At 35.0% G+C, this 263,769-nt stretch overlaps 38 protein-coding genes and 3 non-coding genes across 90 annotated transcripts; 26 read left to right on the top strand and 15 right to left on the bottom strand.

Moving 5' to 3' along the window:
• The first annotated feature begins 10,129 nt into the window (after nucleotides 1-10,129).
• On the top strand, nucleotides 10,130-15,415 carry LOC7460721 (probable WRKY transcription factor 57). 5 transcript variants are annotated; one of them, XM_024606155.2, is made up of 4 exons: nucleotides 10,130-10,812; nucleotides 12,057-12,203; nucleotides 12,900-13,274; nucleotides 15,010-15,415. In XM_024606155.2, exons 1-3 carry the CDS (start codon nucleotides 10,439-10,441, stop codon nucleotides 13,258-13,260), a joined length of 882 nt encoding a protein of 293 aa, XP_024461923.1. In that variant the 5' UTR covers nucleotides 10,130-10,438; the 3' UTR covers nucleotides 13,261-13,274; nucleotides 15,010-15,415. The 5 variants fall into 5 exon arrangements, with proteins under 5 accessions (XP_024461923.1, XP_002311329.2, XP_024461924.1 ...); XM_002311293.4 differs by having other exon boundaries at nucleotides 15,034-15,415; XM_024606156.2 differs by lacking the exon at nucleotides 15,010-15,415 and adding an exon at nucleotides 13,864-13,910.
• A 2,774-nt stretch (nucleotides 15,416-18,189) lies between these two features.
• On the bottom strand, nucleotides 18,190-22,467 carry LOC7460722 (uncharacterized). Its single transcript, XM_002312243.4, has 9 exons — nucleotides 22,261-22,467; nucleotides 21,843-22,060; nucleotides 21,359-21,473; nucleotides 20,661-20,750; nucleotides 20,256-20,429; nucleotides 20,020-20,139; nucleotides 19,126-19,236; nucleotides 18,584-18,665; nucleotides 18,190-18,305 (listed from the first exon to the last, which is right to left on the bottom strand). Exons 1-9 carry the CDS (start codon nucleotides 22,414-22,416, stop codon nucleotides 18,244-18,246), a joined length of 1,128 nt encoding a protein of 375 aa, XP_002312279.1. The 5' UTR covers nucleotides 22,417-22,467; the 3' UTR covers nucleotides 18,190-18,243.
• Nucleotides 22,468-26,742: 4,275 nt separating this feature from the next.
• On the top strand, nucleotides 26,743-33,046 carry LOC7498208 (beta-glucosidase 40). Its single transcript, XM_024606394.2, has 13 exons — nucleotides 26,743-27,467; nucleotides 28,843-28,909; nucleotides 29,645-29,703; nucleotides 29,874-29,949; nucleotides 30,048-30,119; nucleotides 30,339-30,426; nucleotides 30,514-30,769; nucleotides 30,925-31,040; nucleotides 31,367-31,599; nucleotides 31,739-31,773; nucleotides 32,061-32,163; nucleotides 32,404-32,512; nucleotides 32,609-33,046. The coding sequence occupies exons 1-13, from the start codon at nucleotides 27,333-27,335 to the stop codon at nucleotides 32,781-32,783; spliced, it is 1,524 nt and encodes a 507-aa protein (XP_024462162.1). The 5' UTR covers nucleotides 26,743-27,332; the 3' UTR covers nucleotides 32,784-33,046.
• A 2,870-nt stretch (nucleotides 33,047-35,916) lies between these two features.
• LOC7460723 (UDP-glucose 6-dehydrogenase 5) lies at nucleotides 35,917-38,589 on the top strand. Of its 2 annotated transcripts, none has more exons than XM_002311295.4 (2): nucleotides 35,917-36,204; nucleotides 36,816-38,589. In XM_002311295.4, the coding sequence occupies exon 2, from the start codon at nucleotides 36,836-36,838 to the stop codon at nucleotides 38,276-38,278; it is 1,443 nt and encodes a 480-aa protein (XP_002311331.2). In that variant the 5' UTR covers nucleotides 35,917-36,204; nucleotides 36,816-36,835; the 3' UTR covers nucleotides 38,279-38,589. The 2 variants fall into 2 exon arrangements, with proteins under 2 accessions (XP_002311331.2, XP_024461784.2); XM_024606016.2 differs by having other exon boundaries at nucleotides 36,061-36,204; nucleotides 36,834-38,589.
• Nucleotides 38,590-40,601: 2,012 nt separating this feature from the next.
• On the top strand, nucleotides 40,602-43,971 carry LOC7470673 (uncharacterized). Its single transcript, XM_002311296.4, has 3 exons — nucleotides 40,602-41,272; nucleotides 41,972-42,122; nucleotides 42,245-43,971. Exons 2-3 carry the CDS (start codon nucleotides 41,978-41,980, stop codon nucleotides 43,711-43,713), a joined length of 1,614 nt encoding a protein of 537 aa, XP_002311332.2. The 5' UTR covers nucleotides 40,602-41,272; nucleotides 41,972-41,977; the 3' UTR covers nucleotides 43,714-43,971.
• A 4,598-nt stretch (nucleotides 43,972-48,569) lies between these two features.
• LOC7471050 (uncharacterized) lies at nucleotides 48,570-50,099 on the top strand. Its single transcript, XM_002311297.4, has one exon. The coding sequence runs from the start codon at nucleotides 48,570-48,572 to the stop codon at nucleotides 50,097-50,099; it is 1,530 nt and encodes a 509-aa protein (XP_002311333.3).
• Nucleotides 50,100-54,251: 4,152 nt separating this feature from the next.
• Nucleotides 54,252-56,636, top strand: LOC7471051 (protein KTI12 homolog). The gene is made up of 2 exons (XM_002311298.4): nucleotides 54,252-54,402; nucleotides 55,451-56,636. The coding sequence occupies exon 2, from the start codon at nucleotides 55,487-55,489 to the stop codon at nucleotides 56,393-56,395; it is 909 nt and encodes a 302-aa protein (XP_002311334.1). The 5' UTR covers nucleotides 54,252-54,402; nucleotides 55,451-55,486; the 3' UTR covers nucleotides 56,396-56,636.
• Nucleotides 56,637-61,354: 4,718 nt separating this feature from the next.
• On the bottom strand, nucleotides 61,355-64,940 carry LOC7471052 (protein KINESIN LIGHT CHAIN-RELATED 2). 4 transcript variants are annotated; one of them, XM_024607287.2, is made up of 3 exons: nucleotides 64,274-64,940; nucleotides 62,007-64,063; nucleotides 61,355-61,857 (listed from the first exon to the last, which is right to left on the bottom strand). In XM_024607287.2, exons 2-3 carry the CDS (start codon nucleotides 64,037-64,039, stop codon nucleotides 61,644-61,646), a joined length of 2,247 nt encoding a protein of 748 aa, XP_024463055.1. In that variant the 5' UTR covers nucleotides 64,040-64,063; nucleotides 64,274-64,940; the 3' UTR covers nucleotides 61,355-61,643. The 4 variants fall into 4 exon arrangements, with proteins under 4 accessions (XP_024463055.1, XP_024463057.1, XP_024463058.1 ...); XM_024607289.2 differs by having other exon boundaries at nucleotides 64,333-64,557; XM_024607290.2 differs by having other exon boundaries at nucleotides 62,007-64,066; nucleotides 64,333-64,557.
• Nucleotides 64,941-65,035: 95 nt separating this feature from the next.
• LOC18101463 (probable methyltransferase PMT5) lies at nucleotides 65,036-72,176 on the top strand. 9 transcript variants are annotated; one of them, XR_008059911.1, is made up of 11 exons: nucleotides 65,052-65,360; nucleotides 65,672-66,593; nucleotides 66,730-66,865; nucleotides 67,073-67,313; nucleotides 68,007-68,232; nucleotides 68,474-68,633; nucleotides 68,792-69,096; nucleotides 69,733-69,865; nucleotides 70,470-70,673; nucleotides 71,408-71,567; nucleotides 71,780-72,176. XR_008059911.1 is itself a non-coding variant. In XM_052455201.1 (9 exons), the coding sequence occupies exons 2-9, from the start codon at nucleotides 66,082-66,084 to the stop codon at nucleotides 70,617-70,619; spliced, it is 1,863 nt and encodes a 620-aa protein (XP_052311161.1). In that variant the 5' UTR covers nucleotides 65,050-65,360; nucleotides 65,672-66,081; the 3' UTR covers nucleotides 70,620-71,156. The 9 variants fall into 9 exon arrangements, 3 of the variants coding, with proteins under 3 accessions (XP_052311162.1, XP_052311163.1, XP_052311161.1); XR_008059912.1 differs by having other exon boundaries at nucleotides 71,896-72,176; XR_008059913.1 differs by having other exon boundaries at nucleotides 71,910-72,176.
• A 1,576-nt stretch (nucleotides 72,177-73,752) lies between these two features.
• Nucleotides 73,753-76,360, top strand: LOC7471053 (14-3-3-like protein GF14 iota). Its single transcript, XM_002311299.4, has 7 exons — nucleotides 73,753-73,962; nucleotides 74,184-74,490; nucleotides 74,879-74,966; nucleotides 75,087-75,196; nucleotides 75,297-75,445; nucleotides 75,804-75,856; nucleotides 75,945-76,360. The coding sequence occupies exons 1-7, from the start codon at nucleotides 73,890-73,892 to the stop codon at nucleotides 75,948-75,950; spliced, it is 786 nt and encodes a 261-aa protein (XP_002311335.1). The 5' UTR covers nucleotides 73,753-73,889; the 3' UTR covers nucleotides 75,951-76,360.
• Nucleotides 76,361-78,469: 2,109 nt separating this feature from the next.
• On the bottom strand, nucleotides 78,470-80,476 carry LOC18101464 (uncharacterized). 2 transcript variants are annotated; one of them, XM_024607295.2, is made up of 5 exons: nucleotides 80,184-80,476; nucleotides 80,016-80,076; nucleotides 79,359-79,410; nucleotides 79,210-79,279; nucleotides 78,470-78,799 (listed from the first exon to the last, which is right to left on the bottom strand). In XM_024607295.2, exons 1-5 carry the CDS (start codon nucleotides 80,292-80,294, stop codon nucleotides 78,716-78,718), a joined length of 378 nt encoding a protein of 125 aa, XP_024463063.1. In that variant the 5' UTR covers nucleotides 80,295-80,476; the 3' UTR covers nucleotides 78,470-78,715. The 2 variants fall into 2 exon arrangements, with proteins under 2 accessions (XP_024463063.1, XP_024463062.1); XM_024607294.2 differs by having other exon boundaries at nucleotides 80,016-80,088; nucleotides 80,184-80,472.
• An 890-nt stretch (nucleotides 80,477-81,366) lies between these two features.
• LOC7498210 (triose phosphate/phosphate translocator, chloroplastic) lies at nucleotides 81,367-87,110 on the top strand. 3 transcript variants are annotated; one of them, XR_002983307.2, is made up of 13 exons: nucleotides 81,369-82,051; nucleotides 82,316-82,387; nucleotides 82,709-82,774; nucleotides 82,956-83,034; nucleotides 83,121-83,241; nucleotides 83,808-83,903; nucleotides 84,113-84,225; nucleotides 84,963-85,040; nucleotides 85,131-85,247; nucleotides 85,777-85,876; nucleotides 86,154-86,254; nucleotides 86,628-86,715; nucleotides 86,901-87,110. XR_002983307.2 is itself a non-coding variant. In XM_024606834.2 (12 exons), exons 1-12 carry the CDS (start codon nucleotides 81,774-81,776, stop codon nucleotides 86,652-86,654), a joined length of 1,248 nt encoding a protein of 415 aa, XP_024462602.2. In that variant the 5' UTR covers nucleotides 81,369-81,773; the 3' UTR covers nucleotides 86,655-87,110. The 3 variants fall into 3 exon arrangements, 1 of the variants encoding a protein (XP_024462602.2); XM_024606834.2 differs by having other exon boundaries at nucleotides 86,628-87,110; XR_002983308.2 differs by lacking the exons at nucleotides 86,628-86,715; nucleotides 86,901-87,110 and having other exon boundaries at nucleotides 81,367-82,051; nucleotides 85,131-85,652; nucleotides 86,154-86,186.
• An 8,756-nt stretch (nucleotides 87,111-95,866) lies between these two features.
• LOC7471055 (PLASMODESMATA CALLOSE-BINDING PROTEIN 3) lies at nucleotides 95,867-98,216 on the top strand. Its single transcript, XM_002311301.4, has 4 exons — nucleotides 95,867-96,150; nucleotides 96,568-96,810; nucleotides 96,904-96,946; nucleotides 97,703-98,216. The coding sequence occupies exons 1-4, from the start codon at nucleotides 96,099-96,101 to the stop codon at nucleotides 97,917-97,919; spliced, it is 555 nt and encodes a 184-aa protein (XP_002311337.1). The 5' UTR covers nucleotides 95,867-96,098; the 3' UTR covers nucleotides 97,920-98,216.
• Nucleotides 98,217-101,695: 3,479 nt separating this feature from the next.
• LOC18101465 (uncharacterized) lies at nucleotides 101,696-103,182 on the top strand. The gene is made up of 5 exons (XM_052455204.1): nucleotides 101,696-101,800; nucleotides 101,969-102,073; nucleotides 102,508-102,704; nucleotides 102,795-102,903; nucleotides 103,038-103,182. The coding sequence occupies exons 1-5, from the start codon at nucleotides 101,696-101,698 to the stop codon at nucleotides 103,152-103,154; spliced, it is 633 nt and encodes a 210-aa protein (XP_052311164.1). The 3' UTR covers nucleotides 103,155-103,182.
• A 1,072-nt stretch (nucleotides 103,183-104,254) lies between these two features.
• On the top strand, nucleotides 104,255-107,473 carry LOC18101466 (ureide permease 1). Of its 3 annotated transcripts, none has more exons than XM_024606198.2 (8): nucleotides 104,255-104,404; nucleotides 104,724-105,032; nucleotides 105,231-105,369; nucleotides 105,467-105,641; nucleotides 106,015-106,067; nucleotides 106,159-106,223; nucleotides 106,539-106,913; nucleotides 107,089-107,473. In XM_024606198.2, exons 1-8 carry the CDS (start codon nucleotides 104,402-104,404, stop codon nucleotides 107,239-107,241), a joined length of 1,272 nt encoding a protein of 423 aa, XP_024461966.1. In that variant the 5' UTR covers nucleotides 104,255-104,401; the 3' UTR covers nucleotides 107,242-107,473. The 3 variants fall into 3 exon arrangements, with proteins under 3 accessions (XP_024461966.1, XP_006379690.1, XP_024461971.1); XM_006379628.3 differs by having other exon boundaries at nucleotides 104,263-104,404; nucleotides 106,024-106,067; XM_024606203.2 differs by lacking the exon at nucleotides 104,255-104,404 and having other exon boundaries at nucleotides 104,895-105,032; nucleotides 105,217-105,369.
• Nucleotides 107,474-107,789: 316 nt separating this feature from the next.
• On the top strand, nucleotides 107,790-110,750 carry LOC7471057 (ureide permease 1). 2 transcript variants are annotated; one of them, XM_006379630.3, is made up of 8 exons: nucleotides 107,790-108,215; nucleotides 108,474-108,765; nucleotides 108,927-109,065; nucleotides 109,157-109,331; nucleotides 109,471-109,517; nucleotides 109,616-109,713; nucleotides 109,813-110,187; nucleotides 110,314-110,750. In XM_006379630.3, exons 2-8 carry the CDS (start codon nucleotides 108,538-108,540, stop codon nucleotides 110,464-110,466), a joined length of 1,215 nt encoding a protein of 404 aa, XP_006379692.1. In that variant the 5' UTR covers nucleotides 107,790-108,215; nucleotides 108,474-108,537; the 3' UTR covers nucleotides 110,467-110,750. The 2 variants fall into 2 exon arrangements, with proteins under 2 accessions (XP_006379692.1, XP_002311338.2); XM_002311302.4 differs by having other exon boundaries at nucleotides 107,792-108,219.
• A 1,403-nt stretch (nucleotides 110,751-112,153) lies between these two features.
• On the bottom strand, nucleotides 112,154-117,388 carry LOC7471058 (protein root UVB sensitive 3). Of its 5 annotated transcripts, none has more exons than XR_002983133.2 (16): nucleotides 117,090-117,380; nucleotides 116,946-117,003; nucleotides 116,754-116,813; nucleotides 116,622-116,660; nucleotides 116,465-116,527; nucleotides 116,259-116,315; nucleotides 115,937-116,000; nucleotides 115,685-115,768; nucleotides 115,208-115,290; nucleotides 114,985-115,114; nucleotides 114,465-114,557; nucleotides 114,107-114,245; nucleotides 113,677-113,717; nucleotides 113,374-113,561; nucleotides 112,455-112,733; nucleotides 112,154-112,311 (listed from the first exon to the last, which is right to left on the bottom strand). XR_002983133.2 is itself a non-coding variant. In XM_024606197.2 (16 exons), the coding sequence occupies exons 1-15, from the start codon at nucleotides 117,230-117,232 to the stop codon at nucleotides 112,635-112,637; spliced, it is 1,341 nt and encodes a 446-aa protein (XP_024461965.1). In that variant the 5' UTR covers nucleotides 117,233-117,383; the 3' UTR covers nucleotides 112,154-112,311. The 5 variants fall into 5 exon arrangements, 3 of the variants coding, with proteins under 3 accessions (XP_024461965.1, XP_002312282.2, XP_024461964.1); XR_002983132.2 differs by having other exon boundaries at nucleotides 112,413-112,733; XM_024606197.2 differs by having other exon boundaries at nucleotides 112,635-112,733; nucleotides 117,090-117,383.
• Nucleotides 117,389-119,991: 2,603 nt separating this feature from the next.
• TRNAN-GUU (transfer RNA asparagine (anticodon GUU)) lies at nucleotides 119,992-120,065 on the bottom strand. Its single transcript has one exon. It is a non-coding gene; the product is annotated as a tRNA-Asn (tRNA).
• An 88-nt stretch (nucleotides 120,066-120,153) lies between these two features.
• On the top strand, nucleotides 120,154-123,070 carry LOC7498211 (pentatricopeptide repeat-containing protein At1g69290). Its single transcript, XM_002311303.3, has one exon. It carries the CDS (start codon nucleotides 120,170-120,172, stop codon nucleotides 122,132-122,134), a length of 1,965 nt encoding a protein of 654 aa, XP_002311339.1. The 5' UTR covers nucleotides 120,154-120,169; the 3' UTR covers nucleotides 122,135-123,070.
• On the top strand, nucleotides 120,468-125,385 carry LOC7471059 (wall-associated receptor kinase-like 6). The gene is made up of 4 exons (XM_002311304.4): nucleotides 120,468-120,604; nucleotides 123,257-124,211; nucleotides 124,344-124,400; nucleotides 125,047-125,385. Exons 2-4 carry the CDS (start codon nucleotides 123,398-123,400, stop codon nucleotides 125,079-125,081), a joined length of 906 nt encoding a protein of 301 aa, XP_002311340.3. The 5' UTR covers nucleotides 120,468-120,604; nucleotides 123,257-123,397; the 3' UTR covers nucleotides 125,082-125,385.
• Nucleotides 125,386-126,603: 1,218 nt separating this feature from the next.
• Nucleotides 126,604-132,138, top strand: LOC7471060 (probable inactive purple acid phosphatase 1). Of its 4 annotated transcripts, none has more exons than XM_002311305.4 (13): nucleotides 126,604-126,922; nucleotides 127,111-127,300; nucleotides 127,508-127,599; nucleotides 127,732-127,825; nucleotides 127,922-128,044; nucleotides 128,551-128,643; nucleotides 128,912-129,041; nucleotides 129,429-129,510; nucleotides 129,835-129,967; nucleotides 130,389-130,594; nucleotides 130,673-130,798; nucleotides 131,079-131,388; nucleotides 131,689-132,138. In XM_002311305.4, exons 1-13 carry the CDS (start codon nucleotides 126,879-126,881, stop codon nucleotides 131,989-131,991), a joined length of 1,926 nt encoding a protein of 641 aa, XP_002311341.3. In that variant the 5' UTR covers nucleotides 126,604-126,878; the 3' UTR covers nucleotides 131,992-132,138. The 4 variants fall into 4 exon arrangements, with proteins under 4 accessions (XP_002311341.3, XP_024462835.1, XP_052311166.1 ...); XM_024607067.2 differs by having other exon boundaries at nucleotides 126,605-126,922; nucleotides 127,756-127,825; XM_052455206.1 differs by lacking the exon at nucleotides 126,604-126,922 and adding an exon at nucleotides 126,987-127,004.
• A 545-nt stretch (nucleotides 132,139-132,683) lies between these two features.
• LOC7471061 (uncharacterized) lies at nucleotides 132,684-135,071 on the top strand. The gene is made up of 3 exons (XM_002311306.4): nucleotides 132,684-133,855; nucleotides 134,026-134,414; nucleotides 134,598-135,071. Exons 1-3 carry the CDS (start codon nucleotides 133,144-133,146, stop codon nucleotides 134,988-134,990), a joined length of 1,494 nt encoding a protein of 497 aa, XP_002311342.1. The 5' UTR covers nucleotides 132,684-133,143; the 3' UTR covers nucleotides 134,991-135,071.
• Nucleotides 135,072-135,276: 205 nt separating this feature from the next.
• Nucleotides 135,277-140,071, bottom strand: LOC7471062 (magnesium transporter MRS2-5). Of its 6 annotated transcripts, none has more exons than XM_024607074.2 (9): nucleotides 139,859-140,071; nucleotides 138,664-139,271; nucleotides 138,321-138,391; nucleotides 137,212-137,379; nucleotides 136,974-137,102; nucleotides 136,534-136,875; nucleotides 136,130-136,177; nucleotides 135,619-135,672; nucleotides 135,277-135,518 (listed from the first exon to the last, which is right to left on the bottom strand). In XM_024607074.2, the coding sequence occupies exons 2-8, from the start codon at nucleotides 139,100-139,102 to the stop codon at nucleotides 135,658-135,660; spliced, it is 1,212 nt and encodes a 403-aa protein (XP_024462842.1). In that variant the 5' UTR covers nucleotides 139,103-139,271; nucleotides 139,859-140,071; the 3' UTR covers nucleotides 135,277-135,518; nucleotides 135,619-135,657. The 6 variants fall into 6 exon arrangements, with proteins under 6 accessions (XP_024462842.1, XP_024462841.1, XP_024462839.1 ...); XM_024607073.2 differs by having other exon boundaries at nucleotides 135,619-135,679; XM_024607071.1 differs by lacking the exons at nucleotides 135,277-135,518; nucleotides 135,619-135,672 and adding exons at nucleotides 135,709-136,028; nucleotides 139,446-139,565.
• A 1,646-nt stretch (nucleotides 140,072-141,717) lies between these two features.
• On the top strand, nucleotides 141,718-145,676 carry LOC7498212 (uncharacterized). 5 transcript variants are annotated; one of them, XM_024606883.2, is made up of 5 exons: nucleotides 141,718-142,286; nucleotides 142,362-142,421; nucleotides 143,169-144,234; nucleotides 144,613-144,795; nucleotides 145,007-145,676. In XM_024606883.2, the coding sequence occupies exons 2-5, from the start codon at nucleotides 142,409-142,411 to the stop codon at nucleotides 145,197-145,199; spliced, it is 1,455 nt and encodes a 484-aa protein (XP_024462651.1). In that variant the 5' UTR covers nucleotides 141,718-142,286; nucleotides 142,362-142,408; the 3' UTR covers nucleotides 145,200-145,676. The 5 variants fall into 5 exon arrangements, with proteins under 5 accessions (XP_024462651.1, XP_024462654.1, XP_024462655.1 ...); XM_024606886.2 differs by having other exon boundaries at nucleotides 141,719-142,286; nucleotides 143,112-144,234; XM_024606887.2 differs by lacking the exon at nucleotides 144,613-144,795 and having other exon boundaries at nucleotides 141,719-142,286.
• A 3,125-nt stretch (nucleotides 145,677-148,801) lies between these two features.
• LOC7471063 (LRR receptor-like serine/threonine-protein kinase RPK2) lies at nucleotides 148,802-152,668 on the top strand. Its single transcript, XM_002311308.4, has one exon. The coding sequence runs from the start codon at nucleotides 149,047-149,049 to the stop codon at nucleotides 152,407-152,409; it is 3,363 nt and encodes a 1,120-aa protein (XP_002311344.4). The 5' UTR covers nucleotides 148,802-149,046; the 3' UTR covers nucleotides 152,410-152,668.
• A 667-nt stretch (nucleotides 152,669-153,335) lies between these two features.
• On the bottom strand, nucleotides 153,336-157,742 carry LOC18101467 (ninja-family protein AFP2). Its single transcript, XM_006379632.3, has 2 exons — nucleotides 156,619-157,742; nucleotides 153,336-153,967 (listed from the first exon to the last, which is right to left on the bottom strand). Exons 1-2 carry the CDS (start codon nucleotides 157,268-157,270, stop codon nucleotides 153,546-153,548), a joined length of 1,074 nt encoding a protein of 357 aa, XP_006379694.3. The 5' UTR covers nucleotides 157,271-157,742; the 3' UTR covers nucleotides 153,336-153,545.
• Nucleotides 157,743-166,324: 8,582 nt separating this feature from the next.
• LOC7498214 (nuclear transport factor 2) lies at nucleotides 166,325-170,950 on the bottom strand. Its single transcript, XM_002312250.4, has 9 exons — nucleotides 170,596-170,950; nucleotides 169,413-169,600; nucleotides 168,749-169,043; nucleotides 168,431-168,669; nucleotides 168,185-168,353; nucleotides 167,956-168,077; nucleotides 167,801-167,866; nucleotides 166,868-166,919; nucleotides 166,325-166,775 (listed from the first exon to the last, which is right to left on the bottom strand). Exons 2-9 carry the CDS (start codon nucleotides 169,596-169,598, stop codon nucleotides 166,540-166,542), a joined length of 1,365 nt encoding a protein of 454 aa, XP_002312286.2. The 5' UTR covers nucleotides 169,599-169,600; nucleotides 170,596-170,950; the 3' UTR covers nucleotides 166,325-166,539.
• A 2,074-nt stretch (nucleotides 170,951-173,024) lies between these two features.
• On the bottom strand, nucleotides 173,025-173,096 carry TRNAT-CGU (transfer RNA threonine (anticodon CGU)). Its single transcript has one exon. It is a non-coding gene; the product is annotated as a tRNA-Thr (tRNA).
• A 1,469-nt stretch (nucleotides 173,097-174,565) lies between these two features.
• LOC7498215 (pre-mRNA-splicing factor ATP-dependent RNA helicase DEAH10) lies at nucleotides 174,566-181,391 on the top strand. Of its 3 annotated transcripts, none has more exons than XM_024607730.2 (13): nucleotides 174,566-174,779; nucleotides 174,995-175,041; nucleotides 175,154-175,234; nucleotides 175,318-175,534; nucleotides 175,943-176,357; nucleotides 176,777-176,980; nucleotides 177,367-177,527; nucleotides 178,059-178,244; nucleotides 178,915-179,146; nucleotides 179,690-179,913; nucleotides 180,089-180,223; nucleotides 180,428-180,618; nucleotides 180,693-181,391. In XM_024607730.2, exons 1-12 carry the CDS (start codon nucleotides 174,670-174,672, stop codon nucleotides 180,609-180,611), a joined length of 2,196 nt encoding a protein of 731 aa, XP_024463498.2. In that variant the 5' UTR covers nucleotides 174,566-174,669; the 3' UTR covers nucleotides 180,612-180,618; nucleotides 180,693-181,391. The 3 variants fall into 3 exon arrangements, with proteins under 3 accessions (XP_024463498.2, XP_024463497.2, XP_024463495.2); XM_024607729.2 differs by having other exon boundaries at nucleotides 180,699-181,391; XM_024607727.2 differs by having other exon boundaries at nucleotides 174,567-174,779; nucleotides 180,762-181,391.
• Nucleotides 181,392-181,879: 488 nt separating this feature from the next.
• Nucleotides 181,880-185,825, top strand: LOC7471065 (putative methylesterase 11, chloroplastic). The gene is made up of 5 exons (XM_002311310.3): nucleotides 181,880-182,673; nucleotides 183,463-183,684; nucleotides 183,764-183,907; nucleotides 185,146-185,277; nucleotides 185,364-185,825. The coding sequence occupies exons 1-5, from the start codon at nucleotides 182,299-182,301 to the stop codon at nucleotides 185,646-185,648; spliced, it is 1,158 nt and encodes a 385-aa protein (XP_002311346.3). The 5' UTR covers nucleotides 181,880-182,298; the 3' UTR covers nucleotides 185,649-185,825.
• Nucleotides 185,826-187,255: 1,430 nt separating this feature from the next.
• On the top strand, nucleotides 187,256-189,806 carry LOC7471066 (protein SPIRAL1-like 1). Of its 3 annotated transcripts, none has more exons than XM_024607418.2 (3): nucleotides 187,256-187,422; nucleotides 188,265-188,555; nucleotides 189,519-189,806. In XM_024607418.2, the coding sequence occupies exons 2-3, from the start codon at nucleotides 188,295-188,297 to the stop codon at nucleotides 189,597-189,599; spliced, it is 342 nt and encodes a 113-aa protein (XP_024463186.1). In that variant the 5' UTR covers nucleotides 187,256-187,422; nucleotides 188,265-188,294; the 3' UTR covers nucleotides 189,600-189,806. The 3 variants fall into 3 exon arrangements, with proteins under 3 accessions (XP_024463186.1, XP_024463187.1, XP_024463188.1); XM_024607419.2 differs by having other exon boundaries at nucleotides 187,261-187,422; nucleotides 188,293-188,555; XM_024607420.2 differs by having other exon boundaries at nucleotides 187,270-187,422; nucleotides 188,288-188,555.
• Nucleotides 189,807-191,452: 1,646 nt separating this feature from the next.
• LOC7471067 (ubiquinone biosynthesis protein COQ4 homolog, mitochondrial) lies at nucleotides 191,453-192,932 on the bottom strand. The gene is made up of 2 exons (XM_002312251.4): nucleotides 192,594-192,932; nucleotides 191,453-192,107 (listed from the first exon to the last, which is right to left on the bottom strand). The coding sequence occupies exons 1-2, from the start codon at nucleotides 192,774-192,776 to the stop codon at nucleotides 191,601-191,603; spliced, it is 690 nt and encodes a 229-aa protein (XP_002312287.3). The 5' UTR covers nucleotides 192,777-192,932; the 3' UTR covers nucleotides 191,453-191,600.
• A 12,226-nt stretch (nucleotides 192,933-205,158) lies between these two features.
• Nucleotides 205,159-209,409, top strand: LOC7498216 (probable 6-phosphogluconolactonase 1). Of its 3 annotated transcripts, none has more exons than XM_002311312.4 (4): nucleotides 205,159-205,441; nucleotides 206,416-206,589; nucleotides 206,675-206,810; nucleotides 208,697-209,409. In XM_002311312.4, the coding sequence occupies exons 1-4, from the start codon at nucleotides 205,278-205,280 to the stop codon at nucleotides 209,186-209,188; spliced, it is 966 nt and encodes a 321-aa protein (XP_002311348.2). In that variant the 5' UTR covers nucleotides 205,159-205,277; the 3' UTR covers nucleotides 209,189-209,409. The 3 variants fall into 3 exon arrangements, with proteins under 3 accessions (XP_002311348.2, XP_024463453.1, XP_024463454.1); XM_024607685.2 differs by having other exon boundaries at nucleotides 205,160-205,441; nucleotides 208,694-209,409; XM_024607686.2 differs by lacking the exon at nucleotides 205,159-205,441 and adding an exon at nucleotides 205,603-205,770 and having other exon boundaries at nucleotides 208,694-209,409.
• Nucleotides 209,410-211,173: 1,764 nt separating this feature from the next.
• LOC7471068 (fructokinase-like 2, chloroplastic) lies at nucleotides 211,174-215,041 on the bottom strand. Its single transcript, XM_002312252.4, has 5 exons — nucleotides 214,860-215,041; nucleotides 214,116-214,444; nucleotides 213,395-214,035; nucleotides 212,339-212,810; nucleotides 211,174-211,729 (listed from the first exon to the last, which is right to left on the bottom strand). Exons 1-5 carry the CDS (start codon nucleotides 214,898-214,900, stop codon nucleotides 211,389-211,391), a joined length of 1,824 nt encoding a protein of 607 aa, XP_002312288.2. The 5' UTR covers nucleotides 214,901-215,041; the 3' UTR covers nucleotides 211,174-211,388.
• A 150-nt stretch (nucleotides 215,042-215,191) lies between these two features.
• LOC7498217 (folate synthesis bifunctional protein, mitochondrial) lies at nucleotides 215,192-217,704 on the top strand. 3 transcript variants are annotated; one of them, XM_024606652.2, is made up of 3 exons: nucleotides 215,192-215,398; nucleotides 215,489-215,632; nucleotides 215,933-217,704. In XM_024606652.2, the coding sequence occupies exons 2-3, from the start codon at nucleotides 215,566-215,568 to the stop codon at nucleotides 217,399-217,401; spliced, it is 1,536 nt and encodes a 511-aa protein (XP_024462420.2). In that variant the 5' UTR covers nucleotides 215,192-215,398; nucleotides 215,489-215,565; the 3' UTR covers nucleotides 217,402-217,704. The 3 variants fall into 3 exon arrangements, with proteins under 3 accessions (XP_024462420.2, XP_024462422.2, XP_052311169.1); XM_024606654.2 differs by having other exon boundaries at nucleotides 215,546-215,632; XM_052455209.1 differs by having other exon boundaries at nucleotides 215,192-215,632.
• Nucleotides 217,705-218,185: 481 nt separating this feature from the next.
• Nucleotides 218,186-219,644, bottom strand: LOC7471069 (uncharacterized). The gene is made up of 2 exons (XM_002312253.4): nucleotides 219,262-219,644; nucleotides 218,186-218,558 (listed from the first exon to the last, which is right to left on the bottom strand). Exons 1-2 carry the CDS (start codon nucleotides 219,566-219,568, stop codon nucleotides 218,341-218,343), a joined length of 525 nt encoding a protein of 174 aa, XP_002312289.1. The 5' UTR covers nucleotides 219,569-219,644; the 3' UTR covers nucleotides 218,186-218,340.
• Nucleotides 219,645-222,700: 3,056 nt separating this feature from the next.
• On the top strand, nucleotides 222,701-226,071 carry LOC7498218 (UDP-arabinopyranose mutase 3). Its single transcript, XM_002311314.4, has 4 exons — nucleotides 222,701-223,190; nucleotides 224,482-224,732; nucleotides 224,822-224,990; nucleotides 225,541-226,071. The coding sequence occupies exons 1-4, from the start codon at nucleotides 222,867-222,869 to the stop codon at nucleotides 225,880-225,882; spliced, it is 1,086 nt and encodes a 361-aa protein (XP_002311350.1). The 5' UTR covers nucleotides 222,701-222,866; the 3' UTR covers nucleotides 225,883-226,071.
• A 1,510-nt stretch (nucleotides 226,072-227,581) lies between these two features.
• LOC7471070 (uncharacterized) lies at nucleotides 227,582-236,003 on the bottom strand. 2 transcript variants are annotated; one of them, XM_024606571.2, is made up of 13 exons: nucleotides 235,625-236,003; nucleotides 234,773-234,880; nucleotides 234,547-234,681; nucleotides 233,409-233,999; nucleotides 232,999-233,146; nucleotides 232,039-232,863; nucleotides 230,744-231,663; nucleotides 230,558-230,643; nucleotides 230,250-230,468; nucleotides 229,392-229,520; nucleotides 228,678-229,046; nucleotides 228,193-228,308; nucleotides 227,582-227,858 (listed from the first exon to the last, which is right to left on the bottom strand). In XM_024606571.2, the coding sequence occupies exons 1-13, from the start codon at nucleotides 235,757-235,759 to the stop codon at nucleotides 227,755-227,757; spliced, it is 3,885 nt and encodes a 1,294-aa protein (XP_024462339.1). In that variant the 5' UTR covers nucleotides 235,760-236,003; the 3' UTR covers nucleotides 227,582-227,754. The 2 variants fall into 2 exon arrangements, with proteins under 2 accessions (XP_024462339.1, XP_024462340.1); XM_024606572.2 differs by having other exon boundaries at nucleotides 234,547-234,692; nucleotides 235,625-235,643.
• Nucleotides 235,962-236,033, bottom strand: TRNAD-GUC (transfer RNA aspartic acid (anticodon GUC)). Its single transcript has one exon. It is a non-coding gene; the product is annotated as a tRNA-Asp (tRNA).
• Nucleotides 236,034-243,122: 7,089 nt separating this feature from the next.
• LOC7498219 (protein CRABS CLAW) lies at nucleotides 243,123-245,479 on the top strand. Its single transcript, XM_002311315.4, has 7 exons — nucleotides 243,123-243,459; nucleotides 243,695-243,829; nucleotides 244,230-244,362; nucleotides 244,485-244,533; nucleotides 244,847-244,922; nucleotides 245,003-245,067; nucleotides 245,181-245,479. The coding sequence occupies exons 1-6, from the start codon at nucleotides 243,370-243,372 to the stop codon at nucleotides 245,060-245,062; spliced, it is 543 nt and encodes a 180-aa protein (XP_002311351.3). The 5' UTR covers nucleotides 243,123-243,369; the 3' UTR covers nucleotides 245,063-245,067; nucleotides 245,181-245,479.
• Nucleotides 245,480-247,793: 2,314 nt separating this feature from the next.
• Nucleotides 247,794-252,102, bottom strand: LOC7471071 (squamosa promoter-binding-like protein 6). 3 transcript variants are annotated; one of them, XM_002312255.4, is made up of 5 exons: nucleotides 251,941-252,102; nucleotides 250,390-251,040; nucleotides 249,694-249,830; nucleotides 248,261-249,034; nucleotides 247,794-248,101 (listed from the first exon to the last, which is right to left on the bottom strand). In XM_002312255.4, the coding sequence occupies exons 2-4, from the start codon at nucleotides 251,019-251,021 to the stop codon at nucleotides 248,271-248,273; spliced, it is 1,533 nt and encodes a 510-aa protein (XP_002312291.3). In that variant the 5' UTR covers nucleotides 251,022-251,040; nucleotides 251,941-252,102; the 3' UTR covers nucleotides 247,794-248,101; nucleotides 248,261-248,270. The 3 variants fall into 3 exon arrangements, with proteins under 3 accessions (XP_002312291.3, XP_052311170.1, XP_024461811.2); XM_052455210.1 differs by having other exon boundaries at nucleotides 247,794-248,156; XM_024606043.2 differs by lacking the exon at nucleotides 251,941-252,102 and adding an exon at nucleotides 251,744-251,920.
• Between the last annotated feature and the right edge of the window lie 11,667 nt (nucleotides 252,103-263,769).

Genomic DNA, 263,769 nt, shown 5'->3' on the forward strand with positions numbered 1-263,769 from the left:
ATAAAAATAAAGTTCTCCTCAAAATTCCTTTACCCTTTCCATTATATTATAAGGTTAACATTTTGCTCTTTTTTGGAGTCTAATGTTACCGCTCTTTAAAATTCTCTCACCCAGAAGTTGTGCCCCACATAATTCCTTGAAAAAATTTCCCATGCCTTCATACTCATTATATTATATCCAAGGTTAAAAGATATCAGATTTTCATGGCGCATATATTCACAATTTGTTGTCCTTTGTATAATAAATTACCCCTGGCTAGCAAAAACAACTTGCTTTGCTTGGCCTTCAGTCTTTTAATAAGAGTTCAAATATTATTGTCAAATTCAGGAGGGTCATTATACTCATATTCTATTTTTATATAGCACAGTAAAATTACTAAATAACCTTATAGAGTTATTTTCATTTAATTATTTTAAGGGGCATTTTTGTTTTTTTAATGTTTTTCTAAAAAAATACAATGACTAAAATGCCCTTGAAATCAAATTTTCCAAGCTTTGGGCCCATGGGTGTTTTTGTCATTTCCTATAGGGTTTTCTATTATTATTAAGTTTGGTTAGGAGTGATCCAGTTTTTTTTCTATTTTTAAAAATTATTTTTTAAAAAAATTGATAATGCATGTTGAAGGTGACTCCACGTCTTTTGAGCAGCGTGTGAGCCACAATTCGATGGAAAAATGATAGCTTCCACTACAGTGTTTGAAGTTTCATGACACCCTTTTCCAAGTGGGGCGATGCGTGTGGTGTTTTCAATAATAGTTTGCTGTTGGGCACCCCTTCATTTTCTTTTCCTCTTCTCTCTTTCCTCCACGTTGAATTTCATGTTGGCTATGAAAAAAACAACTTTGTTATTTTATTTTATGACATTTCATATTTGGCCCACGACATTTTAATTTTTAAGTTTGATTCTTCATTTTTTTATCAAGTTTCATTATTGGATCCATAATCTTGATTTTTAATTTCTTCAAGTTTGTACCTCATTCTCTTGATTTTTATTTTTTATTTGGATTTTTTTATGAATTTGATTTTTCTTTTCAATCTTATCATTTAATTCGATGTTTTGATTTTAAATTTTGATTCTTAGCTCTTTTATCCAATTTTAATTTGTTTTCAATATCATCATTGGATCCATAATCTTAGTGTTTTAATTTTTTAAAATTTAATTTTCATTCTCTTGATTTTTATTTTTGTATTGGATTCTTATGTTAATTTGATTTTTTGTATTTTGTCATTTAATTCAGAATTTTAGTCATTTTTCAGGAGTCGATCCGAGTCAAATATCAAGTCACGTGTAAGTGGGTTGACCCGAGTTAACCTAAGTCAAATATTTTTTTTTATTTTACAAAAAATATAAAAATGATATTATTTTTTAAAAAAATAAAGGAGGATAGTCAACTAGTTTTGACTAGGTTTGTCACGGGTTGATCATGCCACGTGTTTTTAATCATTTCATATCGGGTCATTTCTCCCAAAAACTTTTTTTGAAACCCAACCCAGCGACCCTAAGCCTCGGGTCACTCGAGTCATAGGTCAATTCACTGTTTTGCTTTCTATTAGGTTTTTCCAGTTTGCATTACCCCACTTGCGAGTTTTGTTGACCTAACGTTGATTTGTTGGTTCTTTGTTTTTAAGAATTTTTTTTGTTAAACTTTATCTTTATATGTTTGTATTCTTGTGGATTGACAATCATAATTTTTTTTTTAATTTTTTTTATAATATCAAGCCAAGAATTTTTTCTCATTCTTTAAAATGCGTGAGTATTAATTTTTTACTTTACAAAAAAATTCAATCTGGCCCCAGAGCAAATTGCGATGAATCCCAAAAAGCAAAGCTTTCATAGATTCTCACGAAGTCATGATCGGAGAGATTGAATTTATCATGATACCCAAACCCTAATCTGAAAATACACGGTTGAAGCGTTAGTTTCTATTTATAATTTATACAATATGCTTTAGCCCATGACCCTTGATCTATCAATCATGGTAGTGACAAATGGTCATCGTGACTTTATAGCAAATGTCACTTTCGTTTAGCCAAGTCTGTAGCTCTTTATATCACAGGGTTGTCCAAAAATCATGCCCTCACCACCACTAACTGTAATGATTATAAATTCATTTACAATTTACAAACAAGAGATTTTTTTTTTATTTTTTTTTATGATTATACCACTAAGATCCTTCAATGCTTTTGCTCGTGGTATATATATATAATTAAATTCCGCATGGCCCATATATATTTCTATCTTATTATTGTTCACTATGTAGTCCGAGCCCGCGGAAGCTCATGACTGCTCGGTCTTGATCTTGTCCAATTAATTACAGCTAGACTTGCAATATACGTTGCTGTCCAATTAATATCAAATCGAACTAAATGAAAAATAAAAATAACTTTTCAAAGCAAGGCATCCATATTTTTTCTAGCTAGGAAATAGACAATCCGCAGTATATTCCTTTGATTAATGGGCCTTGACATAGGTTTAGTTGGTCCCAGAGTGAAGCTTGTCAAGAACTAGGAGTCGTCAAAACTTGCGAGCGGATGTATGCATAATGCATGCCTCATCATTTCTATTTTCTTGCTCCTTTCTTTCCTTAATTTACTACGTTATTTCAAGGCTATCCCAATGTATGTGTAATAAGATAGTCAATCAATCCAACATTATCTTTGATTATAGAGAAGCCTAGACAACTTAGAATTAGCAGCAAGCAAACAAAAGATAGGATCTGGGATCCCAATGGACCCGATACTTAGAAATAAAGTATTTTTTAAATAATTACTCCATAAAATGGGCAAACGAAAAGGTGCTTAATTCATAGTCTTTCTTTTTTCAACGTTTTTTGAGATAAAATTACTTTTAAATAATATACCTGTGCTCTTAAGAGTTGGAGAAACAACTAATAATTTATTAATTACAAGCACAGGAAGGTTAAGGTGATTCTAAAATCAATTTCTTTATTTATATCTTTAATTTAGCAGATTACATCCATAATTTCTTCTTCTTCTTCTTGTTTTAAGGGTGCGATTTGGGCGGGTTTAAATGATATACAAGTTGAAGATTGTATATATAATGTACATATATGCTGCACTTATGGATATGCAGTGCAACGATTAACTAATTGAGTGATAGAGATAACGAGTTTTTCTGGCTCTTATCATTTTGTTTAAATAAAATTAATTAAAATTATTAAAAAAAATATTTGATAATGGTTTTAAAATTAGTTACTTAGCTTCTGATGAGAGTGTAAGTTGATTTTATAAAATCAAATTAAAAGTATATTAATTGAGTACAATCGAGGAGTGGTATTTTTTAGATGAAATACATCTTATTTTATATATTTAAAATATAAAAATATTCTTAAATATTGAAAATTATGAAATTAATCAGTTTACCGTAATATATATACAGTACGTAGTTCTTAATCTTTTAAAAGTCGAAGTATTTTAAAATAACTTAGTTTAAAATATAAAATTCATTTTTCCTAAATAACCTTAATTAAATTATTTAGTAGTTCATTGATTTCTTTTTTTTATTACTTCAAATATTTTGTGTTGTTCTGTGTGTTTTTCAAAAAAATAATAATTAATTTATCAAATAATTCAATATTTAGTTTCTCAAATAATATATTTAATTTAAATTATGTCTCTAGCTAATTGTAATTTTAATTCAAATAGCGTAACGGTTCATTATTAAATAGTTTAATATATTTAATTTCACAGAATAACACAATGCAGTACAGGAAAAATAGTAGAAATCAAACAGACTCGAAATCTAGATCAAGTTAGTTTGTAAGGATGAACAAGCATCTTGGCTAAATTCACAGGTAATTAAGAATGAAATAAATTTCATCCATAACTTGATCCTTTTTTCCTGCATTATTGCAGTGATTTTGTAATTAAAAACTATATATATGCGGAGAGTTTTTGAAAGGATATTTAAGATTAAACATGTATATAAGTTGGTTATTGATAAAATAATTAATATTTATCTATCCGTCGATGCAGGGTTAATATGAGGGAAGCCTAATTAAGATTAGTGATAATTAGAAGCTTACTTAATAGCAGAGAATTAAAAATTTGCTAGGCACGAAGGGTTTATTGATTTGAAAGTAAAAATAAACAAAAGTTCGGTGATTTAAGATTTCTTTTCAGCTTATTCAAATTCCTTGGTTGGAGACATATATACGGATCAAGTTCCGACTAGCTACCTGCCTAGCTAGTAGTAGTTCGAATAGTTCTCAAACTCGATATGGGGTATGATGAGGTTGAAAACTCAAATTATTTATCAATCTTAAATAGAATTTATATATATTAAACAAGACTCTCAGAACTTCATTGACTCAATCAAGGTATTATTGATCTATTAAATCATTTAAATTTAACTAAATTAATATTCAAAACAGCTTAGTAAATTAATTAATGAATCATCGAATTGACCATTCATATTTGGAACCAGTCTATATAACATTATATATACAGTGGTGCTCGTGATGTTGTTTTCAATTAACATTAAATGAATGATGAGATATGATTATGACAACAAAGTTTTTATATATGATATGCTATTATCAAGATTGTAGTAGAATCAGTGGAACACACATATATTACGGTGCCCTTTTTTATTCTTTTGTCTCCATACAGGAGGTCATGTGATTGCTTTTTTATTTGAACGGTGTTGTTTTTGTATTTTAAAAATGTTTATGAAAAAAAAATTATTTGAAATTAATTATTTTCTTGTATTTTCAAATTGTTTTGATATACTAATATTAAAAATATTTTTTTAAAAAAAATATTATTTTAATGCATTTTCGAGCAAATAAGTACTTTGAAAAACAATCACTATCACGCTCAAAGATATTCATTGTAATCTCTGAAGGGTAGGAAACCATGTTATTACTTGTAATTGATTATTAATTAATGTAACCGAGTTAATACGATGAATGTGATCTGTATGCACGTAGAATGGGCTATATATATTACAGTTATTAAACCCGGATCGACCCGGCAGTTCGATCTAGGAACTGGTCTGGGTTTGTTATAAGACCGGCTGGTAAAACAACCCGTCAAAAACTTGGTCGCCTCGGTGGGTTGACCCATGACCTGGACGAACCCGAACGAGACCCGGTATTTGTTTTTTCAAATGTGGTTTTTCACCTAGACCTCTCTTCTTTCATATTTTTTTAGTTGATTATTAACACTTTTTAAAGTTCACTATATAAATATTTAAAAAATATTTTATTTTTTCAATGTGGGATTTGAAACTCTTTCGTATATATACTCTATGTTCACAAGAAAAAAGTTATGTTTTTTCAATGTAGAATAAAAAAAGTTTTGGTTATAAATACTTCAACTTAAAAGGATAACATAGTATCTTTTCAATGTGAGATTTGGAGTCCTTTAATATATATATATATATATATATATATTAAAGCCTTTTTCTTGTGAACATAATATATATATATACACACACTTTATGTTAAAAAAAAAGTTATTTCTTCAATGTGAGATTTGAAAACCTTTAATATATATATATATATATACACACTTTATGTTAAAAAAAAGTTATTTCTTCACTCTGAGATTTGAAGCCTTTTAATATATATATATATATATATATATATATATATTATGTTCAGAAGAAAAATGTTATGTTTTTTCAATGTGAGATAAAAAACTTTTTAAAATATTTTTTTAAATTTTATTATTTACAATACACATTGATTTTTTAAATTTTTTTATATGAAATATTAAAATTTTAATTTTAATTTTTTCTGGGTTGATCTATAAAACTCGTGGCTCACCTCCTTGACCGGATTAATCCCGAGTCGGGTTTAATAACTATACACGGGCGTTGGACCAAAGAGGAGCGTAGATTTTTCTGTAGAATTGCAGGGCATTAATCACGTACGGTAAAGTCAACATGGCAACGCAAACAACCATGTTGACTGCCCTAGACCATAAGATATGGCGGGGTATAGTTGAGGAGGCCCGGCGGGGGCTCCCACAACCCACAAGTGGGTTTCTTCTTAAAGCCACATTTCTTGATCGCCACCACTTGATCTGATTACCCCACTCCCAGCTAATTTGTTTAAATTTAGAAGATTCCATGAAGTGACCGTGTTGACCTTTCGATAATAATTATTCACGTGAATATAATGACCACATCATACAAAATACTCGAATAAGATCTTTCGAGTTGTAACTCACTGACGACAGGCCCTACATTTTCTTCGGGCATCAGCATGAAAATTCCACAGCTTTAGATCCATGATTGATCAGGCGGTGACGGGTGAAGCATTTTTGCTATCGTGTAAAATGCCATGGATGCATGTATATATGGAAGCTTTCTCATTTTTAAGTTTTAACTACTGCTAATCAGTGATCAGAGAGATCCTTCATGAACTTCGGTGAAAGTGACCGGCTTGCTTAAAGATCAAGTTAGCTTAATTATTAATAAAAGAGATTCGAATCCGTCCCCACTCCTCATGCCCGCCCTTTAAATACTTGAGGCGTTTCTTTGAACTTTATGGAAAAGGCCATTTATGCATCCCATCCAAATTAATTAAACAATTTATTTCCTTAATTACTCTAGCCTCTTTAATATCTATGGCTCGCTCACGTCCGCTGCATTTCTCTCTTTCTCTCTCGTTCTTCCAGTCGGCTCGGGTGGTTAAATATGCCAGAGAAACTCTTTCCTCTCCAAGTATACATGTACTTGTCATTATCTCATGTTTGATTTTATTAAAAAAAATTAAGACAGTGAAATTTAAATTCTTGATTGTTTTTTCATTAGGATTTTAATGTTATATTAAATAATCATTTTAATTTTAAAACTTAATTAATTGATAGATAAATCCTAGAGAATTATTCACTTTAGCCTAATTAACGATCTGGGAATTAAGTAGTACATGATAGAGTGGCTGAATAGACGGTAGAGTTCGGGGTTCATAGCGATCGATACCTACAACGATCTACTGTGTGGTTTTTGGAACCACAAATCTAACAAGGGAATCCCCCTCCTCTAATTAAAGGTGGGCGATTCCATTGATGGAAGAGGATCGTTTCCTTGACTGTTCATTAATGGCCTGTAGTTACTTGGGTAGGTCTGTCTATTACTAGAAGCAGAACCAGCGGTTGAGAAACTAGCACCACTAATTAAAGAGATGGTCTTCTGGACCATGTTGGCTTCCATGGTAGACCCTTCATCCTTGTATGCTGTTGAAAAATATTTCATGGGCTGTCAGAAGTCCATGAAGTTTCAAAGAATATTTTACTGGTTGAACTCCGGTTGGCAGGGACGGAACTGCATTGAAGCAACCCAAATTAATTTGGGAAATTTAACATTTTATTCCTGCAATTTTTAAACTCTTAATTACGTCCTTCAATTTTACATGTTTTGCATCCAAAAAAATCACTTGATTTCTTATTTTCCCTCCAATCCTAAATTCCTGGTTCTTCTCTTCAGCAATGATATATATAAGCTGAGATTCATAAGGAATTAATGGAATTTAACTGGAAATTAAAAATTAAAATCAATAAAGGAAAAGTGGTTTTCCAACACCAACTAACTCATCTAAAAAAATATAAAAAATGATTAAAATAACTGCAAATGGTTTGCCGGACGGTGAAGATGCATTGCTTTATTCCTTGATTTTCTCGGTTTAAATCTTGGAGGCATGCAGTAACAAAAAAGAGTTTATTAAATTTCTTTGAATGTGTGAAGATGATGTAGGATGTGCGCCTTTAATTATTAATATCGCTCGGAAAGAGAACTCGATCGATATTGATGCGCAAGCTCGTATGAAGATACATCTTACCATCAAATTAACAATAAATAATTAAAATAAAATTTTAAAGATTTTAAGAAATAAAAAAATCACGACAATATACATCATTAAGACTCTTAAAAAGGTTTAAGAAGTAAAAAATATTGCGGGGAGCCCCAGTCATAGATACTAATAAGATCTTAGTCCTTTATTTAATTTAAAATGCTAAGATCAAACGAACTAACACGGATGCATCATGTTAATTAGCAGAAACTTGAAAGAAATTTAATTCGTATAATTAGGTACACAATCCTTGCAGATTATCACCCGATTTGCTCACAAAAAGCTATAACATCGACGGATCAAACAAATACATAGGCTTACCCCCATATAACTACAGAAATCTTGCAAATTGTCAGCTTAAATTAATTTGCTCACAAATTAATTAAAGCCATAAAATTGACCAATCGAACAAAAAAAAAAGGCTTTCCCCCCTTTTAGGTAACATGGCAAATTTACTTGACGTTTAGGCAAGCATGATACAATGAAGCGTCATTGTGGGATTGCAACTTTTCATCATATAAAAGGAATAATCCCATTGCCAAATAATGCTTCCAAGAAGACTGAGATATGGCTATCCATTTCAAGCTTACAACCAAATGAGAAATGATTTCATCTCATTGTCATCATAAGTGTCATTTATAGGATAAATTCGTGCAGCTGATCCTTATTTTCTGTATTTAACAGATGTCCTAATGTTTAATAAGCTCGAATTAATGAACCCCAAAACGTAGTTTTGCTGTCAGCATCAATCGTTGTATTGGTGGGCCAAGGCCTAAAAATCAAATTGTTCCATGACCGTCCCCTTGCTTAACCTACGGAGATGATCTTGATTTCTCTCTCGTCTTCTTTCCTATCTAGGGCCACGATAGCTATTCTCTAGTTGTAGGTTTGGTTGAAACTCCTACGCTCGCAGACGTCGTCACCATATTTCTATCTTAGACATTGAAGATTGATGGCTGTAAGTTTCTAAGAGCATTTGACAAAACTAACGCTAGCTCCGGCTGCTATCCGATTCAATTATCAGGAGGTTGATTAATTGACGTCTGACAACAAAGTTTGCTTGCCTGAGTTTTTCCTTCCTGGACGCCTATGTTCCCTGTATATATCCATGACACAATTAGCAGAGAATTTCATGATCAAATTATGCTACGTATCACGAACTGCAGGAAAGCACGCACATAACGGTGGGGGTCAAGTATATATATGTCATGGAAATTAATCTCACTCCTAGTGTGTATATTCCTGAATAAGTGATTTGTGAAATTTAGTATTTGTGGCTTGTCCCTCCCTTCCTAACTAGAATAAAATCCTGTGGTTCTTATGAAACTAGCTAGCTGGTCCAGTCCAGAAACATTATCTTTGATATTTTTTTTGCCCAATCTTCAAAGTGGATTCGGTCAAATACGCATTGTTTTCTACTTCCCTTCCTTCTCAAGGTTTTAGATTCCTCTTAACTAAACCACAAAAGACAATGCGATTCCTATAAACCGAAGACTTTGATTCAAACAAGTTATCGCGGCGCAATAATTTCATCTTTTAGAACCCACGCGGTTACTAAAATATTTTTTTTAATTAAGACTATATTAATATGATTCTTTTTATATTTTTTTATATACTTAGTACTAAAACATCAAAATATGTTAAAAAATATTAAATTAATATTTTTTTAATAAAAAGCAATTTAAAAGGCCAGTTGAACTACCAAAATAAACGCACCCTAATAAGGCATACAAATTAAGAAAATGGTGTCAGCCTCTTACTCCATCCTGCGACATCCATCTTCAAGGGAAACCCTCCTTCTTTCCCTCTCACAATCAAATTTTAGACAAATTAATTATATGGGAAATTAAGAGAAACAGACGAAACAACAAGTGAATTAAAAAATATAAAAAAGGTAGCCAGCGAAGTAGTGGCAAGGAGTTTCATCTCATGCGCAAATGTGTTATGGGGGTCGGGGAAAATCGTATAGATGTTGTTAGAGCTTCATGCCTCATGGAAGGAGCAGACAAGGAGAGATTGGCCGAAGAACCAGTGTCGCAGAGAGTTGAAGGTAAAAACTGGGTGCTACCCTCTAGTCAGAAAGTAAATCCTCTACTGATACCACCACCACTACAACAATGGAGCAGTACTATTTATTCATGCGCGTAAGGGACCCACCCGCATCCCCTTCCCTTATTATCAGCCTCCCGTATTATTATTATTATTATTATTATTATTATTTTGCAGTCGACGCATCCCTAATTTTTCCATCTTTTATCTTATCTCTTCCTCTCACCCTCTCTCCTCCTTTTTCTCTCTTTCAATGTTTTTCGGTGATAAAAAAACCAAAAGAGTTAATATTTTTACAGGACAAAAAGTTTTCTTTCCTCGAACCCTTTGAAAGAAAGTTAAAAAACAACGCGTCTTTCCCAACACAACGAACTTCCTTCATATCACTTCTCCCAAAAACCCTAACTCTCTCTCTCTAGAAACCACATGCGCTCACTCTCCTTTTTCACTCCTATCTTTTCAGTTTTTCCCCACTCTCTACTTTTTCTCTCCTTTATTATCACTCGAATTCACTCTCTTGTTCTCCCCCAAAACTCAACTGTTTTCCGATAGATCTCTGCAAATTATTTGATGGACGATACAGAAAATCCTGATCCAGGGACCGAGTTCACCAGCGAGTCAAGCTGGACACTCGGGCCTGACTCGGATAGAGCCAATTGTTTCTTCTCTAACCACAGAGAGAACTCCATACTCAGCGAATTCGGCTGGAATCTTCAATCGGATGAACCAGCCCGGTTTATGGACCTGGATCCGGTCGAAGCAGAAGAGAGGTCCGATTTGGCAGGAAACATAGAGATTCAGCGATTGCAAGGGGCAAGTCCGGCCGGGTCTGGTGGTGGTGGCGCTGACGTTTCAACTTCAAATTACCCGTCAGTATCATCGAGCTCCAGCGAGGATCAGCCCGATAAGTCTACGGGCTCCGGCGGGAAACCGCCTGAGATACCGTGAGTTCACTTGTTTGGATATTCAAATATCCATGAAACAATATGGTTAATGTTTTAAATAACTTGAAATTCAAGGAAAGAAATTATAGAGTAGACAGATTTTGCAGTTGGAATAACGAGGGATAAAATCAGAAACAGAATCGAATTTCCCCCCCTTTTGCAAAGCCTTTTCAGCTTTCAAGATAGAGAGAGTGCAATTTGCGCGTCCGTACGATCTAGAAACTTTCAAAAAAAAAATTTAAAAAGGGGTCGGGTGGGGGGTTTGGTTCATGCAAGTTGTTGGGTGGGGGGGGGGGGGGAGGCAGTTTCGTAATTGGAGTGAAGTGCGGGGCTAGATGAGGTAATTAAACGGAATAAAGCTTAAGTGAGAAGCATAATTAACAGAAACCACGTCCACCGCCGTTATTGCGGCGGGCATGGCGTGCTCTCTATCTTTTTTAAACAGTGCACAATGAACATGCATTGAAGAATCATTTTTTTGAGTACTAGTAATTAATATATAGGGATTATCTTTCTTATTAAAGAGATAGAGAATATAGAGAAAATTTGTTTTTGTCGATTTGCTTGGGCATTGCTTTTCGTTTCAAATACGGTAAAGAGATATTCTCTTCTTCTTATTATAAAAAATTCGTGGTGCTGCTGCTGCTGCTTGTTTTATGTTCTATATTCACCCCCCCTATGATAGTCGAGGTGCACATTGTAATCATTTTGAATGCGATGCGTGTCTGCCAAGAATATGCGTTGTTATTTTCATGTTTCTTCTATCTCGCTTTTTGTTCATACACTAATGTGTAGTTTATGAATTAGATTTTCTTCATAAACTAGCTTTACTTCTCTTGTTAATTTTTGTAACAATCTTTTCTTCACTGTCAATCATTTCATGGTGCCCCTCACAGTATGTATATAATGCCAATGAGGTAGCTTACAAGTAATTTCCTCTTCAGTACGTACGTACTTCCCTTCTGAATATTTGAAAGATAACATTTTTTCATTTAGGACAAATTAATCCTACTAGAATGTGTACTTAGACTGGATAGATCTTGATGTGGTTCACATCAGGCTGTTGATTTCCAGAGAGAAATATACATTAATACACGTGAAAAAATACAATCTAAAAACTATGATTAATCTATTTGCAATCAAGTTATTAATTGGAAAATACATCTACGTACCTTTTCTTTCTTTCTTCTTAATTTTCAAATTTTTTTATTTATTTTGATAATCGTAGTTGAAATACTTTGTAGGAGTACTAAGGTTAAAAAGAAGGGGCAGAAACGAATCCGGCAGCCACGCTTTGCTTTTATGACTAAAAGTGAAGTTGATCATCTTGAAGACGGATACCGATGGCGGAAATATGGACAGAAGGCAGTTAAAAATAGCCCATTTCCCAGGTCTGTAATAACTACACCTCTCTTCTTAATTACTGTCCTAAGAGTATACGTGCTATCTTTGTGGAGCGCAAAGGTAGAAAAATTAAATCAACTTTAGTTTCTAAACTATAATTTTTTTTATTTGAGTACAGTGAATTAATTTATATATATAAAAAACAAACAGGCCCCTCCATCCATGTTTTCATCTCCCCATCGTTTTTTCATTATCAAATCACTTGTTTTCTCGATACTATCGTGTTCTACACAGTTATCTATAATTAAAATTAACGTAAAAGCTTGTTTTTTATATAAAAAATTAAAAGTATTTAAATCAAAAAAATTAAAATCAAGGACGAATTCAGTTTTTGACTGAAACTCACAACATTTTTTAGTTATTTACCCTTTTTTTGATCTTGCAGTGCATAATTTTCTCTTAATTAAGTAATTAATTATGAATGCCTATATAGATCCTTTACTTCTCCCTTGTTATAACTGACTCAAAATTACGTCTTAGGGTGCTTTTTGAAACAAGTTGCATAAAATCTATATGTGTGGTGTCCGAGTTAGGGATATGTTTTCTCGCAATATTCTCATTTTTATCTTTTATCTTTTTTCACATTTCTGATGCATACTTGACGTACGTTCTCTGTAAAATCAATTCCAAAGTAAAAGCTTAATTCCTTACTTTTCTCCATCTCGCCCGCAAATATTCTTCAGGAGCTACTATCGCTGTACAAATAGCAAATGCACTGTGAAGAAAAGGGTTGAACGCTCGTCTGAAGATCCCGCCATTGTGATTACCACATATGAAGGCCAACACTGTCATCATACAGTTGGTTTTCCTCGAGGAGGAATCATCAGTCATGAAGCTACATTTGCTAGTCACATGACTCCTCCAACGTCGCAATTTTATTATCCCGGGATGCAGTTACCCCGAGAAAATCCTCCAAGTACTGTGGTACAGTCGCAACCGTTGCCAGTTGGAGCAAGAGAGTGCAACACGGTGCCCACGCGAACTCCCCAACTTCCAACAGATGAAGGACTGCTTGGGGACATCGTACCTCCTGGAATGCGTTGATCAAATTGAGAAAGGTACTCATTACTTGCCTTGAATTGATAAATGTAACACATTTCAACTTACAAATATTGCGTGAATATCTATGCTACTTTTCCATTCTTGGCATGTACAAGTACGCGTCCATTAATGGCATAGTTATGAAATCAACTTTAGTAGTTTTAGTACTCTTAACTTTAGTAATATCCCATCTTTAAGATATCTATTTGCACATATCTCAATTAAAACCTCTCGATCCAAGGCCAGCTTATGAAGCCCTCAAATTACTCAAGCTTCCCTTCCTTTAGCATCCACCGACAAATGGCCAGCAAAAATCCTCCTTAAAACATGCTTGAGTGTGTAGGATTGTTCAGGGAAGTGGTATTGTTAATATGAACCAACTCTCACCATCTGGGCCGTTTGTTACATACTTAGTTTACATGCTTGAGCTGGAGACCATCACTCTACCCACTCAAGTTTAAGGATATTTAGTTATGTAATTAAATAAATGTCAAGATCCAATGTATTTATTCAGACATTTTCGTGTCGAAATATTATGTGATGTCTCGAATTATTTATCGAATATTCTGTTTTCACGAGTCATTTATTGTACACTGTTTCCTGCAGGGGGATCGACAAATTATATTTCATGAAATAGGGTTGTTTTTATTACCACTCCACAAGTAGTCATTCCATTCCATATTTTGTTGAAATGGCAATCGTAATCTTATTCTCTTTGTTTCTTTAAAAACAAAAATTTATACTGTCAAACGTAAAAATGGATCCTCACTAAATTTAATAGCATAATATATACCGGGGGAAAAAAAGAGGCAAAAATAAGAATATTTTATTAGCAGAATATCAAAATATTTATAGATTCATTCCATCCAAAGAAAACCAACTACAATCCGACTTCTTATTAGATTTTTGCATCATGATCCTTTTCTGATTACAAGAAAATTATTGAGGATGGATTCTGATATGCGGGAAAGTGTCCACGCGACCTAGACTACGAGAGCTCCGTACGTAAACCAATTATTTTTTACATGGCTGAACTCTGAACTGTTAGTGGATAGCTGTTGTTAGTGAAGCTTAGAACTCTGAACATCTTAGAACTCGCTAGACATAGCTTCAAACTTTATCCGCTCCTATCGCTTGAGATTATAATGGAAATGTGTTTCAGTATAATGCGTTTGCAATTGTTTCGCAAAGTTTTCTTTGGCTGGAAAAGCAACAGAACGAGGTGTTCTCAATTTCTTATATAGTACTTGGCATATGGTAACTGCCTTATCGTTTTAATGCTCTCCTGTGATGGTCTCAAAAGATATTTCGGAAGCAATTTGAAGAAAGGGATGCACGACCACCAAAATCTCCTAATTAATATTTCCAATAACATCTGAGTTTTAAAAACTTTAATTTCTACAATATTGCACGCATATTCTATTGTTTCTTTTATTCGCACAACACTTCCTAACATACTTCCACGGGTTTTTGAATAATTGAACTTCAAGAATTAACTTGAATGCTCAAATTCGAAGTTCATTCGTGGTTGAATCTACTTTTTTACTTCTCGGAGACGGAAAAGTCGGCAAGGGTAATATTGACATTAGCAAACAACTACTTCAAACTAACTTACTGTACTTTTCTGATTTAATTCTTTCTTCTTATTTGATAAAAAAAATAGGACTAGTTTCAGTTTTTGGACAATTGCATATATATATATTCGTAGAGTGCAGCATCTTTTTGAATCGTGTTAAATTAGCTGATCTATAGTTTAAACCTTCCCGACATGTTCAGGGAGTTGTCCATATAGTGCAGAGATCTTGTGTGCCCCAATGTTCCTCGAGGCGGGCGGCGAATCTGATTTTTTAACCCGTAACGTGTCCTTCAGTTTTCTGAGACTCTTCCATATATACTCACCGGCAGTATCTGACATTGATATGTATATGTGCGCGCGCTTCTGCATCAGGTATTTGTTGCTCATGGTAAGAGAAGATGGTATTTATGTCATATCCACTTTTTGATTATTTGTGCATGTAGATTTCCAAGTTAATATATATACTGTACAGCGAGTTCGTGTTACTTGCTTTGCAGGTACAGTATGTGTTCTGTAATGTAATGTAATATAATTTTTAAAGATGATTTTTAATTGAAACTATATAGAAATAATTTCTTTTTATTTTTTACATTAACAAATCAAAATTATTAAAATTCATATTAAAAAATATTAATTTAATATTTTAAAAAATACATCAAAATAATCTAAAAAATAATTTTAACCATGAAAACCAACTCCATACCTGGATAGCATTCAATATAAGGTCAAGATAATATAGTTTATTGCACCGTTGCAATGCTTGAACATCTATTTAAATATTTTGTGTTTATAGCTGTTGTTTAACCTTTTTTTATGTAAATTTTTAATTTATTTTTTTAATTTAAATTTATTTTTTTATATTTTTTTATCATTTTAATGGGTTGATATCAAAAAAAATAAAAAATAAAAAAAATTAATTTAATATATTTCTAAAAAAACAATTTAAAAAAAAAACTCAACGTACTCCAAAACACCTGAATTCATTTCTAAGTTCTAAATAAATTTTTTTTTTTCCATTCATTATTCAACAGCTTGTGATCTTCGATCTGTGATGCTTTTCTGATGTTCTGTGCGGTCAATTTATTCATGGTACGTACACGACTGTCAATTTCACACGTGAATAATTAATGAATATAGGCCTCAGAAGTAGGGGGGGCCTGCAAACCAGGTCAGTCCATAATTTCGTAGGCTGATCAGTAGGAGCGTGGATTTCGATGTTGCTTCAGAGTCTGCCGACAGTGTTTTTTACTTCTCCTTTTTCTCAGAGCGCTTTCTCACCACCAATCTCTAACCCCTTCGCGATGGATACGTTGCCTCTTCGGACGCATGATCCATGATTGCCGGGAAACTGTGTCCTTGTGATGAACCGAAAGGGTCCGGCTACCTGGTAAAGCGACCGACCTCTCCCCTGTTGGCCACCTTTCAAGGCGGATCTAACACCGACGTTGGGTTAACGTTTTTCATTGTGCACTGTTAAGTTGCGATGATGTGGCAGTCTTCTCTCTCTTTTTTAAACGTTGGACTCATATTGACAACGACTGCCTTTAATTTCACGACAAGTTCGCTATTTTGAATTCTTTTTTTTTTCTTCCTTTAATTTTCCTTATTTTTTATAAAATCTCATCATCCAAAAAAAACTTGGTTCTTTATGATAAAAACATATTTTGTTTCATTTATGATAAAAAAATAATATAAATTAAGTTGATGGCTTTAAACAAAACATGAGAGTTTGGGGTGAAAGGATATTGGTTTAAGCACAATAGCTAACTCGTATAATAATTAAATATTGATGCTTCTTTTTAGCTATTTTCTTTTATTTGATTGGGTGTGGATATGCATGCAGTGGGGTGGTAATATCTCTTTGTTTCTTTTGGAGCACCATTGTATTTTGTAAGACTATTAATTATTATTGGTTATTCATTTGATTAATCATTGATTATTCGATTTTTCAGAAAGTCTAAATAATGTACCAAATAAATTTTATAATTACATATTGACAAGAACATTAATAGCTAGTTGCCTAGTAATTTTATAATTTTATAGAAATTAATTTTATAATATTATAATTACATATTGACAAGAATATTAATAATTTTATAATTTTTCAGAGTAGTTTGCCCTTGATTAGTGAGAGATTGACATGTTATAGTTGGCTAGTATAGAAATGAGTGAAATAGTTTCTCGAATTCAAAGTGCTGGCTAGTAATGATGCATAGGTGAAATTAGTGAGAGATTTGTCATAATTGATATTAATTTAATTAAAAGTTTGATATTCTAAGAATACCCAGTAATTGGTACAGCATCCATTAAAAAATAAAGTCACATGGATAAATTAAACAATCACATTAAATTAATTTGATACAGTACAAGTGATTTAAAAAACGAAAAAAAAAAAAAACAAGATGATGATCATAGTTTTAGTGTGATTTTATGCGCTCATATATGAGTGTTGAGTCATTAAACAATGCAAAGTTAAAAAGTTTTTCGTATCCCAACATTATGTTACTTTCCCACTTATAATCACTTGGTAACTCCTGGATTGCAACTTTTCTAAGATAAATGCAAATGAGTCTCTCCAATCTGATCACAGCAGTCGGTGTGGTGTTTTCAAAAAAGGAAGAGCATATGAGACACCAGCCCCTTGCTCGCGAGACTTCCGAAAGGTTTTCTGTAAGAACGGTGGTGGTAGCTGGGTGGTTAGGTCGAACTTGTTATGCATCAAATCGACAAGACGTGATAGAAAGCGAGCTCCCCCATTAAACCATTTTCTCCTTTTCTTTTCTTTTTTCTTCTTTTCTCGGACTTTTGTGTTTTAACTTTCTTAGGCAGATAATTTTTTCTGTCTATTTGTGTTTGATATGTAACATTTACAAATATAAATTGAAGCTGTCATAAGAACCAGTCAACCTGAATAGTTGAAGCCCGTGTCCAAGATAAAGGAGTGGCAGTGCTGGAGCCTGGTCACCTCAAATCAGGCCCATTTGTACCTCATAACTCCGTTGTCTGTACAAGAACAGCCCGCCGTACTTTGATTGTGGACCAACTTACTCATAAAGAACGATGCTTTATGGTTTTTTATTCTCTCTCTCTCTCTCTCTTTAAAAATATAAAAAAATATTTTTTATAATTTTAACATGCTAATATTAAAAATAAATTAATTTATTTATTTATTTTTAAATAAAAAACGTTTTTGAAAAATATTTTTAAAAAATAAACGAACAATTCTTTCTAATTTTTTCTTGTGTTATAGCACCTGTAATCAAGGCGCAAAGATTTTTAATGATATCTGCCAGCATTGGATGATCAAGTTCATGCATGCAAAATGGGGACTTGAAAAGAAAAGGGAGCACAAAGACTTAAGTAAAGCTTAATTGAGTTGAACTGAACAATACGTTCATAAACATTACATGCTAAGTTGTTACTATACAATCTCTGAAGGAATTAATAAGAACATCCTCCTTCAGGTTATGACCTGCAACGCAAATTGAAAAGGTAAGAAACAAATAAGAGAATAGTTTCCCAGCTAGTACTATATGGTTTTTTTTTATACCATTCTTTAATTGTTTCAACCAATCAATATTAAAAGTAACCCCTTTCGCTTTAGAAGAGAATTCTTCTGTTCAGTTAATTTGAGTGCCTATTTTCAAAATAAATAAATAAAGAGACGACAGTCTTAGAGCCGTTATTTATAGTTTATGCATGGGGGGTAAGAAAACTACAAGAGAAAGTATTGTATTGTTTAAGAATTACCTATAAAAACTATTTTGTTAATTTGATTTTCATCGCTTCTCCACTTGCGAGCTGGAACAATGTCATATAACTCCCGCACAGCCTGCCACGTGTGAAAAGATTTGCATATTTAAGGATACCAAAAAATAATTTTTTGTAAAGAAAAGGCTCCAGTGCAAGAAAAATATAGCATAGGTCAGTACGAGAGCAGGCTTTGAATTACAGCTCAGACCCTCAATCATTGACACATTCCAAAATTTTGACCTCAATTACTATTGAATTCCTATTGCTGTACTACCCCCTGCTATCATTACTGTTGCAAGCCGTATTCCTAAATTATTCAACCCTTTCTGATAGAGGCCGCAAAGGGCACCTAAAAAGTTCCATTATCGAAACAAATCATCATGAAACTGCCAGGTATTATGATAGAAATGGGCATTGGTGAACATATAGTCAGAGGCTCAGAGCCAGAATACACAAACCACAACCTCCAAGAACCCAATCTGCAGCAGAAGATGAGTTAACTTGATAACCAATTCTTGGCATTTAATTTCCAAAATTACCTGCAAAGTATGTAGTTCATCAGAGTTTCTAACATATAAAACCCCTTTGCAGCGGTATACATCCATGCCATCTTTCTTGTCCCACAGAATCTCCTCAAGCCACAGGCGAACCTTTGGCAGTTGGAATGTCAGGAATCATCGAACAGATATGTATGTGACAACAAAAAGGCGATCAGAGAAGGAAAGGAATAATTCTTTATAGAGAAAAATAAAGTACAGAAATAAGCCTAACTGCACAAGAAAGTCAAATAAAAAAAAGGGATGTCAATATCTGAATTATCTGATCAGATTATGTTCGATCAAACCTCCTACAGGTGTCCCTGAAACCCTTATTTCCTGTACTGTCAGCTTTCACAAATGCAGCCAAGCAAGCACAAACCAGGATAACTCTAAATTCAAAATTCAATTTCTCTGCCATGTTCATCGTATTTTCTAAATTTTAATATGTCATACTACAATATTTTGCAACAATGATAGTGAAAAACCGAAGCTATTGGCCTTCAGAAACAGTTACAGATACATCCCAAAAAACCAAGCATGCACCCATGCAAAATGGGGACTTGAAAAGAAAAGGGAACACAAAGACTTGAGTCAATGAAAGAGCAACATCAAAACTCAAAAGCTATGTAGATATCCTATCATTCGTACACTATATAAAGGGCCATAATTTTACCTAAGAGAAACAACAAAACAGAATTGCAATTTCCTTCATGTTTATGGATATGATAGCAATTGCTAGTGCAGCTGAACTAGAGTAAAAATCAGAGCAAGAAAATGCTAGTCCAGGGGTGTATGCTTGTGACAAATGGCATGGTTTCAGCAATATTGGACCTAAGAGTAGCACATCACAACAAATTTGTACAGCTTGTTGATGATCCACTTCAAATAAACTACCTTATCAAGATCAACCTTCTGCGACTCACAGATACATAAAGTTCGCAAGCTGGAATCATGAAGATCACTGGTAGATAAAGACTTGCTTTCCTCTAATAACACTTCCAAATGACCAAAGTGCTAAGATCAAAACACAGAAGTATTAAAAAAATATCCATTCAAATAAAAATCAATATGAAAATGAAAATAGCATGCTGATAAGAAAAAAAAAATAAGCAAAGCTTTATATGACTTACTTTGGAATCATATGCCCGGCAGTTTAATATCTTAGATAAGTCTACTTGACACCGAACAGAATGAATGATATTAGCAAGGGAGTTGATCTTATGTATTTCATTTTCTAGTTCCTTCAAAGCCTCTCCAGAACCTCCCAAAGAAACCAAATCAACCTTGTTAAGAATGATAACATCCTACAAGAAAAAACCTGACTTATGAGTTATTGGAACCTTATGTATCAATATAACCAATAAAGTCAAATTGGAAGAGAAGCGAGCAAATAATTTATCCAATTACAAATTGCAGGTGCATGCATGTAGTAAAACAATCATACAGAAGTATGCACATATGTATATGAACCTGCACATGGCACATATCAGGCTGCCAAATCACTATAGAAGAAAGAAGAATAAAATGAGAATTACCGCAAATGCTATTTGAAGAGATGCTTCGGGAAACGAAGATGAATTCTGAAGCTCATTGAGCTGATAATGAAGGTTTTTGGCATCCACAACCTGCACAAGCAGCAATTTGTTGAGAGAGTTGGAGATAGAGAGAAGGAGAAACAGTGGTAAGCTGTAATAAAAGATAACTAGAAAGAAAAAAATAATAATTAGGAGTACTTAGAATATATTATACTTGGATGTACACAGAATGACATTAAGATGGGCATCAATGCCTCACACTAATACGGTGCCTGGAAGGCATGCAGAACCACATCCCTGTCTTTGGTTTGCAGAAAAATGAGGGAAAGGACAAAAAACAAACTTAAAAAGAACTTGGATCATGAAGTAAGCTTCCAATTTAAACTCTTTATGCATGAACTTGAAAAATTATTTATTTTCCTCAATATCCATAGAAGGAAAGGGAAGGAACTTTATTTTCCATTCTCAAACATTTCTTTCCTTCATTTTATTTCTTAGGCTGTGCACTATTTTATGTTGTTATTTATTGTTTAGCATCTTCATCTAATTTTGATTTTTAGCAGCTGATTAATGGCATAAATCCAACAAACAATTTGATAACAGCTTGAATAGTTGAAAGGCCTGGATATTAACAACCTAAGCTCTAAATCAGACAGACAAGTGACAGAAATAATTGAATTGTCAAAAACAAAACTTACAGTTATTATAGAATCAAGCTTGACAGCTGATTCCAACTGATCATCCAGCCAAAGAACAGAAGCAAGTGGAGCAGGATTTGCTAGCCCTGTGGTCTCAAGCAATATATGATCGAGTCTGCAAAAAAAAGAATGGTCGTTTACAGATTATTAAGTTGTGTCATAACTTATAAGCCTAAAGTAGTGATCAAGGGAATTTTGTTGACAAACTCTTATTTCCACGAACACTATGTTAGGATGGAAAGGGAAGAGAAGGACACGTATCTTTCAACCTTGTTGGAAGAACTTGGAAAGGAAAAGGAGTGGGTGATTGGAGAATTTGCATAACTCCAAATCCCAAAACCCCAAATTAGGGTTTTAGGGAGGGAAAGGAACTATATTTATAATTTAACAACCAGGGAAAGGATTGGATTGGTAATTTCATAAAATAGTGACAAATGCAGATAAATCAAGTGCATTTTTTAAAGAAACAAGAAAGTAGCAGCACCTTTCCTTCATCTGAACAAGTTGCTCTAGTGCTTGAACTAAACTATGCTTAACAGTGCAGCATACACAGCCATTAGCAAGTTCAACCCACTCTTCAACAAGAGCACCATCTTCTCCTTCATTTATCATTGCCCTCTCAACTCCAATTTCTTCACCAAACTCATTCAAAATGACAGCGATCCTCTTTCCATGTTGAGTATTCAAGATATGATTAACAAGCTACAGCGTAACCCGTTAATGTCAATAAAATTTGTAGCTCTAAATATTTGACAAAACAGCATTTGATTACTAACACTCATTTTCTTCTTAAAGAAGATGCGAATCAATAGATAGATAGAAATATAAATCCCAGATAAGCGAAGCATCTTATCAATCAATGTTAACTAAATTAATTTATCAAGATGGTGAGGGGATTTTACAGTGGATTTGCCAGAGCCCAGATAGCCCGTGATGACCGTGACTCCAACAGGAACGTCTTCGCCTTGAGGTTGTTTTGAATGAGAGGAGGAGGGTTTTACTGGTACGGTTTCTTCAAGTTCAACTGCTAGAGGCGCATCGTCTTCTTCCTTCTCCATTTTCAAAATATTCAATCACCTCACTTTTCCTTTCTACTCCCTTTTCTTTATTAGGAATAAAGATGTGCGTCCGTTGCATTAAGAGAGCCCAGATCCCAAAGCCCGCTCAAAGGGGATGCACTAGCATCCTTGGGACAGGTACCCAAAGCTACCACGCCCAGCCCATATAAAAAGGGTTCGCATAAAAAAAACAGCACTCTAAAGAAACCTTTTTCATTTTATATAATAACTAGTTCATTTGCGTGTTCCCGTGGGCCGAATCATATTTTAAAAAATATAAAAAAATATTATTAATAATGTATATATTTTTTTCTATAAATTCATGCAAAATGATAAATATTTAAGAGTTAACTAGATATAAATTATTTTATTTAATAGGTTTAAAGAAAATTTAAATGATTTTCTTTATTTTCAAAAATTAATATTGAACGATAAAATTAAAAATAAAATCCAAAAGATAAACGAGAGCGTCGAGCCATGTAAACTTTTCAAACCGGTACTTCAGGCCATTAGATCAAAACTACCATGCAAGGAAAAGTAGTGAAATTCAATTCCCAGCAAATATAATATCGAATAATGAATTATTATTGCTATTATTATAACAATTACTATTTTCATTGTTAATATTATTGTTGTTGTTGTTACTACTACTATTATTATTACTAATATTGTCACTATCATTATAATTATCACCATCACTACTATTATTAATAAGTAATATCATAATAACCATCTAGGTGGTGGCCCAGTGGTAAGAGCTTGGGATCAAGAGGTTTGCTCCCTTTGTGGTCTCAGGTTCGAGTCATGTGGTTGCTCATATGATGGCCACTAGAGGTTTACATGGTCGTTAACTTCAGGGCCCGTGGAATTAGTCGAGGTGCGCGCAAGCTGACCCGAACACTCATGTTAAACTAAAAAAATAAGTAATGTCATAATTATTATTAATATTGTTATTGTGATCACTACCACTACCACTATCATTATTATTATTGTTATTACAACCACTATTATTATTATTGTTTATATTATTGTTATAATTATTATCACCGCCACTATAACTAATATTATCATTATTTTATTTTTATCACCATCATCAGCTTTATTATTACTGTTATAATCATAATAATTATTATTATGTTATAAAATCAAACACTGTATATAAATGTTTGGGTACTTTTCATACCTGTTTATTATTATGTTCATTTGTTATTATCAAGTTTATTTGAATCTTCATCTTCTCATGATCTTTGAACTTAGAGATATTTATGTACATCTGCCTATATATAAATATCAGTATTTTTTAGAGAATATAATCCACACATATAATTACAAATTCACAAGAAATAAAAATGTTTTCTTCATCTTCTAATCTCCATTGTTTTTATATATTTTATATATTTTTTATTAATTATATTATTTTATTATTATATGCTTCTTCAAATATAGTTTTATAATATATTATTATTAACAATAATAATTCATTTGTTATTACTCTTATAATTATTACCGCCACCGTAACTAATTCATTTGCAATATATTTGCAGTATACGATATTATTGAAAAAGATAGCAGATTAGGACTCCTCCGTCACAAATGACGCAGATTATTTCTATCTTTCCTTCTTCTTCTTTTTTAAAAAATATATAACTCAGATAAACAAATAACGTGGCATCGCTTCGAAGTTTAAGAAACTTTTGTCTTGCAGGTTAAAATAAAAAATCCGAAGATGCATGTTAATTTTATCGACAGAGAAAACTATCGATTCACTCGGGGACCTGGGTAAGGGCGAAAAGTTGACAGTATACACTGCGAGCTGATACCAGAAATCTGTGACGAACATTGGAAAAGACAACTCACAAGTGGTTCGAAGAAAAAAGTCCCAACCATTTGAATTTCACCGGGTTTCTATGGCTTTCAATGGGTTTTTATTGGATGTTTTGCGTATCCACTAATCAATATGAATCACCGACATGGATGGATTATCCAGTGGCGGTGCCACTAAATTGCCGATGCCGGCCCGGTTCCATAACACTGGTCAAACACTCGAATTATTATAGCTCCATAAATATGTGAAGGGTGGTGCTTCTTCGAAAAGGTAAAATAACATTTTGAACAGTATAAATATAATTTTTTTAATTATATATACTCTAATGAAAAAACATTATTTAAAAAACTAATTATATTAAAGTGGAAAAAATAAATGTTTTATTTTTCTTCAATGAGTTTTTTTTAATTATTTAAAAAACTAATTATATTTATTGGTTTTAGCTTTTTTAAAAGACATGTAGGAATAATATTTTCAAAAGATAAAAGATATTTTAACATTTTATTTAGCATTTCATATTTAACGCATGTAAAATAAATATGGAGGAGCCAAAATAATATTTTTGGTTTTTCATTTAGCACTACGTACGTACGGTACTTGTACTTGTATTTATTACTAGATGTTATCTGCTCAAGCAATCATGCAATTTTGGTTGCCGGTAACCAAAAACGGCAGTTTTCTAATTAAGGATCGTTTTAAATAGTGGGTTAAGAACATTGTGACGAGATTGATTATCTTTCATTGTCACTAATCATAGCAGAAAAAGTCGAGTAATTAATAATCTCAAAAATACAACGAAGAGCATGCTGTTTCCAAACAGTCGATCCCAAGACATCTCTTCCATTAGACAGCAAGGAGTTCATGTGCCACTACAAAAAGGGATCAATTACCTGCCGACACTATTTTTCCTGTGCTTTGTTTGGGAACGGAGGTAATGGGAACAAGTTGGTAGGAATTTTTTAAAATATATATTATATTTATTATTTATTGGATCAAACATTTAGATATTTATAAATTATTCATCAATTTTCAAGTATCCATTATTTATTATTATTTATTACTCAATAAATAAATAAATAGTTAATATATATATATATATATATATATATTAAATGATAAATATTATACATATGCATCTGTTTTATATATTAAAAATTATATATATCATAATGTATTAAAAGAATCTAAATATTTTATAAATATATCTATATAATATAAATATATATTTTAAATTAGGTTTGAGTAGCTTTTAGGTCGGGTCTGAGAATATTAATACCCTAATTATTAATCATTGAATAAAATAACTGTAAAAAATATCCAAGGTTAAATCGGGATAGAATTAAATTGGAATCTCTCCTCAGTTTTATCAGCAAGTCAAACTACAGCTAAACCGGTGCCATCAAAAAAGGCAAAGTCAACTAAAACTAATAGAATGCGAAGAAAGGCATATTTAGTTCACACCAATTATATAAAAAATAAATAAAAACGCCGGACATACCAAACTCCGATTTCCCACTAAAATGCACAAGGAAGTCATGATGTATCTGAAACGATCACAGGAATCGCCGGAATAAAATGAAGTTTTGAACTAAACTCCTTTGAAATAGGAGGGCAACAGGCATGTTCGTAGGTACGATCATCTAGTAGATCAACTGCCTTGTTATTTTTATGTGTGGAATAAAAATCATTCTTTCGGCAGCATCGGGAGCTGTTGTCTTATGATTAAAATGTTCGATCTCCAATCTATAAGTTAATCCCCTCGAGGAAAAAATAATCAATATAATCTCTGTTTTAAACAGCGAAAAAATATAAAAAACATTACTTTTCTTTCCTCGGAAAAGAAAAACTGGAGTAATATTGTCTTCTTAAAAAGAACAGTAAATGTAATAATATGTATAGAAATTGCTTATTAATTCATGGACGCATTAATTTAACCTGCTCCTTTGAGATTTTAACAGAAGTTTTGTAAGTTTTAAGTTGATAAAGTATCTCAGAATGCCAAGAATATAAAACCAGATATATCCATAATAGCCCGCTCATGACGATCTTTAATTAAAAAACGAAAAAAAAAAGAAATTAATAGGGAAAATTTCAATTTTGCAAAACGAAGAAAAAGAATGTCCCTTGGCATATACTCGGCGCATGTTCTCTACAATTCAGCGTGGAGTGTGGACCTAACGCGGTTAGTGTCCAGGTCCAACCATAGAGAAAACTCAAATCTTTAACGCCATGAACTGGAAGAGCGAGAGCCCAGGAGTGACTCAAGTGAGAACACAGAGAAAAGAGAAGACGACCCACTGGCCATCAACTGAGCATGACTAATAATGAGTGGATCATTGCTCCCTCCCCTGTGTCTTGTAATTAATGGGTGGGGTAGCTAAAGGGAAAATCACGAGAATTCAAATTCCCTGGAAATCAACGTGGGAATATCATGTAATCCAACAGTACCACAGCGTAATCATAAAAAAGAAGAAGGAAATGTAGAAAAAACATTAAAGGAGAAAAGCAATCATGGAAAGCAACCCGAGATTCAATTACAATAAAGGAAATCCAATGTATGGTTACTGTGGAATTTACACAGATGTGTGTGAATGCAGGGCTTCAAAAAACCCAATGGTCAACACCCCACCACTATCCTATCTTGTAATCCGCACCATCGTAAAAAAACTCAAACATCCTGCAGCACCATCCCACCATCACCTTTCACATGCCTCCGTTTTTTTCTCATCCCATTTCATACAGTGTCGTGATTTATTGATCGTCTAGTCCCTTTTAATCTCTATCCAATTCTATATAATAAATCCAAATTACTAGTCTTAGTTAGTACTGGCTAGCTAGTTCCATATACGTTTTTTCTAGCTCTTGCTGCATTATATATTTGTTACTTGTTGTTCTTCGCATCTCAGTCAATATCATTGCCATCTCCTTCTCCCTGCAAACCCAAATCTTTCCTCGTCTCAGTGCAGATTTAAAACTCTCCCTCCCTCCCTCCCTCTCTGTATGCGTGTCTCTATATAGCAGTATACTCCCCGTCAATCATTATTAACCAGATCGATTTCTGTATCAAAAGATCGATAATACAGGAATCAGGATGCTACTGAGAAGAGGCATTGCCTTGGTTATAATAGTGTCAGTAGCTTTTCAGATCCAGACATGCTTGTCACAGATTAACAGGGCAAGTTTTCCGAAAGGGTTTGTCTTTGGGACGGCCTCTTCTGCTTTCCAGGTTCGTTTCATTCTTCTAATTGATAATACCTTTTACTTTAGAAAGCCTGTTGAGCCTGTTTTTGTTCGTTAATCAGTAATTAACATTGTGCCGTTTTTTTTCTCCCTATATTTTTAATTAAAAAGAGAGCCCGTTCACGTTTAGAGGGAAAGAAAATATTTTTTAATGCGAAGTAAATGTTAAACTGGACGCGCAAAGGCAATTTTGGCAATATCTGACTGGACGCGTAAAGGCCAATTTTGGCAATATCTTGAATTATCTTAGTCCTAAAAAAAATCGAGGCCACAGACTGGCCTGGGGACTAGGGCCACTCCCGAGGTACAGTTGTTGTTCCCTGGTTTTAAGTCATGGGTTCTACGAAAGAACCACCTTTTTTAGGACATTTGTAAGAAGCCATTTTTTTCTCAATGGGAAAGGAATGAAAAGCACAGTTCACACTTTAGTTGTGACACTGAACAAATCGACATTTATATTAAGATAATATGATTTAAATGATTCAAGAAAATAGAAACGCTACAAGAAAGGGAAAATGAAAATTATTTTAACTATAATGTTATTGTTACTGAATTAAAATCATTCTTGTTAAAGTCCAACTGTTAATTTAAAACTTTATTAATACATTTCTAACTTGAGCTGGATATATAAAAAATCAACTTGATTTAATTTAATTAACTGACCCGTAATTATTAAAAACTTAAATGATTTTAAAAAATTAAAATAAAAAAATTGACATTTAAAAAAATTTAATTAACCCTGCCAGTAATCTGAGCATGTTAACCCCAGGTCAAGATTAACATCTGTGATTTAAATAAATGTCACGGAGTATTAGAGTTTTCCCCACGTAAAGAGGGTTGCAGATCCAACGGTTAATATAACACATGGGAAGATAAAATAACAATTTCATCACTTATCTGACTGATGTGATGTACTGTTTAGGCGAAGAAATTAGACAAGCGCGTGATCACACTCTAGCAATCTGTTAAATCAACTGTCCTCATTAGAAAAGGGAAACAAAAAGAAAGTCAAGCATTAAGAATCTTTAGTGAGCTGGCCTGCTGATCACACCACCAATTATGCTCTTCAGTATGGCATTCGGACTTAATCATTGTGTACAGAAATTGAATAAGTTAAAAATGGCCGAATCTTTGGAAGAAAACCTGTCGGAAATTCGATTACTTTTTTTCTTCTTGGATATTGCTTCCACACATATGATTTGTCCGTATCTTGTCGGACGTGTTATAGTGAGCTGGAACGACGGCTCCAGCAAATGTTGCTTCTTACACAGAAAACTCCCTGCTATGCAAAAAGGCCATAAAGAATGCTTGATGTTTTCAACTTACTGCTTCTACTAAAATTAATTTTATTTTTTTTACAGTATGAAGGAGCGGTGAAGGAGGATGGAAGGGGACCGAGTGTTTGGGACAAATTTTCACATACTTTTGGTAATACTTCATCACCAACAACAGAGTCCACAGTCTGAACATCGATAGGAATAGCTGATTTTCTAGCATTTGAACTAATCTTATGGTATAATTACTGCACAATAAATTAATCAGCATCAATTTAAAGCTATAATTTAATGGAATTATTGTTCATTGCAATGGAAACCTGAACATACGAAGCAAGTCAAGCAAAATAATAAGTCTACACTTATCTGTTATTTCATTTTCAGAGTGGCTAAGGCCACTCCATGATTAGCATGTGTATATTTAACAGTCAAGGTAATTAAACACATCCCAGAGAATATCCACCCCTCAAAAAAAGAAATATTTTCTGGCAAGAAGATCCCTTAACATGTGCCTGGTTTATTACTGTACTATTTCAGTTTAAATTACTGAATCAAATTTTAGTTGTAGAAGTAGAGTAGTCCTGGATATCAAGTACTGAAGCTGCATAAAACCATTTCCGCTTTTTAGTTCAAATTTTTATCAGATGATATGGGGTTTCTATTCGCTGCATGTTTGTAAATCCGCTTTAAACATGTAAAAGTGTTTGACCTTGCAACCATCAAGCTAGTAGCTGAATGCATAAAGCAAAATTGTGCAATGTCAGGTAGCAATTTGCTTCCCAAGCTAGTTCAGAAACCAGCTCTGAAGTTGGGAGTTGTCAGGTCAAGTTGTAGTTTCAAAACCTTTGATATGTCTGTTAGTAAGCTTATCAAGTTATTGGTCCTGCAGGCAAGATAATTGATTTCAGCAATGCCGATGTGGCTGTGGATCAATACCACCACTTTGATGTACGTCTTCTCATACGAATCCTCCATTTTATGAAAGTTTGAGCTACTAAATATTGCTTTTAGACATGAAAGTCAATCATGGTATGGTACAGCATAAAGTTAAAAAAAAAAAAACCCAGCAATTATACTATGTGTTCTTAACAATTTACTTTGTGGTTATTTGGAAACAGGAAGACATAAAACTTATGAAGGATATGGGAATGGATGCCTACAGATTTTCAATTTCTTGGACTCGAATATATCCTAGTAAGTTTACAGCACAGTTACCCTTTTTTTTTTGGGTGAATAGCAGCTATTCATTTTCGAGGGTGATATCATGGAATAATGGTGAGGTCTCTATGTAGATGGAACAGGGAAAATCAATCAGGCAGGAGTTGATCATTACAACAAATTCATCAACGCTTTACTTGCTCAAGGTAAACCTTTACATCAAATCATCCTCTGGCGAGATTCATGTTCTTCGGAGCTAGAATAGAGTTCTACGAAAATCATGTAGCTTAAGTATCCTTGTCCCATGTTGAGAACACTCAATAGCTTGTAAACATAATATACATTCTTCAACTTTGTTACTGGTTAGTGATAATTAATATAGTTTTTGATAGTCAAAGATTACCTATGCTGCATAACGTATGCAGGAATTGAGCCTTATGTGACCCTATTCCATTGGGACCTTCCTCAAGCCTTGCACGACAGATATAATGGATGGCTCAGCCCCCAGATCATGTAAAAGATTGTTCTTATACTTTGCAAAATTGCAATTAGAATTACCTTTATGATTTTGGTGGTTAAGATGATCTCTCTCATTTACAGAAAGGACTTTGCAACATTCGCAGAGACATGCTTTCAGAATTATGGTGACAGGGTGAAGAATTGGATCACGTTCAATGAGCCTCATACAGTTTCTATTCAGGGTTATGATGTGGGTCTCCAGGCTCCAGGAAGATGCTCTATCCTTCTCCACCTCTTCTGCCGGGCTGGAAATTCAGCAACTGAGCCCTATATAGTCGCCCACAACATGCTTCTTTCTCATGGGGCTGCGGCAGATATTTACAGGAAAAAGTACAAGGTAAAAGGCAAATATATATTATCCTGAGCTTAGTTGTGAGGACGCACAACTTGCCTTTGCCCTTTATTTTTTTCATTTTGTGTTCTTATCATATATTTTTTCTATTTCCGTTGGTGCTAAGCTCCGGCATGATATTATGGCATGAAAATTTTCAGGCAAAACAACAAGGATCTGTGGGCATATCACTTGATGTGATATGGTTTGAACCAGCAACAAACAGCACGAAAGACATCGAAGCAGCCCAAAGAGCCCAGGATTTTCAGCTTGGCTGGTATCGATAATCACATATACGTGTTCTAGTTTTCTTGGTTCTCAATAGCTTATACAGGAGAGAGAAATGGTTCTTTTGGCTGTTTCAGAAACATTAAGAATTGATCGCTCTCTAATTTCTGGTAGTCGAGTGCTGATGATCTATCCATTGACCAGATCATGCCCTCGATTTGTTATGGTTCTAATAAAGATACTAATGAACAGCCAATCATAATCAGAATTGAGGCCCACACTCAGTCATGCAAGCTTAATTCATGTAGTACAGAAGTAGCACATATCTAAAATATGTCCATATTAATTTGTGGATTCATTATGCTTTTCCTCCAGGTTTATTGAACCTTTGATCTTAGGCGACTATCCAATCTCAATGAGAAACAGAGTCGGAGATAGACTGCCAAAGTTTACCGAAAATGATGCTGCTCTTGTTAAAGGGTCTTTGGATTTTGTTGGTATCAATCACTACACAACATTTTATGCACGAAGCAATGACTCTCTACTTGGCGATGTAATTGGCAAAGTCCTTAATGACTCTGTCGCGGACTCTGGTGCCATAACCCTTCGTGAGTTAACAAAAATCCTCCGAAATAATTTCTTTTCAACTATTTCTATTACCTAGTAGAGATAGTGAAACAGCAGTGTAATTTTTTTAAAAAAAATTGTAAATAACTGTTGTGATATGTGTACTTTCATTCTTTTCAGCATTCGGTGAAAATAAGAAGCCCATTGGAGACCGGGTATGCACCTCACTGAACTGAAATATTGTGATCCATCATTTAAACCAAGTAACAATATGATACAAGTTCAAAACTAGAAGCAAGAAAATGCAGGGCCAAGCTAGTAGCATATGAGTGTTCATTGTTTCTGATTTCGTTCTTCTTTCTTCAATCCAGTTGCACTGGATTGAAATTTGTCTATTCATTCTCTGATACAGAAAAGTTCATTGACATTCAACTCTCGTTTATGGCTGCACATTGGGGTTCTGTGTTTCTAACTATTCATTATCACTTGTCTAAAACTGCAGGCGAATTCTATATGGTTGTACATAGTACCTCAAGGGATGAGAAGCTTAATGAATCACATCAGGCAAAAGTACGGGAATCCTCCCGTCATTATAACTGAAAATGGTAATCTTCTGAATAATCATTGGTTCTGTTAAAAGGCATTCTCTGTGTTTCTCTTCTTGTATAAACTGATGTGTCGATTTATCTTAAAAATTGGAATGCAATTGACATGTTATGATTTTATAGAAACTGATCTCTACCTTTTCTTTTCTTCATCTCCAATTATGAAGAATGTCTAGGCCCTTATAAAGCCTTGTCATGAAAGAAAAACCATAAATCTTTCTGTTTCTGTGGTCTTCCCAGGGATGGATGATCCAAATAACGCCTTGACCCCCATTAAAGACGCTCTGAAGGACGGGAAAAGGATCAAATACCACAATGACTATCTGACAAACCTGCTAGCTTCTATTAAGTATGGATCCCTCGCCTACATGCCTCGGCACATATATGTTCTGAGATCGTATGCTATTGCAAGCAAACTAATAATCTATTGTTTTTGTTATCGCAGAGAAGATGGTTGCAATGTGAAAGGGTATTTTGTATGGTCTCTTTTGGATAATTGGGAGTGGGCAGCTGGTTACACTTCAAGGTTTGGTCTCTACTTTGTGGATTACAAGGACAAGCTGAAGAGGTACCCCAAGGATTCTGTACAGTGGTTCAAAAAGTTCTTGACTTCTAGTTAAAGCGGAGAAAATGAAGATTTGAATGGGCAAATGCAGACATCCTCACACACACAGATTTACAATTACATGTCTTAATTTTCTTCAAGCGTAATATTGTAACAAGATGTTATATAACTTATAAGACATGTCAATTTTAGTACGGTTGCTTCCTCAATGCTGGCAGAGAAATGCAAATTTTCGACTGCTAGAGTTTGTGTCTCGGCAGTAAGCAGTTTGATTATCGGATGGAATGGTACCGAGTAAATAAATCGTGAGATAGGCTACTTTATCGTGTTGGTATATTTTAATCATTTCAATCAAAGTATTTAATCAAGGCAAATTATGTATTTACATCTTCGTTATTATTTTCTTTTTAACAGAAGGTTCCGATAAAGATGACATCTATAGATTTAAAGGATATATCTTGGATAATTTTATAAGTTATAAGAGAAGTATTTAATTGAAAAGAAAATAGAGATAGACTTATTTGAAAAAAGAAAAGAAATATATGTACTTAAATGTAAAAAGAAAAAAGTGACGGTTACTTGAAACTTTTATAAATAGAGGTACCAAAGTTTTCGTTTTATCTCATCCCAAACCCTACTAAAACAAGGATTCCAACGCCGTACGAGGAAAGGAGCCACGCGGTTTCCGACAAAAATCCACTACATAAATAGACCCTTCCAGCGTATAGACTCAATAAGGCATGTTTAAAATATTATAGGTTATTTTTTAAAGTGTTTTTTTATTTAAAAATATATTAAAATAATATTTTTGATATAGCACATAAAAAATATAAAAAAATTAATTTTAAATAAAAAAATTAAATTCTTGAAAATATCTCAGTCTAATTTATTGCCATCAGAAGATGGCTTGATTTTACCATGTGGCCGGTAATAGGTTGGCAGTTGGCACCCAAAGATTATCATCTTATGTTTTTTATCTACTGCCTAAGATGCTCCGTTTGGATCGGAATCCTAGCTGGGGACTAAAAGATAATGAACACAGATGGGCCTGTAAGATAGTATTGAAGTCAAAATCCATGGTTTTTGAATCAAAGATAAATAGCGATCCCACAAAGAGAAACTAAACCCCACAAGATTCGGGCCATTGAATATTGGCTTGAAGACGAAATAAACAAAAGAAATCTCTCTTCTCTTAACATTAGATCACAGATGTAGCCACAATCTGGCTTGGAGCTTTGAGAGCCTGCGATCAGATAGCTAGAGCATATTCTCACTTCATCTCCGAACCTTTATCATCATGGTTGGTACGTGCATGGGTGCTCCAAGGCAGCCATTGTCTTGAACTTGTCAGGAGTAGCAAAGAATTAATTTTACCATTTTCCGTCTATAACGATGACGTACTAGGGCGTCTCGTTAGCATGACACATGCAATTAAGTTTACATCAGATTATGATGGAGCCGTTGACATTTCGTAAAGATTGTCAGAAGAAGGTGTGGTGTTTCATCAGATTATATTTTTTATACATTCAGCCATACCTTGTACAATAATATTAATCAATTATTATTTTTTATTTGTCTCTATTTTCTAATGTGTCTTTCCATCCATCTTGTTTGTCAAAATTATCAGCCACATGCATGGCACATGCATGGCACATCTGGGTTCGTATAAATTCCTAACCTTGAATTCCCTAGACAAGTTCCTTGAACAACGACCAACCCCTTTCTGTCCATTGCTGCTCGTCTCTGTCACTTCTCAGTTAATTTAAATTGTAGTGTCTTCCACGTTTTGATTAATAATGCATTAAAAAAAAGTATGTGCATTCGAACAGACTGTGCATGAGTTTATGGTGGAGGTCATGACAACCTCTTTCCTTCCGATCTGGATCTCTAACTGCCATCTTATATATATTTCCTCATGTGGCTTCCATCCTACTCATGACCATTCGGTTCCATAGACCCACCAATCTCTCGATCTCACCACGACTTGTTGGCTAGCTAGTCCCCTCGAGCCACCATCAAAGAGAGGGGCAAAAAAAAAGTTGCTACAGGATATATACGTTGTCTAATTAACATTCTTTTCTCGATCTTTAGTACAGGTATATTGTTCTGAATTTTTCTTTATATTTTAGATTATTTATCAGGATATATTTTCAAACGTATTGATAAAAATACACTTACATGAAAAACTCGAATTCGAAATGGTTTTGTTGAAAAAAAGATTATCATTTGATTGATAGAATTTGTCGTTTATATATTTGTTTAAATAGTAAATGTAAAAGGATAATATGTGTGTATAAAGTCTACGAAAACGAGCTTATGCGTGTGTGAGCACATCCATCTACTAAACTTTACAGTAACTCTGCATAAAATATATATAATGAACTGATAGATTCCCATAACAATTTATTTTAGAAAATATATTATTCAATGAATATATTTGATGAAAAACCGTGCATGATTTCTCCGTCCTGGAGAGTTCATTTATAAGATGCCCCAAATTTGCTTATAAGCTATCAAGATATTAGATATTTGGCCTAGTTGAAATTAACACAGTTTGATTCCTCTTAATCCAATTGTTTTCTCTCTCGATAACCTAGATTTTAATTTTAAAAAAAGGGTCATTTGTTATGTTCCTGAAATACAATTCATGTGAATTTTGGACTAGATATCGCGTAAATTCTTAATAAAAAATATAACAAAATTTTGTTTCCTAGAAAATTGCTGTATACTCCCTTAGTCCATGAAAATATTTAAGAACATGCATAAGATTCATCCACCCAGTAACCTCTAGGAAATATATTTAAGAAGACCAAATGTCGAATTTATATCAAGTTGTCATATCTCTCTAAAAAGGAAAAAATAATTAATTCTTACGTGCCAGTAGAAGCGACGGCAACTTTTACCAAAATTACTTACCAGTACAGATCGCACTGTCGGTGCCTCAATAAATGTTGGGGGTGTGAAATTTACCTCGCTTGAAATAGAATTTATACAATTATTTTTCTTGTATTTTTTTTATAGAATACACAATTTCGCTTTTTTTTTTATATATATATATATAATAACTATGAGTGACATTTACGCTTTGACAGTTTGACCATAAAAAAGAAAAGAAGAAGAAGAAGAAGAAAAGATACAATAAATCGTAGAAAGCACTCTCTTGAATTTTTGTTTTTGGTTTCTTGTGCTTTCATAATTGATAGATAAGTTAGAGCAAAACTAGGTGGCTAAAGTGCAATGGGAGAAATCTAAAGTAGAAACGTGTCAGTGCTATTTTTGGTCATCATGGAAACAGATCTTGAAGTAGTATAATAAATACAAGGTAAACTCAAGCCTCTACACTTACCTCATTCTTCGGCGGAAGAAGATCCCGCCTTTGCCTTCCCTTTCTGTCTCTTACTCTGCATTTCCCGTTTCTTCTTAGTCTATACCTCTCCCATCCCCCATTTCACTTAGAGAACCAGAAGATTACGAAGGTAACCGTTTTAGTTTCACTCTGACCTTTATCTGGTATCTTGCTTGCATTGTACACGTTTCTTTTTGGCTCATGGGCATTAGTTTTTGGTATAGCACACAATTCTGTTTGATGATGGGTGGATCTGTTATGCTTTTATCTTTGTTCATGGGATGATTGGTCTATGCCTGCTCTAGATCTGAACTTGGTTGTCGTAATTTTGATTCCTGACACTCGAAGGAAGAGTTTGGAGACGTTGGACTTAAATGTCCGGTTTCTCTAAATTCGTAAACTTTTAATTCTTGCTTTATAGTGCAACATTGGATCTGTGATTTTTAAGGTAATGGAGTCTATAATCCCCATGTCTCTATGAGGTAAGTCATGTTATTAGTCTAGCTTGTTAAAAGTGAAACAAACTGAATGTTAATTGCATGCTAAAGCATGTCATAGTGTGATCCGAGTTATGGTATGAAGATTTTAATTTTCCAAGTTCACGTGTACTCATTAAGTTTTCTAACTGAATAGTTGATTTTAGATTTGAGGAAGAATTTGTATCCAGGATCTCTTACCTGTATCATCAAGCAAAAGTGATTGTGCACTTCCACTGAATTGTGATTTTAATTCTATTTTTAGGCTATCTATTACATATAGATATGGTGAAGATCTGTTGCATTGGAGCTGGCTATGTCGGTGGGCCTACCATGGCCGTGATTGCACTGAAGTGCCCAGACATTGAAGTAGTGGTTGTTGATATTTTTGAGCCGCGAATTATTGCCTGGAATAGTGACCATCTTCCCATTTATGAACCAGGCCTTGATGACGTGGTAAAACAGTGCAGGGGAAAGAACCTCTTCTTTAGCAAAGATGTGGAAAAGCATGTGGCAGAAGCTGATATAGTCTTTGTATCAGTAAATACACCAACCAAAACTCAGGGACTTGGAGCTGGCAAAGCAGCCGACCTAGCTTATTGGGAGAGTGCTGCTCGTATGATTGCAGATGTATCAAAAACTGACAAAATTGTTGTTGAGAAATCAACAGTTCCAGTGAAAACGGCAGAAGCAATTGAAAAGATTTTGACCCACAACAGCAAAGGCATCAACTTTCAGATTCTTTCCAACCCGGAATTTCTTGCCGAGGGAACTGCAATTCAGGACCTTTTCAACCCAGACCGAGTTCTTATTGGTGGCAGGGAGACCCCAGAAGGGAAGAAGGCAATTCAAGCATTGAAAGATGTATATGCCCATTGGGTTCCTGTGGAACGGATCATATGCACCAATCTCTGGTCTGCTGAACTCTCGAAACTTGCTGCAAATGCCTTTTTGGCACAGCGGATCTCTTCTGTTAATGCCATGTCGGCACTCTGTGAAGCCACAGGTGCAGATGTCTTCCAAGTATCCCATGCTATTGGAAAGGACACGAGGATTGGGCCAAAGTTCTTGAATGCAAGTGTGGGTTTTGGTGGATCGTGTTTCCAGAAGGATATCCTGAACCTGGTCTACATTTGTGAGTGCTATGGCCTCCCCGAGGTTGCAAGCTACTGGAAACAGGTTGTTCAGGTGAATGAGTACCAAAAAACACGTTTTGTGAACCGGATGGTTTCCTCCATGTTCAACACAGTCTCAGGTAAGAAAATTGCAATTTTAGGATTTGCTTTCAAGAAAGACACAGGTGATACAAGGGAGACCCCAGCCATAGGTGTTTGCCAGGGCTTGTTGGGTGACAAGGCTATATTGAGCATATATGACCCTCAGGTTTCACAGGAACAGATTCAAAGGGATCTCTCAATGCACAAATCTGAATTGGATAGGCCTCCTCATCTTCAGCCAGCGAGCCCCACGGCTATCAAGCAAGTTACGTTTGTATGGGATGCTTATGAAGCAGCAAAGGGTGCTCATGGGATCTGCATATTAACTGAGTGGGATGAGTTCAAAACTCTTGATTACCAGAAGATCTATGATGATATGCAGAAGCCTGCTTTTGTTTTTGATGGACGTAATGTAGTGGATGTTGATAAGCTGAGGCAAATTGGCTTTATTGTTTACTCCATTGGTAAGCCATTGGATGCCTGGCTGAAGGACATGCCTGCTGTGGCATAAGACCTACATGTTTTGAAGCGACTCGGGGCAGGTTGTAGTGGAATCACAAATTGCGAGACCCCTCATCGTATATTTTTTTTATTTTTTCTGCTTTTAGCCATAAATATTTTTATAGTTCTGGGATTCGATTGTTTCTATGTGATGGATGGGTTCCCTGGCACCATTGTGTTGGGATATCTTTTGTTGGTAGCAAATTTTTATCTGTTCTTATTGGTTTAATGTAATAAATCAGAACATCTGGAAATTTTAGCACTCTTTCCAGCTATCCTGTCTCCTATATATATACAGTATCGTTCTGTTGGGGGGCATCACGTTATGCTTTTGTCAGTAGAAGAATGTAGGATCCGACATTGTCATTAACCTGCGGTATTTTGTCCGTTGACCGAGGTGAATGCAACAAGCTGGTGGGTTAGCTAGGATGCCGTACTAATGTGATTTTCAAGTTTTTGAAGAATTTGCCCGCGTGAATAAAGAAAAACTAATGCCTTCTATAACTCTTTTTTTCATAATTAATACTATACTGTAGCCTTTAATTGATTATTATTTTGCCAGGGATAAGATGTTCTTTAATAAAACAGGAAGCAAAAGGTTGTAATTTTTGGAGCCTTCTCAGCCTCCCTTCTCCCTTAAAAGCTCCATCACAATTCACCTTGATCATATCTCCTGTAAAAATACTTCAGTACATACTCCTTGTACTGCTCTGCTCTCCCTTTTCCTATGGAACATGAATCTGCTTCAAACTCTTAAGAGACGCCAACAAATCATTCAATGGTAAGTGTCAATGATTTGACGAGCCTTGAAACAGTGCAAGGAGATGGAACTCGCTTTTATGATAACCAACAGACACTCCACAGAGAGTAAAAAAATCAGGTACGTAGCCTTCTATGTAGGCTACAAACCCAGAAATGCAAACTCTCCGCAGCCGAGAATGTCTTCGTTTTGTTTAGCATAAAATTTAATTTAATGCGATTGTTAACTAGTTCATGCAGCACAATTTAAATGGATGAAATACAAATGATGATACACTCAAGAGTATTGAAGATTCTCATCCAAGAAAATGTCTAGACATTGACTTCTTTTTCTATGCAAATACATCAACATGGTTTCAAAAAGAGACATTAAAAAAAATAAGTACTAAATAAGAATTTCTCATAACATACTTGCTTTTTTAAAAACAAAGTTTCTTAAATACAAAAATAAGAAAAATATATATCATTTAAGCCCAATAATTTTATAGTACTCAATAAATAACAAGTAACAAGTGCTCAATAAATAAATAATTCATCATATCTATTCTTTAGTCCACACTTTAAAGAAATAAATAGATATAAAAGATAAATTCCAAATAAAAATATTTTTATCACTTTTGAAGTAATTTTATTCTCTCTTATAATCATCTCTGTCTATTTTTTTAAAGTGAATGTTAAAAAATAATTAATAGAATGCTACTATTTACTTTTTATACATTTTTAAAATCTTTCATGAAGATTTAAAATATATTGTATCTTTTAATTAAATCATTTTAAGTTAAAGTATGAAATAAGTAATTTGATTTCGAAAAAAAATCCCAAATTTGATTTGGAATATATATATATATATATATATATATATATATATATATATATATATATATATATATATATATATCTCGAAAACGTTACCATTTTTCTTGTAGACGGTTTGAGAAAAAAAATAGAAACAATCGGCAGATGACGTCATGGTGTGCGTGTATATATAAACTACTGACATGGTCAAATAAAAATAGAATTTACTTATTTCCTACAGAGAAAAACTTATTTACAAACAATCCAACAATTAAAATCGAAAGCAAAATGCACTTTATTTTTTTAAAAAAAATCGGGTGATTTAATCTTACGTGAGATATTACAAATATTTTTTAAAAAAGAAAATGAGAGATTTTATCTTCGGTGAGATATATTGCTTCATCATATAGTTAATAGATTGAATTAGAAAATATAAAATTAATAACTTCAATTTAAAATTGTACTTTATTTGGAATGGAATTGGAATACTATTGCCGTTATATCTTCGATTATTAAAAACGAAACACTGATAAAAAAAATAAAAAATAAATAAATGAAGGAGAAAAAAGGCTTATGCCAATTCAAGATTTACTCCTCAAAAAAATCAAATCATGGAGAATTTCAAATTTTGATTTTAATGGAAAAGAGAGAAAATTAAGCCAGACCAACCATATAACTCGACGTTGAAAACAATAAAATGAATCCAGGCTATGAAAGGACCTTGATGTAATTTCGCTACTTCCGGACCGGTCTAGCTTATATTAGGATCCAGCTCATGATCAAATTTAACCGGGTTAGCATATCGGACCGCGTCGTGTACGGGACTCACGTACCTTTTAAAAATTCCTCTTTTTCCATCGTCTCTTTAACGTAATTAAATCCAAAAATCGATCTCCGATTTTTCTGAAATTATTTCTTACCACTTAGATCCAACCTTCAATTCTTTCAATTCGCGTCATCCTCTTTCGATTGGTACCTTTTTTAATACCAGCCGTTATTATAAAATTTTCTAGGGTTAGGGTTTCTCATCTGGACCTCTAATCTCTCGATCCTTTATGTTTTTTAAATCGGTTTCGTCTTTACAGTAATTTCCCCATAAAATTTAAGTCCAATTTTGTTGATTGTTGTAATTACGTTTGGGTTTAGGATTTCGAAGTCTTCGATCTATTTCCGGTTTGCTCGAATCTGTTAATAAGTTTAGGGGTTTTGCTCGTTTCATTACTGGGTCTCTGTATCTTCCCTGTTTTGCCCGTAATTTTCCGGTTTTATTGGTGATCTCAAAATCTAGGGTTAGGGTTTTTCCCAATTTTTTTTGGACTCTCTATTCGGTGAAATTGATTTAGGGGTTCGTCTCCACGCATCAATAAATCATCTTTGGTGCATAATAAGTGTCGTTTACGATCAATTTGCCCTATTCTGCTTTGAAGTTTGAATACAACTTATTGTAAAGGTAAATTACTGTTAATTGGCAGCTGTTTCAAAATACTTAACTTTATGTTGTTGGAGAGTTGTGTATTGATGAGTTTTTCCATCTTTTTTTGTACCACCGTTCGTGTACGTGTGTCTTGTCTTAACTGAACGTAACGCTAACTGTGTCTATGCTGATTTTGTTTGTTGAAGACAATGCTAGCAGTGGCTACTATGTGTCTGTGTGTGGACGGTTTTCATGAGGCTCCTGCTGTCTATGGTTACAGTTACATTTGCATGCTTGTGTCGGGTCTGATAATTTCGTTCATGTCCCTGCTAGTAAATGTCAGAAAGTAATATTTCAGAGGTTCTTAAGTTATGCTTTTGAGTAATTGGATGCTGCAAAGCTAAGCTGATATAAATGCTACCTGATTTTTACCGCTGTCTCTTACTAAGCTATTTAGCAATCCTGTATTGATTATGTAACTACTCGTGGACAAATGTCCTTTTGCATGTCTATGTTGATAGTATACGCTTGCATGTTTACTGGTGATTTGCTTGTTATTTATCTCCTACGATTCTCGATTGTGCCATTGAGTTTTTCAAGGGAGTTCGGTGCTGGATCCTCGTGCATATGGGAAGTTGTGCTTAGTTCAATTTTGTGGACTCCTAGCTAAGGAATTATTGCTTCATCCCCCTTTCGCTTGAATTTTTCTTTAACCTTTTGCTCTTTGTATTTCAGGCTTAAATGGGATTTAAACGGCCTTTTGATGATGAAGAGTTTCAGGATCTTCCTTTTAAGCAGGCAAGACAGGTGGAATGTTGCAATAAGTTGACTCAATTGTCAGAAACTGGTGCACATTGTAATGTGCCTAAGAAACCTGATGTTGCAGGTAAAAATTGTGGCCTTGAACTTCACTTCTTGTTTGTCTACAACTGTAATATGGTGTTTTGTTCACCTTTTGAAATAATATGTTGGTTGATTTGGTTATATATTTCTTTTCATGTAAAGCAGATGGCTATGGGAGCAACTTTTTCAAAATTCAGTGGCATGAGACATTTGAGAATGACTTAATTGAAGTTTCAAATTTTGCTAAAGATTCTGACTCCAGTGATCCTTTGTCGTTAGTCACCAGCAGTTCCAGTGATGAAGATTTTGGGTCCTGGCCAGCATCTTACTCTTCTCTTTCTTCTGAATATTTTGAGGCTGAGTTTCCACAGAAAACATCCATACATCTGGCAGATGTCTACTCATCCTATTTGGATGAATTTCCTAGGAAACAAGTTCCTCTTGGACCAAATCACCAAGCCAGCATTCCATTGTGGGACAGGCATATGAAGAAGGATAAGCTAGCAAACTCATTCAATACAAATGGTTCCTCGTTGTCTGAATCAGACCATCACATTTATAATGATAATGAAGAGAAGTTGGTGGGAACTTGTATCATTCCAATGCCGGATACAAAACCATGTCTGTCCACTAGGTATGAGGCTGCTTGTGGCAGAATTGATTGTGAGTGCCTGGATGAAGGCTCTGTCAGATGTGCGCGGCAGCACATACTGGAAGCACGGGAAGAATTATTAAAATCTACTGGGCATGAAAATTTTGTAAACTTGGGGTTTTATGACATGGGAGAGGAGGTGTCTTGTAAATGGGCCAAGGAAGAGGAACGGGTTTTCCATGAAGTTGTTTATTCCAGGCCAGAGTCCTTGGGCCAGAATTTTTGGAAGCACTTGGCACAAGTGTTTCCTGATAGAACCACAAAGGAAATTGTCAGCTATTACTTCAATGTCTTTATGCTTCGGAAGCGAGCTGCTCAGAACAGATCTAACCTGCTGGACATTGACAGTGATGACGATGAATTGCCTCGGATCAATAGAGGCTCCTATATTCAAGTTTTAGAAGAAGATGCAGATTCTGATCTCGAGTCCCCTGTTGATCAATATGATCATGCAGACATGGGAGGCGATATTCTTGAAGATGACATCAATGATGACAGTGATGATGATGCTGGTGGTGCTTCTGATGAGGTGGGAGATGGTAGTGGAGACACCACAGGAGAAGATTCTGGGATAGATTATGCCTCAGAAACACTTGATATGAACAGTATAGATCCTGCTATTAAGCATATGGACGATAATGCTGGTCAAGATGGGTTGGATTTCATTGTTCAAGATGACTCTTGCATGTCTTTTGAGTTCCAAGCTGATAAAGTTGACTCTTGTGGTCCAGTTGAGACCAGGGGTGCTCTGCATATAAATAGAAGTGACTATAGCAAATGCTTGCCCAGTAAAGTAGATGGACGTGGTGATGATGTGGATCAGGTATACTTGTTGGACCTCTGTGATGCTAAAGATTGGGATGCCCGTTACTTTAGTCCAATCAGGGGTGTTGATCTTCTTCCTACAAGTAACATCATTGAAGAGATTTTTGGACAAGGAACCTGTGACAACCAGACAAGAGATGCCAATGGCATCAGCTAGTGCCTCCCTCAGTTTCCTGGCATTTTAGCGTACAAAATGTGCATTCACTGCAGAGACCAGGATCCTGGTGTCTTTCTTTGTAAGAATGTTTTTCAAGATTCTTACTTTCTAGAAGGTAGGAGTTTTCCCCCAAATAGGGTATAAGAAGAAATTCAAAAAAAAAGGAAATTTTTTTTGTTTTTGGTCTTGCTTAATGTACATTCATAGTCAACCTTTCTCAATGGAATCGTTGTGATTAATGGATCACATTAGTCATTACATCCTTCCGCTTTGTAGGACTTACAACTCTTACTTGTTGATGAACTGTATCCTATTTTGTAAGTGGGGCTGAAGTCATTCTAACCCATTAAACCTTGCATCGCACCCGCTACAACTTATATGATCCTCGACCTGAGCCAGTCATCGGAAAGGACTCAAACTTTAATTCGTCATATTTTCAGTCATGGTTAAAGTGCTAGACTGCTTGAGCTTGTTTGAGCAAGGCACTGAAAGTCATTTGGGTTCCTTGTCCGGTTGTCCTAGCCTCGGCGCAGCAGTCCTGGAATCATTGTCCAGGCTCGTTTTGATTTTGCAAGGACTAGCAAACGAGGCGTAAATCATAGGGTCGAAGACTTCAGGTTGGCACAATACTAAGACGGCAAAGCTGCAAATCAAATCCAGTTAACAACTGCGTTATACTTTACAAACATGATTCAGCACGTCATTTGAACTTCAGCCTCAGTTATAGTCGACCTGGACCTCTCACCATCATTATTCCGTTTATATTATGTTATCCATCAATCATAGTATAATCAGCTGCCAGAAATCAGTCTGCCGGTTTCGTGCGACCTCTTTTGGTTGCTCATGTGCTCCTCCTATGAGCGCAATGAAGCCTGGGAGATTAGGGTACGAGGGGTCCATTTTCTTTGCACGTTCATTATGTTGAAGAATTTGGAAAGGATGATGCCAAGGGAAATCAGCAAAGAGGCCAAAAAAACAACCAAGAGTGGGACAGTGTACAAAGTAGGTGACGTATGACCACAAACAATTTAGAGCGATTTTTGGACTATAAATGTTTTTTAAAATTGCTTTTTATATTGAAATATATTAAAATATTTTTTTTAATATCAACATATTAAAATATTTTAAAAATAAAAAAATACAATCCAGTCGCACAAATAAACACCGCTTTGAGGAGGCATCTTTATCCATCAAACTGCAATAGTCATAGACTCATAAGCTATGAATTAATAATGTTATCAGTAGTTTTCTTATTTATGTTAAAGTGAAGGCTTCTAACGGCGGCAAAATTTTCAAGTTTTAAACTCGTGGGTCAACTACAATAAAAATAAATTTTGTTCTCTTTATTGCTTTTTAAGTGAATATTACAAGACAATAATTTCCATTTACAATGAGGGGAAAAGGCGCAAAGATATAAAACCAAAGTGAGAGAAAAAAATGGAGAAGATAGATTCTAATTTTGAATTTCATATGAAAAGTTTTGTTTATCCTCTCTTTTTTATATATAATTAGTAGGTATTTAGTCTTTTTAGTTGTTAAAAATTCAATTTTAATATTAAATTTTATTTCTCTCATTTTCAATATTTTTTTGTTGAGGGGAAGAGAGAGTTGTTACATTTCCATGAAGAGATACAAAGTACTTGTTTATGCTGATTCCAACAATAAAAATAATTAATTTGGAGTCGATTAATTTTATTTAATGAGAAGAGTTTCATCTAAGTGTTACCTTTACTTCTATTTTTTTTGAGAAGGTACATCTTCCCACGAGAAGATTCTTAGGATTGGTTTTATTTTGGGTTTTTGACTTGTTTTTTAGGTTGTTTGAAGTCATGAATAAATTTATCAAAATCTTCAGGATATTTATAGGTGTTATGGTTGAAAAATAGTTTTTTAATAAAAAAAATCAAAGCCTCGATTTTCCAAGAACCCTTCGATCGCTGAATTTTGCAAACAATTATTTAAAAAAATAAAAATAAAGGTGGCAACAAGTTGTTTACCTCGTTAAGAAATAAAAATATAAAAATACAAGCCCGAACATGTGAGCTAGGTTGGAAGGCCCACGCGTTCGAACTCTTTTTTTATAAGGTCTAGGCACACTGGGCTCCTTTCAGGCTTTTTTTTTTTAATTTTGTTATTTTATATTTAAGTAAAAAGTAAATTTAATAAAAAAAATCATTAGATCCAGTTAAGACCATGATTATGGTCGCAAGTTTAACAGGTTAATACACAAAGTCCGTGTCAATCCAATATTGTTTTGTTTGAATATATTTTTTAAAATATGTTAGATTGATTTTTTTAAAGCATTTGGTTTATTTTGAAAATTGACTTCGTGATTATTTTTTCTGAGATTGATTTGTACATGATTGTCACAGTTTCGTGATCTAAGTCGCGAATGTAGAAGGTTGACATGGGTTGACCGGAGCTGTTTTAGTATAACACCAAATCAATGTTTTTTTTAAAAAAAATCAAAGTTTAGGCATTTTGTTCATTTAATTTGTTTTCTTCCGGTTTATCCTTTTAGATTTTTTTAAAAATAATTCGTTTTCAGTTTTTTATCCTTTGATTAGGAAAAACATTTTAAAAAAAATTAATTAAACTCATTGAATTTCAAGACTCGAATTATGGGCTTGATATGTTAGATCATAAAGTTCAAATCGATCAAATATGTTATCGTTGTTGTTTTTTACAAAAAAACAGGATACTGAAATCTTTTTCAAGTATTTAATTTATTTTGATATTTATGATATTTTTTGTTTTGGTTTATGCAGGAATAATTTATTTTGATTTATTTTTAAAGAGATTTTTATAATCTTTATTTTTTTTAAAATCCAAATGACATTATTATTGTTCATCAGGTTTAATGATACTTTAAAAAGCAATTCCTGCAATCTTGGCATTATTTTTGTGTTTATAAAAAAACAGTTGAACCCGCAGGCAAATGCGGGTCAAAAGACTAGTTATAAAACTATTCCAGTAAAGTAAGTTCAATCTCCAATTGGTGGTATCACGTTGCCTGCAATTTAACTCAAGGGACCCTCCTTCTTTACTTGCTTTCTTTTTCTTTTTCTTTTTCTTTTTTTTTTTTTTTTTTTTTTTTGCTCAAAACATAAAATACTTATTTCTTTTTGCTCCGACTATGATGTCATCTTGGGAACGTTACTGTGAAAATTTTTAACACGTTTCTGGTGGTAGATAGAAGTTATCAACATCAATATCCTGAGCTGCTAAAATTTGTTTCCTCAAATAATTTCTTGGCTATGGGATAAAAAATGAAAAAAAAAACGAAACGACCGGGTCAATTTAAATCCACGAAAGGGACGGGACCAGCTAAGGAAGATGCATTACATCAAAAGGTAAGCAACAAGGGAAAAAAAACAATGATCTTCGTGCATATGACAAGAAGATCGTTACAAAGATGGTTTGACTTGATCAAAGCAACCATCCCCATAGGTATATCAAGAAACATCTCTATTTTGATGGGCAGGAAAATGACTTAAATTATAAAATCCCATGAAATTATCTAGGCCCTAGTCATGTTCAGGCAGCCCTTTCATAACGCAAGGTAATTTGTGAAGTAATCACGGGAATCGAATGAGTAGGTTTTCCTCTTTCTTAGTCATTGAAAAAAGAGAAAAGAAGAACAATAGTACTAAATATGAATGAATTGTGAAATCTTGGAATTGCCAAAGAATAGAGATGGGCAAATAAACAGCAGGAGTGGATTTTCGATTTTTTAGCTGCTTTCAAATGGGTGTTGCAGATGTGTCCTATATTAGATGATAGATATGAAAATCCAATACCCTACTTGTTACCGGTGCATTTTTCCTTAAGAAGTGGGATATTTCAAGCATAAATGATCCTGGAAAGTAGAGGCTAGGTTACTGGGACAAGCGGTCCATGGATGCCTATACGATGCAACTACATTATTTTGAAGGAAGAAGCTCCGAATTCTTAGCACGAGATTAGATTATCAATAAAAAGAAATTGTAGCTGCATTTGCATATGATATGAAAAGGGTAAAAAATAAATAAGGGAAGCTTAAGGAAGAGCAATAAGGTAACGGTTGGAGAGACTCTGACCCTTCACTTGTATGAGCTTATATAGCAAAGACAAAACAAGGGATATAAAAGAGTCTGATGCTGCTGTGCTGTGCAGTCAGAGTGTTGCTGGTTGTTAATGTAGTATCTACTAAAACCCTCATTCCTTGGGATCCTCAAAAGCCCAGTTAATCTTGGCCGTTCAATCTCCACACAGAAAGGTTCTCACTCGAGTACACGTGCTGCCTATCTTTTCTTCCCTATTCAATATTTTGCTTCCATGCATGGAATTCTCCTCCAACAATATCACAAAAACAAATAAGAGGGGGGAGGGGGGGGCTAGAGTATCTCTATTTTAGAGAGAGAAAAGAGAAAGAGCCATGGTTGTGTTGTGCTTTGATTGTTCTTAAACATGGAGAAAGCTTGCTCATCGCCCATCGTCTTCGACTCATATTTCTTCATTAGAGCTTTGATTTTTGTTTGGCATTAAAACACCCCCATTAAATTCTCTATAGAGGTCTAATGTGTGCACTTGAGAAAGGGGATTTGTATGGCCTTTTCTTTTAGTGGGTCTGATCTTTGTACTTTAACAAGACCGTCACATCTCTCCACTCTTTTTTATTCTCTAGATCAATCATCAGTGCCAAAGCAGCAAACTTCGTGATCTGTTCTATCTGCTACCTGATCTGGGTTTGACTCCGTCCTGGTTCCCTTTTTTCACCAAATGGGTGCCTATCTTTCTTGAAATGCAGCGATCGAGGTAACATTTGTGCTGTTGATTTTGTTCTTCTTACCGTGCCAATTTGATTAGATCAATCAATGGAAACCAATCAAAAGAACAACTTTGTTTGCAAGTATTGCAACAAAAGATATCCCTGTGGCAAGTCCTTGGGTGGTCATATTAGGATCCATTTGAATGCTAATGGAACTTGCTCAACTGATGAAGATGCTAAGGTTAAGATGAGCACGACCGAAAACAAAAGTAAGCAAATCTCTGTGTCTGAAGCTGGTGGTCAGTTTGGCTATGCTCTTAGAGAGAATCCTAAGAAAACAACCAGGTTTGTGGCGGATTCCAGCAATACTACTTCACTGCCAGAACAGCTGTGTAAAGAATGTGGTAAGGGGTTTCAATCACTGAAAGCGCTTTGTGGTCACATGGCTTGTCACTCTAAGAACTTCTTTCAAGACCAGTCGGGGGCTACTATGAAGTTGAAAGGAATCATCATGGACAAGCAGTCAGATAGTGAGACAACTGATCCGATTGAGCCAAGGAGATCCAAAAGAATGAGGTACAAGGCTATTGATGTTTACACTTCTTCATTATCTTTGACAAATACTGCCTCTTTATCTTCTACTTCTGATATAGAGCAAGAACAAGAGGAAGTGGCTAAATCTTTGATGATGTTGTCCAAGGATTCTGGTTTTAAAGGTTGTTTTAGTTCAGTCGCAGATTCTTCAGATAACAATTCCGTGGTTTTAGAGGGTAAATCATCATATATGAAAATGAGGATTAATGTAAATGACGGTATTAATTTCGTGTCCAGCGGTATCGAGTCACTGGAGATGAAGAAAGCAACGCAAAGGGGGGTAAATTCTGCTGAGAATGATCAGTCTGAGAATTCTGATTCCGGGTACTTTAGGAACGGTCCCAAGAAGGTTGAATCAGATGTTTCTGTTCATGGGTTTGCTAGGAATGGTGAATTCAAGAAGCAAGAAGTGGATTCTGTGTTTAGTTATGATGATGAGTTGGATGCTGAATCAGGGAAAAGATTAAGCATGTCAAGGCATATTAGAACTCAATTGGGGAAGGATTTCATCGTGGATGATGTATATAATCAAGGTGATAGAGCTTTGATGGATTCGCAAAAGGGATGCAAGAATGAGTCATGCGAATATCTTAGCAGCAGCGTTCGAAACAGGGGCAGCAAATGTGTTTCTCTCGGGGGACGCAGAACCAGCCATAACAGGATTAATGGCTGCAGTGATTCAATATATGAGAGTGGGGAGAACAGCGTAGATACTGACTATGTCCCTAATCCAATTGCTAATAGTAGTAAGATGATTCAATCTAGAAGTGGAAAAACTCCAATTGAGAAGAGTTCTTCTGGAAAAGCAGAGAAAAAATTGGGGTTGAAAATAGAGAAAGTACACGAATGTCCTTTCTGTCCCAAGGTTTTCCGATCAGGGCAAGCTTTGGGTGGTCATAAGAGGTCCCATTTTATTGGAGCGGCCAGGGTTAGACCTGTGGTGATTGAGCAAGATGTGCCTGAGATATCCACTCGGGGGCTAATCGATCTTAATCTTCCTGTCTCCATGGAGGAAGAGTCAGATGGGTTAGGACCGTGGTAATTCATGAGTTTCTGCAAGTAGGTCAGTCAGATCTCCAAAGGAGAAACTTTTTGCTCGTGGTTTTTGATGAAGATGCTAGTGACTGCTAGAGTGTACAGACAAGGTGAATGCTTTTGCTTCAGATTCAAGGATGTCTTGCTAAGGTAGCTATTCCATTCGTTGCTTGTGAAGATGTAAGAAGCATGTGTTTTCACTTTGTTGGGTTTTTTTTTTTTTTTTTCTCTCTTTCTTAAGAGCTTCTTTTGATATCTCATTTGTTTATCCTAGCAATTTATCTCGTTACAAATTTTAAATTCACTAGTCCTTTTGTTTTGGAAAACGTGCGATGTATAGTATTTGGATCCTACATTTCTTTCTTTTCTGTTATTCTTCCATGAATTCATGGGTTCTTGAATTCTATGGAAATGGAAGCCTTGAACAGAACATGCATCTGTTTTGAAATCCCCTACTGTATGTTCTATCGGCGAGCAAAATCCATTGCCATCTGAACTTAATCGTCAACCAGAATCAATTGTTAATGTTCATGTCTTTTTGAGTTTTATGCACTGTTAAAGAATCACGCACCTCCTGCCTTGCTTTATGGGGAGGGGAGAGACACTAAAATATAAAGTGCTATTTGGAAGAGAAGTTTCCTTCTCACTTTACTTGCTCAAGCACCGTGTTTTCACTTTCGCATCTACATGTATATTTTGTACAATTATGCCTATCTGGGTACAACGTAAGTTATCACGAAACATCACAAGGTGCCGACGTGCCTCGAGCTTAATATCACGCCCATGTTTTCTTCTGCAATTCGCCTTTTCTTCTACCTACAGATCTCATATTAGAGTCTCCCTCCCTCTCTCTCCATGGAACAAAAAGGAAAAAAAAAAAAAAAAAGTCTCTCCTAACACCAGCCACCAAGTAGTTTTCTCTCTTCAATAATGAATTAAATGCGGTTTAAACACTAAATCACGCTTCCTTGATAAAAAAAAAGGTACAAAAAAAGTAACGGTGCTGTTTTCTTGGTCAAGCATTATTTACAGGATATCTGATATTCTCAGTGACTAGCTGTTTCACTCATTCGGCCCCTCATCGACGTTGAAATGGGAATATATGGAGTGGTTGGAACACTGCTCTTGCCTTTGAAGATTTATTTTCGTGGAATCGTGAAGAATCAAGATTTTTTTTTATCAGTGAAGATAAATTGTGGTTCAAGTTGGTTGTATAGTCACCTAGCATTGAGACAACAATAACCTCGTATTTGTGTTTATTTGAGATTATGGTATATATTAATATTTCATTTAAAAATATATTAAAATAAAAAAAATAACATCAATATATTAAAATAATTAAAAACCACTAAAAATAGCATTAATTCAATAATTTTTCAAATTAAAAACACTCTAGAAAAATACTCAAAAATAAAAACAAAAACTCTCCCAGAGACACCCTTGATATTGTTGTTTTCTTCATGGCTCCTCCGAATCCATATCACCCTTCGCCTTTTGTCTACATTCATCGCCATATTCTGGAATCTGGACTCGAGTTGTTGTTTTTTTTTAAAAAAAAAAAAAAACTTTTACATTTTCGTTGCGTGTAGTGTCGTGGAGATGTAAATTTAGCATAGCGGTTTATTTGGTTCGATGATGTCACCTCATCCACAAACTAGTACGACGTTGGTAAAACAGTATAGACAAGATAACTTGCAGTATCATACTTCATTGTGTGGGACCGTGAAGCTTTTTATCCACGTCATATTTCCACTCCCAATCTATAAATGGATTGGTGAATTGTACACCAATCTCTTCGAATACAAATGAATTGCCTTATAGAGGTTAATTATGAATTAACTTGGTACTATAAAACGTTTTCGTTTCGCTCCACGAACCAGCACGTCAATTGTGATATGAAATCTTTTTAAATACTAGCAGTAAATAAATAAAATAAACACAAATATTATCTTTATCTTGGAAAACCCATCAAGTTATATAATTGTAACATGGATTTAATAGAACGGGTTGTGCTAGTGGATCTGGGCAGTCTTTAGAGGGCAGCACAATGTATTGCTCTATAAAGAAAATCTCCGCGAGACTGCCGGTGTCAATTTTCTCCCATTGGACCGGTGTGAGAGGACCACTTTCTAGAACCCATGGACTTGCAGCAGCCATCAAGTGCGGTCAAAGAATCAATTGAGATGAGAAAAATAAACACCACGTCAGCTCATTTGTTTGCTCGTGACACGTGGCAGGATAGTCAGGTGGCATTGAGGGAATCAAGGTCAAGGGCCAATTATAGCAACTTGAAAAAATTACCCAGGGCATCTCAGTGATAAAAGCTAAATTGTCGATATATTTTTTTAAAATAATATAAATATTTTTTTTTACGTGGTGTATTTCAATGGGAAACAATTATTTTAACAATTCATTTGTTTTTTAATATATTTAATACTAATGGTTTTAGTTTTTTTTTTAGAAAAACATTGAGAGAAGTTGCAAAGATTAAAGAAATAATGTGTTCTATTTCGAGCTATAATAGAACACAGCCATCATCTTTGTTCTTTTCAATCTTGGATATAATTTCCCAGTTAATTAATTATGAGCATTTTAGATTCCCAATTACATCCACTACTGCGCACAAGAAACTCTCAGCGATGGTTAAAAAAATATTAGTGACGATATGCGATTGGCTAAAAAAAGTAGCACGGAAAAAGCATAGAAAAAGACGTCAAAACTATGCTCGCATGGCACGTGGAAAGTTTATATGGGCCTGTAGAAATACATAGAAAGGCGGGCCAGGTAGAGTAGCCGGACCGAGGCAACATCAAGTTTAAGCAGAACTTCGGCTAGAAAATTCCTGCCACTTGGAATGCCAGTCGCTTGTGCCCAAGTGGCTGGAACAGGCCTGGGCTGCTGGAAAAGTAAAATTAAATGGGAGTCTAATTTCAAAAATAAAATTTTCTCTTGAAAAAATTAATATTTATTTTAAAAAGTAACAACTAAAACAATAATAAATATCACATCCGAATCACTTGTACTGTTTGTTATATATTATAAGAGATGACATCATCGAAGACAAATAACTCTTTCTTAGACCATGTTTGTTTCCTGGAAAGTAATTTTCGGGAAACCACTTTCCAAACTTTCCTGTGTTTGTTTGCCATTAGAAAAGGTGGTCAACGGAAAACACTTCCCGGTCAAAGAAAAACACTTTCCGGTAAACGGAAAACACTTTCCAGTCAAAGAAAAATTTGACTTGGTTTTCAGAAAAATGTTTTTCCTTTTAACTGTGTTTGTTTTCCGGAAAGTGATTTCCGGGAAAACACTTTCCAAACTTTCATGTGTTTGTTTGCCATTAGAAAAGTTGATCAACGGAAAACACTTTCCAGTCAAAGAAAAATTTGGCTTGGTTTTCAGGAAAGTGTTTTGCCTAGAAAATTTGGGCGAAAAACACTTTCCAGAAGTTGTGAAAAATTTTAAAATGTCATTATTTGCTGATTATATCAAATTTGATCCTCAAACTTTTGATTGCTATATATATATTTTGTTTTGAATATTTATTTTTTAATTTCATCTCTTAAAATTTAATTTTTATATTAACTTTGATCCTTATTTTTATAATTGATATCTGCTTTTTTCTTATCATTTTTTTATTGAAATTTTTTATCTATCAAATTTGATCCTCATTCTTTTGATTGTTACTTATTTTATTTGAAATAATTTATGAAATTTTAATTATTATTATTTTAATTTCTTCATCTTTCAATTTTTTTATTTTTTATTTGATCTCTGTTATTTTGATTATTATTTATTTTATCTGAGATAATTTATGAAATTATATTTTTTTTCAATTTTATTCTTATTCAACTTTTTAATTTGTAAGATTTGCTTCTCATTATTCTAATAAACTTGAAAAAAATAAAACATTAATAAGTTATTTTACAGTTCATTTTCCATAATATAACCAAATACTGGAAAGTGTTTTCCAACTTATTTTTCATTACACTACCAAACATTGAAATTTACTTTTTCAGAATTCACTTTTCAAAAAAAATTTATTTTTGCATTAGTTTTACTATATAGATATTTATTTGGGATTCCAACTTTAATTGAAAAGTTACTGTGGGCTGGGTTTAGTGGGATTATTGGGCCTGGTCTGACCTAGGCACGCACTGACACACATCACTTGAAAATCCATTAACTCATAGTGGGTCTTTACTTCCTTTTTCCTGTCCGCCTCTCTCTGTCCTCCTCCTCCCGCTGCTCCTGCTGCTGCTGTTAGGCAGCTAAGTTCACGCAATCTGCTGCCGCTGCTGCCTATCAAGGTAACTTTCAGTAATTACGTTAAAATAGATTTTACTCAAGTTCAGTGATCTTTATTTTGTCCTTTTTAACTCTTAATAATTTTTATCTGGTTACTTTGTAGTATCTCCCGCACAGCCCTCAATTTGATTCTCCTAAATTAATTAATCAGATGCAACGATAGAAAAACGTGTTTTTTTTTTTTTTTTGTATAATTGGAGTGTTAGGTTTCTAGTTGTCTTTGTGTTTGTTGATGTATTGATACAAATCTGTTTTTATTTTTTATTTTACTGTCTTGTGAATCTGTGGCATGGTTATTTGATGGGTTTCTTCGTGTGTTGTTTGTCTTCATGTCTTATGTATTCTATGTATTTCTTGGTATCCTGGTCCTTCTGCCCAATCGGGTATTAGTTTGAGCAACTGGTTGCTTCTGGTATTATTTTTTGCTTATAAATAGTAGAACCGTATTTCAATGTACAAACGTGTCCTTTCCTTTTGCAATAATTCATTTCATCATGATCCTGTACGATTACTTCTGCTGTAATGGAACAGCCAACTCCTTACATGATATAAATTGATGGTGTTAACTTCAAAATTCCGGGAAGGATGTGATATCAAGATGGTGTGCTTGTATCAATTTCTGCAAAAGAGCAGGAGACAAACATAATCAACAAACACGGAAAGATTCCTTTCTTCTCTTTTTCTGTAATCTATACAGTGTGAAAATAATTAAAACACACCTCCTTTTTATGTGCCTGTTACAATGTTACCATCACCACTTCCATTGTTTTTTTAGTACTTTGATCCAATGTTGTCTATACTAAAAGTTTCAACTGACATCCACAATAAACATTTTGAAGATTGGCATGTGCTATTATTCTTTAATTGTGACCGAGGATGATCATGCAACAAATTATCTGTGTGGAATCTCTCTATTTATTCCAAATCTATTCTGTGAATATCACGCATGCTTTTGTGAATGCAAGCGAAAAGGGGGATAAGTACACAATCAAGAAACTGCATACACAAGTAAAGGTGGATCATCGTTGATGCATTTTCCATGTATTTCAGGCAGTGTTTTCTGAAGGAGTTTGAAATTTCCTTGGAATGGCTTTGGTTGTAATCTGCGGCCAGCCATGCAGTGGGAAGTCCACAGCTGCGTTTTTCCTAGCTGAAGCTCTCAAAGAATCAGAATCTAACTCAACCATTAGAATAATTGATGAAGCTTCTTTTCATCTTGATCGTAATCAAAGTTATGCCAACATGACTGCAGAGAAGAATTTAAGAGGAGCGCTCCGGTCTGAAGTTGATAGATCTGTATCAAAAGACAATATAATCATAGTGGATTCTTTGAACAGTATCAAGGGTTACAGGTATGAGCTATGGTGTTTGGCTCGTGCTGCAGGAATAAGATATATTGTGTTGTTTTGTGATGTCGAAGAAACTCAATGTAAAAAATGGAATGAACAACGTATGGAGAAGTGTGAAGCTACATATGATGATACTATCTTTGAGGACCTGGCAAGAAGGTTTGAGAGGCCAGATAGAAGAAATCGATGGGATTCTCCTCTGTTTGAGTTATCGCCGTATAAAGATGGTATTCAGAAATCTTCAGCTGCCATTGTAGATGCTGTTTCATACTTAACAAAAAAAGTGGACTCAAAAACTCGGGATGTTAAAATTTTACATCCAACAATTGCTACACAAAGTACACGATTTTCGGAGGCAAATTCTCTATACGAGCTGGACAGGGCAACACAAGAGGTTACCAATGTCATTGTAGAAGCACAATCCCAGTCAATCGGAGGACCTCTAAATGGAATTTCTCTTGGCCAGGGTTTACCAACTCTTAATATGTCAAGATCAGTTGGGCTACCAGAGTTACGGAGACTGCGTCGGACATTCATCAAGTTGACAGGTCAGACAAGCTTAAGTGGACCTCCCCCTCCTTCGGATGCAGAGAGCGCAAAAAGGATGTTTGTTGATTACTTGAACAGGGAATTGGGAACTACTTGAAGAAGGAATACGAGGATTATGCTATGCCCATTCATCTGCTACTGCTAGTGGCTATGGTGCAAGTGAAGCCGTAAGAATTACATTTTGAATTAGTGTTGGATGTTCAAGTTTTTGTACCGACAAATATAGTGCCACTGTAGGGGATTTGTCGCTGAATGGTGGCATTTTTTTACTTATTTGTATCATTGAAATCTGAGCAATATTTTGTTAACAACGCAGCAGTGTACCATTGGATCTTGTATTTTCCTTTTTCTCGTGCTGCATTTTGAGTTGTAGTGCTGCTGGATCAAGAAAGTCTCTCAACCGGATGGTCCCTGTTGAATCTTATCGTGAGGTGCAAGTTTGTATTCCTGTCTTAATCAAGTAATCGACTGTCTTTGTAAATGATTGCTCAAAAAACACAATATCAATAAACGAAAGGCTTTGTAGATGGAAATTGGAAAATTTTCAGCACTTTTGTGTTGAAGACGACAGAAATTTGTTTTATGGTTCTAGAACTATGAAAGGTAACGTTCGAATTGGATGAGTAAAACTCGAGGCATTTGTTATTCTGAACAAGCAACCAAGCAGCATAGGCTTCTTTATCTTATAGCCTAATATGCAGATATGGCCATTAGATGCTGCACTGCATGCCATTTCACATTTCCATTTCCATGTGAGAAATTTCCATCATTGATTACTTCGCCGAGAGGACAGGATAAACTCAAAACAGGGACTAAATCTCATGTATTTCTAGCTAAATAATCCAAAATTACCCTGAGTTTTTCGTCAAACTAGATTTAGGTTGTGTTTGTTTTTGTAGTGGCACCATGTTTTTAAAATTTTTAATTTTTTATGTGGTTTTTTTATTATTTTGATATTTTGATATCAAAAATAAATTTAATAAAAATAAAAATATATTATTTTAATGCATTTTCAAGCCAAAAAACACTTTGAAAAAAAATCACAACCATAATATCAAACACCACATGAACTATTTTTTATATAATAATAATAATACTACTCTCCGTCTAGGTTTTCATCCTTTCATTCTTTTTTTTTAAATATTTTATTTTTATGACATGTTAAAATTAACAAAATAATATGTTTTTTTATTAAAATAATAGTTTGAGGTCATTAATTAAAAATATTAAAGTTTAGGAAATAATTCAATTTGATTCAAAATACAAGATAACTTGGAATATTTTTTTGCCCTCAAACTTTGAAAGCGCATGTATACTTCAAAAATGCCTCCATGCCCGTATTAGGCAAGTGCTGGACGCAACGTTTCGGATGGAAGACCTGGAGATACTATAAAAAATAATATTAAATAAATTCATATTTGGATTTATTTGTCTCGTTCTTATCTGATTTATATTTAGAGAGGGGGCTAACATATGTCCAATTGCAAGAACCTTTTGAAAGAGTAAAATAATCATTGTATTTCAATGGAAAAAGTCATTTTAACAAGCAATTTTGTATTTTTCTCCCCGTGTAAATCTTTAATTAAAAATACTTCTAATATGTGCTAGAGTTTATTTTTAAAAATATTTTATATTTAAAATATATATTAAAATAATATATATTTTTATTTTTTAAACTTATTTTTAATATTAGTGCATCAAAACAATAAAAAAATTATTTAAAAATTAAAAAAAATATTTGAAAAACCTTGTTCAGTATTCACCTACCGAGGAAATGCCGAGTCACCACGCTTCCCCTGCTTATAGAGAGGTGAGACTCTCTCTAAATTCCAAAATAGAAATCACATACTAGTAGTTGGGAACGTTTGGGAACGCGGCTGCGGCTGCGTTCCCAAAAAAATTAATTTTTTTTCACTAAAATTTAATATAATTTGTATGTTTTGGATCGTTTTGATGTGCTGATGTCAAAAATGATTTTTAAAAAATGAAAAAACATCATTGGCATGCATTTTGACATGAAAAATTATTTGAAAAGCACCTGCAACCATACTGTCAAACACGCTCGACATATGCATAGGAAGACAATACTATACGTGGGGATACAGCTATAATACATTTTGGTGTTAAATTTGTAATTTTCTTTTGAAAATGGAGACCTAAATATATTTTTAAGTTTCATGATTTAAAAAAAAAAACACCCAAATAACAAAATAAACTGTGAGGGAAGGGTGAAATTCCCAATGCCAATTACTGTAACTATAGATTCAATGATACTATGGATTGTAATATTGAAAATATGATTTTACCTTTAATGACAATAATATTTTGCCTAACTGATAATGATAATAGGATTGTTTTAATAATTTTTTAAACAGTAAAAATATAAAATTATGCCTGGGCCAAAATATCTAGAGACGGCATATAGAAGCATATGTTTGCCTTTTCATTTTTAAATGTACGGTGAATTTACTGGATTGTCCTTGGAGTAAAAAAAAATTAACTTTGGTTCAAGGTTGCTTTTGTCATTTTACTATTTTTTTTTATATTATTAAATTGGCACATATATGCTTTACTGTTTGACAAATATTATTAAAAAAATTATGAATGCTTGTATTTTAGGCGTCAACGCATAAATATTGGTTATCGTGTTTGAGCGGTATATACAGCATCATTCAACTGTTAAATGACGGCGTTTGAATTGTTTAGGCGAACCCTCTATTCCCAACCAACACGTGTTAGTAAAAGATATTTAATTTGGCACTGGTTACTTTTTTTTCTATTTTCTTTTTTATTTCGTACTTAATCCTTTAAATTTTCAAAGAAATTATTTAATTTATTTTTTTCTTAAATTTCGTCTATATTATTTTAATTTCTATTTTTTTTCCTGACTCTTTTATAAAGTCTTGATTTTTTTGCAATTTAATCATTCAATTCTAATTTGATACGTGTTGTTTTTTTTCATCTTGGTTCTTATTCTTTTAATTTTTTTTTTATTTTTTTGTGTATTTTTTACTGGTTTTCAATCTCACCCCTTAATCTAGATTTATGGTATATTATTTTTTTCAACTTGGTCCTCATTCTTTTGATTGTGTTTTTCATTTTGCTAAATTTATTTTTCTTTTCTTGAAAATTGTAGTTGACCTCTATTTTATTTTGCTTATTTTTATCCTTATTTTTGTTGTTGTTGTTTTTTTGTTTTGGATCCTTTTATTTTTTTTAACTTCATCCTTTAACTTTTGATTTGTTGAGAATTAAATTTCACATTTTTCCCATGTACAATGCTTTTAATCCAATGACCCGGGTCACGGGTTTGAAAAATCAACGTGAATTGACATTATTTTTTTTCAATTTTATCGTTCGACATCATGTATTTTTTAAAAATTAGCTCATTGATTTTTTTTATTTTTTTATTGGGTTATCTCGATCTCATGACTTGAACTGCGGGTTTGGCGGGTTAACCATGATTGACTTTCTCTTACTACCCAGGTTACACATCTATCATGCCAACCCCGGTTGACTCAGACCATTTTTTTTTTATGTTTTACTCATTTTTGTTCTTCCAAATGTTATATTTATAAACTATCATGATCATTTTTTATTATAAAAAACAGTACATTTACCATCGTTGTTTATTTTTTTATCATATATATTTTTTTAGAAAGCAACTTATTAAATTCGATCGAGACTATAACCCGAGTAGTTGATTTTTTTTTATTTTAAATGCTCACGTGGTATCTAAATATTATTTTTTTAAAATAAAAATATTGATCACGACATAGCACAAACCTATGTCTAGTATTTAAATAAACATAACCTTACTTCAACGATTTAATTAATTATTTTTAATTTATAAATTTTCACAGTAATAAAAATTAATGAAATACTATGATTGGTGATATGGTAATGTTATGCAGAAGTTATTTAAAATAAAAACATAAGCAACATAATTTTTCATATAAATTTTACAACAAGACATGACATCATAATATCCAGATAAAAAAATAAATTATGTTTTTCACAGATAACAAATTAAAAGAAAGATGAACATCACTACAAATTTGAAAGAGAAAAAAAACGAAATTATGATTCATCTTTTCATAACCAGTGCAATCATTTTTTAAATAATTTAAATTTCAGACATCCAATATTTTTTTTATAATCGTATAAAAACCATGATTTCTAATTTTCTATTCTTGTAATTTCATATATTTTTACATATAAATCACTATGCTGGTTTTTAGTGTTTATTTCTGTTTACTTTAAAATAAGATTTTATATATTATATAGAAGAATTAAAAAATCAATAAATCAATATTTTTAAAAATTGCCATATCATCATATCTATATTGTTTCGTATTCGTATTCGTATCCCGTATTCGTGCACGTGCTACTTTGCCCATCGTTCAACCATCCTCTTTCCCCGCCCATTGAAATGTTTTCCCACTAAGATTTGTCGTAGCAGACATGGCGGCAAAGCTGGCAGCCAAAACAGCGTATGTGATCTACAGAGACTATTAATTGATATAATTAGTTAACTATATATATATATATATATATATATATTATAGTTTTTGCCTAGAAAAAAAAAGTTGTTTTTTTTTTAATATATATACAGGAAGTGTATTTTGATTTTATCGAGGAGCGAGAGGCCTATTTGTTGCTCAACATAATCTCATCCTTGCCCTATGCATAGTTAATGTTCTGATTTCGAAAGTTATAATCAACACAAACTAGGCATTGACAGAATATTTTTAATATTTACTATCACAATATTTAGTATTGTGATAGTGATTGTTTTTTAAAATATTTTTTTATTTAAAAATATATTGAAATAATATATTTTTTATTTTTTAAAATTTATTTTTGATATCATCACATCATCTAAAAATTCAAAAAAAAATTTAACAGAGAAAAAATAAAAAAATTTAAAATTTTTGAAGAATATTTTTTCAAAAATACAAAAACAAATATTATCTTAAATGACCTGAAAAATAAATATTTTACAGACGGTAGAGGCAACTAAAAGCATTCTAATGAGAAGTTTGGTACAACAGCAGAAGAAAATGATGTCTCAACATTTATTTCCTGAAAACTAAGGCATACAAAGGAGATTGCGACAAGGGAAGTGCAGGATTCGAATGCTACACCTTTTTGCCCATCACAAATAAATGGTATTATCTACGAGAAAAAAGCTCGAAACCGATCTCTTACCCTGTAATTGCTATTTTGATTTATTTCATTCTCCATAGTCCAGACAGGAACCTAATACAGCAAGCAAGACCAAACCGCCTAATCCTGCACCTCAGAAAATTCGTTCTTACATTCATCATGGATTATCATGGTAATTACGAGACCTCAAGATCATCGTCCATAATAATCTGAAAGTTTGCATCAAGGAGGGTTACTAGTGATTTGGATTTCCTGTTCCGAACCCTGCCTGCTTCTTTCAATAACTCCACTAACCGTTGCTTCTCGTCATCCACATCAGGATTTGCTGTTCCTAGCTTTTCCTCCCTCATGCCAACCACATAGTCCAGAATTTCGATGGCATCATCCAACCTGTCCATTAATTACAAATTCGGAATGCACAAGAAGCCTTATATATACCTGAATTAAACTAGGAGTGAAGGACGTAGTATATAATTATTTATATGCTTCATCAGTTTAATGTAGCAGGATCCTACAGAGTTGAGAAAAGAAAAGAGTACCTGCCCATTGCATCATAGGTGCCTGCTAGGTTGCTATAAACCCCCAAAGTGTCTGGATGATGGGGTCCGTATTCCTTCTCCAAGATGCTTCTTGCTTCTTTGAACAGATCTGCAGCCTCGTTTATTGCGTAACACTGCACGCAGGCTAGACCCATTTGGTTCAAAGCAATCCCAAACAAGGCAGATTTTCTCTCTCCACTTGCTCGAAATTTTGCTATGGCACTCTTGAAAGTTCTGTAAGAATCAGCATAATTCCCCATCATATAATAAATGACCCCCATCTGGGCTTCAATTCCTGCGACTGTGTTTTGCTGACCCGGAGCATCAGTACCGTAGATCTTTAAAGCCTTCTTGAGTAATTTGAGTGCCCGATCATACTCGTTCATGGACTGATATAAAGCAGAAACGTCAATAAAACCACTGGCTATAATTTCTTCTGAAGGCCAGACCCCCCCTGCAGGACGTGGCTTTTCGTAAATCCTAAGTGCGTTTTCACAGTAAGATTTAGAATCCCTGAACCTCCCTATTTTGTTATACAAGTCAGCCAAACGTACAAAAACGGAAGCAACTGCTGGGTGATTCTCTCCTTTTCTTGACTTGAAGACAGTAAGCGCTTTCTGATAAGTGAAGATAGCCTCATCATAGCGTGCCAAAGATAAATATGCATCTCCAATGCTGCAATCAATGGAAGCCACATCCATGTCCTGGCCATTTGCTGCCATGGCCATGCTTGCTAAAACATAATGCTCAAGAGCAGATTCATAATTTCCTTTTGCTTCACAGATAATGCCCATAAGCCTTCTATCTGCTGCTTCTTCAAGAGTTGCGGCTGGGCCACCTTTCTCCCCATGGATGTCAAGTGCTATCTGACAAAGCTTCTCAGCATCATCAAATTGCAATGCTTGAACGTGAGCCTCAGCTACATATCGGCATGTCTCACCAACTCGAGGATCTGTTTCTCCCAAGACTTGCCTTTGGATTTCGAGACCAGCTGAATAGCACAGTGTTGAATTCTCATTCTGGCCAAGCATTGCGTAAGTATCACCCAATTGCATGCAACCAGCAAACTTAGCCAGTGCATGATTTGGACCATCTTCTATTACTGGAATCTCAATAGAGCGCTCTAGAACAGGAATTGCCTCATTATATTGGCCTAAGCTGCAGTATATTGCTGCTAAAACATGCAAAGACATAACGTGCTCTAAATTGGGTTTTCCATTTGCACATACCTCAAATGATTTCGTTGCTCGAAGAGAAAATTCAAGGGTTTTTTGCGGATTTTCACCGGAAGATATCATATCCCTTGTTAGTTTAAGCAAGAATGGTCCAAGGTCGGGGTTATCTAATCCCGCAGTCTGCAGAAGATGCTGATCAATTCCATTCCGGAACTTTTCTCGAACAGAAGCGAAACTTCCCTGCTTCTTCACTGCAAAAACTGCATTTGGTCTTCTTATTTTCTTGTCCAACATCTGCCTATCGGTCGGAGGCTTCTCGTGAGAAGATTTGCTCTTAGGATTCCATCTTGCAGATGCACCAGATTCTGATTCCATGCGGAAAAGCTGCTTCTTAAGGCTTGCAGCTTGGCTTTTAGCCTTTTTTTGGTCAGTAGACCCATTATAATCGTCATTGGAAGCTGTGAAGCCAGCAACACAATCCCCTTCTATATTCTCCGATATTGTCACCTCTTTGGTTATCTCTGTTTCTTCAATATCTCCAACAAGATGGCGCAATTCCGAATCAATCCTCGATTCCTCACCATATGACAGAAAACTAGCCCTGGAGGGAGAAGGATCAGAGCATTGCATCCTATAGACATTGTGATACAGATGGTCGATGGAGGTGTCAACGATGCCGTGAATGGCTAGATCAATGGAGTCACTGCATGGACTGTGAGGGCTTAATGTGCTTCTTGGAGACCTGATCATCCGGTGGCTACAATCACTACCCTTGTAAGACATGCAGTCTCCAATTGTATCATCATCTCCTCTTCTATATTCACCTCCATTTAAAACATCCATGGCTAGTCCCGGCATTTCACTGCAGGGATCGATCAAACTCTGCTATAATAATCAATGAAAGAAAAAGGTTGTTAGGAATTAGAGCATGTTCAGAATGTATATAAATATACTAATGTGTTTGCATGTCTCAAAACAAAATATCAACAACAAACCATCAGAAGATAAGAGAAATTTGAAAGATAAACTGACACAAATTGACATAATATTTCTTCATATGATAAGAGATAAGAAATGAGTCGTACTACATACCTTACTGATCACTGTTATTCTTTTTTGTAGTAAATACTAATGAAGAAAAACTTTTCTACCTTGTCTTTCTCTTTTTCTGAAAGTTCTCTGCTCTGGCTGTAACAGACAATAGACAATCAAGCTAGAGCTAGAGCTAGAGCTAGGCTATATCATTGATTTTTTCTTCTTCTCTGTTTGCCTATAGTTATACACACATGAGGCTGAAGATGAAGAAGGTGACATTGGAGACACGGGCAGGGGAAAAATATATAGGAATTTGTAATAAAATAAGCAAGGCCTGAAGATGTAAATAACACACGCATATGTATATGTAGGCGTGGAGGCGCAGAGAGGTGCAATGTGGAAGCAACGAGGACGGCGACTCCTCTCCCACCCTCTCTTCTCTCTCTACTGTCGTGAAGTGGAAACATGTATCGATAATTAATTTGCAATTAAGCAATTAATAGTTTAATACTAATTTGCTTATAGTTCCTAAGATAGTTTCTAGATTGAGTTATGGTGTCGAGATTAGGGTGAGTAATGCAGTAGCAAATTTTTGACTGTCACGGAAGAAACACACCACGCTTAAAAAAAAATAAAAAAATATGATGCCGTAAGCTTGGATTGGTTCAAAAGAAAGCAACATTGGATTTCGACGCTCCATCAAATTCCGAGTATCAAAGAGTTTATTTAGCTGTGAGGATGTAGATATATACGCACAGCACAATCAATGGAGTATTTAACTTTTTATATAAATACAGCAACGCACAGACCACAGATCAATGGAGTAATTAATTAGCAATCTAACAGCCTGGTTATAGATTAGAACTCTTTGTCCGTCCAGCACATTCTTTTTCGACAAAGACAAAGTAACTAAAATTCATTTAATTTCAGAAATAGGACAGCCTTTGGATATAACTATATATATAATTATTTATTTATCATCACAATAGAGTGACAGACACAAATTCAATACCAGACAAGCAACAACCCATCAAATTGGACTCTCTCAGCAACGACAACGACAACGACAAAAACTCTCTCCATTTTCCTTCTGTTCTCGTTCTCGCATTCAAGAATCACGCCCCTCTTCAACGGAACAAAAACGGTAATTTATCTTGCCCTTGAAAAACCCTAATTGCTTTTATGATTCAAATGCGTTTGTTAGTAAGTCGGGTTCTCTCCCTCTTTTCGGATCTGATCTGCGTGTCATTCTTCATCTTCCTTTTCTTTTAATTTCCTTTTTGAGATCTCTGAGAGAGAGAATTGCTGTAGAAATTATTTCATCTTAATTCTTCTTTCCAAATCCAATACGTTATAAGTTTTTCATTTTTTTCTGTTTGTTTGATAAGAATCCAAGAGAGTCCGTTAGGGATTCAAAATCGGGTGAGACTAATGTTGTGTTTTTTACTCTTGTAGCAGGTTGATCTTGATTGATTGGTTAGTTTCTAGAGATATTGAGAAAGTGAAAAAAGACATTGTTTGTCATCTGAAATCCATCGTCATCGAGAGCTTACATTGTTTCCATATTGCGTGGATTTGCTATTCGTAACTAGAAAATGAAATCTGGTTGTCCCAATTAGGAAACGGTATTGGTTTTCTGTCCTTTGGATAATGCGAGTTTGTTGCTGGGGAATTGTAAAGGAGGTCGTGTTCTATGCTCGTAGGAGTTGTGCGGATTAATGGTAACATATATAGAAGCTTTTATGCTATGATAGGTTTGTTTTCTGCACTTCTTGGAGATTTAGGTTTAAGTCGGATAATTGGAGATTTAGGTTTAAGTCGGATAATTAGTGGATTTTGAAGTTCGTTTGCTTAATAATTTGGACATGAGAAGCCCTTGGTTCAATAAACCACTTGCTATTTTTGGCCCCAGACCGCCAGTTAGTTGGTTGCTGTTGTGCGTTGTTTGTGTGCTTGGACTGATAGCTATCTTGGGTTCTACTTCTCTGAGTGCGTTTGATTCCGTGACTCCCACTCCCGTGCTTGATATTTATTCAAATTATAGAAGGTTAAAGGAGCAAGCGGCAGTTGACTATTTAGAGCTTAGAACACTCTCATCAGGAGCTGGTCGGCAAAGAGAGGTGGGACTTTGTGGCAGAGAACAAGAAAATTATGTTCCTTGTTACAATGTCTCAGCAAATTTGTTGACTGGGCTTCAAGATGGGGAGGAGTTTGATCGGCATTGTGAAATGTCAAGACCGAGGGAACAATGTTTGGTTCGCCCTCCAAAGGACTATAAGATTCCCTTAAGGTGGCCTGCTGGTAAGGATGTGATCTGGAGCGGAAATGTTAAGATAACCAAAGATCAGTTTCTTTCTTCCGGAAGCATGACCAAAAGGTATCTCTTCTTTGATTGATCCTAACTGGGATTCTGGTCCTTAACAGAATGGTCATTTCAAGTTATGATTGTATTCCTGGTTATCAATTTTTCTTTTAGATATATTTACATTCTTTTGAGAGAGAAAATACTACAGGTTGATGTTACTGGAAGAGAATCAATTTGCCTTCCACTCTGAGGATGGATTGATCTTTGATGGTGTGAAAGATTATTCTCACCAGGTTGCAGAGATGATAGGATTAGGAGGTGACTCTGAATTTGTTCAAGCTGGTGTAAGTGTTTTTAGCATTATTAATGCTTTTTTGGGGGAGATTTGGTTTTCAAAAACACATGCAATTACAAAATAGATTACTCTATTGTCTGATATAATCTTGTATTGATTAATATTCATGACCATAACAGCAAAGCTGCCTTTTGGTTTTCCCTTTTTCTTACCTGCTGTTTATTTAGTCCTTTTTAACATATCGTGTTCATTACAGGTGCAAACTGTGCTAGACATTGGTTGTGGATTTGGTAGCTTTGGAGCTCACTTAGTATCACTGAAACTAATGTCTGTTTGTATTGCGGCATATGAGGCAACCGGAAGCCAAGTTCAAATGGCCCTCGAAAGAGGTCTTCCAGCAATGATTGGCAATTTTATTTCACGACAACTTCCATATCCATCATTGTCATTTGATATGATTCATTGTGCTCAATGCGGTATTGTTTGGGATAAAAAAGGTATTTAATTAGTTTCTAGATGAGGGATATTCTCTGCTAATTGCTTGATGGCCTTATTTTGTGTGCTGCTGGCTATAGCTTTATAGCTACTATCTTGCCTCCTGTTGATATGTCAACAGATATCTCTGTTGCTGCCATACAATACTCTTCCTTTTCTTTTTCAAAATGGTTTAGTTCTCTTAAATGCACCCATTTGCATCCATGGATTTTGGATAACTGATCTAAAGTCGACAATGAGAATCAGCTGCCATAAATCTATCTGAGTCTTCTCTTCCTCTTTAATCCTTTCAGAGAAAATTGCGTCTAGAAAATACGTGCCCATCATAAAGGAGAGATTATTTGAAACTTTGTGCATTGTGTGTTATATGATAAATAAGCTGATAATTACATGCTGTGCCAAATCAATACAGTATGGTTATTTCTTATTGCTGGGGGCTACATGAATGATGAAGAGAATGATACAATAAAATAATTCATGTGCTAGTTGATTGTATATTTGTATTGCTGAATTTAGAGCCCCTAAAGAGAGAAGGTGTGAATCACTGGAGGAGGTTTCATTTTAATGTCACTATTGATAACGTTCTTGGACTTTCGAGTATTCTTATTCTGAGATGTGTATTTGGAGAACTTGAAGGGACTGTTGGTTTTTCAATTTTTCTCACTTTACTTTCTAACAGTGACTTAATAAAACAGATGGTATGCTCCTTATAGAAGTGGATCGAGTTCTCAAGCCTGGAGGTTACTTTGTTTTAACTTCACCAGCAAGCAATCCACACGGAAGTTCATTGAGTACGAAGAAGAGAAGCACACTGACACCAATAGACGAATTTACTGAAGAAATCTGTTGGAATCTTATAGCTCAGCAGGATGAGACTTTCATCTGGCAGAAAACTGTGGATGTTCATTGCTATAAAACTCGGTGAGGATATTCACAATAAAGCACCAGTATCCCCTAAATTAATTTTTTCCCCATGCAGACATTGAGTGGGTTTGACTTCTGAACTTTTATTATATAGCTTCTAATACATGCCTTGCCTTTCATTTCTACAGCTTACTTGAATTATCGAGCTTCTGTGTTTTTCACCTTTCTTCTCTGACTTGCAATTTTTCTGGAAGAGCAAGAATAATTCTTTTTTTTTTCTTTTTGGTCTTTCCTGCAGCAAGCATGGTGCTATACCAATTTGTAATGATGGCCACGATTCTTCATCTTATTATCAACCCCTTGTGTCATGTATAAGTGGGGCCACCAGCAACCGCTGGATTCCCATCCAGAACAGGTCCTCTGGTCCCCATTTGAGCTCAGCAGAGCTTGAAATTCATGGAAAGTATTATTTCAATACATTTTACTTTTGTTGCCTTTTCTTTTATTATCTGACATTTTCAATGTATAAGTTCCTTTCCCTCTTGTTTCCTTTTCTTTTTCCAAATTTTTACATGATATAGATGTCCTAGTTTATTGATCCATTATCATCCTTGCAGGAGTTCAGCCGGAAGATTACTTTGAAGACTCTCAGGTTTGGAGATCAGCTCTGAGAAACTACTGGTCTTTACTTTCACCTATAATTTTCTCCGACCATCCTAAGAGACCAGGTGATGAAGATCCAACACCTCCATTTAACATGGTACGCAACGTCATGGACATGAATGCTCGATATGGAGGTCTAAATGCTGCAATGCTGGAGGAAAATAAATTAGTTTGGGTGATGAATGTAGTGCCTGTCAGGGCTCCTAATACACTTCCTCTCATACTTGATCGTGGTTTTGCTGGTGTCTTGCATGACTGGTATGTTAGTTTCATTTAAGATGCATGCTGTTATATAAGTGTAGTTTATAAGTATGTTTCACCTTAAATCATTTGAAACTTTGCTGTCTGACTTATTCTTGATATTTGAAGAATGCCTTGATAATTAAATACTTTGCAGGACTTGTCTTCTTCTTTAAAGGAACTTTGGTGAACCAAACATTTTTTCTTAAATGCAGTCTTTGTAAATGCTCTGTAATTCTTGCCTGTGCACCTGTCTTGAGCAACATCCTCATAAAAAACTTCTGGAATTCAAGATGCCCTGCCTACAAGAAGATTTGTGAAAAAAATTTTACCCATGCTGCAGATGCATTTATCATGACGGTGATGATGCTACAGTTTCAAGCAGTTGATTCATAAAAATCATGGACATCAACTTTGCTAATGAACTTTACACTTCCAACCTGAGCTTAAAGAGTTGAATGCTGCTGGCAGTAAACTATGCCTTGGATTGGCACTGCAAATTCAGGACCTTGTTTATGATGCTTTTATTCTCAAAAACCTCTCCTAATTTTTCTGGTCATATCTTATCAATTTTTCCATGAAAACATGTTGAGGAATAGTGCTATTTTATTTCAATTTAGCAACAAAGTAAATAACCTGTCTTCTTTTGGGCAGGTGTGAGCCATTCCCCACATACCCCCGAACATATGACTTGCTTCATGCTAATGGGCTTCTCGCACATCTCAGTCCAGAAAGATGCAGCATGATGGATTTATTTTTAGAGATGGATCGAATTCTACGCCCTGAGGTACATCTCGCATCCCTCTGGATATTTCTTAACCATACTTGAAAATTTTGTGCAATGACCTATATGACAGTTCTCTTTCTTTCTTTCATTTTTGTTTTGGTTTTGTGGTGTGTGGAGATTTCCTCGCTCAGTTTCTATTTTTTTGTGAATGCCCCATGTTCCTCTCCATGATGTAGACTCGGAGAGTATACAATACATGCTTTGATACGTGGGTGCAATTAGTTCCCATGTCTAGAATTGACAAGGAATGAGGAACAATAATACTTGATAATCTTGCTGGCTGAATTGAAAGTGATTACATGTGCCGAACTTCATAACCAATGACCACATTTCTCTTGGGAATATTTTCTTCCCATTCTGCCTATAATCTGATGTTCTGAACTCCCCACACCCTTCCCCTGGTGCGATTAGGTCCCATGCCTAGATTTGATTAGGAAAAGAAAAGTGTCCGCTTTACTTTTCAGGATGCATTGCTGCCATTCATTGTTTCCGTGGTGCTTGGCTGCCTTACCTTGTTTTCTGCAACCCACAAAAAAGCATCAAGTCACTCTCTTTTCTTCTTCTTTGTTTGATCTTTTTCTAATGCAACCAGCTCATTTTGCAGGGATGGGTTATCTTTGCTGATAAATTAGGAGCTATTGAGATGGCACAGGCACTTGCTATGCAGATACACTGGGAAGCTAGGGTGATTGACCTAGATAATGGCAGTGACCAGCGGCTACTTGTTTGCCAAAAACCATTTGTGAAAAAATGAGTGATCCTGCAACAGAAGTCTCATGACCATGGAAGTGAACATGTTTTTGCTCCGGTAATTCCTTTAATCCTCTCTGGAAAATTTGCCAATAAAAAATTTAGGTGGTAATTTTTTGTTCAATATGGTATAGATTTCACCAGTGGCCTCGTGGCTCACTGGTACCCTTGCAAAACGAGGGGGTTGAGGATTTGAGTGCTATTTCCACCTTAAGCAATACTTCTTTCAAACAGAGACGCCCGCTTGCGCGCGCACTGTTTTTTTTTTCTGGTTAACAAACAAAGTTTGAACTAGGAACTCCAGATCAGTTTGTCTGTGTCGGTTCACGACAACATAAGACCCTAAGCAGCTTGTTCATTAAAAACACCATAAACATTTTATAACATGTAGATCAATACCCATGATAACTGGTCCAATCACTGACGCAAATCTGTTTCTTTCATTGACTAAAGACTTGCAGCCAGTCTGGGCTGCAGAGTTTCTTGGTGGAAAAAAAAAAAAACCTCCATACCGCACCGTTCAGTGATTACTGATTAACATTAGATATAAGCCCTTCGATCATCTCAAAAATCAACGTGTTCTTGAGTTTGTTAATTAGATAAGGGATTTGTGCATATATGCATGTATGCTTGAGTTTGTTAACTATAATGGAGTTAACTGGGACTAACACGTAGGGCTAAAAAGCATTACTGTTAGGTGCAGTTCAGTATCTGTGCTTGAGAAAAATGAATTTTTTTTTTCTGGACTTAACAGTGGTGCCTTAGAATTGATCGTGATGCTCTTATTGCCAGATCACGAAATTTTTTTGACAGCTTCACAGCGTGATAAATGCCTGGGCTTGAGTTCAATGGCTAAAACAGACGTTGGGGAAGCGTGGGCTGTAGATTAGAAGAAGGCTTGATTCAGAAGTGGGCTGCGAAGCATTCCAAGTTTTTTGTCAAAGCATTTGTAGTAATTCTTTCATCATGCTCTTTCTTTCTTTCTTTTAATTCTTTTGAGTGTTAATTTCTTTATTATTTCAGTATGGGACACACTACATTGGACAACTCATTGTATTACACTGTCGCGTGATAACTGACCGGCAAGGAAATGATAGTTTCAAATATATTCTTGCTCTCTGACCCTTCAAAATTCTCCAATTTAAGTAAAATACTTTTATGCAGAGATGGGAAGTGAAAAAGAAGCCAGAGAAATCTCAAAATCATGATTGACTTGAATTCTAATATCAGATACTCAAATTAATTGCACGCTGTGAGGTTTAGCACTCACATGGGAGTAGTTTTGTAATGGCAGCTGTGTGGCATTGGTGATGTATTGGGGAAGCGCTGAGCAGGTATCAAGAAAAGAGTATCTGTATGCGTGGTTGGTAATGGAAGATGATGCTCCGACCTGTATGCTTGGTAATGGAAGATGATGCTCCGACTGCAACAATGCGAGTCCAGTTAAAAAGGAGGGGGAGAAGATCATAGAGAACTCCTTTCGGAACTAGCAAATCAAAGACTACTTGTACAGGATCATAGAAATGTGAATTTTCTTGGATTGTTAACATACATTGAAAAACGTTCTCGCCTGGATTGTGTTCCCTTTTGTAGCTGTGATTCGGACAAACAACTTTAAAAGAAATTATAATTTGAAAAACAGATAATTTAAGATTAAAAAAAAAAAACAGGCTGGTTCTTTCGGAATCAGATACCCAATAAAAAAGCCTTAAAGTTAGTTTAAGTGGAGAGTTGCAGAGTCCATCCAGTACGTGTCCCTGTTTTTTTTTATGTATTGCTGAAATCATTCCACCATGCTGCCCGTGAAGAATGGCAGTGATGACATTTTGCAACAAGCAAGAGGAAGTCATGATGCTCCTTTGTGATTTTTTTGGGCGCAGCGGTGGCAATGCACGATATGAATTTCAGACGGCCTACTAGTGGTAAAAACAAAAAATAAAGGTTAATTTGTCAATCTAGCGGGATCTTTATTTAAAAAATAAATCTATTAAGAAAAGGCTAAATAATAGGTGTTTCAATTAAGAAAAGACTAAATAATTATCTTTAATTTTTTTTTTATTATTATTTGGAACAATATAGAATAAGTATTGATAAATAGTTTTAAATACTCTAAAATTTCTAATACACTTTGCATTTTATAGAGTAACAGAGTCCCGGCCCTCTTCCTCCTCTTGGGTGCTGAAGTCAAATGCAACGAGAAGAGAGAAATACACATAACAACTAATGAAACCAACTCATTAATCATGCAGTTGCCAGTAGCTGTCTGCTATAAATTTGCACGCCATCGCATCGAGCTTCATCATTTCCCCATAAAAAGAAAGAAATCATCAAATTCAACAGTGACGTGTGTATCTTGCTTTTGACTGTTATTGTACTCTCTCTTCCTCGCAAGCCAGCTAGGGTTAATCTCTTTCTTTTGTTCTTTTTAATAAATGCAGGGATATGATGTCAGTTACTAGCAGATTGATTCTGATATGTTGTTGTTATCATTCCCCCCGGTGATTGTTGCTCTAATTAGACTGCTTTTGTTCATTGATGATAGTGTTAATCGCTTTTGATGCCGCGCAACGGAAGAGAAATCCTTCTTCGGGTAATTTTGGGTAGAAATACATAGGACTAACTATTCATGCCAGACTTGGAATTGAGCTGCTATAGTCGAGCAGACGAGTAGTTTTAGTGTTTATCTGTTAATAAGTTATAAGGTGTTTTTTATTAAAAAGTGTTTTGTTTAAATAATATTATATTATTTAATATTAGTATATTAAAATCATTAAAAAAACATTTAAAATTATTAATTTAATATTTTTTTCAAAAAAGAAATTGAAAAAAAAACCTTGATTTTTTTTAATTGTATATTTTTTTTTTTTAAAGGAGAGGAAGTAACCTTATTTTTAGAAATATATCACGAATATTCATTTATAAAAAGAAATGAATGAACAGAGAGGGACAGGTAGATAGGATAGGATAGCATTCAATTCAATTCAGAAATAGGGGTAGCTGTAAAATCGCGAAAGTACCCCTCCGACAGATAGGATTGAATCGATCCAAGCTAAGCCAGGAAATCAAATCACGAAAAGCGCGCTTTCTCTTTCAAAACAACTAACGGTCCAGATCTGGTCTTCAACCTCCCCCATCACTTGCACCTTTCTATTTATTTAACCTTGCCTTCGCTTTCAGACCTCTAATAAAAAAGATTTCTCTTTTTAAGAGTTCATACCTTCTTGTATTGATTTGTCTGTGAATTCATTGTGATCTCTCAGCAAATAAAACAACAATGTCAACCGAGAAGGAGAGGGAGACTCATGTTTACATGGCCAAGCTCGCTGAACAGGCCGAGCGCTATGACGGTAACTCTATTTCTCGCTTCTTCACCGTTTCTTGTGGGCAGGGCATTGTTTTTTTTTTTTTTTTTGGATAGCTGGATCGATTTTAGAAAAATAAATTATACTGCATGTCGACATTTGTCTTTTATGATGCAGATAGATCATTTTATTTTTATTTAATTTAATTTATGCCCATTTTCCAGTTTCTCTGAAATTTAATTTAAATCTGAATATTGATGGAACAGAGATGGTTGAGAGCATGAAAAATGTTGCCAAACTTAATTGTGACCTGACTGTGGAGGAGAGGAACCTCCTCTCGGTGGGATACAAAAATGTAATTGGTGCTAGGCGGGCTTCTTGGCGGATCATGTCTTCAATTGAGCAGAAGGAAGAATCTAAAGGAAACGACAGCAATGTTAAACTGATTAAGGGATACCGCCAGAAGGTGGAGGAGGAACTCTCCAAGATTTGCAATGACATCTTGTCCATCATCGATGACCATCTGATCCCCTCTTCCGCCTCAGGAGAAGCAACCGTGTTCTACTACAAGATGTGAGTTATGTTGGCCTTTAGACCTAATCTTTTATTACTTTAATCCTCGATCCTGCAGCCAGTTTTCATGTTTTGCTCTCTGCATCCTATTTCCTATACATGAAAAGGGGAAATGTTTTCTCTCCATCTAATTACCTGTTACTTTTCCTGCCTCTTGAACAAGTGGCGCGCACAAGGGGCATAAATTTCCTTTTGCTGATTCATCCCCTGGTCCTGCTTGTCAACAAGTCTAAGCAGCAATTTCATGAATTGTGTAATGATTTGTTATGTTCTCAGTTAATTAGTTCCCAGAAGTATTTTATGTAACATGGCATGAACGTAGTGATATATAAAGGCCTTATATTTTTATTTCTTAAAATATCGGGTCATGACATCCATGAATTTTCAGGAAAGGTGACTACTACCGCTATCTAGCTGAGTTCAAGGCTGATCAGGAAAGGAAGGACGCAGCCGATCAGTCATTAAAGGGTTACGAGGCATGTTGCTTTGGTTTCTCTTTCATAAATATATTCAGAGTATTATTCCATTTATGCGGCGTCCTGTAATTAATTTTATCATCATCTGATATGTTCCTCCTGTTTCCATTTCTCTCTTAGGCTGCTTCTGCCACTGCAAGCACAGATCTGCCTTCAACCCACCCAATTCGTCTTGGCCTTGCCCTTAACTTCTCTGTTTTCTACTATGAGATCATGAACTCTCCTGAGAGGTATGTCAGATTATATTTTTTTGCAATCAAGGCTGCCAAATTGTACTATCCTATGTTCATGACTTCCTAATGATCTACTTTTTAATGTTAATGCTTGCAGGGCCTGCCATCTGGCCAAACAAGCTTTCGACGAGGCAATTGCAGAGTTGGACACTTTAAGTGAGGAATCATACAAGGACAGCACCTTAATTATGCAGTTGTTAAGAGATAACCTCACTCTCTGGACTTCTGATTTGCCTGAAGATGGAGGTACATTTATAAACTGATTGAGAAATTGAGTCTTATTTGCATTATATTATGTGGAAAGCATGGTGAAAACTGGAAAGAAAAAAAACACCGTCGTTACAAAATCATGGCCTCGCTGAAGTCGGGCCCTGGCAGACCATGTTATACTCATTAGTACTTAGCAATCAGGACTCGATCACCATTGAAAAGTAAGAGGAGAGGAGGACAATTGGCCACCCCTCATATTTTGGCCCCAATTAGGGATGAGTTCTATATCTCTGTACCTTAGATTGGCTCACATCAAGGCATACCGTTGGTTAAAATTCGTGAATAAAAAATCGTGCTTGTTACAACTTTATCTCAGACAAGTTGCATTATGTAGGTGATGATGACTTCAAAGGTGAAGAATCAAAGGAAAAACCTGCCGAAGGAGAGGTCAGTTCTCGTATAATTGCTTCTATTGAATGAAGTAAACTTCTGGTTTTTTTCCCGCTGCCCTGCTAAGAATGTAATTTTTCCGCAGCACTGAGGGGGGATCTGGGAGCAATGCGCAAGGCAAGTGGATGCCAAACTCCTTTGCAGTTTGCAGAAGTGGGCATCTTTTTATTAGCTTTCCTGGCCAGGGATTCGATGGAACAGTCATGACAGTTTTTTATGCCACTGCTCCTTTTGAATCCTACAAAAAGCTGATGTTATCAATTGCTCTTCCTTTTTTATTTCCTTCTTTTATTCTAAACAGAGTTTTTCGTTTTTTTTTTTTTTAATTTGTTTTTATTCATTGTTCTTGCACGCATAAACTTCATGTCAAAATCGTGGACCTCCTTTATTTTACCTTCTGTTATTATCTGCCCAGCTTGCCATTTATGCTTCTTCTTTTTTTCGTGTAATGGTAACCTTAAATCAGCTTTTGTACATCAATAATAATTTTATTTTTTTCTATCGAATGGTTATCACACTTGGATGCATTTACACAAAATAATTTTATTTTGACCCTTCATAGATTCAAATCTTGGACGATAATATCACTAGACCTAATAATTTATTTTTTAAAAAAAAACGAGAAGTTATATATTTGGTGATGGCTGTACCATCAACATCTGCTCAAGTCTTGACAAGTAGTGAAAATATATATTTAAAAATTAATAAAACGTAAGTATGATATTTCTCAAAAAAATTAATATTACACACTTTATGGTAATAGATTATATATTATTAATGTCTTACTTTTTACTAAGTAATCGAATCCTTTAAGAATATATTTAAGAATATAGCAATGCTACTCTTATTAGGATTATCCTAAGTGATGCTATATAACAAAATTTTCATACAAATGATAATTACTTCTGTTAATTGGACACTCAGAATTTAATAAATATCAATTGATATACCGTTTTGTAAAAAAAAAATTATGAAAATCTGTAAAACATTATGCTTTGAAAAATATTTACTATGGGCAAATTGTGTGATCCAATTTCAATTTTATCCTTTTGGTTTAAGATTTCCATGAGCTTTTGAACATCTAACGATTCAGCAATCTTTTCTTAAAACAGGTTTGCAAAGAACAGCATGGATTTCCAAAAGTAAATTATGAAATATCATATTTGAACCCTTTTAAATCTAACGATATTATATTTCTCTGTCTATCTTCTTAATCTTTCCGGTGCGAGTCTTCAATCAACTACAACATGCCCCTTAACCATTAACTAGAGCTTTTGGCGGACAGCATTTTCGAAATATTGTTTCTTTTTATTTTTCTTATTGACTTAGGTTTTTTTTTGTTTTTTTGAGGTGTTTGAGAGTATGATAGTGGTTGTGATTTAAAGTGTTCTTTGTTTAAAAATGCATTAAAATAATATTGTTTTATTTTTAAAAAATTATTTTTGACATCAACACATCAAAATATTTATAAACATAAAAAAATTAATTTTAAACAAAAAAATATTTTTAAATTTTTTAAAATATAATTTCAATAATGTTCCCAGCAAAAAAAAATCTGAATATATATACATTGAGTTTGGAAGAAATAGACGGTAAAAAACTTGAAAACGTGACCAAAAAAAATATTGAAAAAAAAACTCAGGGAGAAGTTTTGAACTTCCAAAATAAGACCTACGGGTGTTGAAATGGAAAATAACTAATTTATAAAATATTGATTGTTTTTAAAAATATTTTTGACTTGAAAATTATTAAATAATATTTTTTATTTTTTAAAATTTTATTTTTATATCAATACATTAAAATTATCTAAAAATATCAATAAAATTAATTTAAAATAAAAAAAATAATTTTTTTTGAAAACAAGGTTTTACAGTGTGTTGTGGTTTATTTTGTTTTCTTTCAGCCAGACAACCTTCGACAACTGGAGCTATTTCCCTGCTGCTAATGACGCCAAGGTTTTTTTTCAAACCTGGTAATAAGCTGGACATTAGGATGTGAAATAATTTGATAAAAGGGTACATAATAATCACCGTATTGATACTGCAGTCTTCGGAATTATCTGCAATCCGCTCGAAGAGGCTAGCAAATTTCTTGATTGGAAGTAATTTGTTTCAAGTTGGATCTTCTTGGTGAAGTTTATTTGCATCTAATTATTACTCCAATATAGATAGATGCAATGGGAGGTTCCAATATTCGCATGGATGTGTTTTTTGCCAGTGTGAAATGGAAGCAATCGACATGTGATTTCACAGTAGAAACAAATCACAAACGAGGAAACGATCGCCATTTATCCTTGCAGCCATGCTGTAATTTTAAAAATTTTGATTTTTTTTCTTCAAATTATTATTTTATTTCAACGTTCTAATATTAAAAATAAATTTAAAAATAATATATATTTTCAACCGAAAAACACTTTATAAAACAACTATTTAATCGAAATCATTTGAGATGAGAACACATCCTTACCTGCTTGTCCTCATTATTGTTAGACCCTCACCCAACCTTGCTTTCGCCGTCTTCTAAACTCAGGATATCAGGCTAAAGCTTTGGCCCCAAAATCTCTTCCCCTACCAAAATTGCAAAACCATAAATATATGTGTGACAACAATCAAAACCCACTGAAAAATGATAGTGGTTAAGAAGGTAGATGGCACTATATTAACCAGCATTTACATATTTATCTTGCTAGACGAGCCATGAAGAAAAAAGAAATAAAATAAAAAGGATCATTCACAATGTCCTTCTAGAGATTCCGAGCAACATTGACTTCCTCTCAAATATGATGGAGAAAAATGCTCGCAACCAGGATTGTTGTGAGGAGTCCTAAAGGGAAGATGTAGATCAAAACTGTCTATTTCACTCTTCCTTGACAAAATAATCTTGGGGCAAGGAAAAATCTTCCTCGTGATTCAGAATTTCTGCTTCTTCGTCATCTGGTTTCTGAAATTTAAATAGAAACATTCCGAAATCAACGCACACTATATATGTTCTCGTAACAAGAACAGAGATTATAGGTAAAAGCAAAAGCAGAAAAACTACATGACATTCTCAAGGCATAGACTAAAATGCTTGATTTCACAAATACTTCAATCCTCAACTGGTAGCACTTTATATTTCATCATCCAACTTCACAGACATAGTTTAAAAATTTGAGCTCCATTCCTTCTATACGAAACAGTACAAGGTTTAGCAATGGGAGAGTCAAATTTATTATCAAATCTCCAGCATTTTATTTAAAATGAATTTGCAGTGGCATAGTATCTGAAATGAATTATTTGCTGTGCTGAGAATTGCTGCATTGTATTTGTAACATAAAAATGAAAAGTAAGAAATATCACTGAAATCAGTACCAGCATTTCAATGTTATAGAAACGGTCTAGCAACTGCAAAACCTCATCCGGAGAAAATTGTCGATCAAAGCTGTGATAGAGTGATCAATGTGTTAAATCATGTAAATGGAAACTATTAGAAAAGGAAATAGAGTAAGAGGCAGAACAACCTTCTCCGGAGAAATTCCATCAAACCATAAAGTACAAAGTGGCGATGCATGCCTGCATGAAAAGATTTTTCAAATATTTTAAAATAATAAAGAAACAAATGAAAGTAAAAGTGGAACTAGAGGCATCTATATTGTCTCATTAATAACTCAAGGTGAATTAATTGCTAGATATGACTCGTATTTGCCTCGTAAAACTTCTCACATAAAAGTACTGATCTAGCTAATTTCTTCTCGAACATATATGCTTTGTATCCTTATCATCAAAACAAAATAACACCTCAACAGTCTTGATACCAAACTGCAAATTTCCAGCACAAAAGTCTTCACAACAATAGAATTATCACTACTAAATAATAGCAAATGAAGAAAATTCCTCAAAACTCCCAGCAAATAGCATCATAATATAATCACATAATGCTCAACGTATGAAATTCAATTCCACAAGCTGTAACAATAGCCACACTGACATATTCATCATACATGCAATGTACATTTTCCATTCAACTCTTAATTCAATCCATACAATTGCTATTGCAGAAAATGTGACACAACAACACAATTCCTATTTCAAGTTGATCAAATACCCCGTGATGGAGAGAATTGAGCTACACAGAACTAGATAAAACTGAAACTGGAGATGAAATTTGAAGAACCTGCCTCTTAGTTTGACTGGAGGATAAATTTCAAGTCCTTCTAAAAGTCTTAGCTCCAATTCCACCTGTGATTGCTCCTAATTAGCCCCAAAGAATTAAAAAAAAAATTAATCCAAGTAAAATTACACGCGCAAAAAAACAATATATATATGAGATATAGATTCAGAGATACCTTGGGGAGAGAGGAAGCAGAGGAAGGAGGAGCTTTGCATGGAGAATGTACGGACATGCCGTCTTGTTCCTCTTCCCTCTCATTTCCATTACCACCAACCCCACCTTCCATTTGAGCTCTGATTGTTATTATTTATCTATATTTGGTGTTAAATTGTTTCAGTGTTTAAAATTGAAAAGTGAAGGGAATTTCTGTTGTTTATTCTCTAGGGTTTTAGCGTTTGATCCAAATTACAGAGAGACTGAAGCAGAAGGTGTTGACTGTTGAGATGTTTGGGCTTTTGGGCCAGTTTGTATTTTATTCTGCCTTGGGTTAGGCTTGTAATGTTCTAGCTTCCAAACTTGAAGCCGTGGATTTGATAATAGACAATTAACATCAAAATGATTTTCGGAAGTGTTTGTTTTTTGTGGTGTTGTACTATGAGATTAAATTTTAATATTTGCAAATGAATTGGTGTGTTATGTTGTTAATAAAATTATTTAAATTAAAATTATTATTAAAAGCATAACTTAAATTAATGAAATTCTTTAAAAAATAAAACATATTAAAAAATGAACGAATTACTTGGGAAATGAATTATTTCTTTAAAACACACGAGTATCACAAGAAAAAATGAGTAAGAAAGAAACAGTAATAAAAACATTACATGTTTTTTTAGTAAATAGAACTATTTTTTTGCTAGAAAAATAGATAGAATTACTAAATAATCTAGTCTAATCAAGATCCATACAAAAAAAGAAATAACATATTTAAAATAAAATAACTGGGGTTAGATAATTTAAAATATTTGATAACAATGATTGAGGATGGTCAAAATTCCTAGAATGTTCAATGGAAGCTTTATAGGTGATTGGTTCGGCAGAGCATACATCGACGGCCTTTTCTATCTAGTCTTTGTCAGGAGGTTAAAGAATCCTTTTAGTAATAAACTATATTTTTTTTCCTTTTATAGGACGTATTAATTAAGAGTTATTGTATTAATTATTAATTGTATAATTAAGGTCTAGCATTAGGTTCGTTGCTTTTTTTATTAATTTTATAAGACAAGAATTAGATCTTGGAGTCGGTATTAATACATCAATAAATCAACGAAAAAACAAAAACAAAAAACAAATCAATAGTCGTTAAGAACTGCGCTAGATAAAATTGAACAAAAGTACAGGGGAATAGCGAGAGAGAGAGAGTTTTAAGAGGGAAAATTTAGGTAAAAGACAAAAGAATCAAAACGCCTGTGGCTCTCGAAACAGTTTTGCTTTGTCTACATGTTCCTGAAGTGCATGAGCTACGCAGGCAGTTCCTGAAAATATCAACGAAGTTAGTTTCATTTAAATTGTTAAGAAAGATCATTAAATACCGAAATCCACAATCTCTCTCTCTCTCCCTCTCTCTCTGATATCTCCGCTCCTTAAACTAAAAGAAAAGGAAATCCCTCGATTTCAACGTTCTAGTACTCCTGTTTTCACTTTCAAGTCGGAACCAATCAACTTCTTGTAAGTTATAACTCTGTCTCTCTGCTGCTGCTGTAAAACAATTAAAAAGAAGGAGAAGAAGAAGAAGAAAAATCTCCTATTGCGATCCATTGTTTCTGCTATGGCTTCTACGATTACAACAAACTCAATTCAGTCTCCAAGCAATGCTTCTCGACTCTCTTCACTCTACTTGTCGCGTAACAGAATCTCGCCGAATAATGTTTTATTCAAAACCCCATCACAGTCGCTGCTTGCCACTAAAGCCAAGCGCTTCGCCTTCTCGCCGTTTCCGGAGAATAGGAAATCTCTGGTCGCCAAGACGTTGAGTTTCCCCGGTTGGACTCAACAGATTAGGCTAACAAGTTCCGTTGTTGTAAAGGCTGCTGCTGATGCTGAAGGGTTAGAGTTTCGAATTTGCTTGTTCTTCTAACATTTTTTTTTTTATAGTAGTTGATTTTCTGTTTAGTTGCTGAGAAAGTGCTGGAAAAGAAAAGGGGTATAATTTTTTGAGCTAGTTGACTTTTTTTTTTTTTGAATTGTTTAAATTAAGAAAAAAAAAAAGTAATTCAATTTGTGGAACTAGCTGTGTATCGTTACTTTTTAATTATTTGGAAAATTAGTGTTTTATTTATTAATATTATTTATTTGTGTTTGTGAGTATAGGCATGCGGAGCCTGCCAAAAGCTTTGGTGAGAGATTTCCTGCTTTAGTTACAGGTTTCTTTTTCTTTACCTGGTAAGTGGTAAGCAGCAGCAGAAGCTATCCCATTCATTAAATTTATTTATTTAAGTGATGTCATAATTGCTTTTATGACCTGTTTAAACACAAATGTACGGTTTATACTCCCATAATTTACAATTTGAACTTCAAAAAATTTGATTCTCATTCTTTAGTTACTGCTGCAAGCAGCATTTAGGTAGCTTTCGAGAGAAATCTCCTTATCATCCAGTTACATGCTTTGTAACTGGATAAAGGTTACAAAGCATGTATGGATAAATTTGCTTTGTATATGGATAAAGGTTGATTCGAGCTTCATCATTTATGGTTTGTTTGCAGGTACTTCTTAAATGTCATCTTCAATATACTCAACAAGAAGGTCTATAATTATTTCCCATATCCATAGTAGGTGCTCATTGATTGCTAGATGATTTTGCTCTTTTTCAAGTCGTTTATGGATTTGTTTCGTATTTACCTGCACCATCGAATTCCATTTACCCTAGATGTTTTATCATTATTGTAACAACGGTAGATCTTGGCTATTTTATTTCGTCTCACGTTTGGAAGATATTTACCCTTTTTGCAGCTTTGTTTCTGTTGTTCATCTACTGGTTGGGGTGGTATATTGTCTTGTTTCTTGGGGTGTTGGCCTACCGAAACGTGCAGTAAGTTAAAAGTTTCTGCTTTCTCTATCTTTGCTCAATGAGGTACAGGAGGAACCCATTAATAACAAAATTTTCTCTCCATCCAGCCAATCGATAAGGAGCTCCTGGCACTTTTGACTCCAGTTGCTTTCTGCCATGCCCTTGGACATGTCATGTCCAATGTATCATTCGCTGCTGTTGCTGTGTCTTTCACACACACCATCAAAGGTAATCAATTTTAAAAGAAGCAAAAGCATCTTCTGTAAATTAATTCCAATTATATTTAGTATCTATCTGTAAGTACTCTAAATCTGCAAGTAAAAAAGCTACTTTTCAGAATAACAAGGCTCAAGTTTTGATGGAAAATATATGCTCATACGCATGCCAATAGCCCAACGCACGTACATCTACATAAGTTTGATCTTCAGTATTCATCAATACTTGGCATTCTAGGATTTTTTAAAACCAGGGTTATTACTACTAGTTGTTTCTTCATATCAAATGAAGCTGTTCATTATCTTTATAGTGGAGAATGGATCATGAATACCCTTCAGATTTAATTTATCATTTTTCTTCCTTAGACATGCCTTGAAATTTGTTTACGGATAATTTTCTTTTTGGTAGAAATTCAAATATTTACAAGCTGATTATGCTATTCCAAGTGACTAAAGTATGTTTCATTTATTCATAATGTTGTATTCATGCTTTTGATTAGTAACTTAATATCTTAGCAAGTTTGAGAAAGAGTAGAGGTTTAATGGGTTCCTAACTGTTTTACTGATGTTCCTCCACAGCTCTAGAGCCATTCTTCAGTGCTGCTGCTTCTCAATTTGTGCTGGGCCACCAGATTCCCTTGTCCCTGTGGTTATCATTGGCCCCAGTAGTTATCGGTAACTCATTACTGATCAGATGACTTGTGTTTCTTCTACCAGCCTATTCACTTTCTTTCAATTGCTAGGACATATCTCTTATTTCTCAAACCTGAAATATAAAAAGTTTATGGCATGTCCACCCATTTCACAAGCCTGATACAAATACATTATGAAATATGAAGGTCCCTTTTGATCTCTTTACTGGGTTTGTGTGACTTCTATTTTAGGTGTATCAGTGGCATCACTGACTGAACTTTCTTTCAACTGGACTGGGTTCATTAGTGCAATGATTTCAAATATAGCATTTACCTACCGAAGTATTTACTCAAAAAAAGCAATGGTAAGATTACCCACGATGCCCGATCCTTGCTCTGATCATTTGTGTGAACTACAACTCAGATTCCAGGCTCAAGTGTTCTGCTTATATTTCTATTTTTTACCCCAGTATACCGAGGCGGATTTTATAACCTCTTGCAATGTTTTGGTTTCTAAAGTGTCCTACGCTTATCCTCTCTTCAAGATATAATGCATCAATGACTTTTTTTTATATTTGCAAAGGATCCTTGGGACTCGGATATTATGGAATCAAATTACATTTTAAGATTTCTGTCAAATTAACCGCAATAAACTTCTTTAACTATGATGGGATGTTTGAACTTCCTTGCCGATTTAAGGAGGGAATTAAATTAGTTTCTTGATGTTATTGATTTGAATAATATTTAGTTGAGTCTGCAGCGAGTTTTAAATGTAAAAAACAACAGTGATTTTTAGGAGTTTGACCAAAACCTTTTTGCTTTTGCTTTCACGGTGCAAAACACATTGATTCTACTCTCAGGAGATGTCAGAAACTGTAAAACATGCCGTGTATGTTGAAACCAGTAATAAAGTCAACAGATAAGATGCATGGAGAAAACATTCCTGAATTAATAGATTCAGAGGAATCTTTATAGCCTTTGTGATAGTGCTCATTTGAGCAATTCATTTTTAGACTATGGAACAGGTTGTCAGTTGATGGAATGTATTTATAGTTCCAGTGGATTTGTCATATTTCCTTATCCACCATTCTCCTTTTCACAGACTGGCATGGACAGCACAAATGTGTACGCTTACATTTCAATCATTGCTCTCTTGGTTTGCATTCCACCAGCTGTTCTGGCAAGTATACTTGCTACAATGACCAGATGCAATTTCGACATCTCTTTTGTTGGACAATTGACTGTTGGTTTATTCTGAGTCTGATTACAGATTGAAGGCCCTCAGTTGATGCAACATGGTTTCAGGGATGCGATTGCCAAAGTGGGATTAGTCAAATTTTTGTCTGACCTCTTTTGGATTGGGATGTTTTATCATCTGTACAACCAGGTATCTCAAATATACGATAATTAGGCTGCCCTTTCTAGTAAACATATTGAAAAGCTATGGTCTTTCATGTATCCTGATGTCAACTTTTTTGTTTTCTTAACATGCTTTACTCTGTTTTTACCAAATGCTACCACTAAGCATATGTTTTAAATGGATCTGTTTCTATGTGTAATATATATATGTGTGTGTGTGTGTGTGTGTGTGTGTACTTTCTTCTGTTTCTAATTACTTCAAAATTGGGGTTCCAAAGTGCACTACAAGAAATTTGCTACATCATCTTAGAAATTACCTTGCCTACTAATAACGTACCAAAAGGCGTTTTGCTATAGCTAAAAATATTTTAGTGGTTCGTGACACCATTCTGTTGACTCCTGATAAAGACACAATTTGACCCATATCATGCAGGTGATGCTTTACCTCTTGCTTTGTTCATTGCCTTTTTTATCTGACATTAAGTTGCCCTTTTCTTTTCTCTTCCTTTCTTTTTTTCCCACTGTTTCGCCCAGTAACTTTGAGCTTTCGATTGCAGGTTGCCACAAACACATTGGAAAGGGTTGCACCGCTTACACATGCCGTTGGAAATGTATTGAAGCGAGTTTTTGTAATTGGGTTCTCCATTGTAGTATTCGGTAAACACTCATCCCCTGCATGACTTCCATGCTACAGAATGGTAGTTCAGAAGAGATTTAACTAATCACGTCTAACTGAACTCTTGCTTCATATACTCTTCCCACCATCGTCAAAGTGACGTGGAGAATATTAACCTGGGTTAAAAAAAGAGAGAGAGATCATCCACCCCGCTCAAAAAAAAAAAACCTGTGTCGTGAATGGTGGATATAATACAGAGAACTTTTGATCAATAATGGCCATGTCTTTTAATACTGTTATGTTTCCAAAATTTGGCAGGCAATAGAATCTCCACTCAGACCGGGATTGGAACAGCAATAGCCATTGCAGGTGTTGCCATCTACTCTCTAATTAAGGCCAACATGGAAGAACAAAATCGGGTAAGAATTCTTTGTTACACATGGCACATTGTTTATACAAGTTAGGCTGGCGCATGCCTCCGTATCTACGGTACATAGCCATGAGCCATTACTCATTATTTCTGTAGTCAAGACAGGCATTGGTTTATGTAGAAGACGCATTGATGAATGCCTTTCAAGTTTCAACCATGTAGCATCACTAGGGATGTAGTGAACTAGGGCGACTCTTATTGCATGCTTCTGACTTGGGATTCTGATAAACTGGCTTCCTTTTTAAGTTACATGAATAAGCACCATTTCCCATTGCCTGCATGAAGGTCAAAATTAAGTTACTGCTCCTCATTCTTTTTGGACTGGCACCATACTCATGAACTCTCTCTTTAACCATTTTCAGAAGGCTGATATAACTCATGCATCCTAAAGAAACAGTACTGTTGGGCTAACTGAAAATGCAGAGCCCAGCCTACGAAGAGCGGAATAAGGTAGATCTTTGCGTTGAATCGTCCGAGCCGAATTAGTGGATGTTGGAATTTGAAAGAAGTAAAGTTTTACATAGATGTTTTGCGGCGTTTAGAAATAGTGAAAAGAATAAGATCGACTCTCATACGAACTGGCGCTGATGTTTACCTTTTTCTGTAATGGTAATTTGGCACATGTAACGGAAAAGAATATGAAGCTGAGACAGTGGCATGGCCGAAGCCTTCTCAACTCAATTCCTCGCCTGCCCAATGAATCTTCATGCTACATTCTCAAATCCGTGGAGTAACATCTTGAAGGTGCACCAACTCTATCCATATATTTTGATTTTTCGAAACTTCCCCTGATATAAAAGAACTCTTATATGTGATTCATGACAAAGTCCAGTTAAGTTTTTTTCTTTTTTCTTTTACACACCTATTTCTACTTTTATTATAATCTGTTTATAAATTTCAAGAGACTCTATATAACATACAATTCTTCAATCGGTTCTAACCACATAAAAAAGAGCATATAGAATAGACTTATTAAAGTATTCATAACCTGTATTTAGTATCTTATTAGCTCTTTGTTTTGGTAACCAAATTTAAAAATGTTTTACAGAGCTTTTATAAGATAAATATAAATGAATTTTGTATTTTACTATTAATGGCCATAAATACTAATAGCATGTTTGGAATCAAATCAAATGTAGAATTTAATTGAATTTATAATTATTATAATTTTTATATTTAAAATAAAATATTAAACCACATAATTGAATTCAATTCTGGTGTTTGGAATACTTGTAAAAATAAATTGAATTAGCAATATTGAATATTTTGCCCTTAATTTATAATTCATTTTTGTTGCATAAATCATTTTTTAGTTAAAAAGATCCTTATATTTATTTAAAATGATATAAAATATAGAAATTTTAAAGAAGATATAAATAGGCCTGTGTCTATTAAATATTTGTTGAAAAAAAATTCAAGAAAATATATATTTGTTAAAAAAAAAACCTTGATATTCTTGTTGCAGAGGGATCTAACAATGTCGGACAAGACTACAGTAAAATTTACAACAGTTCTCGAGTGTTCAAGCCAGAACCACATGATAAAGGGCTAAAAAGAAAAACGTAACCATCATGGACTTGATTTTTAATTCCCAGAAACAGAAAACAATGCTGGGGGATTAGCATAGTCGCTCAACGAAAACCTCAAAAGATGGCAACCATGAACTTCCAAGCAATTGCTAATATCTTATTTGTCACTATCAGCAAAACCAGAAAAAGAATTAAAAAAAAAATGAGCAAAAAAAAACATATCAAAGTAGCGAGGAACTTGTAGGAGAAGGTGTTAGAAGAGAAAGATGAGAAGAGACAGTGGAAAGTTTTGTGAGAAATAGGGTTTGTGTTACTGAGATGATTGAGTAGATCTTGTTGTTTTAGATGTTTGAGGGTGTTTTTTAAAATATTTTTTATTTAAAATAATTTAAAAATATAAAAAGTTAATTTAAAACTATAAAAAAAAACTTTAAAAAAAAAAAAATTGAAGAACAATACTAAACAGTAGTAAACACGATCATAGTGTAGTTCCGTTCTTTTGTTTTGTACCATGGGCTTCTTTTTGGGTGAAAAATATGTGGCCCCATGCTGAGACACAAAGTGTTGTCAAATGTCAGCCCTCGTATGTTACTGGGAGGAACTTATAGGAGAAGGTGTTAGAAGAGAGAGATGGAAAGAGACAGTGGAAAGTTTTGTCAGAAATAGGGTTTGTGTTACTGAGAGGATCGAGTATTTTTGTTGTTTTAGATGGTTGGTATGTTTTATTTAAAATATATTAAAATAATATTTTTTTATTTTTTAAAATTAATATATTAAAACAATTTAAAAATATAAAAAATAATTTAAAACTAAAAAAAATAAAATTTTAAAAAAAACAATTGAAGAACAATATCATAATAGTCTAGTTTTTTTTTTTTTAATGTGGATGTTCGAGTCAACTTGCGTGCATCTCGACTAATCCTACATGCTTTAAAGTTAACGATTATATAAGTCTCTAGTGATCATCATATTAACAACCATCACAGAATTCAAATTTAAAATCACAAAAAAAAAAAATCATTTAATTTCAAGTTTTTACCACTAAAATATCTACTAAATGATTTTAGCTCGATGTTTTGTTTTGTACTTTGGACTTCTCTTTGGGTGAAAATATTTGGCCCCATGCTGAGACACAAAGTGTTGTCAAATGTTGTCAGCCCTCGTATGTTCTCACTTTTTTCTAGCTCTTGCTAATTATCTTTCTATCTTTTTTTTCTCGATAATTAGTTGGTATTATCGAATTACTATTTTACACGCATGAATTAAGTTGAATGGTTCAATCAGATATAGACTATTTATTTACATCAGATAAATTGTATTTCTCGTAACCAACTAGAAATTAAATCATGGTGGTCAGGATGACCGCTCCTATCAATAGTGGGTCAAACCTATTGGATTTTATTGATTACGTGGTTGGGTTTTGATATTTTAGAATTGAAATCGTCACTGATTTATCTTTATGCATGTGCTGGTAATCACTTAGTAGTCGGCACTAGATTTTTTGAGATATTTAAATGATGGCATCATGAGTGAATTCAAGTTAATTTAATTAATTTATAATTTGGGATAATCTGTAAAAAATATTAGAAAGTTTAAGGTTAATATTCTAAAGTCATATGATGAAATAAAATACAAATTAAAAAAAAACTGAAGTTATATCGAGCTAATCTTTGAAACCAGCAACTATGATCATGAAACCAAGATAACCGTACAAAAAATCAAAAAAAATCTCGAACAAAATTCTTAACCATTAAAAAACTAAAAAGAAAATAAATAATAATTAAAATAATGATGATCAAATCTGATATAAAAATTGATGAAAGAAAATAATCAAAGACTTAATCGAAAAATAAAATAAAAAAAAAGAAAAAAGATTTAAAAAAAGAGCAATTAAAAAAATGATAACCAAAATTGGATGAAATAAAATGTTGAGGGATAAAATTGATAAAAAAAATAATTAAGAAAATGATAAAAAATAAGCAATTAAAAAAGTGAGAACTAAATCTGAAAAAAAAAATATTAAAGGAAAAAATTAGAAGGAAAAAAAACAAGAAAATAATTAAAACAATCAAGAGAATGAGTATTATATTAATATAAAAACAAAATGAAATGAAAAATGATGAATCTGAAAAACAAATTTAAAAAAAATCAAAAGAAAAAAAGACTAGTTAAAAGAAAGATGATCATAATTGAATTTTTTCTTTATTATTTTTTTTTATCAAAATAATATCATTTTTACTTTTTAGTTGAATAAAAAATCAAGCGATTAACCAGGAGAAAATAATGTCAACACCTATCGATTTTTTTTGCCATTATTTTTTTAATCAAAATAATATCATTTTTACTTCACGGACAATAAAAAAATCCGATTGACCTTGGTAACTCCAGTTATTCGAACCCGGGACATGATGAGGGTCAACTCTTTGACCGGGTTTTAAAAGCAAGATGAAAAGGCAACAAATACACTATGAAAATTTAATGAAATAAAACAATGAGATATTAGATTGCTACAAAACAATTAATTAAAAAAAACTAAAAATAAAAGGAATTGCAATCATGAGAATCAAATTCAACAAAAAAATAAAAATGAGTAGGGATTAAATGGAAAAATAGAATCTAGTTAGAAAAAAAAATTAAAAGTAAAATAAATAGAAATCAAAATAATAAGAATTAAATTTGATAAGAAAACATAAAAAGTTAGATGAATTGAAAAACAAATAAATTCAATTCAATATAATTAAAAAATTAAAGATCACTTTATAATTTTACAATACCAATACATCTTTTGAGATGAAGATAAGAAAAAAATTATCGCCAAAGTTCTTTCATGTTATAGATGTTGACATGCGCTGCCCCACTGTGTAAAAAGTGGAGCGTTGCTTCGGATAGGCTACCAACAATCACTTCTTTTGTTTTTAATTATAGAAAGATTATAATAGCCTTTACCCCATAAGAAGATAATTGCAAGAAAATTAAGGTTAAAAAACCAAAAGAATCCCTTTGCCCTGGGGAAAAAAAAGAAGCTGATCCCAGAAGCTATGAGATAATTACACTGTGAAAATCCGAAAACAATCATCTAGACATTGGCTGTGTTTTTTTGTTTTTAAGGACATGAGAGAAATCATACTGTGTAATAAATATGTGGAAATAAGATTTTACCATGTATGTTTACCTTTTCTTATCATCGAAAGACCTAAAGCACTTGAATGTCTTAGTTTTATTTGTAATACGAAATTAGGATGTTTTAAAATTGACCAGAGCGTCCAATTTGGAATATCAAAGCAAGTAAGCAACTTCAGAGGATAGCAAATTTAAGTTGCTTTCGTTTGAGCTCTGTTCTGTAAGCGGAATCGCAGGGCTGGGACCATTTCCATCAACGAGGTTCCTCCATCGGTGATGACTGGTTATAGCTGGACCGTAACGATCAAGATGGGAGCTCCCGCACCTTCCTCGTGATCTAGCCCAGCAAAAGTTCGATCCTGCTGCGCTGCCCAGAAGAATACCATCAACGCATGGAGGAGGGCAGAGGAGGCATCTGCCTTTGTGGTGGTGGTCCAATTATTCTCTTTTTGGCCTACTGGTAGAAACTTCAAAACCACGATCAAGCACTTTAGAAACTGATCGCTGCCTAAAGTGATCTAAAAGCAAGTATATAATTTCAAAGGGAAGACGACCAAGCGTTATTCCCTCTGGTTCCACCTAACCTTCGATTGTTTTCTTGACCCCATGAATAACCAAGGAGGCACTCTGTTTCTTGTCCTTTTAATTAATTAAATACAACGTGTTATGCGTTGTTGTTGTTGATAACTCACTCGTATGATTAGCAGTGTTTTGCCTGTTTAGAGGATGCTAGCCTGCCTTTGACCTTCCTGGCAGCCTAGCATTGGCGTAGATTCTTTTTAATAATCTAAAAGGATTGCTCAGGGAAATATCTTTTCTCCTTTACATATTGTATTATAATTTTATTATTGTGATTGTAATAATATTCCAAGTTAGCCAGATAACTGCTTTGATAATCGTCCTGTCGTTGCTCTTCTTCTTCTTCTTCTTCCCCTTCTTTCTCTGTATTTTTCTGGGTACAGTTCTGCCATTAATTCTTTAAATTCCTCAGAGATGGTGCACAGGATAGATTTCTGCATGGTGTGTAATGTTTGGACTCTCTTTTACCGTTGAACTTGAATTCATTTTTAGACTGTGCATCATGACAGTTATTTTTAAAAAATATTTTTTTATTTTTAGAAGTATTAAAATAATATTTTTATTATTTTTAAATTTATATTTTATTTCAATACATTGAAACAATACACGAATAAAAAAATAATAAAATTTTTAATGCGGTTTGGACGTGTTACAAGACAGCGATATGTTATTGTTTAATTGCTACGATGGGACGGATTTGATTATAAACCTCATAGCAGCCTAGAAGGAAACACTGGCAGTGTGCCGTATGGTTTAACTTATTAATTAATAGCAATAATAGTTCAGATTGACGAGCAACGAGGAGTTGCACGAAATTGAATATTGCACCTGACATTTCACCAGAAAACGGCCCCAGCGCTTACCGGACACCGTGCGTGCTCTTACTCGGCCTTTTGTAACTCTTGGCCAATATTAATCAGTTAACAGCGCTCTCTGTTTTTTTTTATAAAAAAACAAAAAAAACCAGTTCCCTGTCACTGTGTTGTAGAAGCGAGCGTGCTTGTTATTTTTATTATTATTAAAATGAGTGTTTAGATCTGTATACTCGATTAATTTTATAAATATTAAAACTAATAACCATATAAATTTTTAATGCTAATAAAAAAATTAAACTCGTAATTATTAAGAATTAATTTCTTACGAGCGTGCTTGTTTGGGTGGCCTCCTGGAGGGGTTGACTTGTCCTGCATCTGTTGTGATGCAGAGGATATTAAATGCTCCAGCACTTGAGCAATTATTAGTGTACATTCTGCCACATGATCAATTGGAATGACTGAGGTGAATCAACTGGATTTAGTTTGATTTTGTTTTGAACGATTTGATTGACTGGCCAGATAGGCTGGATGGAGTACTGGTGGACCCGGTAATTGGATGGCGAAACTTGGTGAATTTTCTGGACCCAGTAAAACTAAGCTACCGGGGCATCCAGTAATTGAATTCAACCGTACTGTAATATGTCTACTGTTGGTAAAATGTTTCTTTCTTTCTTGTTTTTTCTTGCGAACACTATCGATGAGGTGCCATGTGAATCGAGCTGAAAAGAAAATGGATACTGGCTATTTTTTTTTATGAAAAAATAAGATGTTTCTATTCAAGCATCAACACGTGTCAATCAATTGAACCGGTTAATTTTTATATTCTAAAAATAATTTTTTAAAAAATAATTTTTAGAATTAATAAGTTAATTTTTTTTGTTTTTAAATTGTTTCGATAGGTTAATATTAAAAATAATTTTAAAAAAATAAAAATTATTTTATTTAATATATTTTAAAAAAAAATACTTTAAAATATAACCAACACTCAACTCTCACGCATCCTCTTGTATACTAAAAAAGTAAGAAACAGTTAAAGGGTAAAATATTAAAAATATCCACCAGGGGTTAAGTATGGATGATATTTGCCAGGGTTAACTTTCAATTCAGCCCTCATTCGCCTCAATCGGGACATGTTTTATTATAAAATAAACATTAAGAGGTTAGGCATGAAAAGTGTAAGACAGATAATCAAAGGGTCGAGTATTCAATGTGTTCGTAACCTCTTAATTGAATTTAATTTTAAAATTTTAATAAAATTTTATATTTATAATAGATTGAGTTTTCATAATTGAATTCTATATTAAATTTAATATTTAAAAATAATACAGAAGTAAATCAAAGATCAATCCCTAATTTACTACGGTAAAAATAAAAAAAATATACCGAAACTAACTTCTCAAATTACTTGTCTATTTAATTTTTTTTTAGAAATATTTGAATGAATAAGATGAACACGAGAATAATATAAGAAATAAATAAATAAATTTATTTTATTTTAAATAAGAATTTAAATTTTCTAGCAATTAAATTTAAATTAAACACTATATTAAATTAAATTATAATTGGCTTTAAATAGATTGATTAAGAATCCTGGTCAAAGTATAAAAATATCTGCAATGTTTAAATCTAATAATTTTAAAAATGATATTAAAATAAATATGACAAAAAATAAATAAAATAATGCGTAATGAATTGACTGGTACAAATGACAATGAGAGAAGAGGGGAAAAGTAGATTCTACAGGCATTCTTAAGATCTAATTATAAAATTTGTCGGTACCATAAAAAACATATCAACAAAATGAATTAAACAACAACAAAAAAAAAAAAAAGCAGTGGTAACCAGAGCATGCTACATGAAGAGAAGTACTGTCATATCTTTTCTTTTTATTTTATAACCCGGGGTATCCGGGCGAGCATACGTATATTATGACTAATCTCCGGATCCATTGAATACTCTGCAAGTCTAATAGGCAGATAAGACATCACGGGGATGACAGAAATGCACATAAATATTCGAACCTAGGGTGCAGATACAAGAAATTCCCTACCAGGACCACTAGGCCACGAACCTGGATGCAAGTACTGTTTTTGGTGTGCCAAACATACCATGTAAGTTAGTTGCTGATGTTGGGGTAATTTCGCTTATTAACTCTGTTTTTTAGAAAAATGCAAGTAACACAAATAGAAGAAATTTTGCTAAAATAATGTAGTTTGATATATCTGTGATTGAAATATGTGATATTTAAAGTCATCAAACTCAACATTTAAGGTGAATTGTTAATCTGGCCGTACAAATAACAATAATGATAGGATATATATATATATATAAATTTCACCAAAAACTCCAATCCCAATATCATCAATATCATCAAAAATATTTTGATATGATAAATCAAACAACACAAAAACAAAAAGCAATGATAATCAAAGTAGCTACACTTCATGTTTAGAGGCAAATAAGCAATCATCGGAGACAAATAATAAATCAAACAACACAAAAACAAAAAACAATAATAAACAAAGTGGCTACACTTCATGTTTAGAGGCAAAAAAACAATCATCGGAGAAAATATAAAAAAAGAGATCATGTGAGCATAATGAAATTCTAAATCATTAGTACGATACTAAAAATCTTTACAAGATGAATTTAAAGATCATCAAGTTCAAAAAAAAAAAGACAAGTGGACAATTACAATACAAAAAGAGAAAATAGATAAAAAACTTAGAGATATGTCGAAACTCTAATTATGATTCTATTGATATCATGAAAAACATGCAGATAAAATAAATCTAACGACACTAATAAAAGCCACTAATAGTAACCAGAGTGCACCATGTTCGCTATTTATAAGCTAGGGAGCCACCCATCATGTATGTCTCACTCTAATTATTGCTGGTGATTTTATTTTAGTGTTGTTGAGTTTATATTATTATTATTATTATTATTTAATAATAATGTTAACGTAATCAAAAGTTTTTGTTTTTCCTCTCTCTTCATGCTCTCTAAACAATTGTTTCTGATATCGGGTTTCTCGTTACTAAACTCTGCTATTTTGTTAAAAAATAAATTAAACTGTGTTATTATATTATTATTTTAAACAGTGTTCATTTTTTTTAAAAAAAAACCCATATAAGAACAAGAAAAATGAAAAAGAAGGAGGCACCACCCGGTGCAAGCTCACGGTCATAGCATTGAGGTAAAGGAGAACCAAGAACATACATGCAGGACCCCTTGAACACAACGGTGAACGGCCACTAAACCTAAACCAGGTTGGGTTCTGCAGTGGTCAAGTTTTAACCATGTACGTGAGTTTATGACCGTTGAAAAACAAGGGTAATAACATGGTTATTCCTTCAAGAGCGTCAGTTATTTTTAATTTTTATTTATTTTAAAATATATATTTTTAATTTTTTAAAATTTATTTTTGACATAACATATTAAAATAATCTAAAAAAATAATTTAAATTAAAAAAAATCAATTTTTTACAAAATTATTTTGATATCATGAAAGCAAAGCAAACGCTGCCTTAACCCAGTCACCCACTTTCATTTGTATAGAAGAGTTTTGAAATAAAATATCGGGTCTTAGCACGAAAGGTAGAGGAAAAAAAAAGTGAACCAGATACAGACACCTTCACCACCCACCGTCACCCATCGTTGTCTAGAAAACTCAACTCTCTTTCACTCTCCTCTCTTCTAACACTCACATATAAAGCCATCTTTCAAGTTCTATCATCTTAAAGTACAGCTAATTCTCTCATCTCAGCCCCAAAACCCTACATCAACGATGGCTGTTTTAGTGTTTTTAGTGTTTTTCTGGGCACTCACTGGTCATTCATGTAAGTTAATTAGGTTCATGTGTTCTTGCTTTACTTTTCCGATCTTGGATGGAGAAATTTTTTAAGGACTGATGAATGGATTTCTCTTTAATGAGATGGGGTCTCTTTAGTTTTCTTTTAAAGTGATCTCCTTTCTTATTATCTTGGTTCTTATACTGGTATGATTTATTTGGAAGGAAGAGTTTTTCTATTAATTTCTCGCTCTAGTTTTTCCTTCCTTTCTTCTTCTTTGTACTCCGAGAAAAATTTAGCTTAATCCATGATCATCTGTACACTAGTGATCACCTTTTTTTTTCTTTTAATCTGTTGATTTAGTTTAGAAATTCGTTTTTTTTTTAAATTCTCAGTTGCATTCAGAAGAAAAGGTTGTGGTTTTTGTACTAACAGTTGAGTTTGCTGGTTTTCTGTTTTTTGTAGATGCCACCTACTGCATATGCAAGGATGGGATTGCTGACACACAGCTGCAAAAAGCCCTGGATTATGCTTGTGGAGCCGGAGCAGATTGTACCCAAATCGCTCAAAGCGGTCCTTGCTACCAGCCCAACACTGTAAAAGATCACTGCAGCTATGCTGTTAACAGCTACTTCCAGAAGAAAGGCCAAGCTGTTGGGAGCTGTGATTTTGCAGGAACTGCCGTGACTAGTGCGACTCTCCCTCAAAGTAAGTGAAGTCCCACAATCCACCAATTCTTTATCCAATTATCTTTTGGGCCACTAACTCTCTCGTTGTTTTGTATGTTTCTGTAATGTGCAGATGTAGCCTCCGGGTGTACATATCCTGCATCAGCAACTTCAAGGTATGTTTTTTAAAAGAAAGTTGGTAATCCTGACATCCTGTGTTGGTGATTTCTCTGTCAATTTTGGAATCATGTTCTCATCTTGCCAGATATTTTGGCTATTGTATTTAAATGAAGTTTTCTCTGGGAGTGTGTGAATCTGTTATTAGGGCTTTGGATACCTTTTTTTTGTCTTCAGAGAACTTTGTAACTGTTTAGCGAAGGCAATTTTTCTTGCGAATAGGAATCTATAAGCTGATGAAATGCTGTTGCTGTTAATTTTGAATCTAACTTCCTGCGGTCTCTTTTAGACTTTCTGCACTTGCGTGTCAAACTTGTACGATCCACCTGGTAGATTTGAATTTGATCTGAGTTTGCTTGCATAAGCAGTATAAGAAAAGTACTGTCTCTTTAATAATGCTGGCTTGAGAGAAATTTTAGACAGTGGTTGAGAAAAGTAGATCTATCATTCACTCTTTATTATTGCATTGACATATCTTTATAGGTCAGGGGCCTGCATCTTTCTTACAGTTTGAGCTGTCATGATGTTGATATTTCATAAGTTATTTCTCTTATTCTACATTTATGTTTTCCACATGTTAAGTGCCAATGATGCAACAGTTGTGCGTGTTGTGTTTTTGTTAAGTTTGGTATCCATTTGCTTTCATGATGTGGTTGCTCGAGGACAATGGGTGCTCTGAGATTTTTTTAATTACGTGGGTGGTAGTGGGTACTGAGTCTGAGTTATCCTTCTGGTTTTTTCTTTTGTTTTTACAGCACCGGCAACACATCAAACTCGGGCACAGCACCGACGGGCACAAACACACCATCTTCTATAATTCCGCCTCCTCCGTCAGCAGTGTTCACCGGATTAGGCCCAACGGGCACCACTGTTGTCAACGGTGTGGCTTCTCAATTTAAAGGCACTAACTTGTGGTTCATGGCATCTTCTTTAACCCTCTTGTTTTCAGTTCCCTTTCTGTTGTGGGGTTGAAGGTAAAAAGGAAGGGCGGTTGATTTGTGGATGAGATTTTGCCACGGAAGGACGGGTGGGCATTTATTTTACGGTGGGATTGCCGCGGGGGGGTGGTCATCAAGAGTCAAACCCCACTAGGGTTTTTTTTGTATCTTTCCTCCCATGTGAAAAGGCTAGGAATTTGATTCTCCATTGAGTGCTGATATGTGACTGCTATTGGGGGTAGTAGTAGTAGTACTTGTATATCTAAAGAGAGGTGGTAGTATTTTATTTTCCTTTCCAATCTAATGAAAAATTCGTACCATCTACACCTAATTTGATTATTTTTGCCTGCTGCTTTTAGTGGTGGATGCATGCATGCATGCAGTTAGGAGGCGTTAATTTTCTTTTCTGTTTTTAATCATTGAAGAATACATTGTTTTTCATCTGTTAAGGTTTTTGTGTTTCAAAAGCGTTTTTAATAAAATTTGAAATTTTTTTATTTTTTTATTAACTTCAAATTAATATGTTTTTAGTGTTTTCAAATTATTTTGATGTGCTGATGTCAAAAATAATTTTTAAAAAATAAAAAAATATAATTAACATGTATTTTGACACGAAAAGCTATTTGAAAAGCAACCTAACAACACTGCCGTACAAACCTTTAATCTTGCACGCAAGCCCTTATGGTCATTCGTTGTTACCGACTTACGAACTTTGGGTCGGTCACATCGTAACTTGAGGGGATGTCTACCGACTTATACATATTTGATGCGGATGGCGTCAAGAGGCGTGTTGATAAATAATTCGGGACTTGCTAGCCGTAAAAACATCAGCCGTCTATTTATCAGGAGAGCACGACATCTGAACGGCCAGCCAACCTGGTGACAACACCTCACAGCACGCCACGTTTCACGTCGATGGCATTTTTTAAAACCGGATCAGTGATCAAAAAAGTTTCCAAGTTTTGTCATTGATTCAGGCAAACTTAAAGTTTAAGGATGCAATATGAAATTTCTACCATCCCATGATTACCTGGACAAATACACGTCATCCTGCAAAAGCATGGCAATGAGTGTTTTGTTTTTTTTTCGCTCAGGCACGGGGCCTTTTGTCAAGGGGTATTTATTACGTAGTTTGCCATGCCCTCTAAGAGTAAGTTTTCATTGAATTCAATTCATAGAATATTTGCTTTGGAGAATAAAGGCAGCCCTTTTGGAAAAGTTTGGCTATCACTTTCAGCTGTGAATATGATTTTTTAAGAGTTTATAGCTTCTGGAAATAAAACATGGAATTAATGGGCTGAGATATTAGTTTTTAAAATATCACAGAACATTTAAAAGTCACAGCGATAGCCAAACTGGTGATTCTCAAACGAGCACTTGTCCTACCTTAGCTTTCATGTCTTGTTTATTGTCGTGTTGACATCCAACTTGACGGTCACGATCTGTGATCTCGTGTGGGATTCTCCGTTCACCCCTCAATGATAATCTTAGATCGAACTCCAAAACCACAGAAAGATTCACATTTTCATATCAACAAATTATTTAATATGCCAAGATCCATATATTTAATCCTAGACCAAATTAATTTGAAATTTGAGGCAAGGAGCAAGATGTTCGCAAGACTATTCCTCCGACTTGTTGGGAGTCCTTGCTCTCCCTCCTCCTAAATGCCCAGAATGTTTGATGCAAGCACAAATTCATGAGAGAAGTTAAAAATTTAGTTCTGATTGACAATTAATTGCTATTGATCTCTTACAATTGAACCAAAAAAATTATTTTTTTTTGTTTTAGATTAGTGGAGAGTCCATTTGCGCGCACCTCGATTAATCTCACGGGCCTTGAAATTAACGACTATGTAAGCCTCCAGTAACCCTGAGGTTTGTAAAACTCAAACTGAGGATCTCTAGAAATAAACCCAGAACCTGACCAGTTGAGTTACAACTCTTATAATTAAAAAAAAATTATCTTTTGATAAATATGTATGCATGTTTTGACAATACAATTGATTAATTATAATACGGTGTTCAATTCCATATAACTATTTTGAGTTGGACTCCAACGCCACATATATAGCCACTAGCCCAAATGTGGCAAGCCCAGCATAATTACCATTAATTGGAAGTGATAATTGCTGAAAGCATTGCTATTGGAATTTTGAAATTTCCAATAGCTTACGATATGTTCTGGCGCTAATTAAATTAAGGAGTTCTAAATATCTAATAAAATCTGGCTTACCAATTGCTAGTATATAGACAGTTTTTAATACCCAATAAATTATTTAATCTGAGCTGGAAAGGCGCGCCTGCCAAATACAATAGAGCAACGAAAAAGGCAAGAGCTCCGGTAGCAAGCTACGATGATGGGCCCTCCTCCTAAAAAAAAATAACACAATACCAAGACCAATAATTCACACGTCAGGTATTAAACTGGTATTTTACACTTTGAGCTGAGCCAAAAGGCCGAGTTGCTCCATCTCTCGTTGTTTCTTTTATACCTGTGCTTCCACGCGCATGGTATCATTACCTACTCGATGTGGCATGCTATGACCAAACAACACATAACAAGTAGAGTTAAGTAGCCATTCCACCTGCCCATCAGACATGAAACCACTGTTTTTTTCCTTGTGAATATATGATTCTCGATTTAAAAGCAAGGAAATGTATTGTTTAACCTCTGTTTTGGATAAGGGGGGTCAACATTGCGTTCACTTTGGGCTGCAGAACTTGTGGTGTTTTCTAGCTAGTGGGTACAGAATGCTGCAAGTGCTAAGCTGTTGACACGGAAAATTGTTCACTAGCGACTCTGCTGTGCTAGATTTGTGGTGGATCATCTTGTCATTCACTAGCGACTGCAGCTAGCAGAACTGCGATCATGCCAACGCATTTAGTTTGCTGTAGCTAAGAAAACAAGACACATGCTGCTGCCTCTCCAGTCTCAACTACCTACGGAATAAAAATGCTCTTATTAAACTCTCCAGTGCATACATCAATAAGTACAATGTCCCTTCGTGCATGCAAAAGAACTTGTTTACAGAGAGGCCAGTGTTCCTCATATTCGAGTAGACTTTCCACTTGCTATCACCGACCATATTATAAAATTCAAGAGTCGGTAACAAATATATGCCAAAAAGATTATAGTGTCACTAGTAAATACAAAAAAGTGGTATAAGAAAAGCCCACTTATTTTTATAGCTAATTCGCAATCGACTCTTTCTAGGCACCTTCTAGTTAAGACAATGCCATCACAGGGCATTAACCATCCATGCGCTCCCTAATGTCCTTGCTTTGGTTCAGTTTAGCCTTGATTTGTCCTTTCGCTTACAATTCAGGTCTATGTTCAAATCAGTCTCTATGTTATGAGGAAATAATTTATCAAAAAAAATCGTAGTTGGTTATCAGTGATCTATTTTTAATTAGTTATATAAATCAGATACGTACAGTGGGGTGAATATGGTTCATAAAACTTCATGGGCATTTATCTTGCAGGAGTACTCTAATGACGTTCGTGCATTAGAATTCTAACACCTCATCACCGTTAAAACTATATATCACCTACTCGAAATTAATACAGTAAATAACAATTTTTATTTTTATTTTTTTGAGGTTGCGGGCCGGCTCATATATATTTTTTTTTTAGGTTTTCATCTAAAGATGCCTCTGATAACGCAGTACTGATGAACTTTTCAATTTACTCCTACCGCCTTTTCCTCGTAATACAATTTATATGCATTCTTGCAATGATTATTTCAGGTTGTCAATCAGCTTCGTAAGGGATATGTATATGAGACGCTACTGAACTATGATGTGCAATATGACAACACATTACACATGGATATATGACAAGATTCATCATGAAATCAATCAGTTCTGCAGCCATCATACTCTTCAAGAAGTTTATATTGATGTTTTTGATCAGGTACGTTAAGAAATTCAACATGAGACATGTTTTCCCAATAGATCACTGTATTACTGGTGGTTGTTTAATTCCATCAAGTATCCTTTTCAATATGTTAAATTTGATTTCTATCTCTTCCTGCTTTCTGTATCTATGTTGATGAAAGATCAATGCCACTATTTTTCTCAGATTGATGAAAAGATGAAAGATGCTCTTCAAGGTGCTTGTACACGTTATGTGCCTGGTATTGAAATCGTAAGTGTCTGTGTAACGAAGCCCACCATTCCAAAAAGCGTAAGAAGGAATTTCGGACAGATGGAAGAATAACGTACTAAGGTTTGCTACACTCTTGGTCAAATTCATTCTTTTACTTTCCCTCCATTGAAACCTGGTTTGAGACAAAAAAAGAAAGAAAAAGAGATGATTTTGTTGGTGAATAATGCATGTTGAAAATCTTTCCTGAGATTACCATGGATATGAAGGTTCTCTCTCCCTTGGACTGTTCATACTTGTATGTTTAAGGTTGTCTATTAATGCGGCTTTAGCAGAGTGATGTTATGGTATTTACTAACATAGCAAAACCTCATTCAACTGAGAAACTTGGATACTATGGATGGGCACATCCAATTTGGCATGCCTAATTTTCTGTGTGTAAAAGCTTATCATGCATGCATTTGTGAGAGTGATTGATGCAGATTGTGCATTGCTATGTAGGTCTTAATTTCTAGAGACAGAGAGTTGCTGAGAAAGAGACAGAGACCACAAAGAAGATGGCTATCAGTGAGGCTGAGAAGAATGCCAATGTGAGCAAGATTCTCATGGAACAGAATATGATGGAGAAAGACAGTGCAAGACAGAAGCAAGAGATTCAGAACCAAATGAATATGGCTCATGAAAAGAGCCTGGCAGATGCTGCTTTCTATCGGTGAAAACTACCAATTTCTTTTTTCCAAGTTATGTGTATTTCACACGATTTCATGAAAGTGAATCAATAATCTTGCTCTCTCTCTTTCAGGGTCATGAAAGAAGGTGAAGCAAACAAGTTGAAGCTTACTCCCCAGTTTCTTGAGCTGAAATTTATCGAAGCCATAGCTGATAATACAAAAAATTTCTTTGGGGACAAGGTTTTAATCTCTCTCTCTCTTCCTCTCCCTCCCACATGCATGCACGCACACATGCACTTGTACATACCCGTCCGCCCTGCCTGCACCTCCACACACACACAAATTTAACATGGCATATTCTTAGCTTTTTGCAGGTGCCGAACATGGTTCCTGATCAGAGGCTGCTGGGAAATTTCCTGCAAAGGATGTTTGGAGAGATGGCAAAAATAGTGAACTTAGAAGAAGTATCAAGAGAGAGATCGGAAATATAGGTTCCATAATATGTGGCCAATAGCTGTATTCCCATGCTTCTAACAAAGGCAAATTGAAATTGAAAAATCCCTATAGATTTAATTTTATGGCAAGGAAATTGGTGGGGATGGAATTATTAGATCAAAGAAGAAAGAAGGACAAATTAGCAAGTTTAGAAGGTTTGGGACTGATCTGTTAACAAGAATATAAGTTGGGTTGGTGACTGGCTGATTCATAGTCGTTGTTTAAAACAAAAAACAAAAAGGTTATGATTTTTTTACGAGTTAAAAATAAGAAAAGATTAATTAAATCAATTTATAAAAATAATAAATTATAAATAAAATTTAATTTAAATCAAGACTTTATCAGAAAAATGTGTCAAAAATCTCATTTAATTAAAAATTAGATTTTGATTTGATTTTTGAATTCTAACCTATACTACAGTCTACATCTGTTTTCTTTTTTTAAAAAAAATGTTTTAAATAATATCTATGGATGCTATTTATAAATTAATTTTTTTTAACTTATTTTTACCATAAACTATTTATACAGAATAATTTTTAAATTATAATTGAGAGTAAAAAATAATTTTTAATAAATCATGAAACTCAATCGAAGTCACAAGTCGAGAAATTGAAATCATGACTACCGTAAATTTCCGACGCCAACGCAAACGGAGGTGGAAGGAAGGTGGGTGGATCTGAAAGAATCCAATCCCTACAGATTCCATGGTAGCGACTACCTTCTATATATATTAAACACCATCTGTCATAGCTATAAAAATAATAAGAAGAAGAAGTTGGACACCATCTGTCATAGGAATAAAAAATAACTAATTAAGTAAACACAATGGAAAAATAAGAAGAAGAAGAAGAAGAAGAAGAAGAAAACAACGTTCTAATCTACAAGTTCTCTGCGATCTTTCTTACATTGCTATTCTTCTTATTACAGTTATTTTCCCAAATCACTCTACAAATATCTTTGACCATTGAAAGTAGGTGAACAGAGGGGGCCACATCAGCTCGCTTTCAAAAGGTTTGTCAAAAGATAATTGAAAGATTCCAAACTTATTAAGACAAGGGAGGGATCCAGGTCCTCAAATTGTTTTATAATTCATTATCGGTGGGCGATCCTTCTTTTCTCTGTTTTTCTCTCTATCCTTCTTATTTGCTGTTTTTTTTTTAAAAGTGAAATAATATGAGGACACGGAGAGTGATCTGATGTTAAGTATTCAAGCTCGGTTCTTCAGTGTTTTTAGAATCTGAATATGGTATGCATTTTCTGTTGCCGCTGTGTGTTGACTTTCTTGATTCTTATATATGCAGGCCTTGTTTTGATTCTGTATATTCTTTATGCTTTCCAAGTGTCATTTTGCTTGCAGATTCCTACACGCTCTTCTATTTTATACCTTCTTCTTCGATTTTTTATTTCCTGATTTTTTACTTCTAACCACTACTACTCTTTATAGGCAACCCGACGATTTTTTTTTTTTAAAAAAAAACAGAAGAAATCATTTCAGATTTGCTCAGTATGGCCTCCTAAGAGGCACCACGCAGAATGAGTGGCTGAATTTGTTTCTTTGCTTGAAGGGTTTTTCAGGAATACCTTCATCGATCATTCTACCAACAGAAGGGATCATCGGTATTGCGTTGAAAATGTATGTGGTGGAGAGCAAAGGTGGAGCCATAGCATGCATGCTACTTGCGCTCTTCTTCTTGGGCACATGGCCTGCTGTCATGACTCTCCTGGAAAGACGGGGCCGTCTTCCTCAGCATACTTACCTCGATTATTCAATCACGAATCTCCTGGCTGCTGTAATTATTGCTTTTACATTTGGTGAGATAGGGAAGAGCACGCATGAGGCACCGAATTTCTTAACCCAGCTTTCTCAATTAAGCGTACGTTGAGCCATTTAGCTTGCTAACTCCATCAGGCTCATTTATGCATTATGGCCCTCTACAGTATTCTGCATTGCTTGCTTTTTAGTGTTGATTGTTCTGAGGCGATTCTGTGGCATACTAGGTTCAGTCTCTTGTTTGCAGCGGCATCATATCACTTACCATTTGTATTTAAATCTACTAGGGTGGTTGATGCAGGACAATTGGCCTTCTGTTATGTTTGCAATGGCCGGTGGGGTGGTCCTCAGCCTTGGGAATTTATCCACACAGTATGCCTGGGCTTTTGTTGGTTTGTCGGTGACAGAAGTGATCACTGCTAGCATAACTGTTGTTATAGGTTTGTCTGTTGTGTGCTGAATGAATTTTTTTATGCAAGTCAATAGCATGTCATTAGACTAATTTCTTTTATTGCAATTGTTGGTTTTTTTTAACAGGCACAACGTTGAATTACTTCTTAGATGACAAAATTAATAATGCCAAAATTCTTTTCCCGGGTGTTGGCTGCTTCTTGATTGCTGTCTGCCTTGCTTCAGCTGTTCACTCGTCCAATGCAGCTGATAATAGAGCCAAGCTCAGCTGTTTGTCAAACGATGACAAACTTCGATCAGTGTATGTGTCTTCTTCTATAGATAGTTTCAATTTTAATGTTATATATTATTTGATGCATAGTCATTTACATTCCCAGCTATCTCTTCCATGTCAATAATGAACTTTTGAGTCAAAGTTAGCTATTCATTCTTCATTTGTCATAAATCTTATCTCAGTGCTTGCAAACAATGAAAATGCCGACAATTCTAAGATGAATTTTGTTCACTTAAGAATTCTATTCTCATGAGGCAAAAATATTCACTGGAATTTTGGCCAAACCAGTAAAGCGACTGCAGATAAAATATTAATTTTCCCTTTTCTTTTCATTGATTGACGATTTCGTTATCCAAAAGCAAGAGTTTTGGATATCACTGATGTTAGAATTAAAATTAAGCTTTTGCAGGGCTACAGACATCTCCACATCCAGAGAAGCTTTTCCAGAAAAGGGTATGCTACTTTTTGGATTTGTCTTATCATATTATTTGCGTCCACTTTGTTTATCGAAGTTGTCCATTTATTGCCTTCTTTTATTCTACAGAAAGAAGGGCAAAATTTGGAACAGCAGGCTTCCTTGTAGAGCTTGAGAACAGAAGAGCAATCAAGGTTGGTGGTTTCACAACCTTATTCATTGTATTTTCTAGCGGAATTATTTTTTCTGTCCTCCCCTCTCCTGCACTTATTTCACTTAATCTGAGGAAATGCTATATTTTCAAACACATGGCCAAACACAATACACTGTAAACTAATTAAGAAGTGGAAGCTCCAAACAAAAAACGGCCATTTAGTGAAAAAAAATTGAAACAAGAAATTATGGCAGATAAAAAAAAACACAGCATACTGGTGAATTGTTTCTTCATGTATTTTCTTTCTTAAAACTAAACAATAACTCGGTTCTTTTTTGTCTTTGATCACTGGCAGGTGTTTGGGAAGAGTACTTTAATTGGACTGGCCATAACTTTCTTTGCTGGCATTTGCTTCTCGCTCTTCTCACCAGCTTTTAACTTGGCATCAAACGATCAATGGCACACCTTGAAAAAAGGGGTTCCTAAGTTGGTTGTCTACACTGCATTTTTCTGGTTCTCGGTCTCTTGTTTTGTACTGGCCATCATTCTGAATGTCACCTTCCTCTATCACCCTGTGCTGGACTTGCCTAGATCATCATTGAAAGCGTATATTAATGATTGGAATGGCAGAGGCTGGGCGTTTTTAGCTGGTCTCTTGTGTGGGTTTGGGAACGGTCTTCAATTTATGGGAGGTCAAGCTGCAGGATACGCAGCAGCAGATGCAGTCCAGGTTAGTTTTAATACATACACACATGGGATAGTGCTGCAAATTAATGATTTTAAACAATTTTGATAGCTTCATGATATTTTGGACACACCATTAACCCTAAGTTCATCATAGAAAGTGATCTGCATGTGCTTACCGTTTCAAGTGATGATCATTTGATTTACACTGGTGATTTCAGGCGCTTCCGCTTGTGAGTACATTTTGGGGCATTCTTCTATTTGGTGAGTACCGGAAATCATCGCGAAGAACGTATGTATTTCTTGTCAGCATGTTGCTCATGTTTGTCGCAGCTGTGGCAGTTCTCATGGCATCAGCAGGGCATCGAAAATGAATATAGTTTACCGTCGCAGTTCAATTATGATCGCATATATTGTCGAGAGGAAGAAAACTCCGTGACCACTTGGTTGATTGAGATTGAAAATATCATGTATCAATACTCTCAATGGAAAGGAAATGCTTTCTTTCCATTAACACAAGAACACGGATTCTTAATTGCTTTCGCGAAAAGAAAAACAATAACACATTAGGGGTGGTGGGTGAAGGAAAAGTTAAAATGTGAAGAACAGTTGTGATTTTTTTTTTTTAATGGAACTTTGATTTTTATTTAAAAATATATTAAAATAATATTTTTTTTAAAAAAAATATTTTTAACATCAATAAATCAAAATAATTTGAAAACAAAAAAAAATATTAATTTAAAATAAAAAATAAAAAAATAATTAATTTTTTTTGCTACAGAGGATAATTTACGTATTGTGGTCTTACTGGTTGCAAACATCTACGGAGTGGGAGATGGCTAAGTTTAAAAAGTTAAAGATACGTTAGCCAATGTCAAGAGGTGGCGTCCTTTGGACAGCGATACATTGACTCGAGAGAAAAACAAACAAAAATGGTAATGGTGCCGTCCTTTGACCGCCACCGAAGATAACAAACGTGCAGACGAATTGGATTCTTAGATGATGTGTTTCCCTTTTAACCAGGCCTTTTCCTCTTCTTTCTTTTCTTATTTCAGAAATGTTTTAACCACACTTTACCTTTTCTTAGATGATGTGTTTTAGACAAACGAACACCCAATGCTTTGAGTCTTGCTTCTTTTTTCAGTATCTTTCCACATATGCAATACTGTGCCAGTTAATTACCGTCTGATACTAGGATGTTTTTAATCAATCGAAAGATTCCGAATCAGTGGAGAAGAATCTGCCGTTATGTATGGAAGATTTCGATCTAACTTTAGAAAATCAAGACGAAACCTCCACTGGTTTTTTCCCCGAGATACTGCATCCAGCTTCACATCTTTTTTTTTCGGTTGGTACGTTAGCACTTGCTTTCTTTCAATGTTTGCGCCTACTTTATACTAGTTTGTAAGCAATTTATGTTCCTCGGAAATTCATTTTCTGGCATCTTTGATAATCTTATTGATGAATGTATATGTGAGTCAACGGTGTTTACAAAGCAACTGGCTTCTTCTAAATTTAGTTTTGACTCTGTATGATACTCCCTTTAACATAATTATACTTCAATTGCCTTGCATATTCTGTAATTTAGAACTCTTCTCTGCTGCAGAGTTTTTCTGGTGCATCAGACCACCTTTGATTTCCTCAAAAGATTTAGAAGTTATCTCTTAAACATGTATCTAGTGGAGAGCAAAGGAGGAGCTATAGTATGCATGCTGTTTTCCCTGTTCTTCTTGGGTACATGGCCAGCTATTATGACACTACTAGAAAGAAGAGGCAGGCTTCCTCAACACACATACCTTGATTATTCAATCACAAATCTCTTGGCTGCTGTTATTATAGCTTTGACCTTTGGTGAGATCGGCAGTGGGAGGCCAAATTTTACGACCCAACTTTCCCAGGTAAGTTCTGTTTGCGATGTTATTAGTCTTATTCGTACGCTGTTAGTCACATATTGTTGCTTTTGATTATTGTAAGGTGATTTATTTGGGCATAATTTACCCGCAACATAGAAGCAAAAGTACACAAATGATGTTTGATTGTTCTGGCTTGAATGATGCAGGATAATTGGCCTTCTATTATGTTTGCAATGGCTGGTGGGGTGGTCCTCAGCCTTGGAAATCTATCCACACAGTATGCCTGGGCTTTTGTTGGTTTATCAGTGACAGAAGTCATTACTTCCAGCATAACTGTTGTTATAGGTAGTGTGTGCTGAAAGAAGTCAGACATGTTGGAAATTGGCTGTCTTTGTAAGCTCCGTATTTTTCACTCCTGTTTATTTCTCTTTGACAGGAACAACCTTGAATTACTTCCTGGATGACAAAATTAACAAGGCAGAGATCCTTTTTCCGGGTGTTGGTTGCTTCCTAATTGCTGTTTGTCTTGGGTCAGCTGTCCATTCATCTAATGCAGCCGACAACAGAGCAAAGCTCAAGGGTTTAACAAGTGACAACAAAAATGTAACAGAGTATGCTTTCATCTTTTCATGTAGAAAAGCAAAGTTTTTTTGTGCTCCATATGCAGTTACAATTTCTTTTTTGGGCCAGAGTTAGGTGAATTAACTGGCATTCTTGCTGATGCCACTGCTGATTTTAACCTTCTATCAGGACTGTAGGTTCTTCCGCATATTCGAATGAAGCATCTCAAAACAAGGGTATAGAGCTTGCTGGATCACTTCTATCGTTTCTTTTTAGCTCATTTGATTAGAATGACAAAGAAATTTTTTGCTGGCCTTCCTTTATTATTGAACAGGAGTAAAGGATATGGAAAATGGAAGTAGTACTCCAGAGAGAGCCAAAGCTGGAACAGCAGATTTCCTCATAGAGCTTGAGAACAGAAGATCAATCAAGGTTAGTGGCACAACCTGGCACTCATTTCTCTTAAAGTGTTGCATCTAAATAGGCGTGTAGCTCTTTAATGTAAAACAAGTTGTTTGGCTGTCCTTACAGGTGTTTGGAAGGAGCACTTTGATTGGACTGTCTATAACTTTCTTTGCAGGTTTTTGCTTCTCTCTGTTCTCCCCAGCTTTTAACTTGGCAACAAATGATCAGTGGCACACCTTGAAGAAAGGGGTTCCTAAGTTGGTTGTCTACACTGCATTTTTCTGGTTTTCGGTCTCTTGTTTTGTACTTGCCATCATTCTAAATGTCACCTTCCTTTACCGCCCTGTATTAAATCTACCGAGGTCATCACTTAAGGCTTATGTTAATGACTGGAATGGTAGAGGCTGGGCATTTTTGGCTGGCCTGCTCTGTGGATTTGGGAATGGTCTCCAATTTATGGGAGGTCAAGCTGCAGGATATGCAGCAGCAGATGCTGTTCAGGTCAGTCTTTTAAGCATGATAAAAAGAGCATAGGATTAAAACTTTGACATGCATAACATATATTTCGAATTTATGATGTCCTAACATTCTACGTGGTCATTGACTTGAATGGGGTATTGGTTTCAGGCACTCCCACTTGTGAGCACATTTTGGGGCATACTTCTCTTTGGAGAGTACAGAAAATCATCGCGAAGAACATACATTTTGCTTGTAAATATGTTGTTCATGTTTATTGCAGCTGTTGGGATTCTGATGGCATCGTCAGGACATCGAAAATGAGTGACCAACTGCCTGCTCATAGTCTAGAAAAATTGTATGAAGGAGGATCGAAATACTGTAAGTTTATACTCAGTTGATAAGATGGGGATTATTCAGGAGGTGCTTTTTAATAGTTAAATCAAGCCCTGGATGGGTTTTGTGGAAGAAACGAGGGAAAGTGACCGCTCGATAAGGGCGGAAATGTATAGACACCAGGATTCCTTTTTTTTCCTAATCAGCTTCCCTTTTTCAGAATAATGTTATATTTGGTTGTTTTTTTATATGCATTTTCCCCCTTTTCAGCATTTTTGTGTTTGAAAAAGACTGCCATCCCTATAAAACTCTGTATATTTTGAACTGCTGGAACCATCCCTTGAATATAATTCCTTTTGAATTGCTCGCAATTAATTCTATCATAAAAAAAAGTGAAGATTAATTAGTGATTTTAATTGATTAATGCTCAACAAGTGTTCTTAGTACTGCCAGTATCATTATTGTAAGAAAAAAAATTATAAAAAGGAAACAGTTCATCATTAATCTATTTTCATGCTGATTGATAGAGGCCAACAAGTGCTTCGGCCATTTCTGCCTACTGGGTGCTTCCGTTTCTTGTTTTGCTACATTTTCATGCTCGTGGGTTTTGGCAAAGAATGCTAACCCCGGCATGTATTTGTTTTACCTTTTTTTGGGCCTTCCTGCTACTGTGTTGGCCTTTTTCTCGGTGGAGAGACTTGAGGCTCAGAAAATACGGGCCTAGCGTGAATTAATTTATAAGCACTCGAATTTATTGGATAAATTGAGGCCCATATGGACCAAGTTTTTAATTAGCGTAAAAACCTCGGGCGTAACAGTTACGCGGGGCTACCTGACGGGTTATAAATACGAGCCATATCTTATGACCATCTAAAGTTTATGATCTCTCTGCTCTCTCCCCCGTTCTGTCTTTCAATGGCAGGGTTTCAGTATTTTGTCTTTTTTTTCCTCTTCCTTTGTCTTCGAATTTGGCTAGGGTTTCAATATTTTGACGGGGTATTGAAGCCTTCGATTAAGCAGAGATCCAGAGTCTATCATGGAGAAACTGTGTGAATTCCGGTCGAACCATTCTGTTTTCACATCTCCTTTTTATTTTTCCGTCACAAGATGAAAAGTTGAAAAATTAAGGCCTCGGCCTGAATTTTTACAGGCCCGAACAAGCTATACAGGTCAATTTAATCGGGGCTCGAAGGATACGTGTGCGATCTAACCGGTCAAAAAAAAAATAAAAGAGCAAAGCAAGAAGCAAAAATATAAGAAAAGGTGACAATTAATTTTTTTTTCCCATACAAGGAGGAGCTGCAGATGTAATAATACTAGAGCCTAGAATGTTTAAGTCATGGATCAGGCTCATCCTTGACCATCCCCAATTGCTGTCTCATCGGCATGGAAGACATATTGCTCACATTATCATCAGCAAAGGAAACGCAACTGATGTTATTAACTTCACTTTTTTTTTTATGCTAGTTTCTCTCAAACACTTAAGCGATATGTCATGTTGGGCAGTGCAGGTCTGTTTTTCTGCAAAACGGCATGTCAAAAATAATTTCAGGGGCTGTTTTTTATGCAGAAGACAGCCTTTTGATGGGAACGCTCTCTCTCCATCTGGGGTGACAAAACCCCTCGGCTGCGTGACAAATTCAAACCACATGACTGCGGAGGACATGCATCAAAATTCAGAAGGCAAAAACTGATTCTCTATTATAGCCTCCAAAACAATTCGCAGGAGCAGGTGTGCTGCCCTCAAACAAGTTCCCTCTGGTTACTGCAAACCACCATCCCAGATCGTCAAGCTAAGCTATATCGTATCAATGCGGTTCATATTACTAGTTCCTACAGAAAAGAGGTCATTGGACTATTAGCCAATGACATATCCAACTTTTAAAAGCATACATGATTCTGGAAACACCAAAAATTCATAATTCTAAGCCTACCAAGAACATCTATAGCGGAGCTGCTTCAAGACAAAGAGTTACCGTTCTCATATTATGGCACCACGGATGTGTACCATCTAAAATGCCTCGCTCTTCAGTGTTCACGGCAGTATCAAGCCTCAGTTGATGGCCACATTGTTAAATTAATTTGCTTTGAATGTCAATGAAGTAGTCAATTTCTGCAATTCTTGCAATTATAATGCAACAGAACTCACGTATTACCTAGTCGATTTTATCATCTGATGAAACATCTGTCCAGTTCGCCTTCCAGATGACTGGAGGGGAAAGAAGGCGCCCTGTTTTCCAACCCAATGAACTTAGCTGCCAGGTAAAGAATAGAAATGAACAAGAACCAAAATGTGTTAGTTAATCTATAAATAGTGTAGCTACCTTGACAAATAAAAGCAGGGCGGTGCTTCCAAGTTCTTCAATGAAGAAGGGTGATATAGGGAACTTCAGAATGCAATAGTTTGGAGAGCCATCAGGCATCATGGATTCACATCTCTGGATATATTTATTCACATTGCTCAAAACATAATTGTGGACATTATTTGATCAGCTAATGTAGTAAGATTAGGCCCTTCATTTGTAGGGATACAAATGTTTATTTAAATAAGTAAATAAAAGATGAGGGATTAAATTTCAGTCGCATGTAAAAATTCCTGGTTCATTTGGTGACCAGTTATGACACAGAGCACTGTGAAACAGAATGGCAATTACAGGTTCTTTTTAGTTATTGGTTGAAGTTCTGCTCAGTGTAGCTGTCAGATAAAGAATAAAAATCATCTAGAGCCAAAATGTGCCTCTAAGTTCCTCGATGAAGAACAGCAACAGAACTCAAATTAAGCGGGAAACAGCAGTATTCTGAAAGTGAATCCATTCTGGGTTCTCATTCAGAATTTGGTCATAGGGTCAAGTAAACGAGCAATTTATTGAAGTTAAGAAAAATTGAGAGAGATACCTTTTGAAGAAAAACTTCATAATGTTTATCCATCCATGACTGGCTCTCCAAATAGACAGATGAACTTTTTTGCATGAGTTTGGCCATAACAAGAGCGTGAATAAACGATTGCAAGACATCTGAAGCTGTTGAATTTTTGTGCATTATAACATCGATGATTCCCTTCCTCTCCACCAGCAAGTATTTTGCTAAAAAGAGCAGCATAGACAAGCAAAATAAGCAATAGGTTTCCCATTAAAATTCAAAGTTTTTTTTTTATGATTTTAAAAACTGAAAACTGGAAGGTAGAAACTAGATCTTAACCTTTAAGATAATGAGATCCTGCAGAAAGCAACACCTCCTTCCTGTTTGAGAATATTGCTTGAACAGTTAGTTTTTTACACAGAACAAAATGTTTTAGAGCACTGATTTTGCAGAAGCCAGCTCAGATCAGTTTTGTGTGCAGATATGTCAAGATTTAAGCCATAATCCTAACTTGAAATGCCTTTGAAATATGCTAAACAGTAGTTCAATTATTCAGGTGCTTCTACAACAACCATTGTATAAGCACCACCTGAACAAAACTACTTTTTTTCAGTAAAAGGTTGTCTACCTAATTGCTCTGAATAAATATGTCATTCAAAAAAAGTAAAAAGGAAAAAAAGAAAAAGAAAAAGCAAGGGTACATAGTACAAGTAGGAAACAAAACCTTGTAGTAATGGAAAGTTTATGACTTAAATACCCGAAAACTCACATTTCCTGGTGATCAAGTGAAGAAACTCTCACACCCAAGCGCACATTGGCATGTAGTAACTTGACCTTTTTTGAACTCCAAGAAGTGATCCATGTTGGTAAAACATGTTCCATTCTAGAGACCTGCTCAGGAGAGAGAACTGGCAACAAATTCAGATAATGGCGTCAAAATCAAGAAAAATAGATAGATAAACAAATTCACCTCCAGCTTGCCAACAGGTGAGATCAGGTAAGTAAGCTCATGAAATAGAGTGAGTTTTCATTAAAAAAGAAAAGAAAAGAAGAATCAATTTGGATGATCATGCCAGAACTTTGTTGCCTTTATTTGGGCGATTAGCCACTATTGACAAAACCATTACCTTGGCCAGTCTCCATGAAATGCTGGAAGAGAATAGCGCTCCTCTCAATATTTAAAGAAGTCAAAGCAAGGCACCCAACAGCCCTGTAGTTTGCTGCACATGAAAATGAAAACATTAATTGCAGACATAAAGCCAGATGTAACATGAGATGACCACAAAACTATTTTATTATTATAAGTCATGGTTATGCAAACAAGAAGGTAGAGAAACTATAGGTTTCTGAGTTGGTCACCATGAAAGGACAAGTCTTACTGTCCATCTATTGCTGAACTAAGCAAATAGATCTAGAAACCAGAAAAGGTGTACCTCTTGCCACCCTTCAATTTAGGTGCCAACTTTTTTTTCATTGAGATTATTATGATCTAGTTCTTCGGCCATAAAGACAACATGAAAATTGATATGAATAAGTCATTCTCTTTCATGAACCCATGTATAATTTTCCTGATTGTTCCTTGAAGGTGAGTATGTTCCTTGGTCAGAAATAATTCTCTATGTCGGAAACCATAGCAAAAGAGCTTACCATACATATGGAACACGGTGAGAGAAAGAAAAGAAAACCAAATGGCTAGGGGGAGTCCCATTGTTATTCGAGCGAGGATCATTCCTAAGGCCATGCCAATCATTGTTGCGACTGTTTCTTGACTTCCTTCCTATAAATATATAGGAGCGAGTCAATAGCTGTAGTAGCAACCAAAAAATCTCTTGAGGTTGTCATGCAAGGGTCAGAATAGCAGTATTGGTACCTTGGCAGATATATCTGCAGCATTGTTCTGAAGGGCGAAATGCTGAGTCAAAGCAGCTCTAGTTGCACCACTAGCAACACCAGCTAATGATAGAAAAAAAGGAAAAGGAAAAGGAAAAGGAAAAAGGAAAAAGGAAAAAGGAGATAAATCAAATGATGATCACTGAGCATTTATGTTTATCTAATTTTTTATATTCTATCCTGCAGGTGTGTCAGATATACTGTAGCAAACTAGTTAAATTCTATTGTTAGCTTCAAATTTCTTTTGCATATTTTTAAATAATAAATGCCAGCAATAGTTAATCAACCATTTCATTGGCAAGATGGAATCCGACCAGGCTTTTTTTCTTTTTTTGGCCTTAACATTATCACTATGACCAACAATATAAATAATTACACAACACAAATTCTAATAAGCAGTTTTCGGACAATATCTACAGGTCCCCACACCAGGCATTTAAGCTATGAGGATACTTACTGAAAGATCTTGATAAGCTTCCTAAGCAAACAACAAAAATAAAAGCGGAAGGAAACAAAGGGGAAAGAAGGTCCATCAACATTCCTGCAGCCAAATTGACAAACTTTCTCATAAATTTTGGACATAAGGAAAAAATAATTTGAGAAACCATGGAGAATAACTACAAAATAGAATGTCAGATGCCAATATGGAGCAAAAGTTTGTGTGTGCACTGTACACCTTCTGGAGAAGGAGAGAGACAGCAGGGCATACCGAGATCATTCATAAGGTCAGCAACTAAACGCCACATCTTGGCATTGCTATCCAGGTCTGAGCCCTGAGAAGCACAAAATTACCCAGTTTCATATAATCTTGAAATGAACCAAAAAAAAAAAGAAAAAGGGAAGAAAGAAAGAAAGAACAAAAGAAAAGGTGGTTTGCATCAATCGCCAAACTCTACCTAGAGCATTTTTAACTAGGCAGGAAAACTAGAGCACTTCACAAGTGAAAGAGTTAAGATAATCCAGAGTTAAGATAATCCCCAGAGACCAGAAAAACAAAAGGGGTGCAATCACAAAAGTATGCAACAATAAACCTGGTAAAATGTAAAGAGTATGCCTCCAAGCATTCCAGTTAAGTCCCTCAAAAACCACTGCAAACAAAAACTCAGTTCTCAATATTATTTATAAACTTTTTTTAAAAAAAAGCCCTACACAAATTTCAAAAAACTTCAATTCATATTATCTGTGTAGCAGTAGAAAGCCAAAGATAAAAAAAAAAAAAAAAAAACTATTATAGTACCTGAAATGTGGCACCAATGACAGTAGCTGATTTCTCACCAACCCCAATTGCACTCAAGAGAGCCTTCAACACAATTTGAGGAAACAATTTTTTTTTTTTATATATTTTTTTTTTGACAATCATATGATTATTACAAGTGTGATCAAATAGAGCTTACTTGTGTTGAAAGCATGGTCCTTATGTAAGTTGAAAGACCCTTTAGAACCAAATCAAGCCATCAATTCATCAGCTATGATAAATTACTACGGAAGGTTCTTTTTTCATAAAATTCATAAATTAATGATAATACCTGCAATGAATCCCATACTTGAAAAGGGGCATAATCTGGTGTTACACTGCTTGGAAATCCCTGCGTTCCCTCACTCCAACGGAATTTCAATTAATTAGTTAAATAAATTGAATAGTAATTTTGTTTTGTTTTTTTTTTTTTTTGCCAAAGAAGAATTAAGAGAAAAGAAAGGGGGGAAAGGGGAGGGCTTGCCTCGGGTACAAACGCTTGAAGGACTCGTCTCCAGACGTGATTAAAACGACTTCCAGATCTGCGCATTAAACATGATTCAATTCAAAATGATGAATACAGAAGAAGCAAAAGAGAAGTGAAGGTATATATATATATAAAGGTGACCTCTGGATGGATAGATAAGGAGAAGTAGTTATAGTCGCAGTTTTAAAGAGTTTTGATGAAGAAGATCCATTCCATTCTTCGATTATAAATTTTGATGATGATGATGATCTAGTCTCTTTATTTGCTGATACTATTTCTTCCATAGATGATGATGATCCACAGAGTTGACTCGACTGGACTCGATACTCTGCTCTACTTCAGCTCCTTCCTTGGCTGCCTATGTAATATGTATTATTATTCCTTGAAAACGACTTCGTTTTCAACGTAATACATCAGCAGCTGACCTGAATGCTCTGGGCCTTTTCCTTTTCCTTTTTTTTTTTTTTTTTTTACCGTTCAGGGTCTGTTTGGTTTTCAAAAATTTCCAAGTATCATCTGTTTTTTTTTCTTGTTGTGTGTGCAATGCATATTGAGGGCAATGGAATTTATTTATTTTTTCATCAATTTTTTCGCTGTTAAGGATTCATTATTTAGTATCAATTAATTATAAGTAACGGGTAAATGTAAAAGGTGTGGAGGGAAATAGCATAGCACTGACTGACTTTCTGTGACTCTTATTAAATTAAATTGTAGGCTAATTTGTATGGGAATGACGAGATTGAAAAATGCAAGACTAAAGTGACAAATACCGAGGGAATGATAGGCTTTATCAAAGTTTTTGCGAAGTGTTTATTGTAATCGCTAAACTTTTCAAATTATAAATACTGGATTGATTTAGATTTTAAAATTTAAAGGCAAAATCAAATTGGTCTCGGATTTCATTTTTATTTTATTTTTTGATCCTTGATTTGAGAGAAGTGAAATAAAATTGTTGGAATCCAACTCTAAGAAAAAAAAAATATTTTGGCATTGATTTTGTCTATAAAAATAGTTGATATTGATATTAAATTGCCCCATTTGACAAGAAGAGCTCTAGGTGTTTTTTTTATCTTAAAATTGCCTGGAAAAACATATCTTCACTCGGTAAAAAAAATTTTATTTTGAGTTGATTTCAGATTTTGGAACAATCTTTTAAGGTCATAAAGGAGTTTATCAAGTTTCCTGAGATTTATTTCCAAGTGATTTTGGATTTCAGGATGGTTTTTTAAGATCATGAATGGAAAAACATAACTCAGCTTAGTAATGAGATTTTTATCAAAAAAAACTTTTGCCTTAATTTTTTTTTCCAAACAAAACTTGTCAATATCAAACAACATGCCATCTAACTTTTTTTTTTCAAAGAAAATTAGGGTGGATGACATCTAAAATTAAAAACAAATTAAGGGATCAAATGTGGGACGCGCTAGCCATTACTATATGAGTCATGAACGCTGGCCTTTTCCTTAAAAATTAATCAATGCTTTTTTATATGTATTTTTTTCAAAAAAAAATAAAAAATCTTATTTAAACAATAACAATAAGGACCATAGTGTATTTACCGAGGTAGAAGAAGAGAAATGAAAGAAGAAAAAAAAGGTCACTGATAATACACCGGGCACATTTGGAGTACACCTGTTATCTATAATGGAAAATGAGATAGAGAGGAATCAACTAAGATGGCAAAAAAAAAATTTAACAGTTAAAAACTGCCGCACGCGCCGCTCAAAGTATGCAACGATTTCAACAAACACGCGCCAATAACTTTTTATTGAAAAAAATATTATTTTAAAGGGGAATTACGTTACTACTCTAAACCAAATTTATAATTAACAACAAAACCTAGGCTAAGAGACCCAAATGCCCCCTACCATAATGAACTAAATGTCTCACATCCAAATGTATATGTTCTACAGTGTATAAAAAATAAAAATACATAAATACCCCTGCTCGAGACCACCAATATTTTTACTACCAGGGGTATTTTGTTTATTTTACTATTAACACAACATTGCATAAATAGAGACACCCCCAAACAAATCAACAATGATTAATGCACCTTATGAAGATACCCAAATAACCCTGATCCAAAGGCATGCAATTTTTTTATGTAAAGACAAAAGGATCATTACACGATTAATAGAAAAATATGAGAGAGACTATAGTAAATCCTTCTTTTGTTTTAGTTATTTATTTATTTGTCATCAACATATCATTGACATTTACCTAGTCTTCTGTCAATAACAATGTCAAGCATTATAATTGATGATGAATACTAATATTTTTACCGATAGATCATAACACCACTTTTTATATTTAAGATGAGTCAACACGACCAAGATTTATAAATATTTTAGATCACCATTATATAAAACAAAAAATCTTATTAGATAACAAATTTATGATACCAGATATTTCTCTACATTTTTTCTTGATTCTATATTTGCATTGCAAGACTTCCTCTTACGTTGCAAGAATCAAATTTCTTTACATTATCTTTCTCCTATCATTACCCATCTATGCATAAGAGAATTCTCGTTTCACGAGATTTATTTGTTAAAAAAAAAAACTCAAATCCAAATACAAGACTTAAAATCTAACTTATAAATCTTGACCCGCAAACTATAAAAAGTACAATTTTATATAAGTTTTCTCTCAACTTCATCACATACCAAAACTCGTTATAATTTTTTATTGAAAAAAACACAAATATCAAGTTTCTAAATTTTGTCATGGAGTATTGAAGAAATACAAGAGGGAATGGATTTATTTGGAAAAACTTAAAAACTCTAATTTAATGCTCTTATAAAAGTTTGATTGAACTCATATCCATTTAAAAAATATTATATTAATTTGATCATTGAAAACTCTAAAATATCAGGCCACCTTTGGTATCATTCTCCTCTTTTTTCTTTTTTTTAAAGAAATAAAAACAGAAAATGTTTTAGTTTTTATTTTAAAAAACATAAAAATCCAACGATCGAGTGTCAAAATTTTTCAAGATCAAATCAAATGATTTTCAAAAAGTGTGTTAAAAGCTTTTCAACGCTAGAAGGAGGGCTTGAACCTCCGACCTTGTGGTTAACAGCCACACGCTCTAGCCAACTGAGCTATTCCAGCTGTTGATAACCTATTGAATAGATTATTAATTTAAAATTCACTCCCATCCATTTAACAAAAACTGCGGCTACACACAGAAGTCACACATTCGCAGTGATCAAACAATGTTGAGAAGAGTGTTCCCTTTGCTTCGACGCCGATCCTTCAGCACCACACCCGAAATCCCAAATTTATACTCTTTCTTGCAACCCACCATCTTTGCCCTTAAAAAGACTCCACCGTCAACCACAAACCCCGCCACCACCACCAACAGACAAACCCCGAAAATCTTAACACAAGATCACATAACCAATCTAGAATCCACCCTTCACAAGTCCCTCATCACTAACAACACTAATGAGGCATGGGCGTCTTTCAAGTCATTAACCTCAAACTCAGCTTTCCCGTCCAAGTCTCTCACTAACTCACTCATCACACACCTTTCCTCTCTCAATGACACCATCAATCTCAAAAGGGCATTTGCTTCTATTGTTTACGTTATTGAGAAGAACCCAAAAAGTTTAGATTTTGAAACGGTACAACTGTTTCTTGGTTCAATGGTACGTGCCAATACTGCTGCTCCTGCTTTTGCTTTAATCAAATGTATGTTTAAGAACAGGTTTTTTATGCCTTTTCGACTGTGGGGTGATATTCTCATTGAAATTAGTAGAAAAAATGATAAAGTTATTGCCTTTTTGAAAGTTTTTGAAGAAAGTTGTAGAATTGCTATTGATGAGAAATTGGATTTTATGAAACCTGATATGGATGCTTGTAATGTGGCTCTAGAAGGGTGTTGTTGCGAACTTGAGTCTGTTAGTGAAGCTGAAAAGGTTATTGAAACTATGTCCGTGCTGGGTATTAAGCCTGATGAATTGAGTTTTGGGTTTCTTGCTTATTTGTATGCACTGAAGGGGTTTCAAGATAAGATAATCGAGTTAAACGGTTTAATGAGTGGCTTTGGTTTTTCGAATAAAAAGTTATTTTTTAGTTATTTGATTAGGGGGTATGTAAAGTCAGGGAGTTTTGAGGCTGTTTCGGAAACTATTCTACGTAGTTTGAGGGAACAAGGTGGACTAGATTTGAATTTTAGCGAGGAAACTTATTGTCAGGTGGTTAAAGGATTTATGAAAGATGGAGGTATCAAGGGTTTAGCAAACTTGATCATTGAAGCTCAGAAGTTGGAGTCAGCAACTATTGCTGCGGATAAATCAACTGGGTTTGGTATTATTAGTGCCTGTGTTAATCTTAGATTATCAGATAAGGCGCACAGTATTGTTGATGAAATGGATGCTCAAGGTGGTTCTGTGGGACTTGGGGTCTTTCTGCCAATCTTGAAGGCATACTGCAAAGAGTATAGAACAGCTGAAGCTACACAGCTGGTCATGGATATTAGCAACAAAGGGCTTCAATTAGATGAGGGGAGCTATGATGCACTAATTGAAGCATCAATGACAAGCCAAGATTTCCAGTCAGCTTTTACTTTGTTTAGGGACATGAGAGAGGGAATAGCTGAATTGAAAGGAAGTTATTTGACAATTATGACAGGTTTAATGGAAAAACAACGTCCTGAACTAATGGCTGCTTTTTTAGATGAAATCGTTGAGGACCCTCGAGTTGAAGTGAAAACTCATGACTGGAATTCAATTATTCATGCTTTTTGTAAAGCTGGGCGGTTAGAGGATGCGAAGAGGACTTTCAGAAGAATGACTTTCCTACAGTTTGAACCAAATGACCAAACATATTTGTCCCTAATTAATGGGTATGTGACTGCAGAGAAATATTTTGGTGTTTTGATGCTCTGGAATGAGGTTAAGCGAAAGGTCTCACCGGATAAAGAGAAGGGTATTAAATTTGATCAAAGTTTGGTTGATGCATTCCTATATGCTATGGTGAAAGGAGGTTTCTTTGATGCAGTGATGCAAGTCGTAGAAAAATCTCAGGAGATGAAGATTTTTGTGGATAAATGGAGGTACAAGCAAGCGTTCATGGAGAGTCATAAGAAGCTGAAAGTATCAAAGTTGAGAAAGAGGAACTTCCGAAAAATGGAAGCACTTATTGCTTTTAAGAATTGGGTGGGTCTAAATACATGAGTTTCAAGGATGTCCCGTGGTAGTTATCTGCTTGAGCTTTTGCTCGCAGGTTTTACCACAATGTTTAGAGTTCAAATTTGAAGCACCTACTTTCAATCTTTAAGCTCTTTCCAATGAACATAAGAGTCACTCAGTACTTTATTCCCTTGGCATATAATTTTTGGCATAGTAGAGGCTGTATAAACATTTAAACTGGAAGGGATGCATGACCTTTGGGGAACAAGAGTAGTTCTGAAATTGGGCTGGTTTGAATGCATGAATGTTGCCAAGATATGTGACTGTGGGCTATAGGAATGCTTCTGAAAATCGGGCTGGTTCAAATGCATGGTGAATGCAGAAGCAGCTTGCTGAAAAATCTGCTCACACTGCAAGGATTTCGGTTTGCTTAAATTCCATCAAAATCAAATGAAAGTGATTTGAAGGATCTTTAGGGAAATGAAATTTGTATTCTTTTATTCGGATGATGTGAATGGACTAGCTTCCAGATAATTCTGAGTTCCCTCTGGCTTCTAGTCATGATACAGGATACTGTAAAGGACTGTCTCCTGTGGCGAGGCTAGTGCAGTGCTTATTTCAATCAATTGCATCATAACTTCCTTATTGTGTCTTGCTTGAGAGGGCATTTTACTTGGCCATATCTCCAGACTGGAACTAGATTCACTATTGATGGATGAATCAGCTGAAGCAATCACTTGTAGGGAGTTTTTTTTTCCTTGTCCATTCCAGAGTTCTGTTGAGCTCTTAAATAAATTTCGATAGCTAAGAAAGCAAGGTAAACCTTGTTAGCTTTTTAGGATGACATTTCGTTTTAGTGGCTTTAAACCTTTCTGTGTTTTAGTATGTATCATTTTGTATTGAAATAGATATTCGAATTCTTGATATCCAGTGTGAAACTCTAGTTATTCTTGTAAATTGGAAATCATATCGCTGTTTGAATGGGCTGTAAAATATCGTTTTTCTTCAAAAAAACTTGTTACACTTCCACTGGAACTACTTGATAGTTACTGGTAATCCTGTTCACATTATCAAGCTTGTTTCTCTTCTTTACTGTTTGATGGGTCTTCTACTAGGATGTACGTTGCTTTACAGCTTGAACCCACATGTGTATGGTTTGCTTTTTAGGAAGCAAAAGGAGTTCGAAATTGATCAGCTCCACCGAAAAGAACACCCAGCCCTCCTTCCAAACATAACTTCAATATTCTCTAGTGAAGTTTCCTCCGTGTTTTAAACTTATTGATTATTAATTCTCCTTAACTCTCACCAATGCCATCCATCTCAAATGCTTGGATCGTCACCTGCATTCTTCTTTCCCTCCCCATCCATTTCACCATCTCTGCTGCTGTGAATCCTATCCCAATAAATGGCACATGTCATGACACTTGTGGCACGATATCAGTGAAGTACCCCTTCGGCTCCGGATTTGGATGTGGGCACCCCGACTTTGCTAGATATGTAAGATGCAACGCTGGCACACTAGAGTTCTCTACCGGGACCGGCATTTACAATGTCTCAGATATCGATTACTCAAGTGGCACCTTAATTATCAGAGATCCCTTCATGTCTACTTGTAGTTCAATGCAGAACTCAGGAAGCTTTAGCCTGGATCGAGCTAGTCCTTTCACTTTAACAGGGGAAAATATATTTGTTTTGCTTGGATGCTCTACCAATTCTCCTTTATTTGATCCAGCTGAAGATTTGTGTGCTATGGGGTCGCGCTCCCGTGTATGTAGAGGACTATATTCTTGCAAGGGAGTGACAGGCATAGGGTTGCCACAGAATGCGCCACCTTCAACTTGTTGTGTTTACGAGTCACCTATTCAACTAGCAGGCTATACGTTGGATCTTCCAAAGCTCCAATGCTCTTCTTATACGTCAGTATACAGTTTTGGGGGAAGTGAGGGGGATCCAATGAAATGGAAATTTGGGATTTCTCTTCAATATAATGATTCATACTATTCTAATGTATGCAAGGATTGCGAAACCAGTGGGGGCTTGTGTGGATTTACAGGTTTTGATCAGTCATTTGCTTGCGTTTGTGAGAATGGGAAGAACACCTCAACCAGTTGTTTTGGCCAAGGTTAGTTCAAAGTTCACACTGTTCCCTTTTTCTGTTCAACCATGAAGTCTAATCCAGTAGGATAGGTGAGCTGTTCTTCATGTTCTCTTTCTGTACGAGTCTGTGTGCTGATGCGTGCCTTTGATTGATTAGGCTATGCGTGGAGCGGGACACGGGAGTCAAAAATTCTAAACAAGCTCAGCTTTGGAGGTATAGTGTCTTTTGTCAAGCTTTACTTTTTATTCCGATCAGCTTGAGCACAAAAAGTCTTCTCATGCTTTGGATTTTTTTGCTACTGTTTGCTTTACAAAATACCTTTTCCTGTTCCCGCAATTATATCTTGGAAATAAATCATGGCACCTAGCTAGAGAACGTCAGATTAGCCAGGGAAAGGGGGAAAAAGGAACAAATAAAGAAAGAAGAGGTCATCAAACTGGTCTATCCGTTATTTATTTATTGAATATATGTCTGGAATCTCGAATTGTTGCCTGCACAGATTTTCTTTTTCCTTTTCCTTTTATTTTTGCGTTCTAAATGTGCTGCCAGCAGATTTGGGTGAGATACAATTTCACAGGCCTTATTATTTGATTATTAAAAATTAAGCAACTGAGTCTATTCATGTCTTCAACCGATCACTGCTTGTTGAAAGTAAAAAAGAAAGAGAAGAGAGCCTTGCATAGGGTTTCAGCTGCATAATGCTCTGATCTTTTCAAGTTTGTGGGGCACTTGCCCCCAAAAAATAAACGGGATGCTCGTACTAGTTTTTCTTTTCTGGTTGCTATTCTCCTTTCTTTACATATATACCAGTTACATGTGCCCATTACTTTCTCGTTTTTAATCTTCTATTGCTATCCAGGTCTCTTGCTCTTGTGGCTGCTAATTTCTATTTGAAGATTGGAAATGAAAGATCTCCGAGAGCTGGCCTAGAGCTCGTAGGTCAAATGCAGCAATTTACTCTCTAATTGACAGGAAAATCTTCTTGAAAATGTCCAGATTCTGCATTCTCCTAGCTTGCTGCAATTCATGATTTTATGTTCCATTTTGTTAAAGGTTTAAAATGGATAATATGTCCTGGCTGACACGTAAAATATCAAATAAACACCATGATAATATGCATTCCCTGTCCTATGTATTTTCGTCAAGAAGGTTTCAATGTGAAAGAAAGAAAGAAAGAAAGAAGCAAGATTTGGAATCATTTGTCGAGGTTTTTATTTTATTTATTATTATTAAAAGTGTTAAAATTCTCCGTTGATCCCATTCATACATTTTGCAATTGGATGTGATTCCCCGAACCTTATTTATTTTTGTATTCTAAAAGTATTTAAAAAAAAATTAATTTTTTTTATTTTAAACTAATATTTTCTAGTATTTTCAGATCATTTTAATGTACTAATTTTAAAAATATTTTTTAAAAATAAAAAATATTATTTTAATATATTTTCAAATAAAAAATACTTTAAAAAACATCAACAACTATACTCTTAAACACCCCGTACAACATCAATTACTAAGGATTCCAATTCATTACTTGACGTGTGGCCTTGTGGCCTGCACGGCAGTGTTCGTAAGTTTCAGAATGCAGAATTAAGCCAAGATATCAGTACTGCTAATCAGATTTTTATTCTTCCATGAATAATTGGACCAAATCAGTTTTTACGTGTCTTACTAGTCTGTATGCTGGGTTCTATTCCGGGCGACCAAAAATTGTTTAAATATATATAAAAAATAGGTTTTAGAAATTTTTTTTGGTATTATTATTAAATTTAATAATTTTTTTATTAACATATTTTTTAGATATTATTATTAAACCTGATAATTTTTTAGGTTAATTTCTCGAAATCATAAATATAAAATATCATTCTATCATAAAAATCACATACCAGTTTAACACTGAGACAGAATTATGGTTTTAGAATAATATAGTACTTATACTTGGCTTCTAAGCAATGATTCCCCACCCAAAAAAAAAAACGAAAAGAAAAACTTCATGTAACTTCAAAGCATAACTTTTGATTTTATCCTATTTTTATTTTTTTTTAGTTTAATGTGGGTGGGCTAGCTTGCGTGTACCTCGACTAATCTCACGGGCCCTGAAGTTAACGACCATGTAAGCCTCCAGTGACCATTATATGAGCAACCACAAAGCTCGAACCTGAGACCACAAAGGGAGTAAACTTCTTGATCCCAAGCTTTTATCACTGGGCTACAATCTAGATGGTGTGATTTTATTTCATTTTAATAACAGAATAAATGGCTTTTTTCAAAATAAAAAAATAACGGAATAAAAGGCACTACCAACCAACTTTTTTTTTTATATATAAATAATAAAGAGAAAAAAGGCGCGCCTAATTCACTTAAGCGTGGCCATTTTTTCCTTTTTTGGTAAAAAAGCATAGAATAGCATTATAAAGGGGGGAAAAACTACAAATAGATGGCAGAAAAGCGGTGAAGTGTGGTGTCCACACCCCGTCTCATGCATCCGGCGATATAGTTCTACGGCCAGGCAGCCTCAACACGGTTGAGTTTCTGCCCACCATTTTCGGAAAGTTACTGGAATCTCCAAAAGAAGATTCCAAGCCTGTTTATATTTACCCTACTACTCCTATAATTTGCCATCCCACCCCTCCACCTCCTCCTCCTCCTACTTGCTAACTCCATTCATATCGCGACCCTTTTATTCTTTCTTTTATGTTTTACTATACGTTAACTAGCAAATTGGTCTTGTTTTACAGGTTAGTGATTTGTTTACTTCATTTCTTTTGCTTGATTATAGTTCAGTCCTTACGTTACTTGATATATTCACAGTATTGCTGGGTTAGTCTTTCTGTCATTGTTTAAAAAATAACCTCATTTCATGAGTTGTTTTACAGGTTAGCTTTTCATTTTTTATGGATTGATTTTTTTTTCTTTGAATGGGCAGATATTGGGTTCCGATGATGAGAGGATTAGGACTTGTATTCTTTGCATTTTTCTTGGTTCTCGCAACTCTTCTACAAGTGACAACTTCACATGGAGAGCAGCCTCTTTCAAGAATTGTTGTTCAAAACACAGAACTTCATCTTAGTGAAAATGCTTATGTTAAGGCCTCTCCTTCAATTCTTGGACTCAAGGTAGGCTTTTGCAGCACCGGTTCTTTTATTCAGCTTCCATATATGAGCGAAGCTTCTTTTTTTTATTGCAAGTTGGGTCCTTGTTATGTACATATTTTGGTGACTGATATGGATTTGGGTTTTGAATTGAGTGATGCGATGACCGAGGTCTAACACTATGGAGAAAACAATTTGTTATGCGATTGAAAATTTCTTTCACAGCTGTAGGGGCAAAATTTTGAGTGGGTGACATTGGAGTATGCGTCTCCAAACCCATCAATTGATGATTGGATAGGAGTGTTTTCTCCTGCTGATTTCAGGTATGAGGATTTTTTGCATCTTGAAACTGGCCCGGCTTCTTGATTTTTGCTATTTTCAAAATCTGGGATGCTTTCATTGATATTCTGGTGAGTGTTTGAATGAATTCAACACATCATGTACCGATTTGACAGTGCTTACTTTTTATCAATTTCCACTGCCTCCACCTGCACCCCTGATGATGGCTCGAAGTTAGCTCCTCCATTTTTGTGTACTGCACCTATTAAGGTTCATCCTGGCCTCCCTGCCGCGAGATTTTTGCTCTTTAATGTATCTCTTTCTTGAAGTGATAAGGGATACCAATACACTTGATTAATCTTGCAGTATCAGTATGCAAACTACAGTAGTCCAGGATACAGAAAAACAGGAAAGGGGTCGTTGAGGCTTCAGTTAATTAACCAGAGATCAGATTTCTCTTCTGTGCTTTTTTCTGGAGGTTTATCAAATGTATGCTTCTGACTTTCTATCCTCTCTTTACTTGTAAGGTGATAAATAAAGAATTCCAGATTAAGTAATTGGCACCATTGATTGATTTTCCAACTAATCTTCTTTTCATATTTCAATTCTGTTGTGTAAAACTTCCTTCCTAATTCAGTTCTGCGGAGCTCATGCAAGGAAGAACAGTATAATAATCGCTTTCCATCATTGTATCACAAGCTTAACTAATGTTACTTTGTGTGTGTGGGAGATTGTTGGTATGCTAGTCTCTCACTGCTGTATGTAGGAGTTTGATTCTTACACATTTCCTTCTATTTTGAAGTATCAGCTGGAAGGCCTTAAGGATGCAATCATTTATTTGGAAAATATTTTGGTTGAATATGTGCACTTTTTTTCTCACAGTTTCGCTGTTATCCCATAATCTCAAATTTATTTGATGAGTACAGTTGTTGGTTGCATTCCACCATGGTTAATCATGCTGCAAATTTGATCTAATTATCTGTTCTTTCATATAGCCCAAGCTGATGGCAGTATCAAATAAAGTTGCTTTTACCAATCCAAATGCACCAGTTTACCCACGCTTAGCACAAGGAAAGATATGGAATGAAGTAAGCCTAATTTTCCTTTCGTTTCTATCCAAAAGTTCACATGTGATACATAGAGGAGAATCTGAAGTTCTTCGTTGCATATATAAAAACTTGAAACAGCAAAGGGTTTTTTTTATCACATTTTTTGATGAATTATTCATGAATGTTGCAAGCTTGTTAGAAATCAAGGATCTTTTCCTTGTCGCCTCAGTTTATACAATATATTTTATATTGTAGTCAAGCTAACTCTTCTTCGACATTATAACTTTGTTCTGAACTTCAAACTCAGATGACTGTAACATGGACATGTGGATATGGGATCAATGAGGCAGAACCCTTTGTTGAATGGGGTCAAAAAGATGGTGATCGTATGCATTCCCTGGCTGGGACACTGACTTTTGATCGTAACAGCTTGTGTGGTGGGTGGCTCTTTTACCTTGTGAACTTAGACCTGGCTAAAAGTGACCTTAGAATGAAAGCCCTTTGTCTATCTTGGTTATGATTATCTATGCAAAGAAGTGTACATCAGCTAGAATTGGCATGTCAGAGATGCTATGCTGTCTCTTTTTTTACTGGAAAATAGAAAAAAACTACTTCAACAGATTTAGCTGCATTATGTTGAGTTGGTTAGCATATTGGTAAAAATTTATCAATTTAGTTTAATCCTAATTATCTGAGCTTGCACCTATAACTTGGTTGTTCTCTAGATCTTTTAATGTTTACCATATGGTTGGCTTTCTCAAAAACGTTTTGATTGCTTCTTTTCCATGGATAGATGATTCACCTTGTCAGATGTATATGGGCAGGTGCACCAGCAAGGACGGTTGGGTGGCGTGATCCTGGATTTATACACACAAGTTTTCTGAAGGAGTTATGGCCCAATGCTGTGTATGTCATACCTTATCGCAACTTACAATGTTCTGTGGACCAATGTTGATTTCTGGTGTGCTAACTTCTCTTGAAATAATAAATGGCCAAGCTCTGTTGATAGGAATGGATTAATGTCATTCATAATGCATGCACGAGCTACATTAGTTATATGCAAATATTTTTGGTTCTTAGAATTGTTTGATGAAGTGATGGTTTCCAATAGAGCACTTAGAGGATAGTAAAGGAAGCTCACTCACATCTAATAGTATGAGCATCTCAAAACTAATCATCTGTACAAGATTAGCACTGTGTTAAAGATCTACTGCCTTACTGATTATGCAGGTATACATACAAGCTTGGGCATAAATTATTCAATGGTACATACGTTTGGAGTCAAGAGTACCAGTTTAGAGCATCTCCATATCCGGGTCAAAGTTCTGTACAACGTGTTGTTATTTTTGGAGACATGGGAAAGGTTGAAATTTTCTCCCAAATATTATGCACATCTAAATATAGAATCGCATCCTTAACAGATATTCTCATCAGGAACATTAATAACTTGCAAGAGATGCACACTGATGTTGCAATTTTTAAATAACATTTCTGGATTTGGTGCCCCAAGACACATAACTTTCTTTTTTTAATTTTCCAATTTATATTTTTCTCACTCCTTTAAGAAAAAATGCATCATTATCGTGTCTAAATGACATAGATTACTGATATCTTTCTTCAATAACTTTATACTTGTGTCAACGTCACTGTATGTCATAAAGCTATATCTTCTTTCACAGTTTCAGGAGTGTAAAGCTTTTCCTTTTTTTTTTAATGATTAGAGATAGTAAGCAAATCATTGCACAAGCATTGGTACACCTTTTGAAGTACTTTTTACTTTGCAGGATGAAGCTGATGGCTCCAATGAATATAACAATTACCAGCGAGGCTCCCTTAACACTACCAAGCAGCTTAGTCAAGACTTGAAAAACATTGATATTGTCTTCCACATTGGCGATATATGCTATGCAAATGGGTATCTTTCTCAGTGGGACCAGTTTACTGCACAGGTTGAGCCAATTGCATCAACTGTTCCTTACATGGTTGCAAGGTTTGTCACAATTTTATTTTCCGCTTGTATTATTCACCTTCTTCATCTTATATGGTGATTTTCGTTGTATTATTTCAGTGGTAACCATGAGCGTGACTGGCCAGGAACTGGATCCTTCTATGGAAACTCGGATTCTGGAGGAGAATGTGGTGTGTTGGCTGAGACAATGTTCTATGTCCCTGCTGAGAACAGAGCTAATTTCTGGTATGGGAAATTTTTCAGAACAAACTTTAATATAATTAACCTCGAATGTGTTATGATTATTCTCACTTGTAATTTAGTTCAAACCTCTTTAATGGTAAACAAAGAAGAAAAAAACTGTGGCTTCTTTGGTTTCTTCCTCAGTGGAATCTGTTATTCTGAGGTTTTTTCTTAGACATTTCAGTTATTTTTTCTTATCCTAGAAGAACGTGCCATTAATGGATTCCTAGTTTCTGCTGCAATTCTTAGTGGATATGCTGATCCTCTGAATCCCTGCTACCAGGTATTCCACTGATTATGGCATGTTAAGATTTTGCAGAGCTGATACAGAACATGATTGGAGGGAGGCAACAGAGCAATACAAATTTATTGAGCACTGCCTTGCTTCTGTTGATAGACAAAAGCAACCCTGGCTAATTTTCCTTGCGCATCGGGTGCTAGGTTATTCTTTTTCCACCTTTTACGCTGACGAAGGATCATTCGAGGAACCTATGGGAAGGGAGAGCCTGCAAAAACTTTGGCAGAAGTACAAGGTTGATATAGCCATATACGGTCATGCTCACAATTATGAAAGGACATGTCCCATTTACCAGGTATGCAAAAAAGTTCCACTTGTGACACTTGAGCATGTTATTTCCCTTTGCTCTATCTGCATTAATCTGAAAGTGAAGGCATTTCAATTTAAAAGTGCTAAGCCTAGCAGTCCAAGCCTGTAAGCAATAAGTGAGTGCACAACAGGCTCTCAACGTTAGTTTATTTCTAGTAAAAATTGTCAATTTACTCGATGTTTATGTATGTCAAGTATTGTCAAATGAACCTGCAACCTGGATTTATATATTCAACACCTCACTTACCATTGGACCTAATTTTGTTTTTCCCGTTTATTGCCATAGAATATTTGCACAAGCAAAGAGAAATCCTACTATAAGGGCGCCTTAAATGGAACAATACATGTTGCGGGTGGAGGAGGAGCAAGCCTTGCAGATTTCACCCCCATTAATACTACTTGGAGCTACTTTAAAGACCACGATTACGGATTTGTAAAACTTACAGCATTTGACCATTCTAACCTGTTGTTGGAGTACAAGAAAAGCAGGGATGGGAAGTTTTATGACTCTTTCAAGATATCTCGGGGCTACAGAGACATCACGGTCTGCACCGTGGACAGCTGCCCAAGTATGACCCTAGCATCTTGACCTGCATTTATGAAGAAAATTCTTTGAGCATTGTTTGTGGATTTGTAGTTTTTTGTTGTCGAGCGCTGGCCTTTTGCTGTGTGTTGTATAATCATATAATAGCCATTTAGAGCTCTGAATAAAACATCTTCCCTGGCTCGTTTTTCATTTTCTTTCTTCTTCTTTTTTTTGAAAAAAAATGAAAAAGCAATAACGATTAAATTACAAAAATCACAAGACTGAAAAATGTCAAGAGGCAGTTGCTCTGATTTACAAATTCATTCAGATACGAGCATGAAGACTGGTAAATACCTACAATTTCAGCAATTTATTTATAAAATAAAAACCTTATTTGTATCAAATAATCCAAATCCAATTAGTGGCCCGTGTCCATGTGCGGTACACTAGGACTAGGTGTGTTTTTTTTTTTTTTTTGGAGGGGGAGAGATGACAATTTCACCCAACTCGTCAAATATTTGATGTCGCTAGCTTAACTTACCGTCTCACCGTGAAAGTGTTCACCTGGCCTTCATTTGATTCCGGTCTATATTTCTTCATGTTTTATAGGAAGCATTTTTCTTTTTTTTTCTTTTTTGCTCGAAGTACTGTCTGGAATCCTAATTAGGCCATATTATTGGTAGCGTTTGTTGGTGATAGATGATATAATAAAAGGACCTGCTGTTTCAGCGCATGATATGACCTGCCCATAACATTTTCTGCGACGGGGCATTGAACATTCCAGGCCACGTTCTTTTGTTGGTCAGTAGATGGATAACAAGAAGATACCAATCAACAATTTACGTGTGTAGTTTTTTTCCTGGGTGATAAAAATTTAAGTGGCCTGGAATTCTAGAAGTCGAACCATATGACGCCAAAAAGTGCTTTTCAAGGTTTTTCATGGGGCAAAATCTTGTTTGCATTCTTCCGCAGCCAAAGCTGCAATATTGAACGACTCTTTCTTTATCAAAATGCTTCTCTTTGTTTACCTTTGTGTTGATGCCTTGATCTTGTATTTTTCAAACAAGTATGTTCAGTTTCTTCTTCCATTGGGTTTTTGTTCTCTCATAAACCCTGCCTACTTGTTATTTAGTGGCTTTAATTTTAGATCCTAACTTGATTGTCGTTCTTGGAGTCTATTGTTGATTGATTTCTTTGTTAAGAGAAAGGCTGGTTATGGATTTATGGGTAGTAGCCGTAGCTGCTGGTGCAGGATATGCAGTAAAAGCTAATTACTTCAAGAATTCTTCAGCGAGGTTAAGAGAACGCTCATTTGAATCCTTTTCTTTGGATTATTTTCACAGCCAATCCCAGTCCTGGAATTTACTGCAACGAATACGGGAGCAAACTTGCCCCTTTTGCAGATTAGGTATCTGCAAGCATTCAGCAACAGATGAATCATTAGGTAGAGATTTTATAGGGGTTCCAAGTAGTAGTGCTACTAAAGGCGAAATACAGTTACAGAGTCATCGGCCTTATGGAAGGGGTTACTTTCTTTATTTATCTAGTGAATTGTTGCCTGATTCTATCAAACGAGAAGTGAGTTCGTTTCGAAGGTTAACAGCGGACAGGCAACTTGGGAATAGGTCTAGAGGGTATATCAATAAATTCCTTGATTCTTCAGATAGTATCCTCACTCCTGAATTGTATGGAGGAGACATTGGGTTTGAAGAATATGAATATGCTTCACTACCATCTTCATCTACAGAAATGGCACAGCCATGGATAATCAGAGGTAGCCATGATTTTGGACAAGAGATGCCGTTAGAGAAAGAAAAGGGATCGTTGATGCTTACTAGAAAACAGATGCAGTATTTTGATATGGGACAGTCTAGGAGATTTAGCAGGTCAAGTAGAAGGGTAACTGGTGGATTGTTTTATTCACAAGGTTGTGTTCTTTTCCACATGTTCTCATGAGCTTGCTTTACATTTTCATTTCTGACGTTTTTGGTTCCATTGAATTTGGTTTCTGAGTCCAAATGCTGATTATATGACTGTGCGTCTTCCTTTGAAGTTAACTTTTCCTTCTGTTTGAGCTTCGGGTTTTCCTTTCTGCAGGGTCTTATGATAGAATGCTTCTTTTCTTCCTGGGGATAACTGTTGGAATAATGTCTCATGTTGCCGCAAATAAAAGAGAAGTGGACTACTTAAATGAATTGTTGAAGCAGAATGAGAACTTGGTCCAGGATTTAAACGAGGAGCTTGTTAGTGAGGGTTCAAGCTTCCAGGGAACCACTGAAAAGCCAAGCAACAGCGCATCAAGTGAAGTTTCCACGAAAAAGGAATCGGACAAGTCTATAAAATTTTACGGCAGAGAGCCAGATGATGAGAAGGCAGCGAACTCTGAGGCAATGAGTAAAATTGAGGCAGAGCTTGAAGCTGAACTAGAGAGGTTGGAGCTAAACATGAAATCATCTAGTTTAGAGAGAATGCTCGATTTAATTGAGGTAATTTTGTTAGACTCGATGGATCTAGTTTAAGTGAGTGATAAGAAGTTAAGACCTAGTTATACCTTTTATGTTATGATTCAATACTTGGTTTAAACAAAGTCTCAGTTTCTGTTGCATGTCTAGTCTATTTAAACATGTTCCTTATTGCATGTACACTTCGTTTTGCGTTGTTGTCTGCAGATGGACCCCAACTTTGAGCTTGATGTTGAGGGAGATCTAAGCCCAGACGAGGGTCATAAGAAACCTGACGAATTATCCGATTCAGACGATGACACAAGTGGAAGTTCTACTAATCCCATTGATACAGCAAACTATGCCGTATCACCCAAGGAGCTCAGCTTGCGTCTTCATGAGGTAATTCAATCAAGGCTGGTAGTCCGGATCATGGAACTCGAGGCTGCACTTGAAAATAGCCAGAAGAGGTTATATGCCTTGGAGTCGGATAGCACAAGCCCTAAGATGGACTTGCATGGTGAAGTAGAATCATCATCTATACAGCAAGCCCCGAGCTTCACTGGTGAAGGCAATGGCGTGCACTGCCAATTTGCTACATCAGGGAAAGCTGATGACTGAACACGAGAACAACAGTGTACTCTTGAATTCTCAATAAATGCTGTCCTTGATGGTTGATCCAACAGGGATAATTGAGTATCACTATTATACTAGCGAAGAAAATTGTAGGAGGAAAATAGTTTAGTCACGGAAATTCCAATGCCACCCATAGCTTATTACCCTATAAATTCACCCAGAAAATGTCCATCCAATAATGGGAGGTGGTTGCTTTGTTTACCAGGAAAGAAGAGCCCATGGTGTTGCAATAGAAAAGGCCTACGCTGCTAGTTTTTTTCAAGCATTATAGTTCAAAGGAGAATATCTGTACTGTTGAAATGGACAATTTTATCCAGAGCTTCTTGTCACATAATAGCCTGCATTCGACGCAGGGTACATGAGCTATGCCTGAACTTAAACAAGCGAACAGGCCTTGAATCCCTTGATACACTATCCCAGTTACAAAATTAGCAGAGATGATCCTCGGATCAAACGTATAACAAAGCCGCTTGCAGACCAGGACTGTGTGCTTTCCCTAGGCCAGATATTTGCCTTCATAAGAAATGTGATGCCAAACCGTCAGAAGACTGGATCCTCGTATCACATTGATGAGGACCTCCAAAATTATGGACTTAAGCAAGAATTTACACACCTCAATAGAGAACCTCATGCAATATATGTATGCATACCATCATAGAACAAGCCCCTGTCATCTTGGAAGAGCATAAATTAACCCAGAGAGTGAGAAGAAAATCAAATTGAATCATGGGTTTCTATGAAAGAAATCAAGTGTTTGTCTCCATTGGAGCAGCTTGTGCTATAAACTAAAGTTTATAATGGAAAGACCTTCTTGTATCTAAAATAAAACAAGAAACACAAATACAAGAATACACATGCAAGACCAGTTATAATCAGAACCCAATTAAATGCATTCGGGTAATCAAAAATTGAGGCTACAAAGTTCATCCCAAATATTCCTGTCACAACAGCAAATATTGTAGTCACAAAGGTAGCAGCAGTAAGAAGCAACTCGAATTGAATCAGTTGGTTCTGGACATTGCCCTGTATATATATGAGACAAATTATATCTCATGTTTTTTTCCTCGATCAAAAACAGAAATGAAAAGCACAGTAAGAAATTAGAAGTCATTATTACCCCTTACCAGTTTAATGTTGATCAGATCTTCCGTGTCATCTATGTATTCTTTGAGCTGCAATGTTTATAGAACAATTAATATAATCATGCAGTAAATATTCTTGCACATCACTACGCAGAAACCTACTATGAAATACAAGCATCCTTTTAATGTTAAGACACCATAGTTTCCATTTTAGAACCTATAAAATTTCTAAGTAACCTGGGCTGGTTGTGTGTTTCAGCTTGCTGCCAAGAGGGGCATCCTGATTTAATTGTTGGATTGTCAAAATCAAAATATTGGTTGGTTTTAGTCATGCATGCCTTATACCTCAGGTCATTTGTAGGATATCAATTAGCAAGCACTATCCAATCACAGCAACTCATACATAAATCTAGATAAGTTCAAAAACGTGTTATGCAGATACACACCGAGAACAACTTGCTAAGAGTGTTGTCGATAGCAGCAAAGTATGCTTCAAGTAACATTTCAAGTTGGTCAATATTCTCGCCATTACTGGATGAACTCATCAAGCTTCCATGTTTACTTGGACTTATATTGCTAAATGCTCTCTGCAATTTCTGGGCTCCACTAAGTGACCTTACTGGCGAAACAGGTGCAGATTTTGAAACCACTCTGCCCTCACTTGGGATATCATTTTGAAAATACATATCACCTAGAGCATAAGCTTCTGATCTCTGTCTTTTCTCCGTCAGATACATCTCAGCCATGTCACCATCATCATCCATGAGATGTTCTATCTCATCGTGGACCTACAATTCCAATCTCAAAGCTAACATATGGAGGAAGAAAGCGGAAGAAGACAATAGATCACCAAGAGAAAAGGGGAAAATAAGAAGATTAAATTTACCCTCTGAACTCGCTGGGTCAATGCAAGGAGGTGGCCCTTGAGTCTACGGACACGTTCCAGATTATGAGTATTAATAGATGTTGCTAGTTCATCCAATACCGGATATACCTCCAATCCCAGTTCTTTTACCTATCAACCCAAAACTCCTTAATGTGAGGAAGTTACCCACAATTTTTCAAATTTCAAACTGCCAGTTGATCTATTGCTTTTATTGTGTGTACTAAGGCCTGTTAACTACCACTGGTTTGCCAAAGCGAATTCCAGGGAGAGAGGTGTTCTGAGAAATGATCTTGAGCATTAGAACATTTACGTAAAGCGACCAGTCTGAATTGCAGCCCAAGAATTCCATCACACATAAAGCTATTGTTAAATGGCTGCCCACTCTTAACCCACATAGTTTCTGGAACTGCATTTGGTCAAATCCACCATCCAATAACAAGTGACAAGTAACAACCATGCATGCAAAAGCATTGAGAGGCAGTTTACATATTCAACTCTTCTAAACCATTTTTCTTTCTTTCATAAGCTATATGTATTTATTCCAGTGAATGTTATAACAGAGAGGGGTTCAATTAGGCCCTCCAAGACGTTGTGAATTTCAACTTTCTCAGCATCAGTTGATCATGCAATGAAACGATATAGTATGCACCAAATAGCTACCATGGTTGGTCAATACAATGCATGCCCAAAATTATCGACAGGAGGTCATGAACTCCTATCTTGCAGCTAATTAAACTCATTGAATGGCAACAGAACAACAATATTTTAACCAGAGTATTAATGAAACGCAAGCTGAGTCTCCACACAGCTACCGCAGAAGAGAAAAGGTGATGCACCCTTAAGGTAACAGCACATGAAATTACCCCTCTGTCAGAGTACAAGATAAAAAGCATCAGACCAGCCATAAAAACTGTCTTCAGGTCTCAGGGTATAAGTTAAAAGTGTAAAACCAGAAAAGGCTGACTGCAGCACATGCCAATTCTGTTTTTCCAGCATCAATAAGTTTGATGCGGAGAAGGAATATCAAGTTCGATTCTTGCATCGCAAGCATCTCAACCTTTCAAAAACCACAATATTTTATATTAAAAAAGGGCATTGATTTAAGATTGCCAATTCCATACCACGTGGAAAGTCATCTTGGGAAGTGAAAACAATCTTGGTACATGGATTATCTTTACAAGATTACCTTTTGATTGGAAGACTGGCTTCCTTTTCCACAATGACATCATTGATTTCTAAAAGCTTAAGGGCTTTACTTAATTGGTCTGTGAGTGTTCGTGGGCAACATGTTCAGAAAAAGATGGAAACACTTTCCTTAATAGCTAGTGGCTCGTATTGTTAGCATACCTGAGCATCAAGAGACATGCAAGTTAGATCCAAAGCCAATTCCAGAGCTCTGAATTCAAATGGCAAGTCCTCTGAATCAAATCAAAAGTAATTATATACAGCTTGTACAGCATGACTTTATAAACTTCAAGAAGTAAAAAATAGTCATAATTGTGAGTAACAGAAATCAGTTTGAAAAAAATTGAAGTGAGCAAACTACTGTTGCAAGCAAGAAGCTCTACAGTTTCAAGCCCAGTTAATCAAAAGAAATTCAACTTTTAAATTCCATTTATCTGCCTACAACAAAGCAACCAAATGCTTCAAGGCCATAGAAACAACTGTTCCAAATTAGAAATATCTTTACCTGCTTGTTCTCGATTTGTCTGAAGACGTTTGCAGAATTCTGACATGTACTGGACAACACATCCATCCAGGGAATTCATCAGGATAACCTCATCCGCTGTGATTATACATCTAATCTGTTCAAGACTGACCACAATAGCCTTCTCCCGACCTAAGATTGTAGAGGGATAAATAAAAAGAGGGTCCAAAAGGCGCAGATCCCTGGAAGGCAGAGAACAATGTCTCATTATGGTGGCCTTGTCAAGCTCCAAAATCTTTGAGTTCCCATCCTGATCAATCTTTATCCATGAACGATTTCCATGACCATGACCTCTCTTCTTTAGGCCTGGAAAGCCAGACCCACGATTACCATACCCATCTAAATTAAGCCTTACATTGCCGTGAGAAGAAGCAGGTTCAGGAACACCAGCTGGTACATGTAGACCTTGGAATTCTTCCATTGGACATCAACTTTCCTTCTTTTGGTGCCAAGTCAAAATTTCGTAGAAGGGTGATGGCCAACACTCATTGAATGATTTTAATGCGCCAATCTATGAAATCTGAGTTAGTCAAAAAAGATTCAGCAATAGTTATCCATGTTCTTCATACATTTCCGGGTTAAACACAGACCTGAAAAGTAAAGCAGTGTATAATAATTATAAACCCTATCAGTTCATCAATTGAAATGCACATCAGTTCCCATGAAAGAAAGTAACATCCTTCAATTAATAATGAATGCAATAAAACGAATCCTTCTGGTAGCTAAGAATGATCAAAAAGCGAAAGACTGAAACTTTGACGCACATAAATCTGCGGCTTGACATTTCAGGTGGATGGTGATGTGTGTGTGTGTGGGCAAACGCGATTACTCATGGGTGTTTCAGTAAGAGAAATCCAGAATTAACACAAGCCATCTCTGACTCTCTGCGAAAAGTAACAAATTTCTTTAATTATTCAAACCCAGAATAAAACTCCACAGAAACAAGAGCAAGAATCAATTACACCACAGTTCTTGCTTCTAATCACATCTAATGATTAACATTACCACGACATCAATTTCTGTAAAAGCTGTACATTACACATATAAGAGGACAAAATCCAGTTACTTCATTCCAAGGTTTTTGATCGATATTAAAGGAAAGCCTATGAAAGAATACACCCACACACACACCAGCATGATGAAAGATGAACCAAGGAAGGAGAGACGAGAACGGTACCCTTTTCAAAAGAAAAAATCGTTTAAATTTTCAAGCTGCAGGGTGGAAACTGGTGAGATAGAAAGAATGCAAAAGAATATTCTCTTTGTAAAGAGATCCAGCTGATGAGAACTGTGTTTTCTTGCAGTAACCATGAAAGAGAAGCAAATGTGCCAGCGCCGTTTTTGCCACTCCCGCTGCCTGAATTTTATATGTTGCCCACAGCCGGACGAAACAACCTCAACCTTTAGTTTTATAAGCGGTTTGTAATTAATTATGCTATAATTGAATTTAATTATAATATTTAATTTAAATTTAATTTATAAAAAGTTGAAATCATACGAGATAAGATTTAATTTAAATGTTTTTCGAAAAAAATGGATAAGTGTTTTTAGAAAATCGGTTTTAGCATTAAATATAGCAAATTAAATAAGTTAATATCTTTATATTATTTTTATATATTAAATTCTATTTAAAACTCAATTCTCAGCATTCAAAATAATTTTAAATATAATATAATTTAATAGATAAAGAAAGTAGAGACATTATATAACATGATTGACAATAAAGAATTGCTAACTAATTATCGTTGAATTAGTATTAAAATATTCATCGATTTCGTGTTAAATTATAATAGGAATATGAAATCTCATGTCCATATATCTCAATATTTTTAATATTATAATAGGACATGCAACAACCCCGCGCGTTCAATATTCTATATGATATGGATTTATCTATTGTTGTCTGTAATTTTGATGCCTCGTTTATCGTCACAAAAAAACTTAATATTACAGCTTGAAATTAAGCTAGTTTCTGTATGGTAGGAATAAATATATATATATATATACACACACACGATAAATATTTCTCTGTCACTCTTAATACTTGTTTTTCTTTAGGAAAAATAATCTCTTAACTAAAAGATTTAAAAAAATCACTAGTTTAATAAAGATAAATAATTGATTGTTAGTATTTTCATCGCGGATTAGACTCAAATTTCTTATACTGTAAAGAAATAATATATAGATCATTAGAAATCTTTTAGTATTGTTATTAAAATTAGTATAATTATTTAAACTTGAAAAACCAACCCGACTCTTTCATTAATATTTCATATATTTGCCAATTTCATGATTCAAATTATAGATTTCATTAGGTCGAATTAATTTTCTTATATATATATATATATATATATATATATATATATATATATATATATATATTATTTATCATCAATTCAATACTAAATAATAAAATTTAATTAAAAAACCCTCACGTTAAATAATGAAATTGCAAAAAAAAAACAAAAAAAAAACTCAATACAATGTCTAAAACTTGAGAAATTTATGTCAGACTATTAATAAATAGTTAATCTTTCAAACTTATAACTCGAGTTATGGATTCAACTGTTTCAAATTAATTTATTTTTTATTATATAATAAAAATATAAAAATTAATTTATCATTAAATCAATACTAAAATATAAAATTTGATAATAACCTCAAACATGAAATAATAAAATTGAAGAAAACAAAAGTGTTAATACAAAAAAGCCCAATTATGCTGGCCTAGGCCCAAGAGAGGTTGACGTGCCTGGCCCATGTATTTTCATTCGCCTATTTTATTTATTAAAAAAAAACATGTGGTTTGCGTTTGATTAAAAGGAAATATGACGTCCAGGGAGTCGAAACCGTGATCTCTGATATATACAACGCGCGCTAACTACTTGAGCCACAACATGAAACTTGCAATCAAACAATATATTAACCTAATTTAAACAGTGAAACCTTCGATCCAGTTGTTTTGGTAATAATATGAATTTTTTTTGTTACTCTCTTGAGATGAGACATTTACTAAAAACTTGGTTTGCTTAAAGCAAAGAACAGCAAGTGGAATTTTCTTAGTCACCACTTCATCAAATTATATAAAAGAAGCACCCATGATTAGTTCATCCACCTAAAGTGGAAAATTGGATCTGGAGAAGGAGAAGGCTAAATCCAAAATCCGATCTAGAGTTTCACTTTTATTTCTTCTTCTTCTTCTGCCATTTTTTTTTTCCGGCAAGAGTTTCTTTCTTTTTGACAAACAATCAATCCCGTTCCTTCCCTGTATAAAGAGGGCCGCAAGAAAGTATAAATGTAAAATGACCTGACAGTCCCTCACTCGATGACATGGCACATTCCCATTAGTCAAGATTAAAACCCAAAAATAAACTCCAAGTACCCTTTCATTAACTGGAAAAAGGAGGAAAGATGGCGCGAAAGATTTCCATAGTTAGTTAGAAATCCCTGAACTATAGCAGAGCCTTATATCATCAGATGATTCCCGCTCTCCTTCTTTCTTGCTTCCTTAATTTCCTACCTAAAAACCTCAAGAAAAAGAAGAGGGGGATTTATCTCTCAAAACAACAGCAATTTAGGCTGTTCATTTTCAAATCAAATCTCAGGTACGGAACATTCTTTAAATCACTGCTAATGATTTTTCTTTGATTTTTTGTTTTGTTTTTGTTTGGTGATTTTAGTATAGGTATAGAGAGAAGCAAATTAATTAATGAATAATTAGCTGCGGATGATTCGTAAAAGTAAGCTCTTATTCTTGTTTTGTTGAATAACCAGAGCTGCTTCTTGCATGTTGTTTCGTTTAAGAGGATTAAGGAAATGAGATAGAAAGGAATTTTATCTAGCGTTTGAGTTGTTATGATCGAAGTTGTGGCACAAAAAACATCAAACAGAACACGATTGGCTTTTAATCTGTGTGGAAATTTTCGGAATTTTAAAGATGTTATATTTGGTGGTTGGCAGTTTAGTTTCATAGTGTTTGTGAATTAGCATACATGTCAAGGAGATTGCAAGAAAAGAGATTTTTTTTATTATTATTAAAACAAAAGGAAAAGAAAAGAGGAAGAAGAGAGAGATTACTAGTAGAGGTGCACTTTACCATATCTAAACTTGAATCGTACTTGTTTATGTATTAATTATCCAATCCCCTCTCCCTCTCCCTTGAATTTGATTTTATTTTGTTATATATGGGTTCTTAATTTCTTAAACTGAGTATCACAGCACATTAAATCTTTCGATTTTTTTTAATTATTATTTGTTGATATTACTCGGATAATTGTATCCTGTACAGTTACATGTATATAGGTCTCTCTGTGAAAGAAATTGTTTTCATTTCATCAAGCAAGCTCTTAGCTGTGTATGTGTGGTAAATTGTGAGATTGAGATACCTTCAATTTTGTCACATTTTCATACTCAAAAACTTTATCCTGCAGGGTTCCTAGAGTAATAGAGTACTAAAAACTAAGCTGGATCAGATTAATGTTTTTCAGTTATGGACTTGGAACATGGAAGCGGAAGCAGCAAGCATTCGGAATCACATCCAGAGGTTAGTGATGGGAGCGGAACCAGTGATCATGAAGATACATATCCAAAGCTTCGTGTTCGGGTTGGGAGTAGTGACAATCTTCAGAGAGACCCAGAGAAAATTGACGGGACCGAAAGCAGTAAAAATTCAGAATCAAATCCTGAGTTTATTAATGGAAGTGTTAGTAGTAAACAAAGAGAGTCAAAACTGGAATTTACTGCTACAGAAGGGGATCTTTACATGCCATTTGTAAAGTCAGGTCCTTCCTCTTCCTCGCCTTCCTCTGCTTCTTCTCTGAGTTCTTCTAGCTCATCATTGTATGATCTATTTGATGTGATCGTAAAAGAAAGCGCTGACCCTGGAGCATGCACTGATTTTGAATCACCCAACGAAGCTCACGAGATTACTCAACCAGCATCAGAAGATCATGAGAATGATACTTCCATTGAAAATTCTCACAAATCAAAAGAAAGTGAGCGTGGCTCTTCAGATCACACGCTAACATTCCCAGTTTCTGATGCCACTCATGAATCCCTGGTGCACAACATGTCGCCAACACAATCCCCTCCTCTCCAAGTCATGGAACGACCAGGAGGATATGATCCTTTTAGGATTCCATCATCCATCTTTGAAAGAAATAAAGGTCCAGCACCAATGGATTGGAGTGTTGCTTCCAATGAATCATTGTTTAGCATTCACGTAGGAAACAATAGTTTCTCCAGAGACCATGTTTTATTGTTGGGCGATCTGGGATTGTCTGGAGACATTAAACAGTCAGGTGAATTGATCATGTTCAGCCCACCCCCTCCAAAAGCAATGGTGGCCACTGATAATCAGTCTTCAGATCCTGCCTTGGAAACCTACAAACAGAAGGGTGGAGCAAATGGAATATCAGATAATACTATCAAGGATCCCGCAGAATATCAAACTAAGGAAAATAAACCAAACCAAGCTGTATCCTGGAAATCTCCTAGAACTTCCAACTTTTCATATGAAAGTGGAGACAGTGTCGAGTCCTTTTCTTTTCCAATGTAAGCTGCTCCCATTCTCTACATGCAAACACTTAAATACTAGATTTCATGCGCGCTCAAATTGTGCATAAAGACTGGTGAACTCTCGTTATTCATGCATAATATACATATCCATGCAAGGCGCCAGTCTTTGTCCATATCATATCTGTGTTTACATTCACATTGCACACAGTGAATACATGGATGTTTGTATGTTTGCGACTTTTTGTGTGAATTCAGTCCAGACAGAAATGCCTCTGGACTTGGCATGCTTGTATTTCATGCATGTAAACAAGATGTCTAGATTTACTCTACAATTATATTCACGTTATTGCCTAATTAATTAGGACTCCGCAAGCCTAATGCTTTGTCAATGAGGAATATACCTTTGTGTTGCAGAAGAAAGAAGAAATATGCATGGCCATTTTGCTACTTTTCTAGTTGTAGCTGGGCGCTCTGCTACTGTAAACGGCCAAGGTGCTACTTTAGGTGGCCAAGCTGCTCGTGTTCTTATTGTAGCTGGGCGTTCTGCTACTATTGGAACTGTGGCCGAAAAGGATGGTGTTGTCATAAATATTCTGCGTATGCTCCTCTCTCTCCCTGTCAATTGATAACAATCAAGAAAATAGTAAATTCTGTATTGTTAATTTTTTCCAACCGCCACGATTAATACCAATTACGTCACTTATGTTCATATATGATTCACAACTATTGCCATTTCATCTACATTATAAAACAAGGTTTATAATAACACTTTGTTATCTCATGATCTATATTTCTTGGGGTTTTGCAGTTTGGCAAATGGGATGAGAAATGGTTCCCTGAAAGCAGGTATTGAGCAGCGGCAGCAGCATCTGGAGTCACCGTCTGCCCCAGTGAGTCAAGAATCGGCTTCCTATCATTGGTGTCATTGCTTTTCATGTTGCTCACGGGGTTGTTCTTTCAATTGCTGTTGTTCCTGTCGAAAAATCAAGTGTTGCTGTTAGAACTGGCTCCTTACTCATATGATGGAAGAGTGCATCTCAGCTCCTAAGGCGCTTCCTGTTTAAAATGCAAGCCTGAGCTGTCCTTAATTAAGTTTCTGGTGATTAAGTTAAAATTGGGACATTGACGGTGGTTGCTACTTAATCATCACGAGGCCTCTTGAAAATGCAATTGTTGTCCATGTGCGTTGTTCTTGGTGTGACTACAAGGAAACTGGTTCTTTTCAAGACAGGAAAAAAGGAAGGCGCTGAGGAATGGTAAGGGGAACCTCTAATCCTTTACCTGCATGATGTTTCCTCCTGGAATTTCAGGATGATTCCTCCCTGAATCGGAGCTAGTTTATAACTAACTCTATCTATTTTGCGTCTATATTGCTGTAAATTAACCTTTAATTTAATAGCCCTCTAGTGCTATTAGACATTGTTTTCAAGCATATGCGGTATTTTTTTTTATTATTATTATTATTTGGATTCTGCTGATGTTAGAAGCATGGTGTGATTGTGATGATATTACTCTATCTATACATGAAGTGATGAATGAAATTCTAAATGGTAGTGAGTACTGCATGCATCGAGTAAGGTAGGAAATATATACAATATCTACAATTCAGGGGGGGGGGGATCCTTAAATTAGTGTATTATCATAGAGAGAGGGGGGAACATAATTAAGATCGCTTATGAAAGTCTTCTTCTTCTTCTTCTTCAGTTTCATGCTTTTCATCATTTGTTTTTCTTTTATGCCCAGCATGATAGCGCATGTAGATACGACTGATCTTCTCTCCAATTGGTTGAATTACAATGGTAGTTTTGGGGATAGATGCTTTCATAGAGGTGGGTATGGTCATGAATTTATTGGGAAAAATAGGTACAGCTTGAGTAATCATTTATATAATATAGGTATCGAATCTTTCTTACAAAAACCACCAAATCTTATGTATCGATGCCCTTGTCCAGAACCAGCAAGAGATGTTGGATGAATGTATAGAAATTTGTAGAATGATATTAAAGGTTCATCCCCGTATTAATGTAAATGTTTTCGATGTATAGGATGCTCTACTTGAATTCATGCCTTGTAAAGAAATATCACGCCAAGAGCTTGGCCCATCACTGCTGTTTTTGTCAGCGGAATAATTCTTTCGTCCTCCAAATACAATGAAATTGGAAACATTTATTTAATATCTGTTAGCTTTTTTATTTTTCCAAGTCATTAATTTGAAAACTAAGTAATGTGGCTCTATAGTTCTATTCTTCGCCATGTTCTGTCATATCATACGTCGAGAATGCACAACACAACGCATATTCATAACAATGTTAGCTAGTTTGGATTCTAGCTGGTGTTGCATTGAAGATTCTCGCTCTTCCTCCTCAATAGATTTTATATTTGGTTTCACATATGATAATATTATTTAAAAATATGTGCGTTGGAAATAGAGTTTTAAATCTGTTGTTGAATAATTAGTCCCCAGTTCTTAAATAGTAGCTGACAAAAACATGCCCAATAATAAGACTATAGAGTTTTTTTTTAAGAGGGTTTTTTTTAATACATTAAAATAATATTTCTTTTTATTTTTAAAGTTCATATTTTATATCAACTCATCAAAATAATCAATAAATATAAAAAAATTCAATTTTTTCAGAATCACGGCTCAAAAGATACCCTAATATATATATATATATATATATATATATATTAAGAATCATGTGAATCCACGCCATGGCGCCGGCCCCTCGGCTAGTTAAAATTCCAGATGCCGGGAGTTGGAATAGTTATAATGGAAAATCTGCTCTTCGAGAGGCTATCGCTTTAAGCAGGGGGACAATTAAAAGACCAGCATTTATTCGATGTGTGGAAATTAATTGAAGTTGGCGGTTCCTAATTCTTGATTGGTAATTAGGGTACCACATCCTTAAACACAAAGGCCCCTCCCTTTTATTTTGAGTCCTGATATTTTGCACCTTGGATACGTTAAAGAAGACTCCAAGAGGGGATTTATGGGGAGGGCCTGAGCACCACACTTTTCATTGATTATGACTGGATGACCTTGGGAGCTCATGCATGAAGCTTGGACACTAGAAATATCCCCTTGTTATGCTCAAAATAAATAAAAATAAAAAAGACACGTGTGTGTGCGTGTGTGTGTGTGTGTGTCATTGCTATGTTAAGATGTGGTAATTAATAGGTTTTTCTTGCAGAAGGCCGACCACTGATATTCCAAACAGTAGCTAGCAACCGGCGGCTAAAACCGGACGAAATTCTGGAGATGACGTTGGGAGTTTTCTTGTTAGATCTTAGCGAAGGAATTAAAATCTTTATAACACTTTCTATTAAGAACTAATATCTTAATGGATGATTGCCTTGTTTGAGGTTGATTTTATATCGATTATTAATTTCTTATATATATTTTGTAGGGCAAGAATTAGCACATAACAACTTGTTCATTGAAGCTCTTTGACTTGCTCCTGCCTATACAGTGCCGTTTCACCTGAAAAAGTTTCTTTAAGGCTCTCGGCAATATATCTCTTCTTTATATTTTATTTACAGCTTTATATTCTTTCTTCAAGTATTTTTTCTTTTTCTTTTTCATTTTTCGTTTCTATATATAGAGAAGGTAAAGAAGAGAGTGTTTTTTTAGTTTATTTATTGCTATTATTTTCAAAACAATCAAGTATTTTTTTTTTTAATTTTAAATATCAGCACAGTACTCAATTATACAAACTTACACGGTTTCTAATTATAATAATTCTTCATGATTTATTTATTTAGTATATGAACTAATGAATAATTTACTGCCAACATGTCAATTTGGCATGTATATAACTAATGTAAATTCTTCTAGTTACATCATAGGTTACTTGCATGATACTCATTAAATCTTGTGGTTTCCTTTATATATGAACTAATATAGCTCAGTACTAGAATAAATAATATTTGTTTAGGTATTGAAATAACACTTGAAAGATTATTGAACGGTCGAGATGTAATTATTTAAGGTTTAATAAAATCTTGTGACACGTACAGGGTTCATGGCTTATTATTTGTTTAAACTTTATGATTTGATTTTTAAACCTTATTTAAGGTTCAATAATAAAATCTTATTATTTGTTTAATAATTATTCGTTTTATTTAATAAAAATTAAGTATAATATATAGTATGGGTAGTAGCTCAATAATAATTAGAAAGGAGGGGGGGGGGGGGGGCTCTTCTCAAATGCAATAATATTGTAAAAAAGGAGAAGAAACACAAGAGGTATGCATTTGTCTTGTTACCGCTGTAGACATCTTCTATTCGTTGATGAAACGACGACGTAACCGTTGATTGGAATTTTAATTTATTTTTTTCTTGTTTAATCGCTATCATTGTGATTGTTAGTTCTTAAATTAACAACCCAAAATAATAGTAATAATACAATAATGGCCATCATCCACGCGGAAGACGAAGGAGGGTCCCTCGCAATAACTTTTGAATGGGACCCACCAATGTGCCGGGCCTTACGTGTTGACGGCTTGATGCATTAATTGACCGGCAGTGGACCCCACTCTCACCAGCAAAGTCCTCTGCTCTGCTCCCCACCTCCCTCCTTGCCCTTGGTAGACTTTAAACGAACTCTCTCAAGTCGTGCTTGCTAAAAAGTAATAAACAAAACGAGAGAGAGAGAGAGAGAGAGAGAGAGAGAGAGTTTTCCTTTCCTTCTTCCATTAGCCAGCCAGAAAAAGAAAACACGCTTCCGTCTTTGAAAATCACTGTTTTGCCTTCACCCCAAACACAAAAAGGATCCCTTTTCATTTTTTCATTTTTTTCTGGGGTTTTGCTTCCCTCTTGGTTCTATTTTCTCTTCGTTTCTTGAGAAAATGAAATGCAATCTGTTATCAAAAACCCTTCTTCTCTTCTTCTTCTTCTTCTCTCTCTCCTGTTTTCTCTCTCTTGTCTCTGGTGATGAAGCTTTTCCTGATAAATCTGTTCTGTTGGAATTCAAGTCCGCTGTTTCTGATCCTTATGGGATTCTCTCAAGCTGGAACCCCAACAGCAGCAACAAGACCAAGACCAGTCACTGTTCATGGTTTGGTGTCACGTGCAACTCCAAATCCAGGGTTATCTCACTGAATATCACTGGTGGGGATGGCTATGGAGGTAATTCTAAAGTTCCTCCTTGTTCAAGGTCTTTGAAGTTTCCTTTTTTTGCCCTTGGGACTAAAAGAACATGTTATAATCATGATGGGAAACTGAAGGGGAAGTTGTCTCCTTCTATTGGAAAACTTAGTGAGCTTACAGTTTTATCATTGCCTTATAATGAGTTTAGTGGGGAAATTCCCATGGAGATATGGGGTTTAGATAAATTACAAGTGCTTGATCTTGAAGGCAATTTGTTTGCTGGGAAATTGCCAGACGAATTTGCTGGTTTAAAGAAGTTGAGGGTTTTGAATCTTGGTTTTAATAGACTTGATGGGGAGATTCCAATTTCTCTGTCCAATTCTGTGTCTATGGAGGTTTTGAATTTAGCTGGCAACATGCTGACGGGATCTATTCCCGGGTTTTTTGTTAGTTTTTTGAAGTTGAGGGAGCTTAATCTAGCTAATAATGAGCTAAATGGGACTGTTCCTGGTGGTTTTGGAAGCAATTGTCGGTACCTTGAGCATCTTGATCTGTCTGGGAATTTTCTTGCGGGTCGGATCCCTCTTACTTTGGGAAATTGTCAACAGTTACGGATACTTTTGTTGTTTTCGAATATGTTGACGGGTGTCATTCCTCGCAAGTTCGGTCAGCTGAGGAGGCTTGAAGTTCTTGATGTTTCAAGAAACTTCATTAATGGCGCAGTCCCTGCTGAACTTGGAAATTGTGTTGAGCTGTCAGTTCTTATCCTTTCAAACCTTTTCGAAACACAGCCAGGGGAGAGAAATAAGAGTGGAAAGGTATTAGTTGGATTGTCACGTGTTGCTGGTGTTGAGTATAATCATTTTGTAGGATCTCTTCCTGCAGAGGTCACAGCCCTTCCAAAGCTGAGAATACTTTGGGCGCCTAGGGCAACTCTGAAAGGGAAGCTTCCAACCAGTTGGGGTGACTGTGAGAGCTTGGAGATGGTGAACTTAGCTCAGAACGGTTTCTATGGACAAATAAAGGGAGCTTTTGAGAGATGCAAGAAGCTGTATCACCTTGATTTGAGCTCAAATAGGTTAAGGGGGGAGCTTGATAGGAATCTTCCAGTTCCTTGTATGACAGTATTTGATGTCAGTCACAACCTCTTATCAGGCCCTATCCCCAGATTTGATTATAACGTGTGTTCCCCCTCCTTGAACTCAGATCTTGTCCAAGTTGACGACCCATTATCAGGATATGTACCATTCTTCACACATGAAACTCGTGTTGCAAGCCATTTGCCTTTTGCTCCCGCTAGTTTAGCTGTGATTCACAATTTTGGCAGAAACAACTTTACTGGTCAAATCCGTTGGCTCCCAGTTATTCCAGAGAGATATGGGAAGCAGATTGATTATGCCTTTCTTGCTGCTGGGAACACGCTCACCGGATCGTTTCCTGGAAGCTTATTTAGAAAGTGCGGTGAATTAAATGGAATGATTGCTGATGTTAGCAAAAACAAATTATTAGGTCCTATTCCATTGAATATTGGTGCAATGTGCAGATCTCTTAGATTTTTGGATGCCTCTGACAATGAAATTTCAGGGTATATTCCTCCCAGTCTTGGGAATTTGAGATCCCTCATCACCCTTGACTTCAGTGGTAACAGACTGTGGGGTCAAATTCCAGCAAGGCTCTATCGATTGAAGTACTTGAAGCACATTTCCTTGTCTGGCAACAACCTGACTGGTGCCATCCCTTCTGGCTTGGGGAGGTTACGTTCTCTTGAAGTGTTAAATCTTTCTTCAAATTCCCTGTCCGGTGAGATTCCACTGGACATTGTGCTTTTGAAAAACCTAACTGTTCTTTTGCTTGACAACAACAGTTTCTCAGGACAGATTCCCTCTGGTTTATCTAAGGCAGCATCACTATCTACAGTTAATGTAAATAACCTGTCTGGGCCATTCCCCTTGATTCGTAAAGTGGCAAATTGCGGCAATGCCCCTGGAAATCCATATCCTAACCCATGCCATAGATTCCTCCAATCTGCTCCATCTGATTCGACAGACAGCAATGCTACTTCTTCACCAGGGTCTAAAGCTGGGTTTAATTCAATTGAGATTGCATCCATAGCATCTGCATCAGCCATTGTTTCTGTTCTTCTAGCTTTGGTTGTTCTCTTCTTTTACACAAGAAAACGGATCCCAATGGCCAGGGTTCAGGTTTCCGAACCCAAGGAAATTACCACATTTGTTGACATTGGTGTTCCATTATTATATGAGAATATTGTACAAGCAACAGGGAATTTCAACTCGATCAATTGCATTGGGAATGGAGGGTTTGGTGCCACTTACAAGGCTGAAATTTCTCCAGGAAGCCTAGTGGCCATAAAGAAGCTTGCTGTTGGAAGGTTTCAAGGTGTTCAACAATTTGATGCTGAGATAAAGGCCCTTGGGAGGGTGAGGCATCCCAATCTTGTTACTTTGATAGGATACCATGCCAGCGAAACAGAGATGTTCCTCATATATAATTACTTGCCAGGAGGTAATTTGGAAGATTTCATTAAAGAGAGATCGAAAAGGGAGGTTAGTTGGAAGATTCTTCACAAGATTGCTTTGGATGTAGCCCGGGCGCTTTCTTATCTTCATGATCAATGTGCTCCTCGTGTTCTGCACCGTGATGTCAAGCCCAATAACATATTGCTGGATAATGACTTCAATGCTTATTTGTCCGACTTTGGATTATCTAGGCTTTTGGGGACCTCTGAAACCCATGCAACAACTGGTGTAGCAGGAACATTTGGATATGTTGCCCCGGAATATGCTATGACCTGTCGTGTCTCCGAGAAGGCTGATGTTTACAGCTATGGTGTGGTGCTACTTGAGTTGATATCAGATAAGAAACCGTTGGATCCTTCATTTTCTTCACATGAGAATGGTTTTAATATTGTTTCTTGGGCATGCATGCTATTGCGACATGGTCAAGCGAAGGAGGTCTTCACTACAGGACTATGGGATTCTGGTCCGCATGATGATCTGGTAGATATGCTGCACTTGGCCGTCACTTGTACAGTTGACAGCCTCTCAAACAGGCCTACGATGAAGCAAGTTGTTCAACGGTTGAAGAGAATTCAACCCTCCTAGCGTTAATCAGGATGGTGGAAGGTGCCTGTCTGTACATCCTAGCATAGAAGATATCACATGAGAATAGAAAATCGTAGTTGTAAAACACCTCTTAAGATATTGAACCGAAGTGGTGGTTTTCATTAGAACGTATTCATGTCTAAATACCCGTCTTGTTTTAGGCTAAGGAAAATTGTTGTTTCCAAGAATAACAAATATTCCATCGAAAGTGTACTTTTAAATGTATCTATCCGAAATCATCGATAATTTTGTGGCTGCATACTCCAAGTGACTGCTACGGACTTATGGTGTTTGCTGTCCTCCCCCCTTCTTGTTGTGGCATGGCCATATCTGTCCTTCCAATCATTTTTAATACAGATTGCTGCTCTCGTTTCAGGGAAGGCAAATAGATTCAGATTTCTGAATAGATTTGGCGTCATTTTCTGTCATTTCATCCTTTTCAATTATATCATGAATTTATTTTCAACATTACAGATTAACTTTGCAGGGAAAGACCAATAGACATCTTCTTAGTCATGCAGCAGGTGCCATACAGAGTATATTTACATTTTCACGGCTGAAACACCATCACTCCTTCCGTAAGGAATCTTGCGATTGCATGCAAAAGTTTAAATACAATGCCTTAAGTTTAAATACAATGCCTTCGGTTTTGGAAAGAGAGATCCGCTAAAATACCTTGAGGAGAAGAGATCCCTTTTTCGAATTAGTTTTCCATGATAGACATCGGTAATCTGCGGCCTGCCCTTTTCTCTTTTTGATAAAGATGATTGCAGGAACATATTCATCGGTTATCCCATCTGCATAGCACGGCGACAGCCATTGTGCAGATCTGAACTATCAAGCCTTGTTTTCCCTTCCTCCAATTGTGCATACACTGTCAGCTTAGGAAATAGGGAAATACACTCCCAGCTTATGAGATGGGGGAATTAGGAAATAAATATAACATGCAGCCTCAAAAAACCATTTCAAACACTCCTGGAAGATGAAAAGTAGTTGGGCCATATTCGGTTTCCGTTTCAAGGCCCCCCAATAAATAAATAAATAAAGCAAACTATTTCCTAAAATTCTCTCATTTTTCTCTTCCTATTTCACATCCCTACTTCTCTTTTAAAGGATGACATAAACACCGACTTACATTACACAAAGGACGGACCAGAAGAGTTTATCACTATGTGTCTAAGAGGGTGATTAACATCACTGCCACCTGCATGCTTCACGAACTCTGCGGGGGATAGAAAGCTGCCATGGCAGACGCACATGATCCTTACTTCCTCTCCCTTGCCGTACTTGTACAGGATGCCATCCACTCTTCTCCCATTAGGACCATCTCCTTTTGTAAACACACAAGGCATATCTTCCATTGCATTGGTCCCAATTTCCCTCCCTATATTTTCTGCAGAATCAAGCTTCTTGGAAAAATTCTCCATTTCTGTACTGGAGGCTCTGCACGCATTTTCATTTTTCTTTGTCCCAGAAGAATCTAAATCTTCTTGACTGCCTCGTTCCTGCAAAGACTGGTTACTTGTGGGACTTCGTGCTTCACCACCACTGCTTGATCCTGATGCACAAAAGATTATGAGAAGACAAAAACCATCTGCCTTTTCTCCATTTCCCGTTCCCTTTACTTGCAGTAATTTCAAGATTAATTACAAATTTCCAGTATCATTGTATCGGTTACAGAGACATTTAAGTTGTACGATTGCTATAGGATCACAAAGAAACTCTGTCAACTACATGCAATTACTCACTTAAAGGCCATTTGACTGTATCCCATGGGGAAAAATAGAAAAAGATAAATAAAAAAAAGGTAAGAAGATAAAGAGAAAGGAAGTAACATTAGTCTAGCATGCAAAACCAGTAACCTGAAAAGCAGGGATCCTTAGCAACAGCAAGAAAAGTTAAATTGCATAATTGACTAGGCTACAGAACAGTTTTCAATCTTATCAAATCAATTAAGGTCACATAACCCAGTTACTGTGGCAACAGAAACAATTTCGAGGATGATTTGTGACAACTACAAGGATCAGTAATCGCCTGATTAGAAAATTCCATCTAATAGCCACCCCAGACTGTCTCATCACTTTACATGGGAAGCCAGACCCATCTTGCCCCTCTCCTCCCCGACTAACCCACAAAAATGGTTTTCACTTTGCCAATTGAAAATCTTTCAGTTCAAGCAGATGGAATTTTCCAAGCTTCTGAAAACATTGCACCACACTTTCAGAAATCAACCTGTTAATTCATCCTCTCCATACCTTTTGAGTGTGTCGAGCATGTAATATTGAGAAACACCCTCCTCAACTCACCCAGAAAACCTGGATTTAGTTATTCACCAGTTGCTTTCTTAAAGTTGCAGAGCAGCGAAGCTTTGACAAATACAATCCCGAACTCAGTGATAACTGAGGCATCAACTTCTGTTTCTATAGTAAATCTATACCATTGGACACAGAAGCTTGATAATGAACAAGATTAAGCCCTTGGAACTAAAACATTTCCACAAATTAAGAGTTGGGAAAAACTGAATTTAGGGATTGAAACTGGATGGACCTGCAAGGAGGATAGATTAAAGAAAGAATCCGAACTTGGTGATGGCTAAGGACCAACTTCTGAGCTAGGGAAAATCTATACCATCAGACACACACAAGCATTATACCGAACAAGATTAAGCCTTTGGAATTTAACACTTTCCACAAATAAAGAGTAGGGAAAAAACTGAATTTAGAAATGTAAACTGGATAGATCTACAAGGAAAATTGATCAAGCAAACGACGCTTTAGCCTAATCCTGAGCTACCATCTATCCACTGCCCACGCATTAATAAGTAATGACACTGTAATGAATAGTTATGATGCAATAATGAAAGACTCCATGGAATGGCTGGCAATCAAGTAGATGCTTGGTTTGTGAACTCATTTAAAGTTACAGACCATCTCCATCGTATAGACTACAAGCAGGCAAGCAAAGAAATATTAATAATTTAAACATAGTTTTAAAACGTTAAAAGAATCTATCCGCTACTTCTTGGAAAACACAACTAAATAATTACCCATACGCAATAGGAAGTTCACTCCATTTTATATGAGCAAATGCGTACAAATTCCACTTCATGTTTCCTCCTCCCTTCCTTCTTAAGGCAATCATGATAACACTTTCTACATCGATGCCGCAGTAGAAGTGTGCGTCTCTTCTGCCTTCGTTGACAGAAAAGATAATGCTGAAAAAGAGCCTATTCCCAGGAATCTAATATCCCTTTCAAGCAAGTAGATACCATAGCCAACTAAGAACTAAACTAGTAAGGCAATAAACTGAGTTTCTTAGTTCTCCATGCACCTGAACTAAATAACTGCATAACTTGAGTGCCCAATGAAGGTGACCAAAATGAATTGCAAGTTCATGAAGTTGGTCAGTATAAAGAAGCCTTCCAGAAACAACCAGAGTTTTGCAATGGTTTTTACCCGAATGTGACCTTCCAGTTATAATAATTACCAAAGTAAATGATCTGCCTGCGTATGCTACACGCAATATCCTAGCACGGAGGGTTTATCTATTCTGTATAGAAAAAACAAGTGCCCGTTTGTTTTTGGGTGCAACAAAAGGCATTTTAATGAGCTTGAAACAGAGTTTCAACTTCATTGCCAAGCCAGTCGTAAGTATCCATGAAGTTGACTTCATATCCTGCACAAACTCAGTTCAGTTCTGACACAAAGACAGATGCAAGAAACCCACTGCCTTTTTCATGAGAGACATGCTAATGCAATCTGCCTACTTCCCATGTATAGCAGCAATCAGTAATGAGGGCCTTGAGTTAATACTCTACTTAGTTACATCTCAGAATTGCTCGGATTTAATCAAGCATGATCCTCTCATTCTTTGGACCTCTATGATTTTCTTTCGCGAAATATTGATGAAACCAAAGAAACTCCAACGACAGAATTCAATACTACTTAAATTAGTTGAGTAAGATTTGCACTGTTTAGAAACAAATAAACATCCAAGATTTAGCATCCAATCCAAACAAAAGAACCGACCTATCTAACACCACAGCATCCACATGATCGATTTAGCATCCAGACCAAAATCCACCACCAAAACAACACCAAACAATAAAGCCATTCATTCCAATCCAATCCAGAAAATCCCCAAAAGACCACGAAAAACAAAAAAATCGGACACCAGAAGGTTGAGATTTTTTTTAAAAAAAAAAGGTACCTTGAACAGGCTTGCTCACCATTTCTGATAATCCAGAAGAGCTCCCTCCTTGAGACTCCACGGACCCTTGTGACGCTTGCTGCTGCTGCTGCTGCTGCCCTGCCAGATTATTACCTCTATTCACAACACCACTCTGCTTACTAGCCCACGTCGGCACCCAATTCCCTTTATTCAATTTGACTTCCTCCAGACTCAACTCTCCTCTCAAATTCCTTTGCTTTTCACTTCGCCTTCTCTTGGCTTCCATTCTCCTCAAACTCTGCATTTCCTTCCGCTTCCTCCACTCCTCCTCTGTCTCCGTAGGCAAAGAAGAAGTCCTCATGAGAAGAGGATAAGGTGCAGGTGGAGTGGTTAAAGCATCATAGTCTCTCAACAATGGTATTGAACCAGCTATTGATGAAGATCTCGTTAGTTTCTTTGAAGACTTATCAACCCCAAATCTTCCACCAAGTGATAGCCCAAGATTTAATTCAATCTCCTCTGTTTCTTCTCCATCACTTGTTGCTGTTTGATATTGCTGCGCGTCACTTGACATGAATCTTTGTAATAGATCTCTTGGGTACCTGTTAATATCCAAAGAAAGACTCTCCATTACTCTGCTACTTCTGCTGCTGCTGCTGCTCCTATTTCTATTCTCGTTTGTTTCTCCCATGATGCTGCCTCTCTATAAACAGAGGAAGTTTTTACTTCTTGCTTCTTTAAGACAGCTTTCAGTGGATTAGAAAGTATTTTGGGCCTATGAAACAGAACGTGAAGGAGGAGGAGGAGGAGAGGTTGAAGTGTTTGTTCTTTGATCTGATTTAGAGACACCCATTTGTCAGGAAGGCTTAATTCTTTAGTTGTTTTCTTTTACAGTTATCTCTCGGGGTTATCTGACAAAAGCTTTGCCCTTCAATTAAAACCCAACTTGCATTGCATACACTCGCCAGCGAAAAATAATAATAATAATAATAATAAAGAGAAGGCTACCAAAACGTTGATGTCTTCTTCTTTCTTCTTTTGATAAGAATATAGTTAGCACCGAGAAAATGAAGGAAAACAGAAGCCAAAGATTTAAAGAAATTGAAATCGACGAGGAAAAACAGGAGAGGGAGAGGGAGAGGGGGTGCTTCTGGGCGGTAATCGTGAAAAGAAGGAAAGAAATAAGCAATTAATTGAAAAAATATTGTACTTGTTGAAGGACGAAAGTGCCCTTCACGTTAAGACAGGGAAAAGAAGGTAGCTGGGAGAGAGCCAGGTGGCGATCATGAGAGGAGAAGGGTGACACGTGGTTGTGACTGACACAAATCTCTTCCTTTTTACTGATTATTTAATTAACTCGTTGTCTTCTTGAGGTCCGTGTTGAACGAACCTAAAAAAACAAGTTGCCTTTCTAATTCTAGAGCAGAGGACACGTTTCGAGATGTAACAGACGCTAGAAAAAGTGTACATGTGTTTGTCAGTTTAGGTGTGTGGGAGTTCGACACGTGGATAGGAAGCAAGTTGCAGGAGGAGTACTTATTACTCGTGAAAGATGCGGCTTTCTTTTATCTTGCTACTCTCGATGTGGGTGCATACTATTTTTTTAAATATTTTTTATTTTAAAATATATTATAATATCTTTTTATTATTTTTAATATTATAATTTTAAATTAATAAAAATATTAATTTAATATCTTTTTATAATATTCTACTAAAATAACTTCGAGCTACTTTATTTTTATACTTTGAAAATATTTTTAGAAATATTTAAATTTTTTCTTTTTGTTAATTTTTTTATGTGTTTTCAAATTATTTTGATATAGTAATATTAAAATATATTTTAAAAAATAATATTTTAATATATTTCTAAACAAAAAATACTTTAAAAATTAACTACAAATATCAAAAAATATATATATATATCAAAAGAGTTCTAACTCAACACTTATCCCAGTTATGCAAAGGATAAAAAGAAAAGCATTAGACTAGGTTTTCTTAAGTCTTTTAGGTTGCGCAATGCATTGTAATTGAACAAGGATGTTCATTTATTCCGAAGTTAGGCAGAGATTAATTCAAAATCAATTTAAATAAGTTAAGATAATTACTTTAATTGATGCACGGTAAATATAATATATTCATCAATGTTAATTTTATATATATAATATTTATGTTGTTCGAACCCAATATATATGCATACACACCTTGAAATTTATATGACACGTATAATTTCTATATTCAATATATTATTCTTTTATTTTATGTTAAATTATAAATAATACTTGATTAGTTGATATTAGAAACTCAATAAATAAATATATAAAAAAAATATTGAGCAGGAAATATTGAATAAGATATGAGTATAGTAGAAACTTTGATATATAAATACCTACCACTAATAAATAAATTCATTTGTTATGTGTAGTGTGAAGAAGAACCAGAGAGTATCTTGACAAATGTTGACGTGGCAGTTATATCAGCTGAGACAAGTTTGAATCTAGTCATTTTCAGGTTCAATTGCTTCGGATCTCGATGTATTAAAACTACAGATATTACACGCTTGACCTTATCTAAACACACACAGCTTGGTTGCATTGTTTTTGTTTTTGTTTTTGTTTTTGTTTGAATATCCTCACGTCTTTTAAAAAGATAGATTAGTTTCGTTTGAGTTTATAACTATCCCTCTTGCGCTTTAACTGCACATAGCTCGGATGCATTGTGAATCTACTTTTATATTTTTTTCTGAAAAAAGGATATTTATTTTAAATTAGCTCTGCACACAACGCTAACTATAGATATTATGTTATATAACCATGATATGGGGTGAGAAAAAATATTAAAAACTGATTAAATCGAGAAAATTAAAAAAAAAAATTGAAAAAACCGAACCGTGAAAAAAACCAATTAAACTAATTAAAATTTTAAAAAAACTGATTGGTTCGGTTCGATTTTGGTTTTATAAGTCTGAAACTAAAAAAACCGAACCCAAACCGGAAAAAAACCGAGCCAAACCGGTTTGTATTCTAAAAAACCGAACCGAAACCGAATCGAACTGAAAATCGAGAATGTTATTTTTTAAAAAAATCAACTATAAGCCAAACTGGTTTTGGTTTTTTTAAAAAAAATCGGTTTGGTTATTTTTTTTTATAAAAACTGAATCGAACCAAAAATAATCCCCCCTCACCACGATGACGATCGAGAATGTTAATATATTCACATTGAAATGGCTTATAGTTGAAATTTAACAAGTAATTTGTTGTGGAATAGATTCTTGTTTTTTTTCAAAAAAAAAAAACACCATGCTTCTCGGAAAATGATCACGCATTTTTTTCCGTTTATAATCTAAAAATAATATTCCTAAACAATAAAATACATCATCGTTCCCTGTAAGTTGTGCCGTGATTGTGTCAGGGAAATCATCGTCGTCTTTAGAGCGGAAAGAATACAAATATAAGAAGAAATACATGCAAAAATACGAGCATCAATTTGGAGTGAAAAGGGAAGAGATGGGATTGTTTATATTTTTCTTATTTTACTGTTAAAAAATGGAAAATAAAGAAAATATAAATTAAAAGTCCCGAAGTTATATTTTTTATTTATTACTCTAGCAATTAAATCCAAGGGATTGTAAATTTAGAATTTAATATAGCGGATAATATCTTGACGGTGTTAATCAAATTCAAAAATTCCTGTCCAATTCATACACACCGGGGTTTTATACTGAAAATGCTAGATCCGTAATCTTATTTTTGCAACAGGCTTGGAGGCTTAACGAGTTGGCGGACCGGGTTCATATTTACCACCTCTCGCCCATCTTTTATATACATATTATTTATTTTATTTTTTCATGAAAACACTTTATTTTGTGATCAAACTTTTCCATCTCTTTGCTTTTCTTTTTTAATAAATAAATAGATAAAGAAACGATTCAGAAATCCTGAACAAAAAGCTAGAAGAATTAGGAATAAAATTTATTATAAAATTGTATTTTTAACACAAACCGTGATTCTATTAAAAATAATTCAGGAAATAATTAATATCCAAGGACACCGAACTAGCCAGGCTACAGTAATGTTTAGGCTGTAATGAAACAATAGTTATTTAAACCATAAAGACTAACTAATTAACTTTACTATGTAATTAATTCTAAAATGTTTAGTTTAAACGATACACTAATCTCTAGTTCTCTACATATACAGTTGAATTGATTGCTGATGCTCTTTACTCTCAGATAGGCACCGGCCATAGAAGAAGGGAAGAGTGTTTACTTTATTTTTATTTGGAAAGACAAATTTTAAAATAATCTATAGTTTGAATTCAGTTTTTTTTTTTTTAAATAAATATCTCATCATTCTATGTTTTTTTAATTAATATGGATATCCGGACCAACTTACATGTAAATTAACTAATATCACGAGCTCTAAAGTTAACAAACATAATAACATCTATTAACTATTGTATTAACAACTATACACTCGAATTAACCATCTAGGTGGTGGCCTAGTGGTAAGAGCTTGGGACCAAGAGTTTTGCTCCCTCTGTGGTCTCAGGTTCGAGCCCTATGATTGCTCATATGATGGCCACTGGAGGCTTACATGGTCGTTAACTTCAGGGTCTGTGGGATTAGTCGAGGTACGCACAAGCTGACTCGGACACCCACATTAAACTAAAAAAAAAAATATACACTCGAATTTAAAATCATAAAAAAAAGAATTCTTATTTTCAATTATGGTTACCTACTATATGCTTGTCCTTCTACGTTGCTGACATGACACGAGGGTGTCCATGATCTGATAAATGCCTAGTTAGCTATAAGTAGTAGGCTTTCTGTTTTCGTTTCCATGTCATAGCTAAAATGTACATATTTAAATCCCTGAGGTAATGGCAAAAGCGACACGTAGTTTGTTCTATACAACACCATACGAGGTTTCAATTAAGTGAAATTTATGAAAAAGGAATTTCCTAAAAACGCAAAACTTGGCGGGTAGATAACATGTTTATAATTCGAAAAAGAAATAATTCATGACATCGCGGATTGCATTAGAAACGTCAAGTCACGAGCAACAATCTACAGTGCTAGTGTGAAAAAAGGATATTTTTTAAGTGAAGCTGTTTATCGCATATTTGTAAAGAATAAAAAAATAATTTTTATTTTTTTTAAGATTGTTTTAATGGAAATTTTTTTGTTCAATTAAAAGGAATAGGATAAACTTATACAATCCTCTGCATAAATGTTAATCTAATCAATTCAAATCAATATAAAAATATAAATTAAACAAACACCATCATAATACATATAATACTCTTTAGTGTTAGGTTTTAGATTATTTATAAGAATTTTTTGTGATATATTATTTTTCTTAATCTGAATCAGAATTAATGATATATAAATTGAAATATAAACAAATTCACTCATAAACTTTAGAATAGATATAAATTGAAACTTCACACCCAGATAAGTTTTCTGGGAAGCAAGTAATTGCTTAAGTTACCGACATTGGTGACATCTTGTGAATTTTTTTTGTGTAATTGAATTAGTTTTGTTAATATTTTTTTAATGATATTAATAAAGTTTTGGTTTGTCTTTTAAATTTTTTTTCTCTAGCAATTGTAATCTATGCATTCTATTTAGCATTGTTTTTTAATTTCACGTTTCTCACAAGATATAGTTTTAAATATTGTGTTTTTTTCAATCATAAAATGCACCGAACTATGCTATTTTATAATTTTTTTTAAATGAGTTATTTTGACAATTTTTTTCTTTGATCTTTGCTATTTTTTAAAAAAATAATCGTTTTTTTAAGCACCATTAAGCTTGACACGTAAATAAGATCAAAACTAGTCGTCCTTCCCCGTCTTGAAAACCAACAGCTACTCGAGAGTCGAGACAATGGTTGGAAGTGTTTGGGAAAAAAATTCAAAATTTCTTTTTTTTTTTTTGTTAAAATTTGATACGTTTTATACGTTTTGAATTGTTTTGATGTGCTGATGTCAAAAATAATTTTTAAAAAATAAAAAAATATCATTAGCATGTATTTTAGCATGAAAAATTATTTGAAAAGTAATCGCTACCACACTACCAAACATACTCAGCTGGCAGCTTTCAGCCTCCATAAAAATGACAGCTGGATTTGGCATTCCAATTCTTCCTTGGAAAGATAAAAAATAAAAGCAGAATTTCTGAGTTTGTTTGTTTATTGTTTGGATATCTTCTGTGTAGGATGTTTTTTTTTGCTGATAATGTTCGTGTAGTAATACTATATAAAAATATACATATAAGATTAGACGTATGATTTGATTTACTGGATAATATTATCATTTGTACACATACCAACCACATATAACTTACCAAAATATCATCTGTCAGGATTTAATTCATTTCATAGCAATGGAGCGTGGTCTTGCGTGGTGGATTCATCTGAGATCTTGATAGTTTATATAATTTATCTTTACATGAATTATTTAATAAATTTTTGATATAAAATAATTACATATAGCTTATTTTCATATAAATTATTTATTAACTTTTTATTTTTAATATGAGATAACTCTATATAACTTGCTTCCACGTTTATAATTTCTTAACTTTTTAGTATAGAATTTCACTTCATGTTTTTACCATATCCAAATGTATTTTTTTATAGCTTGTCTTTATATGTTTTGTTTTTTAATTTTTCAATATAAGATAACTATATATGACTACATTTCCATGGATTATTTTTAATTTTTTCGATATGGGATAACCACACTACGGATTGTTCCTTCATGAGTTTTTGATGTGTGATAAGTATATTGTACTTTACATTTTTTTTATAGCACATATCCACTTGAATTATTTCTTAACTTGTCAATGTGGGGGTAGCTATACTCTATTACAATACACGTTTTTTTTTTTATAGTTCACATCCACATGCACTATTTTTAAACTTATCCATTCAAGATATTAAAACCGCAGCCATAATTTTTTTTCTATTTTTTCGGGCTGGCTTAAATGAGCCTGTGCGACACGCAACCTCGTTTCTTGACCGGGTCAACCCTGAGGCAAGGTTTCATATCTATGATTCATGACCTAAATTGTTAGTCTAAGTTTAACTATGGTCAATGCAACAACCATTCAGTACTGAATGAGGAACCCAATCACAAAAATCTGCGAGAAAAGGGATTTTTCTTGAAAAGCAACATAGTTTGCTAAAACTTTTATGATAGCAACACAAGTTGAAAAAATATTTGAAAGATAGTATAATTTGAACACGATCATGTTTGAGAATATTATTTTTATACACAATTACTATTTAAAATAACAGTCGTGTTTCATGATATATTTATATATACAACCGCTATTTAAAATTAAATAGTTGTTATTTAGTGATGTTTCAAGATATGTTCATTTTGCAAGTTAATTAACTTAGACAAAAGTTAACTCAATTTTTTATGAAGATTTAATGGTCAAAAAATGAGATTCAAAATTCAATATATAAAAAAAAGAAAAGATAAAATGATGTGGTTGGAGGAAGGGAGAAATAGGGCGAGGGGGGCAAAAAAAGAAATAATATGTCACCAAGAACACATAAGAGCTCTATTTTTTTGACACATTCAGTATCATTTAAAAGATCATGACGAGATGATTAGAGTAATACCTTTAAAGAATACCAAATAAGATCGTAATTAACTCAAAAAATAACCTCTAACAAATTACGACCATGTTTGGTGTTTGATATTGTGTTAATTTATACGTTTATGATTTAAAAAATTAGGTTTTACAAAAATATTTTTAATTGTGACTTTAATAAAACTACATTTTAAAAAAAATATTTGGTTAAAACCACACAAGATAAATTTATGCATACAAAATGTATGAAAAACTAGTTATTATGAATGAAATGCAAGTTATCTTAGCTCGTAAAAGATATTAATCTAACTAAATAATTTTTTTTTCTATCGTTAAACAAAAAGAAATACAAGCTAACTAGACACCAGACAACATGTTAATCTCTAAAGACAGAGCTTCTGTTGCGCCTGTCAATTGATATTTAATAATACAACAGTAGATAACCATTAAATCTCATAGCTTCATCACTTGTTAAAAAAACAAATAAATTATAGTAATAAAATTTCCCTTGAAAATTGTATATAAATATAACATGCTACAAAATTATTTATGAATTGAATTTCACAACACTCTATAGCACAACAGTCAAGTATACATCGTGTCCGTAATTACATACATAACATTATATAAAGATATTTTATAATAATAAATAATTTTACTAACTATATTTCATTCTACATAAAAAAAACCTTTCTGATCACCATTTTATTAAAACAATTTTTATCATCAAACTAAAAACTCAATATAATTAATATAAATTTTATAAATTTTTATTATTGATTTAGCCCTGTTTGTTTTTATATTTAAAAAATAATTTAAAAAAAATTAAATTTTTTTATTTTTCTTTTACTTCAAATTAATTTTTTTTTGTGTTTTTAAATATTTTGATGTACTGATATTAAAATAATTTTTTTTAAAAATATTATTTTAATATATTTTTAAATAAAAAATAACTGAAAATACTTTTTAATTTTTAATTTTATTTTATTCGTAGCTTCATCTGTAGCTACAGTCATATCATCGTACTTCCTCCAAAAATTTTCAAGTTCTACCTCCATCCACAAGGTCATGGGCATTTTTAATGACAAGACGAGAAAAGGACGGGCGAAAAAGAAGAGCAGAGTGGGGTAGGAGATCTTCGAGGGTGATTTTCCAGGACACGTCATTGACGTTGAGGACTAGTTTTTAAGATTCTCCGGCATATTTGCAGGCCACGTGTTGATCATGGGTAGGGTGAGAAGGACACCAACAGGTAAGTTTTTGGTACTGTTTCGATATTTTTCTGGAATTGCGGTAAAAATACACTTTTGAAAATTTTTTTAGGTGATATATCAAAAATAAATTTTAAAAAATAAAAATAAATTATTTTAATATATTTTTAAATAAAAAAATAATTTAAAAAATAATTTATACCTCACCTATTTCCAAATTGTTTAAAAGAGCTAAATTACATGGTTAATGACATGACGATGGAATCTTTTTGACCAAACCATTTAAGTAGTGGATTACTATTATTTTTATCCAGGGATCCCTTGACCATTGACTCTACTCTGATCCACTCACCTTATCAAATCGTATATTTCTTGTTTTTCGTTTCTGAAATCGGATTAGTTTAAAAACAAAACATGTTGTCAGGACTTCGGGTAGGATGATCTTTGGAGAATAAAACAATAAATTAGGTTTATAAAAAGAAAACCAAGTCAGAAGAGCACATCGGAGATCATCCGACGAATTCCCAGAAATGCTATCGACCAAAGACAGTGACAAAAAGACGTGGATAGCTATCCTTCACTTGCAGCTATCATGGGATTCGGAGTGGCAGAAGCGATGCCTCCCAGATGCAAACAACAGGGGCGCCGAAGATCTTGTTGGGTAGGAACGAATTGAAATAATATCCAAAGAAAAAGAAGATATGCAGGGAGATCAAGCAGCCTCTCAGGCTCCTCCTAGTGGACTGATGCATGTACAGACAAAGGAAGCTTGCAGCAGTTTCTTCGAGTCTGCCAGAAAGCAGATCAAACAAGGCGGTGACAGAATTGGCATTATCTTCCACGGGACTACATTAACCAGAACGAAGTTTATATGCTTTCCACTCAAATAGGCATGGGCAACTTAAGCATGTTGTGAAACCACATCATCAGCACCAGAAAATTTCTTTAAAATAATTTCTTAAGAAAAAAATCCAAAACACAATGCCCTGCATATTCCATTCTCCTGATACCCAAGAACAACTAAATTAATAATACCAAAATTTAACGAAGAACTAAAAATGCCTCGAGCAAGCCTAAATCTTTCCTATCTAATTGTGAATTGGGGAAAATGTAATAAACATAATTCTAGCGAAAAAAGATGGCCTAGTTCCTCCCAGCTTGAGCTTGACGGGGACCTCTAGCCCACCCATTCTGATAAACTTTCTTGTTAGCTTCTCCATTGTGTCCGGTGGTGCCCCGAGCTTGACCTGAGACTCCACCCTGATTCTCAAAGTCATTTCTGCCATAGCCACGGCCTCCACCAAAGTTTCCACGGTTCCTAAAATTGTCGTTCCTAAAACCACCCTTTCTTACAGGGTACCTTTCACCATCAGTTTTGGCTGCAAAAACACCATAGTCAGTTGTATGTACCCTCCAATTGCTGGGACAAAACACAGACAGCTAAATTATATGGATCAACAACTCATCTTACCATTCTTTCTCTCAATATGTGCTGTTCGAGTGCCTATCGTCACAGTAGAGACCTGAAATAGCACACAATCTCAGACGCGAGCAGAACTTGCAACTTGTGCAAAGTGCATGCCTTAAACATACATTCAAGCATGGATTACCAATAATGAGGTGCCAGCAACAAAGATTGTAGAAGAGGTTAAGTAACAATACCCCAAGGAGGGTTTCAGATTCAAACTACAACCCAGGGGAGAGCACTACAGATAATGGCAAGACAGAGGGAGAGAGAACTTTGCATAATGATAATAGAATTTATACTTCTAATAAGTAGTTCATCAAACAAGTGTTGGCAGATAAACATTGTTTGAACAACAGAGGTTATCGAACATAGTTCATAATGTTTAATGACATTATCTGAACGTACCACAAAAACTCCCATCAACAGAGGAGCAGCAAAAGTAATTGCATTTGAAATGAACAAATGAAACTGAGACCAGACTTTGGGATATTAACAAAGCAATATAAACTGCCTGCATGGCAGCAAAAGGTTATTGAAGGAACAATCATTTGTACCCTATCCAAAAAAACCCAAAGATAAAGCCACGCAGGAATGTTTCTTCAAACCTCTAAATGTGAGACAGATTCTCTCAACTTCCAGTCATCATAAAATGGCCTCCATAGCATAATCAAGAGTGTGCTTGTTTAGAGACAAAAAAGCCCTAAAAGAGTTCTGAATAAAATTGGAAACAAATGCCACTAACATAGAAATTCCAAATTAATAAAATCCAAATATTATAAATAAGTTAGCAAGAGACCTAAATAACAATAAAATTACAGAAATTCTAAACTTAAAATTAATTCTTCCTGTACACCATAATGTAGGATCCAACATTTTAGCAAACAATTTGGAAAGAAAAAAGACTTTCTTCCAGAAAAGTTAAAAAAACAGTAATACCTCAAGGGCCTTCTCCACAGAATTAGCTGATTCAAATTCCACGAAGCCAAAACAGTTCTTATCTTGCTGTAGAGAGAAGGGGAACATAAACACATAAATATTGTTTCAGAAGACAATTTTCAACACAAATTTACAAGAATAAACACGAGGCCAACCTTATAACTTCTGACTTGCACACCATTAGGTTTTATAGCCCCAAATTTTGAGAAAGTCTGTATAAGCTCGTCAACAGTGGCATCCATAGGCAAATTTGCAACAAAGATGGAGTAACCCTCAACTGAAACAGGAAAATTGAGCAAAAGAGGTTTAAAGATGCAAGAAAAGCTACAAACTCCATCCAAGTATTAACCCAAACATAAACTAAAAATATATAAAAATAAAAACCTGCAGTACTGTTGTTGTTGATTTCCACAGTATTGTTGCCGGGTGGGCGAGGAGAACCTGTTTGATGAGAAGAAGCCATGGGTGGTACAGCTGTATATGACTGTTTCACAGGTTTCACATCTGAAACCCTTTGTTGAAATGGTTGTGTTTTGAGATTCAATGCATTTACCTGAACAAACAAGAACAAAAGAATCAATCATATTCCATACCAATTCTCGTAAAAAATATATATATAAAAGTACTAACAACTGATGCATAAGACTTCTTGGGAGCATCCTCCTGCACACTAGAAGCAACTGCCTCAGAAACTGGGTGCGCATCATTCTGAGTGGCAACGACCTCTTTCTCAACAACAATATCTTTCTCAGAAATGGGAATCTCCCCATTGTCCAAGGGATGGCCAGATTCTTTAGCTTGAACCCCACCCTCCTCCAAATTGGTTGATACATTGACAGCGACAGTGTGATCAGGAACAGAAGGTGGCTCTGTAATTACAAAGTTAATAGTAAATATTTGGGCATTAAAGCAACAAAAAAAAACAATGAAAACCATACATAAACCTACCAGGGGATGGGGTAACAGGTGTAGGTGGAGCAATATTGTCTGCATCACTAATTTTCTTATTCTCTGATTCTTCCACATATCTAAAAATATCATTCAGAACAAAGTATGTCGTCCCATCATCTTGTGGGACCAAGAAGAATGCTTGCGTAAATCTTTTTCTATCACTGTCCTTTCCAGCAAAGAAACCAGTAACTATCACCATCACCGCATTCTCATAAGATTCTTGAGAATCAACAGTCTGTATCTCCACTACACAATTCTTATAGTCAAGAGAAAGTATCAATTTTTTAATTTCCTGCACCCAAAAAAGGTTCCAATTTCTTTGTCAGGGAAGGCCACAGCATAAGCCAAAGTAACAGATAAAAAAAGGTTAAAACAATGGTGTAAGCAGGAAAAATTCTAGTCCACAATTGTTTTCGGTGGAAAATAGAATGGCAGAAAGTGGTAGAACCAACATTTTCTCATAGAACTAGCACAAGGTAAAACAAATTTAAGAGAACAAAATGAGTATCGAGGGATTAATGGAAAACAATCAAAGCAAAAGAATAGCTTCAGTGTGACTGAGTTTACATGACTAGTGCTGTTATTGCATGCCGAGGAGTTATTAAAGTCAACAAACAAGCTACATAGGTAAACTTTAAAATTTTCGTTGCACAGAACTTACTTCTAAAGTTGAAGCAGAAGACACTGAACCATCCAAGCCTGGCCTGCTGATCAGGCTCAAATCATTGTAGAAGTTATGAAGCAGCTCTGGAGACTTGGATAAGGTGTTGTAGTATTGCTCTGCAAAGGCATTCCCCACCACTTTTGGGTTAAGTTTGACGGTAGATTCATCCACCTGTGTTGCCATCTCTGCAGAAATAAACACATACTATTCACTAACGAAGGTTTTAAATCAAAGCCAGGCTAAATTTACATATAAATATAAATGAATGGAGAGTGATAAGTAAAGCAGACAAAAATAAGAAACTCAACATCCAAGAATATTAAGCATGATACTTGAAATTAGACAGAAAGTGAAATTACAAAACATATACCAGCACAAACATAGCGGCAAACCATAATCGCAAATAAATACTGCATTCACAACAAATGCTAGGCAATCATAGTCCACGACATGAATGACATGAAAGTTAGCAAATAACAAACAACGGTTTTCTTAAGAAAAGAAAGAAAGAGGTTACATAAGATCATCAAACCCTAATCCCAATGCGGAACCAATTTCATTATCTCAAAATCTGAACCCTAAACCATATGCTTAAGAAGAGAGAAGAGTATGGGGCTTGAAAGTAGAAAGCCCAATTGGCATTATCATTTTAACATCCAATTTATTCAAAAATTGGTTCTTAAACAAGAAATAAGAAACACAATAACACCAACAGCAGATTAGGCCGCAACACTAATCAATATAAGAGAAAGATAATGTTTCTGCATCTTCCAATAAAATACCCAGTACTGTTTTCTTCGCGACCAAAGCTAAGATTTTGACTAGTTGTGTTAGGCAAAAAAAAAAAAAAAACAAACAAATTAAAAAAACCAAACTTTACAGCCAAAACCAGTCCATCAAATAATTTAAACAAAAATAAAACTAAAAAGAACGTAAACAAACATTAGCTAAAACAAAAAAAAAAACATTCGATCAAGTCAAACTGTAACCACTCAGATACAAAAAAAAATCCAGATCTGTATTAAGAAAAAACTAAAAAAATAACAGCCAGATCTAAACAAATACAGCAATGCAATCCCCTAATTTAACGATCCTTATGATTTAACCACTCAATGAAACAGCAGATGATCCAAAAACATCACAATCAATCAAACAAAAGCAGGATTAAGTGATGTCTAACCTTGTTAAAACAGCAGTAAACTATCTCTCTCCCTCGCCGCCAAGAGAGATGATGAATAAATCTACTACACTGACTGTGCCTTGCGGCGCTAGATGGTTATTATTATCTCTATAGAGAGGAAGAGAGAGAGACGTAACGGTGCGGTTGCTGGCGAAGAAAGGTACAAACGGCGAAGAAATCTATACTTTATTAGGGTTGGACTGGTATTTATTTGTCGCTCAGCGGACTTCAACGTATGAAGAAGAAGCCCAACTCTCGCCTTCTCTCCCTATCTCTCTCTTTTACTTGAGAACGAAGGAGAGTGGGCGCGCGGCGGGTGAGAAATCTTGTATTACGTTGTACTGTTGACTGCCGTGTCCTCCGGTTATTTTTTAAGAGGGGTCCATAAAATAGAGGGTCACGTGAGGTATATTGTGAGATCCAGCGAGTTTGATGGCTGTGATTGAGTTGGGTTGCGTGATTCGACGGTGGTGATTATTGGGCGAATGAGTTGTATTACAGGGAGGGTAGGTACGAGGTGTGGAATCAACGCGTTAAAGGCAAATATGAGAGAGAGAGGTTGCGTGGAAGTTAAGGAGTGTGGTTTATACGTGCGGTCTGCGAGTTGCTGCTGTTTTTTCTACTTCTTTTTGGGAATGCGAATAAATAATGAAATAATGGATTTTTTTTTTCATACGAGCTCCATTCAAAATTAATTGGAGAAATAAACCACGAATAGTATAAACTCTATAAAAATACAAATTCAAAATAGTTGCACTACTTTTAGTAGTGCAATTACAAATGATTACATTACCTATAATTTTTTTGTTAAATAAATTGAGCTATTAAGTAGTGAAATTCTTTAAAATATTAAAAGTTCTAGGATTGTAATGTGAGTAGAACAATTCCTAAAAAATAATAATAAAGAATTGCACTGCTTTTTGGAGTGCAATCCCTTAAAATTTAAAAAATTTCGAAGATTATGCAATTTATAACAATAAAACTATTTATTTTTTTAAGGGCTGCCCTGGGAGTGCATCGTCTCAGTTAAAAAAAACTCTCTTCTCTCTCCCTCACTCTCTGTTATCCATTTCTCCTCTCTTTATCAGTAGGGTTTTTTTCATCACCAGACAAAAATTGATGGGTTGCTTTTTAAGTAGAGTTTGTAAGTGTAATAGTAATTGTTTTTTATTTAGAAATATATAAAAATAATTTTTTTTTTATTTTTTAAAGGTATTCTTAACATTAATATATTTTCAAGTAAAAAATACTTTAAAAGGAAGAGTTACATGTGAAGCGTTAGTTACCAGGAAGAGATGTCAAGGCATTCTCTGGCAAACACAGCATTTCTGAGTTTTTTTGAAACGCGGTAGCTTGGCATGCAATAACTACATGTGGTTATAGTTTTCGGTCCTGTTTATTTTTTAATTTTAAAAGTGTTTTTTTAAAAAAATTAATTTGTTTTTTTTGTTTTTGATTTAAATTAATATTTTTTTTGTGTTTTTATATTATTTTGATATGCTGATATTAAAAATAATTTTTTAAAAATAAAAAAAATAATTTTAATATATTTTCAAGTAAAAAATATTTTAAAAATCTCAAATATCTCTTGTTACATTAGCTATAGCGCGATGATGTAATTTTTGTGCACGCTTCAAAGTGGAGCTTGAAATGGATAATTTCTTCTCCTATCACATTTTCAGCAAAGTCTAGCTAGTGAACAACCAAGCTTATTGGAAGTAAAAAAATAAAAATATTTATGACAGGAATTAGAAATGAAAACACACAATATTAATCACACACTTTGAGCAAGCGGAAAGATCCACTTCTAAAATATTAGCATCGCCTCTAACCTGACAACAACCCAACAGTTGAATTTAAAGGCGGCATGGCGGCATCTCTCTGCATGCACATAGATTCACTCTTCTAAAACGAATTCAACCAAGCAATCCCACTTTGATTAAAATAAATAATAAAAAAACACGAGAAAGGTCAACAACAGAGGAATGCTCCATGCATTAAAAATCATGAACATAAATGGATTTCAAACACTAGAAGAAAAAAAATGGTAATAATCTTTATTTGCAACTTCTGCTTGTTCTCAACTTCATTTTCTTTTACTGAATCGTTAGAAATAACCATTATTTGTTTCAATATTCCATTGTTAATAATTAAACTCTTGTTGTCTAACATAAATCCTCATGAAGCTTGCATCTCGAAAGCAGAGAGCTTACGCTGAGTCTCAAATTAACAACTTTTCCATACGTCTCGTGGAAAGTTTTTGAATTTAGGAGACCTTGACCCGTCGAACCTGATCTTCGAGGTTGGAGTACTACGGGACAACTGTTTAATGGGCTTTTGGAAAAAAATCTTCGGAGACTGGGAAAAACTGTCGAATCAAGATCAAATAACAAATCCAGGGTAGCTGTTAGTGCATCCCTTCACGCCAGAGCTCCCAGCGAGGATCGAACTCGCGACCTTTCGCTTACGAAGCGAACGCACTACCACTATGCTATGGAAGCCTTTGCCGATGGGGAAATGAAATTTTAATTTCAAAAATGACAGAGAAACTAAAGGAAAATCTCCTAAAACCCTCCCAAAACCTATGCCAAGCAAAGAACTACTGCAGAACATAGTAGGATGTGTGGAATCGCCCTGATTGTGCATGGAATTTGCATCGACTTATCATCATCCATCCTCCTCCATTCTCATAATCCTCCCGAGGCAGTAAGCAAGAATCTCTTTAATCAACAATAATTTTTATCTGTTTATTTTAAATTTACCCGTGTTTTGATTTTTTGGGCACCGGTTAGTTTCGCTCTCTGTAGATGATCTTAAACCAGCTCTTCGGAGACGAGGACCCGACAGCTTAGGCAGCAAGAAGGTTATACTTCAGCATCATAATAAAAATTTGAGCTCTGGCGAGGACCGAGAATTGGTGTCAGTTGTGATCGAGGACGGTAAAATAGAAAACGACCAGTCGTTTTTGCAGAGTTGTTCCAATGGCAAAACTGTTAATTATACTCAACTGGGGAATTATGTTGGCGAACTGCAATTTATTGGTGCCACATTGCAGCTGAGGGGACTGAATCCTATAATTCAGCCATTTATTGATTCCTCCAGGAATGCGCTAATTTATAACGGTAAATTTTTTACTTGTGTGCTATTTTTCCCCATCATTTCTGTTTTGCACGTTTTGCTGTGTATTTGTTTTAATTTTGAGTCTGATTTAGTGTTGCAATTTTGAAGGTGAAATACTTGGAGGAATTCATGTGGAGAGTGGCAGAAATGATGGTGAAGTTGCCATGCAAACTCTAGCGAAGTGCTGCATGCTCTTGTGATCCCGATGGACACGGAGGCACGTGCTATGTTGCTGGACATGGGTTTAGTTCTGTTCCGATAGTTCTTTCAACTATCAAGGGTCGTAGGCAATAATCAACTGGCAGGTGATTATTAGAATAGGCTTGGTTTTGTTTTGATCAATATTAAAGTAGGGATAGGTATTCCCTGGAATATTTTTTTTGTTACTATATATTTTTTTTAGTTTAATGTGGGTATTCGGGCCAGCTTGCGCGGATCTCGACTAATCCTACGGGCCTTGAAGTTAACGACCATGTAAGCCTCCAGTGGCCATCATATGAGCAATCACATGACTCGAACCTGAGACCACAAAGGAAGCAAATCTTTTGATCCCAAGCTCTTATCACTGGACCATCATCTAGATGGTTATTTTTTTTTGTTACTATTGTTTGAGCTGAAGTTATGCTTTAATTACCTATGTTCAGGAATTGATTCTATTCATGTAGAATGCATTACAGTTGTCGCTAGACACGCCCCCAGCAGAAAGTGGGCCGCGTGTCCGGACCCAAAATTAATTGGGTCCAGACCGGCCCCAAATAAAGGGAGGGCCCAAAACGAATTGCGTCCAGACCGGACCCAACAGGTCCTCTCTCTCCCCGCAGATCAGATCCTCTTTATACAGGACGACTAGTAAAAACTAAAAAGAAACAAACGGTGCGTTTTATTGGAGTCTTTGAGCAACGAAGGGTTTAAGAGCTCTACCTCTTCTCTTTTTCACAGTGATACTAGGTAGAGATGCCTTCAATGGAGCAGAATGGTCCCAGAAACACAACACAAACTCGAAAACAAAAACCAGTCCTCAAGCTCTCCAATCAACCTCGCTGCGCCGCCGATGCTATTTCCAGGTCCTCTCTCTACGCTTTTTTTTTTTTTTTTTTGTTATGAGTTTGTTTTCAAGTTAGCAAATTAGAGAAAAGAAAAGGATTCAATTTAACTTCCGATCTCGAAATATCTTCAATGAATTTAAATTTCTAGGAGCTAATTGAAGTTATTACCTCTTCTTCTTCTTTTTTTTTGAAATTCTGGCTGAAACCGAAGTGATTTGTGTATTGCAATGCAGGAGGGAAATAGTTAAAAAACAGAGAGAGTCTCTACCAATTGCTTCAGGTGCCTTTTTAGTTCCTATATCTTTAGAAATATTTCAGGTCAGATAGAACATATCAATGCTTCTCTCTGACTTTTTTTTTGTCTTTCCTAAAAAACAAATTCACTTCTCCAGTTAAGGAACGACTTGTCCAGGAGGTTAAAAACCATGACGTTTTAATCATCGTTGGTGAAACCGGAAGCGGAAAAACAACTCGTAAGTTCTTTAATTTTGCAGTACTATTATTTGTTGATGTGAGTCTAAATCTCTTATCAATTGAATTTATTTTTGATTTGTAGAGTTGCCTCAGTTTCTATTTAATGCTGGGTTCTGTTCCAATGGAAAAGTTATTGGGATAACACAACCTAGGCGTGTGGCGGCTATCACGGTTGCTAAAAGAGTTGCAGAGGAATGTGGTGTTGAGTTGGGTCTAAAGGTTGGATATTCCATCAGATTTGATGATAAGACTTCCAGCTCAACAAGGATCAAGTACATGACCGATGGATTGTTGCTGAGGTAACCACTATGTCTGCTCAGTTTTACGTCCTTTGTTGTTAAAAATGCTGTATTGTTTCATTTTTATGGAGCTTTCTAATAAAGTCTTGTACTCTTTGATAGTTTGTGTAGATATTGTAAGGGTTAGGGTTAAAGGTGCTACTTGCTGTGTCCTATTGATTGCTGATACTGGTTCATTTTGTCATGTGAAGGAGTCAGTGTTCATAGAATGATCTGGTCAGATAATTTTTTTATATTTTCTTATTCATTTGTAAATGGGGCATTTGCAAACATTATGTTATGGGTATGTTGAGAGAGCAAAGTGTTTGAGAGAGGAATGATGAATCTGTAGGCTGAAGATGACAAAGATAGTAGATTTCAGATCGCTGCAATATGAATGAGCTGATGTAATTCTTGATGCACTTACAGGGAAGCATTATTGGATCCATATCTCTCTAGGTATTCAGTAATAATTGTTGATGAAGCTCACGAGAGAACTGTCCACACCGATGTGTTACTGGGCTTGCTGAAAAATGTGCAGAGAGCAAGGTTGAAATCTGTCATTGACCATGCTGTTGTCAGTAATAAGAAGGCCAGCAATGGTATAACGAAGGAGAATGAAAAAGGAGCCGAATGCACCAATTTTCTCAAGCAGTGCCAAAGGAAATTTCCACCATTGAAGTTAATAATCATGTCTGCCAGTTTGGATGCGCGTCTTTTCTCAGAGTACTTTGGTGGTGCCAGAGCTGTTCATGTTGAAGGCCGTCAGCATCATGTGGATATATTTTATACACTTCACGCGGAGACAGATTATGTAGATGCAGCCTTGATTACCATATTCCAGGTCATTATCCATCAACCTTCATTATCTTTTAAAGTTTTGCAGTTCTGAGACTTTGCATTCAAGCTTTTTGACTTTCACTTTTGACCACCAAAATTTTCAAATTGTCAAACCTTTTAATGTCTCCATTTTTTTCATATTCAACTCAGTTTTTCATGTTTGTTGGTGCCACATGTATTGCTGAAATCAAGTTCTTTGGTTCTATTCTAGAATAGTTCTATGTGGAAGATGGAAATCAATCTTTTTCCAACTTTTCACAAAAAAATTAAAAAATTCCTTTTCCCTCAATTGACCCGAGTGTGATTGAATTGTAAACTAACACTCGAATGCTACAAATGGTCCTTGGACCATTATGATTTTCTTTCACAAATATTTAAGTTCATTGTGCAGTTTTTTTATATTGCTACTACTAATTGTGCTAGATCCACTTGGAGGAGGGCCCAGGTGATATTCTTGTGTTCCTAACTGGGCAAGAAGAGATTGAAGGTGTTGAGAGACTTGTACAGGAGCAACTTCAAAAGTTACCAGAAGAAAGTCGAAAGTTGGTAACTGCTCCAATATTTTCATCTCTTCCATCAGAACAGCAAATGCGAGTTTTCATGCCAGCTCCAGCTGGACATCGTAAGGTAGCTTAATGATATTTGTGAGCTATCCTCTATATAGCATTTGAATTGGTGGCACTTGGAATTGACAGCCACAGTGATGATAATAATCTGAAGTTTACTGGCATCATCTCTGAAAAAAAATAATTAAATGCATGAATCTTAGTGGCTGGTTATGTTAACTGGTAAACATAATTATTTTTTATATATCCATTATAATTCATCTCTACACACACACACGGAAATAGATGTACAGTGAATGGATACAGATAATTCACATGTAACACAGTATTTCTACTGCTTTCGATCTCTATGCTACACATTAATGGATTTAATATTTTATCTGTGCCATAAACTCTGATTTGATTTCTGTGCGATCATTCAGTATTCTTAATCATAGCACTTTGTAGGTGATATTGGCAACAAATATTGCTGAGACGTCAGTGACTATACCTGGAATCAAATATGTTATAGATCCTGGATTCATAAAAGCACGTTCTTACGATCCGGTCAAAGGGATGGAATCATTGATAATTATTCCAACATCGAAAGCCCAGGCTCTTCAAAGGAGGTAGTCATGCTGAATTATGCTTGGGTGAAACAGAGACTAATACAAAGGCTATTCAGTTTGAGTTTAGTGATCAACTTTCAACGAGATTTAATTCGGTTCTAGTTACTAGATTCCTCTTAAATTTGTATGATTCACTTTCTGTTAACAAATTGTTACCTGTAATCCAGCCTGCCTATACAGAAGCTTGTTTATAACATCCGAGTGATTTTCTTTCGTGGTTATTTTGACTATGAAACTATCCATGCTCTGTTATAACCATCTCCTTGGATTTTTTATTTTGGTCCTATGCCATTGGGTGCATCCCCCCTCCCTCTCTATAAGTGCGTGTGCCATCTTTTACACGAATTTGCATGTTTGGAAGCTTAGAATTGGTTGAATGCATTAATTATCTAAACGGTTAGAAATAGATGTTTGTTTTCTTTTGTTTATTTAGTTTTCATTGAACATTATTTCACACACACACACTGTCTCCATCAAATGGTATTTTTTATCAAATAATAATCAAGATTGACAAACATTTTGTTACTGCAGTGGACGTGCAGGCCGTGAAGGACCAGGGAAGTGCTTTCGACTCTACCCAGAGAGTGAATTTGAGAAGCTTGAGGATTCAACAAAGCCAGAGATCAAACGGTGCAACCTCTCTAATGTTATTTTGCAGCTCAAGGCTCTAGGCGTTGATGATATTATAGGATTTGATTTCCTGGAAAAACCATCAAGGTGAATCTTCAGATTTGTTTTCACAGTTCCATTGATTTGGTGCACCATTCTCGTTCTGCATGTGTTGCTAGTAGCAGATGATTGTAGATTAGTTACCATCATTAAGATTTTAACCTAGACGGAAATTCCCCGCATGTTTTTCTGCTTGACTATGGCCATGTCTTTCTTTCCATAAAGATTTAGTTTAGCCACTTTCTCATGCCATCCCCTTCAGCCTCCTCTTAGGGGCTTCTTCTGGTGTTTATTGCATCTTCAAGTCTCCTTCAGTTGAACTTGAATTCAGCCCATATTTACTGGTAGAGCCTGAGGTCAAGTTACCTATTGATTTGTATTGTATAGTATAGTATAAATAACCATTTGGGAATATACCTAACATTTTTAAGATGTTAAAAACTTCACAAATTGATTGTTTTGCTGGTCTAGATGCTGAGTGTTGGATGTTATAATTGGGTTAATCCAGGCTGGCTGGCCATCTATTTGTGTATAGTGAGGGTAAGAGATAATATTCTTGTTTGGTTCATGCCTGTGGTAGATGACCTTATTTATTGATGTTTATCTGGCTTGTAATTACTGAAGCTGTCTGGTTGAATAGAGTTGTTTTCTATGTACTGTCTCAAGGGACCTACATTTTTTAAACAGATCAATAATCCTTTGTTGCTGAATGTAACAGGGCAGCTATTCAAAAATCGTTGGAGGAGCTGTTTCTGCTGGGTGCTTTGACAGATGACTGTAAGTTGTCGGATCCTGTTGGGCATCAAATGGCTCGGCTTCCCTTAGACCCTATTTATTCCAAAGCTCTCATCCTTGCTAGTCAGTTCAACTGCTTGGAAGAAATGTTGATAGCTGTTTCAATGCTCTCTGTGGAATCTATTTTTTATAATCCTCGTGAGAAGTCAGAAGAGGTATGTGGTTTTCAATTGCTTATTATATGTTTCTACGATGAATAGTGATTGGACAAAGTTCCTCGTCTGTATTAAGTCAAATGCTAAGTTATTTCACCATGGCATCCAACAATAACTTTGTTCATATCATTGTCTGGCGTTGTCTAGCTAAGTTATCATTGATGAGTGTACTAAAAACTGGCCAAGAATTAGCTATTATGTGGACAGAGTCAATGGGAGACTAGGTGTTCAGGGAATGACTGGAACACTGATCTAGGCAGTTTTCAAGAGTGCGGATGACCTGATGAGAATTTTCATTTTTTTTTATTTCTTTCTACTTTTGTCTTTATATACATATATTTTCTGGGTTCTAAATGTTCCAGCACTTCTGATTTCTGTATGATATGTTATTCATTGCTAAAGGACTTGCAGTTTCTGAATCTCTTCAAACATTGTCAATATGATGTTAGGACTGGCTTTTTTCTATTCTTGCATTATATTGTGCTACCTACCCGAACCTGGTAAAACCTTATGTTAAAAAGCATTTTTTCTCTCTCTTGGCAGGCAAAAACTGCAAAGAAGTGTTTTGCAAGTCCAGATGGTGACCACCTTACTTTGATTAATGTTTATCGCGCTGCTGATGAACTCTTACAGAAGAGAAGGATGGAGCTTGGTATAGAAAAAAATGAGAAAAATATTAAAGGAAAAAATGAAAAGATACTGAGAAAATGGTGCAGGGAAAATTTTATTAATAGTCGCTCACTGAGGCATGCTTGTGACATTCACAGGTTGTTTACCCCTTTTTCTTCCTCTTTTCCCTTAGGTTACTTTACTTTCTGGCAGGATTCACTTATAAATTTTAATTTCAATATGGATTCCATGTTCAAGAAATTCGTGAGACTTGACCTATTGTGATCTTTATTAGCTAGCAATCTTGATTTAAGAGGTCATTTTCCACTGCAGTCAGATTAGAGGACATGTTGAACAGATGGGTCTTCCTATTTCTTCTTGTGGAGATGACACTCTTCAATTCCGTAGATGCCTTGCTGCTTCATTTTTCCTTAATGCAGCTTTGAAGCAACCCGAGGGAACATACAGGTATTATATTTCTCTATATAAGCTCAGACATCCATTTGCATGTTCCTTCAGGATTCTTTCGTATTTCTATTATTCTCCCTTGTTAACAAGTCTTTGGCGAGTTGGTCATGGCATCCAACCTTCTCTTGAAATCCCTTTTCATGTTATGTCTCGCTTTCCATTCTCCTACATCAAGACCCTCAAATTTGCTGAAATGAATGGCAGGGCTTTAGCAAGTGGTCAAGTAGTGCAGATCCACCCTACTTCTGTGTTGCACCAGTCAAAGGTGGAGTGTGTAATTTTTGATGAACTAGTCCAAACAAGTCAGAAGTACATTCGCAACACAACTAGAATTGATTATTTGTGGTTGACTGAGCTTGCTCCTCACTATTATGCAATGCAGGGTTGAAGTTTTGGTATGAACTCTATCAACTAATATTTTACTTGCCTTCTCATCTTGTTTGGTCATTTGATGTAATGCTATTGCTAGATGCAGCTAAGAGTTCTATCCCCGAGTCTTTTGCACTTATCAACTTATGGCCTGATTTTCATACTGTAGCTGGGAAATAGCAACTAGAGGAGGATCGCTGGAACTCATGTTTGAGGAGAAGTGGCTCTATGTTTTTTTGTTGATAGGATGCATTCACAAGTTGGACTTTATAATAAAGTCTTTTCCGAGTCTATGCATTTCAGCATTGCTTGACCAGATGACTTGAATTTTGGAGGGCTTCTACACCATGCATGTCCCGTTAGTTTCCATCTGCAATGTTCTGGCTTTTCTCTTTCAGCAAGGATCTCTGCGAAGAGGTGGTTGTCAGTTCTTGATGGTGAACATTTGGGAAAGTTGCTGCTTCAGTCGTCCTTTATTAACTTATGGATTCATATGTGAAAGCCTGACTGTTGGAAACAGCATCTAAACAGACGTGGCTAAATTTGTGGCTGGTTTTTCATCTAAATGTGGGCCGGGGAGAGGCGTTGGCGGCCATGAGGAGTGCAGTTTTGATCCCCAAGCAAGTCAGAAAGTAAAGGTTTAGTTATTCTCTGTATTATTTAATGAAGCCAAATATATCACCAAATGGCCACTGTATACTGGCGCTCACAACTCAAAAGGCCACCCTGGTGGCCTTGTATCTTAAACGAAACAACTTTTCTTTTCATAAATGATAATTTATCCATGGATATGCAAATAGTTTGGAAATTCTAAGCAATTGATTGAATTGCTCATCGTATTTTAGTTTCTCAGCACCACGTAGTCTTTACACAAGGAGTGCCTCTAGTTGGCAAACCCTGTTCGTGAAATTTCCGGCACTGGACGTGAAAACCACTCTCGTTTGTGAATTTCTGGGAAGGATTCATACAGCCTAACAAACTGATAGATTCTCATCGAATTAAATTGCTTGTGATCGGGCGGCGGCGGGGATCAAAGGAAATGCACAAAGAAACCTTGATGATGAACCAAGGAGAGCATTTTAAAAAAAAAAATTCAGAAAAAAGCTGGTGATTGTCTCATGTCAAGGCTTCTGTACCCCGTTTTCCAAGCTCTGGCTGAAGAGTCAGAACAATATGGTGTTATTCAACCAGCAAGGTAGTTGGTAAAAAGTTCAAAAGGATCTTATTCTTGCCGTTTCTTTTTTCCTTCAATAAATAACCTTTCTTGGTGTTTTTGTTGGACAATGATTTACAATGACACCTCTCCAGTCTTGGCCAAAATTCTTGTTTGCAGTCTCTTTGTATATATAAAAACAAAGTCATGTGTTTTAAAATTCATTCCTATCACTAAACATATATTTTTTTAAAAAAATTCAAAGGGTAAGGTCTCCTCTCTAGATGTATCTAGGAAGGATCAAATTGTCAATGTCATTTCTTTCAGTTAGTTTTTTCATTATATACTAAAAGTTGTTCTGGTCACCGGCCCCTTCTCTAACAATGGAACACCCTTCACAGTAAGGAGCAACGTGAGCTCAACTATGACATAAAACGTTGTGTGCAGCAATTATCCTACACACATGGGTATGCCTATTGTGTTTGTATATATGTGCGAGTAACTCATCCACGCAAAAAAGAAAAAGAAAAAGAAGAAGGTGAAACAGGGAGGAATGGGAAATGCATTAGGATGCATCTCAACGGAAGGGGCGAGAGAAAAAACCTCTAAACATGAGTTAAACCTTCCACCTTTGCTAGCCTCTTTCAAAGGAAGAGCTGGCCCCCTGTCTTCACTCTCTTCTTCAGAGAATAAAAAGAAGAAGGCAGTGAGCTTTGATGGCCAGCTTGACGAGCAAGCTCTTGCTGCAGCTTTGCTCTTTAACCATCATCAAAGAAATAATGGTAATTCTCTTCCATTTCCTAGATCCCAATCTGCAGTATATCCTTCTTCAGGTTCCAAGAAGCATGGTCTTACAAGGAGTTCAAGTTCTAGGCCACGGTCTCATTCCGAATCTCTGTTAACAAGACCTGACCAGCTTGTTAACCAGGTTGCTGTTATCTTCTTTTTCTCCTTCTTTTAAATTAATGGTAAAAAATATTTGATTCATGAACATATTATGAGTTTCAAATTCTCCTTTCATATATTTTCCATTTGATCTCCAATTAATGATTAAACTACTTATGTGCATGATCATGAAACCATGCTAATGATGTTCTTGGTCCTCGTTTGAAGAGGCAACAACTTAAAGGGAAAGTACTGCCGGACTAATTAGCATTGGTGGTTAAAATGCATTTTTTTTATCAGTAGTTCCAGTAGATTTTTCTTATGAATAAAGTTCCTGTACATAAGCTTTACAACGACAAATTAACATGACTTTGAATGGTAATAGGCCCCTCGTCGAACATTCTTTTGTGCTTCAACTCCATACGTTCTACAAATAGTGCTGGTTAATTGGGTTCGCCAAGTCCTGTTTCCCACATGGACCTGCCCCTGCCAGTAGCTTGGGCGCCTTCTCAGCTTCTCTACTAAAAATCATGGGTTTAATATTCAAATTAGATCTCCATTTAAAACTTCCAGGCATCTCTTCATTTTTTACCATATTTTTCCTTTGAATTCAAGTATCATTATAAGAATACAATCTTAACAGGTCAAATTCATATCAGGCTGGGTTATTTTCTATTGGATGTAGAGTTATTGTTACTTTTATGAAAGCACCTCGTTAGAATTGAGTCCCTTGCTTTTCCATTTTAGCAAAAAGATTACCGTTGACCTGGACTTTAAAATCTCGATAACACTTTCTCCTAATTATACTGACTATTCGTTTTTTATCTGGTAGGATCTTGAAACGAACCGTGTTGTTCTCGTTCATGGAGGTGGTTTTGGTGCATGGTGTTGGTATAAAACTATTTCCCTTCTAGAGGAAGCTGGCTTTAAAGCTGATGCAGTGGACTTAACAGGCTCTGGCATCCATTATTCTGATACAAACGGCATTAGAAATCTTGCCGAATATGTAAAGCCACTTTCTGATATTTTTTACAAGCTTGGTGAAGGAGACAAGGTTTGAGCTCTCCCTTTTCAATAAATGATGATTTATTTAAGAGACTGTTATAATTAAGTTCTTCTGTCTAAAAATGCAGGTGATTTTGGTGGGTCATGATCTTGGGGGTGCTTGTATTTCATATGTGATGGAGCTGTTTCCATCTAAAATTGCTAAAGCTGTTTTCATTGCTGCAACAATGCTGTCTAGTGGGCAGAGTGCCCTTGATATATTTTCTCAACAGGTTTGCCCTCTATTTTATACAACAACTGGAAAAGGCACGGCTTATAGGATGACATTAAACTGATCAAATTAAGCAATTCTGGTCCATTAATAATTATGACAGCATTGTTCTCTCCTTCACATTCTCTGACTCTCGAGGCCTATAAGTTTTCCTCCCAAGTAATATGCACCTCTCAGGTCCTTCTTTATTCTCTTATCCTTTGGCTGTTCCATCTTGCTGTCTTTCCCTGAACCTCATCTGGCCATGAAAATATAATAAAGAATCTATTTCCCAAGATTATATGATATACAGCTGCTACCCATGGAGAACCAGTGCTTTAGTGATTCCTTATAAACGATGTTTGTTCACAATTAGTGTTGTGATACATTTTTTGATATTAAGCAAGAATATACCTTCATGTCTTGATAGTAATTCAATCACAACCTTGACTATGCGGACCATATATCACTGCTGCGGTCACAGGTATTGATTCACCAAAAAACATAGCCCAGTTGCTTGCTTCCAAGTGAATGAAGTTAGGCAGTAGTTGGTAGATATTTATCTGGCCAAACCCTCTGATGTACGTTGGATATTAACCCAGCCCTAAAAATTGTAGCGTTGCATTAGATTGTGCAATGTTGGTAGAAGCTATTAAGGAATATAGCTGGCAATTGCTGCTTGCCAGAACTAGGACCCATGAGTGCCCTCTAGCTGTACTATTTTTAAGAGAACAAAAATAGAGTCTAGATTAAGTGATGAAGTGCATTAGGAACTGATGAGGACACCGAACTGGAAACATTGGTTACGCGCGCGTATAATTATAGACGATGGAGGATAGCCCAAACCATTGAGAAATTGGGCTTTAGCTTATGTTTTTGGGCTTAATTCATATGGACTTTTAGTTAAGGTTTATGAATTTGGTTTTATTTGTTGGGTTGGATTTAATTATTGTTGGATATTTTATTTAATGGGTCATAAGCCCAATTGCTTATTCTAGTTAGGGTTTTAGTATAAATACCCTACTTTTCTAAATGTAAGCAACTATTGATGATTAATGAAAATTTGCAGATTTTGCATCTCCCTACTCTCCTCTCTTCTCTTCTTTGGCTTTCTTCTTCTTCTTTTTTTCCTCTAGGCTTCTTTCTTTTCCCGGCTTTAATTCTGTTGTTTGTTGTCCCGCATCAGGAACAGTGCAATGAGTTAATGACACTGGCTCACTTTTGAACTAACAATACTATATCATTCAATGCCTATTTCAGGCAGGTTTCAGTGACCTGATAAGACAACCTCAGACATTTATCTATGCCAATGGAAAGGATAACCCTCCGACCGCTATTGTCATTGACAAAACATTGTTAAGAGACTCGTGGTTCAACCAGAGTTCCACCAAGGTATGTATAGTTCCATATATATCCAAAAAATTACATCTCTGGTTTAGCGACTGGAATTTCAACGATGAGGGTTTTATGTGTACCAGGATGTAGCATTAGCATCAGTATCGATGAGGCCAATCCCATTTGCACCGGTTGTAGAGAAGCTCTTTCTTTCAAGCAACAACTACGGCTCCATTCAAAGGTTTTACATTAAAACTCGAGGAGATTGTGCCCTGCATGTTCCTCTACAGGAGTCTATGATAAAATCAAATCCACCAACACAAGTTTTCGAGCTTAAGGGCTCTGATCATGCACCATTTTTTTCGAAGCCCCAGGCGCTGCATAGGATACTAATCAAGATATCACAAGTTCCATCAAAGGATATCTAAAAGTATCTAAATTCGCATTACATTAAGGCTGCGGGAAGACATGTACATTGGAGCAGCTGGTTCGGATATGGAGAATTTGGCATGGTTCATTTATGCCATACGTGGTCAAGTTAACCATCCAAGAAATTGTTAAGAACATGTGCATGCATATGCCAGTAATCGTTCCCCATGTGTAATACAGAGCACTAGCTATGTTACGAGCGCTCTGTCATTGGGCTAAATATTTTTATTTTTTATAAAAACTTATTTATGTAAATTTTTTTCAATGTATTTTAATAGTTTAAAAAATATAACAAATCAAAAAATATATTTCATGACAAGTTATCAAACCCAATTTGAGGGTTGACCCGGCTAAGGGATCGGATCTTGAGTTACACGAATTAACTCGGTCAAACCGGGAAAATTAGAAAAAAATATTTTAAGTTTTAATATTTTATATAAAAAAATTAAGAAATTATTAGTGTGAATATAAACTATACATGTTGTAAACAATTAAGTTTAAAAGATTACCTCAAAATATTTTTTTATCCCATATTGAAAAGATATTAACTTATTCTTCTAAGTTGAAGTATTTAAACTAAAAAAATTTTTTATCCCACATTGAAAAAACATAATTTTTTTTCTTGTGAACATAAATGATATATACTAAAGGGTTTCAAATCCCACATTGAAAAAATAAAACATTCTTCTAGTATTTATATAGTAAATTTTAAAATGAGTTAGTAATCAACTGAAAAATATATATAAAAAAGATTTCTTTGTAGGAGAAAAAAAAAAAGGATTCTACCAGATTTTTACTAGGTTGCCCTAGTTTCGGGTTGTCCCGGCGGGTGGGTCCTAATGTCAGATGAGGCTGGCAGCAGGACCCATCGCTGCTGGGTCCTGGTGATAGCAAAGTCCAATTTTAGTGGGTATCGCTCGGAGCTTTAGACCCATCGCTGCTGGCTTTTGTTGACAACAATACTCATCATAAATGGGTCATGCTCATTGTTTTGGCCCCACCACTGCTAGGTCTTAGGGAGCAGGGCCCAACTTCAGTGGGTCCTGCTTTAACTGGGCCCACGTTGCTTGGTCCTAGTGGGGCAGAACCCAATTTCAGTGAGTCCTGCTACAGCTGGGCCCATCGCTTCTAGGTCTTGCTGGGCACCTATACCCACTATCATTAGGTTTGACATTGCTGCCAGACCCAATAAATTTGGGTCTTAACATATCATACTGTGATGCTGAGATATTTTTCGATATCAACCCGAAGCTAGGATATTTTTTTGATATTGCAATAACCATATAAAAAAATTAAAATATATTATCTACTCTAAATTTCAATAAACACATTATATAAGGATTAAATTAAAAAAAAATTAATAACAAAAAAAATCAAAATACAAAAAAAACCAACACTGTAATGATGGATGTGAGGAAACATTCTTCACCCCGCACCTTTTAACTTTATTTATAATATTCAATTTTTTTAAAAAAGTCTTTTATAAAATTATTCAAACCTAAATAATAACTTATAGATCATAAAAAAGCTTAGCATCATTTGTTTTTTTTTAAAATAAAACGTCCACTTACATAAAGAAAAGAAAAAGTAATAAACAGGGGCCTATCAATATTTAAATTTTGTCTATTAGTTCAAAAATCGAAACGTTTATCCAGAGTCTATAAATATAACGTTTACCTATCGCTTTCTCCACCTCACTCTTTCAGCAGTTACATTACTGTCTGAGCTGCAGCTCCTCTCTCTCCCCGCAGATCAGATCCAAATCGTTCAAAGGTATCTCCGCGAAACCCTAACTCTTTAGATCTCAGATTTACTTACTTACAGAATCGATGCTGCCAAGTTTTCCTTTTTAACCACTCTCACTTTGATGCCATGTTATTCTCTTCTCTAATTTTGAAAATTCACTTGTTGATTGGTTGATAATTGACTTGTTTTGTTAAGATCTGCTATTTTTCTTGGCTTTTGATTCAGACATTTCTCTTGTTTTAGCTGGCTTCCGTATCACTGTATTTAAAAAAAAAAATCGAAATTTTGGATAGGATTTTATGGTCTGTGGTGTTATTCAACCCGAATTTAGGGGGATCTAGATTGATATAAATCACTACACATTGGTGTTGAATTGTTTGTGATTTCTGCTTTCATTAAGTTTTGGGTCTGGTTGTTGATTTGTGAGGTGTGCCTATGCATAATTCTTGTTTGTTTTTTTGTTTTGGGTTTTTTTGCGCACTCTAGTTTCCTCGTGTATTTATGTGTGGTAAGCAATCGCGTTTGTTATGACGTGAGTGTTAGCTAGCTACCTAGGAAGGGATTGAGAGTGGGGGGGGGTATACAAACAGGAATGCATAAATAATTGAAGTATGGTGTTTGTTTGTTTAAAAGAGTGATGGTGAACTTGTTGATTTCAACTGGCAATTTGGAAATTGGTTAATGGGTCTCGAGATGTTTTAAGTTACCAGGCTGCGATCAGAGTAGGTGATGTGGGTTATTCATAATGCTTTTGTTATCATTCTTTTTCCATATTGTGACACATGCCATTTCCCAGAATTTATCTTCTTTTTTATTTTCATTCTTTGTTCATTTTGGTGTTTTGCTTTTGTTTTGGGCTTGGGAAACAGGGTTTAAATTTCCTTCTGTAAAGTTTAGATATGGGTCGTGGAGTTAGCGCTGGTGGAGGGCAGAGTTCATTGGGCTATCTGTTTGGGAGTGGAGAGGCTCCAAAACCTGGCACAAACAATGCCCAAGCTGCTCCAAGCGAGAGCCTGCCTGCAAATAATCCGCCTCCTTCCAAACCCGCTGCAGCTCCTCAGCCGGCAGATATCAATAAGCAGGTTCCTGCCGGTATCAACAGTACTTCTACAAACAACTATTTGAGGGCAGATGGTCAGAACACTGGCAACTTCATCACGGTATGATTCTCCAAACCTTTGCTCTTGGTCCAATTGTATCAGTTGTCCATACTGGTTTGGGTGGATAGAACTTGCTCAGATTCATGACATGCCACTGTTCTCTGTGATGAGATCTCTAAAAGATTCATCTGTATTCTGGAAATGGGTAGGCAATATCCTGTGAATGATTAGGAACTATCTCAGAGGCATAAATATTCGAGGAAGGATGCCATTGTCCTTGTAACTACCAAGCTGCATTTTTGTCGCCCAAGAAGAATGAATAATACTTCTGGGTCAAGTTCCAGCTGGGTGAATTTTTTGTGGTTTTCCATGCCTCCTTTAGATGTCCCTGGGAGTCAGAATACCTCTGCATTGATTGAAGATAGGGCTCCTATTCTTAGCCCTAGGCATATCCAAGCTTATGAAAGCAGTTCTCTGTCTCTGTCTCGGTGTAAATGCATGGGTTATAGTATAATGGGTAACTAGATATTGTTCATGGTTTACAATGTACAAGGCTTGAGAAATAGATACTCATACAAGCTGTCCCTGTAAAATAGGAACCCAGAAGCGGCTAGATGGGTAGGATAGAGGCAGTTAACCATTTGTTTCGAGGTTGGGTGTGGATTCCTAGAGTGAGGTAACATAGGAGCTGAGCAAGAACTACTTCCAATTATGCTCTTGGCATTCTGCATTTCCAATCTACATGTTTCCGACCAATGTTAGCTACATGTATTCTTCTGGTTTCATTTGAACTAGATTCAATGGGTACATTATGAAAGTTGAAAGAAGGCGGAGTTGAACTACATGATTTGCTATTACTAAAATGAATTACGGTGCTCTAAAAACTATTTCTGGAATTTGCTTTAAACAGCCAATTAAGCTACTTGCTCAATTTCTTTATAACTGAATTGTATTTCATGAAAGACAAAATGGTTGTTTCTTCTAGTTGTTATTAACAACCTAAAAACTGTTTCTTTGGTTCAGGATCGACCTTCAACCAAGGTCCATGCTGCTCCTGGTGGTGGATCTTCTTTGGGATACCTCTTTGGTGGTGGTAGCAACTGACACATGCCATCATGCCTTCATATGGAGTTCTGTTTGTCAAATCTTTGTGAACCTGTAGTTTGAATCAAACCATGCTTTCATCTTCAATATAATCCATGCAAATTTGTGGGATCCTATGCTGTAATATATAGGTGTTATCTTTGTTGTTTCAACTATTCAATCAAGATCGTGGGATTTAGATGCCTGGGCATCTGTATGTTTCTAATACCCCAGCCAGTGTTTTTTTTTTTTTTTTAATCTCTCTCCCACTTCCTTTACTAGTCTTTTTTGTTGTTTCTTTTGGATTACTAGAACAGTGCCAACGTATTCCTCTGATAGCTCCAGGTATCATACCAAGTGTTGCGAGGGGGTATGGTTCGTGCAATGCATTGGTGGGACGAATCTCAATTTAAGCGTGTCCTTTTTGACAATGGAATAATAAAATTATAAGATGAGAAGAACATTAAAACTTGAAAGCAGTTGGCTCTGTTATTGGCCTCTCTTGATGCAATGGACGACAACTGCCGCTCGTGGGCAATGAGAACAAATTGTCAGAAGCAGAACATATCACTCCCAGGTTTGCAGTGCCTGTTGCCAATAAGTAATCTAAATTCTTGTAGAAACAAGACCGAACATGCGATAACTAACATCAGACAATACCAATCCATGTTTGAATCCAATCATCTCTCCAAATCTTGAATTCCGTGAGATTTTGTTAAAAAATAAAAGGGAGAAGAGTTCCATGAATTCAGTTGATGAGACCCCTGGTCTAATATTAAGACCCGTTTGCTGGAAAGTAGATTTTTTTTGAAAAGTAAATTTCGGGAAAGTATTTTCCGATGTTTGGTAGTGTAATGGAAAATAAGTTGGAAAACACTTTCCAGTATTTGGTTTGTCATGGAAAATGAGCTGGAAAATAACTTATTAATGTTTTATTTTTCTCAAGTTTATTAAAATAATGAGGAACAAATCTTACAAATTAAAAAGTTGAATGAGAATGAAATTGAAAAAAAATATAATTTCATAAATTATCTCAAATAAAATAAATAATAATCAAAATAATAGAAATCAAATCTAAAAAATTAAAAAAAATAAAAGGTGAATAAATTAAAATAATAATAATTAACATTTTATAAATTATTTCAAATAAAATAAGTAACAATAAAAAAAAATGAGAACCAAATTTGATAGATAAAAAATTTCAATAAAAAAATGATAAGAAAAAAGCAAATAGCAATTATAAAAATAAGAACCAAAATTAATATAAAAATTAAATTTTAAGAGATGGAATTGAAAAATAAATATTCAAAACAAATTATATATAACAATCAAAAGTTTGAGGATCAAATTTGATATAATCAGCAAATAATGACATTTCTAAATTTTTCACAACTTCTAGAAAGTGTTTTCCGCCCAAATTTTCCAGGAAAACACTTTCCTAAAAACCAAGCCAAATTTTCCTTTGACTGGAAAGTGTTTTCCGTTGACTAACTTTTCTAATGGCAAACAAACACAGGAAAGTTTGGAAAGTGGTTTTCCGGAAACCATTTTCCGGAAAACAAACACAGCCAAAAGAGAAAATATTTTCCTGAAAACCAAACCAAATTTTTCTTTGACTGGAAAGTGTTTTTCGTTGACCGGAAAGTGTTTTCCGTTGACCAACTTTTTTAATAGCAAACAAACACAGAAAAATTTAAAAAGTGATTTCCTGAAAAGTGAATTCCGGAAAACAAATATAGTCTAAGTTGCATTTGTATTTGGTCAAGAAAACGGTGCATTTCTTTGGGTTTTCACTTGCCTAAGAAAGCGTGCATGTTCTCCAATGCTTAAAGATGTCCTTTATGAGTTTTTTTTTGGGGGGAAAGACGAAGATATTGGAGAAGCCTTTCGCTGTGAATCTCGTTTTATTATCCCAAAAAACCTCCTTCTGTACATCTTCTCGCATACACACACAGTTACACAGCGAGGTGGTTGTAAGAAAGATGCATTAACCTCCACCCAAGCACCTGCAAATGCTGCAGGTCAAGGCACATTTTGGTTCGGGGCAGCAGGAGCGGGAGTTATACCCCATTTTCTGCGGACATCCTCCAAATCCTCTTGAAAGTGCTTCTCATAATACACACACATGAGATCTGTGCTCTGCATACCAGCTCGAATGGCCCATGGGAAGTAATGCTGGAAGAACAATTTCCTCTGCTTCTCCGTAAATCTAACCGTGCCTCCCACAACAGACATCAGGCACATTGGAAGGTACATTTGCTCGAATTCAATCACCTTGAGCGCTGACTCGCCGATTAAGTTAGTGGGCAGGCCAAAAAGGGTGTGCCAGAAATCATGCACCTCACGGGCTCGCATTGCAACATATGCCAGCTCTTCCGTTTCCATGAATCGCACTGGTGGACGGTCATCTGGGGAAAAGTTCCTGGATCCCATGAATCTTGCATAGGCAGCACCAAATGTATTAGCTGGCAAATCCCATGCATGCCCCACTTGAGCAGATATGACACGAGGTCTCTCCAAGAGAACTGCCTATCATTCAAAATGATAATAAAAAAAAAAAGAAAAAAAAAAGAGTTGAGGTGGGTTCTTTATGATGTAATACGAAGTTCGATCATCAGGTGCCTGTCTGTTCATCCATTTGAAAGTAGTCACGGTCATAACAAAAGAAGATATAAAAAAGAAATTTAATCCCGTAAGACTTGCAAAGCTACATTCATTTTTCACCCATGAAATGCTTCCCTAAAAGCTTTTTAAAAGAAATCACTTGGATCTTCATGATAAATGAAGAGCCCAGAGATCCTGTCAAATTCAGTTTGCCTGACAATATATATGTATTAATTGGCATAAAAAGGGTTTCGGCCATGAATAATTCACAACTAAACAAGAGTGGATCGCATAAAAATGTGTTCAGGATTTTACTGATTAATAATTTAATTCAGTAATTATAACTACTACTACCAAGGAAACGGATGGTGAATAAAAATGAAATGTGGGCGGGAAGAAAAGGAGACTCACTCTTCCTTCAGGGCTCTTTTTCATTCTCTCAACAACTCTTTCAAAAGCAGGTTTTCCAGTTGTTTCTCCAAGCGCCGCTATCAAATCCGCCCTTCGTGGATCTAACAACGAACCCACAGCGGAACCAACCGCAACCGCCGCCTGTTGCCACCTATTCAGCCGGATTTTACCTCCTCCTATCATTGCTTGCTATTCTCCCAGATACAAAATATATACACTTTACTTTTCACGCAGGCATGAAAAGAGAAAGGGGAAAGGAGGAAGGGGAAGACCGAAGACGGTGGTTTTCTTTAATTAGAGGTGGATCAAAGAAGAGGGAGTGGGCCTTCCTGGATTTTCTTCCAAGCCCAGGAGCGGGCTTTTTTTTTTATTGCCTGCATGTTTATCCTTTCCTTTCGCACCTTCTACTCTTCTTGCGTTTTGTGATCGTTTCTTTCTTCTCTCTTTTCAACATTATTGTATCGTTTTTTCAGCAGAGTTCTCTGTCATATACAATGATGTAAAAAGATTCCAGGTATGATTTTTACAAATTAATTTATTTTCTTATATATATATTTCAAAATTTTCTTTGAGTGATTTTTACTAATTATACTTCTAACATAAAAGTCATTTCAATATCTACCAGAACAACCTTTTTATACCACGATTCAACATTAAAGGTACGTATTTTTTATACGTCATTTCAAAAAGATTCAAGGTCCGTTGTTGATTTCTTAATTTTTTTTTTTTAGTTTAACGTGAGTGTCCGGGCCAGCTTACGCGTACCTCGACTAATCCCATTAGCCCTGAAGTTAACGACCATGTAATCCTCCAGTGGCCATCATATAAGCAATCACAGGGCTCGAACCTAAAATCACAGAGGAAGTAAACCTCTTGGTTCCAAGCTTTTACCACTAAGCCGCCACCACCTAGATGGTTGATTTCTTAATTTTCTATTTACTATAAAAGTGGATCGTATTTATTATTTACTTGACATTGACTTGTGAGAAATGATTTCTTTTTACCTTAAGTTATAATTTAACATTTTTTTTAAAAAAAAAAAAATTATGATAAAGATAAGTTAATTTTCATTTTATAGTAAAGTTTTGATATTAGATGAGTCTAAGACTATAAAATGATATAAAATCCTGATAATATTATTGATATTAATAAAAATCAAGATTATAAAAAATAAGAGAAAATAATAAATTAAATTATAAGAATTGATATATTCAAGAATCTGAATTAAAATATTTTATTGGGGTGTTAAAATATAAAAATAAATAAATAAATAAACAAAAAAGTATGAATAAAATTTGTATGAAAGTGAATTTCACAAAACTAAAGGTACCAACTAGTAATATACAAAAATATATTAAGGTCCTTGGAATAGCCAGGTGTTGGCGGTGGGTCTGGAATGTCTGGGCAGTGGGCACACACTATGCCACAAGCCGAAACCTGGTTGGGCCAACCTCAATTTGGGCTCTGGGCTGTTTCTGGAAGCTAGGCTTAGCCGAAGGCCAGTCGCACCATAAGCTGGTAGCAAGACCTGGGCTTGGTGGCCCGACCAAACCAGAGGGAGTTCGGGGAAATCTAACTGAATTTGAACCTGTTTTTCTTTACTCTCAAATCGAATGGGCCTTGAATACATCTTATAATCAGGATTATATTTTTGTCATTATTTGACTTTTTCCTTGATGATTTGCATTTGAGAGGTCTATTCTGGGTATTGCTTGCTTAATGGACGTGTTATGGTTTATAGCTGTGGAGGTTAATCTGAAAATCAACTACGTGGAGCGAATGATAAGAAATTGAGTCCTGGCTAGCACAACAAGTCAAATAATGTGCTAATTTGTACTAATTTCTCTCTTGAAAACTTAAATTGATGCGTGACAGTTGCCATTGGGGGCAGAAATTAGTTTCGTGTGTGGAATTTTTTTTTTTAGTTTAACGTGGGTGTCCGGGCTAGCTTGCGTGCACCTCGACTAATCCCACGGGCCCTAAAATTAACGACCATGTAAGCCTCCAGTGGCCATCATATGAGCAACTATAGAGCTCGAACCTGAGACCACAGAGGGAACAAACCTTTTCGTCACAAGCTCTTACCACTGAGCCACCACCTAGATGGTTGGAATCTTATTTCTTGATAACATGTTCTAATTCATTCATTTATTTATTCTACCAAAATAATATTTATTTATTATAATTATAATATAAAAATAGAAGAAACTAAGAGATTTTCATAGTCTGATCAAAAGAAAGAGCAGGTAAAGAGGCGAGACTTGAAATTAAAGATGATGTAAATCGTTTCTCCGCTGGAAACTTGTGTTTTCGGGTTGCTCCTTGTTTTCCAGTTCCATTCTCGTTTTCTTCTGGAAAAATAAATTAATGGAAACAAGTTAAAGAAATCAGGAACACACACAGACTTTTGATGCAAGAATTAATAAAAAGGGTTACTTCCCATTTATGATCTCCAAGAAACCACTGAATATTACGGCACACGGAAATATTAATATTCCATTCTCATCTCCTTGGAGATGGAAAATCACGAGCTAGAGATCACGGTGGATGATATGAGCAGTGAAGGAAAACACGACCAATGTGTGTATAAAATTTATTTATTTATGTATGTTTTCATCACTAAATACGTCATGGATCTAGAATATATTAAAAAAAAAAAAAAAGACATGGAGAATTCAGTGTGCTCATAGATATAAATTATATTCATCTTCACAATATAATTATCATTTTATTATACTAAAAAAAAATGAATTATCTTGTTTTTTTTGGGTAATGAGATCTTTTCATATATGGTCAATTAATCATTATGAAATTCAAGCTTTTGAAACACAATATAATAACTAAATTAGTCTTAAAAAACATAATTTGTTTAATTAATGTGTAGGATCTTTTTTAAATTTTAACTTTTTTAAACAAAGTAAAATAACTAAATTATATTTAAAAGCAAAAAAATCTTTAAATGGTGTCCAAGGGATTTTTTATCAATCTTTAAATGGTGTCCCTTTTATCGTCACAATGTAATTATCATTTTATAGATATAAAAGGCTATTTATCGTCACGATGTAATTATTATAGTTATTAAACCCGGTCCGGGAGTTGACCCGACCAAGGGGTCAGGTCCCGGGTTTCATGGGTCAACTCAGAAAAATTAAAAAAAAATAAAGTTTTAATATTTTATATGAAAAAATTAAGAAAAAATCCATGTAAATACAAGCTATACATATTATAAATAATGAAGTTTAAAAGAATATTTTAAAAAGTTTTTTATCTCACATTAAAAAGATATTATGTTAAGCTTTTAAGTTGAAGAATTTAAACAAAAAAAGTTTTTTTATCCCATGTTGAAAAAGCATAACTTTTTTCTTGTGAACATAGAGTATATATACTAATAGGATTAAAAAAAAACATAGTTTTTTTCTTGGGAATATAGAGTATATATACTAATGGATTTCAAATCCCACATTGAAAAAACATAACTTTGTTCTTGGGAGCATAGAGTATATATACTAATGTTATCCTTTTAAGTTGAAGTATTTAAACCAAAAGATTTTTTATCTCACGTTGAAAAAATATAATTTTTTTCTTAGGAACATAGAGTATATATACTAATGGGTTTCAAATTTCACATTTGAAAAAAAAAACATCGGGTCTCGCCCGGGTCACGGGTTGAGCGGGTTTGGCTGGGTCGTTGCGTTGGCCGGTCTTTTAACAAACCCGGACCGGTCCAGCCCCCGGGTCGACCCGACGGGCCGGGCCGAGTTTAATAACTATAGGTCAATTGATCATTATTAAATTCAAGCTTTTGAAGCACAACATAATAACTCAATTAGTTTTAAAAACATAATTTATTTAATTAGATCTTTTTTGAATTTTAACTTTTTAAAGCACACTAAAATAACTAAATTACATTTGAAAGCAAAAAAATCTTTAAATAGTGTCCAAGGGATTTTTTTTGTATTTTCATTATGTTTTTATGGTTATAATCAAATTAATTGAGGGAAATTTGGTTTTTTTTAATAAATATAAATATTATTTTAAAAATTGGTTGACTCGTGCACATTTCAGATTGTGGAATGTCTCCGCACTATTCAGGCGACGCGTTCGGAGGCCAAATGGTGGTTTATGGGACAATGTTCAAATCGTCTCGGTGACCTCCCATCATCGAACGACATGTATGACTTACTGACCTCCAATATGATGTTGATGATCTTTTTTTCATTTTTTTTTTCTCTCTTCCTCGATTTTCATACCCGACCCTCCAAAATTTTAAAACATCCATTCAATTTGTTTATGTTTAAGATTTGGTCCATATTTTTTTTATTACCATTTGTTTTATTTGAAAAAAAATATTTTTTTTTATTTTCATTCCCCTTCAATTTTTTCATCTATCATATGTGGTATTTATTTTTCTGATTACTATTTGTTATATTTGAGATAATTTTAATTTTTTTTTTACAATTTCACCCATTTCAGGTTTTTTTTCCTATCAGTTTCGATCTTCAATCCTTTGATTTTTTTCAGGTTTGTCTTCCATGGAGTAATCCTGACCTCGGGTTTTGAATCACGGGCTTGAAAGGTTCACCTAGTTTGACTCGATTTTTTTTTTACAATTAATTTTTTTTTTAATTTTATCATTTAATACTAGGTTTGTTGGGGATGAGGCTTTGTTATTTTTTTATTTTTCCTTTCTATAGGGTTATCCTGATATATATCATATGTAGGGTCACATATTTGGTGAGTTAACCCAGGTTGACGCATACTAATTTTTTTTTATTCTATTTATTTATTATTATTATCTATTTTTTTATCACATTATTAAATCCACCAAATTTCTTGAATCCATTCAGTAAACTCTTGAATTTTGATTGATTTTTTAAAAACAATATAAAAAAGTTTGGTCCAACTGACACTATACCGAGTTCTACCAATCTAGTAGAGAGCATAAAATAGCATGTCGATGGAAACGGAATATACATGTCCATTTATAGCTGGGCTTACGTAGCAAACTCATTATCGATAAGTGGACCACTAGGAAACAAGTGGATTTTCCCATCTCATATATCATGTTTGACAGACAGGGACTTCTCTTTTTTGCACAAATTGACAAAACAATAAATTAGGTTACCCAACTGATCAATGGGTGGAAGAAAAGAATGGTTCAATGTGCATACAAGAAAAGTTTCTTTCGAGTGCTCAGAAGTCAGGTCTGTTTGCATCCTGTCATTGTAACTAAAAAAGTCGGTTAACATCAAATCGAAAATAGCATTATAACCTTCGGGAAACTATCGACATGCAAGTTGTATGAACTAAGATCCGAGAGGAAAGAAGGAACAATTATATTGCAGAGCTTCTTGGCGAAGGCTTTCCGTAATTGATTCTAAGATATTCTATACTTTACTGTATCCCATTTTGATTCTAAAATATTCTTCAAAGTTCAAAGTAACCCCGGGCCGGCATCTCTCTTCAGAGCTTGGAGGTGTCACGATCCACACCTGTGACTCTGTACCCAGTTCCGTGCTTGTAAGAGAATACATTTATTCTCCTGTTAATTAACATGCAAGGCTAAAATCGTAGAGAAGACCGTGATAATCTATTTTTTCTGTAAATATAAATAACCTGCTTAGGATTTGATTCGAGGGAAAAAATAATTTAATCCCAGCATATAACCGATCGAGTTAGAATGTTAAAACCAGACGGGAACAGATAAAAGCATGTCTGATATATATTATTCGTAGCGTATATTAAACCTACCCCATGTTGTTCCACAAGAAGAAGAAGAAGAAGAAGAAGAAACCCAGATGTATGGGCCAGTTACGTTGCATTCAACAGCTATAATCATCAAAAGAAAGACAAAACTAGTGTGAAGATACATGTATGTATCATTATCAATATCAATTCCAGAAGTTGATAAACAAACAACAAGGCCCACGATATTGACAACACTGATACGACACATATAATCAATCAAGTTCATCTCTTCATTTTAACAGAAAATGGGAAGAAAATTGATAATTCCGGCCCGTTGTGTTTTCAATATCGACCACTTGATTTCTTTCTTTTCGTATGAAAAGAAAACCCTATGTATCTGCACACACACGTATAAGATATATTGGTTACAGATTGTATATATCATTTAATTATAGATTAAAGACTATATAGGAATACTCGAAGATTATATATAATTAATTATCATTGTTTCAAGGGTAAGAGTATATATATATTTACACCCTAATTTTCATATATTAAAACTGAATTCTCTTTCCCATCGAGTTTTAAATCAGCTATGCACTTGTAAAATATTCTATGCGAAGACCGAAGAGCAGTGCAAATTAATAATTAAATATGCACAAAACAGACAACAGCCACGATTTCTATAGCAACTATGTTTACTTTCTTAAGTTCTTGTATGTAATGAAATGTCGTTAAAGGGGAGTTCTACGAGGTGGTTCTTCTTGTAGAGAAACTGGAGCTGAAAATGACCACTAACTCAGATCGATTGACAAAATAATTGGGGGCAAGCTAGCTACTACAAGTACCCCCTAGGGGCTAGGATGCATAGCGTGACACGACAACGTGTATATGAACAGGCCTTGAACAGCAACATGAACTGTGTATGAATCACCTTCACGCTACAATATATTAGTTTTTTAAAAAAACTCTGCAACCGTGACACGATACCAAACAAATACTTAATTGACAATACCAACCAGAACTAGGAGTAACTCACTATTTAATCCGAGTTTCAGGCTTTCAGCACTGGTTTAATTTATTTATTTTAAAAAAATATCGAGTATACAGATTGTTTTAATGTAAAAAAATTAAAGTATAAATTAAAAAGTTTACGCAAGTTTCTAGTTAAATAAATTGATAATTATCTATATAAACAAAAAAAATTGTTGAAATAACAAAGTAAAAAACTGAAAAAACTAAGAGATGAATATAGATTGAGATGTTCAATTATATAAAATGAAACATTAACATAATTGTATTTACTTAACTTATTTATTTAAATCAATACAAGATAAATCTACACCCTAAAAAACTCATGACTTAAAAGATAAATACAAATGAAACTGACTGAATAAATTCAAGTTAAAAAATATCACGCAAGGTCAAACACGTCAACAATATTATTTAGAAACAAATATTTTTTTATTTTAAAAAATAAATCTTGTTTGTATAAAAAAAATTTAAATGAATTAGAATAATATTTTGAAAAATCAAACAGAAATAAAACAACTAAAAAAAATTATATTAAAAAAAGGCATGCAAAACCCGTAACCTAGGTTATAAGACCGGAATAAATTCATAGAAAAAACTTGAAGATAATCACAAAACTAATATTAAAAAAAAACACTGCAAGATGACAAGATCGTACGAAGCTGAATCTCCAACAAATTAAATTATGAAAGATGAAACCAGGAAAAAAAATCAATTAGACAAACAAATCTAAGAAAATGAGGGTGGAAAAAAACATTAATTAGAGGGATAAAAATTTTCAATTTGAGGGTAAAATTGAATTGAAAAATAACTTTTAAAAAAGAAAAAACAAATCAAAAGAATGAGGATTAAAGTGAAATAAATAAAGAAAAAAATTTTGATTGAATAATGAAATTGAAAACAAAAAATATTTCAACAAAAATGCCAAGAATTTTTTTTTTGAAAAATAAGGATCAAAATGAAAAATAAAACATATAAAAAATTGCAATTGAAGGACTAAATTGAAAAAAAACTTCTATAAGAAGAATAAGAATTAGAAGAATAAGGATTGAAATTAAAAAGAAAAAGTACATATGAGAAATTGTAATTGAATGATTAAATTGAAAAGAAAAAAAAAACTTGTATAAATAGAAAAAAAAACAAAATAAAAAATTAAAATAATGAGGACTAGAATTGAAAAGTAAGAAATAAAGAAGACAATGGTGTACATTACATGTTAGGAGAGAGAAAAGAATGGGAAAAAAATCAAACGACCACCGGCAACCATCCGACCACTGTAAGCTGACACGCGCCACTCTACAAGGAAGAGGACACGGTGGCGCATCTAGAGAGATGGCGGGGGGCAGTTTTAGCCACCGAGTGGTGTCACATGTGCCGTATGAATGACGCGGACGCCACTCATTCACTGGTTCATGTTGAACACGAAACTTCTTGGATCCAAGGGTACATTTATAATTATCTTGTATATGAAACAATTGATTTTTTTTTTATCTTAGGGGTTTTCTGTTATTTTAATATTCATTAAAAAATTATATAAATAAAAATACCTTCACACAAATCAATAATGGTTAATGACCCATGTAAAAATACCAAAATATCCCTAAATAAGAAACAACTATTTTTTTTTTGCCAAGAATATAAACATCAATCCACTATCATAATGAAAATAGTACACTGAATCTATAGTTACAGTAAATCCTGATCAATGCAATTTGGTATATTTGTTATATGTTGTATTTCTATGCAATTGCATTATATACACGATTGACACTCCACGTGAAAAGAATATTAATTTAATAATTTTAGATGTTTTTCAATGTTGTGTGTGTGTGTGTGTGTATTGAACTTGGAAATATTATTAAAAAATATCTTAAATACATAGCCAAAACACGCTACAAAACAAGGGGTGCGTGTGTGATATACAATGGGTGAATGCGTATAAATTAATCTTATAGTACACGGAATGAAAACAAATTCAAAGAAGAATCTAACCACGTTCTAACTTTAGTGATGATTGCTTGATGGATTAATTTATGGCAGAGACATAATGTTTGAATTGAAAACTTACTTTCATAGTTGAAAGTGAAGAATTTGACGCAGTTAATTATATCCCAGTATGCTCCGGTACTCTTACCTTAATTATTCCTTGTGAACGTTGTAACTGGTCATTAATGGTGACTGGCAGTCATTTTTATATGTTAATGTTGTTTTCAGCCGTAAACTCTCTTGACTAATTGCTTGTTGGGCATCCATAAAGTCAACATTTTTTCAATTAATGCTTGAAAGAAAAGTTTTAATTAGTTCTATAACAATAATAACTTTGAATTCAAATAATAGCAATAAATACTTGAATTTAAACTTTTTATTGAAAATGATGAGCGGATATATATATAGCTAAACTATTTATGAAAAAAGTAGGTTAAATAATAGCGATAAATACTTCCATTTTTTTTAATAAAAAAAACCCTGTATCTATCCGAGTTATAATCTGGCGTATATCAAAGTGCAGGGTGACCCCGTATGATTTTGTTCGTATACAAGGAAAATTATATCCCAGGGCCCTTGTAAGACTAATATCCTCCTTTTATTATTGATATATACTATCCCAGGAGGAGTCGAGGATTAGCACAGAGAATTATCACTGGAAATGATTTTCACGTAAAGTGTTTTTGCTGTTGAGCAGTATGATAATTTCCTCCTTTTTTTTTTTAATTAATTACAGTCATAATTGGATTAGACCACTAAACATGTCATGCACCAAACCAACTAGGAAACGATTAAGAATTACTAATGGCCCTCCTGGGAAGTGGATCAAAAGCTAATTTCATCGTTGAGGTTTTATTCCCTTCATTTCTCGCCTAATTTTTCCATTCCTCTCATGCTTGAAAAGACTGTTTGGTTTTCTTTTCTGCAATATCGCCAAAGCCTTCTTCCTGGTGAAAAAAGGATTTTTTTTACCATTTTAGTCCTTCAGATGTATTATTATGCATATCTAAACTAATAATTTCGTCAAGGTAACAAGTGATGATAATCCCATTAACTCGAGATTCCTCTCTATCCCAATAGCACGGAGAAATTAATTAAAAATAAAACAAAATCGTGGGCTAATGGCCCGAATCAGGGAAGAAGATCCCAGAAATTTTAAATAACGCGTAGGGGACACCGAAACATGTGCAAATTTCGTCACAGATGTTTGCATGGATAATTAAGTGCAAGGAGGATAGCGCTAGCATAGTTTTATTACTAGCAATAATTTCGGTATAAGATATTAGGATTTAGCAGCTAGCACTCTGATTTCAAATACATGTTGGGAAGTTGGGAGGCACCAGACTCTCGCTCCAAACTTGAATAGATTTGGCTTAAGAAGCAAATTCTGGACTGGTTCTCAAATAAATCAATGGCTTAGTTTAAAAATACATTTTAATTGTATTAATGGGATGATCATGACACTTCAATTAATCCAGATCTCTGAGCCGAAATTTGTTAGTAAATCAGCACGCGAGCTCCCTTTTTGCAAGCATAAAGTTGAGAAGTTCTTCTCGAAGAACTAGCTAGTTGAAAAATGTAGGGTGGCGGTGTCGGATAGAGAAAGCATGGTTAGAGTTCTTATCATTCATTTTTTTTCTCTCCAAGATTAGAACCAGAAGGGGATCGAAGACATCAGGCTAGAAGACATCATATCTAATGGCTCTTGTTACTCCCTTAAAGGGACATAAAATGCCATCACACCATCAGGATGTCAGTCCCTTTTGAAAATACAATAGATTCCTGAAATTCTGGGGCGTTGATCAATAAGCCAGTGCCTTGTATAAAAGATCTTTTACTTCCAGGTTCCAACACCCATTCCTCTCCCTTTCCCTCTTGCACTGTTGCTTGATATTGATGGCATGAGATTCCAAACTTCTCTTGATATGTTCATCATTAGTTTTTCTCTCTCTCTCTCTTTCTTTTCTATGGTGGTGGGGAAGTTGGAGAAACTAGAGAAAACGATGGCTGACGTGATATCTTTAATGCAAACACCATGAGAGTTTCTTTATGCCAAAAAAAAAAAAAAAAGCTCCGAGAGATTATGATGGCATAATTAACTCCATCCAACCACGAGAAGAAACAGTATAAATACATAGCTTTGGAGTCTACAGAATAACTGTAATACTTTTTTTTTTTTTTAATACTTAATACTGATAATATGTCATAGTAATCATGTAACCCACCAGTACTATATTCATATACCTGTAAATGTGTGCAAAAATTTAAATTCTGGAAATCATCGTGGCCGTCCACTCTAAATCAATAGCAAGCACAAAAGCACCATGCATCATGATTCAATGGGCAGGAAGAGCGCCCATTACACACGATCCAAAGCAAGTGGAGGAATATAGGGGGAATCAAGATTCAAGAAAGTGATAGAGAGAGGGGTAAAATGTGAGACACACAGGTAGATTTGAAAAGTGTAAAAATTAGCTGGTTCTGGGGAGACAAGCACGAGAAACCTGAATAAATAAAAGGAAGGATATATTTTTCAAAAGAGCAAAAACTAACGTAAAATTGAAAAGGAAAAAAAATATATGGAAAATTATCACCATGCTCTGTAACAGTATGCGCTCTATTTCTATCCTTGTTTATATCATGGACACGGAGAGTTTACGTTTCATCTCCTATTCTATTCAGCATAGGGATTGGTTAACAGTATGGTAAAAATGTTGTTTGTTCAAAATTTATTTATTTTATTTAAAATTAATTTTTTAATATTTTTGTATAGTTTTAATGTGTTGATATTAAGTATAAATTTTAAAAGATAAAAAAAATATTATTTTAATACATTTCCAAGTTAAAAATCATTTTAAAATGTAATCTCTACCACACTCTCAAACAAGTGCACAAAGAAAAATATTTATTATTATTGTTGTTGTTATTGTTGTTGTTGTTAACAAACACTTGAACATTATTCACTATCTTACAAATCATTGTTGACTTACCATTGTTTTGATTTTTTTTTTGTTTTTAAATTTCATTATTTGATGTTAAATTTATTTAGAATTGAATTTCATAATTTATTTTAATTTTTTTTTTACGATGATATATTGGTTTCATGATCCGAGTTGCTTTGAAAAATTATATCGAATTTTTTTTATTGTTTTTTGAATTTCATTCTTTAACATTGATTTGCATATATAGGATCAATTGAGCTTCATATTTATCTCGACTTGCATTGTATGTGGTTATCTTAGTTTTATGATTTAAATTGCAAGTTTACAAAGTTAACTCAAGTTGATCACTTGTATTGTTTTTTGGGTATGTTTTTAATTTTTCTCATGTTTTGCCTTTTAACATTAGATTAATTGAAAATTAGAATTAAAAGTTATTTCAATTTATTTTTTATGAGTTATTAAGATCTCGCGATATAAATCATGGATTTAGTAGGTTAATTCGGGTTAGTCCAATTCAATTTAATATATTGTTGTTTTAATATTTTTTTAAAAAGATGTTGTCTTGTAAATTTTTTAGCCAAATTATATTTTTATCGGTTATCTAAATTATTTTTAAACTCGAAACAATCTTAACATGATTTATTTTTTTATTAAAAAATATATTAAATATTTATTTTATAAAAATTGATCTCACCCCTGATATAACGCAATCAACGATATATAGTCTGAAACAAAGATGAAAGTCCTTATTGGTACATTTGTCATGAAATGATTATGACAGGTGTTTAGTCTTAGTACTCTCCTCAGAAACTCTTTGTGCTGGCCTTTTTTTATTATTATTATTTATTTCCTAAAATCAAAACTAATCAATATTGAATGCTAATAATGATTCAGGATGTAGGAATAGTACATTATTATTAGCAAAAAAAAAACCTAAACTCATTGGTTTTTATTTGGCAACAACAAACTCTATTTAATAATATTATTATTAATTACTAAATTGTTGAGCACTTGATTTACATTTTGAGGTAGATAGATGTGTAATGGGAACAGAGGAGAGGATCTAGCATTTGAGAGATTTTCTCTTCTATTTATTTACAAAAGAGACAGAATTTCCTCAGTTTCCCTGTCTATTTTTATCCGTTTACTTTTGTGTTTGTGTTTTGTCACGATCATTGGATGCACGTGGAAACCCAGAAGGTAAAAATTGCTTTGTTGTTCTCTTCCAATTCTCTTCTAGTTCTACTGCAAGTCGACAACAACTTCTTCTTCTTGCGCGTCTACAATTCCTTTTCTTATACATATATATATATATATAATGTGATTTATTTCCTGGGTTTATGTATGTGTATATATATATATATATATATATAGAGAGAGAGAGAGAGAGAGAGAGAGAGAGAGAGAGAGATTAGAGACTGACATGCATAATAATAATTTCGTGTTTCTGTCGATATATAACCCTCATTATCACCATCTTCCGTCTTCTTCTCTTTGCCAAATCATCTCTCTCTTTCTCCTCCTTTTTTGTAAGCATTTTTTTTCTCTTCTCCTTTTTCTTTCTGTGTTTCTTTTTTGCACGTATGATTGCAAGAATCTTGTTTTTTCTTTTTATTTCGAGAAATCTGTATGTGTGTTTGTTGCTTTGATTTATTGGTGTAACGGGGCATGGGATTTTTAAATGGTTTTTTTTTTTTTGTGATCTGGGTTTGGTTAATTACTAGGAGAAATCTCTCCTTTTCTTTTCCTGTCACTTATCTTTGAATTATAATGATCATGCCATTTATGTTCGGTTACCATTTTATTTTGTTATTTTCAATTTGGACTGAATGTATCAAGTAATTTTTCTTTCTGTTTATATAAGAGAAGTTTGCTGTTTCTTGGATTTTCTATTGGAAGATTATTGAATTATCCTGTTATGAGTCAGGGATGTTGTAAAGTGAAAATTGTCTAATTTCTTGTTGTCTTAGTTGCTTAATTCTATGCCAAATTGCCAATGAACTGTGACACTTGGTGGCTATTTGATGTTATAGTTCTCTCTCGCTTTTTTTTTTCTTTCACTTGCTGCCACTTTGTTGTTTGTGATTTGTTGCTCTTTTGACCATTATATTTTTCTTGGCGGTGTTTCATTTGGTAAATATGTTAATAGTTAAGTTGTTAAACTTGTTGAGTAGGATGGCTCATTCTGGGGTTCATAAAGATAGAGGGGAGTTGAGGATTCATGAGAATTTGGACGAGCTTGGCACTGATTTGGCAGAATATATTGCTGAATTATCAGAGGCATCGGTGAAGGAGAGGGGTGTCTTTGCCATTGCCATATCTGGTGGTTCTCTCATTGGCTTGATGGGGTATTTATGCAATTGCATTTCGTGTTTCCTCGTTTTTTGGTTTTATGATGTTTGCGTTTTTGTTTAAATTTCTGGTGGGTAACAGGAAACTTTGTGAAGCTCCTTATAACAAGACTGTAGACTGGGCTAAATGGTATATATTTTGGGCGGATGAACGGGTGGTAGCCAAAACTCATGCTGATAGCAATTATAAGCTGGCAAAGGATGGTCTTTTGTCCAAGGTTTGTGCCTTTGTTTGTTTCCTTTATATTTTCCAACTGTACTTTATCTACATGCATCCGGTAATCAGTCTCCAAAAAGACTTTAAGGGAAGGAAATTGCCGTATTTCAAAGTGCCTTCCTTGGTCAAGCATTTGCTGCATTTTGATTTCTTGGCTTTGTTCACCAAATAACCAAGTACAGATTCTTCTGTTTTCCTATTAAATAGGCAACTACGTTGGTTTCGTGATGCCATTGCTAGTATAAATTCACCTCCCAAACTGGTCTTGATCTGATGCAATGCCTAGGTTTTCCTTTTGTGGGTAGATAGTTTGTATTTACAGTTGATGCCAAGTCTCTCATGAAACCACCTCAAGTAGTCATCTAGTCATTAGATGACTCTTGACTTCTGCTGTTGTGATATTGCATCGAATATAGAGTACTATGAGCTTCACGTTTCCATTCTGTATTGTTGAATGCATTTTCATTTGGTATTTTTACATTTTGTATCTTTGCATTCCTTTTCATTTGGTATTTTCATTCGCTTGTTCAGCATAGGTAGTCAAGTCCCATTTCTATTTTTGCTGAAATGTCTGTGTCTTCTTTTCAAACTCTGGCAAATCACTGCTATCATCCAGTATCAACTTTTTTGCAGTTCAATTAATTTTGCACCTAAAAAAGATGTCAAATGTATTCTGGATGCTTCTGTTGGCCATTTAATGCAGTATCCATTTCAACCAAGAACACCATAAATAATGGGATAGTTTTGACTTAGCACTAACCTCTGTCAAAGGCTGTTTCTCTGTATATGTTGTCTTCTTCTCTGTGCAACCCAATATAGCCGAAAATGCCAACCACTTTGGATTGGCCTTTTAAAATCAATCATTTTTTTTTCTTTTTTACCATGTAGACCAATAAACCTGAGCAAATCTTTGACAATCATCTTCCATTGCCACCCCAGCCAATCATCTATCTGTCTAACCTTGACCCACCATCTTAAGCAGCTTCTTTCTTGTAGTTGACATGGTAGAGATGTTGGAAATTTTAGACAAAGGCCTTAGTCAATGTGTTCTCATTCGGAATGCTCAGGCTTTCTTAGGCTTTACATTCCTTGGTGCAGGGTGGTTGTGAAAATTCCCCTGCTAGTGCTAACTTGAAATAAGAGTTGCATGAATATGAGCTTTAAATAAAAATGTTATCAGAGAGTTGAAGCTACCCTGTATTCATATGAGACATTGATGTTTGTTGCCGTATCGTGAATGCTATGCTTCGGTGCTGTGTACTTTCATATGTATATTAGATACATGTCTTTTCTTCCACTACACTTCTTAGATTTTTTACTATTGATGTATGACAATGCCCCCTTTTTGGAAATGTTGCAGCCCCCTGAACAAAGATGAAATAGGAAAAATTGTGTATGTCGCATAAAGAGCTCTTCTTGCTTCCCTGAACGCCTAGGGAATATGCAAGCCATATTTTAATACCATGTTTTCCCTTATGACACAGAACATGGACCCATTGCATATTAAAAGGAAAAGATATAGTTTAATTTTGATTGCCATTACATCATCAGGCCTGTTGGTGAATTTGAAGGGAACCGTTACCAAATACCAATAGGTAAGATCAGTCATTAAGCATGGAGATTGGTCACTTTATATATTTTTGGCACAATTTAACATATAGAAAATGCAGTTAACTTTGACAATAGCGAAGATAACTAGAAAGAAAAGAACACCGTGAATGATTTATCTTTTAGATGTAGAAGCTTTTCGTTTCTTTATCTCTGCCTCATCAGAGGCTTGAAGTGGAAACAACAAAAGATTCAGCTAGTCTAATGCTTCTCTTGTTTGATAAAATTCTACGACAGTCACCTACAATCCTTATCGTTTTATGCATGTTATGCTAGCAGGTACCTGTTGTACCCAGTCATGTGAATTCTATCAATGATTCAGTGTCAGCAGAGGAGGCTGCTGACGACTATGAATTTCATGTTCGACAGTTAGTGAAAACACGAACAATTAATGTGTCTGATATTAGTGACTGCCCCAAGTTTGACCTCATCCTTCTTGGAATGGGCTCTGATGGTCATGTTGCCTCACTATTCCCTAACCACCCTGTGCTTGACGAGAAAGATGAGTGGGTTACTTTTATTACTGACTCCCCCAAATCCCCACCGGAGAGGATCACCTTCACTTTGCCTGTCATCAACTCAGCATCCAATGTGGTCGTGGTCGTGACAGGCGAGAGCAAAGCAGAGGCTGTACACTTGGCAATTGATGACGCAGGAGCTGACTGCCTGTCATTGCCTGCACGGTTGGTCCAGCCAACAAAAGGGAAGTTGGCGTGGTTTTTGGACAAGCTGGCTGCCTCAAAACTTGACGGTTCTCAGTTTTCTGAGTAGGGTCAAGCTATTACTGTCAATGTGTATGTTTGTATGTAGTGGACGTACTCAACACCTGTGGATCCTTTTCTTTCCTATGACAACCCCCCCTCCGTTTGCTTTGGGTTAAATTCTCCATCTTGGCTTTTATTCTCTCTTCTTTATTTAGAGGAGTTGGAGAAGTGTGATTATCCTTTTTGTATGAAGAATAAAGTTGGGGCCTCAGTGCAAAAGCTTTTTCTGGTTCTGGTTTCTTTATGGATTGCGATGGTGGGATAGTAGTTCATCGGAAAGCCAGCCCATCGGGATGCTAAACAGATCCTGTCTTGCGCTTCGCAGAGAGATTACAAGTTCCATGACATTCTGTAGGCCTTCACTCTTCTTCTTTTTTCTTTTTTTAATTTTTTATAACGCGACCCTGACATTTTTAATAGCTTGTGAATGACAGAAAAGCAATCAACTGATACAGAGCCATTTTCTTGTACATTCCTGTTGCACTTGATAAGCACAGCGTTCAAGGGAAATAAATATTCAGGGAAGAAGAGATAAAAAGAGAGAAGATTAATCTGAAACCTAATCCCGCCTTAAACGTGACATCACTTTCCACAGAAATCAAGATTAGCTATTCACCTACTCCAAATTATCATACACTAAATAATGGTGACAGCATCTAGGCTTTCCCCATGCCAGTGTACACGTGTAATTTTTTTTCCCCTAAACTTTTTTGTTTTTTGGTTTAAACTTTATAAGACCAAATTGAAGGTAGGAAATGGTAAGATTATAAAATAAGATATCAAAGTGAAAAAAAAAAAAAAAGTAGATGATTGGTTTTCTGAGCTTTTGGTGCAATGTTCATTGTAGTTCGTATATATTTTGAATTATAAAATATTAGGTCCCTTAATTTCTTAATTTTTTTAAAATATCAATTTTATTTTCATTATTTTTCAGTTTTTTATTCAAGAGAGAAGGAGGAAAGTCACTAAATTCCAACATTAAAAAGAAAAAATCATTATTGACATCGATTTCAACCATCAAAATAATATATATTGATATTAAAGAGATCCATTTAGTGAGAAGAGTACACAAACGTTTTTTCACCTTTAAATTGCCTAAAAAAAGATATGAGCTCAGGAAGATTTTTTATTTCGAGTGATATCAGGATTTTGTTCTGTTTTTTGAGGTAATGTATGGGTTTATCATGATATTTGGGTATAAAATCATTTTTTTTAGGCAAAAAACACATAGGACCCGATTTCCAGCAACCCTTGATGACTAGAAACTAGGTCAGCAAACGACACACTGTCTATATTTTTTTAAAAAAAAAATTCGACACCCCTTGCTGTTAACAAACTAAAAGGTCCTGCTCGCGGCCAGACCTCTTTCATAGGCCTAGCATGAGTCAGAATTTTTTATGGGCCAGGCAAGGAAGGCCATGACCCTAATTTTTTTTTTAATGTCTTCTTAACCTTTTGAAATTAATTAAAAAAAATACATATTTTATGGTTTTTTTTAAAGTTTTTTTTTACTATTTGAAAGAAACTTTTTTTTATGAAATTTTTATAAAATTAGGGTTATTTATTTTTTATTTTAGTCTCATGCTCAACCCTTTTTTTATATAAAAAAAATGTTGTTTAATATAATTTTTTTTACATATAATTAAAAAAAATATTTTCTTTTAAAAAACATATATTAAATCCAATGGGACACGTTAACCTGGTGTTTTTTTTGTTATTTCTTGAATTGAATATTTTTATTTTTAATTTCATATTTTAATTTATTTTGTATTATTATAAAAAAAAACATCCATTTTTTTAATTGAAAAATCAAATTATCCAGCCCAGCTAGTCTGACTTATTTTTTTTACTCGAGAAGTGACGAGTGATAGTACTTGAGTGTTGAGTGCATAGATGGGCTTGCATAGTTTGTGTACTTTCTCTGCAGGAGGGTCATGTAAAACAGTAAGAGTTGTCCATGAATCAAGAACGTTTGCTCCAATGGGTAGGATATGCAGAATTAATAATTCATATCCTGGGTGAGCCTAATCAGACTACTAAGAAATTCATATTTGGATTTAAGCAGAATATTTTCCTATGCCCTCCCCTGGAAAGCAGGAATAATGGCATTTGATGCCCGCGCCTATGCTGAAGAAAATGAAGACCGGAGAGTTTGGCAAACAGTAATTTGTGATGATAGATGCTATCCGTAAAATACAAAATTGATGCTACATCCAAGAAGCCTTGTACGTATATTCCTTTTCTGTTTTCGAACTGGTGTCATCTGGAACAGGCTTCACTGGGCGGCATTCCATTTCTGGCGGTGGCATGTAGCCTTCCGGATCAGAATCGTTCTCCAAAGTGCGGTATTCCTTTTCTGTTGCTGACCTTATGCCATTTTCATCAGGCTCCACTTCATCTCCCATCTCTTCCCTGGGAGGAAAGCCACGTGTCCGTCCAAGAAGCCATTGATCGATAACTCCACAGTCAATTGCATACTTGATTGTGCTTTCCAAGTATTCTTTATCGGTAAAAAGGTCTGGTTGAACAGTTAACATTCTCAGTAGACCTGCACGCACAACAGTAAAATGAGCTGAGCAAAATAATGGATTTTTGGGAAGAGATTAATACTGTAACTAGGGTAGACAGATATGAAACGTTTAAAATTCAATGCCTAAACAGCACTGAACATCTTAATGCATGCTTTCATGAATACGATAAATAAATAAAAAAAGGTCTCAGGTTGTTTTCTCTTAACAATGTAGCAGATGCATTTTACCCAAACTGCAATATGAACTAGCAAACTGAGGTTTTTGTCCTGTAAAAGTTTAATGGTGAGAGAGTTCGGACCAATACGAACTGATAAGCTGGACTCCAAAGTCACAACAGAGCACTTTCACCAACTCAGAGAATAAGCTAGTGCAAACCAATTCCTAGGCTTCTCTGCAGTTAATCTAAAACCCATAATACAGTTCAGTTCATACTCTATTTTGTTGTCTCTGAAAACTTTTTTATATTTTAACGTGGCATATGATAACAGTCTTCAAGTGGAGGAGCATTGCATCACAAAAACGAAGAACTCAACAGCTCTTGCTTCTACTTATATAAGCTTAAAAAAAAACCCTACTCCATGTCATGCTGTAATTTAGCGAAAATATCCATGGGCATAATACTGTACCTGCAGTGATGCCATCTCCAGAAGCTGACATATCACTAGTGAAAGGGGTAATGGGGGGATCCTCCATGCCATGCACTGCTCCATTGTGCTCCCTGGTGTAGTAATGTATCTTTGAAGTGCCATTTGTCACAAACAAAACCTCTAGATTTTCATGCCAAAGCGGTGCAACAACTTCTGGCCCATAATGGACAAACTTAGATTTGGCATTATTTCTGGTGTCGAATTCCTCATCGGGCTCAATCCCGCATAGAAACTCAAGTTCTTGCTTAGTAACTTCAATAACGTCCGCAAGGTTCCATGCTTCTTGTATGAATAGTTTGGTTTCTTCACTTGACCGCCACAGTGGCAAGGGAAGGTTTACATCATAGAAAACAACTGCTCCCAATTTCTTTGAAACTTTGATTGCTCGCAATGCAGTTGATCTCATGCTCCGATCAAGCAGGGAATGGGTGTTGAAGTAGAACATTTTTGCCTGGATAAAAGCTCATTAATAATGTGACTAAATCCTGGAGAAATAAAGCCTGTGAAAGAGACTTCATCAAACAATTAAAACTGAACACCATGGTCACAGACCTTGAACTGCAGAAAACATAGCTAGAAGCAGATGCTATTTTACAATTTTACAGAATTCACAAAAACACCGAGAAATTTCATGCCACAGAAATCAGAAGCAATACTATGACAGTGAGTAACAAATCCCTCTCTTGGGGTTTTAGAGAACCAACAAGCCTGAGAGTAAAAAACACAGCATTGCTTTGTGGTATTTAAATCAGTTCTCTTGCAATTTTCTCTACGTTAAAATGACAAGACCATCTATTAGTATCTAATTACTCTATTCATATGCATGATTATAGAAACGGCAGTTGAATTTTTCATATCATCTGTCTTGCAAGGATCAGGTCCATTTAGAAACCCAAACACATATATCATTTTTAATGAAATAACACTGTAATTTACTGATTCGCAGCAACTTGATATAACCACAACCAAGAGGACAAAGAACAAGAGGCACAAAGCATTAAGAGTTGGAGATGTTATTTCTTCCCAACCCATTACCTGCTTCAGCACATCAATATTTAGTTCAGACTTCAACAGAGAATCTTCCGCACAGGACTTGGAACAAGTCATTCTCAAGCGACCTCGCCTGGCAATCTTCATCTGTGATACTGCTGTTGATCTTTTACTATCCATGCGAACTGATCGTGTCTGAACGTTGTTCACATTCAAAAAGTATAGCATTGCCTGACCAAACTCATCATCTCCAAGTTTTCCCATGAAAGCAACCTTACCGCCCAAGCTTGCAAGAGCAACTGCAACACCTCCTGCGGATCCCCCAGGAGCCCTCATAAATTTTTCAGGTTCCCAATAAGCTTCCCTCATTCTGTCATGAATTTCATAATTTAAGAGTCTGTTGGCTGGCCTTCCTGTGGGTACAAAAGCATGTTGTGCAGCTCCAAAACAACAAACAAGAGGGGGCCAATCATATGTGTAGGTGATATCCTCTCCGTCATCTTTATCTAATTCCAGGTCTCCATCACTCTCATCCTCCAAATTTGTAACAAATTCAGACTGCTCCTGATCACTATTTTCAGATTCACTATCTTGAGTCTCAACATCCTCATCCATCTTTTTTCTTGCCCTCCTCTTCCTGACCTTCTCCGTTGACGACTCTTCCAAACTAGTAGAAGCAGACACATCTGTGGGCAACAAAACCAAGAGTTTTAGAAATTACTATAAAAATAACATTCACTGAATAATAATTACAATAAGGTTGTACCTTTTCGTCGAGTCCTCCTTCGAGTTTTCTTGGGATCTTCAGACACAACACTTTTCTCATTAGTAGGATCATTAGTCCCCACTACTTCAGAATTCTCCTCAAGAGCATCAGCTACTTTTTTCTTCCTAGTTCGTGACGTAGTTCTTTTAGTACCAGTCCTGGTTGTCTTTTTTTTCCCAACTACGCCATTTTCACTGGGTTCCTCTTCAGGTAAAGCCTCTGAAATTTTCTTCCTAGAGATAGCTGCAAGACCCCATTTATTTTGCAATCTAAAATCCTGAAGCTGGACAAAGTTCAGCTGTTGATGATTTGGCCAATTCAATTGCCACCTGAACATTTAAAGATTAGAAAACACCAACCAAACAAAAGTTACTAAGAAGTAAACAGAACAATAATTTAAAAAAGCCCTTAATAAACCTCCTTTTTTTTGTGAACAAAAACGAAAAAGCTGCAACTTTACATTGTGAGTGGAATAAAAGCAAAGCAACAACATCCTTTCTTCTTCTTTTTCCCATCTTAGAAATTAAGATAAAACAGCGATATGAAGCATATTGGAGGATTATCTTCACATACGAAGGCCAAAACACACATCCACTAACCAGCAATCAAAACCCATCAATTAAAGTGAAGTATAAAGGTGAAATCAAAGATTCAGCAGCTAATACTAATCCAAATATGGAAGTTGAAAGAAAGAAGATAAAAAACTCAGTAACTAAAGAGTGAAACTTTAGATAGAAAGAGAACCTGGACAGTGGAAGGAAGTGAGTGAAAGATAGAGACGCCATTGCAATGAAGAAAGACGGAGAGAGCTTTAATGATAATAATTTTATATAAAAAAAAAGAGCTCTCGAACTTGTTGATGGATTGGTGGGATTTTTGTTTCTAGACCCCAAGATGGTTCTGGGGTTTAAGAAAACGAGTCAGTAAAGAACACTCGTAGCGGGCGAGAGGAGAGGATAGGGCAAACTTCATTTTCATTCTTGTAAATTGATCAACATCCCACTTATACCTTTATAATTTTTAAGCTTTCAATTTTACCCCCATGATGTTGCTCATTATATAGGTAAAGGATAAAGATGAAATATGATTAATTTGCAGGAGAAAAATGGAGTGGTAATAATATATATTTTTTGCTTTACTTTTAATTGGGAATAAAGAAGATCTATACCCTCATCCTGTATTCAACGAAACCAGCGGGCCAGGCCGGGAAACAACATAAAACAACGAGATTTGAATGCTTGCTTCTCTCTTGGTTTCCTAGATTTAAAATTTCCGACACTCGGGTGGGTGCTTGTTCTTTTTCTTTCTTTTCTCTTTTGGGTTTCGTTCGATTAACGTTATTAATGGATGCTTTATAACTCCACGGATTGAAGAAGGGGCAGAAACTCCGACGTTTTCCTTTTCTTCTTCTTCTTATTTTGAGAGACCAGCACCGTTATCCATTGCTGATATGATTCTTTTCAAGCAGCTGCTGCCCACCAAACGTGGGCTAGGTGGTGCCTTGAACCACTTCAGAGGTAAGATGTGTTTCTTTTATCATGTTAATTAGACACTTTTTTTTATTGTGAGATAGATAGATCATCAGACGCCAACGTGATAAGATACTCTGGCATTTGAATTCATGCGCTGAATCTGGTCAATTTGATATCTTTCCGGAAAATTGCTCATCTTTATGTTATCTAATCAACGCGGTATGTGTTTTACTACTACACTTTTGTGTGAAACAGTTCTAGGTAACTAAGAATACGAGTTGGTAATAGAAGTGAGTCAATGTAGCAATTAGTAGATAAGACATTAAAGATGTCTTTTATTTGCAGGATCTTCCTTTCGCCTTTTCAGTTCATCCCCAGAAACATTTGTGGAAATTCGTTCACAAGAGAAGGAAGTAGTGATTGCTTTAGGAAGCAACGTGGGCAACAGACTTCATAATTTTAATGAAGCATTGCGACTGATGAAGAAATCTGGAATAAACATCACTAGACATGCCTGTTTATATGAGACAGCGCCTGCCTATGTCACTGATCAGCCTCAGTTCCTTAACTCTGCGGTTAGAGGTGTTACGAAACTTTGGCCACATGAGTTGTTGGGAGTGCTTAAGAAAATCGAGAAGGATATGGGTCGTACTGCGGGGATAAGGTATGGACCAAGACCGATTGATTTGGATATATTGTTTTACGGAAAGTTCAGGGTTAGTTCTGATATACTTACTGTTCCTCATGAGAGAATTTGGGAGAGACCATTTGTAATGGCCCCGTTGATGGATTTACTGGGAGCAGATGTAGAGAATGATACAGTTGCATGCTGGCATTCTTTGTCAATACATTCTGGTGGACTCTTTGAATCATGGGAGAAACTGGGTGGTGAATGTATAATTGGAAAGGATGGGATGAAAAGAGTCCTGCCCATTGGAAATGATTTGTGGGATTGGTCCCTGAAAACTTCTGTGATGGGTATACTTAATTTGACCCCAGATAGTTTTAGTGATGGAGGAAAGTTTCAGTCTGTGGAGGCTGCGGTTTCTCAAGTCCGCTTGATGATTTCAGAAGGGGCAGATATGATTGATTTGGGTGCACAATCAACAAGACCAGTGGCTTCAAGGATATCCCCTCAGGAGGAATTAGATAGACTAATCCCTGTCTTAGAAGCCATTCTAAAGATGCCAGAGATGAATGGAAAGCTCATATCTGTCGATACCTTTTACTCGGAAGTTGCTTCAGAAGCAGTCAGCAAGGGTGCTCATATTGTAAATGATGTATCTGGTGGACAGTTAGACCCTAACATGACTAAGGTTGTTGCTGGCCTTGAGGTTCCTTATGTTGCCATGCACATGAGAGGAGACCCAGCTACGATGCAGAATAGTGAGAACCTGCAGTATGATGATGTTTGTAAGCAGGTTGCCTCTGAGTTGTATTCACGGGTTAAAGATGCAGAATTATCTGGTATACCTGTCTGGAGGATTATTATTGATCCCGGGCTTGGATTTTCAAAGAAAACCGAGCATAATTTGGAACTTCTCATGGGGCTGCCATCCATTAGAGCAGAGATTGCAAGGAAAAGCTTGGCTATGTCTCATTCTCCTGTCTTGTTAGGATCTTCTAGAAAGAAATTTTTAGGTGAAACTTGCTCTCGTCCCGCTGCAAGCGAGAGAGATCCTGCAACAGTAGCTTCAGTCACTGCTGGGGTTTTGGGAGGTGCAAACATTGTAAGAGTACATAATGTTAGAGATAATCTAGATGCTGTTAAGCTCTGCGATGCAATGCTGAAGTACAAGAGATCTCCTGCATAATCTTGCAAAATTGGAATACTTTTTGATATGCTCATGGGGAGAACTATATAAATCGAGCAAACCAGATTGGTGTTTCATTATGCCAATTATCTGTTTTCAAGAGAACAGAAGGCTACCATGCCAAAGCAGAGGTCAAATTGTAGAATTTTTCTAATGGATATCTAGTAGTCTAAATTTTCTTTGCAGCCTGGTTTCATTTGTGCTTGTGTAGTGTGTGGCATAACTCCTAACTTCAGGGTTTCCCTTTTGTTTCTACAAAACTTTGCGTAGTCAAACTTCCGCAAAAAATTGTTATGACTCCCATTGATCCTTGTTTTCTAAGCCTGCGGTGAAGATTCAAGTCTCTTTTTCATCACCAAATTACAAGGCCTGTGAACTTGGCTTCTAACTCTAAGCACGAGTTACTACCACACTGTATTGGCTAATGGCATCGGAGTTATAATGCGAATCGACTTGCCCACTTGACAGTCGAGAAATGCCTTTACTTTAAACTGAGAAATGATAGCGTGGATCTGAGTTGCCCAGCTTTCCAACTTACAAACCAACCTATCACCTGTTCCTAAAATCAACGGTTTAACACACAACGGAACACATTTCAGAACAAAAAATTGTGAATGATTGACTTATTTGTCCTCTTTGGATTCGAATTTAGCGTTGTTGCCCACCCGAGTATGGTATCCGATTTTTTATTTTTATTTTTTTCACGCCGAGTCAACATTAAATCAGATCATCATGGTTTTACTAATGAGAAAACAGAATAATTAACGCAGTGGCACGAGAGGCAAATACTCAACTATGAGAATACTAGTATCCCTTGCACCACACAAGCTCTTGAAAGAGAGTTGTGGTAAGTTGCATAAACGTATCGGAGGGAGGGAGTACGAAAAACCATTTCATGCCAATGTAGATAATTTGTTTCACAAACACACATTTTGTTGGCTAAGATATGTTCTGTTTCAAAACCTCCGCTTCAGCCCTTGCCATTGGATCATCCTTGACCTGCCCTTCATCTTCCTTCTCCCCTTCTCGCTCCTCTGCCATCTTCTTTCTGTGCAACTCTTCTGCAGCTTCCATTGCAGCCCTGTTCTCTGCCTGCATACGCTGCATTTCCTCCTCTTGCTGCTGCCTTTCGAACCATGTGTCCGCATCAGCCCAGACTGAATAATTCAAGAACCAAGTCAATCCCACAAACATAAGATCCAACTGGGAACTTTATAGTACCCGGAAAGACATTTAGAATAGTAAAATTTCATTATGAGAATGACTAATCCCAATCCCAAGTTACAATTCAGCTAGGTAGCCCTACAGGTGTAGATCACCCATAAATTGCAAGAATTCATCCCAAAGGAAAGCAACAGCACGGTCATTATTTTCACATCAAAGAGATATTATTTCCACTACTATTATAGCTATTTTGAAGAGTCCTAAACTCCTCTATCCTTCTTTGGTTGTTGCGGCAATATTTTTCCTTCCCTACCTCAAATTGAAACACAAGAACTGAAACTGGACAATAACACCAACCAGTATCAACATAAAGTAGCAAGCTAGAACATGCAATTAACATTTGGAATCAGGAATCAATAATCAACCCATCATTATCACCAATAATACAGATCAGATTCAGGCTAACTCAATCAAAATCACCGCGCATTGCACCCCTTTACTTGTATAGAGCACATTACTTTTTGTTCACAAACCTAAAGTGTACCTACACTTGTATCCACTTAAAAATACAAAATTTCCAACAGCCCCCAGAACCCTAAACCTCAAGGAAAAGGCATGGGAATTGCTCTTAGAACCATGGTTCATCACAAAATCAAGAATTAGGGTTTAAAACAAAAATAAAGGAGAAATACTTACTTGGCTGGGCAGCCCAACCTTGTTCACCACCCTTAATCTTCTCAGGCAAAGCGTAATTAACGGTGAGGACACGACCATAGAGCTCAGCGCCATCCATATTGTCCATGGCGGAGGCGGCGTCCTCTCTTTCGAGGAAAGTAACGAAGCCAAAAGAGCGGTGTTTCTGTGTGGCTTGATCTAAGGGGGTTTTGACATCCTTAATGTCACCAAAAGGAATGAAAGTAGCGTGGAGTATTGCTTCGTTTACTTCCTCAGCTAATCCTCCTACGTATAGCGTGTTCTTTTGCACTTGCTGCTGTGCTGCCATGTTGTTTCTATCAAAATTCCTGCACTTGCTCTCCCCCTCCTCCTCCTCCTCCTCCTTTCCTGCGCTTATGCTTAAGTTTTTATTATTTTGATAAAAGGTGGATCTGAATTTTAGGACACGACCCACTTGGGCCCTGAGGTTCGAGTCCGGTAATAAATTTGGGCTTTTTTATTTATTTTATATTGAGTTTAGCGTGATCCAAGTCTTGGATCTTGCTGAGCAACCAAGTCTCCGCGACAAGTAATCAAGCATTATGCAGTGAACCGGTTTAAGGACTCATTTGATTGATGAAAAATGATTGCTTAAAAATAATTTTTTAAAATATTTTATATTTGTTTATCATTAAAAAAGATTTAATAAAAAACAATTTTCAGTCAAAGTAAAATTTGGCTTGATTTCCAGAAAAATTATAAGAATATCATATTATTTGTTAATTATAACAAATTTAGTCCTCAAATTTTTTTTATTATAGTTTTATTTTAATTTTTTTTTTAATTTCACCCCTTAGAATTTGATTTAATTTGATTTTTATATTAACTTTGATCTTTATTTTTATGATTGTTATTTGTTTTTTATTGTTTTTTTTAAATATTATTTGATAGGGTTCCTATGATTAAATTAAAATCTTTAAAATATGAAGAAAGAATGAAAAAAGTAATATAAAATTCTATATTAAGGAAGGGGGATTAAAAAAGGATCCCTATTTTTGTATATTACGATAAATTAAAAGTATTTGGTATAATTATTTTTATAACATTAAGGATGAGTTAAATTAAAATGAATTTAACTTATATCAAATTTATATGAAATTAAAAGAAACAAGTAATTTCAAAACAATTAGATATTGTTAAATCAATATTCAATATGATGTAAAGATTTGTTTTAAGGAAAAAAGTTAAAGTATATGTCATTTTATTTACATCAAATATTGATTAAAGAAATAATCAAATCATATTAGAAATGAGAAGAAATTCAAAAAAAGAAGCCAAAAAAAACTAAAACGGTTAGTTTTGGGAAAGAAAGAAAAAGTGGGGCGGGCCTCGCTCCTGGTTTGGGCCTACATTAGTTGGCCCTCAAGCGAATGGGCCAAGTGCACAGCCCCACCAAAAACATTTTTTTAAAAAAACGGCATGATCTTCTTCTCCAGCTGAAATCCGACCATCAAAAAGTCACGAGTCGTCAGATTTTTTTGCCTGAAAACTCCAATTTTTATCATTTTCAAACGGAAACACCTCCCAATCATCTAGATAAACTTCATTAACCCATTTTCAACCTCGGAATCTATATTAATCCACTTTTAAACAACAAATCATCAAATCACTTTTCGATTTTTATTTTCAGGCATGGCTCCGATCCACCGTTTTCTTCAATGGTGCAGTTTTTAAGAACTTCTAATGAATTTATAGAGTTTATATCCATCAGATGAAGTATGAATTCCTTCACTCTTTCCCGGAAAAATGGTGATCCTCTTATTCTCTGTCTCCTTCTCCGTTTTCCCGGCGATCTCTCTGTCTAAGAGGAACAGTTTCAGTGACTTAATCATGCATTTGGCCCTTTATTCGAAGTATCGAATTGTATCATAATACCCTAATATTATAAAGTGATTGTGCTGGTTGTCACAGTAAAGAAGAGCTTTATTTATGATATTTGACGATAACAATACTAAGATAATGGTGGTGACAGAAGCGAATATCAAGTTGATTTTTTAACAAAGTGGTGGCAAGAGCATGTATGTCAAGCTTATTGCGGTTGCAATGGTCCTAGAAGATTATAATAATTAATGACAGTAGTACAGTGGACCTTAACAGGATCTATATATGGATTCATATAGCACAATGAACACTAATTCATATAGCATAACGAACAGTGCAAATTAAGATGTTTAATTTTTTATCTGTTTATAGTGGAAAAATAAATTCCTCTCTTTAAAACATGGCTTTCAATAAACTTCACCGGAAAATATTTTATCTTCAAACTAAACACGAGAAAATCAACAAAATGCTACGATAATATATATCCCTCGTGGTTATTGCACTATTTCTGTGAGAAGACTCCCTCCTGCCCCGCTAGCTCTTGGACGAGCCTCAAGGAATGTAGACCGATGTGAGAATGTAGCTGCTGCTCCATAGATTTCAGAGTCCATTATCTTACTGTCTAACCACTCTTTTTTTTAAAAGGAAGAAGAGGAGGAGTAGGAGGAGGAAGAAGAAGAGAGTTTCATGCAAAAGATGGGGAATTGAATTGCCAGGGGGGCGAGAATCATATGGTATGGGAGGACAGTGCAATAAGACAGAGAGGTTGTAGAGAATCATGTGTTTGTTGTAGGGGCTGAACATGAAAACTACACAGCAACTATTTATATATATATGACCAAATCTTGGCTGTACGCAGCACATCATCCACGTTCTAAGAAAAAGAAGAAGAAGAAAGAATCTCTCCCTTCATGTTTTATCTATCCATTGCTGAAGGTAATTAAATTAGTTATAAGACATTCTTCTCTCTGACAGGTGAACTCCAGTGGTAAGAACTAATATATCACAAGTGATAAATGATACTATATCTTGTCAAATGAGCGATTTAAGAATTCACTGTGTTAGATGCATCTGTCTTAGTAAGATTTTCGACACTTTGTTTTCACGGCATTTTCTTGGTTTTTCGACAATATGATGTCATCTGAAGATGTTATTTTATTTTTTCTGAAATAAAATCTTAAAAAGATTCGATTACTGGATTGACAGAATTCATCAGTAGAATGCATCTGTCTTAGGAGTAACTTGTTTTTTTTCAACAGGAAATCAAAGAGTAAGGTTTTATTATATAATGTAAAAACGTTAATTCAATATAATTCCAATATATAAGATATTATCTCCACGAATCATTTATAGAAGGTAACTGCTCGTATTTAAACGAGTTTTCATTTTCCTTTTTCCGTAAACGTTTTTAATTTACTCACTCCCAAATGAACGGACCGTCGATTCACCTAAACCAATCTCATTAATTATCACTCAAAGCCGTAAATTTCCATTTAATTACCTTCAAGTCAAAATAACCTGAAATTTCTCCAATTAAAAAAAAGAAAAAGAAAACACATGTAACTGAAACCACTAAACCAGGGACCTAAATGTAAAGAATTCCTACAAGAACACCACTCTTTTTTTTTCCCTTGAGAACTCGTCTCTATAAAAACCAGAGACAATCTTAGACAAAACACCGCTTTCCTTGTTGTAGTCCATCGACATTGCTAACTAGTCTTCTGCATCCTGCCCCTCCCTCCCTCTCTCTGTAGTTTGTGCAAACAATGGCAGGATCTGCAATCAAACCCACACCCCTTTTGAAAGATGAGCTGGATATAGTGATACCCACTATTAGAAACCTTGATTTCTTGGAGATGTGGAGGCCTTTTTTTGAGCAATATCACTTGATTATAGTCCAAGATGGTGATCCATCAAAGACAATCAAGGTCCCTGACGGTTTTGACTATGAGCTCTACAACAGGAATGATATTAATAGGATTCTGGGTCCTAAGGCTTCTTGCATTTCATTCAAGGACTCTGCTTGTCGCTGCTTTGGTTACATGGTCTCCAAGAAGAAGTATATCTACACCATTGATGATGATTGCTTTGTAAGTTTTCTACTTTTTTATATAAATATTTTTATGTGATATATGAGTATCCTTTTTCTGAATTCTCTGCTCAATGAAGGGTTTTAGATCTAGTTTTGGTTTTGCTTGACCTGACTTAATTTTGCTCTGGTGATTCTATAAGGTTAAGTATTTTTTGTTTTTGTTTTTGTTATTGAGGTGTCTTGAATTATGAAATACTATTTTTTTATTCTTTTTTTTTTTTTTTTTAATATTGCAAGGGCGTAAAGCTGAAATATTATGGTAGATTTGGAATTTTTGGATCGTCATTTATATGAGATTCTGGGGTCTTATGAGCTATATTTGGAGAAGAGATACAGGGGTGTTGATGGAATTTTACGGTGTCGGTGGGATTCTTGCACTTGTAATTTTTAAAAAAATGTTTTTTGTTTTAAATTAAGATTTTTTTGTATTTTGATGAGTTATGTTAAAAATAATTTTAAAAAAATAAAAAATTATTATTTTAATATATTTTCAAGTAATAAATACTTTAAAACCGTAATTACAACACCCCTTTTGAAATTCTGTATCTTGATGTGAGCTTTATGGTGGTTAATTTTTCTTTTCTTTTCTGGTTGGTGTTATTTGTGTTTGATTGAATGTTCAGTGGGTCCGTTATATGATTTTTTATTGCTTCTAACTGCTGCATTTGCCGGATTGATATTGGTTCTTGCTTCTTTGGCTAAAAGCATAAAATGCTAACTGTTAGCATAAATCTTCAACACTGAGTTAAATCTTCATCGAGTACGGAGTATCTATCCTTTCTTTCACATAGAAAGGTTAGACTTTGGTTTCATGCTACAAGATATGAAAGCTTGGTAACGATTCCTTCAACTTCAGGCCGCAGCTGAAGTCTAAAATTAGAGTATTGACTGCACGATGCAAGTTCTGGTCACAAAGTCCTCTGCAGACACGCCCTGTTTCTTACATCCTAAATAAAAGCTTGGATATTGTCTCCATGCAAGTTAGAGGGCCTGGTAGGAAAATGGCATCTCAGAAAGCCAGTGGTTTTGTCTTTACAAGCCCTTGGCCCGCTACGATGCCTACACAACTTAATATTTTTCTTGCCAAGAACGCACAATGCGGATGATGACATGTTTAATCTATGTTCTGGTAGCTAGCCGTCAAGAAAAATGAATGAATACTAACGTAATTGTAAAGGGAAAAAAATGAATAAATAGTTGCATGAAGGAAATAAAGTGTGATTTTGATTCACCTAATCATTCTTGGGAAATATTTTCATGTTTTGCTTATTGTCCACGTCAATATGCAGGTTGCCAAAAACCCATCAGGCGAACAGATTAATGCACTCGAGCAGCACATCAAAAACCTTCTGAGCCCATCCACTCCATATTTCTTTAACACTCTTTATGATCCGTACAGAGAAGGTGCAGACTTTGTTCGTGGATATCCTTTCAGTCTTCGAGAAGGTGCTGCCACTGCTGTTTCTCATGGCCTCTGGCTTAATATCCCTGATTATGATGCTCCCACCCAGCTTGTGAAACCTCTGGAGAGAAATAAGCGGTATTTAGATCTCAACTGGAAGTTAATATGATTACATGCTTCTTATCTTGGGATTTGAACTTAGTTACACATTTCCTTTTACATTTCAGATATGTTGATGCTGTTCTGACAGTACCTAAGGGAACCCTTTTCCCGATGTGTGGTATGAATCTAGCATTCAATCGTGAATTGATTGGACCTGCTATGTATTTTGGACTCATGGGAGATGGTCAGCCAATCGGACGATATGATGACATGTGGGCTGGCTGGTGCATGAAGGTGCAATTTCTATGAAACTTACTTCTCTTTTCATGATTTGTTGTTAACAGCGTATTATTCTTGATCACAATTTACTCCGAACTCTTACTCTTCACAAAAGTACTATCAGATAGGAAATGATATGTTAGATTAAGAATCAAGTAAAAGAGCTAGCTGTTAATTAAATCCTAAACTCTATTTCGGGATCTCTAGACATCTCAAGAAAATGGAGATTCCATTCTGTTTACTTTTTAATTGAGACTTGAATCATTCTTCTGTGCATTTGGATACATAGCCATGAAAGAAGTCAATTAGATCAGAGACTTCTGTCTGTGCTCTGAGAACGAGTACACTTTCCCCCCCAATCCACACAGGTTGCTATGATCTACAATGCTGGAATCATATATATTATGGATAGAAAAATATTTTCTTAATGTTTAAATAAAAAGCTACAGTGCGTACATTAGAAGCATACGAGATTGTCTTATTTTATTCTGAGCTGCGAGTGTGAACCAGGTAACTGCATTGTCCCCGTTCTGAACTCACTTGTACTGTATTGCTGAACTTGTAGGTCATATGCGACCACATGGGATGGGGAGTTAAGACTGGCTTGCCCTACATCTGGCACAGCAAAGCAAGCAACCCATTCGTTAATCTCAAGAAGGAGTACAGGGGGATCTACTGGCAGGAAGACCTGATACCATTCTTCCAGGCCGCAGTTCTTCCCAAGGAATGCGTCACTGTTCAACAATGCTACATTGAACTCGCCAAGCAGGTCAAGGAGAAACTTGGCAAGGTTGATCCCTATTTCATTAAACTAGCTGATGCCATGGTCACTTGGATTGAAGCTTGGGATGGACTCAACTCTTCAGAGGAAAAATCTTCGAAGCAACCCAACGGGACAGCAAAGTAGAGGATTTAACACAAAATTATTTGCCTTTCGAGTACTAAATCTGGTAGCTGCTTAGCTGTACCTTTATCACGGTTGTAGCCGTCGTTGAGATCATTATATTATTTATTTATTGACTTTGTGCTGAAGTATTTTTGGTATTGTTTTGTCGAATGTTTTTAGTTTAAAAATATATTAAAAATATTTTTAAAATTTTTATTTTAGTATGTTAAAATTATCAGGGAAAAAAGTTAGATGCATGTTTAAAATGCATTTAAATATAAAAACAAACGGTGCTGAAGATTGAGAGCATTCCTACTGCATAGGTGAATATAAACTTTTATGGTTTTTACTATACTATATTGTTATGTGCTTGGTATTATAGTGTATAATATTTTTAGAAAATATTTTTTATTTAAAAATATATTAAAATAATTTTTTTAAATTTTATATTAACATATTAAATTATCATAAAATACTAAAAAAAATATTAATTAAATATTTTTAAAAAATTAAATATACATCTAAAAGACTTCCATGCACAATTTTAACTCCAATGCCAAACAGCCGCATCAGATTTGAAATTGAAATTCGTTAGGGGAATGACAGATGAGTTTGAAAATTTGTGGTGGGCCAACAACTGGTTTCCTCTTCTTGCATTTTCATTTTGAGAGGATAACATTTTTTGGCAGAAAAATATTTGAATTGAAACTCCGACAATTTAACTTTATTGTCTCGTTAAGTGGAAATAGGGATTGGATAATGACCTGGTTTTTTTTAAAGTTGGGCACGCCTGGATCTAATGAACATGGTCATAGACTGGGAGCGAACCCCACTTGGCTGGCATTTTTGTCAGCTGTCATGGATCTTATATTGTTGGATTCCCTGGACTCTTGGAGGACAAAAGAGTTTAATTTAACTTTTAGAGGGATAAAGTTACCAGCAGAGTTGATAAATTTAATTGTTTTTTATTTAAAAATATATTAAAATAATATTTTTTTTATTTTTTAAAATTCATTTTTAATATCTATACAATCAAATAACATTAAAAAAATATTTTTTTTTCTACAGAGAAAACATAAAAATAATTAAAAAAAGGTGATAGATGGCAGAAGTTTCTTTTGAGAAACTGACAAGAAAAGAAAGAGATGGCTTTCTGTCACCATTTACTTTGACATGGCATAGCATGCATTCTTTTAGGTTTCCGAGACCATGATTGCTCCAATGCGCGTGTCTTCTATTCTATGGTTTTATAGTTGTTTATTATTTAATAAACGAATGCGAAACACATAACATGGGGCAGACTGATCCAATGATTTCGAATTTCGACATGCACCGGGGCTTCAAAAAGTCACTAAGATATGACGTGCTGTCGTCTCCAATTTTAAAATAAATGGTGAAATCGTGAAAGCAGACGGTAATTTGAACCACCACAATACAATAGGAGGGCCTTATCACCCTCTAAAAATACACCAGACTGATTAACTAACAAACAAGAGTAACTATACCATACGGAACTTACCTGGAAAAGCAAACTGCTGGCAAGAAAGGATTAGCAAAAAATAAATGCTGATAAGCAGCAAGATGCAATGATGATTGCCACGAAATATTAATTATCATGAAAATTGCTTTCGTCTTAATTTGTAAATTCATATACTTACGCGCTTTTATTTACTTGAATAGGAATATAGGATGGCATAACTCCATTGGTTATCCAGCAAAAGCGCAACAAGGGAATCTCAAATCTTTATATTTGTGAGCAATGGAAAGTCAACCTTGTACTGATTCAGATCATAACTCGAAGAGAATCAGTTGTTAAGCTCAATTCTCTGCCCAGGGCACTCGACGAACTGTGACAGAAATTTGAAGAAAATATAACATGTTACCCTATCTCATTCATTTGCAAGACCGTCGATAGACCAGTAATTGGCCTTTGTCGCCTGCTACTGAAATGACTCCTGGCTTCGAATTGTCAGTAGCAATACAGGAAACACTTTCACCTGGTGAGAGAGAATTGATCAAACAACAACAACAAAATAAAAGCAGCCACCAAAGTTTATCAAAGCACTAATACAAAAAGGTTTAAAGTTCACTAGACTCTTGCTAGATTTCACAACCGAAACTAAAGTTCATATACTTGATGCTAAAAGCATGCGAATTTGGTGTTGAAAATGATTTTCTAACATTATATGAGATTTGGAAGGGTCAAGAACTGATACTGTAAGATCATGCGGAAGGGATTCATGCACAAGGCTAGGCGGATAATTCCCCAATCAATGTGATGCCATGGAATAGCATAAAATACAAGCCTGGATTACTCAAACTGAAGTATACCTTCAAAATGGTGCAGAGTGCCAAGTCTAGTCCCTGTTGTAAATTCCCACATATAAACAAGTCCATCAAATGTGCCAATGATTCCATTGCCAGATGACGAACCAATAGCAGCAGCCCTGCACAGTACTTCCCGGTCATACTTGTGAACTTTTAAACAGCTGACTCAATGTCTCAGATAATAGAAAAAACTTCTGGACATACAGCCAAGAGTAACTAAAATGCTTGCCTATAATGATGTTTACACAAGCATTTAACAGCAAAAATATCTTCATATATCAAACCATCAACTTAAAATGGAAACATGATCACTAATGGTAAAGAGACAATGGAGCAAACATTCCTCATAGAATCTTATATATGATCTTCAAGTGCTTTAAACCAACTGCATTTCTGTAGTCTGCTGAAAAGGGAAAGCACAGCAAACACCTAGCAAGGTTTGGAGAAGAGGAATATAATTTCAAACTTAAAAAAAAAATTGTGGGCACCTTGGATCCAATGCTTTTCCGAGGATCAACATATTTTTCACCAGTAGAGCTAGCCTCCACCACCCAACTGGATTTATACCGCAATCACTTGATATATAGTCTTCTTGAGTATCCAACTCAGGAATGGTTGAGACAAGAAGCCAGATGGCAATATCTTCTCCATCCAATGGAGGTAAGGAATAATACTCACTGTTCTCTGAAAACCATAATTTTGTTGCATCTACGATTCCATCGATTTGCTCCTCCACAGTAGAATAATGGAAACCATGGACTACTCTTTGCCAAGTAAACGAACTGATTGGAAAGAATTGACATGCTGAAGCACTTGGAGAAGAGACCCTTGCCATGAACATGCGCCTTGAGACATCCCTGGAAGAAATTACTTGCAATCAGATACAGATGGAATTCAGAACAATCATGAAACTGATGTCTGTTTCTCTCAGCTTTATTTTGGGGGGAAGTTGTTAAAGGGAGAGGAACATAATTTAGAAACCTTGTGCAAATACAAGCGGATTGTAGCTTCAGATAAAAAAATCCAAGGCAGACAACAAAAGTCACGGCAGAGATATATAATGAGTAATCAAATATAAAGTTGGGAGAAATTTCAATAGTTAAAGGCTTTCACAATGCTGACCAACAAGTACTGATAATTACACACATTGTTGCCATATCAAACAACTTTGAATCAAAGGAGATATCTTGTCAGCAGCATACCAGACAGTAAATTCCCCGAAGCCGTTATTCCCAACAACTACAGAAGCACAGTTCGGAACCCTCTTCAACTCCACTATGCAAGGGGATATGCAATCGTTAGCTGAAATGATAAATTCTTCTGTTGGTGCACTGCAAATTTTGAAAAAAAAATATGAAAACTGTACACAAGGAATAGATAGATAGCCTGATCAGAAGCTGCCAACTCAAACAAGCAAAATCAAAGCTATCTCCCATGAATCAAGCGACCGAAATAGCATTCTAGGGACTAATAAAAAATAGCATGCCTTCATTAAGTTTGAACTTTTGAACAGCAGCTAATCTCAATAAAAAGATGAACACATTAACATCAATTTATCCAAAATTCCTGAACCACTTCCTTCGAAAAATATAACCACCTTGCCAAGGAGAAAATTCAAAAGCTTGAACCCATTAAGGATGGTATATATTGGTAAAGCTCTGAACCAAATATTACTGGAATAAATATAGAGGACAAGCATTTAGGGTAACTGACTTTTCCTCTGATTGACTATTGAATCAGGCACGGACAATTATGGCATAAAAATGACCTCAAAAGATCAAGAAGCACCTAGTTTGGAGGATTGGGTGAGAAGCAAGAGCAGTCATTTCCAACACAATTTGATTGGTAAACACTGGTATTGCAGATTAGTACAAATATGATCAATTTATAAAGGATTATACGCCAGAGAGCAAATGAATTGTTTATGAAGGAAACCAGTTGGCCGCATTGAGAAAATTAGCCTAAATTAAACATTTCAGACTCAACACAGATATCAAACCATGTAAATAGTTTGAGGAACTGAAGTCAAACGAAATGGACACTATCTCAGAAAAACTTACCTCCAAGCTGAATTCATGGTCCAGAGATGTAGTCTCCCACTCTCTCCAGCAGCAATTAGATGGTTAGGTTCACAGACCAATATACACTGCATGCTGTCAAATGTACTCAATTTTACCAGGACTGAAACATATCCAGTTTTTACTTGCACAATTTTCACTGTACTTTGCTCAGAGCAGTTTAATGAACAAGTTGAGCACAAACAATCTGTTCTTCCTTCCCTGATGAAATATATGGGATATTAGTGCCCAAACCTTACTTTTATCACATATAATCTTTTCTATAATATAAACCCACAGGAGTAATCAACCTGCAATAAGGTGTTTTCATGCTGCCAAGTAAAACAAGATTCTGCCCATCTGGGGTTAGTTGCAGGCCAGATCGTTCAAGTGCAGTCTAGTGAAGAGTAACAAACAGAGTCAAAATTATGACAATAAGTTGCAAGCACAACAACCAAAGAATTCAGTTAATTATTAACAATGCATCTATTTCTTACTTCTCTACCAAAGATATCTGTTGAAAATGGAAACGTTACTGATGTGTGGCCAACAAAAGAAGGGTTCCCTGTTCTTGTTTCTTCAATTGCTAGCTTGTACAGAAACAGGGTTCTGTTTTTATCTACCAAATGACCACACAGAGCACAAACATTGATTTCATCTCCTTTTGTAACCACCAACAGTGACAAAACAGGCATGGGGTGAAGATAGCACCCCACAAGCTCAAAGTTACCCTCTAGTTCATTGTTGTGCTTCAAGTTCCTATGTAGTTTTAGGTCTGAGTTAGTCTGAACTTCCTTGACACTGGATGTGTTATAGCAAGAGAATGCTGTTCCTAGCTCCGCAGATAATACTGGTGGTCCATTTGTATCGGAGGTATTCTGGCTCACAACCAGCCTGCCTTCAGAATAAGCATGCGGTTCTTCTATTTTTGAAACCGTTGCAGCAAAAAGATTTGAAGCATCTTTGCCCATGGAAGCACCGGAAAATGTTTGAGTTTGTGATACAAAAGGCAACTTGCTCTCTGATAAAGGGTTGGGATTACTAGTAGTTTCGTCTATCTGCATACCGTTGAGCTGGTCTCCAACCATGGGTTCAGAACCAAAAATAGCATTTTTATGTGGTTTGTCCACAGAAGAACTCATCTGGAACATCTCTGAGTTAAGTAAAGTTCTTGTAGTTTCTGGGATAGAATCATCTCTCAAATTTCTACATATAATACTTTCTGAGAATGAAGCATTACATTTTCTTGTTGAAGATGCTGCTTTTGAGACCTTTTTTCTGGTATATACGTTTTTTGTCACTTGAGCAGTAGACAAATTGCCTGATTCAGAAGTCTCAGCCTTGACACTGATGTCATTCCTTAATATTTGCACAGAAGCGCCTAAACCTCTTTGGCTCATATTACTTTTAGTAACCACTGCAAGAAAACAACCAATATGTGGTTTAGTTGAAATTTAACATCAAAGGATCTGAAATAATGCAAATGCACAAGAATTTCAGAATTTAGCTGGTCCATATACAGCTTTGAACAAGGTTTTCTGCACATGCATTGATTTACATATACAAAGTTCCTGCTCAAATTGGTAACATACGATTCCAAGATAAGCAGTTCATGAAGACACAGAAACTACATGGAAAGGGCATGTATTTTCACTTGAAGGCCAGTAGGGAATATGCGCCTTGTCTCATGGGCTAGACTGCAGTTCAGTTCACCATTATAAGTTTGGTTTTGGACATATTATCAACAAGTGGAACTGATACAGAATTGACTAGAAATGATGACAGACATTACCATCATTGAAATCTGTTCCAAGGTTGAGGTCTTTTTCCCCAGGAAGGAATTTGGTACCAATTGAGTTTTCATCCATTTTTTTGCAAATATCCTGATTTTCTTCATACAAAACATTTTCATTGGCAGACTTGATGCCAGAAACAGATTCATAAGGGTATAGATAATCATCCCGATGCCTTTTATCCAAAGCCAATTGCACTTTGCTTTGCACTTGGTTGTGACAAAAGATGTCTTTAATCCCATCAGTGTCAAACTGACAAACTGATGACTCCGTCCCATCTATATTAACAAACTGATCCACTCTGCAGGGAGGACATGCATCTGTATCAAAACAAGGTTGATCAGCCTCAGCAGTATTGGAGGGTGATATTGGCTGGTTTGTTACATGAACCCCACATTGGTCACCATCAAAACTGTCAAGAACAACAGACTTCACATGCTCAGAACCTGGGAGAACTGAACCATATACACAAGGAGATTGAGCCTCCACGAATTGGAGATTTTCATCATTATTTTCATGAGGTTTTGGTGTATTAGGCAAAATCTCTGAATAACCAATGGTCTTCTTTTTTCTTGACTTGTTTTTGAGCAGAGGTATTGCTTGAGGAAGCAGAAACGTCATCATTGACTTGGCTATGTCTTGACCTGCTGAATCAAAATCACTTCTTTCAGAATTCCCATTTGAGTTGGGTGTGCCTATTACTTCTTCTGGGTGCGATTCAGTTATAAGTCCTTGGGAAGTGATGGCCTCAGTCACCAGTAACTCTTCTCTGACACTGCAAGCACTTATATCATGGGTAGCTTGAGCAGAATTTGTAATATTATCTGCATCAAACTAGTGTCAAGACAGAAAATGGATATTTGGAGAAGATGATACATCACCAAAAGTTGAACAGGAGAGCACTTGGGCACTCCAATTTCACCAACTCGGGAAAAAAGCATGAATAAGTTAAGGAATACCTTGCTCAAAATCTAAGGTATCAGGTGCACAAAGATCAACATTGGGTACACATGGCTGGTCTTTTGGAGCTGTTGCATCTTCAGCCTGGCCTTCCACTGACATTGTAAAATTTGACCCTTCCACTTTAGTATCCAGTGACCTATCAAGCTGTTACATAAAAGAATGTTTCTCATACTAGGCCAATTTGACTAAAGAAACATGAATATTTCCGACAATTGGGAGAAATGAAGAATTTTCTGAATAGGGGTACAAAAAATGTAACTGGCTCAGTTCATTAATGTAAGAACCTAAGATACCGTACAAAGGTAGCAGGAAGTAAACAAAAACTCACGGGTTATGTAAATGTCTATCAATTCAATAGTGTCAAGAGGCGAAAAAGTTCGGAAGCAACGAGTGAAAAGGCACTAACAATTTTATCTTCCACAGACAAGTTGACGACTCCAGTGGTGGATTTAGAACTTTTAGACCAAGCAAGCATGCTTTCTTCAGGCCCAGGGGCAGCTTTTTCTGTAAGATGATCAGAGAAGTCAACTGACTTCAAGGGAAAATCATCCTTGGCTGATGAGTGATCAGTTTCTCCTCCAGCTACAGGTTTTAAGCAAACTGCAGTTGACAATGTTACTGGAAGTTTACAAGACTCCTGCTCTTGGTTAAAACTTAAAGTAGACCTCCATTGCTTATGAGTTTTGGAAGCTGAATCAGATGGCTCGGCAATATACATTACATCTTCAGCTCGGGATCTTTTAAAGCTAGCAGTACTTAATGACTCAGGATTCGTAATTTTTTGGCTCTTACTTCTCTTTCCCTTAACCTGAGATCTTGCCAAGTAGGGTGGTAGATTGGGATGTGTGCATGCATCTGTGCATCGGTTATTTAGCTCTGTTCCAGTGGACCCATTGGAGAAGCTGGGGGATAGTGGGCTCTGTTCTGCAATCCCATTTACATTTGTCACCAGTTCTCGTAGTAACCTCTGGACAAATGGATTTTTGAACCCAAAAAACTGCATTGCTCAAGCATAAGAGAAGGAATTTTTTAGCACAAAATGAGGTTCCTTTTCCTTATCTTTCCCTAGTTTTGCAATTGATAATAGAGGAAGTCAGTCTCCTGCTTGTCAGGACACTAATCAATTGAACACCATGCAGCTTGAAGATTAATACAAAGGAAACAATCAGAAGGTATAAACAATTTCTAGTTATATTAACGAAGTAATCTGGAAGAGCCATTACTTTCATAAGTTGCAAGCAATAGAACAACAAGGGCCACTGAGATGAAACCTCAAAAAAATTACAAATGTGGCCAGCTTACTGCAAACTGAGGTTATATATGTTGGACTTCTGTAAAGTCTAATACCAGTCAAATGTAACTAATGTGAACATCAATGCATCTTAGCTACAAAGGTTAGAGGCTTATATTGGATGTGAGCAAAGCTCATTCCAGTTTCTGCAAGATGAATGTCTGAATATGATAAAGGTGTGATACGACACTAAATATTTGCAATAAATGTGATTTCAAGATTGAACTGATTTTAGGAAGGAACCAAGATTTACCTCTATGCCATCTATCATGCATGAAAATCTTTTTCCATGCCAAATCTTTGTGTGAGGGCAACAATTCTTCTGAAATTTCTGCCACACAATATCAGGAGTTTGACCGGAACATGAATATCCATCAGTGGAAGTGATCTGCAGCAGTACTGTATTTGTCATTCTTATCTTTCTACCTTTGCGTAAAACTAGCTAAGAATGATAAAAACCAAAAGGGCTAAGTACAAACCGCAAATAAAGGCCCTTTAGGACCTTCATGAATTTCCATCTTATAAGCTCCCCCATTGTAAGCTCGACGAGCTTGGTATCCAACAGGATAAGGATACCGATCTTTACCCTACAAAATAACAGAATTAAGGTGACAAAATACATGACATAATATGACACGGACCACAGTCTATAGTTTTCTACAAATTTCTAAGAGACTTCACTTTGTTATTTCTGAAACCACATTGGAATGCTTTTGCTAATCCTTGATAAGGAGCCAAATCCACAAAACAAGCAGAACAGCCCTATGCTTCACCAACACACACCCAAGATGCATCAAAACAAGTAATTTTATCAAAACTTCGAAAGTGAAGCAGTATATTATGTTTCAAATGCATTACATGCGTACTTAGTTTAGATACTTCCTTCATCCTAGTCTTGATCCTCAAAATTAAAAGCACCATTTGAAGCCTTAATTTATCTACTACCAGAAAATTCTAGCAGCAAATTCTTCAAATCTAACCACCCAATCAAAAGATGAATAAAACCTCAAACCCTAAACAGCATTTTCCAAGCCCTAGGCTGACAAATCAACACGGATTGCCGAAGTCTGTTGTAAACTACAGAAAATGAAATGGAATCAACTACTAACCAGCTTAAATCCATACTAGTCGAATCGGATCTATCTCCAAATTTAGAACCATTAGACGAATAATCAAATATTTGCATAATATAATTGAAATAACCATTAAAAGTTCACTATACAAATTGGAATTTAAAACAAAGATCAAAAGATGTCGAGAAGGTATTAAAGCGTTGATGGATTTAACTAGATTAAAATTGAAAAATTGAAAAAGAAAACCAAAGAACGAACCCTAGTAGAGCTCCAGTACTTCTTGTCCCAGGCGCCACCGCTATAGAGAGATCCGATTGAAACTAATTCAAGACCGCCTGTTTTCTCCGCCTCCTCTCGATCTTCTCCTTCTTCCTTTAGTTTAGATTTCGCCATTTAAAAGAATAAGAAATCAAATGCGAATTTGCTTAGTAGAAAGACTGTACGGTACTGATTGATTGATGCGAGAGCGGGAGGAATAGAGGATTTTAATGGCGGGAGTGGAAATTTAAAGTTCCCTCTCACATGCTAGCTTAGATAATTTTTTGAAACAAAAATAATAAATCGAATAGGATAACTTCTTTCGAAAAAACAAATTCGCCGTTGCCGGGGATCGAACCCGGGTCACCCGCGTGACAGGCGGGAATACTCACCACTATACTACAACGACCTTGTTGTAAGAATAATTTCAAAGTATTTACAAATATCTTAACAATAGCTGAACTCCCTTTCTGATGCTGAAACGTCCTTGTGATCATAGGCATAACAGAATCATGCTAAATTTACGGTTACTTGCTAGTTTTTTTTTTATTTATTATTATTATTATTATTATTCATGTAGGGTATTCGAGTTAGTTTAAGTACACATCAACTAGTTATTTTGTTATTGATTTCTAAACATCTAGCATGAAAGGTCATGGTTCGTTTATGAAAATATTTAATTGAATATGTGCAAATCTTAAGAGTCTTTAAATTTTTTTTCCTCATCGATCATATGAAGTTGAAGAAAATAAGGTTTAATTCTGTTTATATATATAAAGGATTGTGTTTAGTGTTGGGAAAACATGTATTGTAATAAAAAAAATATGATTGTTGAGAGAATTAGTGTTGATTTTGTATCTTTAATATAAAAAATCATTTTCCTTAAAATACCATTTGTACTCCTCGCTACAAATTCAATTGTTATTGAATTCAGAGCAGATACACTTTCAGGGCTGGTATAAAAACTTAGACAGTCTTTGGAAAATATACTGTATTTTTAAATAAAAAATATTTTAAATTACAAACACCCAGCCTTACCTGGTGCATGACACTCTATTAATATTTATCTATGTACTCTTTTTTTTTTTTCACGGTACAATACGCTCCATTTGTCTTCACGGTGTGATTGATTAATGACTATTTGATAAGAAGTTAATAAGAATTTAACATTTTTTAATTAGACGTTCTCTTCGTCATTAATCAAGATTATTAAATTCTCTTGGTGTAATGTTAGCTTTTTCACTCGTATGAAAGTGAGATTCAAGGGAGAATCACGCTACAAATATATACAAGTCTCTCTTTTATTTCTCCAACATCATGAGCGCCTCCATTAATCGTGGTCTCCTAGTATATACTAGGTTATTCAACCTCACTATATTGAATCGGTTTAAATTTCTTTTTACTATAATAAAAATATTTAGATATTATTAATTTTTTTAATGAAAAAAATGCAAATCATGTGAGAATTGATTCAATATTATTCAATTGACTTTACAAGTTCAAAAATAACTCATACAACCTGTAAAAATATAGTTTGATTAAAAAAATTTCAAGATGATATTTTTTTTTAATATTAAAATAACAACATGTAGTGAGACTATGATAACTTCATAGAAAGCAAATCAAAAATAAATTATGAAGCAATCGATCCAATGTTAAAGGATGAGATTGAAAAAAAAATCAATTAAAAAGGGACCTAAAAAGTGACCCGAGTTAACTTGTCAAACTGAGATGACTCTATGGAAAGCAAATAAAAACAAATTATGAATCTCAATCCCCAATCAGCCCAATATTGAAGGATGTGATTAAAAAGAACATAAAAAAACAACTCAAGTCAATCTGTTAAACTCATGATCTAAGTCATCAAACCGAGAGAACCTCGTAGAAAAAAAATAAAAAAAATAATTTGATTTAACTTGGGTTAACCTGTCAAATCAACGACTTTGGTTACGAGACTGAGATAACCTTATAGAGAGCAAATCAAAACAAATTATGAAACTCAATTTCCAATCGTCTTTGTTGGAACCAATGTTGAATGATGAAAATTATGAATTTCTAATTAAAAAAATGACACAAAAAATTAGTTAAGTCAACTATTAGGTCGTATCACAAGGATTAACCTGTTAAACACTATTATTGGGTCACGAGGTCGTGATAACCTAATAAGAAGCAAATCAAAACAAATCATGAAGCCTAATTTTCATTTAGACACGACATTAAATGATGAAATTAAAAAAAATAGTCAATCAAGAAAAAAAATAACTTAGTCAATTGAGTTAACCCGTCAAATTTATGACCTTAGTCATGAGACGGGGACATCGTTGGTCAAATTGGTACCTTATATTTGCTTTGGTGGTCAAATTTGTTCCTTACAAACTATATACTACAGGAATTAAGCTCGCCTCTCCCTCTCTACTATCTCTAACATTAACTAACCATTGAACACCCCATGCAATCCTCCTTGCAAACATATCGATACATACGCTTAAAAAAAAAAAAAAACAATCAAAAAACAATCGTTTCTGCATGGTAGAACTTTGAGACCGTAGAAACTTAAAATCAAAGGCTTGACTTGTAGAAAGAAAAGAAAAGAATGAAATAAAGAATCGAAAGATTTATAATTTTAATTTATCTTCCCAAACGCCAAGATTTATTCATTAATTTTGTACCTGATTTTACACGGCATTTTTCTCTTTAGTTTAAAATAATTCATCTGATTTAAGAATCTTAATTAACTTTAATTTGAAAACTTTGATCAGTTAATTACCTGCGTTCAAACTGAAAAGGCAGTGATAAAAACTGAAAAGTTTTTTCCAGGACAAATGTCAATTAGACATGAACAAAAACGAATACTGTAAAATATCCAAGAGGGATGCAGGCTTGTTCAAAAAAGAAAACTAGTTTTGAATGAAGAGAAAGAAACATGAAATTAAAGTGAAGAGGTCATGAACATGGGAGTGGAGATGTCTAATCTGAATTTCCTTAAAAGGAAGAGAAAGGGGGTGACAATAGAACCAATGAACGTGTCCAAATCCGTTGATGAACAGAACTACGTGTGTGAACTGGTCTGGTACGTAAGTAGGTCTAAGGAAAGATGGAGAAATTAAAAAAGGAAGACATGGGAGCCTCGTTGAATGGTAAACACTTGATGCCAATTACCCATGAAAACCTGTGTCAAACTCCATGGTTAATGAAAAGCCTAGCCAAGGCAATGACTAGCTAACTATACAATGGACTAAGGAGAGACCTTGAGGGTAATGGATACCTAAAACTAGACGGAGGGGGCCGATTTATACAAGCAGAGATAGGTGAGGATACCAGGCGTTACTATAGCTTTGTTTCCATGTTCGGAAATGAGGAATCGTCCCATCACAAAAGACACAAAACCCATCTCCTATTTTGATTTACTAGGGTGACGGTGACCTGAGCTTTAGCATCTGTCTCTCTCAGATTTCCTCGTTTAGCACCGCACCCACAAAAGATGGAACCCATGCAGGTTACCATCTCTACACTGTCTTTTTCACTCGTTCACGCTTCCCATGATATTTTGGATGGACGCTTCTTCTTTACCAATCTTAACACTCAATTGGCATGGGTATTAGCCCGTTAATTTTATTTTAATTTTTTTATTAAAATGGTTCTAGAAGTGTTATTAAGTTTTATCTGTGATCCAGTGAGATAACCTAGCAATCCAGTCAAATCCTCTTTTAATTTTATAAGAGATATTTAAACTATGTTGTTTTTTATTTTATTTTTAAATATATTATTAAAACAGCATCAATCCGGGTTTAATAACTTCTGGTTCTTACCTTCCTAATACATAACAGATACAGCATTAATAGAAACTAGTACTTGTTCATCTCGAATTTTACCATTATATTGTTTTTGGATAAATAATAAAGTTAGAAAGTTCTACTCCTCAATCAAAGATTAACTCAAAAGATCAAATGGAATGGAAAGTGGTGGCTAACCTATAAATTAAACTAATTTAAACCACTCTACTGCTAGAGTAGACAGTAAAAAAGTAAGATAAACACGTACGCGCGTATAGTTGCCTGGGATGTTACGATGATGGCAACATTACAGGCACGTTATATATTTATAATGATAAACAAATAACTATCACATAGATAAGCACAAATAATTTCCTAGAAAATTAACTAATTAATATTATCCTATTGTCCATGTATCAACACCGCATCTCGTCACTTGTCTTGTATTTTGTAACTTCCAATCTTCATGAACAGGGTAAGAAATTATCTTGCTTGCCAAGGTGGAGAGGTATGCCTTGTTCTGCTTTCTTGTCTTCTCTTTGAGATAGCTAAAAACCACTCTTAGATTGCCTCCACTGTGTTTCCTTGTCTAAATTTGCCTTGTTTTGCTTGGCGGATACAAAGCCTCACTAATCCATGATATCCTTGCGGTTAACTCCATCAAGCCTGGGTCTGCTGTTCAAAACAATTCGTCTCTTCCTAATTTTCATGAGATGTACTTGTCACGTTGTGTATGATTATCCCTATAGACAGACTGTGATGGATCTCATTTCTGGGGATAAAACCTCTGTGTTTTATAATTAGAACGTGAAGGTTACTGTTTAATAAGTTCCATAAAGAAGCATCTATATATTGTACAAGTAGTAGCCTCTAAGCAATTTGATACCTATTCCATTCGCACCTAAATTTAGTCGGAGGCATTCATGCATGCTGTCATTGCCTAAATCTTGGCTTCTGTCAAACACGTGGGTGTGTTCACAATGACCTCTTATGACCTCATTGTTTGCTTGCATTACTTGTATAAATTAACTCGACATTGGTGTTAGTCATTTGGTGGTGAGATTGTCAATGTCTCTGGCTAAAACATTAATTATTCGCTCAGCCTGACCATCATTGCCATTCTTGGGTATCTCCAATTTGACTGGTATTTATCATCAGCAGCAATGGTGATTTCCATGCCTACCACTTTAGTTTCGCTGACGGGCTGTTCTTTGCTAACATTTCTTCGTCACGGTCCCATCTTATGATGTCCCATTGAAGGCGAGTTGCGAGGGCCTCGTAGATGATAAAACCTTCATTGATATGATAGCGAATGTCGTCACTTAGGCTCGGAGCTAATGGACTCAGTGACTAGAAAACATAAAATGATATTACCAGCTGGAGGAAAAAGTTGATGGCTTTAAAAGGGGAATAAAAATAGCTCATGACGAATTGAAGTGGGTGGAGCGATGACTAAACAACAGGGCGAATACGAACTGCTTCGAGGTTCATCGAAGCATCTCCAAATTAAGAGACAAGGACTCTACTACTCATGAAGGTTATATATATGAAGGGATAGAGTCAATATAACTCAGCACCTCCGAGAAAGAAAAATCCATAACATTGCATTCTTCACATTTACGTAAATTTAAAGAGATTTTTATGGTATCATTTTGAGATCAAAGCTTGGTCAAACCACTTCGAATGATTGATTTAGATATGTCATCTATCTCAAAAGCCAAAACATGACTTGATTGAACTTGAGATTAAGTTGGATGGGTCTTTTCTTCACCACTAGGAACTAACTTATCGAAAGCCAAAACATGACCGATTTTATTTGTTCATATATATATGCGTATAGCTTACTTTATTTCCTCTTCACTTTTACAATCTAATTAATTACAAATTGCCCTTTTCTCTTGGATAAAAGAGCTCTTTTGTTATGACGGTCCATTTTAGTTTTAATCGGGTCTCTTATATAGCAAAAGCTTACAATTATAGATATCCTTTACCAAAAATTATATCAAATTTCAATTAATATAAAATATTTAACGTTAAAAAAAAAAATCATCTTGCTGCCCGGCATGAATAGATAGATATAGACAAAAGGATCCAGTTGGATATTTCAACAGAATTTCAGCAATGAATAGATACAAGACAACAGGATCCAATCCGGAGTTTCTTCACTTGCAAATTCAGCTAAGAGATGGGGTTGTAGTTTGGTGATTTATAGGCTTTCCATTGTTTCAGTGTACTTCTAATTTTAAGATAGAACTCGTAAAGCGAGCAGAAAATATTTATTTATTTATTTGATTTTAATAGCGAGGATATACTATTGCGTATCAAGATTATGTGAATCTGATCATTCCCTAAGATTACTATATGTAATGGTCTTAGGGATGCCACCTTGCTAGGAAACAAATAACAAGTGTTATTATCGACATCAAGACAGGAAAGGGGACGTACGATGCTATATAACTCATGACTGCTTACAGGGAAAGAAAGGAGAATAATTTCCAATATCATGATTTCTTAACAAGAGTTAATCATTCTTTTCGTGAGTAAATCTGCTAATTACACGAACTAAGTAACTTTTCGTCTACTTACCGATCCATTCTTTATAAATCGTCGTGCTCGCATGCCTAGTTTCTTTTCTTTCTTGTTTCTATTATACATGCTTGCCTGAGTTGATATTTCACCATGCTTGCTTTAAAGTTCTTTAGCTCTTGATTGCTTAAGTTGGGGTAGATATATATATATATAGACCAACAATGCTCGAGTCCAGGCCAGACTACTCCAAGTAACTCCACCAATTTTATAAATGTCAACCTACAAGACACTAGCAACTATTGCGATCGATTTTCAATTATGTCATAGTGGACGGTGTGTTGATTTTTCCTGAAACCAAAAAGGTTAGAAACTGAACAGATAATTGATTTGACAACACCATGGAAACCGGCCCGCACCAAAATTCAATTGAACGAAATTGCTTTATATATATATATATTGGGAAGTAATTTTTTTTTATTTTCTTCCATATTAGATCATAAATTTAGAAAAATAAGTTTTTGAATATTCACCTTAAAATTTAAACTTGAAAAACCAAAAAAAAGAAGATAAACTTTCTTAACTACAAACCCTTCAAATCATTTTGAGTTTAATTCCATAATTGTATTTATTTACTATATATAAGAGGTTATATTTTTAACATGGGATTAATATATAACCAAACGCTTGTGAGGTGAGATTAACCCACTGATTTGGTTTTTAATGTTGATTGAGTTTTTTAAAAATTAAATTAAAATTGATTTGATTTAACTATGATTTAAAAAAATACTTTAAAATAACATTATATTTTTTAAAATTAAATATTTAAATAATATTGGTTTGGATTAACTAATTAATCCAAATTAATCCACTTAGATGATGTTTGGAAGTATAATAATAATTACGGTTCAAAGTGTTTTTGCATTGAAATGCAAATATTTTTTTATTTAAAAAAAATTATTCTTAACATCAGTACATCAACATCAAAATACATTAAAATAATTTAAAAATATAAAAAAAAAATTATTTCAAAAAAAATCAATTATAAAAAAACACAATTAAATGGCGTTCCTTATTATCCCGGACCTGTGATGGGTTTGCTAGCACTGAGACCTGTTCACCAACTAGAGTACTTTAGTATATCGCATAAATTGATAAGTATTTACTGCCCGAGGCTCTGAGCATTAAAGGGGCGTAAACGAGCAAACCCGCTCTGCAAAGTGCAGTAGCGCATGTACTGTGACTCTACGACTACAATTAGTAGCAATAGATTTTCTTTTTGACGCTTAGCTAGATACTTCTTCTCCCATTATTGAAGCAGTCCTCTTGTTATTATACACTCACAAACCCTAGCTAGACTGCTTGCTGTTGCATCTCAAGGAACCCTCCACTTCAGTCAGCCATCTCTTCTTTATATTAATCTTGTTCTATCCTTGTTGCTTGACAATGAACCTAGAAGAGAAAGCAAGCACAGAGGTTCCATCATCTGAGCATCTCTGCTATGTCCGTTGCAACTTCTGCAACACTGTTCTTGCGGTACCATTTCGCATCTATTCTTGTTCATCCTGATCATGAAATTAAATAATTTCCTAGATAGAGAGCAAAACGTGGCTCTACATTTTTTTTTAATGTATCTATATATATACACACATCAAGTTTTAGTTAAATTCTTGGATGATTGAATTACATGTGTGTAGCTAGCCTGATAATTATATCTTGTGGTGCACCCACATCAAGTTTTCATGATTTCTTCCACTGTTCAATTGTTTAGGTCGGGATTCCATGCAAGAGGCTGCTGGACACTGTGACTGTCAAATGTGGTCATTGCAATAATCTCTCCTTTCTCAGCACCAGACCTCCCAACCAAGGGCAATGTCTTGATCAGTACCACCGACTGAGTCTACAGGTAGATTATATAGCATTAATAGTAATATTAAGATACAGGGATATATCCCATCACCATTCATAAGTTAAAACTCTTTGTGAATCAAGAAATAAAATATTTGTGATTAATCGATCGGTAATCGCCTTCTGCTTTCTGATCGCTCTTGGACGATTCAGGTGGCACGGTTGTTATTCTACAGAATAGATACAGGGTCAATATCTGAACTGAAATAACTCAAGTAGCTAAACACAAGGCAGTCAATTCGTTTTCCTAGCTAACAAATGGCTGCTATTGACAAGATCACGTATATTTATCAACAATTAATGATCAGGATAGACCAGTGCATCACAAATCTCTTCAGTACAACTTATAACATGCCATGTTAAAATGCTTTATATTTAATTGCGTGTGTACTGTGAAGGGAGTTTCTAGTAATGAAAAGTTCTTATTCAATGAGAAGCAAGGGTTTTGCACTGATATCAGAAAGGGCGAATCCTCATCCTCCTCGACCTCTAGCGAACAACCGGTGCCCACAGTACCCTTCGTAGTAAAGCGTAGGAACCCCATCTTTGTTTTGATTTAAATAACTATTGAGTTGGCTTAATTACATTTGCTATTTTACCCCTTAAATTGATGTGAATTTCTTTCTTTTTAATTTTTAATATTTTCTTTGCAGCGCCTGAGAAGAAACACCGACTTCCATCTGCTTACAATAGGTTTATGAAGTAAGAAGAAGATGTTTTTCGTTTTAATCACATGTTTCTGCAACTATTGCAGTTTATATAATATTGCTAAATTACTTGTTATTTTACCTTTAGCTAGCCTTCACTATTTTAAGGATGGAAACCTTCTTTTCATGTGTATAAATTAAGTATATACGAGAGAATTACCTAATTAATTTCATATCAATATTGGGAAAATACAGTGCTACGTACCCACAAGTCGTTTGGTTCATATGCCAACATTCCTGCATTTTTCAATACCTGCCTGTCATTATAAGTACTAGCAAAACAAGTGTTATGTATATTTCCATCCTAGGGAGGAGATAAAGCGCATCAAAGCAGCCGATCCTGAGATACCACACAGAGAAGCTTTTAGCACAGCAGCTAAAAATGTAAGATTCTTTATTGCTCAAGGTTTACATACACGCACACGCACATTTTATTGATTTGGATCAGGCTTTGCTGGTTATAGTGGGCTAGGGCTAGGTACCTTCCAAAGTCGGGTGCTGGTTCTGGGAGCCCTAATATTTAATGCAGGTAATTAAACAATATCCCTTCCGTTATCTTTCCATTCATAGCAAACTGTGTGTGTGTTTTTTTTTAAGCTGCTCGATTAAGAGATTAGAATTGGTTTGGCTTGTATATTGCAGGAATGCAGCGATAGATGTGCGAAAGAAATTTGAGGCGTCCAAGAGGGCATCTAGAGAGAGCAGCTTGTTTAATTTGGTTTAGCTTCACGTCTCCTGCCTTGTACTAATCTTGTCATTTTATTTTGTGTTGTTTGTTGGTATATTTTCATGGATGAACTTCTGCCTTAGGCTTTGATCTAGCTAGATGGTGTGATATTTAGTAGAATTAGCAATCTCATTAATTAATTAGTCTCTGCGCCTAATCTGATCTTGTCTGTAACGGTCGTTTGATTTTCAAAAAGGCTGATAGTTTTAAATCAAATAACCAAGCATTTGTTCAATCGAGCTATCATTAAAATAATAATAGCAGTCCAGTTATAAATCCAATTATTTATATAAAATTAATAATACGAGAATGTCAATTATAATAAAGTCATGAAATATATTCTAAGAAATTACGTGATTTTTGAATAATAGTTTACCAAAACTAGAAGATGTGAAATCATAGAATAGTCTTCGCGTGGTTGTGAAGAGACCTGACAGGAAAAAGAAAAAGAGTAATAGTTGTTACCCATACACTCACAACTACAACTACAAAAAAAAAAAAAAAAACATATTATTTTTAACAGTCAATTATTAATTCAATATAATTAAACATAATGCTCCCCACTTATTATGATCAACGAAGAATAGATTGTGAGCCGCCCGTCGTCTAATCTCATCAAAAGACATTAACAACGTTAGACGAGGCGATCCTGGGCCCTGGCCTGTAAAACCGAGACCGAGGATTCTTTCTGTCTTATTTTTACTCTCACCTACCTTTGGTGTCCAAAAATGTTTGTTAGGAAGCAATCGTGTAACGAAGTCATACAAAATACGGTAGGTAGAGTTTGTATTTTAAAAAAAATTTTATTTAAAAATATATTTTTTAATTTATTTTTTACACCAACATAATCAAGAAACATAAAAATATTATTTTAAAATAAAAAAATCAAATATTTTCAGAAATGCAGTTTGACTGCACTTCCAAACATAGTACCGACAAGTAGCCGGCCCTTACACCTAGTGACGATGCGTTTAGGGATCAAGAAACATAATAATATTATTTTAAAATAAAAAAATCAAATATTTTCAGAAATGCAGTTTGACTGCACTTCCAAACATAGTACCGACAAGTAGCCGGCCCTTACACCTAGTGACGATGCGTTTAGGGATTTTTGAGAAACAGTACCGGAGTTGGACTTGGACCATTCCATTAGTAACTTATATTTTAAACACAAATTTACTTCAAAATTATATTAAAAACAAATCTATTTTATATTTTTATTTGTGCTCCTCTAACCCATCACATTTCTATCATTTTTATATCCATGGAACACCAAGAATTCATCAAGGTATACTAATGCCGACTGTGATATTAATTTATAGCATATTTGCATTATTTATATAACTTGGCAAGTACTCAAAAGAAGCACCGGCTCAATCCGATAAGCCTCTACATCTGGAAAAACCCTAAAATACACAACCCATGCTCACGAATGCATTGACCGGTTATCTGTATTAGCGGCCAAACTCAAGATTGCCAAATCTTCATGGCAATTGATGCTTCCATGCATGCAGGTCTCCATTTTTTATGCTTAAAACAAAAATCAAGCAAATATAGAGTCCTACTAGAGATGAGAAGGGGGTTTAAAAGAAAGGACAAGCTAGTCTTGTCCATAGATTTTACCCAAATATCGTCTATATCTTCCTTGGCAAAATCCCTCCCTCGATGACAAACTCACTCTTTCAACGAATGCGATGATAGTCAATGAGCCACCAAGCACGCCCTGGTATTTGTCAAGAGGGTATGCAATTAGCCTCGACGATTTATATATATTTTACACTCTGGGAATCTTCTAGAAATGAAATCTTAGCTGCACCATACACGCACTATATAGAAGATCAAGCCAAGACAACATTTATTATTGAATTAGCAAGCGTCATTAGTGACATCACCAGATTTGACCACCTTGTACCCGTGGGCCTCGAGCGGCAGGGCACATCCAACAAGACAACAGTTTGATAACAAGGCTGTAGACATAATACTTATTTATTTACAACGAAGACGTGCTGAGTCTCAAGGTTATCTCGCTTTTGAGGCCAAGTTGCAGAGCTTTGCATTATAAAAATACAGGATTCCAGTGGGGAGTTGATGGCTAAATCCTTTCAACTTTTGAATTTGCGTTCCTTTTACAACTCACCGTCCACAATCCAGACCACCAAGAAGAAAAGGGAGGAGCTCCCTTTGATGAGTGGATGAGGTGGCCACTCCCACGTTTACTTCAATAGGAAGTGGAGTAAAGAAAGCAATAATACCAAAGATGGAAAAGCATTCCGCTCCGAAGTCAGATGGGTCAAAGCTCCCGGAACTTGGGGATGGGTTTGTTTTTTAATACAAAAAATTGCAGGAGTTGTCATAATTTTCCATCCGCAACACTAAGGGAGAGGAGCATTTAATCAAAATATAAATCAAAGGTCACCTAGTGGATCAAGGGTTTAATCCCTTCTAATCAAAATATTAACAGCCCTAATTTCTGCCCCTTCAAATTTGTCCATCGAAAATGCAATGGGTCAGTGAACAAAAGCCGAAAATTCTGCAATGATATACTCAGTCGTACATAATTTAGTAATTGAATTCTTGTCCAGCACAGTATTTCCAAATGAAAGTTGAAATAAGTCATCTCTAGCAAAATCAAACTTGCATCACCTTACAATAATAATAACAACAATAATATTAAAAAAATTCCACATATTGTTCGTGTTATTTACCTTTCAAGTAAAGGAATGTACGGCAAACGCAAGCTGAAGTCTCTTAAGGGCCTATTGTCTACTGCACCGATAAAGTTAGTAGTTATATCTGATGCAGGCAAGCAGCTTGCCATCAATTCTCTCCTTTGAACCTGAAACAACACTGGATTTATCATTTTCTCATCAAGGCAGAAGAGCGCGCATTGTCTAAGAAAAAACACGTCAACATTGTTCACGCTATCCATGGTATCTCCCACTACACCGAACGAGGTTTAACCAAAAAGGATGAACCAAGTTATTCTCCTACATACCTTGTTCCTCTCACACCCCATAAGTAGAGCCGAAACTGCAGAACTCCTCATTTTCATGCTTCACTTGCATGGAGTTCCTCTGTTGCTCCACCCTCTGAAGATGTGATGAGAGTTGAAGCAAATCCACAGTTGATCCATTTTCAGGAGAAACGCCATACTTCGCATTCAAAATATCTGACTGTTGTAGAAATCCATCTGTTTCAACTTGGAAGTCCGCTGCGTGACCGGAACCAGGAACCACAAATGGCCCCATATCGTTGACTTCAATGAAATTCATTCCAGACGGATAGAGCCCATTTGGGAAGTACTTTTCCAAGGAGCCTACCCCTAAAGATTTGTTAACATTACCCAAGCTCTGACAAGCATGACTCACTTGACTGACCAAGGGCCTAGCCGTTATATTTCCTGCAGAATGGCTCAAGTCCTGTGATTCAGCTGACAGAAGAGAGAGAGCACAGCTAGAGTGCGACGCCCCAGCTAACTCATGAAAAGTTGTTGTGTTACAAAAATTGCGGTCATCAATTGCCGGTGAAGAAATTCCACAAGTCTTTTGTAACCCATTGCCGTGCAAATGGAGGAATGACTTCGGCAGCAACTGCCCGTTTCCCATGGGTATTGCAGATGGAGAGCTGTAAATTGAATTCTCTTCCAATTTAATGCGCCTGCACCAATTTTCTTCTTCATAATTTCCTGGACAAAAAGCACTCCCTGGAAGCATGTTTGGGAAAAGAAGAGATGTTTTCTTTGGCAAGGAAGTCCCCAGAAATTTGGTGCCTGCTCAATCCATGTTATTCTCAGATTTGATGGAATAGCTCGTAAATTTGGATGAAAATCAAAAGTTAGGCAAGCATAATGTTTTTTAAGCAATAGTTACTTTAATGAAAAGGTTTGCCACGGAATATCTTTATTTTTCCAGTCAAATTACTTGGTCATTAAACTGAGATGTCATTTGAAAATCTAAATGAGAGTTTTTAAGAAAGATCAAAACGCAAAACCACAAGTGTCAGATTCTGCTAGCATAACTAGACATGCGTGGGAAAATAAAGAAGCTGAATTTTGAAACAAGCCCTTTACAGTTTTTGTGCAAGTAAATATATGATCTAACCTCAAAATTTTATTAGTAGCAAGTAAATAGTCGGCTGAGCTCAAAAAAATAGATCAATCATTAAAGAAAAATGTCATAGGACATATGAAAAGAATAAACCTGATAAAGTTGTTTCAAGAATATGCATATTTAGTAATTATTTAGAGGATAAAAACGACCACCATCAAGGTCATAAATCTTTAAGACGCATCATGTGAGGTTAATGAAAATTGGTTTTCCTTCTTTTTATATGGGAAGCAAAGAAGCTCATATCTGTTTGTTTGGCTTCAATATGAAATTGAATTGCATTTCCTAAGTAGATTGATTAAAGAGTACCAGATGTCAATACCTTGATATGGATGCAGTAACTTATGTGGTTTGACAGAGAGGGTACCCAATTGAGGCTTCCTTCTACGTTCATTGTGGCCTGCCAAGCGTTTACGGCAACTTCGCTTACCATCATCAAAATCAACCAGCAAGTGAAACCTGAATAGTCCAAAGATAGCAGGATTCATATAGAAAAGATCCCGAGCTTCCTCAGCATAAGGAAAAACAAGGCACGGCAAAACACTATCCGGACACCAAGTTGAAAACAATTAGGGCTACTACAATAGGAACACGATAAAAAAATCAACTAAACCTGCCATATACTTGATGCATAACTGTCATGGCACTTGAACCTATCTATGCACTGAAAATCCAAAGCCTCTACTGTCTTGTGAAACTCGAAACATGAAAAATCAGCCTACTTTGACTCCATTTTGTGGTCTTATTTCCTTTTCTAGTGAATCAAAAATAATCTAGATGTATGAATAAAGTAAGTATGATTATTAAGAACTCAGTGGCTAACCCCTTTTGTACTGTCGTATTTGACAGGGTGCCATTGTCATGTCTTCATAAAGATTTATCATAATAAGTTCATCACTATACTTATTAGTGACCCTACATGCAATGTGTCAATAAAAATATGATCTTCACTGACTAAGCACTAAGATAAATAACGTGATTGAAAAAAAAAAAAAAAACAAGTATGTAACCAACCAACCTGCTACACTGCTGACAAAACCTCTGTTCATTGCCATCAACAATAACTTGAGGCGTTTTTGAGTGAACCTCGCAAACTTTATGCCTCTTGTGGTAATCCTTTGAAGAACTAAGATCCTTGTTACAACCATAGACCTGGCAATAGGTAGTCTGAGGGCGTGAACATGTCGCTCGAGCACGCTTTGCCTGAGCAGTTGGACTTACTGAAGATAACAACCTCTCTTTCGAAAACTTGCTATTTTGTGCATCTTTGAAATCAGCCAATCTCCCTAGCTTCAAATCAATCAGTGATGAATCCTGACTATTAGATTCCACGAGAGAATTCGAATGATTGGACCCGGATTCCATTGACGAATTGGATGCAATCATGCAATTAGGAGAACTTGCGACTAGTTTACTCGAATCAATACCACCATCAGTACCACCAAGCACACCCACACCTGTTTTGCTGCCATGAAAAGGCTTTCTTGGAATTTCAGAGAAACCAAAATCTATAAACTCAGTACTCTCAACCGATTCTGTATCCCATCCTATCAATGTTTTTCTACTTCTTGCAAATGCATCAACAGATAAATCTATTTCATCAGAGAAAAGAAGGCCTTTTCCTTCTGAAGCATAGCTCCAGAAGTCCATCAGGATAACAAATGTAAAACTGCAGACAGTACAAACAAATTCAAAATGATTAATTTCACAACTTAAAAAAAGGACCGCTTGTTTATCATCTGGTACGAAAAGAGTGCACAAAAAAATAAAAAACAAAGAAAACAAGCTCACTTTAATTTTCCAAAACTCATGGAACTAGTAGATAAGCTTATAATTTAAATTTGTGTGTCTATTTGTACCAAAAACAAAAAAAAAAGATAATAGCAAAAACATTGAGCATAAGAACACGTTCCATTAAACATAATTAAAAGCAAAACTCGGTAATTCTGGTTCCTAGAATTAATATCTCCCATGGTAAAGACAAAATAAGTTAATAACAGTGATGTTACTGACAACATAACTTGAAAAAAAAAAAAAAAAGAGGAAACTTAATGCTTATGTTTTCCATTTCTTGTGCGAGAACAGAGTCCAAAAGCTTTCTCAAAATATAGGCTGAGTTAAGCAGAGATGATGTTTCTTTTTTTTTTTTTTTTTACCCTTCACTGTCAAATTTTATTTTTCTTTCACCTTTCTCAGCAAACCAAACAGAAACAACATACATCCCTAGTCCATCTTTGATACTTAGCCTAAAACTAACGAAAAAACTCCAACGACTTTCCGATTAAAAATCCCAAGAGAAACAAGCAAAATAAAAAAAAATCAGCTTTTTTTTTCAAAAAATAAAAATAAAAAAGAGCAAGACATAAAAATACCCATTTCAATAGCTTGAGCGTATATACAAATATAGCAAGACAAGAAATGGGTTGTTGCCGGATTCCAAGTTTCTCTGTCTTTTAGCAACAGTTTTTCTTGATATAAACAGTGAAACAGATGGGAAGGGAAAAAAAAACAAAGGAGTAAGGAGCTAGTAGCATAGAGCAGTAAGTAGCTAGTTTCCTTTCTTGCTTACCAGCTGAGAAATAGTAGAGGAGAGAGTTTGTTAATGATTTTCTTTCAGAGAAATAATGGAGAGGTAGGAGCGGATACACAAACACTGTGAGTCAACATGATTTCCATTGCCACTACACTCTCTCTCCTTCTGGTCTTTAAAGCATGTCGAGGTCTTTTGTAGCTTTTGAGACCCTCGTTGTTATTCCCTTTTTGTCCACCTTCTTTTCATTTTATTCCCATTAGCACCTCCCCTTTTTGCTTTCATTAATTACTTATTTACTACTACTTAGTTAGCTGGTATGATTAATTAGTAAGGTCCAATCGAAGTGGTGTTCTTCTGATTTATTATTGTCTCTCTTCTCGTCTGGTATGATGTGATCCATTTGCCAATGCTTCTTCTGGTGCTGCACTGTTTTTGAACAAGATCTACGGCATGGGGTGCTGCCCTGGTAATGGGATTTCGGCCTTTGTGGTATTTATGCTCTTTGGGCATAGGACCCTTCTGAGGGGCATTGCATTATTTTTCCTCTGGACAAGTGGAGCAGTTGCCGGGACAGATATTTTAATGGGAAGCCTTTTCTTCGTTTTGTTTTTTCCTTGTAGCAAAAGGCCAATCAAAGAAAACGAAAGAAATTTGGAGTGATGACAGAATAATTGTCATGGGGATTTTTCATGTCAGTATATATATATATATATATATGACGACGATGATGACGACGATGATGAAGGTAGGTATGCCTCTTTAATTTGAAGATTATTGTAGCTTGCCCTCCTGCTTGTAAACTCGTGTTGGTTGTTGTTCTAGCTATAAGTTTAGTGCATAGAATTCATGGCGGTTGACTACAGCCACTATATATAATCATCAGACGGTACTGGAGGTTTAATCAGGAGATCAGAGACAATTTCATTTTGGTATTTCCTAGAAGAAGCCCGTAACTGTCCAAGACAATGAGACATGTGACGTTTGTGTCATCCTGGACAAGCTATTGAGTTTGTTAAATCAATCCTTGTCTAACTGACAAATTATAGCTCGGAGATTAACTTAATTCACCATGTCAATCGGGGGCTGATTAGAGGAGGAGAACAAAATGCACGCTGTGCACAACGACTCTCTGTGTTCTTGTGCTGGGGCTGTTTCGTCTCTTGTGCATTCCACGTGGAATATGTATTGACAAGTTCATTTAAAAATAAATAAATAAATAAAAATAGAAGCATTGCATGAGCTTTTTAAAAATATATATAATTTTTTATTAAACTATTTAACCAGGTTAAAATTTTATCAACGTGTTCTACAAGAATGGTTCTATAGTAAATCACTTTACTTTAATCAACCGAGACCCGAATCATGCTAGACTAGTCTCGGAAGATGTTATTTAAGATTTTTTTATTTTTTTATTTTTTATTTTATTAATTTCCGAGTTATACTTTTAAATTTTAATCTTGATAGATTTTAATTAACTATATTGGTCTGGCCTCTATTTAAACACTCTTGTAGCTGATTTTCAAAGCAAATTAAACATATTTGTTATTCATGAATTCATTCAGGACTTTTCAGACAGGAGTCTTTTTCTATGATTTAATGTTATAATTTTAGAACATGAGAAACCCCAGTGTTTTTCTTTGTTGTACTTTATGTCATGATTGGATTTATGTGATAAATCAAGGGAAGATATCATATTATTTATTAAAAAAAATTATTCGCGAGGACAACCAGTTGTAAAAAAACATAAATCAAAATAAAATAAAATGATTTAATTTTTTTTATCCTGAGTGGTTATATATTATTTTACTTTTTTCTATATAAAAAATTCCTTTCAGTTTCAATTTTTTTTTTTTAGCTGCAAAAAAGGAAAAAGCTGAAATGAAAGAGCGGTTCATTGTATCCTAGACATATATCATAATTCACTGCAATAATATAAGTATCCTTTTTCACTTCCAAAAAAACAAAACAATTGCCTTGCTATTTGAGGTGATCTTGTTTTTTTTTTTTTTTTGTCCTGCAAAGCCTATTACTTCGGGAATATATTTGTCTTATTCGCTTCTCTAAGCATCTAAATTATTTTTAAAAACAAAATTTATAAAACTACTATTTATGATTTTTTTTATTTTCATCATTTATTTTTTATTATAATTAAGTTGAATGGAAGCGATTTAATATTTTAATAAATATAAAATATTTTTAAAAAGAATATTAACCGCGCCAGCTTATGGAACATCTTCACATTATTCAAGCGGCGCGTGGAAAGACATTTGCCAAATAGTAACTCCCATAATGGTATTCGAAATATCTTGGCGGTCCCTCCACCCTCGATGACATGTGTGGCGTACAAACCTTTGATTTGATATTGAGAGCCTTTTTCCATTTATCCCTGTCTCCTTCTTGGTTTTCATTCCTGAACTTTTAAATTTTCAAAGTAGTCTTTTAATTTGTTTAGCCTTTACATTTAATCGTTGTTCTTTTGATTATTATTTGTTTTATCTGAAATTTTTTATAAAATAAAAAAAATCAATTTTATCATCCTTTAATTTGTTCATATGCTAGATTTGACATCCTTTTAATTATTATTTGTTTTGTTTTTAATTAGTTTCTTTGTTGATTTTTTTTAATTTCTTCTCTCAATATTTGATTTCATTTTATTTTTATACCATACTTGGTCCTTGTTATTTTAATTGCTACTTGTTTTATTCTGACAAGATTTTTATATTGAAATATATTTTTCTAATTCTATCACTCAACATTAAATTAGTTGGAAATTGAGCTTTTTAGTTGAACTCGGGTCTAAAATTTCATGGATTGTGATTTAAAAAAATTAACCCAAATCTAGTAAATTCATCAAGGTTTACTTGATTTTTTTCCTTTTTATATACTAAAACTCTAACATCTTTTGAAACTCTTAAATCTAGTTTCAGATTTAAACTAATCTAGAGTTAATTAAGACCCAACCAGGGCCCAACAAGGAAGGAATAGAACAAGAAAAAAAAAAAAAACCTATGCTAATTGGCTAAAAACAAAAGACATCGTTAGTGGAGCTCTTATTTACAACTATAATTTTCAGTTTTAGCTTTTTATACCAACAATTCATTAAGTAAAGAAATCTATGTAACCATCTAGGTGGTACTCCAGTGATAAGAGCTTGGGATCAAAAAGTTTGCTTTCTTTATGGTCTCAGGTTCGAACCCTGTGGGTGCTCATATGATGACTATTGGAGATTTACATGGTCGTTAACTTCAGGGGCCGTGGGATTAGTCGAGATACACGCAAACTGGCCCGGACACTCACGTTAAACTAAAAAAAAAACTATGCCAATTGGCTAAAAAACAAACAGCATTTTGATTGGCCGGGGTATAAAAGATAATTTGAGAATATTTTGTAAATGACCGAATGACACATGGTGTCGTTTCGTCTGCCGAACCAGTGTCACGAGAAAAAGGTCATGGAGTGGAAAGGTGATAGACAACGCAGGGTAAAATCGACAGTGCATGGGTATGAAATGGCTGGGAAATTCCTTAATTTTTATTATTATTTAATTTTCTTGGTAATATCAGGGGCAAGGGCAATTTCAGAACTGCGAGCCCATGAGTCGAGAATCAGAAAAGATCCCAGTATTAGACCCCTGAATGCCACTTTTACCTCAGGGTGAGCTTACACGTGTCGCAACTGAGACAAAATAGACGCATCATGGGATGGGAGTGGTGCTGACAGCTGGTGAGTGACTCTGTAAGCTGTCTGTCCTCCGCTGACAAGAACCACCGACTTTTACTTTACAAGGGACCATTGCATGGATGCCAACTAGTAAAGGCCAGCTAGCCAGCCATCCCTCCTTTCACTGCTAAAATGTTTTCTCCATTCTGTGCAACTGCAAACTGCCCTCTCCCTCAAGAGGGTGTAATTGCGCATGCGACAAAATCCTTGGAAAGCTTCCTCTCAATTTGCTGATTACTTGCTGCCGCTTAATTTGCAAAATTAATTTATTCCTCGACAGCTCAAGGCTAGCCAGACCAGCAAAAAACAAAAAATACTGGGAGTCATGAAAGATCAAAGACCGTAATTCTAATTGATATCTCCTTAATCAATTTGTTGGAGCGCGGCGCCAAGATTCTGATCTCTTACGTTCCATGTTTCTTGTATCTTCTAAACGAGAAAGCTTTGATTGATTTTTTTTCCCAGGATGTAATCGATACGTACGTACGGATGAATTAAATGCAACATACGTTAAATGCGTGCCCTAAATTTAAAAACCAAGTAGGTGCTACCCAACAGCAATGGCCCTCGCGGGGTTCTCCTGCGCTCATACATAACGTCAGTTATCTGCGGCGAGGCGCAGACGGGCTAGCACAGCCCTGCCAGAACACATGAATATTGAAGTAGGGCATGATGTTCATGCATAGAGTTACTTAATTCCTTAAGTTTTATTGTCCTAAACTATAGAGAAAAAATAGCTTTCTTTTTTTCTTTTTTTTTAAAAAACTTAAAAGGTTACAACCCAGAAAAACTTGATTTATTTATAAAAGTTTTTATTCCGTTCATTTTCTTCTAAAAAAATACCCTATGAGGTAACCTGAGCTATAACCTACACAGTGCACTAACATCGCAGGCATCAGGTAATTATTTTAGAGCTGTAAAAGATCTACAGAGTAACGTTGAAAGAATTAGAGGCGAGGGGAAATTAAGGGCAGATTCTGACAGAGAGGAGACTGAAAGCAAGAAATGGGTACCGACAAAAAATCCTTCTCATACTTTGTGCGTGTGCGCACTGTGAAAGCGAAGGCCAATTTCTCACCAGGAACTTGCACCTGTCCTTTTCCTCAGCATGCAATTGGTCCGGTGGCATTTGTTCGTCCCTGAACTGTAGCATATTTGTCACCCCTGTCCCCTTTTTTTTAATATATATATATTAGGCCTCATTTGTCAACGAACATGAAAAAAAATATAGAATGACTGTTCAACTAAATTTTTCTATGTTCATCTTACTGCAATAAATTCTTTACTCGCCTGTAGACATTGTAAAATCTTCTACCTGATCCCTTCATCTAATATTGTTAATGCTCTTACAAATAGGGCAAAAAACAATCCCATAATTAACTAATTGCCTTTTAATTATGTGAATTGTAACTAAATAATAATTTCAATTCCTCATTTATACAGAAATTGCATTTTATATTCTAACTTGAATTTTATTTTTGCTATTTTAATTACATATAATATCTAGGTTTGATTTCACCATTATAGTCATTTTTTCCCAAAATGTAACTAGAGCAAGTGGGTGGGTTTTAGGATGAAGATGACCCCTCTTAATACTAAACAACACGTGGACGCCAGGGGCATATATATATATATATATGGGAAAAACGTAGTAGAGTCGGACGAAGAGAACCAAATTTGATCCATAAAATGCTATAGTTCTGGCCGGGATAATAAAAAGTACCATGAAACGACATGCACTCCTGAGGTTTGAAAGTTTTCGCCAGGGAAAAACGGGGAAAAAAAATAAAACTGTTTTTTTTTTTTATATGGAAAACATGCCAGCCACCACCATCGACCCCAACACCAGTGATTTACAATTACGTTCATGTGTGCTTGTACTTTTAACAGTGACATTAGCATCAACGCGTGCTGACTGCTGGGTATCTTTTGAATTTTGTATCAGTTGTGTGTGTGTGTGTGTGTGTGTGTGTGACAGAGAGAGAGAGAGAGAGAGAGAGAGAGAGAGAGAGAGAGAGACCTTTTGAATGTAGGAGCCCAATTTAAGGGTTAAATGGTTTAGCGGAAGTTTTTATACAGGTTGCAACATATTGAGGTTTATAATGTTAATTTGGTGAATAATGTATTTGAACTAATCCCTTTTCGGTAAATGTTGCTCTCATGTCAGCTTTCATTTGATTTTGCTATTTTTTTTTCTAATCCGGTATCCTCCCATCCTTTTAAATAATAAAACTATATATTCATGTTCGGGATTTGTAGCTGTTCTTTCTAATAAATACATTTTTTAAAGATCGAATTTGTATTTTTATATTTCTAGAAATATAATGATATCTTAACCACTAGAACATCACGATTTTGCCATTTATTTAAGAGTTCATAAAGTCTATCCTACTATCTCTTTTGATATCTTTGATTGAATCCCTTCACCAATAATAATAAATTCGATCTACTTCCAAACGTAATTTTGAAATTTACTCGAGGTAATAAAGTCTCTTACTCTATGAACATTAAATATTCACAAAATTACATAAAATGAATAGAAAATAAGTTTGAATGCTTCCAAATTTCGTTGAAAATTCTAAAATATCCTTGAAAAATAAATAAACTAGGGCCCGTGGTAAAAGTTATGTCCACCTAGAGAGAAAAAACTGCTGCTCAGTTTGCAAGAATTGAATGAAAATTTATTGATTTAAAATAATTAAAGCCATGGAGATAATATTAAGCCCCCCTTTTTTATCCCTCAATTTATTTATTAATTTATTTATTTTTCAATTTGATTCATTATAATTAGTTTAATTTAGGATTTGACTCTTGATACTGAGATCTTGCACCGTCGTGGAACATTTTATGGTGCTTGATTTTGAGAAATAAAAAAAATCAACTAATTTAAAACACTTAAGTCTTAAGGGACAAAAAATGAAAATAAAAAAAATTGTGGGGACTGGGATAAACGAGCAAGACAAATAGGCTAGCGTATGAAATATACATGCCATTGTACGTGTGGGAAACTTTCGTTATTTTTGGACAGTGCGTGATGGCCAGAAAATTCCTTCTACCATTTTGTTAAAATATTAATTCACGATGTTTTCTTCATGATGGGATGAAGCGTGGCAGAGGGGAATTATGCTAAATCATTTTTACCCACAAATTATACCTTTTCTTACCCATTTTAGTCCTTAGTTGGTTATGAATTATGCTACATCATTTTTCTCCTTTTGAATTCTTTTAAGGGTTATTATAATAATTATTATTATTTATTTTGTCCATTTATTGTCATTATCTATTTTTTTTTTATTTAATTAAAATAAAATCAACTTATTTAATCCAGTAAAATTTACAAACATGAGTTGCACATTTTTATATATATTTTTTAAAATACACTTATAATGCTTGAACAATATTTTTTATATGAAAAAGAATTAATACGGCTCACTGAGTAGCATGTAAAAAACAACGAGAGAAGCATTTTTTTCCTTACTTTTTTTTTTATATAATAAGCTAAAAAAGTGATTCACTTATAATAAAAAAAAAGCTAGACGGACTCGTAGTATGCCAGGGATGTCAAGCAAAGAAAACATTCCCCTTGTTGAGTTAAAAAAAAACAGAGCAACCGAGACAACCTTTTAAACCGCAAGACTTTTTCCTTTTCTTCCAAAGGACTTGACTTGTTTGTTACATCTTGCTGCACACCAAGAGTTAAGGTATTAGAAAAAACCAAGTTCACTGTCTTGCTAGAAAAGATAAAAAAAGGCACATGAGTTCGTGGCCTAGTAGAGAGAAGGGACTTGTTTCTTTTTTCTGTATTCGGATTCAATCCTTTTTGTACATATATGTCATCCCCGCGATACCTTATTGTCTACTGGGCTTGCAGGGTATTTAGTGGACCTGAAAATTAGTCGTGGTGTGCGTAAACTGGTCCGAACATCCCAGGTTATTAAAGAAAATAAAAAATAAATAAAACTATCAAGAGAAATATAAAGTATAATTTTCGAAATGCATGCTAAAGTTTGGCCCTGCTTTCTCTCTCGAAATATATCAATTCGTGTGGAAATATGTAAAAAAGCTAGGCCCAGCGTGTTATTTATATTTTCCTGCTTAATTTTTGCTCCTACCAAACAAGCGGGGCACTCTACCAGGGAAAATAAAAGGCGAGGAGAAATAAAAGAAGAGAAGAAGAGGCAGCTTTTTCTCCCGGCCATTTAATGCTCGAGAGCCAAGTGTACAAATGTAGGGTTAGGGCCACCCATGTGGATGAAACAAGCTGCCAGCTGTCAAGAAAGAGACGTGTACGTTATGTTATTAACTCTTTTTCTTGGCTTCTTGTAAGAACTCTGTCTAATGTTGTGGAGGGGCAATCCAATTCTGGCACAACTCAACATGGCCACGCTAGTTTCAGCGGTCCAATTTGAAAGGAAACGGAGAGCATTGAAACAGAACAAAACAGTTCAACAGATAACGAGGGTGACAGAACGAACGAGTTCTTTCGTGGTGGTATCGTAACTAGCTTGAAAACGAGAGGCCATTGAATTACATCTCCCTATCCATCAGTTTAGCTTGAAAAGTCGAGGCAAAAAAAGAAGAAGAAAAGAAAACTAATCATGGCATCTAGGTTGATAATGACCTTGAAGATGATATTCACGTAATTTGTCATCATTTGTTGTTCTAGCTCAAAAACAACTTCACCTCTCATTAAACTACTCAGCTCCATATTATCATTCCACACATTTTATATATATATATATATATATATATATATATATATATATATATATATATATATATATATATTCATTTTTTTGTTTATACATGTTGAAACCACTAGAGACAGACTTTTTTCAATTGTGTTGTTACTATTTTTTTTATAACCCGGGGTGTCCGGACCAGTTTATACACACCATAATTAATTTTTAGATCCACTGAATACCCTACAAGCTCAGTAAATAAATAAAACACTATGAGGATAATATATATGCACATAAAAATTTAAATCTAGAATACAGAAAAAGAAAATTCCCTGCCAGAAACTCCAGGCCACGAAACTGGGTGCTACCTGGGTGCTCAATTGTATTGTTACTTGATTGTTCAATGCAGTGCAAGGACGTGAATCTTATGTCATGCGTATATTTGAATTCCATGCTTTATTCTTATATGTATTCTTCTCATTTTTTTTATAGTTTTATGCATAAGTTTTAATTATAAATTATATTTTGTAGCTTTTATAAATATATGTATGGTTTGTTTTTTTATATATAATGTTATGTGTTGCATAGTTGTTTTAGTTTTATGTCATTTTGTAATAGTGATTTGGAAAGTAAATTCGTGGATGGACATAAAGGAAAAACTAAGGCTATGTTTGTTTTCTGGAAAGTGTTTTCCGGGAAATCATTTTCCAAACTTTTCTGTGTTTGTTTGTTATTGGAAAAGTTGGTCAACGAAAAACACTTTCCAGTCAAAGGAAAATTTGGCTTGGTTTTCAGGAAAGTGTTTTCTTGGAAATTTTGGGCGGAAAATACTTTGCAGAAGTTGTGAAAAATTTAGAAATGTCATATTATTTATTGATTATATCAAATTTGGTCCTCAAACTTTTGATTGCTATATATATATATATATTTTTTTTTTGTTTTGAATATTTATTTTTCAATTTCATCTCTTAAAATTTAATTTTTATATTAACTTTGGTCCTCGTTTTTATAATTGTTATTTGTTTTTCCCTTATCATTTTTTTATTGAAATTTTTTATCTATCAAATTTGATCCTCATTCTTTTGATTGATACTTATTTTATTTGAAATAATTTATGAAATGTTAATTATTATTATTTTAATTTATTTATTTTTTTATAGATTTGATCTCTATTATTTTGATTATTATTTATTTTATTTGAGATAATTTATGAAATTATATTTTTTTTCAATTTCATTCTCATTCAACTTTTTAATTTGTAAGATTTGTTCCTTATTATTTTAATAAACTTGAGAAAAATAAAATATTAATAAGTTATTTTTCAGCTCATTTTCCATGACATAACCAAACACTGAAAAATATTTTCCAACTTATTTTCCATTACACTACCAAACATCAGAAAATAATTCACTTTTCCGGAATTCACTTTCCAAAAAGAAACTACTTTCCAGCAAACAAACGGGGCCTAAAATGAAAGGCATACTTGAACAATGCGAAATTATTGTAGCTAGCAGAAAAATTATAATTTTATCCTTTTAACAAAAAAAATTATCTCTTGCGGGTATTAAAGTTTTTTATACTTTTTGAATGGTAAAATAACTAAATTATTATGTGATGTGTTTTAGATTTTTCAATTTTAAAAGAATAATTAATTGATTTATTTTCTGAATTTAAAAACTTATAACCCTTCATATAGTGGCTTTGTTGTCTTTTCAACTTTTTTTTTTGTTATAATCAGTTAAGTTAAAAGTTAAATTGATATTTTAATAGATAATAAACATTATAAAAAAGTGATACGCACATGCGTGACATGTGTTTGCGCGTGGGTGTTGATCATGCTACTTGAACAGTATGTGCAATATCTACTAGTGGTTAAATAATGATTTTTGAAATAACTTCTTATTAATAAAACATTGTTTTGACAATGATGGTTTTTTTGTTTTTAACTTTAGTTAGTTTTTTTTGCACTATAATTAAAGGGATGAATACGATTTGATATTTTATATTCCAAAAATCAAAACCGATAAATTTGTCATGAATAATACGAGCTGTCTTCTACCTCAGGAGGCATGTTTCTTGGGTACTTAATTTTCTATTGTCTTTATATATCTCTTGTAAAGATTTTTTTTTTCTTCATATTGAGAGGCCTATCTTAAATCCCCATACTGTCATTTCTAGTATCTACATCTAAGGACTCCATGGAAAGATCCCAGACTTCAAGTATCTTGATTTTATTGAAACTATGGGCTGCTTGCATAAAGAAATGTTTTTCTCGAAATGTGCAAACGAATTGCTTTCTTTTGCAGCTGTAAATTAGTGATGGTTTGGAAGGCGGCAACGGAGGTGCTACTGCCGTACCAATAGAAATAGCGATTTTGCTCGAGATGGTGGCAAGAGCAGCGAGGACATCAACAATATCTGTAAGTGTTCGTTGCAATATCGGCAGCAAGGAGATGACGTGCACAGTTGATACAAGCGATATTGGTGTCGGGGGTTGAAGTGGTGGCGGCAACAATGTTAAACTAAAATGACATGCTGTTAATGTCACGTTGCAAAAGCGAGAACAGTAACGATGATGATCGGATTGATTAGATAAAAAGAAAAGAAAAAGGCATTTTCCTCCTCCTTTACAAGGTTACATTATTTTCTTTAAATGAGCATTATTATAGTTTAGAGGCAAGTTTTTTCTATCATTAGAAATCGCAGAAAAATATTTCTTACAAAGCAAACTAATTTGCCTTTATATTCCATGGGTGATAATATATCCTTTAATTGGTTTTATACGTCTCTATTACATTTTTTTCATGCATAGTAATATTTCTAACATAATATTTTTTATATATCATAAAGTGTGTCATGTGGATGTGAATAGAACGTGGCCAGTAAATATCTCTTAAGATCGAACAAGCCCCCTATCTCGATAACCTAAGATATATCAAGATCACATGTGTATTTCTTTTTACGCATTTAGTAAACACGAAAAATTCTACAAACTACAAGCTAAATTCTATATATCTGAATGATACTAATAGAAGCATTCCCGACACCTGGTACGTAATAACGATGACCAACTATCTGAATCAACGCCGCCGCCACCAGCAACAAACAATTCTAACCATGAAACCCATGATTCATGCATTAACAGCCCCATTTCTCCTGGGTTTCTTTCCGGTGACGACGCACGCTTTTGTGCTGAATGTTTTAGGAGTAATATATATGTGAAGTTCAGGCCTGCTGTTGCTTCTCATGCCGCGATTTCTCCTTCTGATAACGTTCCCGTTGCTTTCTCTGGTGGGCTTCTTCCCGGTTTACCTCTGTGAACTGGTATATATGTTTTTTTTTTTTTTCATTAAATTGCACGTTAATATTTCTATTTTATTTTTTCTGAAGAGATTTTTGTTGAGTTTTCCATGAGGATTTTAAAGTGTGGGATTTTGGTTTATGCAGGGACTGTGCCCTAACT

This window comes from Populus trichocarpa, chromosome 8, assembly GCF_000002775.5.
Source record: "Populus trichocarpa isolate Nisqually-1 chromosome 8, P.trichocarpa_v4.1, whole genome shotgun sequence".
NCBI classification, from domain to species: domain Eukaryota; kingdom Viridiplantae; phylum Streptophyta; class Magnoliopsida; order Malpighiales; family Salicaceae; genus Populus; species Populus trichocarpa.

What these genes read in the sequence shown, in the direction of transcription:
- LOC7460721 (XM_024606155.2), top strand. Translation starts at nt 10,439, where the DNA reads ATGGACGATACAGAAAATCCTGATCCAGGGACCGAGTTCACCAGCGAG. An exon ending in GGGAAACCGCCTGAGATACC is followed by an intron (nt 10,813 to 12,056) that starts GTGAGTTCACTT and finishes AATACTTTGTAG; the next exon opens with GAGTACTAAGGTTAAAAAGA. An exon ending in AAAAATAGCCCATTTCCCAG is followed by an intron (nt 12,204 to 12,899) that starts GTCTGTAATAAC and finishes AATATTCTTCAG; the next exon opens with GAGCTACTATCGCTGTACAA.
- LOC7460722 (XM_002312243.4), bottom strand. Translation starts at nt 22,416, where the DNA reads ATGGAGAAGGAAGAAGACGATGCGCCTCTAGCAGTTGAACTTGAAGAA. An exon ending in AGAAGGTTGATCTTGATAAG is followed by an intron (nt 19,237 to 20,019) that starts GTAGTTTATTTG and finishes CAACTGCCAAAG; the next exon opens with GTTCGCCTGTGGCTTGAGGA. An exon ending in ATGAACTACATACTTTGCAG is followed by an intron (nt 18,666 to 19,125) that starts GTAATTTTGGAA and finishes CACACGTGGCAG; the next exon opens with GCTGTGCGGGAGTTATATGA.
- LOC7498208 (XM_024606394.2), top strand. Translation starts at nt 27,333, where the DNA reads ATGCTACTGAGAAGAGGCATTGCCTTGGTTATAATAGTGTCAGTAGCT. An exon ending in CGGCCTCTTCTGCTTTCCAG is followed by an intron (nt 27,468 to 28,842) that starts GTTCGTTTCATT and finishes TTTTTTTTACAG; the next exon opens with TATGAAGGAGCGGTGAAGGA. An exon ending in AACCTGCTAGCTTCTATTAA is followed by an intron (nt 32,513 to 32,608) that starts GTATGGATCCCT and finishes TTGTTATCGCAG; the next exon opens with AGAAGATGGTTGCAATGTGA.
- LOC7460723 (XM_002311295.4), top strand. Translation starts at nt 36,836, where the DNA reads ATGGTGAAGATCTGTTGCATTGGAGCTGGCTATGTCGGTGGGCCTACC.
- LOC7470673 (XM_002311296.4), top strand. Translation starts at nt 41,978, where the DNA reads ATGGGATTTAAACGGCCTTTTGATGATGAAGAGTTTCAGGATCTTCCT. An exon ending in TAAGAAACCTGATGTTGCAG is followed by an intron (nt 42,123 to 42,244) that starts GTAAAAATTGTG and finishes CATGTAAAGCAG; the next exon opens with ATGGCTATGGGAGCAACTTT.
- LOC7471050 (XM_002311297.4), top strand. Translation starts at nt 48,570, where the DNA reads ATGGAAACCAATCAAAAGAACAACTTTGTTTGCAAGTATTGCAACAAA.
- LOC7471051 (XM_002311298.4), top strand. Translation starts at nt 55,487, where the DNA reads ATGGCTTTGGTTGTAATCTGCGGCCAGCCATGCAGTGGGAAGTCCACA.
- LOC7471052 (XM_024607287.2), bottom strand. Translation starts at nt 64,039, where the DNA reads ATGCCGGGACTAGCCATGGATGTTTTAAATGGAGGTGAATATAGAAGA. An exon ending in ACCTATGATGCAATGGGCAG is followed by an intron (nt 61,858 to 62,006) that starts GTACTCTTTTCT and finishes ATTAATGGACAG; the next exon opens with GTTGGATGATGCCATCGAAA.
- LOC18101463 (XM_052455201.1), top strand. Translation starts at nt 66,082, where the DNA reads ATGAGAAGCCCTTGGTTCAATAAACCACTTGCTATTTTTGGCCCCAGA. An exon ending in CTGAATTTGTTCAAGCTGGT is followed by an intron (nt 66,866 to 67,072) that starts GTAAGTGTTTTT and finishes TGTTCATTACAG; the next exon opens with GTGCAAACTGTGCTAGACAT. An exon ending in TATTGTTTGGGATAAAAAAG is followed by an intron (nt 67,314 to 68,006) that starts GTATTTAATTAG and finishes TTAATAAAACAG; the next exon opens with ATGGTATGCTCCTTATAGAA.
- LOC7471053 (XM_002311299.4), top strand. Translation starts at nt 73,890, where the DNA reads ATGTCAACCGAGAAGGAGAGGGAGACTCATGTTTACATGGCCAAGCTC. An exon ending in ACAGGCCGAGCGCTATGACG is followed by an intron (nt 73,963 to 74,183) that starts GTAACTCTATTT and finishes TTGATGGAACAG; the next exon opens with AGATGGTTGAGAGCATGAAA. An exon ending in ATCATGAACTCTCCTGAGAG is followed by an intron (nt 75,197 to 75,296) that starts GTATGTCAGATT and finishes TAATGCTTGCAG; the next exon opens with GGCCTGCCATCTGGCCAAAC.
- LOC18101464 (XM_024607294.2), bottom strand. Translation starts at nt 80,294, where the DNA reads ATGGAAGGTGGGGTTGGTGGTAATGGAAATGAGAGGGAAGAGGAACAA. An exon ending in CTGCTTCCTCTCTCCCCAAG is followed by an intron (nt 80,089 to 80,183) that starts GTATCTCTGAAT and finishes GGGGCTAATTAG; the next exon opens with GAGCAATCACAGGTGGAATT. An exon ending in ATGGAATTTCTCCGGAGAAG is followed by an intron (nt 79,280 to 79,358) that starts GTTGTTCTGCCT and finishes ACTCTATCACAG; the next exon opens with CTTTGATCGACAATTTTCTC.
- LOC7498210 (XM_024606834.2), top strand. Translation starts at nt 81,774, where the DNA reads ATGGCTTCTACGATTACAACAAACTCAATTCAGTCTCCAAGCAATGCT. An exon ending in GTTCTCCATTGTAGTATTCG is followed by an intron (nt 85,877 to 86,153) that starts GTAAACACTCAT and finishes AAAATTTGGCAG; the next exon opens with GCAATAGAATCTCCACTCAG. An exon ending in ACATGGAAGAACAAAATCGG is followed by an intron (nt 86,255 to 86,627) that starts GTAAGAATTCTT and finishes AACCATTTTCAG; the next exon opens with AAGGCTGATATAACTCATGC.
- LOC7471055 (XM_002311301.4), top strand. Translation starts at nt 96,099, where the DNA reads ATGGCTGTTTTAGTGTTTTTAGTGTTTTTCTGGGCACTCACTGGTCAT. An exon ending in GGCACTCACTGGTCATTCAT is followed by an intron (nt 96,151 to 96,567) that starts GTAAGTTAATTA and finishes TGTTTTTTGTAG; the next exon opens with ATGCCACCTACTGCATATGC. An exon ending in CCTGCATCAGCAACTTCAAG is followed by an intron (nt 96,947 to 97,702) that starts GTATGTTTTTTA and finishes TTGTTTTTACAG; the next exon opens with CACCGGCAACACATCAAACT.
- LOC18101465 (XM_052455204.1), top strand. Translation starts at nt 101,696, where the DNA reads ATGACAACACATTACACATGGATATATGACAAGATTCATCATGAAATC. An exon ending in ATATTGATGTTTTTGATCAG is followed by an intron (nt 101,801 to 101,968) that starts GTACGTTAAGAA and finishes TATTTTTCTCAG; the next exon opens with ATTGATGAAAAGATGAAAGA. An exon ending in AGCCCACCATTCCAAAAAGC is followed by an intron (nt 102,074 to 102,507) that starts GTAAGAAGGAAT and finishes CTTAATTTCTAG; the next exon opens with AGACAGAGAGTTGCTGAGAA.
- LOC18101466 (XM_024606198.2), top strand. An exon ending in GATGACAAACTTCGATCAGT is followed by an intron (nt 105,642 to 106,014) that starts GTATGTGTCTTC and finishes ATTAAAATTAAG; the next exon opens with CTTTTGCAGGGCTACAGACA. An exon ending in AGAACAGAAGAGCAATCAAG is followed by an intron (nt 106,224 to 106,538) that starts GTTGGTGGTTTC and finishes GATCACTGGCAG; the next exon opens with GTGTTTGGGAAGAGTACTTT.
- LOC7471057 (XM_006379630.3), top strand. Translation starts at nt 108,538, where the DNA reads ATGTATCTAGTGGAGAGCAAAGGAGGAGCTATAGTATGCATGCTGTTT. An exon ending in GACAACAAAAATGTAACAGA is followed by an intron (nt 109,332 to 109,470) that starts GTATGCTTTCAT and finishes ACCTTCTATCAG; the next exon opens with GACTGTAGGTTCTTCCGCAT. An exon ending in TGAAGCATCTCAAAACAAGG is followed by an intron (nt 109,518 to 109,615) that starts GTATAGAGCTTG and finishes ATTATTGAACAG; the next exon opens with GAGTAAAGGATATGGAAAAT.
- LOC7471058 (XM_024606196.2), bottom strand. Translation starts at nt 117,232, where the DNA reads ATGGAAGAAATAGTATCAGCAAATAAAGAGACTAGATCATCATCATCA. An exon ending in GGACCATGCTTTCAACACAA is followed by an intron (nt 116,528 to 116,621) that starts GTAAGCTCTATT and finishes ATTGTGTTGAAG; the next exon opens with GCTCTCTTGAGTGCAATTGG. An exon ending in TCATTGGTGCCACATTTCAG is followed by an intron (nt 116,316 to 116,464) that starts GTACTATAATAG and finishes TTTTGTTTGCAG; the next exon opens with TGGTTTTTGAGGGACTTAAC.
- LOC7498211 (XM_002311303.3), top strand. Translation starts at nt 120,170, where the DNA reads ATGTTGAGAAGAGTGTTCCCTTTGCTTCGACGCCGATCCTTCAGCACC.
- LOC7471059 (XM_002311304.4), top strand. Translation starts at nt 123,398, where the DNA reads ATGCCATCCATCTCAAATGCTTGGATCGTCACCTGCATTCTTCTTTCC. An exon ending in AACCAGTTGTTTTGGCCAAG is followed by an intron (nt 124,212 to 124,343) that starts GTTAGTTCAAAG and finishes TTGATTGATTAG; the next exon opens with GCTATGCGTGGAGCGGGACA. An exon ending in AAACAAGCTCAGCTTTGGAG is followed by an intron (nt 124,401 to 125,046) that starts GTATAGTGTCTT and finishes ATTGCTATCCAG; the next exon opens with GTCTCTTGCTCTTGTGGCTG.
- LOC7471060 (XM_002311305.4), top strand. Translation starts at nt 126,879, where the DNA reads ATGTTTTACTATACGTTAACTAGCAAATTGGTCTTGTTTTACAG. An exon ending in AAATTGGTCTTGTTTTACAG is followed by an intron (nt 126,923 to 127,110) that starts GTTAGTGATTTG and finishes TTGAATGGGCAG; the next exon opens with ATATTGGGTTCCGATGATGA. An exon ending in TTTCTGGAGGTTTATCAAAT is followed by an intron (nt 128,045 to 128,550) that starts GTATGCTTCTGA and finishes TCTTTCATATAG; the next exon opens with CCCAAGCTGATGGCAGTATC.
- LOC7471061 (XM_002311306.4), top strand. Translation starts at nt 133,144, where the DNA reads ATGGATTTATGGGTAGTAGCCGTAGCTGCTGGTGCAGGATATGCAGTA. An exon ending in TGGATTGTTTTATTCACAAG is followed by an intron (nt 133,856 to 134,025) that starts GTTGTGTTCTTT and finishes TCCTTTCTGCAG; the next exon opens with GGTCTTATGATAGAATGCTT. An exon ending in GAATGCTCGATTTAATTGAG is followed by an intron (nt 134,415 to 134,597) that starts GTAATTTTGTTA and finishes TGTTGTCTGCAG; the next exon opens with ATGGACCCCAACTTTGAGCT.
- LOC7471062 (XM_024607070.1), bottom strand. Translation starts at nt 139,102, where the DNA reads ATGGAAGAATTCCAAGGTCTACATGTACCAGCTGGTGTTCCTGAACCT. An exon ending in GCATGTCTCTTGATGCTCAG is followed by an intron (nt 137,380 to 138,320) that starts GTATGCTAACAA and finishes GACCAAATGCAG; the next exon opens with TTCCAGAAACTATGTGGGTT. An exon ending in TTCGCTTTGGCAAACCAGTG is followed by an intron (nt 137,103 to 137,211) that starts GTAGTTAACAGG and finishes TTGGGTTGATAG; the next exon opens with GTAAAAGAACTGGGATTGGA.
- LOC7498212 (XM_024606883.2), top strand. An exon ending in GAGTCCTTTTCTTTTCCAAT is followed by an intron (nt 144,235 to 144,612) that starts GTAAGCTGCTCC and finishes TTTGTGTTGCAG; the next exon opens with AAGAAAGAAGAAATATGCAT. An exon ending in TGTTGTCATAAATATTCTGC is followed by an intron (nt 144,796 to 145,006) that starts GTATGCTCCTCT and finishes GGGGTTTTGCAG; the next exon opens with TTTGGCAAATGGGATGAGAA.
- LOC7471063 (XM_002311308.4), top strand. Translation starts at nt 149,047, where the DNA reads ATGAAATGCAATCTGTTATCAAAAACCCTTCTTCTCTTCTTCTTCTTC.
- LOC18101467 (XM_006379632.3), bottom strand. Translation starts at nt 157,270, where the DNA reads ATGGGAGAAACAAACGAGAATAGAAATAGGAGCAGCAGCAGCAGCAGA. An exon ending in GGTGAGCAAGCCTGTTCAAG is followed by an intron (nt 153,968 to 156,618) that starts GTACCTTTTTTT and finishes TTTGTGCATCAG; the next exon opens with GATCAAGCAGTGGTGGTGAA.
- LOC7498214 (XM_002312250.4), bottom strand. Translation starts at nt 169,598, where the DNA reads ATGGCAACACAGGTGGATGAATCTACCGTCAAACTTAACCCAAAAGTG. An exon ending in ACCTGTTACCCCATCCCCTG is followed by an intron (nt 168,670 to 168,748) that starts GTAGGTTTATGT and finishes TTGTAATTACAG; the next exon opens with AGCCACCTTCTGTTCCTGAT. An exon ending in ACATATTGAGAGAAAGAATG is followed by an intron (nt 166,776 to 166,867) that starts GTAAGATGAGTT and finishes GTGTTTTTGCAG; the next exon opens with CCAAAACTGATGGTGAAAGG.
- LOC7498215 (XM_024607730.2), top strand. Translation starts at nt 174,670, where the DNA reads ATGCCTTCAATGGAGCAGAATGGTCCCAGAAACACAACACAAACTCGA. An exon ending in ACCGATGGATTGTTGCTGAG is followed by an intron (nt 175,535 to 175,942) that starts GTAACCACTATG and finishes ATGCACTTACAG; the next exon opens with GGAAGCATTATTGGATCCAT. An exon ending in CTCCAGCTGGACATCGTAAG is followed by an intron (nt 176,981 to 177,366) that starts GTAGCTTAATGA and finishes AGCACTTTGTAG; the next exon opens with GTGATATTGGCAACAAATAT.
- LOC7471065 (XM_002311310.3), top strand. Translation starts at nt 182,299, where the DNA reads ATGGGAAATGCATTAGGATGCATCTCAACGGAAGGGGCGAGAGAAAAA. An exon ending in TTGATATATTTTCTCAACAG is followed by an intron (nt 183,908 to 185,145) that starts GTTTGCCCTCTA and finishes TGCCTATTTCAG; the next exon opens with GCAGGTTTCAGTGACCTGAT. An exon ending in TCAACCAGAGTTCCACCAAG is followed by an intron (nt 185,278 to 185,363) that starts GTATGTATAGTT and finishes TATGTGTACCAG; the next exon opens with GATGTAGCATTAGCATCAGT.
- LOC7471066 (XM_024607418.2), top strand. Translation starts at nt 188,295, where the DNA reads ATGGGTCGTGGAGTTAGCGCTGGTGGAGGGCAGAGTTCATTGGGCTAT. An exon ending in ACACTGGCAACTTCATCACG is followed by an intron (nt 188,556 to 189,518) that starts GTATGATTCTCC and finishes TCTTTGGTTCAG; the next exon opens with GATCGACCTTCAACCAAGGT.
- LOC7471067 (XM_002312251.4), bottom strand. Translation starts at nt 192,776, where the DNA reads ATGATAGGAGGAGGTAAAATCCGGCTGAATAGGTGGCAACAGGCGGCG. An exon ending in AAAAGAGCCCTGAAGGAAGA is followed by an intron (nt 192,108 to 192,593) that starts GTGAGTCTCCTT and finishes TTTGAATGATAG; the next exon opens with GCAGTTCTCTTGGAGAGACC.
- LOC7498216 (XM_024607685.2), top strand. Translation starts at nt 205,278, where the DNA reads ATGTGTAATGGGAACAGAGGAGAGGATCTAGCATTTGAGAGATTTTCT. An exon ending in TGCACGTGGAAACCCAGAAG is followed by an intron (nt 205,442 to 206,415) that starts GTAAAAATTGCT and finishes CTTGTTGAGTAG; the next exon opens with GATGGCTCATTCTGGGGTTC. An exon ending in AGGATGGTCTTTTGTCCAAG is followed by an intron (nt 206,811 to 208,693) that starts GTTTGTGCCTTT and finishes ATGTTATGCTAG; the next exon opens with CAGGTACCTGTTGTACCCAG.
- LOC7471068 (XM_002312252.4), bottom strand. Translation starts at nt 214,900, where the DNA reads ATGGCGTCTCTATCTTTCACTCACTTCCTTCCACTGTCCAG. An exon ending in CACTTCCTTCCACTGTCCAG is followed by an intron (nt 214,445 to 214,859) that starts GTTCTCTTTCTA and finishes TTAAATGTTCAG; the next exon opens with GTGGCAATTGAATTGGCCAA. An exon ending in TGGAGATGGCATCACTGCAG is followed by an intron (nt 211,730 to 212,338) that starts GTACAGTATTAT and finishes TTGTGCGTGCAG; the next exon opens with GTCTACTGAGAATGTTAACT.
- LOC7498217 (XM_052455209.1), top strand. Translation starts at nt 215,566, where the DNA reads ATGATTCTTTTCAAGCAGCTGCTGCCCACCAAACGTGGGCTAGGTGGT. An exon ending in TGCCTTGAACCACTTCAGAG is followed by an intron (nt 215,633 to 215,932) that starts GTAAGATGTGTT and finishes TTTTATTTGCAG; the next exon opens with GATCTTCCTTTCGCCTTTTC.
- LOC7471069 (XM_002312253.4), bottom strand. Translation starts at nt 219,568, where the DNA reads ATGGCAGCACAGCAGCAAGTGCAAAAGAACACGCTATACGTAGGAGGA. An exon ending in AGGTTGGGCTGCCCAGCCAA is followed by an intron (nt 218,559 to 219,261) that starts GTAAGTATTTCT and finishes TGAATTATTCAG; the next exon opens with TCTGGGCTGATGCGGACACA.
- LOC7498218 (XM_002311314.4), top strand. Translation starts at nt 222,867, where the DNA reads ATGGCAGGATCTGCAATCAAACCCACACCCCTTTTGAAAGATGAGCTG. An exon ending in CCTCTGGAGAGAAATAAGCG is followed by an intron (nt 224,733 to 224,821) that starts GTATTTAGATCT and finishes TTTACATTTCAG; the next exon opens with ATATGTTGATGCTGTTCTGA. An exon ending in GGGCTGGCTGGTGCATGAAG is followed by an intron (nt 224,991 to 225,540) that starts GTGCAATTTCTA and finishes CTGAACTTGTAG; the next exon opens with GTCATATGCGACCACATGGG.
- LOC7471070 (XM_024606571.2), bottom strand. Translation starts at nt 235,759, where the DNA reads ATGGCGAAATCTAAACTAAAGGAAGAAGGAGAAGATCGAGAGGAGGCG. An exon ending in GCATGATAGATGGCATAGAG is followed by an intron (nt 234,000 to 234,546) that starts GTAAATCTTGGT and finishes TGAGCAATGCAG; the next exon opens with TTTTTTGGGTTCAAAAATCC. An exon ending in GGAAAAGCATTGGATCCAAG is followed by an intron (nt 228,309 to 228,677) that starts GTGCCCACAATT and finishes AGTACTGTGCAG; the next exon opens with GGCTGCTGCTATTGGTTCGT.
- LOC7498219 (XM_002311315.4), top strand. Translation starts at nt 243,370, where the DNA reads ATGAACCTAGAAGAGAAAGCAAGCACAGAGGTTCCATCATCTGAGCAT. An exon ending in AGTACCCTTCGTAGTAAAGC is followed by an intron (nt 244,363 to 244,484) that starts GTAGGAACCCCA and finishes TTTTCTTTGCAG; the next exon opens with CGCCTGAGAAGAAACACCGA. An exon ending in GCTTACAATAGGTTTATGAA is followed by an intron (nt 244,534 to 244,846) that starts GTAAGAAGAAGA and finishes TTTCCATCCTAG; the next exon opens with GGAGGAGATAAAGCGCATCA.
- LOC7471071 (XM_002312255.4), bottom strand. Translation starts at nt 251,021, where the DNA reads ATGGACTTCTGGAGCTATGCTTCAGAAGGAAAAGGCCTTCTTTTCTCT. An exon ending in TTTTGTCAGCAGTGTAGCAG is followed by an intron (nt 249,831 to 250,389) that starts GTTGGTTGGTTA and finishes TGGACTATTCAG; the next exon opens with GTTTCACTTGCTGGTTGATT. An exon ending in GTTACTGCATCCATATCAAG is followed by an intron (nt 249,035 to 249,693) that starts GTATTGACATCT and finishes TGGATTGAGCAG; the next exon opens with GCACCAAATTTCTGGGGACT.